General features: G+C 31.5%; 3 protein-coding genes and 1 long non-coding RNA gene across 8 annotated transcripts; 2 read left to right on the forward strand and 2 right to left on the reverse strand.

Moving 5' to 3' along the window:
• Positions 1-5,104: 5,104 nt before the first annotated feature.
• LOC142324048 (uncharacterized) lies at positions 5,105-35,609 on the reverse strand. Its single transcript, XM_075364650.1, has 3 exons — positions 35,518-35,609; positions 11,563-12,085; positions 5,105-7,694 (listed from the first exon to the last, which is right to left on the reverse strand). Exons 1-3 carry the CDS (start codon positions 35,520-35,522, stop codon positions 6,933-6,935), a joined length of 1,290 nt encoding a protein of 429 aa, XP_075220765.1. The 5' UTR covers positions 35,523-35,609; the 3' UTR covers positions 5,105-6,932.
• A 16,991-nt stretch (positions 35,610-52,600) lies between these two features.
• Positions 52,601-121,837, forward strand: LOC142324053 (zinc transporter ZIP2-like). Of its 5 annotated transcripts, none has more exons than XM_075364681.1 (7): positions 52,601-53,093; positions 76,338-76,482; positions 87,742-87,844; positions 97,371-97,532; positions 102,626-102,784; positions 112,701-112,944; positions 116,184-116,475. In XM_075364681.1, exons 2-7 carry the CDS (start codon positions 76,358-76,360, stop codon positions 116,282-116,284), a joined length of 894 nt encoding a protein of 297 aa, XP_075220796.1. In that variant the 5' UTR covers positions 52,601-53,093; positions 76,338-76,357; the 3' UTR covers positions 116,285-116,475. The 5 variants fall into 5 exon arrangements, with proteins under 5 accessions (XP_075220796.1, XP_075220805.1, XP_075220787.1 ...); XM_075364690.1 differs by lacking the exons at positions 52,601-53,093; positions 116,184-116,475 and adding exons at positions 62,788-63,781; positions 121,788-121,837; XM_075364672.1 differs by lacking the exon at positions 52,601-53,093 and adding an exon at positions 62,790-63,509.
• A 12,506-nt stretch (positions 121,838-134,343) lies between these two features.
• Positions 134,344-181,572, forward strand: ATP6AP2 (ATPase H(+)-transporting accessory protein 2). Its single transcript, XM_075364708.1, has 8 exons — positions 134,344-134,496; positions 139,696-139,823; positions 147,720-147,959; positions 153,564-153,695; positions 154,353-154,538; positions 167,072-167,152; positions 177,847-177,952; positions 181,116-181,572. The coding sequence occupies exons 1-8, from the start codon at positions 134,352-134,354 to the stop codon at positions 181,193-181,195; spliced, it is 1,098 nt and encodes a 365-aa protein (XP_075220823.1). The 5' UTR covers positions 134,344-134,351; the 3' UTR covers positions 181,196-181,572.
• On the reverse strand, positions 167,148-234,868 carry LOC142324085 (uncharacterized). The gene is made up of 5 exons (XR_012756214.1): positions 234,825-234,868; positions 215,017-215,097; positions 198,398-198,494; positions 175,475-175,646; positions 167,148-167,726 (listed from the first exon to the last, which is right to left on the reverse strand). It is a non-coding gene; the product is annotated as an uncharacterized LOC142324085 (long non-coding RNA).
• Between the last annotated feature and the right edge of the window lie 52,936 nt (positions 234,869-287,804).

A 287,804-nucleotide genomic window follows, 5' to 3' on the forward strand; every position in this document is an offset into this window, starting at 1 on the left:
TTTACCAGAAATGACAAGAGGGAGTTCCGGGTAGTTGTAACTAACCTTCAGTACTTGGTCCTATCGACGTTACAAAGAAAGAGATCGAGGATAAAGAATAGAGTATTTGCAGCATTGTTAACAACCGCCATCCCGTTACAAAAGAGCCCATACCGACGTTTTTCATAAACCTGGAACCGCAAAGTAACAAGGAAATATCCCAAACAAGACGCATATAGCTAACTGTAGCGTTAGGTTTAAGGAAACTAGGAAGTCTCGAGATCTGAACCGAAGTCAGATCTAGGAAGTCTCGAAGATAGATCCTGACCCGGGGGGGTTGACCTACCGTGCCGGGTGTAAAACCGGTGGATGGGGACTACCCCTTATAGTTTAATGGACACGTTCCTGGGCCGAGTATACTTAAGTGGATGTCCGGCCCAGGAATGTAGGAAAAAAAGAGAAAAAAGGGAAGTCTCGAGATGAATGCGATGCTAACAGTATGATCATAATAAGAACAACTGCAAGGGGCCGTACCACTGTGTAAAATGCGCGGGCGGACACAGGACGGCAGACTGTCAGAAGAAGGCAGAATACTCCGACAACCTGCATTTTATGTCTCTCAAGCCACCCAACTAACTACAAACGTAGTAAAGTATATAAGGAGATTTTTGAAAGAAAAGAGAGGAGAACTCTTTATACGTCAAACAGCACCCCTCCTCGACCAGCTCAAGATGCAACGAATAAACCCTTCGATTTCAATTTTAACGACTACCCTTCACTTGATCGGCAGACAACCCATTCCAATAATAATTACCCACGTAACCTTCCCCAGTCGCCTTATCCTCCTCGATCGTTTACTGAGACAGTAACAGGTAACGGTGTTGTTGATTATTCTTCTGAGAACAGATTCCACCAGCTGGCTTTGAAAATGGAGTGTGTAATGCAAACAATCGGCAACCTCATTGGCGCACTCACAAAAATTACAACTAAGCTGTGCTAATGACAGAAGAATTTAAGGATAGCACATGGAAGATAAATGAACTTATGAATCGGGAAGATGAAATGGTGGCAATGCTCATGACATAGTTACTGGACATTTCTTTTATCTCAGAAACGGGTTTTACCGAACAGAACTGCTTGAGAATCCGAGACTACACCGCTTACGTACCATATCACTCTGATGGTCGGGCACACGGAGGTTCTGTATCAAAAACGAAAAAAATGCATGTTGATCTATTTCCATTTAAAACCGATAACGTTCAGCCAACTTCAAAATACTGGACTGGCTTGGGCCTCTGAAGATCTCAGCGATCTACTTTCCACCTCGTCATGCAACATCAGATAACAAGTTTTCTGAATACTCTGATCACTCGTTCGTCGCTTTATTGCTGGGGGTGACTGGAATGCCAAGCATACATTCTGGGGCTCTAGACTGACAACTCGTGGAAGAACATTAAAAGAATATATTACAAGGCTACGGTTCAATGCCATCTGTGGTCTAAAACAAACTTATTGGTCTACGAACGCAACTAAGGCTCCTGACCTATAAGATTTTTCATTACATCGGGAGTTAGTTCTTTATATGCTAATGTGAAGAATAACCTGGATTCCACACTCGATCACTCTCCTGTGGTACTGGCAGTGAACACAAGGGTAATAAAAAAAGGTACTTCCCGATTATTCACAACAATTATTGATTGGGAATCCTACTGGAGCTGTGTGTCGAGGACAGGTTTCCCAAGTTGTGCCATTGAAATCTGAACAGGTTATTGACGACGCAAGAAAACGTTTAATCTCGATCATGCAGGAGGCAGCATGGTGCTCTACACCCACTGAAACAAATGTGAGAAAGAAGGCCAGGATTATCTGGCCTTCAAGGCCAGAACTCCTGGAACTCACAATAAGTTCCAAGGATCTTGGAACTTATTGTGAGTAAAAGGGAAATCTGCAGAAGATGACAATTCCTAATTCCCAAATTTCTAAATACCTAAATCCCATTCCTAATGTGAGTACAATTCCTAGGTACTTAGATATGTTCCTTGATCGTCGATTCCTTGCAGGAATCACGTAAAAGAAAAGAAGAAACAATTAATTATGAGATTTATACAATTACACTGGCTACTTGGTAGGAATTCTAACTTGTCTCTCTCAAATAAGTTATTGATATACAAAGTATTCCTAAACCCAACTTGGAATTACAGTTAAATTGTGAGGAACGAGTTATGTCAGTAACATTAAAGTGATCCAAGAATTTCAAAACAAAATCCTGAGGGTTATAACGAAGGCACTGTAGTTCGCCACGAACAACGAGATTCACAACTATCTACAGTAATCCTACAAATGAGCAGGATTTAAATGTCAGGACATAATACACATTATAACCATTAAGCTGTAAACCTGTTGGATAACAGTATGGACATTAGATGGCTGAAAAAATTTCATGTGCTAACCTCAGAGATTCGTGACAAGTCTGAAGACATGAATTGCTGTGGAAAACAGAAATCATACGTCATATACTACCTGGGTGTTGCACATCAAATTATTTTTTTAATAATTCGGTACAATGTGCAGTGTTGTGTTCAATACACATATTAGCGTTCTTACTGCTCTGTGTATCTATCATCATTGTTACTATTCTAAATTCTGAGAAAATAATTATCTACTACCGGTGCTACTTTTCTGGCATTCTAACATTCTGATACTAGTTGTCAGGAGTTGGTACTGCTATTATCATATTTTAATGACTCATCTATTATTATTGTTTTGTTCCGTTAATACCTTTTTAACCTTAACTATCTGTTATTCTTGTTTGTCATTTTATTGCCCTTATCAGTGATCCTTTCCCTCATATCTGAGAGCTGGTGACCCGATTCATATCCTGCTGACAATTTTCCGCCATAGCTCACAGTCCTCTGCCATTCTAATTAATGCGCCTAACATTTCTTCACTCGCCTCTTCAATTTGGTCCAGTCATCTTTTCAGCGGTCCCTCATGACGTGTTGCCCTCGATTTTCCCTGTAGGACTAGCTTCTCAAGGTTTTCGTCGGCTTACAAACTACATGGCCGGAAAAGTGTTATATCCTTCCTCTGAAAGGATACTGCGGATAATTTCCTTTGTTTAATTTCCATGTTTTCCATGTTTTCCACATTTCCATGTTTGATAATTTCCAGCTCAGCTCGTTTATAATCGAGATTTTTGTCCTCTTTTTCGTCCATGCGACGCGGAATATTCTTTAATCAACCCACATTTTGAATGCATCAGTTCTCCTCCGGTCTTTCACCTTCATGGTCCAGGTCTCAACGTCATATATTACTACTGGGAAAACTAGTACCTGAGACAGTCGCAGCTTTGTATTCCTCGTGATTGCCCTATTCAAATAGCTGTCAGCTTCGTAAGCGCCTACTTCGCCAAGATAATTCTTTGTATTTCGGCCGACGAGCCCGTTTTATTGATACTTTTATTTTTATTTTTGTTACTGCTATCGGCTGTTCTGTTATTATAATCTCGTGAAGTATTTTTGAGATTTGTTATATACTGTAATGTTTGTATCCAATGAGGGCCATCACTGTATGGTCTTCACCCTTGTCATATTTCCTCATTCGATTTACTTATGGTTTGAAATCCGATTGAAAAAAAAGCTGATCAGAAAAAAAATTTTGTTTTATTTTATTTTTTTTTATGTAAAACAAAATAAACTTTTAAAACTTGAGAATCCTGCGTCTTGATAAAAAAATAAAAAGGATTGCAGATAATTTATGTAAAGAGACTTCTACTAAACTAAGACACTCTAAAAGGCAGGAATATGTACTTTTAACCTAGGTTTTTCAAATATTTTTCTTGGACTTCCAATCAGGATTATTTGAATATCAGAATGACATCAGGATGTAAATCATTGTTACGCTATATGATTTCAATACTATGAAATGATTAATTAAAATTGTTTCAAATCGTTTAAGAAAATAAAGTTTTCTTGAACCTTTTGTAAATTTCTTCTAAGTTATCTGGGAAAAGGTTACCCTGGAATTCTCTTGATAAGATGAACTCAAAATAATAATTTTTGTACAGTTTATTTTCACCATTACTTAATATTGAATTGTCAAAAAGGAATGTCTTATAGCTTTGAACTCCACTGCGAAAATAAGCTTTGTATTTTGACCTATATAGTCAAAATACTTTCATTCGAGACTTAAAAAAATTTGTCAAAACTTCTAGCTAAAAAATGTGCATACTCTTCCATTCCGCACAGTCTTAGTTCCCGTTCCTAGCAGTTACTTAACGTAGTTTCTTTGAACTCCATTTCTTTATTTTTATTCAGAAGCAGGTTCCTTGCTTTTTTTATTCGTTGCAAGCAGCCTTTCTTACCTGACATGAAAGGCAATTTGTATTTTGTTGCTTTATACCTTTTTTATAAAATAGAATATTAAAAACTGGGGTCAAAACCGGATGAAAAATATAAAAAGATACTATTTAATTTAATAATGTTGTTATATCTTTTTTAAGCGATGGTACGATTCAAAAGCAGTGAAACGCACAAATTAGACAAAATTACTTATTATTTAAGTTAGGGTTATTTTGATGTTTTTAAGGTTAATATTTTATTATACAAATTAAAATTTAATTCTTTAATATATAAATAAATACAGATAATATATGTTTAATAAATAAACACAGTGTGAAGCGCGCGGGCCCACACACACATATACATAAAACACTTTTTTTTACTGAATTTTAAATGTTTGTTTTGTTAATTTGATAGGCTTAAACGGTAGCAGATTAGAAATAAGAAATGATTAAAAAAGAATAATAAGAGTATAGAAAATACTCTTACACTGGTGTGTTATTACCTGGATTCACAAGAAATTACTGCATTAGTTCCTAGGTAAAATGGTTAATAGAACTCAGTAGGCTAATAGTAACCGTTATGATACGGTTCAGTAGGACTATAAACATTATAATGTACAGTATTAAAACATGTATTCAGTTCCATGCGTTAAAACAGAAATTTATTTCTGCATCCAACTTAATGACAATTACTTTGTATCGACCTATGTATTTCTACATATATGTAAATGAGAAACAAATAGGATAAAGTAAAAGACAAAAAACTATTTTCTATAAAAATTTATTTAATAAATTATAAATCCATTATTAAAATTAATCCTAAATACAAATACAAAACATAAATATAAAAAAAGTCAGAAATATAAATAAAATTTTGACAGGAAATTAATTTTAACATATGATTTATACTTTTTATGTATCGAACTAGTAAGTTTATTGTTTTATAAATAAAATGTACCCATATCTGACAAGTTATTATTATTTTTTTTAATTAGAGAGTAATTTCTAATTCCAAAAATGTAAGTTATACATTATCTAAATTTATATTTTTTTCTAGAAAAATAATTATTTTCATGTATAATTAGATAAATAGTACAACGTTATTAAAATGCAGCTAAGTACTTCTTGTATGTTTTTTTATTTTAAAAATAAACCGCTATCAGAACTTCGACTTCGAATCTTTTATAACGCAATGTAAGAATATTAGCTGAAAACAAACTACAACAACTAAAGCAACACCTATTTTTATCTTAACTGGACATTATTTTTCATCAAAATATCTGAGAAAATTTTAATTAGCGATTTTAATTTCCACATTATATTTCCACGACTTAATTCCCCACCGTAACCAAACAAGGGTCAAGCGTAAAAGCAATTTTTTGTCTACAACAAAAACAAAATTGAGCTACAAAAAAAATTCTGATAATTACAATAATCAAGCGAAAAGCACCTAGGATTCCAAACTATTTTTTCCCCCATAAAATGATGAACTTTTAGAAGAATAACAAGACGTATAAAAAGTAAAATATATACACGCTTACGCAAACGTACGTAAAGTAGGCAATAAAAATGTCCGTTTGAACTCACATTACCGGAATAAAATTTCTTTTCAAAAAATAAAAACTTTATTACACAATTAATATTCTATTTTTACGCAGATCTAGATGCTAATTTAAATAATTTTTATAGTTAAATGTATTTTTTATTATCAACAAGACATTTTTTGAAAATAAAGTAACAAAACTGTCAAAATAACTGAAGCCTGTTACTAATGTAGATATTTTCATAAAATTGGTAATGAGTTGTACATTATAAACGGAATTTGTGATAACCACCAAATTAAAATCCGTGAAATAATACATTTGGCTATCCGAAATACTTATATAAATAATAAATATAAACGCTACATAGTAAGCCGACAACATTACATTTAACTAAACAAAACGAGATCCTTTTTAAACTCTTAGACAAATTATTACCTCACAACAGAAGGCTAAAGAATCGGAAAATTAAAAACTGTCTCAATACAAAATATGTTAATAAATAATTCTATAAAACAAAAGATAAATAAGAGGAAAATTAAATTAGAAGAAATTAAAACTTTTAAAAAATTTATGTCTTTTCGGCTTATGAACAGCGATGGCTTTAAATATTTAACCCATAAAATATAGGAACAGAAATTTATAGTAAAATTAAACAAATTTTACAAACAAAATAAATACAAATTTTTTGAGGCACCAAAATAATTTTACAGCATAGTCTTTTTTTTTTTTTTTTTTTTTTTAAAGTGTAAATAATAAACTGATTATAATCAGGTTGTATTAATATATATATATATATATATATATATGTACTTGTGTATATTAAATATATATGTACATATAGAAATTAGAAAACACACTCATGACCTCATCTGCAGTCTCGTCTAAATTAAACTGAAAAACTCATCTAAATTAACCAAAGGAAACGACAAAGAACGACAAACAACCAAAATTCAATTTAAAAAAGCCTTCATTTAACATTCATTTCCTCCAATCACAATCACAGTTTTTTCAGTACTGAGGTACTGAAGTTCACATAGTAAACGCTTACTTTCTGTTGTTTTTAACAATCATATATACCGCGAATGAACGGAATTATTGTTATTGTTATTATTAATATTATTATTATTGTTATTATCATTATTGATTTTATCATTATTTTTTTCTGTGTTTGTTGTATTTGTTGGAGTTATATGCTGTTGATTCGATTCGGTTATCCCCTGTTGAGATGTTGAAGACGACGCGGGTGCCGTGGGAGAGGGTGTCGGAGACTCTATCGGAATGTATTCCGGTTTACTGTAATAAGGTGGTTGAAAGGTTTGTTGTATTCTGTAAGGCGGGGTTCTTATATCGTCATAATAGTACCTATTTGAATTGTAGTTATAATACGGTTGCGGATAACGCACATTGTAAGGATAATTATTGTAATATGGCCTCGTATACTGCGGAGGTTCAGCATCGATTATCGTATATTTTGGTGAAGCTAAAACGGAAGAAATTATTGTCGGTGTTTGAGACGGTGATGCAGGCGGATCACGATTTGTCACATCGATGACCGAGGACTGTACTCGTGTAACCTCGTTGTCGCGCACCAGAGGATAGTACGGGCGACTGTCTAAAGCGGCTGGCTGTTGTCTTAATGGAGGTGAGTACTGGTGCTGCTGTTGCTGCACTTGTAGCTGTTGCTGTGGCCAATCGTTAGCAGTCGGTCGACGTACTATTTCTGGTAATGTAGCGAAGTAGATAATCCTTCGTTGAGGAAAACTCGCCCTTCGGTACGAAGGTGTAATTTCATTATCCAATAAGTAACGGTCGGATCTATCGGGTGGAAACTGAAACAAAAAATTGTGATTTTACACACGCACATTTAAATTAAAATGAGATTTTTAAAAGCTATATAATTATCTGCTACATCTGAAAATACTGTAACAATACCGGTATAGCGGACCTGAGTAACGGATTCCTACCAATTATTATGAAAGTAGTAGAAAATATAATAATTGAAGAAATCCAGAAAGGGACTAAAAGGAACCCTTTTTGTAAGGGTAACAGGTCCGCTTAACAATCGTCTTTTGTAAAACTGCCTTCTAACACAATGAACAGATGTTTTACCGTGAGAACAGTTATCAGACCGGGTTAAGGAATGCATGAGAACGAACAGACTCGGTCGATCATTCTCAAGCTTTTAGTTGGGTCCGGTCCGGCAAGTAAAGAATATAGAAGTATAAATACCCCTGGTAAGATCAGCTAAAAATCGGTTCGGCGAAGTTCTCCAAACCAGTCCAGCCAGACGTTACGACGTCAGTCCCGCGAGGGTAGACTGCGAAATGCGAATTGTACGAAGCCTGCGATCAGTTTTGCAAAACAGTCCAGCGAGACGTTACATCGTCAGTCTAGCGGGAAGAGTCGGTGGTGTGAGTCTGCGGGACGTCAGTCAGCGAGACCATTCTGCGGGGAGAACAGTGAAGGAGCGAATTTCCAGTGTGAATTAAGTTTGTTACGATTAAGGTGACACCACGAGTAATTCTAATAAACAAGAAATACTATCGTTGAGTTACTGTAAAACTATAAGTGAAAGATATAATCTACTAAATTTCATTCGTAAACTGTAGAGTAGTTTTATTTGTGGACAGCAAAAGTATTTGCAGTGAACTTTATACTCGTCTTATCTAGTGTACTATTGTTTGTTAATTTAAGACTAGTAGTTAAAAGTGTTAAACCTAGAAATTACGCTATATCGTTTGTTAACGTGTGGGAATTCTGGTTTGTTTATTTATCCACCTGGAATAAATCCTGACTATTTTAAACTCTGTCATGTGCATAATCTCTGTTTATTATTATTATTTACATTTATGACTGTGTAATATGATGATTGTTTATTGTTTTTATTATGTTATTTATTGTATTTTTATGTTATGTTATGTATTAATTGTTCGTTTATTTGTTTGTTATTGACATGTAATATTTGTATTATTATTGTGGTTGTGATTAATATGATTGATAATTGTTTATTTATTATTTTTCATTAATTGTTCTATTATTGTCCTCGTTTATTTTTATTATTACCATTGTCATTATTTTACATTTTTAAACAATAAACTGTAATTATATATACATTCTAAATTGTCAATCTCTCAATATCGTCATCGAGCTGCGAACACGCGACAATATCTTGCTTCTAAGAAAAATAAAAAATTGACATTATGAACAACTACGACACTTGAAATGATTTAAAAAAAAAATATCAGGACGACAAAAAGAAGCATTCATTTCATCTTTAATTTTTCTCTTTATACTCAATCAAAAAAGGCATTTTCCTCTTTCATCCGTAAATAAATAGTTGTTCTATACGAAATAAAAGTATAAGGTTGCAAATTTTATTTTTTTTAAATCGCTTTGTAATTTAATTTCTAAATCTATCTACTTAACATTTGTAAATATGGTATAAACTACGGATGTTTATTAAAAGGAGGTGTTTTCAAACCACAAAGGTGGCTTTTTAAATTCTACCATGTAGCATGATCTTAACGTGGTATTGACTCCCAGCATATCGAGGGAACATTAATTAATGTACGGAATATACTAAATATCATTAAAAACTTTTTATTGAATAAAATAGAAATTTTGTTTACTTTAAACAGAAATTCATAAAAACCGCAACATTTAAGAAACCTTCTATGGTAATCCCGGAAGATCATAATCTCATTAGTATAATATTGTTTATAGTCGCATTTGTTATACGAGGTCTGCAAATAAAGTAATGAGACTGGTTCAGAAAAACTTTTTATTTACAATCCAATTATACATGTACTCTATTACCTTCGAAATAGTTCCTTTGGGAAGCCACGCAACGCTTCAAATGGTTTTCCTACTCTTCATAGCAGTGTTGTAATTCAGAAACCGGAATATCCTTCAGATGATCGTTACATTTTTTAAATTTTTTCTACTATTCCAAAATGGTGTTCTTTGAGGTGTTTTTTAAAGTCGTGAACAGGAAAAGGCCGGAGGACTCAAGTCCGGTGAATAAGGTGGTTGAGGAACTACAGGAATGCTTTTCTTTGGAAAAACTCATTAATTGAGAGTGCAGTGTAACAAGTGCATTATCATGATGCAGCATCATGAATCACATCAAAACCAAGCTAATTTGTTTCTTCGATGGTAATGGTATTGTCTATAATTTCTGCCTTCAGAAAAGACTGTAATAGACAGAACAGACTAATATGTTTACCGAGAAATTCTTGAAATACTGAGGAAAAGAGTTTCCCGCGTGAAATCAGCTATCAAAGACAACTGGATTCTCCATCATGACAATGCACCTTTTCACACTGAACTCTCAATTAATTAGTTTTTGGCAAAGAAAAACATTCCTGTAGTTCCTCAACCACCCTATTCACCTGACTGGTTCACCTGGGTAATTGGTTTATAAATAAAAAGTTTTTCTGAACCAACCTCATTACTTTATTTACAGACCTCGTATCATTCACTCTGGCCGTAATTTTATCAATAATGTTATGCCATTATCGACCTAATAATTTTAAACGGTAAAATTACATTTTAGTGTTGGCTTCAAAAGATTTTCTGTCCAGTCATAAAAAAATTTTATAAATTAAATAAAAAAATTATACGGGCATCTCTATTAATCATCCCTTCAGAGAGGATACCTTTATTGTATCATTTACCGTAAAGTTCTCTGATAAAGTAGGCTACTGATCACAAGAAAATACGCGTATATTTTCAGAGAGTTCTCTATACAATGATGAAACAATTATCGATACAAATTTGTGAAGAATGTCAATTGTTTCCTTATTTGAGCCTATTATTTCTTGGAAAGGAACCGATTTAATCGATAATGCTCCTCCTCCCCCCCTAAAAGAATAGCATAATGATTGAAAGGAAAACGCTTCCTTTTAACAAAGAAATTTTTTTAAATGCTACCTCTTTCCATCCAAGAAGCAATGATAATTTTTATATAAAAAAAACACACATACATAAACATCACTTAGTGTTTATGTTGCAGTTTCACAAATGACGGCATTCGGGATGCTATAGCATTTTTTTCACAAACTGACGTCGTTAAATGAACATAATACATACAAGTATTAATCGCGTGATTGATTGTAAGATTAGTTTTTATGAATATTTTTCTAATGATATCATTTTTATTTCCTACGTCTTCTGGATGAACTATATCATGAGCATCGGGAGAAAAATATTTGATAGCCAACTTCTTCACTTGAAAGTATAAATTCTTACACCTCATTCAACTAAATGATTGCAATTATTATTATTTATTGAAACTAGTCATCTAATAAATAACTTTATTAAAAACTCTTTCATAGAATTATATCCTTTTGTATACGATAATTACACGAATACGATATTACATAATCTACATAAATAAAAATAACATACGTTCATTATATAAAAGACACGTAGTTCAAGATGACAAAAGTACGGCGTAAATTTGCACATATTTTATTAGCAACCTATTTCAGTCGGCCAAATCTTTTTAAATATTTTTGTTGTTAGGAGAGTGTACAAATACATTTCTGATATAAAAATAAAAGTAAAATGCGTGTAAAATAACGTTAATTTAACTTATAGATAAATAAGAAAATTGGGGGAAAATGTTTTAACGAATGAATGAGTATAACATTCAACTTTACTTTTATTAGTTTTCAATAATTAAATTATTATCACCTGATATCTTGGAGCGAGCGGCGACATCCTTTCGGTTCTAGTAACGAACTGTGTTCTCGGTTTCCTCCACTGATACTCATTCCTTTTCTTTCTTGTCTGTTCACCGTCGTTTTCATTTTCTTTTTTAGATAGTACACGTATAGCAGAACTAACAACGTGTATTTGATCACGATCGTTAAATATTCTTGATTCTTGCAGTTCATTAGCAGGAACGTCTACCGACGACGGTTGATTCAGCGACCTTGAGATTCTTTTTTCTTCTATAGACTGTTCTTTAGGAATTTCAGTTACCGACCGACGAACCCGATTGAAATCTTCTGGATATTCCCCGTTATTCCCGATCGTTCCTTCCCATAGCTCGATTATTTTTGGCTGACCGACTTTACTTCGCACCGTCCGAAAAATGTTAGATAATTGTTCTTGCTGCAAATGTATACCATCTTTTGACATTAAAAGAACATTCCCGTAGGCTGCTTCCAAAAATAGGCAAAATATACAATATAGTTCGAATATCCTTAAATCCCTGGAACAAAAGATAAAAAATATTAGTCGATAAAAAACACTCCCAGAAAACGATAATGTTATCGTTAATTAAAACAAAAGTCGACTAATCTTAATATTTTTATTTTATGGTAAGTAAACTAAAATAACTAGCCGTCAAAAAATTCTAATTACGCCATTATTAATCAATAATATAAAATTCCTAAGTAACACTAAATATTATTTAAAAGAAATAACAACATAATTAATTATAAGTGAAAAGAATGAATTGTAAATATATTGAAAAAACAGTTCTATTCTACAGCTTAACGTTGAAACATAATGTCATCTGAAATTTAACAGTAAAATTTAGTGGTTCAAAAAAGTTTTTAAAACACAACTTATGAACGATATTGTGTCGTTTCTAACGAACATATATAACAAAGTATACAATTATAAAGTTTCATTTACAGACCACAAATTCTTTAATAGCAATGAGATGAAAGAAATACGTATGTAGTAAAAGGAATACACGTACATACAATACAAACAATTTTATAATAGAAATAGTTTTACGTATATAACTTTAATAATATTCATTATTAAAGTTGAGAAAATCATAAAAAGTAATATAAAACTATAAATAACACATAATCGATTCGGCTTATATTACGCTAAAATTAAATTTTTTCTACTTCATGAGTACTGTATTGTACACCGCAAAGTAATACTTTGCGACGTAACACTAACTTGTAGACATAACATTTTTATAAAAATTAATTTATAATTTTAATTTAATAAAACGAACGTAAAATAAAACCTCATGCGTTCTGAATAGTTTACTTTTACGAAAAAAGTGCAGTGGTTCTTGTTAGAACCGACTGTTTTCTTCTACATTTAATCAAAATATTCATTTTGTTACTAAAATTATGTAGAGTACTCTCGAAGTTCTTTTTTTTTAAGTGAACACCCTAGTATTTTTACCAATTATAGTATTTTTTAACAGTAGTTAGCACACTTCTTTTGACAAACGTTTGTGACTAGCCGTAAGCTCGTCACACTTTTGGGCGACTTCCAGTTCTGTACTACTGATATCGTAATCTCAACGCATTAGCTACTTCGTAGTTAATTATCAGCTAATGCATTCAAATATTTCTCTTTCCCTACTTTCTACAAATATTCATTTATATTTTATCCTCTATACATTTCACTTCAGTTCAAAATTAATTACGTAAGAATACTTTAAAATAAAATCTACAAAGTTAGTTCTTCCTTTAACAAACGTTTTCCACTTAACTTCCATCTTTTTCAACTGGTGTTAAAATTTTCGGAAATTTATAATCTCTTGCATCTTCAACATGTTCTATTCATATTTTAAGAACCTTTATTTTTTATTTTTTGGATTTGATCATTATTTGCTGCCATAAAGCGCTAATCACTACATGATTTTTTTTAAAAAATTAAACTTCATATATTTTTGTCAGTTACTATCTGTAGAATGTAAAAGTTCTCTTTGGTTATACTAGATTATTATTATAATCTAGTTACTTCATAACTTCATTGATCTTTTTAATTAATTTACTGCAAGAAAATAAATTCTACTTCAGGTGTATTTTTTCTGCTATAGTAATATGTTAGTAGTAATTCATTAATATCTTCTTACTGTCGCTTTCATTTCACTTTATTTATTTGCTAATAAATTTCCTTCCCGCATGGATCCGTAACCTTTATACTCTCTAGAAATTCACTTTTAGTTTTCATTAAAAGAATTATATCATAAGCGAATCGTAATATCATTTTTACTTTCTCTTTGACTTTTTTTTATTTTTCCTCCTCGACTCAAATTCTTCTTTTAATTATTACTTACATATCACTCTTATTGTACAGTATTACCCATTTTACATTTCTCAACCGGGGAAAAGCAGTGTAGAGCCTGTAAAAAGTATAATGAATTGTTCCACTACAGAAATGAGTACATTAATCGGGTGCTTTAAACTATCTGTACCGTTTTTTCTTAAGGCTGTAATACACGTAAATTATTTGCGATAAAAGAAGTAGTAATCAGTAAGAGTTAATCTCTGTGACAGTAGTTACATTCATTTAACAGCGAGCCCGTGTGGAGACAAGTGGTAGTGATGCGTAATTTGCTAGTCCCAAGCATCATCTGCATTCAAGAACGTTTGCATGCTTACTTACAAAAATTAAGTCCGACCCGACTAAGAGAGCTATGGTAATTCGAACTATTTCATCCTCGAAAACGTTACGTTGTATTTTCTCATTACATAGGAAAGAACACTTTTTTTTACACCTCATGAAAATTTCTTCTGATGAATTTCTTCATACTAATATATATGAATAAGTAGATAATATATTTAAATTTCCCAACTTTCAGATATTTATAAAGAATTATGAGAAAGTAGAGGGATTCAACAGTTTTCATAACAAACTAGAAGTACTCGTACTTGTTTTTTCATAAAAATAGAATTGATTTAAAATCCAAAATATTTGTATTAAATAGCCTAATCAAACGTTTTAGTTCTAACTATTTTTAAAATATAATGAAACAGCTGTTCGATATTAGTTTTATTAAGTTTTTGTTTCGCCTAAGATTTTTTGAAAAACATTTAGTTGCCTGATACAAAAAAAATATTTATATTGTAAATAAGTATACAACAAAATTTTGTTTTCTGCTTAACCTTGCAAAAATTAAAATCTTATAAAAATAACATAAATCGGTTTTCAGATTTCAACTGAAATATCCATGTTGACCATCCCTGAATCCATTTTGACTAGTTTCGGCGTGACGTCTGTACTTACGTACATACCAACATATTTATCTTGCAAAACTCAAAAACGATAAGCCGTAGGACGTTGAAATTATGGGTTTAGATTGCTGAAACATCTAGTTTTGCACTCCCGTTTGATTGCAATCGACTTTAGCAAACATATCCCAAAACTAAAAGCCCAAAATCCAAAAACAAAATTGGATTTTAGACTTTTTCTTAACTGCAGTAATAAGCCCTCATTGAAAGACCTTCAACGATATATCATCATACGTGGTACTTATTTTCGTTGGTGTTAGAGTTATAGCCAAATAAGATTTTAATTAATGAAATATTTGAATCTTACAAGAGGAAGGCACATCGGTTCGAATCCGAATTCTCTCCTTTTTTAACGTAAATATATTGATTTATTAATAATTATTAACCGCTGATTGTAAACAAATTTGTACAATAAATTATAATTCAATAATAACAATAAAAAAAAAAATATGAAAAAATATCAGAAGTTATTAGTGAAATAAAATTTTATGTAGTTTTCATTTAAAAAAAATATGTATATTTAATTTAATAGGCGTACATGGAAGTCATTTGGTATCCACATTAGCTTTTTATTTCAATAATTTATATTTGATTAAATGTAAATTTAGATGATTAAAATGAACTGAATAAATCTGTATTAGTTAAAAAGTAAAATAAATAAAAAACAACAGTAATCTTCAAGTTACTCGCGTTAAACTAAAACATGCTACAAAAAGACAGCAAACTGAATAAAAAATTCCCACTAATTTTAACTTATTTACAGATTTCTTTATATAACCAGATCTCTGTACATATTTTGCGAAGTGAAGAATAAATACCAGAGTATACATTTGGGAAATGCAAAATAGAACAATAAATATTCTTCCAAGGATGCAGAGAATTGAACGTTCAACATAAACGATCAAACTAATTATTTTTATAAATATTGTATTGGTTATCAGGGAAAAACAAGAAACAAATAGACAAGAATCAAGAATCTGTTTATATACAACTGAAAACGATGAAGCTGCTAGAGAATACAAGATATTGTTTATAAAGATTACGGTAAGATTACCGCCACAGTAAGTCTTTTAGGCTGAATACTACGATGAATATACGCAATAACGTGTACATACTGAATTAATAATACATCAAAAAACTGACGAGGTGAAGATATTAAAACCACGACAATTATATCATTTGATTTAAGAGACGGTCGTTAAGCACCAACATAAACGAAACGCAAAACTACGGAGTCATTGAATCTACAGTTATCACATTTTTCAACGAGCTATGACAGAATGTTGATAATGCAGCTTTTCGAGTAAGTCAGCGGTAAAATAACGGTTTCACGTTTTCCTACTTTTTATATTTACTTTTTCTTATTTTACAATTTCAAATGTAGGTTAAAAAACTTGACCTTGAATCCTGTTTATTTTTCTATGAAAAAGAGCTGTTTTGTATATGTAAACCACCTAATAATTACTTCCTTTGAAAAATTGAAAAGACAAGTCATTTTAAAATCAAGTAAAAAGAGCGCGAATAAAACCGGAAGTTGGGTTACCAACTTGAAATCTACTAGCATGAAATTACTGTTACTAGCATGAAATCGTCTGTTGGCGTACTTTTCAATGTAATTATAAATATTTTCACCCGCAGCATCTATCAAGAACAACGTACTTCATTACTGATATCGGCTTCATTACAATTTTCTTCGTCAGTTTTGTATTTATCCTCTCATTCTAAAAAATCATTTACATAATAACGGTTGTGAAGTTCAACCAGGGACAAACTTTGGTACCCGACATTACATAATCAATACGATCAGTACAAAGTTATTAATTCTATTTTATTATAATTAATTGTCATTTATAATAACAATTGCTGTAAATTGATATTATTGTAATTATATAATATTACAATTCTCTGTGATCTGTTCATTCATCATTGGTAAGATGAGAGAGAGGATAATTTTTTTTAAGACGCAGAAAATTAAATAGAATATGATTATAGAAAAAAAAACACGCTCACGCGATACAGTACTTATTTAAATAAAATCAACAATGCATATTTACTTTAGTATATGAACTTCAGCTGCTAATTTTACTTTACTTATTTACTAGTTTAGTAAAACTCACTAATTTTACAGTACGTTATTAGCAAGATTACTGAATATTTCATTTCCAGAGAAAACGAACTGAAGAGAGGTGCGACACGTTGCTTAATACAACTCAGTTTCACCTCATATCCCTATAGTATCACCGATAATGATGGAATATTTTGTATTAAAATTATTATTGTACTCGTATATGTACATTTCTTGATGATATATATGAAATAATATGTACTTACTGCCTGAATCATCAACGATCAGAAAAAACTACTGAAGATAAATTGATGAAAATTTGTTTACATGTTATTCTTACGATGTAAGTGCACACTAGAAAGGATTTTTTTGAAATTCCGAGTTTAAAGGATTAAAATCGAGTAACAACAAAATTTACTATTTCTTTTTTAATTTCTTGGTAACAAATGAAGATGACAACTTGATTTTTAGTGTGTTATAATCTTCATTTAAATATTTAAAAACAAATTTCCAGATTTTTCTAGAAAGGGATGAAGAAAAGTAAAATATATTTGAACAATGATTGCAAATTTTCTCCATTACCGACTATACTAAACAAGATAATCACTAGATTGGGGCATGAAAATACTCTTCAGACAAATAACTATAAACCATTTTCGGAATTTTTTTTAATTTCGATAGTTAAGGGGTGCGACGGTGTATGAAGGGGTGGCTCAACCAACACAGCCACTATTACTGTATGTGCGACGCGACTGGCTGCACCTATCTCCGGTTACTTGACTAAAAAAATTAAGGTAAAAGTAATTAACAATTTTTTTTAAAAATGAGAAACGAGGTACGGTCACCTCCTACTGGTGTTTGTCGAGAAACGCTAAGAATCGGTAAAAATACATTTTTACTATTTTTTTAATACATTTTTTAATTGGACAGGCTTTAATTTTTATTTATTATTTTTCTCAAAGCACGAGTTTAATGAACACAGGGGGTCCAGGAGGCGGAGCCTCCTGCCAAGAAGGAAAGGGCGAATGAAGCGAGCCCCGACCGACTAAACATTCTCTGACCGCGACGGGAAACGCAACTAACCATATAGAACGGGCGAAGCCGTGACGGGTTGGCTAGTTTACTTATATGACTGTTACAAATATCCGTGAGATTATGAATTTACAAAATATTTTAAAGCGAATTGTTGTAAAATAAATTCAATTTTAAGATAACCTATTTTTTATTCTAAATTACCGGATTTTGCTGTTATCTTGTAATACGTCGCGGCCGGTAAAATTACCACCCTCAAGCTACTTCATTATGCTTGTCATACATCCACTCATACCTTACCATTGATGATCAAAGGAATAGTTAAAAAGTATGAAATTAAATAGTTTACCGATGAGAACAGCAATTAGAGGGTGCAAGAGGAACGTTGGTATATATGAAGAAAAAGAATAATAACCAATCATAGCGAAAAAATACTACAAAAAGGTAAAACGATTCACACATTCAGGAATTTTTATTAAAGGATTTAATCCAAAAAAGGAAGAAAATAGATTGAGAGCTGCTTAAGATGAAATCTAAAAGTTATTTACAAGCAAACAACAGATTTTAAAATGTCAAAACAGTACATGTTAGAAAACATAACCTGATTAATTTTACAATTTAAGAAGGGTGAAAGACAAGAATTAAAAAGTAAGTACAATGAAGAATTGAAAAATAATTTTACTTTTCTACAGTAGGCGAAAATTTAATAATAATCTCTTAAACACTAGACAAACATGAATTAAAATCCTAAGACCCCCCTAAAAATAAAATATAGAAAAATAAACAAACATATTTCTTCGTGTGTCGTCAATAACAGAACTGAACGATTAATGTAGTACGAGTGAAGATATCCAAAACTACATAGTTTAAACAATAAATACAAAAAAAGAAAACAAGTAGAATCAAAAGAACAATAAAAGGAGTAATAATTTTCTTAACAAGCTGTTTTTTTTCTTTACTATTAAGTAGTATTTTTCTTAACTAATATAAAATTAAAAACCACCGGTTAACAAATTTGCGATGAACGAAATGTGATAATTAATAGAAAAAGTTCATTTCGAACAAATCTGAAAGATGGAATAATAAAATGATGATTGCTTTGATGATGTAATTTCTTTTTTATCATACAGGGACGTTAGGAGATAATTCTGTGCTAGGATCGTACCCGTATCTATTTAATTAAGAATAAGGCTTCGATTCAGATTTTTTTGCCACATTTAAAAACTGAGGCTTTTAAATGGTTCTATTTTTCTTACGCCTATAATAATCACAAAATTTTTTCTAGTGTAATAAATGTGGTTATTCTGTAGGAATGAACCTAATCGCTCCATATATTTTCTATATGATTTCTCCAAAATTTAGAGAACAATTTATTGAACAATTCACTTCATTGCAACTGTTGTTGAGTTTACCGATAATATTAACATTTTATTTCTCTAAGTTGTGTATGAAGGGGAAACAACCAGTTTTCGGTCGTTATTAACGACCGAAAACTCGATTAATATTATACCGTAATACTGCGAAAAAAATGTGCTTATTTATGTGGAACATTTATAGACAGAAAAGAAAACAAAGAAAATTTTTAACTACGACGTAAAACAAATAGAAACAACAATAAAAGTCCTTTCTATTAAACGTTAACTAAAATAGCAAACTAATAACATTTCTGAACTAAAAATGTATGGAAAATGGACCTGTTTGTCGACTACATCATCTTTTAGACAGAAATGGTTATCTGTAGAGAATAATCGTATATTTATATACGAACTAAAGCCGAATTGTTATGTTATTTAAAATGTTATCAAAAACACGTAGTTTAGTTAAGTAAAAGTTCACATAATAATTTATTCCATGCGGTGAAATAATCACGATACGCTTCGATTCCGCTATCTGCAGCAGCAGTTGATCTGTGTATCTCCGATTCATCCATTTGAACAGCGGGGTATCAATTCAGAGGTCACACAGAATGGTCACGGACACCTTTTTAACTACTATTAGTTACCTAATGTGTAACAACTCTTTCATCTCGTTAATCTTCTCAGTAATTAAAAATATAAAAAAAGGAAAATACGTACAATAGAAATTATGTTCTGGAAACATAAATAAATTTTATTTACAAAGCAGATCCCACGTGAAATACTAACAAATATATGTTACATTTTTAATCTTAGATATGGACATTTAAATTATTTCTAAGTATTTCATAATCAGAGTAATATTCTATCGTTGAAGTTTTTCTACTTTTATATTTAAATGTAAAAAAAATCTGATGTGGACACTACACGACTTCCTGCCTGACACGCCTATTAAATTACATATGGACATTTTTTTGAAATCAAAACCACATAAAATTTTATTTCATTAATAACTTCTGATAATTTTTCTTTTTCGTTATTGTTATTTTTGAATTATTATTTATCGTAATTTCTTTTTTTACAATCAATTTTACAATAAGATTAATAATTATTAATAAATCAATATATTTAAATTAAAAAAAAGGGAGATGAAGTCTGATTTGAACCTGATTATTAACAAATGTGCCTTACCCTTGTAAGATTCACATATTTCATTAATTAAAATTTTATTTGGCTATAATTCTGGAACCAATGAAAATAAGTTATATATTGTTGAAAAGCTCTCAATGAGGGCTTATTACTGCAGTTAAGAAAAGTCTAAAATCCAAATGTTTTTGGATTTGCAACCAAAAGGGAAGGTGCACAGCTAGTTGTTACAACAGTCCTAAATCAAAAATTTCAACATACTACTGCTAATCGTTTTTGAGTTATGGGAAATACATACGTACAGATGTCTCGCCGAAACTAGTCAAAATGGATTCGGGGATGGTCGAAATGGGTATTTAATTGTAATCTGAAAATCGAAATTTTTCGCGATCATAATACTTCCTTTACTTCGTACAACGAAGTAAAAATTTGATGTAAACAGCACATGACTTCTTTGTACGCCTGTTAAATTACATATATACATTTTTTTTAAATTAAAATTACATAGAATTTTATTTCACTAATAACTTCTGATTTTTTTAGTATTTTCTTTTTTTATTGTTATTATTGAATCATTATTTAATGTAAAAAAAATTTAACAATTAGAGACTAATAATTATTAACAAATGAATATATTTAAATTAAAAAAAGGGTTAAAAAATTATGGGAGATTAAATTTAAGTCAGATTCGAAACGATGTGCCTTTTCCTTGTAAAGATTCAAATATTTCTCATTAATTAAAATTTTATTTGGCTATAATTCTGGAACCAATGAAAATAAGTTATATATTGTTGAAAAGCTCTCAATGAGGCCTTGTTACTGCAGTTAAGAAAAAGTAAAAAATCCAAATTTTTTAGGTTTTGAACTTTTTGGACACTTTTGGTTAAGTCGATTGCAATCAAAAGGGAAGGTGCACAACTAGAGGTTACAACAGTCCTAAATTCAAAAGTTTAACATTCTATGGCTAACCTTTTTTGAGATATGCGAGATTCATACGTACGTACAGACGGTACGGTACGCCGAAACTAGTCAAAATGGATTTAAATGAATATTTCCGTTGAAGTCTGAAAACCGAAATTTTTCGCGATTACAATAGTTCCTTTACTTCGTACAAGGAAGTAAAAATAGATAACTTAATGCTACACTAATAAATAAACTACTCAATTTGTTCAATTCACACCACCCAGGAGCTAACAAATAAGTAAATTAGTATGTTATTACTAGTAAGTAACAATTTTTGTTATTACTTATTCATATCTCTTTCAATAATATTCTACGAAAGTCTGGAAATACTACTACAAGATGAAGATTATAATGTTGAAAAAAATTACATTAACTCCAAAAAACGAATAATTTTTAATGAAAAGAGTTAAATTATTCAGGTAATGTAAATGAACCCTTCGCATTTCGTTGTATGACGCAATACTTAAACTATTTTTAATGTGCTGCAACATGTTAAAAATTCACGTCCGTAATTTCCGAAGAGCAATTTTTCAACATAATTCTAGTTCAAAAAACTAACCTCCAAAGTGAACTTCATTTGTGTTACGTCTACTATCTATGAAGTGGATTGAAGTGTCTACTGGCTACTAAGCAGAGACAAGGATGATCGAATGAAAGCACATTTAAATAATCACAAAGGTACGGATTGTTAAAACTGATCAAAAGTTACCGGCTAAAGATGTGAGGTTAGATTATATCTATAATGTAAATGTAAGTTCCATGCGAAAAGTAATAATTTCATTTTTTAATTGTTTATTATCTTGTAACAACGTTTCTGTTTAATTCTTTACGTAACTTTTATATTTAACTAAAAATATTTACTAAAATCGTGTGAAACCAATTAGGTTATAAGTAGTAATGAAATACCTAAATTATAATTATGAATAAAACACTCGCAATGGATAAGTAAAAATAAATGCTAAAGCTTTGTAGGCCATAAGTGCCCTACACACATAATAAAATCTACTTATTTTTTTTAAGAGTACAATTTTTATTACATACAGATTATCCAAACCCGCTCCTATGATATATACACTGGTAATACACATTACGAAAAACTCAGAGAAATATACAAAAACAACTAAAGTTCTAGATGTACTAAATTAAAAAAAAATAATAATAATAATATTACTATCAATTAACTTGTGTATGATTATTATTTAAAATTAATCAGTATCTAGAAGTTGATACATTTTTTACGATTACATTATTTTTACAGTAATTACTTAGAAAAATGAAACGAAAAATTGAAAAATGTATGTTCTGTTTATATAGAAACCAGAAATCTTTCACAGAATTAAAAGTCTTCTTTCGCATAAAAAAGAATGGTTTGTGGGTTTGCTTGTTTCTTAGTTTGTTGTATGTGTTCACATTTTTATTTTAGCTGCTACTGGCGCAGAGCGGACCACATGATGCACCGGGCGGTGGCGCGCAGTGCACGAACGCGCCACCGCCCGGTGCATAGTTCGTACTGTTTATCCTTTTCGAACGATTTATACTTCTTTATACGAAAAATTTATCTAAAATTATATTTGTGTTTTGGGGATAAAAAAGGAAAACATTACGGTTGGAGCGCTGTTAAAATATCACAACTCAAGAAATAGCTAAAGATGTTCTGGATTTTGAAGCTTTTCCCTTGTAAAGGTTTTTGTTGTTAGTACGCTAAATTCATGAAGGTTATTTAGTAACCCATTATATGTGCATTTAATTAGCATAGGCTAATTAGCAAAACATTCATAAAAACATGTGTAATTAAACATAAACCATGTAACATTCGCGGCAGGTCATAGACTCGCCTTTTTTTCTACTTTAAATAAAAAATTCGGGGCAGTTGTAATTTACATCTTATCAATTTTTAATATAAATTTATTTAATATCACATAGAGAAAACATAAAATTTACGAAAAACAATAGTTTATAAAAATGTTTTTACCTCAACATCGAGCTATTATAAATGATATAATTATTTAAATTCAAATTGTGAGTTGCAAATACCGTCATTTATCCACATAATCCGGTTAGCAGTAGGAATAAATTATATTAATGTGCCAGTATCTAACATATACAGGTGATATATTCAATTTTAGTTGTTTTTCTTCTTCTTCTTACACACAAAGATTAGGCTTATGCCTGTTCCGAACTCACAATTAGCTATCGCCATCTTTTACATATCTTACAATGTCTCCGTCTACGTAGCTGATGATTCTGTACTTGCATGGGAATCCTATTATTAAGTTTCCTTACTTTCATTAATTTTTCTTGAGCTGATGAATCAAAATCGGATGAAATTAACGGATCATAATTATTTATCAGCGAGTTCAATTAATATATATATATATATATATATATATATATTCAGAAAATAGATCGTTTACAAATTTTTTACATCGCCATTGCAGTACCTAACGTATATTATAAATTTATGAGCTGACTGGCCCAAACAGTCTTTGGTTTAGGTCTCTACACGCTGCTCAAAAAAAAATAAATTTAAAAGAAAAACATCAAATAGTAATAATGATCGTTTTGCCTTGGAATTCAAGATATAAGTTCCAAATTTTTTTGTTTATTTTACCATAATGGTAAAACTTGTTTTTCTTCCATTAAAAATAAGTGCATGATAACTTAAATATTATAACTTGTTTTAAACCAATCGACTCAAAATCAATTTTTCCGCATCACTTTACAACTTTTTTGCTGGTCTAATAAAACTTGCATAAAATGTTAATCTCGTTTGCATCAAAAGGTTTAGTAAAAATTGTATATATATAAAAGTGTAGGAATAATATATTTTTCTTCTATGAGTAGCTGATAATACATAACGACCAACCGAGTAAAACGGGTATTGCCGGTGCTTTATATTATACAAATATTGCCCTTCGTTTAACAGATTTATTTTTTATAATATAATTTTTATTAACTTCCTGCATTTTTATTCGAATCTAATTTAATGTTCTACTTCCAAAATAATTGAACAAAAAAATCATATACTGGAAATAAATAAACAATCTTGATATCTTCTTAAATTTATTATTTTATATTTTAATATTCATTTATATTATTAACCACATGTATATAATAATAATAATAATAATATATATTATTATTATTATTACTATTTTTACTATTATTAATATATATATATATATATATATATATATATATATACGGTACTTAAAAAAATAGTATAACTACTCACAATGTTTCATTTTTTTCATGGTGATACGTAAAATACGCAAGTCAACGACTTTAATCACTTAAAACTAAATATAAGTGTCCCGTTGAAAGCGATCAGTTTGAGATATCATACGAAAGGAACCCATAAAAGAATTTAGAAACGATTATAGTCGTATATAAGAAAATATTTGAAAATAGCAACAAAAGAAATAACATATTTAGATTTTTAAATGAAACAGTTAATTAGCACGAATCGACGGTTTTCCAGCAACCATCTTCCCTACAGTCCCGATCTATGAATAATGTTAAAATTATTTATTTTCGTTTCAAATGCAAATGCATCTCACACTCTCTTTGCAGTATTTATAGAATTTATTTTTGTAATTTTGTACCGAATCATATTTTTCACGATCACTTGAATCAACAACTGTCTAAGTTTATCTACTTTTTAAACCAAAATTTATCACCAGTAATTAATTTATAGTTTTCCTCATAGCATAAAAATTTATTTTCATTAAATTTCTTAATTAACTTGAGGCGAACGATGTACGGGCGTTAATGTACATTTTTCTTTGTAGATTCGTGTCATAGCAAAATATAATTGCTTAAAGGCAGTAACTTCTAAAACGCAAGGTTATTTTTTAATTACGATTTATTAAAATAAAATACGAGTATTTATGAATTACAGTAAACTATTCATCATCGGTCGACTGATTTATTACATTAATTAATACACCGACAAGTATGTCTCTATTCAAATCTGTATTGAACAAATACGTATTACAAAATACTGGATTTGTAATACCCAATACGAAAATTTAATTATAACTTCCTTCCTTATTTTTCTTTTCCTTCCTCAGGAAGTTTCAAGTCCTTGGAACCTTGAGAGATTGAATAGAATTACTTGTAAACACTTTATGTTATCTTCATAATCACATGGGATTCTATTCCATTCAGTGAAACATAAAATTGAGGGTCGCAGACAACCGTTTGTAGTCGTTCGTAAACCTTTGTTTTGATTTTTTACCGTAACATACGTTGTTTGTAAAGTATTGTACTCGTTGAATTGGAAAATTTCGCAATCCGACAAACATATATAATCATAGAATTAAGAATAAAAAACAAGAATACTCTTCAAATTACAAAGTTATTACATAGCCTGATCATTGTTGTAGCACGTTTAAACAAAACTTAAAATATACAAACACAATAAAATTTCACGTTTACCTGATGATTTTTACGTGATATCAGTGTAGATTACTTTATATAAAAGATTACAATTAATTAAATATAACTATATAAAAATATTTTGATTATCGTTCACATAGGATAAAGTTTTAAATAAATCATAAACTAGTTTATTTATATTTTCCATTGCTATTTAAGCTGAAGCGTGTATACTGGAAACAGGAAGAATTTTAAGATCGTAAAAAATACATTGTACAGTATGATGATAATTGTACAAACTTAAATATTATTGTAATTTTTATAACTCGCTTATGGCTTCATTTTTTGGAATGTTTGTCTAAAGTGAATATGCCAAAGAAAATTTCATTTTATTAACTAAAAAAAATAATTCAGTGGTTACCAAATTATGCTCTGCAGACTCCTGTAAGTCTGCAGTAAGATACGAGGAGGACCCATCAATAAAGATTTTTAAAATTTGTACACAAAGTAAAAAATTCATAAACTTGTCGAAATCCAGACGATGTTCTGAAAACACTTTTGTTTACGTTCATAATTAGCGATACGAAATGTTTCTAATTATATTTATAGTAATTTTTTTGTATTACAATAAATATAAAAGTCGTAAAGCAGTCAAGGTTAGATATAACGAATGTAAGTTGGGATCAAACTTTACGACTGCCCGCAGTTACGTCGTATAATTGTTGAACTGGTATGCTTTTAACTCTTAATTAAAATACTGATTTAACTTGCCACCGATTCATTTCACAAAAAACTAATAATACTCGGTTAACTTCAAATTATAGACGGGCTACGACTCAATAATAATAAAAATATAGGAAAGTTTACAGGTGGTTTTTTTTATGAAAATAGTAATAATAATCACGAAAAATTTAATAGAAACTGAAGAAAGTGAAAATTTATGAATTTAATTTTATAGAAGAAAAAGAAAATAAGATCTTCACCTAAATAAGTGAAAAAGTGCCTTATGCGTTCTATTCTAGATTCTAGATTAGCCAAGCCAGGATGCACGGTTAATTAGATCCTAACAATGTACAGTAGCTGGGAGGCAGAACCGAGGAAACTATAGTGTTACAAATTATCTGGTACAGCTTGGCCTCGACCTGTCGACCTTCCACATGGAATGGTTCGAATTTAATTGTGTTACTCCGATACACTAAATAACACAAAAAAGAGAATAACCTTAAGTAAATTAAGTCGTATAAATTTATAAATCTAGTTACCTTATTTAAAAAATATTTACATCGAAAACAGCCATTGTATAAACAAAATATTTTAATGCGATTAAATATAATTTTGAAATTACAAGGGTTACCGTTAACACGGTGATTCGATATGATCAGAAGAAAAGTTTAATCTTTAACGATTACTTTCATTAAATATAGAAGTTATAGTGGTAATGAGGTTTTTATTTGAAAGACTGCCGAGTCAGTGTTAGAAAATCAGAACTATTTAGGGTAAAATTTAATAAAACAGAAATGAATAGCATAATTAGAAAAAAACTAAAGCAGTTTTCTATAGGATAAGATTAAAAGTATATATATTACTGAGTATCGATTTTGACACAAAATACTCAAAACAATTAGACTTTTATAAAAGATAATATATTACTAAGGAGTGAATTAAGTAAACGTAAAAAAATGAAATCCAAAGATACCCGTAAGCAGTACGTTAGAGAAATTATATTACCTAATCGTTAAATAATCCGGATTTCTTATTTACTTCATTACTTATGGTACATAATGATTTTACTTCGTACTCGAACTTAATTTTATTTGAAAACTAATGATTAAATTGCACAGAAATAAACTTGATATCCCGGATGATTAAATTTTTAAAGAATAAAAATTTAATACGCATAAAATCTGGAATTGTTAATGAGGAGATCGTGTAAAAGGGTATAAACATAAGAATTAACTTGTAAATTGTAGCATTACGAACAACATTAAGGAGATACATCAAACAGGTCAAATATACGAATTCCTCTTAGAGATACTATATAATTATTTAATGATTCAAGTACTCAGATCGATTCCAAAGCTTATTTCAGAGATCGCTGGTAATAATTTTAACGAGTGAAAATCAGGCCGAGTAAGTTCATTGTTGAGTTGCGAAGCACATTATTCTAAACTGTACCCCTCCTCACCAAAATTATAGTTTTTGTATAATGTCAGTCAGCTAACCTGCAACAGGATTCTGATAGATACTAAAATTAAATAATACATCACGTCCTTTCCTTTTTTTTTTGAAAGTACAATAAGTGTTTTAAAAATCTTGATACATTTTCTCGACTGTAAAATATTCCAAACATTATTAAGATTTAAAAAAATGATTATACTTACTAATCATCGTTAAAAATATGATAATTTAATCAATCAGAGTTTTTAACAAGTCTGAAAACTAATTTCTAATTTTAATGAGTTTAAAAAAAATACATTTCACGAGTATTTGTTTAGGTTTATTATTGACAAAAAAAAATAAATAAACTTAGTGTTAAAATGGAATAACAAATAAAATAGTCTAATAAAAGAATCAAGTTAAGTTATTATTACTATAAATAAGAGTATAACATAGGACAGAATAGTTGAATTTTTAAATAAGATTAATTACTTTTGGATTGACGTTTGTAAAACAGCATCGAGTACAATACATTTTTTTAAATTTATTTAACCTCTGGGTCCACCGTTAGGTATTGCTTCAGAGGATGAAATGAATGATTAGTAGCGTGTGTGAAATTGACATGCCTGACCGGGATTCGAACCCGGGACCTCCGGATGAAAGGCCGAGACACGTGCCACGGAGGCCGGCTGAGTACAATACATGGAGTACAGTTTCTTACGTACTAAAATAATAGTACAACTTTTAACTTTACTATTCATTTTATGTAGTAAAATTTATTTTAAAAACTCGTTATACATTTTGTTAATATAGAAAAATGCCGGTAACCAAAAAAACACACTCGAATTTTAAATTTTTACAATCTAATTATTCGAATTTTGGATGACCTAAATGAAATCTATCGGTAACTACAGATACTGGAGCTATTACTCTTACTGCAACAAAAGATTCTAAAGTCTTAACAGAAAGAAAATTTATTTTAATACAGAACTAATAAAATATGCAAACTAATTTAGAAATACAATTTAAATTATGAGAATTATAAACAATAACGCTTTCTTTGTAAGATATTTTTTTTATATTTATGACTTCTGTCAAATAACAGCAATAATAGAGGCGCGAAATAAAAAAAATAATTTTTAGATTTAAGTAATAATATATGGCACGATTAAGGAGAAAAATATGAAAAAATACGTTTAAGTTACAATTCCTTGGAATTTTAAAATGTATATCAGTAAAATATGTGAAGTTCAAAATTATTGTAGAACTACCACAATTAGATTAGTTTGATGAAAACCGGATTCGGATTCAATTACTGGACGAGGTCTGTCTGTCATTTCCAGCATCATTGTATTTTTATTCATCTAATCATTTTCGCTAAATACATTAGTTAACAAATGAACAATGTTTAAAAAAAATAATAAAAACAGATAATTTAACAAATTATCTATTTTATTTGTTTTACATCCTCATATCAGAATGTATTAATTTATTAAAATTTAATAAAAAATATCACATACTGCCTTTCTCTTTTATTCCCGAAGAGTACATTCGCATCGATCTGTTTCTTCAGTATTGGTTTTTTTTTTTTTAATACGGCAAATAAATAACAAACATAATCAAATTTTAGAACTGCGGAGAAATTTTTTTACTATCTCACTCATTTTATTTACTGATTGAGGGGGTAAACACTTGTTTATGTAATTTTAAAATTTGTCTATTTTTTATTGTTAATTATGATTAATCACATTAAAAAGTTTCGGAAGATGCAGATCTCTGCAAACGTATACGACGGAAACACAAAAAGGAAAACGGCAACTGATGACGTTTTAAATAATTAAACATAATAGTTAAAAATTTAACGTATTAAACTCTGCAATTACCCAGATTTTCTGTGTATCTTTCAGAAATATTTCACACAGAAAGACAAATTAAAACAGATGTATTACGATATATATAAATAAAATAGAACTTATTTTAAGTTTTATATAATACTATATATATATATATATATATATATATATATACATTCGATTTGTATACAGCTAGTTTATGTCCCGAATAGAAAACATTCCGGTAAGAAATCTAGCGAGAAGAAAAGGAGATGACAAAGAATAAATAAAAATTCTTGTCCTTAGTGTACAGCAAAAAAAGAAACTGAACTTTTCATTGTGCTTCTTGAAGGGCAAATAATTCGATACAGCATGCCAAAATCAGCCTTACATTATTATGCCTACGCAGTATACGAGTATGGACACGATTAGTATTTTCTCACTTTTTTTTAATTAAAATCATAAAGTATTTATATCATGAAATATTATAATACTATAAGTATATTACAACTATTATCATAAAGTATGTGTATCATAAATTATTATAATTTAGACTGTAACAAAATAATTTGAGAAAATTACATATTAAAAAACTGGAAAAATTATAATAAATTTCCTTAATTATTATATTAAAATTATAAAAAATATCAGGGAATCTTTATATAATAAAATAAATAATAAACATTTTGCTTATAAACTTAGAAACGCAAATATTAATTTACCGCACATCAATTTCGTGCAGTTATAATCGTATACCGAGTTTGTCGAAAGTATTCACGTTAACTACGTACAAAAAAGTAAGCACGAACATTATCCCACCGTATTCTACAAAGAAAGAAATTTATCCATACATTAGAATAATTCTTAAGTTTTTACAGTCGAATCAACTGATTCGCATAATTAAAAATTTCATCGATGACGATGTTTAAATTAGATATCAAAAGTAATCATTAATACGAGTAGGTTAAGTCTATTATTTTATTAGTTGGTTTTGAAATTTCTTCCGCCTCCAATAGGTTGCATGAAGGAACTTTCATAAAACCTTAAATTACATTGTGCAATATGAAAGACGGTGTTCTTTGATGTATAATAATTACGAGTAACAAACTATATTTAGTTTAGGCACATACTCATAGGCTTTAATTTTTTTTTATAGTAACTAACTACGGTGGAGTAGATTCTTTACAAATTTGTCCATACCTTAGTCGAGAATCGAACCAGAGACCTTCAGGAAAGCAGGCAAGCACGGAACCATCTATTTACCAATGCGATCTATAAAATATTTAACTTAAAATTATTTTATTGGTAACATTATTACAAATCCACGGACCGACAGAAACCCCAGTAACAGATTTCGTTTTCGCAGCGTATCATTTTGGCACAGTTCAATTATAGAATATTGTTGCGATAGAATAGCATTTATAAGTTTGATTTTTTGTCCTTAAGACGATACTTCATATATCCTACAACTTTCGTGTCCTCCCTCAGCTAACCGTGAGGTGGGGCTGTAAAAACACCGTCTATGGGTCAACAAAATAAAAAAATTAATATTTTAAAAACTGAGTTCTTTGCATACACATTAAATACCGATCGCACCGAAAAATTTTGAATGGAGCATATTTACTCGTAATTTAAAGACGTACAATTAAATAACTTCAAATTTACACTAACGCACACAAATACTTTAAAATTAATAAGAGGCGTAATTTACTTTGTTTTAAGCAACTGTTAAAATATGCTACAAAGGATACTTTATTTTTTATTTATTTTTTGTGGGGGGAATCTTTATCTTTAACTCATTTTTTCCTTTTTGTTTTCAAAAATGCTATGTTCAAAAACGTTTTAGGTGTTAAGCTACATTTTTCATGTACTACTATATAGTAGTTACATATAAAACAAGTTTCACAGCAATCGATTCAAACAAATTATTATTTGTCATTCACTAATATTATTAAAATAGTTAATAGCTAATAGTCAGTAAATTACAATTAAGTTATCTAATTTTTAAAAATTCGGATGAATTAAGGCGGCTTTAAATTTATACGACCCATATAATCTAACGGCAGCAAACGAGCATAAAGATTCTTAATACTGATTAAGATTATCATCGACCGTAATTTCGGCAAAATGAAGAGGAATAATACCAATTAATTACACGGTTCATCACTTTTTATCATGTTTGAATGACTTGCAACGGAAAGAAGATACGTATGCGAGTGCGAATATTCTTATACCTGGCTTTAGAAGTCAAAGCAGTCATAGGTATGGATGAAAGTAACGGTAATAAACTTGTTGATCGTCAGGGATCTACGTTCTACAATGTAGTTAAATTATAGTGGTTATCCCTTGATGGCTATTAATGTTTGAGTCCAGATATAAATGATACTTTTTACATATATTTATTCAAATACATCATTTAAAATTGTTATTTTTTACCCATAAAAAGATTATTTTTTTAATCTATACTTTTTATAATTACACAGACAAAAATAGCCAGACAAAAATAAATAATGAGTGATCACTTCTTAATGTAAGAAGAGCTTACATTAATTAAAGATCATAGTAATGAAAGACCACTTCTTATGAAAAAAAATTCAATTTTTCTATTATTAAAATACTATAATTTTTTTTTCAGATTAACCTTAAATAAAAACAAGACTCATTTTCGAAAAATATACCTTCCAAGAAAGAATACAAATAGTCACATTTTACTTGGAAAATCAGAGGAGCGTTTCTAAAACATAAAATTTAGAATTTTTTTACAAAACTAGAAAGTAACCTTCAAGCGAAGCTACCTGCACAATGGTGTTTAAATTTGAACAGACTGGATCAGAGAAGTTTGAACAGAACGGGAAATGTCAGAAGATCAGGAACACCAAGATCTTCCAGATATAATGAAGAAATCGAGTTTGTAAGGAACAATGTATCAGAGGATGCCAAGATGTTAACACGAAAACGTTCTACTCAGGTGTGCATTAATCGAACATCATTCCACAGAATATTGCATAAGGATTTTAAAATGATCCCTTACAAAATCCAATTAGCCCAAAAAATAGATTACGCAATATTCCTGGAATACTGATGGTATTTTATCAATACTGACGAGTCCTTTTTGCTTAATTTGTGGATGAGTGACGAAGCCCATTTCCAACAAAGTGGAAATGGGATTTAACAAAAAAAATCACTTTTTTGGGGTTCTGCCAATCCATAAGTTATATAGTTATATATGAACGTCCTTTACAGCCACAAAAGGCTACAGTGTGCTGTGCTTTTTCGCAATAAAGAATTATCGAATCATATTTTTTTTTTTAAATGGTGTTTCGGTGACAGTGAATAGCGATAGATGCCGGCAAATGCTCTAGGAATTCTTCATCCTGAATCTTGGAGATGACGACGAAGAGGCCTGGTTCCAGCAATATGGAGCCACGGCTCACACCAGCAGAGCCACAATAGAGCTCCTTCGGTCAAAATTTGGAAATCGAATAATTTTTAGACATTTAAAGTTTCGTTGGCCTCCAAGGTTACCGGATTTGACTGCTTCTGATTTTTTTAATTTGAAACTATTTGAAAGAAAAGGTTTATGTCAATAAGCCACAAAATTCATAAAAGCTAAGTACCAATATTCAAGCTGAAATAGCGGCAAATTACCAAAATTAAAACATTGGTTTAACTGTACAATATGTGTTAAAAGGATCCTGCATTTGTGAACGCTTCAGAGGTCAGCATTTAAAAGATATTATTTTCAAAACCTTATTCAAGAAAAAAAGAAATCATGTCTTGACTGAAATTTAATTTTTAAAAATATATATATTTTTGAGTTAATTTGTTATAAAGTTTTAATAAAAAAAGTTGAGGGGTTACTTTTGGCCCACCCTACTTTAAGAAAGGATATTAATGCATTAATCTGCCTTTTACAGATCAATGCAGAAACGTTTATTATAACATGCAATAAGGAGAACTCGTATACGATCTACTGGTAAACATCTCGTACACATAATTTTGTAGAATATTGATTTTTGTTTTAAAAACTTAGCAGTTTTGACTTTAACTTCTTTACGTTTTACGCCACTTCTAATTATCACGTATTCATTAATCGCTATTCAATAGAACAAGTAGTGTTAACAATGAATTCAGAACCTCTTTGCTGGAACAGTCACAGCGTTCTGTTTTCTTTTGCTCCTATTTTAACCTTCCCGTTTAAAAAACGACAGTGCAACTAAAGCAAAAGAAAAATTGCTGTCATCTCTCCATACTGTCTCTTTATACTCCAGAAGGGTGAACTTTTATAATAATTTACTTCAGGAGTTAAAAAAAAGGAAGTTATTAGACAATAATTAATCAATTAGCAAGTAGTAGATATTGCGCAAAAAGTTATTTCTAAATTAAAAAAAAAAATCTGATTGAATTCAGCCAATCGTTGAAATTCTTCAGACTTTACGATAATTAAAGTAAGAAATTTTATTTTTTGGTTTGTTTTACAGTTTTACACATTTTTTTTTTTTTAACTAATAAATGCGATATCAGTAACAGGAAGATTTAGCAAGCATACGGGTAAATTGTTCTGAGGTATATAACAACACGGATTTCTGAACATTAACATCATTCTGGAATAAGTTGTTCAAAATTATGGAAGTACCCCGCTTAACATGTCAACATGATCATGGAATCTGCTTGAGTAATAGAAAAACAAAAAGTATAATATTTCACATTTTAGAAATCATATATTTAGATAAGTTAACTTTACATAGTTTAAATACACTGGAGTAATATAAGCCAAATAGGGTTTGTCTTAGTTTAGTTTTAGGTATTTTCAAAAGTATTTGTTTAGTTCAAAGAAATTAAAACTGAAGTCAAGCTGTGTTTTAGATTAGCGTATTTTGCCCCGCTATTATAACACGCTTCGGATAAAAAAATAATAAATCGTAAATCGTAAGTAAGCGGGAGTAAATTGTAATCAATTACTATTATAGTTGATACAAGTAAAAAGTGTTATGAGTAATTAATAAATTATTAAAAGACAATATTTAAACTGGAATACTTGCAAATAGAGTAGCATATAATTATGAAAAAACGGCATTTTAGATTGTCTTGATTTATCTGTATTTAAGTTACAAATGAAGGCGTCATTAATTGATTTTGAGTACATACATGTATAACCACGTATATCTTATACATGCTACAAATAATCATTTTCTAACAAAACAATCAAACTTAGTTATCAAATTATTTCTATTATCAGTTGTTAGCTGATACGGTTACTTATCGATTAACTGTCAAATCTTTTAATTAACTTTTTATTTATTAATCCTTCATGGAGTAAAGTATTTTTTTTACGTAAAGAGTTGTAACTTTATTAAGAATATAATGATTATTTTGAATACAATTTATTATTATATGGTATAAGTATAGAATCCCTTAAAATAGCTTGAATAATTAATATTTTTACATCGACATTAATATATTAATATTATTTTTTTAATATATTAATTATTTAATATATCAATATTTAATTAATATATTAGTTTATCTATATATTAATGCACAAATATTTTTTTATTTATGAAAACAATTAAATTTTTAATTTAAAAATATAACATAATTTTTACAAAAAATAATTTGCCGTTTCTTTACATTATCACATTTAAAGTAAGTAAAATAAACTGAATTGTTACATGAAGGTATAATAAAATACTAAAAAAATGTTTATAAGAATGTAAACTTACCTCATCTTGTACAGGTTTAATGAATCTCGACGGCGACTACAATCCAGTTTACACGGAGCGAATGACCCCTTAGAATACAATAACCGCAGATGCCCGCCACAAAAATTCCCTTTCTAATGAAAAAATTCCCGTGAACAAACAAACAAAAGATGCTGCACAACATTCCCGTCTACATCTTCCTTCAGACCTTCACGTTCAAAGTCGTAATAATGACACTGTTGTTATAGTCATTTGGAGAAGCCAATAAATGTAGCCACCAATGTTATATCTATATATACATACAACCACACTCATACGCGCGCGCCCGCGATATTTTATGCAATACTTTTGGATATGTCATTATTATGAAATGATTCTTCGTATTGCCTGTTCGTTAACATCAAAAATATAACCGGTACTTTCAGACTACCGAAAATAGTTTTTTTTAGTATATTTTGATTTTATAGCAAGTAGAAAAAATGTTCTATTAGCGGATATTATAAGATTATTTTTGCACATATCCATTCGATAAAACCTGTGACATTTGTTATTATGTTTTTTTTATGAAAAGCATTGCGGTATGAAATAAGAAAAACTGCATACTACAAAATATATTAGTTATTTATCTTCCAAGATCGACCTTGTCGACTTACTTGAAAATCAATCGTCATCTAAAAGAGATCTGAGCATAATTAATTTAGCCGGAAGCAATGGAAGATTCCATCGGAGAATGGTATTTCTCAATAGAAGGTAATATTTCCCTCAACAATGTCTAAATTTTATAAAGCTTGAAAACGGTTTCGAATAAACTCCTCGAAAGGTATTGCATTATTTCAGATGTCAATCCTGTTCTGACTAGCATTAATAGCTGATTTTGACAAACAGTAATCGTTAAACATTAAAGAAAAATCGAAAAAGACTTTTAGTTATTTTCCACAATTTAGTAACGGATAAAAATAAGTCGGATGTAACTGAAATGAAATTAAATCGGCAAGCGAAATGAAAACTCGAAATGAAATTATTTGGCAGAAAAGGAAAAATGAAACGGTTTCATTTAATGATATTCAACAACGATACACCTAAACGCAGACTAATCCAGAACGAAAATAAAATAATTATTACGCTTTTAAAAAATCTTATTCTAAAATACTGTATTGTAAAAGTTATATATATTTCCTAGTTGCTAGTGCCGAGCATAATTTATCAATACTAGAAAATCGATCTTCGAAAAGAAGTTCAAGAAAAACGGGTAGACAATTGTCTGAAGTGAATCTAGTTACGTATAAAGGTTTTAGTGGAAGTAAATCGAAAAAACGCAGATAGCAATACGGAAGTTAAAGATTATATTGCATTATCCAAATACCCTAAAAGGCAGATGAAAAGGTTTCTGTAAGTAAATTTTATATACTTGTAACTTCTCGGGTGCTTTTCAAAATGTCATGTGGCAATGAAGTAAAACAATTTATAAAAACTAAAAATAAAAACCGACTTTAAAAAATGATATTACTAAAAAGATACAAATAATTATACTTTTGTTTATTAACTTATTTTTGTTTTTTACTTTTAACTTAAGAAATATTTCAACATATATATATATATATATATATATTGCATGCCCGGTCCGCAGTTATTAATCTCGTCTTTATGTGAAAAATATTGGATCTCACGTATACGACGCCTAGAGAGAAGATAAAGGATGACTTTCAAGTCATTCTGCCTGACAAGAGAACGAACCTGAGGATTCTGAATATCAGAAAAACTCAAAAGGAGTTGGTCGTTGTCGCAGACGACAATGAGACTGTGAAGGTTATTTCAGACTCTCTAGAGATTGGTGCATCCAACATGAGAGTTGCCCCAAAACGACTGAGGCGCCCTAAGTTATTACATACGATATCGATCGACGGCTATCTGAGGCTGAGCTGTTGACTATTTTGAGGCAGCAGAATACTCAAATGGATGAGACCACTTTCAAGTGATCTCATCCAATATTACATTGATATTACTATAATTAGGATTTCTTTTTGCTGAGGTATTGATTTAAATTCATTTATTAATTGTTTTTCTATTAATTTTATGAATATTTTTATTCAAGATTTTTTTTTTCAGTATCATTTTGGTAAAATTGTTGTTATAAAAATGTTTATTCCAGTTTCTTTGAAAAAGTTTAGTTGTTGGGTCAAATGTTGAAAAAGGCTGGTTGTAATTTTCAGTTTGTTTATTTTTTTTTTTTGTTTTTTGATTTCTTTTTTTATATTTGTTATGATACATATTTTTGCAAATACTAAAAATAAAAAAAAAATAAAAAGGAAAATAAAGGCAATCCGTTTCTTAATCCACTGCTTGGTCTTCTTCCTGCGTACTTTGTTTTGTTACGATTTCTTGTTAGTTATTTTTGTTTTGTTAGTGTTATATCGATTTTGGTTGTTTTGTTATTATTTTTATTTTCGTGTTTTTGCTTTGGTGTTTTTCTGCGTTTGTTTCGCATGTGAACTCACTTTATGTTTCGGGTAGGTAAGCGATTCAGTTCCTTCGACGACTATAGTTTTTAGTCTTGTTTGAGACTAGAGATTTGTTTTGTTATTTTTACTACTACTCGTAATTACACCGATGGGAATGTCGTTTGTGGCACTCGCATAGGTGGCTTCCTAGATCAAAGGGTCTGAGAGGTATCATATACCGAGGTTTGAAAGATGACCTCCGGTAAAGCCTATTTGGGCTAGACACGAAGGGGGGGTTGGAGGGAGTCTTCCCCTAGGGGATCAGGTTGCCCATTCAATTTACCGCTACCGACAATTCCTTTCTTACCACGTCTCGGGTGTTGTTTTAGTTTAATTTGATCGGCTCTATCTTCTGAACTTTCTTTCTACATTTAATAGTTTTCCAGTCATCAGGTTTTTCCGTCACCAGGGGCACATCCTTGTTGGCACTAATCTCTTTCAAAGGGATGACATAATTTAATCTAATCCTGCTAACTCATTATCAAGAACTTCTTTGTTAATTATTTCATTATTTAGCTAGACACAAGGATTTTTCTGTCTAGATGGAAATCTCATTACGCTAAAAGTAGACAACACTTAACTGGAATTTTTTCTATCGGAAATTTGTTTCTCAATCACAGAAACAAACCTTTGCTTCAGTTGGTTATTCCCTCTCGCCGATTCATTAATCAATCTATTAGAGCTCTGTAATCGATGCATTATTGAGTCCTTTTTTCTTCTAATTTTGGCACTATTTGGAACAGTCTAGGAATACTGCCAACACAATAGGACTTGGTCAAAATTTGATCTAAATTATCATCAAATCAGGGCTAAAGAGATGGACCTACTTGAGGATGACCCTCGTTGTGGTACATATGCATCGAGAGGCGACAAGGCACAATCGAAGTGTTCGTCGTCGCCCGTGCACCAGGAATTCGTAGAGGCGGGATTGTACTATCTCTGCTAACGGTATCGGCAAAATAAAACGAGAAATGGATATGCACAATTTATACCGATAACAAAATTAATATCACTATGACCGTTATCCTACTTTGTTTATTCCATTAGATTATCTGTATTATTTAAGTTGACGCCGCAATTGGCATGCGATGATCGTCCAAAAATTAAAAAAATAATCCGATGATTGCGTGAGAAAGAATGGTTAGTTAAATTAAAATTAAATAAGAATTAAATAATAAATATATATTAATTAATAAGGATAAAATAAGGATTAAAATTAAATAAGGGAATTTAAAAAAATAAGTTATGGTTGTGTTTGCACACCACCCTGGACGTAGCAACATGGCGGATTGAGACTTTTTATTGAGTGAAATCTTTCCCCAAGTGCCCTACTATAAAACATTCAAGCATTTTAAAATTACTTTACAAATAATTACAGTTTAACTGAAAATTTTGTGTCTTTTCTTCTTCTTTCAAACTTAAATAAACAAGTTTCACTGAATAAAATTTTGCACGTCTGAAATCTTCATCGCTAAATCTATTTACATAATTTAACAGTAATTAAACTTGAAGCAACTCGTTCTAACACCATATCATTCAGAACAAATACAGTAAAGTTTCATATTTGGTTAACACCCTCTTCATGTTACACACAGTGTGAACACTGCACTTTCTTATGAACACTGCCGATATTCTAGTCGTTTGTCAGATCAATGACAGCAGTTGAGGGATCGTTAAAGATATCGATGAACGTGAGAGAATCCATCTGGACAATATTACTGCTCGATGCCACCCGACAGAGCGATATAACTTTCCAGATGCATAGTATTTATAAATTACCCCCTCCACTATTCACATCAGGATATGACAAGCGTCTTGTTTGTTGGATTTAGTCTTGTGATTACTCAATTTCTTGAAACAAATTATTCAACTCGTCACCGTCAATGACTCGAAACTTTTGTGTTCCTTCACATATCACTTCGATACCGTTCTTTTGTACTTATGATCTCAAAATCTTGGCATATCCTCTAATAAATTCACATACACCATTGTATATGTAAACTTTATTAGCGCACACGTGAAACGTATGACACTCTGCAACATGAGATGTAAATTCCTCATCCAGTAATGATGAAAGAATCGTAACTGACACGTGAGGTCACACGTTTATTGGTGATTACAATATTCGTAAATTGAGTCTGCTCCATAGTTATGGAGAAAATCGCAGTTGGTAATCTTTGTGGTTAATATGCCAATTCTTGATAATGACGTAATGCTTCTTTTATTGACACTTCAAGCTTTTCTAATATTTTAATTAAAACACTTCTAGGATCGCGATCGCAATCACAAACTATCCAGTTCTTGTATGCTTCAAGTTGCACAATGTCTTGCGCGTGCGTATGGTATGGTAATGCTAAAAAAAAAGTCCAGTTAGTACATCAAACTCTTCAACTATTCCAGTTTTAAATGTAGTAGTTAAAATGGATGACAATTCTTCTGTTGAAGATATTAGACCAGCCGGTAAGACACAAATGATTCAACTAACCACAACTATTCCTTAGAATCATAACTTTACGGCTGGTTCTTTCTCCCAAGGTCCGTCAGTAATTCCTTCCCACTTTCTTATGGATACTACATCCACCTAACAAGCAGTCGAAAAAAGTATCATATTCCATCTTCATTGTATCTCTGATAATATTCAAATGTTCTAACGATTTTGCAAAGACGGTAGCCCGAGTCAAAATTAATTTAGTACATTATACACTCTCTTATAAGATTCTTCTTCTCATCTTCAAAATTTTATTGATTGATTCTGGTGGAATATGATGTAAGTATCACATTAGGTCTCAAAAGAGAGTTCACGTTTTGCTGCCATCTTCATCAAAAAATAAATCAAACTGCCCGATATCAGAACGATCTGTGTCAATTTAAATTAAAACTCTGCAAGAGAAAATACCCTCTACATCACCGGTACGTTATAATTTTATACATGTAAAATCATCCATAATTTGTCCGATTCATGCAACGTTAATTTACTTTGTTACAAATAACTAAATGCAACCCCACCGAATTTAGTTTGAATGGCATTTGACTCAATGCATCGTTACCGAATTTAGTTCCGTTTCTTCAGGTGTACCAACCTCTTTATTATTACCTAAAGGGCAAAGTTTATACTATTAATGTTGAATAAGGCCTCTAGCAAAACTTTACATTTTGGTTGATGAATTCATTTAGAAAACACATACACATTAATGAAATGCAAATTAATGCTAATTCCAATTTTATTACACGATATATCGTATAATAAAATTAGAAACCGCGTTCGTCTTACCACAATTGGAAGAACCTACAATTAAACATCTGATATTGCTGAGAAGTACCTTACTGCCTGTTTCATTTTAATCTTGACATCGTTTGGGATTGTTGTCAAAATGACATAGAGAGAGCTAGTGTTGTTGTTTCTTGAACTTTATTTTTAAAAATGGTTCTTAGAAGTACTTCTTATTATAGATTATCTCCTCCATTATTCATATCAGGATGTGACAAGCGTCTTGTTTCTTGGATTTACTCTTGTGATTGCTCAATTTCTTGAAACAAACTATTCAACTCTTCAGCATCAATGACTCGACACTTTAATGGTCATTCACATATCATTTCGATACCGTCCTTTTGTATTTGCATCAAACTCTTCAACTATTCCAGTAAATTAAAAACATTATAATACCTAAAATGTTTAACTTACAATACTGAAGAAACATTTTTCCAAATTCAGTGATACAATTCTAATTCAGTAATTGGCTATTTCTATATAACATACAAGCAGGAAAATAAATTATATAACAAAATATAACTGTAATAATATTTTGTAAAAATTACAATACTTTTCCTTCTACAGTTATAGCTCTGCTGTAGAGCTAGATGAGGTAAAATAAAAATATATGTATATTAGTATCAACGTCGCAGCTTTGTCCGCACTATATGATTACTTGTGTTTTCAATCGTGGTCAGTTTTTTCCTGGGCACATAAGGAAGTCTCGTTATCAACACCTGGACACGATATCTATCTACAAAACAAATAAATATTAAAAAGAAACAATTAAAAATTACTTTAAAAACTAAACGCTAATATAAAAACACAACATAGATAGAAAAAGCCTATGATATATGTTAAAAGCTAAATAATACCTCAATGGATGCAACAATTAAAATGTATAATATTACCTTTTGGTATGCGCCAAATTGTATAAATAGGCAATAAAAATTATATGAATAATCAAATCTTTGAATCCAGATACACGGGCTTAAGAAATCGTAAAACATTCGATAACATCATTATATTGATCCGTTATACATTTTGGATGTTAGTCCCTAGTTTAAACTTCCGACACAATGCCGCATAACAAACACAGTCCATAAGAATGTGGTGCATCGTTAGTTGGCAATCGCAGCGTGCACAGACATCGGTCTGATTCATGAGCCGTCCATGAGTAGGCTTAGTGTGTCCTATTCACAAATAATAACCTCCTCTCGACGAATATTCCTGCATGAGGAATTACAAGGTGACACAGTGTTTTTAATTAGACGAAATTTGTTGTTGATGGCAGCATTCCATTCACTTTGCCACTCATCACGAGCCACCCTCTTCAGAAAACACGCAAGATCGTTCGAAACAAGGCGATTAATGAAAGGAGGCTGCAAAGATGCCAATTTTGTCGCACAATTAGCGTGTTCATTGCCTGAAATTTTAATATTATTCGGGATCCAGCAGAAGCTCACAGTTGTGCTATGCTGAGTCATTTCAGAGATAAGAGACTGTATATCACAGACAATAGGGTGTCTGCAGTACATGTTACTGGTCGCTTACAAGGCATTCATGGAGTCTAACACTGGAGATTGGCATCCTCACGGTCCTAGCCTCTGCAGCTTTTCTTCCCGCTACACACTAAGCTGCTGAACCTTTTACACCATACACATACAATACACCAAGTACACTACACAATTTTCAACATATACTCTTACACAGCAACACATCTTACACTTACAATCGGTAGTGTTGCGACACCTTACGAAACGCAACCGCAAGCCAAGGTAGAAACTGCCGTGCCGATTTGTGGACAGCTCTTCGTAGTGAGTCTCAAACAATGTCCTCTGAGCACCAGGGTGAACCTAATTGTATGAAGTCCTAGCTCTAGTACGCGCGCGCTCTAGTGGAGTGGTCCGTTATATCGCCGATACTCGTGAGAACCGTACTTCAGTCCCAATCTATAATCGTTTGGTGATTGTTCGTCCACTTCAAAAAATCAACAAACCCGGTAACTTAAAAAGGCTTCGACCTATCTTATCAACCGAAGATGTAACGAATGATAAAAAACAAAAGATGTAACAGAGAGAGGTAAAATATCTAATGTGAATTTTCTTGGTTAGGTACAAAAAGCCTGTCTCTGTGGCGCGAGTGGTAGCGTCTCGGCCTTTCATCCGGAGGTCCCAGGTTCGAATCCCAGTCAGGCATGACATTTTCACACACGGTACAAATCATTCATCTCATCCTCTGAAGTAATACCTAACGGTGCACCCGGAGGTTAAAAAAAAAAAAAATACAAAGAGCAGCCCACCGGGTTGGTATAGGGTGAACGCGTCTTTACAAATCAGATGATTTAGAAGTCGAGAGTTCAAGTTCTAGTAAAGGCAGTTACTTTTATACAGATTTGAATACTAGATCGTGGATACCCGTATTCTTTGGTGGTTGGGTTTCAATTAACCACACATTTCAGAAATGGTCGACCTGACACTGTACTACACTTCACTTACACACATACATATCATCCTCTTTCATTCTTTGAAGTAATATCTGAAGGCAAAACAGGAAAAAGGAAGGTACAAAGAGCAAGGCAAATTTTTTACTAAAGTTTCTCCAATTCTTATACATAAGTGCAACATAGCAGATTGTTGCTCACCAAATTCCATTAAAAAGCTTAGGAGTGGTGCCCTTCTTACTGAGGTTAATAATAATTAACTGAGTAGAAAGCTCCTAGCCCTTAGATATATAGGAAGCACAAAGTGATCGTGAAGCCTCAACATACATCGAATTCCAGCAAGGGAGTGATTTCTGCTATGACTGGGCTGATTTTGAACTATCAAAAAATCTGAAGTGCTATCACTGCAGTCTGCTTCATCTGTGCAGTGGATCATGAGAAAGAAGAATGGTGTTGATGTGCCAACATTCTCACTTATCCTAACCTTTTCGACTCCAACTGTTTCTGAGCAAATAAAAATGGACTACCTATCTGTTCGTATACGACCATATTTACCAAAATGCTGCTTTCATTGCCAGACTTTTGTTTACAACAAAGATCGTTGACAAAGGAACAGGTTTGTGCGCGTTGCAGCTGTACGGTGCATGATGACAACACACGCGCTGAAATAAAAAAATGTGTTAATTCTAAAGGTCCAAATGCTCTGCAAGGTCTTGAGACTGCCTGCTCTATAAAGAAGAAAAGGCTGTATTAAAAATCTGTACCAAGCAGAAAGTGACCTCTCCTGTAGCTCATCTGGAATACAGAAAATTCATCAGCATGAGGAATCCAGTACAACCCAATGTTAGTTTAACAAAGTACACAAAAGAAAACAAATGCGCATCATGCAAATAATTAACCAAAATAGTAAAGGCTTCTCAGACCAAGTAAAATGGCTCACATTACAGTTCTATTACAGCACTGAGTACAAACAAGAAGGTTATTTCTGCTAAACAGTCTGAAATTAGTTTACTGAAAAACACTTCAATCAATCCACTACCAAAGAAAATACCGGCTGTACTAACAATGCAGCACACTACCAAGATTCCTAGAACATACCTATTAGAAACTCGTCACGTGGTACGGTATATCCGGCCTCACAGGCTTCCCCACCACCATGTCAAGATCTCTTCGAGGATATGAAGTGCCTGAAGAAACAAAGCACTTCCTAAAAGAAATCAGTACCAAAATGAAAAACTGGATAGTATTTGCCAAATAATCTGCATGCATAGTTTTTTTTATAGCAAAAGAGTATTGTTATGGATAGAAATATTACTCATTGCAATGTTTGCAGTTACCGTTCTCATCGTTAGGATACTGAAATTTTAACAAAGGAAGAAAATCATTTAATACTGTATCTACTGGAGATTCACCTCCATCATCAGGATGCGATAACATCCAGGATACATAACACTAGATGGCAAACAGCCCACGCATTACGGAAAATGCAGAGCAATTCACTCATAAGACTTCAATTGAAATTATGTAAAATTGAAATTATATAATTACGCGACTATCCCTTGCTCGCATTCTTCATCCCACCAAGAAACAGCAGGCCACCTTGGCTTGCCTGATGTTAAAGGGATAAATTCATTTGCACTATCAAGTTTCAGGTATGTAACTTGACAATTTGGTGGATTGCGCAACCACTCTTGTCAAAATGGTTAGAGCAATCCTTTTATCCTAGCCAGTCTGCTTTCTGAACCACCCATTTGCATGGCTGACTCTGAAGAAAATGACCACTACCAGCTGACAAAATAACCGGTCTGTGATTGCTTTCCAAGACGTTTTTGGAAACAGATCAAGTAAGACGTGAGAGTAGAGATTCTGAACCCAATAAAAAGATCAATGCACGACAATGAACCTGATGAAGATGACAAAAACATGTACAACCCACCTTTCAATAAGCAGAGATCTACGTTCCGCCTCAGTAATCTGAGGCATTACAGATATTCTAAATGTTATTGGTATTCAAGCCATTATTTTTCAAAATATGATCTACCTTTTAAAAAAAATCAAAAAACATAATTTTGTCAAAAAATATCTCCCTCAAGTGCCTCATGCCCCAGTCCATTTCAACTATTTGAATCTTATCTCAATATTCCCCTTTTTTTTTTAGTTTCTTAAATTTCAATTTATACTTCATTACAAACAAACTTTGGTCAGAATCAGTATCTGCTCCTAGGAACACTACAATTCACAATTTAATTTCAAAACCTCTGTCTAACCATCTAATAACTTCATGAATTTTCTTGTCTAACTCATATCTTCTTCATTAATGTATTTTTAAAAATGATGTTTACAAACATCGGTTTATATTTAGTAAAAATTTCTGAAAGCATAATTTCTTTTTCATTTGTATGACCTAGCCAGTACTCTCCAACTATTTTTGTTCTTATATTTCTTCTACTCTGGCATCCCAGTCTCCCATTACTATTAAACTACCAACTCCTTTTACATTCTTGTTCCACATCATATCTTATACTTAATATCTCATTATCTTCTGCTAAAGAAGTTGACAAATAAAATGGCAATACCATTTTACACTTGGCTTTAAATTTATCCTTACTAGAATAATTTTTTAAAAGTGTTATAACAATAAACTTTTTCATCTGTTTTCTAATTTATATTCCTAATGCTGCATTTCCATTTGTATTTGTTATCCCTATGACTCCCTGAGCAGAAATCTCGTTTTTCTCTCTACCTTACTTGCTATACCTATCATGTAAAATATACAAGATTAATTTTTCTTACTATATCTAGCTCTAATTTCTCCAATTCCTTTTTTAAATTATTCAGTTAATCATTTACAATCACATTTTTATAATTTCTCTTCTTAAACAGTTCTCAACTGGAGTTTTGAGTTGGTGATTACTTTAACTTTACAACATTTTATTGAAGATTATAATATCATATACTTGCCTGTGACATTGTCTGATATGGTTTTGTGACACTTTTAATGTGTGCCCCTAAGACAGTACCCTATTACACCTGGCACTATAATTGCCTATATGTGACTCCTCATTCATACAAACCAGTTATGCTATTTCCCTATCCACAACCTTGAAGTGGGTCCTATTGTCAGAAGCTAGCTTCCAGTTGAAAGATTGGGGATATACAAAAGATGTTAACCACAACGTAAATTTTACACAGCGTAAAAAGCTCATGAACACACTGAATTCATAGAAAGCAATTATTATTATTATGCTTTTACGGCCAACATGGGACCACTTAAGTCAATTTATTTAGATCTTTTCTGAGAAAAGCGTGTTATTTTACTCTTCTGAGCTGCCCAGTATTCCTTCATCCGTTCAGATCTTGCTTTCTTTTCTTCATCCGTAAACACCCTCTTCGTTGTATTTTGTCGTTTGTCTGTCTTTTGTTTAAATCTAATGTTTTTGTCTTTTAGCATTGTAATTTTTCCAGTTTTATTCTGTACGTCAGTCAGGGAAATTCCCAATTCTTTTATATTTTCTCTAATTTCTTTGATCCATCCTACTTCTAGTTTTTGTAACCAGAGCTTTTCAATGATATTTTTTGACAGTCTTGTTTCCGGTGTCTTTATGAGATGACCAAAGAAAGAGATTCTTTTTTTCCACATAGTATCAGTAACAGGCTCTATTTCTCAATACCCCACCTCATTTGGCACAATCCACCATTGGCCTTCTTTTTGGTGTTTTTTATTGATACATGTTCTGACAATTCTGCTCTCTATTTTCAGAATTTTATCAATTTGGTTTTTCTGAGTGATTTTGAAAAGGGTCTCACTTCCGTAGGTGACTTCTGGCTGAACTACAGTTTTATAATGTTTAAGTTTTGTTTTAGTCGAAAGACATTTTTTGTTATATGTTGACCAAGTTAATTTTTGGGATTTAATCATTTTATTTGTCCTGTTTTGCCGTGTCACTTTTTCATTTAAATTATAAGTTATTATTTTCCCTAGATATTTAAATTGTTTTACTATTTTAATTTTCTGATTGTATACCATAATTTGCTCTATTACCAGAGGATCTATGGCCATTAGTTCAGTTTTTTCGAAAGAGATATGAAGCCCTATCATTTGTGCTAGGTTTTGAAGGCTCATGATTTGTGTTTTGGCTTCTTGAATATTATTTGCTAAAAGAGCGGGGTCATCTGCAAATCCCAAGCTATTTAGTGTGATGGAGTTTTTCTTAGTACCCATTTTTATATTTTTGGGATTTATTTCATACCATTTTCTCATGACAAATTCGAGGGTGCAGTTAAAAAGGAGTGGTGAGAGGACTCCTTGCCTCAATCCAAGTTTTTATGGAGAAGGGTCGTAAGAGTTCACCTCTGAATTTCACTCTGGACTGGGTATTAGTTAAAGTTAATTTTATCATGTTTACGGGTTTAGGGTGAAGGCCTAGGTTTCTCAGAATATTCAGCATGGATGGTCGGTGTATACAATCATAGGCCCTTTTGAAGTCGACGAAGATGATTATTAGTTATTTTTTTCATCTTTTGTATAAGTCCATATTAAGTTTTAGGGATATTATTTGCTCCGGGCAATTTCTCCATGGCCTAAATCCTCCTTGGTACTCCCCAAGTTCCAGTTCAAGTTGATCTTTGCATCGGTTGTGTATGATTCTCGACAGGATTTTTATGTGCAATCTAGGAGAGATATGCCTCTGCAGTTTTCTGGATTAGTTTTATCCCCTTTTTTATGTGATGGATGAATGAGGGCTGTGGTCCAGTGTTCTGGAAGTTTTTCTTCGTTCCATATTTTCACGAGGCATAGATGTAAGGAAGTTTTGACTAAATAAACTGATGAGTGTTTCCAGAGTTCTGCAAAAAGCTGGTCTGCTCCGCTTGCTTTGTAGTTTTTTATTTCATTTAAGTCTGCGACAACTTCTTGAATTATTAGCGGGTTGATATTTACCAGTGAAGTTTTAACTGGAGTTTCCGTGTCAATCTCAAAAAGCTCTGGGGGGTCGTCACAGTTGAGGAGTCTATTGAAGGTTTCTGCCAAAATTTCAGCGTTTTCTTTATTGGTGTGGGCCATATTTCCTTTTTTTCTTCTCAGCATAAGGGTGGGTGGTTCATATCTTTGAAGAGCCTGATCAAAAATTTTATAATAGTCTCGGGAGTTAGTTTTCTTGGAAATTTCTTCTATTTGTTGAATCAAGTTTTTTTGGGCTTGTCGTTTGGTTCCACTAATAATTTTCTGAGTTTTTTCTTTGTTTGGTGAATTTGTGGTTAGATTCTTCAGTTTTCCAGGTTTGGTGGTTGATCCAAGCCTGGTGTCGGTCTTCAAATGCTTTGTCACATTCTTCATTCCACCATTGGTGTTTTTTTCTTGGGTTTATAGGGACTAGTTCTTCAGCTATTTCTTTCAGTTGGGATGTCAATTCTTTTAAATTATTAGTTAATTTGATTTTTTTAGTTTTTTTTTTCAACTATGGCATTGTTAATTAATTTATGTGGATCATAAGCTCTTTTGTTTTTAGGTTGGGATTTTTTCTTTTTATGTGGGGTGAATTTTATTTTAACTTTAATTAAGAAATGGTCCGATCCAGTATCTGTTCCTCTCAAGACTTTACATTATAAATCTCCTTGTGATAATTCTGGTCCATACAAACGTGATCGAGTTGCCATTCCCCTTTTTTTCCAATCCGGGTCTTCAATTTGTTTGGTTTTCTCATAAAATAGGTGGATTTTGAGATCATATTATGGTATCTGAAAAATTCGACGAGTCTTTGGCCGTTCTTGTTAGTTTTATTCTGGGCAAGCCATTTTCCGATAATATCATGATATCTTTGTTCTTTACCAAATTGGGCATTAAAGACCCTTTTAAAATCTTGGTGTGTGTCTTATTTATGCTGTTTGCAGTTTGGTCAAGAAGTTCCCAGAATTTGTCCATCTCTTCTCTGTCTTTTTTAAGGTTGTTTTTGTCATTGGTGGGAGCATGGACATTTATTATGGTGTAGAATTTATTGGCTGATTTTAGGGTTAAGGTGGTGAAATCCTGGGGGAGTAAGACTTAAATTCTACGACTGAGTAAATTATTTTAAAATTGATTGCAAATCCTGTTCTGAACTGTGGGCATTTCTTCATGACACGTTTCCCGGGGATTCTTGGTAAATTCTGTAACCCTGAGATTCAAATGGCTCTTGATCGGTGTTTCTCATTTCTTGAAGTCTTGGGATTAGGATTTTTTGTTTGTCCATTATGTCTGTTAGAGTTTTTAGTTTGCCAAGTTGAGTTAGAGAATTAATGTTGTGAGTGGCAATGTAGTTTATTTGCTTGTATTTTATCCTCAATTTTGAAGTTGTGTTGTTTTTGGGTGTTTCCAAACACTCTGATTTGTTGTTATCTTTTAAGCAGCTGCCCACCAGATCCGAGTGCAGCCTTCTCTGCTATTTACCAGACGGTGGTTTTTTTTCAGATGGTGGAGTAATAAATTTCTGACTACTCATCACATGTCAATGATATCTGATAGGCCCATACGTTTTAGAAGGAATTCTTAACTGCATTTCATATGATTGAAAATTATTTTATTCCTCAGCTTTAATTAATTGGTATAGAATTATCTGCCATTTTACGACAAGTTGGAGTTCCAGCTCATTTTGCTCAGTCAGTAATGTAATTTTTTAATTAATATTTTGAAGAGCAGTGGAATAATAGGAATTCTGAAATTCAGTGGCAGCCCAGAAGTCCAAACTGAGCAATCTGTGATAACTCCCTTTGGGACCTAATCAAAGAAAAAACTCCCACTTCAGACTAAAGAATGTTGATGATTTGAAAACTGCTGCCAAGAAAATGCTTTAATGATTGATTTTTCAATATCGAAGATAATACCTAAACCCCCTCAGTTTTATCCATCACTTGGCGACTGTGTGGACAATGTAGGAACATATACAGATGTAATTTATATATTCACAACAACAATTCATATTTATTTCTTAATATGAAACATAGACTTTTTAGCCTTAATATAGAAGCACAATTTTATTTTTTTAAAAAGCTAATCAATTCTGATTTACTTTTTTTATTATAAGTTGTTAAAGAATTATCGCTTTAATAAAGAAATAGAACTGTCATAATTCTGTTAAAAAAATTTCTCAATAAGTCAAACAAAAAATTCTAAAAACTAGAAAAAAAGAAAAGTTATCTACAAGAAGCCGTGAAAAAATGAATTCCATAAATTTATAATCTAGTAACTTCTACAAAATTCCTGCAGCCAAATTTAAAAGCAATGGGTTTGGAACTTTGAATATTCAGGAACTCCTTGACATATACAAGAATTATTCATTTTTTTATTTATCAAGAGTTTGCAAAAATAAAACTATTTATTGTGCGAATTAATGTATTCTTTATGCATAAAAAGAGAAGTGGTGTAACATTTGGTGAACTTTCACAAGTTAATGATTTTTGACTTGGAAGAAAAAGTATTTATATATTAAATAAATATATTACCTATTCTTATCAATGCATGATTAAATATTTTACAGTTAATATTAGGAATGTATAAGGTGCTGCTGCACAAATATCAAAAAGATATGATCAGCATTGATATGCTTGATGAAAGCAGTATTACAAAACACAAAATTAATAAAGAAAAAAATATATTAATGCATAAAAATAATAATTTATTAAATAACAATAATGCAATTATGTAAAATGATAAATAAATAAAATGAAAATAGAATAAATAACAATTTTTAAGGTAAACAACAATAAAAATTAATTTGTAAGAAAATAATAGAGTACATATTACATATACCTTAAATGAGGTTGTAGAAAATTCTGTAATATAGAAGAAATAAATAGTGCTTAGTTACTTAATTTATAAAATAGAAATCTAAGAATAACCTTCTTGATTTCGCAACGTGAAAATAATTTTGTTGTCTTACACTTACAATAAAGAGGAAATTATTACAATATATATTTTTTTATTTAAAAATATGTGGGATTCTTTTTTCACTTGAAAATGAGTACGTTAGTGATGTGGTTTTTAATTTCGAAAAAGAATTCATTTTTAATTTGTCAAAGTTGGTCGACGTGTTCATTTTTTTCTTTTACTTCCGGGACCAACGTTAGACATTGTAGGCATTGCTTCAGAGGATGAGAGATGGATGATTTGTAGCGTGTGGGAAAATTTTATACCTGACCGGAATTCGAACCCGGGACCTCCGGATGAAAGGCCGAGATGATTCAAATTTACCGACGCCAAACAATATTGTTAACAGCCCATTTTACACCAGAAGATTCAACTAGTGACTTGAAGGAGCCCGAAGATATTATATTTTAAACGAGAATAAACGGGCATAGTAAATATTTTTCTCAGGAGTTCACATGAAAGATTTTCAATAGAAAGAGCAATTTTTACGTATCCTAACATACAAAAACTACGTTAGAAGTATAGCTGTACGAGTGTTCATGAATTAGTAACAGTGGAATGAAGAGAATAGCAGTTGAGCTCAGACCTATATCAGAAACTGACCTTTTCTAATACCACCGGGTTGGTCTAGTGGTTAACGCGTCTTCCCAAAATCAGCTGATTTGGAAGTCGAGAGTTACAGCGTTCAAGTCCTAGTAAAGCCAGTTAGTTATTTTTACACGGATTTGAATACTAGATCGTGGATACCGGTGTTCTTTGGTGGTTGGGTTTCAATTAACCACACATCTAAGGAATGGTCGAACTGAGAATGTACAAGACTACAGTCATACATATCATCCTCATTCATCCTCTGAAGAATTATCTAAACGGTAGTTACCGGAGGCTAAACAGGAAAAAGAAAGAAAGAAAGACCTTGTCTATTATCAGCGTTTATCACGTGAATTCCGGTTTGTTTGTACGCATAACCTACCAAGTAATATCATTTAAGTTGTAGGTACGAACATCCACATTATTTTAGTAAATTCATAAACAGTCAGCAAATCAGAAATTTAATTGTAGGTTATATAACTTTGCAACTTCCATAGATTTTAATCACTATATCAGTGTTATTATTATTTCATAAGCAACTTGATTGATTATGGAAGTTTAGGTTGAATCTTGTTTAATGCGCAGTATATGAAATTCTGACTGATGAAACTGTTGATATATTCAAAAAAATAAAGAATTGAAGAAGTAAGAATAACCAATCGGAAAACATGAAAAGCTGTGAAGTAATATTAAAAGGGATCTATTAATATAAAGACGATTGTGGATCATTTTTGTTTTTTAACATTAACAGTGTGAATTTAAATAAGTATGGTTTATTAACAGTGTATCATAAATTATTGTAGCTAAACAAATTCCTTATTAGCACAAATTTAACATGCTTTATATTTTTATATGTTTCTGTTAACGTACTGCATTCCGATTTTGGAGCCCAAATATCTGTATCAAAAATGAATTGAGGTACGTAAATTTTTTTCCTATTTGCATTTTAATTTCAACATATTAGTTACATCTTCATTTATTTAGTTAATGTATTTCAGAATGTATCTTTCCATCTGGTATTTATTTACCTTTATTTTCAGATTATTAGGTTAACTGCAGGTATTCATATTTTGTAGCACCCCCATCCTAGTTGTAGGAGTACTTTCATAAGCATTCCCATAAAAATATTTTATTACCTATTTTTAACTTGGTCATTTTTGAAAATGTTTTCAAGGTTCTTTTATATCACTACATTTCAAAAGCTTCTTTATTTGCCTGTCTGATTTTTCTACTGACAGTGCTATACAACATAATTTTTTTTTATATTTATAACATTCCAAAATTTATTTTCCATATTAACTAGTATCTTTTCTACATGATGGTTTTCTCCCTCTGTTAACTTGCCTTTAATGAAAACTTTACATTATATAATATCCTCTGCTTTTTACTGTCTAAATAACTACATTTGTCAATTTTAATTTATCCATCATGTTCACTTCACATATTATTTCTCATTGTTATTCATCATTTCACATTTATTACTTTTCTTTTACTATTCATAGAATTATACTTCCTCCTATCACTAATCATTTATTATAAAGAAATAATAATATCCATCTCTGTTAAACCAGACTGAGACTGTTTTTGCCTATGGCCAAAATTCTTTCTGTAAGAAAGGGTCTTATTATACTTTTCTAATGATTTTAATTAATTATAAACTAAAATAAAAGATCTGTCTAACTGTTTAAAAATTATGTTGAAAGTTATTTTCATAAACCAATATTTCCTTGTTGATTAGTTTTAAAATGATTGTAATAAATGCAGATTGAACAAAATCATAATAAGAGATAATAATTCCAGATCCAATTAAGACACATATTATTAAGAATCAGTTAATTTAAGTTCAGGCACAGTATGGTAATCTTCATTACAGGATATTATTGAGCTTCATCAACATTGTAAAGATCAAATTTCCATTAAACATAGAAACATATCAAACTTACTTCTGTTAGAAGTAAGGCCTGTGGTTTCTATGGTTTCTAATTGATTCCACTGATTGTTTGTCTACTTTATTTCTGTAGTTATGCATTGGAAACAATTTTGAGTACATTCTCTGTTTGTTGTTTGAGATTTCACAATCAATTTTTTGGTCTAATTATGAGATAGCTGACCCTCATATTTTATTTATCAGATTGCTGGAATGAGCTGATTTGATGAATGTACATCTCTGTACGTAGTCTTCTTGTATTGTTCAACACAGACTTTCAGTTTTTAAGTTACTCATAATTTGATTTTTTGCCTATGACTATACTATACTTCTAGGTTTAGTAACATTGAAATCTTCAAATTTTTCTTAGAAAGATGTCACGTATTGTGCACTGTTAGGATACATTATTCCATTGATAAACAAATTGACAAAATGCCTGTTAAGTTAATTGATGGAAAAGAAAAGAAACTAAGTTTTTCTTCAACCTAGTTGAAAGTCAATAAAATATGCCTAAATAATTTTAATTAGTATCCTAAAAATTATTTTCATGTTTGCTACACTACCTGTATATTTGTTTATACTATTATAAACTTTATGCTTTTTTTATAATTTTATATTATATGACACTGCTCTGATCAAGTTTTTCTTGATCCTTAAAGGCAAAAATTGGAGTTCTTTTGTTTATTACTCAATTACCAGCTCTATCCTTTCGTGATATGATGGATATAATTTATAATTATGTGCCGATTTATTTACATATTAGTACTAACTTATTTATTATTACTATCTTTTTAGTTTCTGTTAGATCACTATCACCTGCAAATCCTAATTTATTTTAAAGATTTGTTAATTATTATAAAGATTAGTTATTTCTCCCTTGGATCACAGGAAACACATTTTTCATGTTAACAATCCAACTTTGGTGTAAGTAAACATGGAAGTTGAAGCATAAAGCAAATCAGAATTTAATTACATAGTGTTTAACTGAATGACTAGTGGACTAGTGAATGAAAACAATATTTAGTTAATGAACTATTTGCTGAGAGAAAAACACATTGACCTGCAGTTCTTTTTATTTGGTATTCTATCTATATTTTACTCTTAATTAAAAGCCAGATAATGTAAAACATACAGAAGTAATTTTTCTACTGAGAAAATTCTTTGAATCATATTATGCCATGTTCCAGACTTTTATATGCCAGGTGATTCAAAAAGGACTTCACAACTTTAAAAGCATATAAAAATTTATTTAGATAACACACATTTGGTTTCAACTTACAGATTTCAATTGAGGTCTCATTTCATAGCAAAACACATAAATTTTTGATTCCCTTAGTTCATTACTACTGAATTCAGCCACCAGTGTTGTTAAAGATGGATACATTTACTGGTGTAGAATGTGCTCACTGTGTTTTGGTTTCACAATTTGCAGTCAGCAGCTGCAGTTCAACGTAATTTTCATAGAGAGTAAGCACAGAGCCTCCTAATAGGAATAAAATTTACTCTTGGCACCGAACCTTCATTGAGACAGGTTGTTCTGTTAAACATACAAAATCATCAGGATGCCCATGCATTCCTGAATCTGCTGTGGAACAACTCACAAAAAGCTTTTCACGTAGACCAAAGAAATCAGCTCAATATGCGTCATGTGAGCCTGACATTCCACAAACAACTGTTTGGCATGTATTACGTAAACGATTGCACTTGAAACCATACGAACTAATTATGGTTTAGCACATTACAGATGGTGACAAAGTTATTCAGCTGAAACCTGTTTGGATTTTGTGTGGAAATGATGAATAGAATTGCAGACAGTGTAATTTTTAGTGATGAGTCAACGTTTCACATCAGTGGCAAGGTGAACACCCATAACTGTCAAATATGGTTTAATGGAAACCCTCATGAAACTTTGCAGCACATTCGTGATAGCCCTATGGTCAATATATTTTGGCCCCAAGCAAACGAAGACTGCATGGCGGCCTGTTCTTCCAGGAGGCAACCGCAAATGGTATCATTTATCTGTGCATGCTTTAAAATTTTTTAATTTTGTTCATTGGCTGACCTTGCTTTGCTATAGAATATTTGGATTTTGTATGTTGTTATAAATTTTGTCTTTCGTATTATTTTGGGTAGGATTGTGTTAAATAGCAGCAGAAGGTAATTCATGTAGCATCTTTTTACTAAAATTAAGTAGAAAAGATTTCTTTTATATATTCTGGTTCTGATTTAATCATAAATCTTTTCAGTTGAAAAATTTTTGTCATATTAATTATACATTATATTTCAGATTTTTTTTAATAGTTCCTCTAGATTCTTTTCCAAAAGTCTTCTAAGCAGACATATTATTGCAATACATATTTTTACAAAGCTTTTACAATTTTTGTGTTTGAAAAATGCAAGATTAAAAATAAATAATGCATCTTTTTTTATAGGATGAATAATATTTTTTTTTTTGTAAATTATGAATAAAGAGGCACTTGATTGTTTAATTAAATAAGGTTTTCTGTAATTTTTATAGAAATTATTTTTAACAAATTCTCCTCTAATAGATCAATTTTATTTGTTCTAATCAACACTTGGAAAATTTTAAGTTATCATTTGCCTATTAAGTACCAAACAATACACTTACAAAATAGTAACCCTTGTCTAGTTGTAAAAAATATTTAAAAAAATAACTTTTAATAAATTATTTTGAGTAATTTTTTAAGCAATAAGATTTATGCAGAATAAAAAGCACATTAAGCAGTTCCTTTTTACATTCTCTGGGTGTATATTCCATTCTCTGGGAGCAGACTGAAGAACTAAGGAAATAATTTAGGAATTTCAAAGTAGAATGATTACCTTTTATGACTACCATAAAAAATTTATTCAAGAAATGAGCAATGTTGATGTTACAGGCATTGGCCTTGAATGGATTCAAAACTGTATGTCAAATTGCAAATAATTTCATACAAATGTCAGTTTGTACATCAAAATCAATCATATAACAAGTAATGTAAATTAAAAATATTTATGTAGAATCTCTAGTATTCAGTTACTGGAGTATCTTAGGAATATTTCTTGGTTCACTTTTCTTCATATGTGTTGTTGACTGATGCAATTCTACAAGACAGTCTTATTCAATTTGCAGATGGTACATGCTTATTAATTACAGATACAAATAATATTAATTTGAAGACTTATGCATTGTTGTTATTAAATGAAGTAACTTAACGTTTATTGGGGTGTCATTGAATCATTTAAAAATTGTTTATAGAAATATTTATTGTGGTTATAAGAAGAATTAATGTAGATTTATTTTTGGTTTATGATCAGTTAAATAAAATAGTTGCAAAATTTTTGACATAGTGGAGTAAAATTGGCAGGACTGTGTGGATCACATAGCAAATATGCTAATCTCCAGTTTACAGCCATCAAGAAATTTTTTCCAGCTGGAAAACAATTTATCAACTGTGTGTTATATAGCTTTTGTATTCACTGAATACATATTTAATTTATTTTTCTAACATTGATCCTTTGAAGACCCATATCCCCTCTATACTAATAATTCAAATATGTATGATTCAACGTGATCCACCTAAGTACAAAAAATAAATAAAATAAAATGACACAACTTATTTTTTAATATGATTCCTACAAAAGTACTTTCGCATTAACCCGCTTCTTCAGGTTTACAGTTAAAAATTGAATGCTGTTGTTACTTTTGTATCCATACAATAAGTTGTATGCGTATATTTCAGGTTAATTGTCTGTAAAGCGTGCAGAATGAAAATAACTGAGATAATATAGAAAAAAAATTGAAAAATGATTTTGTTAAAAATTTGACAAAATTTGAATTTTGACAGTGTCATCTGAGTGATAAGTGATGCTCATGAAGTGAATGTTGATTCCATTCATTGTAAACTTATAAAGCTGCTTCAAAGAGATTGCAGATGGGGAACAACCCATTGATATTTAACTGATTGTATTAAAGCAAGCTGCTATTCCTAGTATTTGTTGAAGTTTTGGCATTATGTAAAAGTCGATATTCAGTGATAAACATGAGTTCAGAGTGGTACTACATTTGTAATTTCTTACCTTTGTGAAGCTATTTTTAGTAGTTGCACGTAACTAACCAAGGTACACAGCTAATCTTAATACTGAAAAAGAAAGGCATGTCGAGCTATAGAAAATTATCACACTAAGAAGTACATCCATCTGTACAGAACTTCCAAATGTTGTACACACTATAAAAGAATTTTTTGTCCAGGATTTATTAATGTTCTTTTTTATGTTCATGAAACAAAAATAAATAGTTATGTATAAAAATGTTTTGTTTTTAATTACTTGAAAGTTAGAATTTTTAGTGAAAAAAAAAATTTTCTTGTGCATGAAAGGGATGATGATACATACATTTAAACTATTATAAAACATAACAATTCTTGGCACATTCACACACTCACATATTTACAAAACTTATGCATATGCTTGTTTAAAATATACACTTATATATACAATCTGATGTATATGTAGATAGGAGATTAAGTACTAGTTAACAGAACACGAAGAGCACAAGACTGAACATTTAGTCAATGCTTTTCAAATACTGGCTGTTGTTTCTTAGGCCTAAAGTGTGAAAGACATTGGCTGCTGTAATCAGTAAAAAAGAGAAAGTGAAATCCTTGTAAAGACAGTGCACCTCAAGTTACTATTTGATGTATCTCCAACAAATGTTTGTTCAAACTTTAGTATGCAGTGAGGATCGATGAGGTACTTCATGAAAATCACTTTTACAAAAATACAATACTTGCATGGTAGAAATTCCACTATCACCTAATTGTAAATGAAATAGTTTCATTGATGAAGTTCTTCTATTCTGTCAATATTTTTTTTTGCTAAGTTGTACTTAACATGAGGAATATGCATGTTATATACATAGTTTTGATATATTGAACATCTTTATGAACAGGAATGCTCATGGCCATATACTGGGGCTTTGTAACAGAATTCTATAGTAACCAAAATTTTCATTTTTGAGGTGGTACATCATTTTCCAGTCCATGTTTTGTTAGAAGGCACTGTAATTCAAGACATGTCGTGGCATACTTGATGCATCTACACACTAGGGTGTAGTAGTAGTTTAGGGCTTAAAGTGACAGGCGCAGGGTCTTTTCTCTTCCGCGAGTAAGCTTTTAGTTTAGTTCCTGAGGGCAATGTGGTAGCATTAGGTGTCAGCTGTCTTCTTCAGAAGGCAGAACTCAATTACTATCTCTCGTGGCGGATTACTGATGTCGATGTCCCTCGGGGCTTCTGCATCGGTGGCATCTCACGTGGCCGGGCTGAACACTGTGGAATGTAATCAGTTTGATGGCAAGAAGATGTCCTCCGTTAAAGCCATTGCTGGCAAGGAACGGAGGGGATGGTGTAGCGACCTGACACGCTACGAGGCGGGATCTTCTACCCTCGGGGGGGAAATGAAATGTAATTCAAGACAGTGTTAGATGTTACTTTTTTTCCTAATCCATTGAATAGCATTACAAAACGTATACACCATATCTGTGTGATTTGTTGCTTAAATATGCTAATGCTTCTTAGCTAAGTTTGCATCAAAATTCAGTTATTTTCATACAATGGTGAATGAAAATATCTTTATTCTTTTCTCATTTCCAAACAAACAATATCCCAAATAGATTTGTAATTGATGAAAGCATCTCATTATCCCAAAATATAAACTTTTAAATACTTATTTCAATGAATAAATGATTAAATTAAATCTTACAGAAACTGAAAATTAAATGTTTGAAACTTTTTAAATGCTACATGTGAATTGTTACAGCATTTGGATTAAGACCGAATATGTATGCTAAAATTCTACAGATTCTTAATGAGATCTCGGCTAGATTATGCCTCAGCTGTTGGTTACTTCTTCAAATGATCAGCTCTTAGATTGTTGAATTCTGATTCTAACTTTCTTTAACTTATTACAATTGGTTTACAGTCTATTCCTGAAGTTAAAATTTTAGCAAAGAGTGGTGAGTTTACTCCCAGATCAAGTGCCTACATCAGCATTTCTCAACCTTTCACGACCCAATTTTCAATTATAATTTAACTGTACCACTCCTCTCATACAATTACAGTGTATTCAATAATAATGTATTTTGATGCTAAAGCTACACTACAACCTTAATTAAAAACCTTACAAATTACCAAGAATAAGTAAATTTATTGATATTTAGCAACATCAATCTCTGCTGCATTTACAAAACCAAAATTGATGCCTCTCTATTGCTCTGTGTCTTACATCCATCATATTGGACATTCTCAAAGCTTTACAAGAAGTTCCGCTTTCTCTCGAACATTCTGAAATGTCTGCACAAACATATATAAATGCTGTGCCTTGTTCAATTCCAGCCAGTCTCAGTAGAGTCAATCCGAGTCGTGTTAATTGCAATTCACATTATTAAATATTCACGACAGTAGCTTTATACAGAATCATGGATAAATTTTTAAGCAAGCATAAGACTATATTGAAGCACAATGCACGCACAGACAAGCGTGGTTTCGAAAAAAAAAATTTCAAGAATCCTTAAATTTTTGGGTAAATGAAGAAGAAAGGCCCCTGTGTTTCATTTGCTCAAAAATTTTGGCAGCAGACAGTATGAAACCTAATAAACTTAAACAACATTTGGAAACACTTCATACTGAGTATGTAAACAAACTGAGAATTCTTCTAATTAAAATAAAAATAATATGAAAAGCAAACATCATTTTTAAAAAAACTTTGTGAATGAAAAGTGAGATTCAAATGGCTCTTGATCAGTGTTTCTCATTTCTTGAAGTCCTGGGATTAGGATTTTTTGTTTATCCATTATGTCTGTTAGAGGTTTTAGTTTGCCAAGTTGAGTTAGAGAATTAATGTTGTGAGTGGGAATGTAGTTTATTTGCTTATATTTTATCCTCAATTTTGAAGTTGTGTTGTTTTTGGGTGTTTCCAAACGCTCCGATTTGTTGTTATCTTTTAAGCAGCTGCCCACCCGATCCGAGTGCAGCCTTCTCTGCTATTTACCAGACGGTGGTTTTTTTTCAGACGGTGGAGTAATAAATTTCTGACTACTCATCACATGTCAATGATATCTGATAGGCCCATACGTTTTAGAAGGAATTCTTAACTGCATTTCATATGATTGAAAATTATTTTATCTGCCATTTTACGACAAGTTGGAGTTCCAGCTCATTTTGCTCAGTCAGTAATGTAATTTTTTAATTAATATTTTGAAGAGCAGTGGAATAATAAGAATTCTGAAATTCAGTGGCAGCCCAGAAGTCCAAACTGAGCAACCTGTTATAACTCCCTTTGGGACCTAATCAAAGAAAAAACTCCCACTTCAGACTAAAGAACGTTGATGATCTGAAAACTGCTGCCAAGAAAATGCTTTAATGATTGATTCTTCAATATCGAAGATAATACCTAAACCCCCTCAGTTTTATTCATCACTTGGCGACTGTGTGGACAATGTAGGAACATATACAGATGTAATTTATATATTCACAACAACAATTCATATTTATTTCTTAATATGAAACATAGACTTTTTAGCCTTAATATAGAAGCACAATTTTATTTTTTTAAAAAGCTAATCCTTTCTGATTTACTTTTTTTTATTATAAGTTGTTAAAGAATTATCGCTTTAATAAAGAAATAGAACTGTCATAATTCTGTTAAAAAAATTTCTCAATAAGTCAAACAAAAAATTCTCAAACTAGAAAAAAAGAAAAGTTATCTACAAGAAGCCGTGAAAAAATGAATTCCATAAATTTATAATCTAGTAACTTCTACAAAATTCCTGCAGCCAAATTTAAAAGCAATGGGTTTGGAACTTTGAATATTCAGGAACTCCTTGACATATACAAGAATTATTCATTTTTTTATTTATCAAGAGTTTGCAAAAATAAAACTATTTATTGTGCGAGTTAATGTATTCTTTATGCATAAAAAGAGAAGTGGTGTAACATTTGGTGAACTTTCACAAGTTAATGATTTTTGACTTGGAAGAAAAAGTATTTATATATTAAATAAATATATTACCTATTCTTATCAATGCATGATTAAATATTTTATAGTTAATATTAGGAATGTATAAGGTGCTGCTGCACAAATATCAAAAAGATATGATCAGCATTGATATGCTTGATGAAAGCAGTATTACAAAACACAAAATTAATAAAGAAAAAAATATATTAATGCATAAAAATAATAATTTATTAAATAACAATAATGCAATTATGTAAAATGATAAATAAATAAAATGAAAATAGAATAAATAACAATTTTTAAGGTAAACAACAATAAAAATTAATTTGTAAGAAAATAATAGAGTACATATTACATATACCTTAAATGAGGTTGTAGAAAATTCTGTAATATAGAAGAAATAAATAGTGCTTAGTTACTTAATTCATAAAATAGAAATCTAAGAATAACCTTCCTGATTTCGCAACGTGAAAATAATTTTGTTGTCTTACACTTACAATAAAGAGGAAATTGATACAATATATATTTTTTTATTTAAAAATATGTGGGATTCTTTTTTCACTTGAAAATGAGTACGTTAGTGATGTGGTTTTTCATTTCGAAAAAGTATTCATTTTTAATTTGACAAAGTTGGTCGACGTGTTCATTTTTTTCTTTTACTTCAGGGGCCAACATTCGGCATTGTAGGCATTACTTCAGAGGATGAGAGATGGATGATTTGTAGCGTGTGGGAAGATTATATACCTGACCGGGATTCGAACCTGGGATCTCCGGATGAAAGGCCGAGATGATTCAAATTTACCGACGCCAAACAATACTGTTAACAGCCCATTTTACGCCAGAAGATTCAACTACTGACTTGAAGGAGCCCGAAGATATATTTTAAAGGAGAATAAACGGGCATAGTAAATATTTTTCTCAGGAGTTCACATGAAAGATTTTCAATAGAAAGAGCTATTTTTACACATCCTAACATACAATAACTACGTTAGAAGTATAGCTGTACGAGTGTTCATGAATTAGTAACAGTGGAATGAAGAGGATATCAGTTGAGCTCAGACCGATATCAGAAACTGACCCTGTCTATTATCAGTGTTTATCACGTGAATTCCGGTTTGTTTGTACGCATAACCTACCAAGTAATATCATTTAAGTTGTAGGTATGAACATCCACATTATTTTAGTAAATTCATAAACAGTCAGCAAATCAGAAATTTAATTGTAGGTTATTTAACTTTGCAACTTCCATAGATCTTAATCACTACATCACTGTTATTGTTTCATAAGCAACTTGATTGATTATGGAAGTTTAGATTGAATCTTGTATAATGCGCAGAATATGAAATTCTGACTGATGAAACTGTTGATATATTCAAAAAAATAATGAATTGAAGAGGTAAGAATAACCAATCGGAAAACATGAAAATCTATGAAGTAATATTAAATGGGATCTATTAATATAAAGACGATTGTGGATCATTTTTGTTTTTTAACATTAACAGTGTGAATTTAAATAAGTATGGTTTATTAACAGTGTGTATCATAAATTTTTGTAGACAAACAAATTCCGTATTACCAAAATTTAACATGCCTTATATTTTGATATGTTTGTGTTAACGTACTGCATTCGGATTTTGGAGACCATTCCTGTATCAAAAATGAATTGAGGTATGTAAATTTTTTTTCCTATTTGCATTTTAATTTCAACATATTAGTTACATCTTCATTTATTTAGTTAATGTATTTCAGAATGTATCTTTCCATCTGGTATTTATTTACCTTTATTTTCAGATTATTAGGTTAACTGCGTGTATTCATATGTTGTAGGAGTACTTTCATAAGCATTCCCATAAAAATATTTTATTACCTATTTTTAACTTGGTCATTTTGAAAATGTTTTCAAGGTTCTTCTATATCACTACATTTCAAAAGCTTCTTTATTTGCCTGTCTGATTTTTCTACTGACAGTGCTATACAACATAATTTTTTTTATATTTATAGCATTCCAAAATTTATTTTCCATATTAACTAGTATCTTTTCTACATGATGGTTTTCTCCCTCTGTTAACTTGCCTTTAATGAAAACTTTACATTATATAATATCCTCTGCTTTTTACTGTCTAAATAACTACATTTGTCAATTTTAATTTATCCATCATGTTCACTTCACATATTATTTCTCATTGTTATTCATCATTTCACATTTATTACTTTTCTTTTACTATTCATAGAATTATACTTCCTCCTATCACTAATCATTTATTATAAAGAAATAATAATATCCATCTCTGTTAAACCAGACTGAGACTGTTTTTGCCTATGGCCAAAATTCTTTCTGTAAGAAAGGGTCTTATTATACTTTTCTAATGATTTTAATTAATTATAAACTAAAATAAAAGATCTGTCTAACTGTTTAAAAATTATGTTGAAAGTTATTTTCATAAACCAATATTTCCTTGTTGATTAGTTTTAAAATGATTGTAATAAATGCAGATTGAACAAAATCATAATAAGAGATAATAATTCCAGATCCAATTAAGACACATATTATTAAGAATCAGTTAATTTAAGTTCAGGCACAGTATGGTAATCTTCATTACAGGATATTATTGAGCTTCATCAACATTGTAAAGATCAAATTTCCATTAAACATAGAAACATATCAAACTTACTTCTGTTAGAAGTAAGGCCTGTGGTTTCTATGGTTTCTAATTGATTCCACTGATTGTTTGTCTACTTTATTTCTGTAGTTATGCATTGGAAACAATTTTGAGTACATTCTCTGTTTGTTGTTTGAGATTTCACAATCAATTTTTTGGTCTAATTATGAGATAGCTGACCCTCATATTTTATTTATCAGATTGCTGGAATGAGCTGATTTGATGAATGTACATCTCTGTACGTAGTCTTCTTGTATTGTTCAACACAGACTTTCAGTTTTTAAGTTACTCATAATTTGATTTTTTGCCTATGACTATACTATACTTCTAGGTTTAGTAACATTGAAATCTTCAAATTTTTCTTAGAAAGATGTCACGTATTGTGCACTGTTAGGATACATTATTCCATTGATAAACAAATTGACAAAATGCCTGTTAAGTTAATTGATGGAAAAGAAAAGAAACTAAGTTTTTCTTCAACCTAGTTGAAAGTCAATAAAATATGCCTAAATAATTTTAATTAGTATCCTAAAAATTATTTTCATGTTTGCTACACTACCTGTATATTTGTTTATACTATTATAAACTTTATGCTTTTTTTATAATTTTATATTATATGACACTGCTCTGATCAAGTTTTTCTTGATCCTTAAAGGCAAAAATTGGAGTTCTTTTGTTTATTACTCAATTACCAGCTCTATCCTTTCGTGATATGATGGATATAATTTATAATTATGTGCCGATTTATTTACATATTAGTACTAACTTATTTATTATTACTATCTTTTTAGTTTCTGTTAGATCACTATCACCTGCAAATCCTAATTTATTTTAAAGATTTGTTAATTATTATAAAGATTAGTTATTTCTCCCTTGGATCACAGGAAACACATTTTTCATGTTAACAATCCAACTTTGGTGTAAGTAAACATGGAAGTTGAAGCATAAAGCAAATCAGAATTTAATTACATAGTGTTTAACTGAATGACTAGTGGACTAGTGAATGAAAACAATATTTAGTTAATGAACTATTTGCTGAGAGAAAAACACATTGACCTGCAGTTCTTTTTATTTGGTATTCTATCTATATTTTACTCTTAATTAAAAGCCAGATAATGTAAAACATACAGAAGTAATTTTTCTACTGAGAAAATTCTTTGAATCATATTATGCCATGTTCCAGACTTTTATATGCCAGGTGATTCAAAAAGGACTTCACAACTTTAAAAGCATATAAAAATTTATTTAGATAACACACATTTGGTTTCAACTTACAGATTTCAATTGAGGTCTCATTTCATAGCAAAACACATAAATTTTTGATTCCCTTAGTTCATTACTACTGAATTCAGCCACCAGTGTTGTTAAAGATGGATACATTTACTGGTGTAGAATGTGCTCACTGTGTTTTGGTTTCACAATTTGCAGTCAGCAGCTGCAGTTCAACGTAATTTTCATAGAGAGTAAGCACAGAGCCTCCTAATAGGAATAAAATTTACTCTTGGCACCGAACCTTCATTGAGACAGGTTGTTCTGTTAAACATACAAAATCATCAGGATGCCCATGCATTCCTGAATCTGCTGTGGAACAACTCACAAAAAGCTTTTCACGTAGACCAAAGAAATCAGCTCAATATGCGTCATGTGAGCCTGACATTCCACAAACAACTGTTTGGCATGTATTACGTAAACGATTGCACTTGAAACCATACGAACTAATTATGGTTTAGCACATTACAGATGGTGACAAAGTTATTCAGCTGAAACCTGTTTGGATTTTGTGTGGAAATGATGGATAGAATTGCAGACAGTGTAATTTTTAGTGATGAGTCAACGTTTCACATCAGTGGCAAGGTGAACACCCATAACTGTCAAATATGGTTTAATGGAAACCCTCATGAAACTTTGCAGCACATTCGTGATAGCCCTATGGTCAATATATTTTGGCCCCAAGCAAACGAAGACTGCATGGCGGCCTGTTCTTCCAGGAGGCAACCGCAAATGGTATCATTTATCTGTGCATGCTTTAAAATTTTTTAATTTTGTTCATTGGCTGACCTTGCTTTGCTATAGAATATTTGGATTTTGTATGTTGTTATAAATTTTGTCTTTCATATTATTTTGGGTAGGATTGTGTTAAATAGCAGCAGAAGGTAATTCATGTAGCATCTTTTTACTAAAATTAAGTAGAAAAGATTTCTTTTATATATTCTGGTTCTGATTTAATCATAAATCTTTTCAGTTGAAAAATTTTTGTCATATTAATTATACATTATATTTCAGATTTTTTTTAATAGTTCCTCTAGATTCTTTTCCAAAAGTCTTCTAAGCAGACATATTATTGCAATACATATTTTTACAAAGCTTTTACAATTTTTGTGTTTGAAAAATGCAAGATTAAAAATAAATAATGCATCTTTTTTTATAGGATGAATAATATTTTTTTTTTGTAAATTATGAATAAAGAGGCACTTGATTGTTTAATTAAATAAGGTTTTCTGTAATTTTTATAGAAATTATTTTTAACAAATTCTCCTCTAATAGATCAATTTTATTTGTTCTAATCAACACTTGGAAAATTTTAAGTTATCATTTGCCTATTAAGTACCAAACAATACACTTACAAAATAGTAACCCTTGTCTAGTTGTAAAAAATATTTAAAAAAATAACTTTTAATAAATTATTTTGAGTAATTTTTTAAGCAATAAGATTTATGCAGAATAAAAAGCACATTAAGCAGTTCCTTTTTACATTCTCTGGGTGTATATTCCATTCTCTGGGAGCAGACTGAAGAACTAAGGAAATAATTTAGGAATTTCAAAGTAGAATGATTACCTTTTATGACTACCATAAAAAATTTATTCAAGAAATGAGCAATGTTGATGTTACAGGCATTGGCCTTGAATGGATTCAAAACTGTATGTCAAATTGCAAATAATTTCATACAAATTTCAGTTTGTACATCAAAATCAATCATATAACAAGTAATGTAAATTAAAAATATTTATGTCGAATCTTTAGTATTCACTTACTGGAGTATCTTAGGAATATTTCTTGGTTCACTTTTCTTCATATGTGTTGATGACTGATGCAATTCTACAAGGCAGTCTTATTCAATTTGCAGATGGTACATCCTTATTAATTACAGATACAAATAATATTAATTTGAAGACTTATGCATTGTTGCTATTAAATGAAGTAACTCAATGTTTATTGGGGTGTCATTGAATCAGTTAAAAATTGTTTATAAAAATATATATTGTGGTTATAAGAAGAATTAATGTAGATTTATTTTTGGTTTATGGTCAGTTAAATAAAATAGTTGAAAATTTTTGACATAGTGGAGTAAAATTGGCAGGACTGTGTGGATCACATAGCAAATATGCTAATCTCCAGTTTACAGCCATCAAGAAATTTTTTCCAGCTGGAAAACAATTTATCAACTGTGTGTTATATAGCTTTTGTATTCACTGAATACATATTTAATTTATTTTTCTAACATTGATCCTTTGAAGACCCATATCACCTCTATACTAATAATTCAAATATGTATGATTCAACGTGATCCACCTAAGTACAAAAAATAAATTAAATAAAATGACACACCTTATTTTTTAATATGATTCCTACAAAAGTACTTTCGCATTAACCCGCTTCTTCAGTTTTACAGTTAAAAATCGAATGCTGTTGTTACTTTTGTATCCACTCAATAAATTGTATGCGTATATTTCAGGTTAATTGTCTGTAAAGCGAGCAGAATGAAAATAATAACTGAGATAATATAGAAAAAAAATTGAAAAATGATTTTGTTAAAAATTTGACAAAATTTGAATTTTGACAAGTGTCATCTGAGTGATAAGTGAAGCTCATGAAGTGAATGTAGATTCCATTCATTGTAAACTTATAAAGCTGCTTCAAAGAGATTGCAGATGGGGAACAACCCATTGATATTTGAACTGATTGTATTAAAGCAAGCTGCTATTCCTAGTATTTGTTGAAGTTTTGGCATTATGTAAAAGTCGATATTCAGTGATAAACATGAGTTCAGAGTGTGCTACATTTGTAATTTCTTACCTTTGTGAAGCTATTTTTAGTAGTTGCACGTAACTAACCAAGGTATACAGCTAATCTTAATACTGAAAAAGAAAGGCATGTCGAGCTATAGAAAATTATTACTCTAAGAAGTACATCCATCTGTACAGAACTTCCAAAAGATGTACACACTATAAAAGAATTTTTTGTCCAGGATTTATTAATGTTCTTTTTTATGTTCATGAAACAAAAATAAATAGTTATGTATAAAAATGTTTTGTTTTTAATTACTTGAAAGTTAGAATTTTTGTGAAAAAAAAATTATCTTGTGCATGAAAGGGATGATGATACATACATTTAAACTATTATAAAACATAACAATTCTTGGCACATTCACACACTCACATATTCGCAAAACTTATGCATATGCTTGTAAACTATACACTTATATATACAGACTGGTGTTTATGTAGATAGGAGATTAGGTACTAGTTAACAGAACATGAAGAGCACAAGACTGAACATTTAGTCAATGCTTTTCAAATACTGGCTGTTGTTTTCTTAGGCCTTTTGGCCTACAGCATTTGGATTCAGACCGAATATGTATGCTAAAGTTCTACAGATTCTTAATGAGATCTCGGCTGGATTATGGCTCAGCTGTTGGTTACTTCTCCAAATGATCAGCTCTTAGATTGTTGAATTCTGATTCTAACTTTCTTTAACTTATTACAATTGGTTTACAGTCTATTCCTGAAGTTAGAATTTTAGCAAAGAGTGGTGAGTTTACTCCCAGATCAACTGCTTACATCAGCATTTCTCAACCTTTCACGACCCAATTTTCAATTATAATTTTAACCGTACCACTCCTCTCGTACAATTACAGTGTATTCAATAATAATGTATTTTGATGCTAAAGCTACACTACAACCTTAATTAAAAACCAAAAACCTTACAAATTACCAAGAATAAGTAATATTATTGATATTTAGCAATATCAATCTGCTGCATTGACAAAACCAGAATTGATGCCTCTCTATTGCTCTGTGTCTTACATCCATCATATTGGACATTCTCACAGCTTTACAAGAAGTTCTGATTTCTCTCGAACATTCTGAAATGTCTGCACAAACATATATAAATGCTGTGCCTTGTTCAATTCCACTCCAGTCTCAGTCGAGTCAATCCGAGTCATGTTAATTGCAATTCACATTATTAAATATTCACAGCAGTTGCTTTATACAGAATCATGGATAAATTTTTAAGCAAGCATAAGACTATATTGAAGCACAATGCATGCACAGACAAGCGTGGTTCTGAAAAAAAAAAAATTTCAAGAATACTTAAATTTTTGAGTAAATGAAGAAGAAAGGCCCCTGTGTTTCATTTGCTCAAAAATTTTGGCAGCAGACAGTATGAAACCTAATAAACTTAAACAACATTTGGAAACACTTCATACTGAGTATGTAAACAAACTGAGAATTCTTCTAATTAAAATTAAAATAATATGAAAAGCAAACATCATTTTTAAAAACTTTTTGAATGAAAAGCTTTATTTGCCTCTTACAAAGTTTCATATAAAGTAGGCAGATGTAAAATCACTCACACCATTGGTGAAGAGCTTATTTTGCCAGCTGCAATTGAGGTTGTAGAAACTGTGTTTGAAGGTAATTTTGCCAAATAATTGCAGTCCATACTGCTGTCAAATGATACTGTTGTCCATCGAATTGGTGTATAGCTGAAGATCTAGAACATCAGCTTTACAGGAAGTTGTGTGACAAATTGTTTTCAATTCAGCTTGATGAGGTAGCAGATAGCAACAAAGGTTACGCAGGTTTCATTGCCTGTGTTCGATTTTGTGATGGTATGTGAGCAGCAGAAGAATTACTTTTCTCAAACCAACAAAACTCAAAGCAGCATCTCTCACATTATTTGCTATCTTAAATGATTTTATAAACGATTCAAACATAGAGGGGAAAATTTGCATCGGAATATGCATCGTTCAATGGAAGATCCCAAAGTATACTGGCACTTGTGAAACAATCTCCACAGTGTTTCTGGACACATTGCATGATCCACAGAGAAGTTCTGGCTTCCAGAGAAATGAGTCCTGGTCTGAATATTGTGCTAATGATGGTTATAACCACAGTAAATATATAAAAATGAGACCCCTAAAATCAAGAATCTTTTCTACACTTTGTAAAGACATGGGTGCAGTACATTCAGCGTTACTATTTTATTGAGGCAAGATGGTTATCAGGTGGGAAATTTTTGCAAAATGTTTATGAATTAAGAGATGAAATCGCCATTTTTCTAGAAGAGGAAAACTGACTGGAAGCCCAGAAGTTTCGAGATGATTTATTTGTGATAGGATTGAGCTACTTGGTCAACATATTTGATGTTGACCTATTTAATACTTTATATATATTTAATACCTTGTCTCTTCAGCTCCAAGGAGCAATTACACATATGTTGGATACAAGTGATAAAGTTAATGCTTTTTGTAGAAAATTGGAATTGAGCAGAAATTTAAAGCAAAAACCTAATAATTTTTGCAAATGTGGATGAATATGTTAAAACACAAGACTGAAGAACAACATGTGAAAGTTGTTTTTCTAACCATTGAAAATCATTTAGCCATGCTGGCAAACAATTTTAAAAAGTATTTTCTTGCTGACGACAACTTGGTAGCAACCTACGAGCGGGTTAGGGATCCATTTCAAAATACTCCCGAAGGGATCTCAACTGCCAAAGAAAAAATCTTTATGGTAAGTGGCAAAATCAAGACAATTTAGTATTAAATCACTCTTTGAATTTTGGGCAGGGGTGAATAATGAGTTTTCTGCACTGAAAACAAGAGCATTTTGTATACTATTACCATTTTCAACTTCCTACCTTTACGAAACTGGATTTTCTACAGTGATTGCTTTGAAGACAAAATATAGATCTCAGCTTAATATAGAAAAAGAACTTGGAGCATTTCTAATATTAAACCATACTTCGAAAAACCTTGCTCTGCAAGGCAGGCCCAAGGAAATCACCAATAATTATTAAACTTGCTTTTGATTTAGTATTTATAAGTTAATACATTGTGTAGTACTGATGCAATCCTATTTTTAAGAGTTTTATATCTGAAAATGTGTATGCTTTTTTTGCTTTTCTTTCAGTAAATTAATAAATTTGTTTAATAATATTTTCTTTTCTATACGTTCATGCCCCCCATTTATTGTTGTTCCCCTAAGGGGGCGCAATCCACAGGTTTAGGAACACTGACCTACATTTTTTTACATTGATCGTGTTCCACTGGAGTTTTAGTTGTGAAATAATCACAGGCAATAAGGAAGATACTGAGAACTTTCATTCAGTCATCCTTCACAAAGTATTTATCAATTCTAATTATGTGTGATTAGTGAAGTGTCACTTGAAGGTAGTATGACAGAATGTAAGTGGTTAAAACCACTAAAACCCAATTAAATATTGCTGTGAAAATCAATAGTGTTTTAGTTTTTATGACTATGAAGAAGTTATCTTTTTTTTTATTCGTACTCGAATCAAGAAAAAGTTGGCTACCGTTTTTTGGGACGAAAAGGGAGTCATATTGGTTGATTTAGTGAAACGTGGATCAACATTTATAGCCGGCGTGTACTGCGAAATGCTCACTAAACTGAGACCTGGAAGATAGACGATGCGGGGAAACTGTCATCCGGCGTAATACTACTTCACGATAACGCGCTGCCTTATCCAAGAAGATTCAAGATTTTCATTGGGAACCTATTGACCACCTCCTTATAGTACTAACCTTGCACCTAGCTACTACTTCCTCTTCTGGCATTTGATAAAGTGGCTTGGTGGACAACGGTTTGAAAACGACAATGAACTCAAGGCTGCCGTTGTGAACTGGTTCAATTGCTAGATGGTGAACTTATACAAAGAGGTTAAAGAAACTGGTGCAGCATTACGAAAAGTGCTTAGAACTGAATGGTGATTATGTGGGAAATTAAGTAGATATGTTGTAAACTAAAACTAAGTATAAACCTTTTCTTACGAGTTAATTTTTTTTCAATGACCAAACGGCCCTTACTTTATGATTATGCCTCGTATCAGCTTCCACATTCTCTGAATTTCTAAAAATCTGTTTGTTGAATTTCTATTAAGTATTTGAAAAAAAAGTTTAAATCCTAAAAATACATTCAGTATTACTAAAAAGCAATGAATTAGAAAAAAATATAAATATATATATATATATATATTTTTTTTTTTGCCTTCAGTCATTTGACTGGTTTTATGAAGCTCTCCAAGATTCCTAATCTAATGCTAATCGTCGTTTCATTTCGGTATAGCCCCTACGTCCTACATCCCTAACAATTTGTTTTACATATTTCAAATCTTGCCTGCCTGCACAATTAATTTACCTGTCCTTCCAACATTAAAGCGACTATTCCAGGATGCCTTAATATGTGGCTTATAAGTCTGTAGTTTCGTTTAATTATATTTTTCCAAATGCTTTGTTCTTCATCAATTTGTTGCAACACCTCTTCATTTCTCGCTTTATCCACCCATCTGATTTTTAACATTCTTCTATAGCACCACATTTCAAAAGCTTCTAATCTTTTCTTCTCTGGTACTCCGATCGTCCAAGTTTCACTTCCATATAAAGCTATGCTCCAAACATATACATTCAAAAATCTTTTTCTGATGTTTAAATCAATTTTTGATGTAAACAAATTATATTTCTGACTGAAGGCTCGTTTCGCCTGTGCTATTCGGCATTTTATATCGCTCCTACTTCGTCCACCTTTAGTAATTCTACTTCCCAAATAACAAAATTCTTCTACCTCCATAATCCTTTCTCCTCCTATTTTCACATTCAGTGTTCCATCTTTGTTATTTCTACTACATTTCATTACTTTCATTTTGTTCTTGTTTATTTTCATGAGGTAGTTCTTGCGTAGGACTTCATCCATGCCGTTCACTGTTTCTTCTAAATCTTTTTTAGAATTACTGTATCATCAGCAAATCGTAGCATCTTTATCTTTTCACCTTGTACTGTTACTCCGGATTTAAAATGTTCTTTAAGATCAGTAACTGCTAGTTCTATGTAAAGATTAAAAAGTAACAGGGTTAGGGAACATCCTTGTTGGACTCCCTTTCTTATTATGACTTCTTTCTTATGTTCAATTATTACTGTTGCTGTTAGTTTTTGTAAATGTTTACAATTGTTCTTCTGTCTCTGTATTTGAACTCTAATTTTTTTAAAACGCTGAATATTTTATTCCAGTCTACGTTATCAAATGCCTTTTGTAGGTCTATAAATACCAAGTATGTTGGTTTGTTTTTCTTTAATCTGATCCCAAAAATTGCTTCCCTTGCCCCTATACTTTTCCTGAAACCAAATTAGTCTTCTCCTAACACTTCTTCCACTCTCCTGTCAATTCTTCTGTACAGAATTGTAGTTAAGAGTTTTGATGCATGGATAATTAAGCTTATTGTTCTGTATTCTTCACATTTATCTGCTCTTGCTTTCTTTGATATCATGACTATTACACTCTTTTTCAAGTCTGATGGAACTTCCCCTTTTTTGTAAATATTACACACTAATTTGTATAATCTATCAATTGCTTCCTCACCTGCACAGCACAGTAATTCTACAGGTATTTTGTCTATTCCAGGAGCCTTTCTGCCATTCAAATTTTTTAATGCTGTCTTTAATTCAGATCTCAGTATTGTTTCTCTACTCTCATCCTCTTTGACTTCCTCATCCTCCCCTATAACACCATTTCCTACATATAACTTTTCAATATATTCCAGTCACCTATTGACTTTGCCTTTTGTATTATAAATCGGTGTACCATCTTTGTTAACACATTATTAGATTTTAATTTATATACCCCAAAATTTTCCTGAAAAACATTTCTTGACTTTCCATCTATTTTACCAATGTTTTATATATATATATATATATATATAAGAGAGAGAGAGAGAGAGATAATCACAGTGACATTCTATTTTCCTGTAGTATTAGAAATATGTTCATATAGAAAATCCAGAATAAGATAATGCAAATAAAGAAAAAATCTTTCTTTCACTAAATTAATCAGCTTAAGCTCTCAAGTATTTTCTTATGTTAACCAGACTTTGAAGATGATTCAGTATAAATCTTAGATAACTGCTCTGTAGAAATTTATACAGATATTAATTAATGTAGTCGTATTTTACAAGACATTTTAATTTTTCAAACCTGTGAGTCTAAAATCTGAACACAGACTATTACTTTTCTGTTTCCCTCAAATCAAATAAAAAAATTCCCTACTTTGATTCATAAAGATTGTTAGATTGATGTTAAATATTAGCAGTATGATTCCATATTTTATCTTGTTTCAAGCATGCGCCCCCTTACTTGTCACATAAATTTTTGTTTGGTATATGTATGCAAAAACAAAAAGTTAAACATGTGGTTCCTGTAAATTAAAAATTATGTCTTTTACCTACTTATTGTAAACTACATATGTAATTCTTAATTTGTAATTTATTTTTGGATTATGAATAACTGATTTTCAACTTTTTTTGTGTGGGTCTCTTAATTTATGCATATTTTTTATTAAAAAAAAAAAAACTGAAAATTATTATTTTTTACTGATTTTAACATTATATATTTCATGTGTGTTTTTTTCTTTTTCATGAGTTTTTTTATTAGCCTTTCATTTTGTCTCATTTCTTTTAAACTAGTAGTGGAGATTGATTAAATTCAGATCCTATATAATTATGATTTTTTGTTTAACATTTCAGGCAGTAATAACTATTCTGATTGTTCATTCCTTATGATTTAAAAAATAAAATATCCTGTGATTGTCTTGAATCGTGTTTTACTATTAGAATTTATAAATCTTTTTAACACTGAATCACAGATTTTCGTGAATTCTATGTTTACAATAAAGAAGGGTGCTAGTTCCAATCTTAGATGAAACAACCAGAAATCATTGTGTGATGCCAGCCCTCTGTTTGAGTAGACAGTAGTTAAACTGGAAAGTAAGTAATCAGTCATTAGTAACACATGGAAAGTGCCATTTCTGTAAAATTGTTCCTGATGTTTATTGCATTCACACAGTTTCAATTTGTTAGTTTGAATATGACATGGTTTTTGAGGAATGAAAAATGATGTATAATATTTATGTGACTGGAGTTTGTGTTTGATGTTCTACATGCATGTTGTTTTTATTAAAAGTCAGGTCTGTAATAATTTTGATAAGAATAGCCAGTCTCTTTTACCATGATTGCTTTGGGAATAGAGTTTTAGGATAGTTGATACTGTAAGATTACAAAGAAAATTATGTTTTTAAATCTGAACAAAATGTAAGTTACATTGCCATTATTAAACAACTAAATGCAGGTCATTTAATTACCAGGAAAAAGGTAATATTGTTTACTATGTTGTATATTGTTTGTTAGTTTACTTTATGGAATGCCACGAGGATTTTACCAATCTTAAAATGCTTAAGTGATATTTTGTTATACTGTTTTTGTTTTTTTTTTTCAGATCAAAAATTAATCTAAAAGATGGAGATTATGTTACAAGTGATTTTAGCAGTTATTATGTTCCTTTTTACATTTGCTGCAATTACATTTCCTCTTGCACTTATAAAAAATTATGAGCGGATTGAAGATGAAAACAGAAAAATTAGGTAAAAAGATTTTCTTACATATTACCGAGTACCAAAGACTGCCAAAGTGAGGATTACTGTTACATTTAATTTTTTTTTTTAAATTTGGAACATGCTCTCATAAAATCTTTTAGCAGCTTTTGTGTGGTATAGCTCTTTTTCCATGAGTTGCAGCTAGAATCCCAAGCCCTTTCTATGTATGTGTTTTAGTGATACCTGTCTTGAAGTCCCTTGCAAAGGCAACTATAATAAAATTAAAATATGATTCAAATAGCATATTATATCTTGATTTGCTATTGAAACAAATACAGTATCTTATTATTGAACAAATGCAATTATATTATTTAATTATGATATTAAACAAATGCCATTTTTACTGCATTTGTTTAATTTCTTTTTTTTTGTTGTAAAATTCACAGTTTAAAAATATTCATGTTGTTTAAATTCATGGTTTTTGCATATTATATACACCATCTGCATGTTGTGTACACCTGTGTGTATAACATTTTGATTATTTTTGTGTGTTCAGTTTCTATGAAATTTGATTGTGTACTTATTAGCGAAAGTTCATTTTATTTTCTTGTAAATAATACTTACGGTTTTTTTATTTTTTTGTTGGCATGGATGAATCTGCAGTTTTATTTTTGTATACTCTTGAATCATGTTTTCACAGTAAAACAATATATAAAATTATAAATATATGTGCTTGAAAATGAAATGTGTGTGTCAACATCTTACAAAATGCAACACCACAACCCAAGGTGGAAACTATAATGCCGATGGGTGGATGGATCTACTTAGTGAGCCTCCAACGATGTCCACTGGGAACCTGGGTAAAACCAATTTTATTATGATGTAGCTGCAGTTTGTGTGCAGTCTGCGGAAGTGGTCTGTTATATCGCTGGTACTCATAGAACTGAATATCAATTCCACAAAAAATTCTTCAGTAGTTGTTGGTCCACCTGAAAAAACCAACAAACCTGGGAGTTACAAGAAACTTTGGCCAACATTGTCAGCTGAAGATATAGCTAGTGATGAGGAGACAAGAAATGTTACAGAGGCCCTGAAATTTTCCTGTGTAAGGTTTCTTGTGGTGAGATGCAGCGAGGTTGGTAGATCATTTGGTAAAGTTTCTCCCTTTCTAATAAATAACCTTGCGGATCTCTGAAATCTGTCCAAAAGTTCAGGAGTGGCACCCTTCTTACTGAAGTAAATAATGAGGAACATTGTCGAAAACTGCTAATCCTTAAATATACAAGAAAAGACAGAGTGGGAGCCCCATGGTGCTATGATTTGGCTGACATGGAGTTATCTGAAATTACAGATGAGTTATCACCGCAATCAATTATGTCAGTACAGAGGATTATGAGAAGGGAGAATGATAATGATGTACTAATATCCTTACTAATTCTAACCTTTTCAAATCTGACTGTTCCTGACAAGATAAAAGTAGGTTACCTCAGGATCCATATATATCTAACCCCAGTTGCAGGGTTTTGGCCACAACAAAGATGGTTGCACAAAAGAACAGGTTTGTGTGCGTTGCGGCTATATGATGACACTACAGGTGTTGAGATCAAAAAATGTGCAAATTGTAAAGGTCCACACTCAGCAAGATCTCAAGAAATGCCCCATTTACAAAGAAGAGAAAGATATTTTGAAGATCTGTAATGAACAGAATTTACCTTTCCTGTGACTTAATAGAAAATCTCTCAGCATAAGAAATCCCGTACAACTTAAAGTAAGTTCTCACGTAAAGTAAGTAAGTTCAGGCTCTCTTTTCAAACAATATACCAAAAGAGAAAGAATGCGGATCCTGCAAAGGACTGACTAAATTGGTAGAAGCATTATCGGACAAAGTGAATTCCTCATGGCTGCTGCTATAACATTAAGTACTGAAATCAGATAACTTCTGCTAGAAAGTCTGATAGTGGTTTGCTGAAAACTGCATCAAACAATCCACCACCAAAGAAAATTCCCACTGCACCAACAATGCAGCAAACTACCAAGATCCCTATGAAGGGATTTACTAAAACCTCATTGCCTGGTACAGTGTCTCCAGTCTCCCAGGCTTCCAAGTCCCCACCATCATATCAAGGAAACTTTGAGGATATGGAGGCCAATGAAGTGCCTGAAAGAGCAAAGCTTTTTAAAAGTTATCAATAACAAAAAGAAAAACTGGGTAGTATTTGATAAGTAAATTAGCATGCAGAGTTATTAAATATATAACAGGAAAAAGTTCTTTTTTGTGGCTACAAAGATTATTCAATGGAATGTTTGCAGTTTTCTTTCTCGCTGTGATGTTATTGAAATCCTAATAAAGGAAAAAAATCATTTAGTACTGTGTCTGCAGGAGACTCACCTCTGTCCCCCAGGATGCTGTGACATTTTTCAGATATGACTGCAAAAGATGTAACTATCAAACTGAGGGCAGAGGACTGAAGATGTGGCTGTTTTTCTGAAGGGAATCGTAATAGCCACCTGTGTTCCACTTTTGACAAACATGCCAGCAGTCACAGTAAAGATTTGTGCCATTCAAAATGAATTTCTGCAACTTCTACCTTTCTCAAAATTCTGAAATCAGTGAAGATGATTTGTCAGTCTGTTTTCACAGATTCCATTATTCTGCCTAAAAATTGGTGATTTCAATGCCTTACACTATTCTTGAGGCTCAACATCGTGTTCATCCCGAGGCACTATAGTTAATCGACTGAAGCAGAACTTAGATCTCTGCTTATTGAATGATGGAGTGTGCTTATTTTTATCAGCTCATTCAGGTACATTTGCATGCACCGATCTGTTCTTATGTTAAGCAACCCTGCTCCCACATCTTACTTGGTGCATTTCCAAAAACTTCTTTGGAAGTGATCATAGACCAGTTGTAATCTCAGTCAGTAATAGTGATTTTCCTCAGAGTCAGCCATGCAGATAGCTGGATCAGCAAGCAGACTGGATTGGGTACAAGGATTCCTTTGGCCAGTATAACAATAACAGTAATGCGATCCACCAACTTGCCAAGTTTTCACACAACATTCTTAATAATGCGAAATAATTCTTCCCTTTAACATCTGGAAAGTCAAGGTGTCCTGCTGTTTCTTGTTGGAATGAAGACTGCTTGCAAGCACTAAGAGATCAGCATAGGGTTTTATGTAATTTTAATCGAAGACTGACAACTGAATTGCTTTGCGCTTTCTGCAACACAAGGGTTGTTTGCTGTTGAGTGTTTTGGTATACTTAACGAAAATCTTGGCTGAATTATGTCAAATCCATTTCTTGGCAAACACCTTCAATTGTTATATGGTGAAAGGTTTGAACCTAGTGTGGATCGGTATATTCACTGCAGCCAATTGGACTGCAAAACAGCAGCGACATTGTTACTATTACATTTGATATGGCAAACACATTCTGAAGGTCATTCAGGATAGTTTCACTAACATCATTGTGCTGTCCTGGTTGTGAGATATAAGTTTCAGGTAGAAAATATCCTGTTGGTGATAGGAGACTCACAAATGAATTTAACATATGCTTTTCTTATAATGAGCTTAAGGTATGCCTTGAATAATTTTCGTGGCACTTCCCCTGGAAATGATAATATCAGGCTTAGTATTATCATACCTCCCAGGTACCACTACAACATTTTTTGTGTATCTATAATAGAATATTCTCTGACTAGTTGTTTCCAGATTCTTGCTCAGAAGCCCTGGAATCCCCATACTGAAACCTGGTAAAAGATAAATCATGTCCCACAAGTTATTGACCAATATCCTGTGTAAGGTAATTGAACGAATGGTAAACTGTGTAATGTGGTACCTTTAGAGAAATGTCGTAATTGCCTCTGAAAAATGTGGTTTTTGCCAGGATAGATCTATTGGTCACATAGTTGCCCTGGAAGCTGCTATTCAAAATGCCCTTTTTATTATTCCAATGCCTGGTTGCTGTATTTATTGATTTGTAAAAGGCGTATGACATGGCATGAAGACGAGGACTCTTAAATTCACTTCATGAATGGGGTATTCTCTCATTTATCAGGATTTTTCTCTATAATCTGTCCTTCCAAGTTGAAACTGTATCTGAAAGTTTCACACTAGAAAACTGAGTACCTGAGGGAAGTGTCCTTAGTGTTACTTTGTTTTCCATAGCCATATATAATATAACAAATTGCATGCATCAACCTGTTGTTGTTTATTTGTAGATGATTTTTGTATTTACATGGCATCTAGTACATTAGGTACAGGTGTGATGAGTCTGCTTCAAAAGACTATAACTGCTTAGAGTTGTGATGTATATCTACTGGATTCACCTTCTCCCAAGAAAAAACGTAGTATGTTTGCTTTTCCCCATTGAGGGAACAGGTTGATCCTCAATTGTATTTATATGGTAAACCAGTTGAGGCATGTAAGCAAGTTAGATGTCTAGGAATGCGGTTAAACCAACGACTAATGTGGCTAATACACATTTGAAGAGCAGAAGGTAAAATATCTAAAAATATTAGACATGCTGAGGGTTCTATCTAATACTTGTTGGAGAGCCGATCACATATATATATATATATGTTGCACTTCTACAGAGCTCTGGTCCATTCCTGCTTAGACTATGGCTGTGTAACTTATTCGATAGCACGGGCCACCACTGTAAAGATGCTTGATGCATTCTATCATTCATTCATCCCTCTTACCATGGGTGTGTCACTCAACCCCCATGATAAGTCTGCTGGTGGACGGCGGTAAGCCATTGTTTGGAATAGGTGGAAGCAAATGATATGCTCCTATCTGGCTCGGATTGAAGCGCAACCAACTCGTCCAACCTTTGATTCAGTATTCTCCAAGCAGCATGTTAATCGATACCAGGAACAGCCTAGATCTACTGCTGTGCTAGGCATCAGAGCTAAATGCCTTTTCTCAACTCTAAATATGCAATTATCTCTAATCATTACTATTGCTCCATGTTATAAGCCTTCTTGGCAGTCTTCTCTTGTTAATTACTGCTTTGATCTTTCTCAGTATAATAAAAAGGAACACAAATCCAGTTATTTTGCAAAACAAATTTTATAAAATTATAAATAGTCTGAATCCTGATTTACTTGATGTTTATACGGACGGCTTTAAAAATATTAATTGTGTTGGATGTGCTTTTGTGGTAAACAACAGAACATACATGTTGGCCTCCACAGCATCACGAATAATTTCTTTTCGAATATGTTTACTATTAATAAGGCTTTAAGTATAATTAGCCTGACATTTTGTCATGTATTCGTTTACTTGGATTCCATGAGTACCTTGCAGGTGATTAGTGATGTGTACTTCAGACACCTTGTTTGTTAGATTCAGTGTGATATTTAGCAAATGACTAGATGTAATACAGCAGTTTGCTTCTGAAGAGGGTAGTTCACAATGAATGACACAAGTGAATGGGATGCTACTATTAACAATAAACTTCATTCAGTTAAGCACAGTGTGTCTCCATGAAGCTCTTGATGCAGAAATATCCATGGAGAGGAAGTTATTATTTGCCGTTAATGAACAGAGCACACTAGGCTCAGTCATGGGCAACTACTGATGCAAACAGATACACACCCTATTGTGCTCACGGCAGCTGCCAACTAACAGTATTTCACATCCTTGTAGATTATATCTATTATATGGCATTGCATCGCCAGTTTAAACTAGAAACTGACATGCGATTTTATAAACAGACTGTCTTGGAATTTATAAAGCCCATGCATCTTGATTCAAGAATTTATTTATTTATACGGTCCTTGTCGACTATACAAAATTATGTTTGGCATATGCCAGATAGTAATTTTTATTCTTTAAATTTCTAATTTCTATCAGTGAAAACCATCACTGATACATTTTATTAATAAAAAATAAAAAAAACTTTTATATCCATCTTACCAGCATAATATATAATCATATATATATATATATATATATATAATCATATATCATATATGTACATGAATGGTTTCCTTCAATTAAATTTTATTCCACCAGAATTCACTATATTATTTTCAGTATACTGTTGACATTGTCATGACTGTATTCTCATTTTAATTTTTGACTTAATATAATATTTTTAATCTCCTGATGATGGTTTGAAAAAATATAGAAAGATCTTGAGAAAATACATTATTTTTTTTTTTTGGTAAGGTGGTTAAAAAGATTTTTTTAAATTATTTTTTATTATTAAAATATATCAGCGAAAACCATGTTTAAGAAATTTATTTGTACACATAACCAGATAAAAATGGTTTACAAATATTATTAAAAGTTAAAAATTAATAAAATTACAGCTAATAATAAATTCAGCAAAATATATAAAAAAGTAATATTACACCTAATTAATTAACATCCCAATTAAAAATTATAGTAAATCAGCTATTGTAACCAAAAATAAAGCCAAAATAATATGGATTAATAATGAAATAAAAAATGTATATAATAATAAACAAAAGATTAATTTTTATATGTACGAGGCATATTCATGTTTCACACATGCGGGGCCATCTATCGGCTATTTACGAAACCACTGCAGTTGTTTTAATTAAGAAGTCGTTTGTCTGCTGGTGAATGTAATATCTGCGACAATCGTTTCTCCCGCCTGATGTGATGTGGGCGCTCTCATTCGATTTTTGTGTGCAAAAGGATCTTCACCTGCTGAAATTCATCCGAAGTTGTACCTAGTGATGGATCTACAGCAATGAGTGAATGAAAGGTTAAACAATGGAGTCGAGACTTTAAAAATGGCTTCACAAATGTGCCTGATGAAGAGCGGAGTGGCAGACCCTGTATTCAGACCGACAAGGTCATTGAACAAATGAACCGAAAACTGTGATGTGATCGGCGATTGACGATTAGTGCTCTGGCTGATGAATTTCCGTATGATAGAGACACCTCTATTTACACGATTGTCACAGAAAAGCTCGAATATCAAAAATTGTGTGCAAAGGTGGGTACTGAAAATGCTCACCAACCAACACAAGAGTAAAGAATAATGTGCAGTGGACGAGTGTTTTTGGACAGCTATCGAAGAATGAGATGATTTGATTTGTTTCCCCACATTGTTATGGGCGACGAGACGTGGATATCCTACACCAACGCAGAATCGAAACAACAGTCAGTGCAGTGGCGCCATTTAAGTTCCCCAAAACCAAAAACGTTTAAGCAATCTCCGTATTCGAGTCAAAAAATGTTGGCTACCGTTATTTGCAACGAGAAGGACGACATTTTGGTTGATTTCGTGGAACGTGGATCAACAATTACAGCTGACGTATACTGCGAAACTCTCACCAAACTGAGACGTGCGATCCAAAATCGATGATGCGGGAAACTGTCATCCGGCATAATCCTTCTTCACAGCAACGCGCGTCCTCACACCATTGCCTTAACCAAGAAGATGATTCAAGATTTTCATTGGGAACCTTTTGACCACCCTCCTTATAGTCCGTACCTTGCACCTAGCAGCTACTTCCTCTACTTGCATTTGAAACAGTGGCTTGGTGTACTACGGTTTGAAAACGACGACGAACTCAAGGCTGCCGTTGTGAACTGGTTTAATTGCCAGGCGGCGAACTTCTATGCAGAGGGATTAAAGAAACTGGTGCAGCGTTACGAAAAGTGCTTAGAACTGAATGGCGATTATGTGGAAAAGTGAAGTAGATATGTAGTAAACTAAAACTGTAAGTGTAAACCTTTTCTTATGAGTTAATTTTATTTAATGACCAAACAGCCGTTACTTTAAGATTACGCCTCGTATTTAACATATTCTGATTTAATATATAAATTGGGTAATATTATATTAAATTAAATAATAAAAATTATAGATTTCAGAATTGCAAACGTGATGAAACATAAATATAATACATGAAAATTAAAATAAATAAATTAAAAGACATATAATAAAAGTAAAAGCACAGAGTTTAATAATATAAAATAAATAATCTAAACCTTACACATAAATTCAGAGATAAAGTGATAAACATGACACAATAAATTTCAAAGAGGAACTTAATATGATAACAAATTTATATACATATAATATTAAACATGATAATATAAAATACATAACAAAACAAACTATAATCGACACAAGATAATGTGTATAAAATCCATGAAAATGAAATGAAAGATAACCTAAGAAAGAATATAACAACTTTAATGAATAATACTAATAGTATTATTAAAAGGAAATCCACAAATAATGAACAATAAATTATATGAATTCTAAGGAAAAACAAAAATAAAGTTAATAATGAAGCACATGAAGCAAATAAGATAGATACACCCGTCATAATGTACATATAACATATAACTATGCAATTTGTAAATGATATTCTTATATTATATGAGGTCTGTAAATAATATGACACTGGTTCAGAAAAACATTTTATTTACAATCCTATTATACATGGACTCACCTTTGAAATAGTTCCATTGGGAAGCCATGCAACGCTTCAGACAGTTTTCCCACTCTTCATTGCAGTGTTGGAATTCAGAAACCGTAATGTCTTTCAGATTTCATTTTGTTTTTAGATTTTTATTGTTCCAAAATGGTGTTATTTGAGGTGTGTTTTTAAAGTTAGGAACAGGAAACAAGGACTCAAGTCAGGTGAATAAGGTGGTTGAGGAACTACAGGAATGTTTTTGTGTGCCAAAACCTCATTAATTTAGAGTGCAGTGTGACAAGGTGCATTATCATGACGCAGCATCCAGTTGTCTTTGATGGCTGGTCTCACGCGGGCAACTCTTTTCTGCAGTCGTTCAAGAATTTCTCAGTAAGCATATTGATTTATAGTCTATCCTGTAGGCAAAAACTCCTTTTGGACAAAGTCTTTACTATCGAAGAAATAAATTAGCATGGTTTTGATTTTTGATTTGCTCATTTTTTTCTATTTTGGGACCTGGTGAATTTGAAGTGTGTCACTTCTTGCTCTTGCATTTTGTTTTTGGGTCTTCTCAAATATCCAAGATTCATCATCAGTAATAACATTTTTTTAGAAAAATGAGGATCAGTTTCAGTTCACCCTAGAAGATCGCGGCACACTTCCACCCTGTTGTTTTTCTGTTCAACAGTGAGGTTTTTTGGGACCAATTTTGTACAAACTTTTTTTATGTCCAATTCATTTGTCAAAATTTGATGGACTGTGGTATGGTTCAAATTCAAATGTTCTGCAATCATTCTGACAGTTAATTGCCGGTTGTACCATATCAAGTCCCTGATTCACTCAACATTGTTGTCACTTTTTAAGTTAACTGTCTTCCAGAACATGAATCGCCCGCAACTGATTCCCGGCCATCTGAAAATTTTTTAAACCACCTAAAAACATGGGCGCGTGACAGAGCCTCATCTCCGTACATCCTTTTCAATTTTGAAAAAGTTTCAGTAGTATTCTCACAGAGTTTAACACAATGGTTGCTCAACGTTGCTAATAATTTATCACTTATTTTTGTATATTATATTAATACCTAACATAAATCAGCTGTTCAAATGCATAAAAATATACAATAAAATAAATAATAAAATAAAATTATAAATATTTTGTAAACCTTCTTCAAACAACACAATAATTAATTAAAATTCATTTCATCCACAGTCACAAAAGATGGCTGTTTTTAATGCACTGTTGTATAATGAGCAGAACATTATTTAAAATATGATAACGTTTTTCTAAATAAAAAAATTGAAATAATTAAAAATATTGCCCATTCAAATGGATATAATACTAATACAATAAATAAATTATATAAAAGAATAAATAATAAAATTAATACTATAAACAATACAAAATTATTACCAGAAAAAACTGAACAAATATATATAAAACTTGAATACATGCAATTTAGTCAAAAAATTGAAAATTCTACAAAAAAATTTACATAACACTGGCTTATACTAAATAATAAATAATAAACTAATTAAATATATTAATAAGATAATAAAACATTAAATAATAGTGATTCTAATTTTGATAAACAAGGTGTATATAGTCTAAGTTGTAAAGATTGTGATATGATATATGTATCAGTATGACCAATCAATTTCCCATATGTGCAAAAGAACACATTAATAGTATTAAAGATAACAAACTCAAAAATTCTAATTTTGCTAAACATATCTTAGATAATGGTTATACATACAATCAAAATAATTTTATAAAAATTTTAGATATTTCCTAATAATTATTTTAATACACATAACTTAGAAAAATTTCACGTTTAATAACCATAAAAATTTAATTAATGAACAAAATTTTTTAAAGAAGCTAAATTATTTAAATATGTCCTAGTACAGATGTAAAGATATAATAATCATAAACAACTAAATTATCATATTTATAACTTGGTTTCCTTTAATTATATATATTTTTTTTTTTACAGTTGCATCAACAGTTAGTCATTAGCGACTAAAGTAACACTATCATGAAGTGTTATGTAAAACAACAAAAATAAAAAATAAAGAAACAGGAACAATAAAGAATAAACATAGACAAGTAACAGCAACAAATTACAAACTAAAATACTTAAATCAGACAAAAATCACTAAATTGCATTTTTCATTCCACTGTAGGACAGGAACCGCAACAGACGTTTTATATCTTCTTTCTGGTTTAATAGAAATTTCATATCTGAAACCTGGTCTAAGTTTAGTCAGATGGTACCAAAGATTGGGCATTCAAAGAGCAGGTGGTGCACGGACCATTTGACCTTGCAAGCCTCAAATATCTTCTGAGGAAAGCCAAATAGATGAGTGTGGGTAAGCCTGGTGTGTCCAATCCTTAGCTGAGTTAAAATGACTTGGTCTCTTCTGTTGCTCAAGGAAAGAGGTTTATCGAGGACATTCTCCCGGATGTTATGTAATGCCATGGGAGGACTCAGCAGACAGAACTTATTCCACTGAGCCCACAATTTTGCATGGACTGATCTCATGAATTCTCTCAAACATGTCGATTGTACTCGGATGCCATTTATTGCAGCTCTCTTGGCAGCCTCATCAGCTCATTCATTTCTGAGGATGCCACAATGGCCAGGAACCCATACCAGTACCACAGTCTTATTCTTGAAAGGATATCATGAATAATCTGGACGATGGATTCAGAACGTCTGCAGCTCAAGCTCTCAAGTACACTAGGAGTGTACTTGATGTTGCTAGCCTTCAATTTTTAATGGTCAATTTCTAACTTTTTAGAACAACTATATATTGTCCTGGCAATAATAACGTAAAAGCATTTTTCACCCAAAAAAACAAAAAAAAAAATTTAATTTCTTCTGTCATCTGTTACAGATATATTGGCATTTTGTCTTGTTTATCCGTTTTTGCTTGTGGAACATTTCTTGGGTTAGCAATGTTAGAGATGTTTTCTCGCGTTAAAGAAGATATTGCTCTTGTAAGTATATGATATTATTTTCTTATATTAACCCGTTAAATGCAGGTAGTCAAAACATTTCTTAACTGACATGCAGCTGCATCTGCTTACTAATATACTTGTTTTAGAATAATTTTGTTACGCACTGTGTCAGGATTACTCTGTCAGATAAAATGGAATTATGAATTCAAATTTTTTAATGCTTCACAAAAGAATGTGCAATTTTAGCACAAATTTATAAAATTTAGCCCGATTTAAATCTTATGAAAACTACTGTTTGAAATGATTTCTAAAATGCCACTATTTGTGATCTACAAATCTACGTGGTTTAAGTCAACTATTCAACATTTGTGCTTAGGAAAACACTTTGCATGGAGCCCCTTGTTTCATCTAGTGCACTGTGTCTGAGATCTTTTCTCCTTTCAGCAGTGCATACACAGCATCTTGATTCCTTTCTGTCAGGAAGTTTTCGCAAACTGGAGACTCTTGTGGTTGATCTGAAATATCTTTCAACTAGAACCATTCCTTTGATATCTCTTCCATAATGTCTGTAGTGTAGGCAAACCTGGATTTAATTTATTGTCTCTGCAGATTTATTGTGTTCCTTATCCATTGTCACTAGATAGTTGATATTGACTTTTCACTATTATCAAATATATTTTCAATTTCTTTGTCGTTAAGACCAGAATGTGGTAGAGCCATATTACAAAACTATGCACAAAATAAATTAAAATGAATCTATATTCAAAATGTTTGATTAAATATTTAAAAAGTAAAAAAACAACCACTCGCGTATAGTAAACACACATAAAATGATGATGAATTTTCAAAATTAATAATAGAACAAAACTATTAACCTTGCTTATATTCTACAATATAACTTTGAACAGCGAGTTAGATGGTTAATATTGTTAAATTATTTGTAGTCGAACTTCGCATTAGATTTATCGATAGTATCAACCATTACTCTTTTAGCTTCATTTAAGGTAACAATATATTGTTACACTTTAAGGATCAAGTCCTGGTTCCTCACCATGGGGAACACAGCAGGACCAAACTTTAACTTTGTCTACTAAAAAGGTTTTTTGTTGTAAAATCATTGAATGAAATTATCAATTTCTTATTGATTTTACAGTAGGAAATTAAAAAACAGCTGTATCATGGGTAGTTTTTTCTTACGAGCAATAAATATCATGTCATAAAAATGGCAAAATATAATAACCTGAACAGTCTTTTATTAAAAATAATCTTTTTATTTTTGATGAAATAGCATTTAATTCGATTACATAATATATGACTTTATAAAAAGAAAATAAATAATATTAATATAGCCTAAATGTGATAATATTTTCTTATTTTTCCTTTTAAGCTAAGTAAGATTCTTTTCCTTTTTTTTTAAGTCAGGAGTATCATTCATAATTGCTGCATCCCAGCAAACTTCCTTTCAGATTACTCTGGTTTCAATGCCCATAGAAATTTCTCTTCTTGTTTGTCACAAGATTTCTTGTAAATAAATCTGTATATAAATGTAGAAAATGAATTTTTAGCAACACTCAATATTCCATGGCTTGATTGGACTTACACTCTTTTACAAACTAGTGTTTGCAGTTTTCTTCTATTGTCTTACCTAAAAATTATTTTTTCTATCTTCTCAAACAAATTTTCAAGCTGCTGATGTAAACTGAATAAATTCTTTTTGTTAGTGTTTTCCTTCAAAGGCAAATGACTTTTTTAATATAAGACCCAGTTAACATTCTCTCTTTAAGTTTGGCTTCACTGTGGAAAAAGTTTGCTTTAGTATTTAAAGTGTCACTTTATTCATTTATGCTTTTACCAAATTGTTTGCCATCAATCCTAACTTGAAATGAAGCGAAGGAAAAAGAGGAAACATTTCAACAAGATGGGTGTCAGAGGAATCTTTATCACCTAGTTCAGGAAGCATTCTCTCTGTCTAATCTTTTTCTTTTATTTTACAAAATGCAGCTCTGCTATCTCCAAAAAAATAAACCAGCAGCAGAAAGTCAAACTCAATGTAGAGAAATTAATGTCCTTAAGAATGAAAACTAAAATTTACATCGCATTGTTTTTGAATTACAACAGTATTCCAGACCTAACTATCTTGAATTATATAATTACCCTCTGGATAAAATGTAGACCTGAATGTAGTTAAGACTTAGAAATGCTTTAGGATATCACATCACAGATCAACAAATCAATAACTTTGTTATCTTCCTGATCACCAAGGTGACAAACCTCCATTAATACTGATAAAATTTATAAGAAGAATAAATAAAGAACTACTGCGAAAAAAAAGAATTAAACAAGACTTCCATGCACCACTTAAGTCATTTTTTGTAGACATATTAGTCTGGCCGTAGCCTTCATCTTTGGATAACATCTGTATTTTTGTTTTGCCAAAAAAATTATAACTGTTTTATTAGAACAAAGAATTGTCGTGAAATTTCATATGAAACTTGGTAAAATCACTACTGAAACTTATATTTTATTAAAATAAGTATATGGCAATGAATGTTTATCACATGCGCAGGTTTTTGAGTGGTTTAAGCATTTCCAAGTTGGCCGAGATGATGTTCACCCGGGTCGCCCTTCCACATAAAAACGGATAAAAATATAGAAAAAATTGGTAATCTGATCCGATCTGACCATTGGTTTATTCATGTGATTGCTGAAACTGTAGGAATTGACAAAAAAAATAAGAAAAAATAACCCAAATTATGGAAGAACAAGTCATTGGTTCTTCATCAGGACAACGCACTGGCTCACACTGCATTGTCTGCAAAACGTTTCTAGCCAAGTATAACATCCCAGCGTTAGAGCATCCGCCTTATTTGCCTGACCTGGCACCATGTGACTTTTATCTGTTCCCACAGGTCAAATCTTCATTAAAAGGAACAAGATTTCAGACCTTTGAAGCTGTGAAAGAAAAAGTGCCATGCATCATGAAAGAGCTCACAGAAGAAGACTTCCAGCAATATTTCTAATAATGGGAAATTTGCATGGAGTGTTGTAGTGGTAGAGAAGGGGTCCATATTGAAGGGGATTAATAACTAAATATATAAAAATTTAAAATAAAATATTTTATAGCATTAGTCTTGTTATTTAATAGCCACACTTTGTATATGAAGGAAAACTAAATGGATCCATCACAACATTTGCTGATGATACAGCATTGAGCTATTGCTCTGTCAATGAGGAACAATAGTTGAAATAGTTAATAGCGATCTCAAAATTCATTATTTTTTATTCGGTTATCAGTTAATGTAATTAAATGTTACCATTACCATTTAAGATGTTTGAGTTAGAGTAGGTAGCAGAGATGGTGGGTTCCACCCCTTTGAAAACAATTTTAAAAAGGTCCCCCAAGAATGGTATACATGACTGCAAACAGAAATATGATGGGACTGATAGCTGTGAATAATAAATGTGGTAATTTTTCATAATAAATGATCACCTGGTATATTACTATATATCCATACAGCTGTGTATTATACATGTCTATATAAGATTGTTTATTTTATTTTAAGTTTGCAAGAATTGTTATTAAGTTCCAATGTAATTTGTAAAAAATGAGAATAAAACTATTATTATTATAGAACTAATGTAATTACATAATTAAAATTGATTATTTTTAATTTGAACATATTATTTGGCTACCAGATTAATCAGTAATGCAGTCAGTGAAAATTTTAATTGAAAAATAAATTTTATACCACTTGTAGCTTTCCAAAATGGTCACGATGTCACTTGATTATATCTAATTAGATATCACCTCAGTTTCTTTCTAGTCTTAAAGTATCATTTTTATAGTATATCCCTCTACCAGTTTTCTCCACCTTATTCTATTCTGGTGTATTCTAATGCACTAGTTTTTGGCCATTTATGGAAACATGCCATGAAATACATGATATTCCATTGCAATTGTAGGATACCTGATGGAAATATTAAATTTTCTACAATAGATTTAGTCAGTTAAAAATGTTTATACTAAAAGTATGATTTTAAAATTTACATTTACCTGATGAAAATTTACATTTTATTTACCTGATGAATCATATTAAATTTGTCCTAGATTCTGGACATTGATGTATAGTTCTTTAAATAACTTCCATGGTGTTGCAGTAGTATTTGAAGCATATGATGGAACACTATGTCGGATAGATGACGTAATAGATTGTATAAATAATGCATTAAATGCTTATGAAGTAAATTGAACAATATCAGACTTAATGCATCCACAAAAAATTAATAAATAAACGCAACCCATTAGATTAAATTAACTATTTTTGGATCATGAACATTTATTGTTTAGCATAATAAACAGTTATTGTGTACAGAAATAGTGTGAGTTAGCATAGGTCATAAAACTCAATTTATAGCATGGAAAGACACAGAACATTCAAATTAGTTGAAGTAACACAAATGATAAGTTCTTTTTCCCCCCCGTGAACAAAAATTTTGTTACCTACAATAAAGTAAAAACATGACATTACATACAGATTTTATTCCTTATCCAATGGTAGTGATTGTTTGTAATGCATTTTCTAACTTGATCAATGTGGTTTTTTAGAATCAGTTACGTATTTTTCTTAGAGGCAATAATTGTTTTTTAAAAAGTATTTCATTTAGTTTTGTGCAAGTACTGAATATCATTTTCTTTAAGCAGTAATGGAATCTTTTTCTTTTATTTGTCATGTTTATGTATGTTTTCTGATGAGTTTCAATCTTAACTCATTTCATAATAATTGTAAAAGCTTGAGAATGGTTTTGTTTTATTTTCTAATCACTTTTCTGTTAATGTATACAACTTTGTTTACTGAATTTTTTCTAAAAAAAAAAAATTCAAGAAAGCCCTATTTTTGTTGATTACTTTGCTATTGTTATTTGACTTTTTACTCTCATGAAATGTACAAAAAAATTGTAATTGTGTACTCCGAGAGATTTCAAAGTGACTAATCTTTTAACAGTTTTCCAGCTTTTGTTTTCTAGAAGCTCGTTCAGGAATGATTATTTAAATTGTTTTTTAAATGCTGGTACCTTTATATTGACAACCTAGTAAGAAAATTAATATATAATGAAATGCAATATATTGAACTGATCCAGAAATAGTTCTTTGAATCCCTCTTATAACATATACTCCAATCAATGTCAGAAAGCTCTCTGTGAAAAAAATTCTAGCCTCTAAACACAGTTTAATTTATTTGAAACCCAACCACCAAATATAAAACCCAAATCTGATATAAAGCAAATTTGGTTAATAGTATTTCATGATTAGCGAGTCAAAAGATGTAGCAAGTCAGCAAATGTAGTGATGATTGTGGTATTTTCCCTTTCCTTACTGTTCATTGAATGTACGACACAGTCAGAAAAATTAAATATAGACTCATTTATGCCGCATCCTAAAATTCAGAAAGTTGTTTACTGTATATATTATTATCATCAGAAAGAGTACTACTCTTGAGCGCACTGTATTGCTGTAGAAATTTTGATATGTTGGTATGTAATTAAGTAGTATACAGGTTATAACTCCATTCTTAATACCATACCCATCAAATAATTGCACCATTTGATGGTGTTTTAATTTAGATAGGTCTGCTTCAGATTTTAGTGAACTGTTAATAATATAGGTGATATATTTTGAAAACAAATGATTGTTTTCAAATTAATGCTTAATTAAATTAATACTATTACAAAAAAATATTGATATAATTTTATATTTTTCATTATCAGTAATTAAATTTTCTTTCCAGTTTTTCTATTTTGATGACTTCACTTCTTTAAACCCTACCTTAGTGCCTTAATTTTAGTGTTCCAAACAACTTTTATCATATTAACAATTATTTTTATTAACTGCAATCATCCCTGTTCAAATTTTCAAACAACTAGATAATTAAGTTTTTTCAAAACCTTAATTTTTAACCAGTTTCTGTCATGTCAAAAAATTTCATTCGTTAGGGAAGTTCTTAATCTTTTTGGATTTTATATTTATAATTACAAATCTGTTGCCTAATCTTCTGGTCAGGGATTGTATTATCCAAGCAAAGCATAAAATATGGAAAGATTCTGCACTAAATGTATTAAATATATTTTACTATTAGCCATGAATTCAAGAACTGTACTTTCTAACGTTACTAACTTACAAAAAAGCATAAATAGATTATTACAAATGTTATTTCACGTGCAAATCAAAAAAAGTCTTTACAATTTGTTAACAACCCCCTCGCTATTTTATCCTTTTATTGTATGAATTATACAAAAATATATAATCTTTAATTAATGTGTTATTGATTATTAAATAAAATTTTATAAGCCTTCTGTTGCTTTTCATATTGTTCAGAAGTTGATAATCAGTTATAATTTAAATAGTTTGTTTATTAAACTCTAGGACTCTGTCATAGGACTCATTTTGTAAAATAAAAATTGGGTCATTTTAGTTGCAGTGTGACATCTGATTTTTAAAAAAGTCAGTTAAGTTAAAAGAAATCTCATTCATTATTTGGTCCTGCTTTCCCATAAGTAATAGCTCACACACATGCCACTCGCATACACACACACACACTAGAGTGGTGTCAGAACAAATGAAAACAGATAAGTAATTAACGTTAAAGAAAGATTTATTTCTTTTATTAAAAAAATAAAACAATTTTTTTTTTGTAAATAAATGATTGTGTATAAAATTAAAAATGATTGAAAGTTAAAATAATTAAAAATGTATAAAATCTAAGAAAAGATTATTTACACTAATTAAATGTTTAAACTGGTTGGTAAGTTATACTCAAGATATAAGTTTTAATTATATCTATTGTATCATAGATACAATAGATTTTTTTTTTTGTTTTTATATCTATTGTATCACAGATATTATACTAATAAATGTAAAAATCTTGGATTTTCTTAAAGTCAGTCCAAAATTCTCAGAAGACGAATCTCACAGGACCTACAAAAAAATTTTATATCATTATTAAAGTATTTTATTAAGATTAGTTGAATCAATTATTAAAAATATGTTTTATGTAAATTTTACTTTCTGCACTAATGGGATACTGCAGTATAATATCAATATTTCGTGACTTCTTAATGGCTGAAAGAAGTTCCACTTGTTTGTTTGTAGGATTAGCTAAAATCAATTCACAATTTTCTAAAGATTTTACATTTCAAAACCCACTAGCTCTGACACATTTTTGATAAATGGAATCAAGATTTATGTTCTGTTCCAATCATTTCTCCCAGCATATTACAAATGTCAACTAAAATTTTTCTACTTAAGTATGACTAAAGAAAAACTGAAACCCGATCTCATAAATATGATTAAATAATAATAAATTAAATCAAAAGATTAAAATATAGTATATCTATGTAGAATCAATCTTTTTCTAGTACATCATTCATTTATCTATCTTGCTACAGGTGCATTTTGCTCAAGCACTAATGGACAGTGGTGAGCCATCTCTTTGTAATAGACAGAATCAAATGATATGTTCCTATTTAGCTCACATTAAAGCTCAACCAGATCATCCTGCCTTTGATGCAGTGTTCTCTAACCTGCACCTTAATCAGTATTAGGAACACCTGAGATCTACTTCGCTAGGCATCAGAGCTCAGCGCCCTTTCTTAGCTTTAAATATACAACTACCTCCTGTTGCATAACAATATATTACCCCTCTTGGTGGCCTTTTCTCAAGAATTATTGCTTTACAATTATAAAAAAAAAAGTATAAAAAAGGGCAAAAATCCAGTTTTCATAAGAAACAAATTTAATATTGTAAATGGTATGAATCCAGATGCTATAGTTTATGTAAATGGCTCTAAAAACATTAATTTTGTGGTTGTTCTTTCACGGTTGGCCTTCCTAGTATTGTCGGCTAGTATTGCGTAGCTGTATGCTATTAATAAGGCATTAAATATAATTAGCCCAACATTTTGACTCGTACTTGTTTGTGTTCAGATTGCATGAGTGCCTTTCAGGCAATGAGAAACATGTATTTCAGACACCCTGCATCTGTGACACAATCTGTTATGTCTGAAACGACAGCGCAACTCAACTGTGAGCTTTTGTTGGATCCCAGCCATTTTTGAAATTTCAGGCAATGAGCGCATTGATAGTGGAGCAAAAGAGTCTTGTTTCCAGCTTCTTTTCACTAATTGTGTTTTTGATGATCTTGTCTGTTTTCTGAAGACTGTGATCTATGATGATCAACAAACTAAATGGAATATTGTCATCAACAATAAACTTTGTTGTGTTAAGAATACCGTTATCACCGTAAAGTTCCTCATGCAGGAGTAACTCAATAAGTCATTAGGAGCTTATTTTTGCAATTTGCAAGTAGGGCACACAAGGCTCATTCATGGATATCTCATAATTCAGACCAATGCACCTGTTACTCCTACCTGACCTGTGTTCACTGCATCCGCCAACTAACTGTACACCATATCCTTGTGGCTTGTGTCTGTAGTGCAACATTACATTAGAAGTTCAAACTAGGGGCTAACTTCTGAAATATCTCGTTGTGGACAACGACACTTCGTTGTCCACCCAGGAAAAAAAATTTCTTGTACTTTTCAGAGATTATAAAGAACATAAAAAGCTCTGAAAAATTATTTTTTTTAATTTCCAGTTTCAGACAATACATTTGTTGATAAAGTATGCCCCTAAACTTTAAAAAGAGAACATGTAGCTTTATACTAACTTGCACTGGAGAGCTGGAAAATTATGCAAAGTTAATTTGTTCATTGACTTTTAATTTAGTTTTTGAAGTAAGTAGATTTTACTTTCTTATGAGTCCTTAAATATTTTTGGTAAGTACAATTCTTGAACAGTTCCATAGTTTGCAAAATTTGTAGTTTCCATCTTAACAACTTTGAGTGGATCTGGATTTGTTTTTGCTCTTTGCTTGTTCTTTATGAATCTTACTCAGTACCTTCTATTAAATAGTGTAACTGTTATGAATTTTATCTTGTGGTCTTGCTTATTTCCAAATAAGTTGAGTAATATTAATTTTTATGGCTATTCTATCTGAAAAATTATTTTCTTTAAATTTGTAGTTGTTACTAAATCTAATTTCAGAATTTACCTAATTTTATGTAATGTTATTTAATTATTTTTTTATTTATCTTTATATTGAAACAAAACTCATAATTTAAAAAAGCAGCTTTTAACCTGAAAAGTATTTTATTTGTCTATCCCTTCGAAAAGATTTTTCTAGAAGAAAGGCAGATAAATAAATCAATCTCATCTCATGTAACAATTGATATTTCTAGTAAACTTTCATGTTTGAACGAGCTATCATAGTATTACACAAAGAGTAATTATTCCTTGATAGAATTGTCATTGTAAAATGAAAAATAAACTTTGTTATTGATAAATATGTATAATTTAGTGAATTTGCATGCAAGTAGAGTATGAGTTTAGTTTTCCTTGCTGCATACTTAGTAAATGGAAGTAAATATTTTCATTTTCTTTTACTGATAGTATCATGTTATAGATATTTAATATTTTGTATTTTAAAGTATTTATTTATATTTTCTGTAGTTTTTTCCAGAGGTTCGAGAGGTTTTTCCATTTGCAGAATTTCTAGTGTCTGTTGGAATATTGCTTATGATTGTAATCGAACAGTTACTGATTATTTTCTGTAATTCTACGCATGATACAGTGAGTCCAGTTGATCGTCTAAGTCGCACTAATACTGAAAGTGTAAGTGAAATGTAGTAACAGTAAATCAAACAGATTTTTATGGTCCTAAAATAATTGATCAGCTGCTATGCCTAACGTACAAAATTCCTGTTAGCTTTTATTTTTTGCAACTATGATATCACATTTTTCCAAATTAGGTTGAGAATTCAAGTATTTACATGCAAAACTAACTTACATCAAATATAAAATTTTTAAAGATTTAATTTTGTAATCATAAGCAGAATCTGCTGCAGGTTATTCCACACATCACTGTTATGTCACAGTTGTGAGGGAAATGCTTTGTTCAGATTTTCATGTTGTGTAATTGTCTTCATACTTTTCATTTATTTTAATTACAAACTGGTATATAACAATCCTGGTTTTTTTACTATGTTATGCAAAAATGTTCTTATTGATACTATACCGTTTTCATGTAGACAGGATGAAGTTGCATTTGTATATGAAACATAAAACTGTTATTCATTTAATCCGCCATTGCCATAGAGAAGCCTCATTACTCTGTTGGGTTGTGCATAAAGGATGAGGTAAAAAACAAAATTTCCAGTCTGTCATAAAAAGTTATTATGAATAGGATCAAACATCCTTAGAGCTTCTTGTTTCATAGAAATTAAACAAATGAATTTAATTTTGACTTATCTAAAATGTTTAATCCTCAGCATGACAGTGAAATAAGGATCTAGATATTTTTTGATGCAATACTGGATCTCAACTGAATTATAGTTAATGTTTATTAATTTACTCTTGGATAGCATCGTCTTAGAGAATGGAGTACCTCAAGGAAATGTATTAATTGCCACTTTATTTTCTACACCTATTAACAGTATTACTAAATGTATACAGAACCTGTTTCATGTTCTTTGTTTGTTGATGATTTTGCTACATACGCTGCTTCTTGTTCAGCAGCCATGGCAGAGAGACTACTACAGAACATTGTATTTCACCTTGAAGCTTGGTCCAAGGTTACTGGCTTCACATTTTCACCTGAGAAGACAAAATGTAAAGTCTTTTCTCACATGTGGGTCCCCTTTTTTCTGCAAGTCTTTCTCCCGCTAACTGCCATCTCTCCTTCTGTCAGATTTTTAGGTTTATTTTTTGAGAGCCACCTTATGAGGGTCAAACACATCAAAGAACTGAAAACAAGGTGTTCCAAATTTTTAGATATGCTGTGGGTCCTTAGCAGTACCAATTGGGGTGCCGATTGGTTGTGTACGTTGCATTTTTACTATTCCTTGGTTCATTCCCATTTGGATTATAGTTGTCACCTATTCTTCAGCACGTAATACCGTGCTCAAAATGCTGGATGCTGTACATCATGCTTTCCTTCAGCTTACTACAGGTGCTTTTAGATCAAGCCCTGTCATAAGCATCACTGTTTACTATGGTGAGCCATTACTTTGGGATAGACGGAACCAGGTATTAGCATCTATTCTACCTGCTTTAAGGAACAGCCAAATCACCTGGCTTTTGACACAGTTCTTGGACTTACTTCCCAAGGTATGAGGACAATCCACATTCTACTGCACCTGTAGGTATTCATACCTGATGTTTACTGCAACTTATGAATGTTGCCGTACCTTCTATTTTTCCTATTTATCCATGTTCGTATCCTCCATGGACAATCAAACTTATAAATGTTATGTTTGACCTCACAAAATACAATAAAGAATCATCATCACTTATTTTCTTTCAGCAATTGTTTCACCATATTCTCTCCTAGGCAGACCTGGACACAGTCTTATACACAGATGGGTTGAAACAGAACAATACCGTTGGCTGTGTGTTTATTGTTAATGACCAAACCTATAAGTTTGGTCTACCTAGTATTACAAGTGTCTTTACTGCTGAACTATAAACTATAAATAAGGCTTTGAATATCATTAACCCTAAGAACCATCGTATCCTTATTTGTAGTGACTTTTATAACGCGAATTTTATTAACTCTGTTAAACACACTCTTCATGAAGGTGGCAAGGTGACTGGACTGCTGCAGTAGATAATAAACTGATTAAGGATGCTGTGCTGCTATGGAGCTCATCAATCTGGAAGAAGTGTTGAGTAGGTTATATGCTCTTTACGAATAGGGCATACTAATCTTACACATGTACACTTAATGAATCAGATCAATACACCAGTTGTGTTCACTGCGACTGCCAGCTAATGATATACCACATCCTTGTGGACTGCTTGTGTTATGTGGCATTATGTCAAAAATCTAAAATAGAAGCTAACATCCAAAATATTCTAGGAAACAGTCTGAGGAGTTTACAGAATATCTTGTTATTTCTTAAAGCTGGATTTCTTAAATTTGATTACTTAATAATTAGTATAATATGTTTTTTTTAGTATTTTTTATTCTGCTTTACCTTTCATATTTTCCTGTGTTAATGTGTGGTTTTTTTTGTTAATTTTATATTTTGTTTCTATTATTTAGTTTACATATGGTTATACGTGCGTAGCACATGTCATTATAAAATTCGTTCAGATGTTGTAGAATCGTTGCTTTCAAGCGCTAATAATGAACCTTCATTGTGCGTCAAACAAAAAAAAGAAAAAGAAAATGCCATTTTACAAACAAAACTTAACATCCTGTCTGTCATTATTTTTCTAGTCAACTAAGATTTTTTATTTGAATACCATTCAGTTTCTGTTGAATTTATGTTTATGCCCGTAAAACATCGTAGGTTTGCCAATTATTAATGGTTTTTCTATTCACCTAACATATTAACATTAATTCACAGCCAACATAACTATCAGTCTTTCTTTTGATTTCTCCCCCCCCCCCCTGTACATTTTTCCTCTTTCAACCCCAAAGACCAGTCTCATCACTATTAAAAATGTTTCTTTCATTATAATTCATATATATTTTATTAAACTTTTCCTTTCACTCAGGCACCAAATTCTCATCTACAGCTCCAGATATTTCACCACAAACATTTTTAAATGAAACTGTTTAATTCCGAATGCTAACCCCCTGATGCTTTAAACTCATTGTAACAGAGTTCTTAAGCAATTTCTAGGGTTTTCTCATGTATCCAAGTTCCAGGGACTGAATTGTTATTAGCATGAACCCTACAAAAACCACTCATAAGTAAAATTGTCAACTGCTAGGCTTGGCATTTTAGGAAATGCACATTTGCTCAATGTTATTTTCAGTCCATGAGTTCCAAGGTATCAAGTTTGCTTTTCAAGACATCGCATATCTGCATTTTCCAACATCAAAACATTATGCTATATCATGCACACTTGATTTTTTCTGTTTGGTAGACTGCTACTTTCTCTTTTAATGTCAAGCATTTACATTTTTGTGACATTTTAAGTTGCGGTAACAATTTTTATAAAATACACAAAATTGAACATATAGTAAATGTATGTATAGAAAATGTACTACAGTAAAAAATTTATAACTATACCGTAACAAAAATATTACATGTTCAATGTACAGTATACACTTGCACATAACTGATAACAAATCACACTGGATGATTGAAATCATCATGAAATTGACTGAAATCATAAAATCAGCATCTAGGCAGAAAGTGATGCAATTCACAACAGATAAACAAATTAGTCACACAGAGTATAAAATAACAAGAAAGATTACAATTTTTATTCCTGCTCTCAAGTTTCTCAGAACTGATTGAACAGTTTTTATAGGTAAATTCATTGCCCTCATCCATTATTTAGAAGATCCATTATTGTAAAGTATTTATTTTAGCCATTAATACTTCTATAAAACTTCCAGGGATCTAAAAGTATCCGGTATTAAGAAAAGTCTGATACTGGGAAATGTCTGTTAGGGAAGTTTCACTGTATTTTGCAGTAAAACTCTTGCTTGTACCACATTTGCTATGTATAAAATACTCTCCTTAACTGGTAAATTTGTAACATTTGATACTTCATGGGAAAACTTCAAATTTATTTAATATGATTAAAGCTGTCTGCTTTATATAATTACTCATGAGGAAACTGAGTATGGCATTGGGTTGAAGTTATAAAATTTTTTACATTTTCAATAATTGTTGGGTACACTGTAGATAGATGGTTACAAAAGCAAAATGCTAACATTGCATTTCGTATGATTGTTAAAGAGTAGATTATCTCTTTGTTTTTTTCTTGTGGAAATTAAAGTTATGCAGTAAGGTAAAAAATGCATAAGAAGTTGAAAAAGAAGATATCAATAAAATGACCACATATCTTGTTATGGTAAAATTATCTAAATCTGTATTTTTATCTGCTGGTTTTTTTTCAGCTATCACATTACACTTTTTATCTGTTTTAAATTATGGTTAGGTGGAAATAGAAATCCATTTTTATATATATATTTTTTTTAATGAACAGTAAAAAACTATTTAATGAAAACTGTGTATTAATTAGACACACAGGATTACAAAAAAATCCTTTAATTTCATTAAATAATCACAAAAACAGAAAAAACCTACATCACTTATGTATTTCTAAATAAATAGGTTTTATTTAAAAAATTTAAACTTTTATGATGACAAACTGAACCACACTTTATAATAAAAAGTTTCTAGTCAACTTAAAAGTATGAAGGAAGAAAGACTCTTCTCACAGAACTTAAAGGAGCATCAACAAATATATGAGTTTCTTTTATATTAAAACAGCATTTTGAACAGTCACCTTGTGTTCAGAACCCTCTTCCATCAGTTTCAAAGGGAGATATTTCTTTGATAATTGAAAGCCCTCTGTTCAACTGAAGGTGATAAGGTATTTTTATTTTTACATGTAACACAACACTTTGTTATACAAGATTTATTTACTGTAGTTAGTTATTGAAGATGCAATGGATCATTGTAACAAATTTTTCATTAAAACTGAACTTACTGTGAAGTTTTCACTTCACTTTTTCAAAGCAGCTGTTGTGTCTCATGATTTTTTAATTATTAAGTAATGATAGAAAATTTACATTTTTAATCTTTTGAACTAGAATTTTTTGGATTGAAGTATGAAAACTATATAAAACTTAATAAAATTAGGTTTTTTGACATAATCTTTTTAGAAATCTGTTTATTTGTAAAGAAATAATATACTATGCTAGTTTTTTAATCAAAATACAACTTTTTATTTTTCAGATAGAAAGTGAATCTTCTCCAGAAAATAAACAAAAATTATTACATGTACTAGTCTTGTTTATATCATTAACATTTCATTCTGTATTTGAAGGAATGGTCGTAACTACTCATGATTCTGAAAATACTGTGATCATATTTTTACCAGTATTAGTGCATAAGGTTTGTGAAAAATCTTTATTTTAATTAGTCGAAAAAATTATTCGATATGGATTCTAATTCAGAACTTGTCAATCAGTTCTTTATTTTTGCAGATCATTACAAAAAAATATCGTATTATAAAACTTAATTTTGTAATCACTAATGGTGTATGAAAACATTATTTTCTGATGTTTTCTTTTTGATTCTTGATTTATTACAACATAGTTTTGTTTGAATATTTTGCCCAACCTTTTGATTTCTTTTAAAAGCAGCTTATTTATTTAGAAATGACCTCACACTAACATGTCATTGTTATTAATGATAAAATTTATTTTTATTAAACGTTAGAAAGAATTTTATCTTATTGTTATGTGTTGTAGATTTCATGATGTAACTTTTATTGTTATAATACATCCCATATTAATGTTTTGTTTTTTTTTATAAATGTGTTATTTTTAATATTCCAGACTGACCTTCAGAATGTTGCCAGTTTCATAATAATCACTCAGACCATACTTTTTTTTTTTGTAATCTGATATAATGATTCAAATATACTTTTCTGTAAAAATTGACCAAATTGTAATATTTTATGTCTACAGGTCCACCTTTAATGTGTTAATATACAAGGATGGTATCATGGTCACACTTCCACAGATACCATTTACAATAAGTGGATCCATATCAGTTTTTATTAATAGTTGTATTATGATGTATTCCAACAAAGAAAATGACATGGATCTGAACTATATGATCATCATTTTGTCACTGAAGTCTTCAAATACTTCCACCAAGTAAAAGTATCAATCAGTAAATACAAAACATGGTATTTGCCAATGTTTCCCATATTAAATTTTTTCCCATACTGCTTTTGGATACTGACATTCACTCTAGAAAGTATGACATTTGATTAAAACTTTATTCAAGATTTTTTCTTTGGTATTTGATTTCTGTTAAAAAATGTAGAAGTGTGAATACACATTTTTCTTAAAACACATCATCATTCAGGCAACTATTTATTTGTTGTAATGGTAAAAATCAACAAGGTAGATTATTGTAATTGTGTCTTCCTTAAACATTCATTGAAATTTATTTATCTATTGTAACATTATACTTCAAAGGCCTAACAGTCTTTTCATTTATGTTTTTCCTGTTGTCCATATTTCATTACCAAAAAGTGCTACCCTCAAAAAAAAATATTTAAGAATATCTTTAAAATCTTTTGACTCTTATTTAATATTACTTGAGCCGTAAAAAACCATTAAACAGTATTTCAACAAATTTTGAGCTATCTCTCCCCAAATCATTATTGCATACAAGCCTGGCACAAGATGGCAAAGAATTATTAAAAAAACTCACTCTTATGAAACTAGTTACTCCCCTGATGCTATGAATGTGCATCACTGCTAATAACTACTGAAAAACTACATAGATATAATATTTACTTACAAATCGTTTAGATCATTGTTACATTGTAAAGCTTAATCATACCTACTTTAAAATTGAAACAATTATTTATTTTTATAACTAAATAAGATTTCTAAAATGTATAATTTCAGGATTGCAAGCATTAAAATAAAAAAATGATATATTCACTTGTTCATCTATTATTAAAAAGTACTTTAACAAGTATTGAAATTATACTCAATTACTAGGTACAGCAATACCATTTTCTCAGATTTAACCCAAGATTCACCAATTTTTTTTCTGTGAGATTGTTATAATTGACTATACAATCTATCATACAATCGTATATAAGTTTTACACCAACAGATAACTGGAATATTTATTTACATTGCATACCATTCTCTGAATCACATAAAAAATTGAGCATATTAGACAGATCATGAACATTCCAAAACATCACACCCAAATCCTGATCCTCATTATACACTGATTTCATGCCACATCCCATCTCACTACTACTTGAAACAGTAAAATCATTTTAAATCTTGCATTCCTCTTATCCTAAAACTTCGAATTTGCAGGTGTAGGAAAACCTCCTTTTTCTTATTTTTACCATTCAGATCACTTTTCAGTTCTCTGAAAGGGACAGTCTTACGCATGAACAGGATTGAATCACATCGATTGGCTTTACATAAAGGCAAAATAAATGTAGAGCTGTCAGTAAACACATCTGTTCTTGCCCACATCTATAGAGAAACTCTTGTTATTATGGTCTTTATTATAAATTTGGCATATATGTATATATATATATATGTAGTATAGACAAAAACCAACTTGAGTCACCAAAGTACAGTACAGAAATTAAAAAGTAAATGAGAACGCAATTACTTTTTTTATTATTCCAGTAATGCTTTCGTAGTAAACCCATACCTTCAGTTGTAATTTTTTTTACTTTGAAGTTTTTTTTATCAAACTAATACACTCGAATACAATTAAAAATTGTCAAATACAATTTTTTTACATTAGACTTGAATACAATTAAAATATATAAAATATAAAAGTATATATTTTTTTTTAAATTAAAATTCAATAATTAAAATATATAAAAATGTTTTTATATAAGTTAACTTTAAAATTTAAAACTATATATATAAAAATATGTCATCATAATTAAAAATTAAAATAAAATAGATAGGATAAAATATTTATGCCATTTAACCTGGCTGACCAATGTTACAGTACTTATTGGATTTGAATTAAATTAGATGTATATATTATAATTATTTTTATCTGAAAAAGTGCTACCATGAATTTTTATATTTTAATTGTATTCAAGTGTATTGTATACACTTGCTGCAGAGATCTTCCAGAAAAGTGCCAAGACGGCGATATTTCCCAGAAAGACCCCCTCCACTAGTGTGGCCGACCTTTCAGTGGAGGAGAGGGTGATGCCTGGACCTGCTGAATGGACTAAGAAGAGACCTAGAGAAGCAACTACTGACTCCAACACCATAGAGATAGCTATCTTATTGGAGGAGGTACAAGCACTGGTGGACCTTGTGCCCAAGCACACCCTACTACTAAGAAGGTGATCAGAGAGTCTGTTTCCCGGCTTCAAAATCAGGCTGAGTGGATCAGTCACCTGACTAGGGATAAGGACACCATAGACAAATGGACGGAAACTGTGCAAGCGGATCCCCAGATCCTGAATGGGATACTAAAGTCAGAATCCTGGGAGGATTTATTTATTTGTGGCAAAACGATGGCCACATGAAGTATTTGATAAGACTAAGGAAGAAGAAGGATACCCCAGGGAGGAAGATTCACGAGCCAAAGTCTGTATCTTAGATGTTAAATGTATCAAACAGAGCCCTTTTCCAGAACATGTCTGTCTGGTTGCACCGGGAGCACGGCGCAGGCCCAACGAGAGCATGCTGTTTCCGGGTTCTGTGGTCAGGGATGTTTCGGCCACGGCGGTGCTCGACGGAGATGATGCGTTGAAGACTCCTGGTGACAGTTATGTCATACTTGTGTAGGAAGATGGTCGTGAGGCGGCAAGTCACATCCTTCAGGGTTTAAAGCAGATAGACAAGGTTGAGGATTGTACGGGGTTTGTGATAGCTACCACCAAAGGGAAACTAGCATCACCACGAGGAAAGTTGTTGAATATTGGGCCAGAAGATGCGATATGGATATAACACTGTATCTTTCCCAGGAGGGAAAAAACTGGTTAAACCACCGCAACTCGAGACCAAAACAGTGGTCATAAAGAAAGAGTGAGCAACCTACGCTCCCGTAGAAGACTACGGAGACGTTGGTAATGAAATTGCTTCTGACATACTTTCGGTGAGAAAAGGTAAGGGACAGGAGCTTGAAGTTAGACTCAAAGGGAATACAGCGTCAGATAACATCAAGGACTGGATGGCTGCTGTGGTGTCAGGTCTGTCAATGATGGACACAAACCCGATATCTGAAATATCTGGGGTCCATATTAAAGATTTGGACAGTGACCTTACTAAGGAAGAGGTGGTGGAAGCTGTCACGAAAATGTTGAACCAAATGACTGATGTTTGAGTCACATCAATTAGGCCGGCCTTTGGCAACTGTCAAAATGCCACCATAATTATACCAATCAAGGAGACTGGTCTGCTCTCGGCCATGGGACGAATGGTCATTGGCTGTCACTCTTGCCGGGTGGAAGGTAGAAGCCCGGATCGAACGTGTTACAGGTGCTGGGAGCCCGGACATGTCGCTACTGCGTGCAAAGGTGTTGACAGGTGGGATAATTGCTACAATTGTGGCGGTGCTGAACATAAGAGGGCAGAGTGTCTCGGGCAACCTAGGTGTGTCCACTGCAATCAAACCGTTCATCGGACGGGAAGCCAGGAATGCACCCTTTATAAAAAAATAAATGTTTTCAACTCAATACGAATCGTCCCGCTATGGCCCATGACCTTGCGTGGTCCACAGCTATAAATAGTGGTGTGGATTTTCTATTAATAGTGGAACCTAACAAGAGAATGGTGACGTCGGGCAACTGTATCGTTGATCATATGGGAGATAGTGCCATCATAAATGTTTCGGGGAGATTTGCTATCTCCAAGGTTGTTTGCGGAGATGGTTACGGAGCTGTGGCCTTGTCTGAATATACATTAGTGAACTGTTACATCTCGCTGAATTGTAGTATAGACATTTTTTATGCAATGATGGATGAGCTGGAGTGCTTTATAAGACGATCTGTGAACCCGGTTATTTTGACCGGAGATTTGAATGCAGTGTATTGAACACTGGTACGAGGGCTACCAGCTGCAGATACAAATTGGTTATCATGCTGGGCTCGGTGGACCTGGTTGTCATCAAGACTCCGTAGATTCCAACCTTTATTGTAAGAGGAACAGGGTCCGTTATGGATATTACGGCCCGAATTGGCTGACTGAGGGAGTGGCCGATTGACGTGTTCTGGATGAGGAGTACAACTCTGACCACCGGGCCATAGTATTTGAATTATTGGGGAACAGACAAGAAGGAAGTCATCTCAAAAGTGGAAGACTTCTGTGGCTCAGGCAATGGCCTTTGCTGATTCTGTGGCTGAAAGGATCTCGACTCTACAGTCCAGAGACCTAGATGTGTTCTCTGCAATTATGTTTACAGAGTTTGATAAGCTGCAGCCTTGACTGCAGTTGAGTTTACTGGTGGAATGGGAACATTGCTTCCTTAAGAGCTACAGCCCAGCAAGCTAGAAGGTAAGGTGACTGCAGAGGCTCAAATCTAGAAATTAAACACAGACTGATGAGGAGGAACCTACATACAAGGCTGCCAGAGGCAGATTGACTGCAGAGATTAAGTCAGTGAAAAAGGCTGCCTGTCGAAGACTTGTTACCAAAAGGTTTGGGGTACCTCTCCCACTCCTTTCAAGGGCTCAGGCATTGAGAATTGTGCTGGACCTATTCCCACTGATTGAAATGGAGCATTGAAATATGACTCGCTCAGGAGGAGAGGAGGTTTACCAATGGAGAGCTCAATTGGGTTGCAGATAGAATTAACTCCAGAAAGTGCCTGAGCCCTGATGGGATGTTGGGTTTGTTGAAGAGGTTGGTGGTGTTACATCCATGGATAGTCCTCAAAGTAATACAGCTTTAAGCAGGGACAACTTCCCTAAATCATGGAAGGAGGCCAGACTGGTTTTGATACCAAAGATCAGATCCAGGTGAACAGGGCAAGCAATATTGGCTTATATGCCTGCTTGATGTCATAGTCAAGCTGTATGAATGAATGCTGACTGAGAGGCTTTGGGAAGAGATCGAGATAACTGGGGGCCTGTCCCCCAATCAGTATGGATTTGTTAGGATAAGGTCCACAGTTAATCCCATTCAGCAAAGTGACAATCTGGGCTGGGGAAACAGCTGCGGGTATGTGGTAAACAAGAAAAATTCCACTTGTCATACTTTTATAGGTACAAAGCACTTTTAACAGTGTACACTGGCCGGGCGGTATTGGAGGTCCTGAGACAGTAAGGGATAAGTGAGTACTTAATTGTTATTCTTAACAATTATTTGCATGAAAGGAATCTGAAGATCACCATGGAACTGGGAGTTGAGGAATTGTGTTGCAGAGTACCTCAGGGGTTGGTACTGGTTCCCATACTCTGGGACCTTTTTTTGAGACTTCTGCGACTAGATCTCCCTGGAGACACAACCATGGTGGCTTATGTGGATGATCTGGTCATGGGACACTTGTAACAGGAAGTGCAGCAAACTGCGACAGAAGCTGTCGAGCGAATTAGTGAATGGCTCAAGACTCAGTTTGAAGCAAATGCCACAGAAAAACGGCATGATCCCAACCATGCATGGTGGAGTAATGGAAAATCCGTCATATTATGTGGAAGACACGAGGGTATCCCTCACTAATCATGCCAAGTTTTTATGGGTCTGGATCTTAAGGTCCAGACTCTTCAACAAGCACATAGCAGAAACCATGGAAAAACAGAAATGGTGATTGATGCTCTCTAAAGATTAATGGAGACCCAGGGCAAGCAAGAGAAAACTGATAATGACTGCCACCATGTTAATTCTCTTTTATGCCATACATGCTTGGGCTGAGGCATTCAAGATAAAAAGATATGTGGCACAGCTGGCCTTTCTACAATGGAGGACCATGATTAAAATCATAGCTGCATATAAGACTGTTTCATGCCACATATAAAAACCATTTAGGTTTTATAAGCTGCTTCTCTCAAAATGGTATGTGACTGCCAAGAGAACATGAACGAAGTGGCTTATTCCTAGTTTGAAGCCATGCCTCAAGCAGAAAGCATGGCAATGTTGGTTTTCAACGCTCACAGTTCATGACAGGACATGAAGGGTTTGAGAGTTATCTCCATAGATTTGGAATCTGGGGTCTCCCCATTATGCATATACTGCTGGGAGGAAGATACTCCATGTTATACATTCTTATCATTGTCCAAGATGGATGAAGTTCAGAGTTGACTCAGGACTGGGCTGGATAAGTCCTGAAAACATAGTGACACCCATATGCTTGTAGAAAAATGCATCATAAGGTTAAATCAAGGATAAGGAAGCAGAGCATCGTGAATGGAGAGCGGACTAGATGGTGGACTAAATGGAGAACAGGCCTTGTAAATGATAGCGGGAGAGTGGAGTGCACTGCTTCACTTGTATCATGGTAGTGTGTTTTGCTTTGCTGCCTGAATGATGGAAGACCATCATTCAGCAGAAGCGTGTGAGACCAGAGAGTGAAGGGGTGATGGAGACAGGTAGTTCGTTTGTGCTTGTGCAGATGGGTGGCAATGATGATGCACAAGGACTCCAGATCCCTGGAGCTTGAAGGCACCCTCGGGGTTGAGCAATGCTTGGGTTGCTGATCCGGCTCTGGGGGTGTTAAGGTTTAGTCAGTAGGGCGCAGGTACACATATACTCCTTAATAACTTGTAGCGGAACTAGTTGGAAGTCCAACACTGTCCCTTTTGGGGCGTATGTAAATGGTATTCCCTTCCTCATCAAAAAAAAAAGTACTTCTAGGAAAACATAGAAGTTCTATTTAATTAATCTCAAAAGACATCACAACTATTCTATATTTTTGTCAAGTTTGTTTCTGAAAGTAGCCTTTTAAAGAGCTGTTGCTTTGCATTTTTATATCATTTATTTCTACACCACCTGCCCAAAAAACCCTTTTGGCCAGAGCTCAGATCTGTAATTCAGGCAAATAATCACTGTAATTTGTAAATTTATTGTCTCATCATGTACCTGGTTGGCATATGTATCGGGTATGAAGAATAAACTGAATAACTGAAGCATTCCATTTATGAAGTCAGTGGTTCCACTATCACTCTCATTTACACTAATATTCCATTTACCTGCCACTCTTACAGTATTACTTTTTTTTCACTATATTTAGAAAATAGAATGTATTTGACAGCTTGTCATGAAATAGCCAATAATCTAAGCGTATTTTGCTGAGATGCTATTTAAAAGAGAGGATTTCAGTTTCATAATTTAAGTGAAGTATTTTGTAATTCTTAATGTTTAATGGCATCATAGAGCCATCATTTTTCTTATATATCCTTTAATATTTGTGAACTAAAAATCCATGTTTAATGATATAATTGATCGTTTTATTAATCCAGTATATATATATATATATATATATATAAAAGTTATATTCTTCTTTAATGTCCTTATAAATAAGGAATTAATTATTTACATCATTACGCTTATTTTTTTAATAGCAACTATTTTGTGTTTTTGCATAAAATTTTATTTTTACTATAATTTTCTTTAATTTTATTTTTTCAAACCTTTACCAACTATCTATTAATTAATAGATATATTTTTAATTTTTTATAAACCAATACCAACTTAACTTATTCATATATCTCCTACAACATTCATAATTGAATTTAAATTAATGATATATCAGAATGTTGAATTTTCTTGAATTGCATTAATTTTTTTTTTTTTTTTGTTTGATGACATCACAATAAGCTTGAAGCCTGTGCGTGTGATATGGAAAATGTAGCATATGAAAAAAGAAAAAATGCCATGCCTGACCGGGATTCGAACCCAGGACCTCCGGGTGAAAAGCCGAGACGCTACCACTCGTGCCACGGAGGCCGGCGCCTTTTGATAAATAATTTGGTCCCATTGTTATTATTAACTAATTCACTTTAATTAAGTGTAATGTGTATTTTTTAGGTGAATTTACTTCTTTATGGAGTAATATTTAAATTTTAATAAATACAAATAATGTGTCTAAAATGAATAGTTAACCACGAATTACCCGCTTCTATATTCTTGTTGCACACAAAAAGTATATTCTTGGAATTAATTTCCTTTACAATTGTAATTTATTTAAAACAAATTATATACTTTCTATCACAGATTAGTATTAAAGTTATTTATCCGTGCATTTATTTTTATGCACACCACATAAAATTTTAAGTTAAGATTGCTTCATCATACATCATAAATGGTATGCAAGTGGAAATAATCTTAAATTTTCTTTCATTTCATAAGTTTTATTTGATAAATTTATGAATATGTTAAAAGATGCAGGTGGTTGAAATTTTAAAATTGATATATATGTATAATTTGTTAGTAAAACCATACCTTCATCTAGTTCTTTAAACCTTTCCTTCATAGTTTCTTAGAGTTTTCAGCTTTTTATCACTATATAATTCTCCTTGGCCAATCCTTTTCCCAGCAATGTTTTTTCTTCTTTTTTAACATCTGCAAGGAATATTCTATCATTTTTTTAATGACTTTCTTCAAATATATTGCATTATAGAATTTAGGTTTAATATTCATATATCACCATTATCATTTAAAATGACATAACAATACTCATGTCAGTACAACAATACCGTTGTTGTACCAAATTCTGTATACATTTACTATTTGGGATCAACTAGTGCATTAGAAATGATTATAAATTGGCATTTACAGGACAAAAGTATATTCTACCCAATTTTATATTGTGTTATTGAGTATGAAGCTAAATGTCATAGAAATGAATCAGATTTTTACAATTCTATATATAAGTTCAGGCTACAGATTTTCACAAATTCTGCATTTTGATTGGCTGAAAATTCAAGGTGGTGTCAAGTCACAGATAAACAAAACATGTATTTCCTTGTATTGATAATTTGTTATAAAGCTTTAAAGTATTTTTTAATCTTTAAATTATCAATGAGTTGGTTTCAACAATTATTTTTATTTTTAAATTTTTATATTTTTTAATTTGATGTATTGTGATGAGCAAATAAGAATAACTAATTTATTTAGTCTTGTTAGATGTAATGCGAGAGTAGTGTTAATTAGTTAACAGAGTGAAGGAATTGTAGATTAAGAAATGTAAGAAATTATGTGACGAATGTAAATTTTAAAATTATTCAAGATTATATATTAATAAATATTTAGAGCTGCAAGTGTTCTGGGTTATATATTGTAATATTCTTATGAAGAATAATCTTGAATGGCCTTTTTATTGATTAATTTTTATTTTGGTGTTATTTCAGGTTATTGAAGCATTTGGTCTCGGTTTGAATTCACTTTTTACTGGTATGTCAAAAACTGTATTCATTATTATGTCATTAATATTTTCTTTTACGACACCTGCTGGTATGCTTATTGGATTGTTTCTAACAAAATCTATACCAGGTAAACTTCATAAATGGCATATTGGTATTTTTGAAGGTGTTGCCTGTGGAACATTTCTTTACGTAGTTTGTTTTCAAGTTCTGCCAAGAGAACTTAAAGAAGGTATGTATCAACAGATTCATTTGTATTCTTGGATTAGTAGAGCATTTATTTATCTTTTTTAGTCAGACTTTTCTCTGTCTTTATATCATTTGTCACCGCCTGAGAATACTTAAGCTTCACTCAGTAAGAAGCAGTTTTGAATGAGTATTAATTTTATTAATTTTCATATTTATTAAGTTACTTATTCCACACATTCTCTTTGCTTCTTTCATTGTTTTTAACTCTTCAACAGTAGATTAAATCAACTGGAACATGTTTTGTTATAACAGATAATTTTCTACAATATTTAGTGTAGCAGATTTTTAGTATTGTCAGTATAATGACTTATTCATGATTCCTATAGAAATAAATATTGACTATAAATTTGGCTGTGATTTCTATAGAAATAAATATTGACTATCATTTTACAGACATGTGGAAAAGCTCAACTTTGCTAAAAAGAGTGTTTTCTATTTTGTGTTAATTATGGCACTTGAAACACAGGGGTAAGTTAACTTGGAAAGATTATGGATTACAGTATTTTTTCTAGTTCTGTTTTTGTGGTGATTAGTTTTGGTTATGGGAGCAATGAATTCAGAAGCTTTGGGATTATTATTTTTGGAATTGATTTTGTATATAGTGTTATTATTAAAAACATTTGAGTATTTCTAAATGCAATTGCTTTTGAATTTTTACTTTAACAAGGAGTTAATAAAAAAATATTGAATTATAAAGTTAAGTTCATTCTGCATATCACAAGTGGCCTGTATCGAATTATCCCAGTAAGGAAAAGAATATAATCTGCATACCGTGGTAATATATTATTCATGATTCTTAAATACGCTGAATCATTTACATAAATTTTGAATAATATCTAAGCTGAGATTACTACCTTGTATTAAGTAGGCTAGTGGTTTGTAAAGTGGTATAATAACTAGACTTGTTTTAACATTTTACTTGTTCAATAAAAGTGTTTACGAACCATCTCAGTACTTAGAAACCTTCAGTTCCTAATGGCAATAGGCCCGGGTCAAAGGTGGCAAATTCCCTGGCTTTTGCCACCAGTCCAGCTCAAAAGGTAGTATAAGTCGGTACAAAATGTTCTTGTATACATGAATTGCAAGTGAAAGCCGAAACATTCAGTCTTTATACTGATCTGAAGTTGGAAATCAGGTTGGATTCATTAAATGGAATGATCATTTTTTCAGAGATTTCCGTTTGCCAGCAATTTGTAATGTGCTTATGTATAGCTATTACTGCCCTGGATGTGGAACATAGATGGTATGTTCCAGGTTGGGGATGATCTACGGCAGGGTATTTCTTTTTTACTCATTTTTAAAAAATTTGTTTTATGGTTCTTGGGAAATAATATTTTTATGAAAAAAGATCCCAGTACTGATGTCATTAAAATAAATAACTATGCAGACTTGGAATTATTGTAAATAATCAGAAGTTACGCACAAATCACCGTTAAATATAATGATCTTAGTTAACTAATGAATTAATAAATGAAATTAGTTTTATTGAATAACAAAACACAATTAACACGTTAATTATTTAAAAAAATCTTATAAGTAATTCCAAACAAATAATAACTTCTATTTCTTTAATGGATACTCAATTAAAGAAATTATCCTTTTAATAAAAAGTTGTTAAAAAGAGGTTCATTTTAACCTTGTCCCTGTACTTATCTAAAGCGTTTTATTCAGTCAAATATAAAATCTTACTAAAGGCAATAGGAATTAGAGGTAAAGTACTGTGATGTTCATAAACACTTTTACTGAACAAGTAAAATGTTAAAACAAATACCACTTTACAAACCACTAGCCTACTTAATACATGGTAGTATCTTAGCTTACGTATTGGGAACATAAAGGTAAATAATTTAGCGTATTTAAGAATCACAAGTAATATATTACAACAGTATGCAAATTATATTCTTTTCCTTACCGCAATAATTCTATACAGGCCCCTTGCAATATGCAGAATGAGCTTAACCTTATAATTAAATATTTTTTTATTAACTCCTTGTTAAAGTCAAAAATCAAAACAAATGTATTTAGAAATACTCAAATGATCTAAAACTAATATTCACAAAAATTGAACTAGAAAAAAATAGTTAGAGGACACTATTTAAGAGACTGTATGTAGTCTAACAAGCCTAGAACAGTAATCCATAATTACACAGTAAGTTGTATAAACATGATATTTCACTATCATTATGTGAGTGCTACTTATATTCTATATATGAATATATCTACTGTAAACCTATGTATAAGTTTTAAGGAGAATAAAAATGTAACAATTTTAAATTGTTATTTTTATTTTATTTTTGTGTTCAGTTTTATGACAAAGATTTTAATTGATTTAACTTTACAGTTTACAACTTATTCATGTACTGTAAAACTAAATTGTGTTTTTAAACTATCACACAAAATTTTAATTTAGTTTATGGGAAGATAACCATAAAAATAAATTGTTTGTATACTTGAATAAGTAAATTAACTAAATATCACTAACACCCAGACTAACATTATTATTATTAATGCTTGTCAAATATAATTTTTCTTTTTTATTTCTTTTTTATAATCTAAAGAATAAATAGTATTGCTTTATTTTATGTAACATTAAATTAATAATAACAATAATTTGATTTCCAATACAAAGATTCAAATAGCAACAATATAATCTCCAAATCAACTTAGCCTCAGTGTTTGAAATGCCATAATTCTTGGTAAAAAAGTGTATTCTTAAAATCGTCATCCATTCTGGATAAGATATGTAAATAATCCACATTTCTCACAGATTATATTTTACTAGCACAAAATATAAAACACTCTTTTTAGCAAAGCCAAGCTTTTCCACATGTCTGTAAAATGATAGCCAATAGAGATAAAAATCTGTAAGTATATAATATTTAAAACCATTTTCTAATGATTCTACCTATTTCCATCTCAATTAAATAATTTTTCAAACATTCTTGACCGTTTTTTTAGAATGGAATGCACTCTGGAATTTGATGACTAAAAATAAAAATGATTTAACTAAAATTTAAAACAAATATCATATCAAACCTTCATATCAGACCTTCCATATGGAAGACTAATGCTGACTAGTCTGCAGTAGAGGTCAAGTGATTGTTTATGTAATGAGTAATAGAAAATAAGTGCCAACATAGAAAAATATTTACTTATAGTGAATTACTTTAATATAATGATGTTTAATTATTTCTAATTAAAATATATTTATTGCTTTTCTAGGACGATACCATCTGGGAAAGTTACTTGCAGTAATTTTTGGATTTTCATTTATGTGTTTAATTGTATACATAGATAAACGATTTTTTGATGATAGGTTTTAGAAGATAAATTGAAAACTAGCTAGTATGCCATATTTCACAAAGAAACCTTTTTTACACAATATTTTTATAAATTTAATATACTCTATTAAAATATATTTGTTTACATATTATAAATATTTCAATTTATATATAACATTATAAATTAATGTAGATAAAACATAATGGAGATAAATGATGATAATAAATTTATGTTTAAGATGTTACAATTGTTTGTCCTTTTCCCTCATAACACATGAATGATTATTATATATTCTATCAAATTAAATATTAATAATAATACCACATTCTTATAAGGTATCTTAAGACTATTTTATAAATACTATTTAACACGTAATTTTCAGCTTTCAGGGATTTATTTCCGTATAATCTGGGATTTAAGTATAGGTTTTGGACCATATTTAAAAACCTGCAATTATACATACTCTGAATTCAATTTAAATATTTCTCTCAGACTCTTTCATGAGATTTCTGAACATGAAAGTTTTTTTATGATAACCTCCTTTTTTTATCATAATTGATCCTTGCTTTGCAGACTGCCCTCATAAACAAATTCTCCACTTTGGTTTAAATTAAAATCGACTACTTTAATATTTTCTTTTACATATCATTACTTTTGCTTTCTCTCTTATTTTTTCTTTTCGTCCTGAATTGTGTTCTTAATCCATAATTTTAGAAGTCATGGAATTAGAGTCTTCGTTTACTCATTTTCAATAACTAACATTGTTAAAGTGATTGTTCAATTTTTGTGCTGTTATTTGTTTGGTTTCTTTTGAGATATGAAGTATCCGTATCATGTTTTTATTTAAATCTGTGTAACCATTATATTATTATCCGATTGTGAACCACCTTTTACTCCCAACATCAACTTTTCTTCTTTTTCCAAAACTGTGTTTTCTCTCCAGACTTCTGATAAAATACCCTCAACATATTTCTCTAAATTGTTCTATTCTGTATGTAATTTCCTGGAATTATTCCCTTCTATTTGACTACATGACTCTTCAGCCCACGTTGCTGATTTTATTTATTTCTGTTATGAATTTATTTTCTTAAAATAAATTAAGCCATGAGAAGAGGTTTTAAACCTCTTTTCATGAAAAGAGGTTTTCATGAAAACCTCTTCTCATGCTTAAGGAGTTTTTTAGCAATTTTTTGATCTGATTGTATGGTATGATCTGTCTCTCAAGCCTGTTTAAAAATTGCATCTGGACAGATGGTCAAGACAACTGGAAAAAAGAGATTGGGATAAAGTTTCAAATTCTTAGATGAACCTTATATTGTAGAATCTTCTAGTCTGTTCTGCTGGCTCATCTGTCACTATGTCATCAGGGTATCTAAGCTTCATTCATCTTTCAGTGAAACAGAGATTATAAAATAGTGCTTAGAGATTGTTAGAAAGTTACAGAAGTTGTAACTTCTCCACAGAAGACTGTGGACCGCTGATGTAAACAACTCCTTAAAATCAAAATATTTATTGTCAAACGTTCCAAGAATTCATATATTTATCTTGTAGCAGTTGAGTTGAATTAAACTGCAGAACAACTGTGTGTAGTTAGTTGAGGAAAACTGGGAATTGTCTGTAGATCAATCTCATTACTTCCTGTCTTACGACTGTATAAAAGCAGTTTTATTCACAAGACTGCAGATATTGACTGTGTATTTTGGAAACTAGATTCTGGTTTGTTTCTAATACTAACTGTTCACAATTTTAGAGGACTTGCAAAAAGTACTGCAGTGTACTGGATACAGAAATACAAACATTCATTCTATTTACTTTCAGAGAATTGCATTGAAATACACTTATAAGACCACCTCTGGAAAATACAGTTGACCAATTTTTGCTGTCCCATCTTCCTAATTCTGCATGAGAATATTAACAATGTATTATTAATACATTATGGTTACAGGGACAGGTGTCTGTCCATGTGTATAATTAGGTGAGAACAAATTTATGTTTCAGTAACAAGCTTATACCTCTTACCAATAGCATTCTTTTGATGAATTTTTAAGTAATATTAATTTTAAAAAAATTAATTTTTATTCAACATGAACATAAAATTTGGGCTACATTTTTATTATATCTTGTAAATGTTATACTTTGTCATTATTTACTGCCTTTACACATTTTCTTGTTTACATGCATGAAATTACTATTCTGGGAACATAATATTACATCTTGATAATTATGAAACTACCAACTACAATGTGTAGTTGGAAATTTTTAACTTAAAAATTAAATGACAGTAATAAAAAACAAAAACTACAATTAAAACGCACAATATCATAACAAAAAATATTCCTCATATAGTACAGCATAATGTAAAGTACCTATGCCATATGTTTAAGGCGAAATAAAACCACAGTGGAATACAGTATTTAAAACAACAAAATTACTATCTGGTATACACCAAAATTACAGTAATAGAAGAAACACACTATACTAATAATCCAATGTATTAATACAGATTTGAATACAGCCTTAAAAAATAACAAGACATTTGATAACAAGTCATATTGTTCCCTACCACATTTTGGATGTTAGTCCCTAATTTAAATTTCCAACGCAATGCCACATAATAGACACAATCCACAAGGATTTGGTGTACCATTAGTTGGCAGTTGCAGTAAACACAAATTGGTATGTTAGTCTAAGTCATGAGATGTCCACAAGTGAGTCTAGTATGCCCTTTGGCAAACAATAACCTCCTCTTGACAATTATTCCTGCATGAAGAGCTCCACAGTGCTCTTAACTGGACGAAATTTATTGTTGATGTTAGCATTCTATTCACTCTGCCACTCATCACGAACCAACCCTCTTCAGAAAGCAGATAAGATTGTCTGAGACAATGCAATCTGTGAAAGAAGACTGCAAACAAGCCTCTTTTGCCGCACCATCAATGTCCTCATTGCCTGAAATTCCAATATGCTGGGTATCAAGCAAAAGGTCACAGTTGTGTTACGCTGAGTCAATTCAGAAATAATAAACAACATGTCAAAATGTTGGACTAATTATATTTAAGGCCTTATTAATAGCATACAGCTCCATAAGGAAAATACTGACAATGCTGGAAAGGCCAAACATGTATGTTCTATTACCAACCAGAAAAGCACAACCAACAGAATTGTCATGTTAAGAGTCGTTAGTATAAACTACAGTATCAGGATTCACACTATAAAATTTATAAAATTTTTCTCTACATTAAAGCAATAATTTATGAGAGGAGACTGCCAATAAGTAACAGTAAGAACTGGAGGTAATTGTGTATTTAGTGATAGAAAAGGCAATGAGCTGTTACATCTAGCAGGGATTTGGTTTCAATATACCAAAGAGAAAGCTCACTACTGTCCACTAAGAGACGAGACTTACTGTGGGGTTTGAATGAAACATACATGTAGCAAGATGGATAAGTGAATGATGACTATATTGAGAATCCTAAGTGCAATGGCTCGTGTGTATGAATAAGCCATGCAGCTGTAGTCACCAGAGCTCAAGTGTAACATGCATACTCAATCAGCTTCCCAATGAGTATTAGATAGAACTCTCAATCGTAATAGACATTATTGTATATATTACCAAACACAAAATTAATATTCTTTTGCTATATGTCCACAAGCAATTGACTTCATGATTACTAATAGATAACACTAATTGTTTCTTCATATCAAGCCTTTTCTTCATAGATCTTTTCCTACATTATGATAATAAGCATAGTGTTGAAAATAAAATAAAAAAATAGAAAACAAAAAATACTTTCTAAACTTAGCCTATAGCAGGTGTTTTTGACAAATGTTAAACTATTTTGTTTTGTATTTGAATTTGTTTACTATGAATATTTGTTTTTGTTTGTATGAGAGCTTTTCTCATTGAACACAGATCTGGTGTGCTACTTATCTTAAAATAAATTTCATTTTATTTAGAATTTAATTGTTCTATGAAAACAAAGATGGAAGGGTATGTTGCACTGAAATGAGATTGAAAAGATTCACACCACATTTGTAGCTGTAGCTGTATGTCATTTGGGCTGCTCAAAAGCTTATAAATGGAGAGAAGACTCATTCTTTCTTCTATGAAATTGTTTCCTATGCAAGAAAACTTTTCTGAAATTGATTGGTTCCAATAAAATCAAAAGTTATCAAATTGAAGGTGTAGTGCAATCATTTTTCCACAAGGAGTTCCTTATTTATATTCTCATGTTAGATTTTATAAATGATGTCCTACATAATGATTTACAGACGTAATTTTTACAACTAGTTTCCTATTCTGTAACTAAATATTACAGTATTATTACAATATAATACTAAAAAATGACTGAACTATATTAAATAATAGTGTAAAAATGTATTGTTACAATGTCTTATGAAACATTAGTTTGAATATTTTAGAATTGAAAAATTATATCTCATCATTAAATTATTAACTAGTACTTATTTCTAATAATTTTTCTTTCAATTTTTGTTTTTTTTTACACTTGAAGGGTTTATCCATCATTTTGCAAGATTTGTAAGACTGGATAGTCAAGTATCTTTAAGTCTTTAAATCTTAACAAACTTAACACTTTAGACTACCAACCAGTTAAATCAAATACACATGTAAACTTTTTTTTAATTTAAAATATAATATCGGTTTTGAACAGTAACAAATTAAACAAATATAATTTCCAATATAAATGTTAACAAAGTATGTTTTAAACTTTAATAAATAACTGTTTTTATAAAATGCAATACACTTAATAAACAACACAAATAAACACATGAATGTATATTTTTATGATATCACTTTTTTATAAAAAAACTTATCAATTAAGAAAATGATCAGTTACATGACAACATATTACATATCTAAGTGGTTTCATAAAGGATGTTAAATGAAGAGTTCTTAAGGGGTCTGCACTTTAAAGTGCAGTAACTAAAAAAGGACTGATTAAACATAGCAGCTTGTCTACTGCATGTGATAGATGAATAAAAAACAAGAAACCCATTGTTTAATAATACCTTTCCTTATATAAAAGAAGTAAAAATGTGTGATTTTGTGTGATTTTTAATGGTAAATATCTAATTAGAGACTGAATGAAGAAAATCTGACATTTTTATGAATCCTTTAGAATATGTAAACATTTAGTAAAAATTTAATTTGTGTTACCAGGTTGGTTTTAATGTGAGTAATCAGAAAATGACACAATCATGTTATTTTTAATTCTGATGTATAATGAAGCAGGTATAGTGGACCCGTTCTCGCAAGCACTTTCCTCTCTACTTACAGCCGTACATCTCCTCCCCTCCGCAAAGTGCCTTGCAATAACTACTTAGCCATACTTTCGTTATTGCTATTTTAAATTCTATGTTTCTGTTGTGTTTAATTAAAATGTTAATTATGACAAGATGTAGTGTTTATGGAATATTTATAAATGTTTTGTATTTGTAAAGATGGCATAATCTGTCACCTATTTCAACCACAGGATCTAACTTTCAGGAAAAATCATGACACCTGTTTTATTTGCATTACAGGGATGGATAGAATTTCAACAAAATGGGTCTCTTAGAACTAAATGTAGAAAAATCAATTTGGAAATGCACAATTGCCACCATCCAATGCTTTTTGTATATAAAAATAAATATCAATAATGTTTATTTACAGAATTACACGTTTATAAAAATAAGTTTAATTTCATTTTATCATTTAGTATTAGATTAAAAACAAAACAACATGGACCAAGTAGATATTTAGGAGAGCTTTTCTTCATAATGTACTCTGTGTATTATAAAAACTTAGAGACAGTGAATAGACAAGAATGGAAAGCAAAATCCAAGAATTTATGAAAAAAGGAAAGAATCTGCAAGAGTTAAAGGAAAGAATCTGCAAGAGTTAAAAGATAGACTTTGCATAAGTGTGCATAGAAAATGGGTGGACACCCCCATTACTGCATAACATGTGAAAAATGATAAAGAAAATTCATAATGAGAACAATTGTCAAAAAAGAAACATACATCTAAATTAAATTTTACACCCCCCCCCCCAAAAAAAACAAAGGAACCTAAAATACAAACAGCTAACAAAACATAAAAACATTAGCATTAATATTTTTTCTTAGACAAAACATAAAAATTTTAGATAATTAAACTTTTCAATTTCTTTACTAACTTAATATTTGTTAAGATTATACATACGAGGTGTGATCAAAAAATACGGTGAATAATTTTTTATTAAAAAATGTAATAAGGTTACATAGAATTCAATCTAATCTCCTTCAGTACTGTCCTTGGCTAGCAATGCACTTATCCCAACATTGACTCCATGACTGGAGGCATTACTGGAAGGCGTCTTTCGGAAGGGCTTTCAGCTGTTCGGTCGTGGCTCTCTCAATGTCAGCAATGGTGTCAAAACATTTTCCTTTAAGCACAGTTTTAATTTTTGGTAAGACCCAAAAGTTGCATGGTGCTAAATCTGGTGAGTATGGCGGATGTGGACAGACAGGAACACTTTTTTCAGCCAAAAACTCGCGAATGAGAAGCGAGGTGTGACACGGCACATTGTCGTGGTGAAGAAGGAAGCCGCCATTGGTCCATTTTTCTGGTCGCTTTCTTCATACGTCGTTTCGCAAACGTTGCAGTACACCCTTATAAAATTCAGAGTTCACAGTTGTTCCCCTTGGAACGAACTCTGATCGCACTATGCCCTCACTATCGAAAAAAACAACGAGCATGACCTTGATGTTGGATTTTGACTGACATGCCTTTTTAGGGTGAGGAGATGAACTGGTTTTCCATTGAGAACTCTGCATTTTGGTCTCAGGGTCATGGCCATAGACCCAACTTTCATCTCCAGTTACAATTTTGACCATGAAGTCCGGATCTGCATGAAGACGACCCTTCAACTCCGTGCAAATTGACACACGATTATCAAAATCCATGTTGCGTGACAGACACGATAAATACCTCACTCTAGCGGCTCTGGCAAGCTCGAACGTGTTACAACTTGTCCCTGCCTGTCTCAGTTGATCATGCTATTGGACAAATTACAGCTTATGGATGTAGCGTCGGCAGTTACCGCTATAAAAATTCATTCACTGTATTTTTTTATCACACCTCGTAATGATTTCTCTTCAACTTCAAAACAATTCTCTTTTAGCTCATCGTTAAGAGTAACAACCCATGTCAGAAATGCCCCATTTCTGCCAAAGCAATGGGTAGGTATGTACTAGAAAAAGTGAACACACTCAAAATTTATTGAGACAAAGAATGCATAATTCATCATTTCAACCACCACTGAAGATTTAGTCTTGAGTCTCAGAGGAGCATAAGATTCTCACTTTTTTTCATTAACTGATATAGGTAGCAAACCTATAATGAAACTTTATAAATAAATAAATAAATCTTTATTCTGATCGGGAAATAAAAATTATACAATATCATAGAAATAATAAAAAAAAATTATTAAAATCCATATTATTTACTTAAGTGTAAGTTAAGGTAAATATATTATGTTTAAAAAATTACTATAAAATAATTCAGAAGCCACTATTGAACTATTTTGAATACATATATGTACATGTTAAAGGGGGTGTTTATAATTATGACAAATTAACATTGTTTTCATTTAGGAAAAATTTGTTAAATTAAATAAATTAGTAGAAAAACTTTTCAAATTGTTCAGCAATTTATTAAAAATAACAATGGATACATAAGACCATTTCTCATAAACTCTAAAGTATTGTGTTGAGTTTTACAAAAGACAGTTATCTTTTAAAAATAAGTGACCATGCATTTTAGAAAAGATTGCACGTTCATATTTATAAACAAAAGGATGTTTAATTTTTCTAAATATTGGTCTATATCAATTCATAATTATGGATACCAGACAATGAGCTGGCAGCCAATCTATGTACTTTATAAGAAGAATATATGTTGGCATAATAAATATTTGTTAATGATGATGAGCTTAGAATTTTAAGGTCACTTCAGAGCAAAACAGTAAAGCTTCATTCTGTTACTAAACAAATCAATTTCATCATCAAGAAGTTGCCATATATATATATATATATATATATATATATATATATAAAACTCCCACATTGTGGGCGTTTCACTGGTAGCATAGCTATTAATTTTTCAACAGTAAAAAATATGGAAATAAATCATGTGTTTTACTGAGATCTGAATAAAATTGGAAATGACTGAGTCAGCAGGCAAATTTTCCCTAAGACAGTACTAAAAGTTTAATGTCATTTTTTCAATAAAAATTAAGTCAATTATTCAAAATTTTTCTAATTCTTTAGAAGATATGGAGAATTAAATTGGCTTGTAATTTGTTTTAAAATTAAATCCAAACATTTCTTAAGGAGGGGAATAACAACATAAGGCTTATGATAGCTAGGGAATAGTCTGCTGCTAAAGATTCATTACATTTCTACGGAGGATAACAATAGCAACAACAAACTTCTTTTACAGTACTAGCAGGAATATTATCAATATCTACTGAATACTTACTATTTATATAAAAATATATGTTTTAACTTCCTGTGAAAACAAATAGGAAATAAAAATTCAACAGGAATTTCATCAGAAAAGTTTAACAGAAATAAAAGTAGCGATTCAACTATTACTGAAGGTGAATATGGTTCTGTTTGAAATACTGAAAAATAAATTATTAAATTCCTCTGCTATCTAAATACAGGTGAGGTAATGTAAGTTGAGTTCTCTAGTATTTTTTGAGAAGTGATTTGTTTTATTTTCAAATCCCCTTTTACTTTTGATAACTGCCCATATAGTTTAGATTTATTGTTTGAATTCGATACTAAATTATAATTTAAGAACTAATTATATATTTTAGCAGTACAAATAATGTAAGCATTATTTATTTGTAATTTTTCAATAATTCTGGAAATATCAGACAAATTATATTCAAACATTTCAAGGAGATTTCTTAGGGTAGAACTAGATTTTATAATTTCTTAACTTATCCAAGCCATTATTTTATGTTCCAACTGTTTCCTTTTTTTATTAAAGGGCAAACTAGAATGAAAGCGTACTGAAATTTATTAAGAAATATGTTAAATTTTTCATCAAAACTAATTTTTTATTTCTCTCCCATTTTGTTTCTCACAACAACGTTCTAAGTTTCTAATTTAATCTTTATTGATTATTCTTCTAAAAGAATAGAAGTATTTATTCTCTTGTCACTTGCTTTCACAGATTATTGTATTGCAACTTGATTATAAAGGGTTGAAAATTACGTTTCGGTAAATTTTTAAAAATATTCTGTATACAGGAGGTCAAAGTCTTCGAAATTCTAGTTGGCTGGGACATCAAAATATTTGGATCTGCTAACTGAAACTGAGTCAATAGTTCATTTGTCACAAAACATAGTTGTGTAGAAAGATTTCAATAGAAGCAGAAGGAAACACACCGGCTTGGTCTAGTGGTGAATGCATCTTCCTAAATCAGCTGGTTTGGAAGTCAAGAGTTCCAGCATTCAAGTCCTAGTAAAGTCAGTTATTTTTGCATGGATTTGAATACTAAATCGTGTATACTGGTGTTTTTTGGTGGTTGGGTTTCAATTAATCACACATCTCAGGAATGGTTAAACTGAGACTGTACAAGACTACACTTCATTTACACTCATACATATCATCCTCTGAAGTATTATCTGAAAGGTGATTACCGTAAGCTAAACAGGAAAGAGAAAGAAAAAGACGCAGAAGGAGATCTATAAAATCTCCTTTGGAGGAGATTTCTCTAGTGTTAATATATCAATAGATAAGGGCATTGAATTGCAAAGCATTCAATGTAACTTTCAACTTTATTGTCTAACAAATATTAAGACTCCCTGTTGTTATCAGAAGTTCTAAAAAAACTTTGACAAGCTTGAAATTACTGAGCTCAGAAAGGGCTTCTTAGTTGGTCATCCTATGTTTTGAAAACCATACAAAATCCGACTCTGAAGAAATATTTCAACCTCTTTCGTCTTCTTAGGCACTGAATATTTACATGGGATGTCTTAATGTTTTCTGGAAGGAGGAATCACCCACTGGGTAATTCCTAGGTTCAAATCCTAAGGCAGTTAAATTTTAAGATTTCCTTAAAATTTTAAGGTTCAAATCCTAGTAAAGGCAGAATTTTTATATGGGTTTGAATACTAGGTCGTGGATACCAAAGTTCTTCAGTGGTTAGGTTTTAATTAATCACATATCTCAGGAATGGTTGACATGAAACTGTACAAAACTACACTTTATTTACCTTCATACATATCATCCTCTGAAGTAATACGGTGGTACCAAAGGCTAAAAAGAAAAAGAAGAGAGGAGAGGAGGAATCAATGTTTGATATTTTAGAAAGTTTGACTGCCGACATTATGTATTAATGTTATTAGAATTTATCATATTTTAAGGAAAGATTTGTTATTACTAATTGTTATATGAGGAATAAATTGAATTCAATCAAGGGATGTACATGAGTTAAAGAGGGGGAATCATTTCCAATCCAGAAAAAGAATCCTCCCTCTTTTTTATAAAAAAAAAATACTTCCTCAGAATTTTCAACTACAGGGTTTCAGCCAAAACTGCCTTACAATCCAAATTTAATTGTAGCCTTATGGCTCATGAGAGCATCATATTTATCCGTTTAGGAACAATGTGGCATCGCATGAATATTTCTTCTCATATGATTGATCACTTTCGTTCAGGTTAATTTAAATATCTAAATGTCTAGCCGGCAAAGGACATTAGTTAATTACAACACCGTTATATGGCTCAAACTCCTCATTTAATTTACAACACTGGGAATCTGGGCCAACAGCGTACTGATGGCATTCATATCCAGTGGAGGCCCCAAGTGGTAGAACTTTTGAAGCCCTCAAATTCAAGTTAGAAATAGAAGTTGCAAGAAAACTCTCATAAACTTATTAACAAAAAAGAAAAGTAATGACAAATTTCATACCGTTACACGTTAAATAAATTTATTTAAAAAAATATTTTGACGTGAATTTCTGTCTTGCTCTATTCCTTACAAAATCATCAATTATTTTGGCAGTGTCAATGCGATTAAAAATTTTCTGCTGAATATACAAAATGTATATACAAAGTTATTTAGTCTTTCTTTTCTCCTTAAATAATTTTTACTCTCTTTAAAACAGAAAATGATCTTACTCCAATGCATTAGATAAGGGAATTGTTAGAAAAATCTTCACTAATATTTCAATAATCGCAAACATGCAAGACATTTCTTAGGTGGCTCGATAGATGTGATATTTATCAACACCACTATCATATGAGAAATATAAGATGTCTGGAGTGGTTTTTATGGTATCCTTGATTTCTTTTAGAAATAGTCCAATTCATCTTCCAAAATGCAAACATCGTGTATCTTTTTTGTACATATTAATAGTGGGATAAACGATTCTTTTGATTCGATACTCAGAAAGAATTTGTAAAAAGAATTGTTCGTCTGGCTCAATGATTCTTTTCCTTCCCACCACTACCAGTACTGTAAACTCTAATGCTCATGCTCTCTTTCTCTTCTTCAGCCAAGTTTAATGATTCTTCTGTTCGACTCAACTGATGCATACATACTAAATGTCTTCGATTCTTCTCTTGTTCAACTCCTTAAGTAAACATCTGATTCTTTTTCAGTTCAATACATGTTTAGTAAACTTATAAGCCTATCACTTCTAATGCGCATGCTCTCTTTCTCTTCTTCACCCATGTTTAGCGATTCATCTCTCTTCATACTCCTGTTCGACTCAATTGATGTATACCTATTAAGTGTCTTCAATTCTTCTCTTTTCAACTATTATTTAACTCTTAAGTAAACATCTGATTCTTTTTCGGTTGAATACGATTTTTAGTAAACTTAGTAGCCTATCGTGTCTAATTCGCATGCTCTATTCCCTTCATCTACCCAACAATTCTCCTTATTTCATCTCTTATTCGATTCCTTTAGGAAAACAAGCTTATATCAACAAACCTCATCGCTAAACAGAGAAGGGAAAAAATTTTAACTATTACGCACACTTTCCATATAACATCATTATTCTTTTTTCTTTTAATTTTCTATTACTTTTTTTTTGTCTTCAGTCATTTGACTGGTTTGATGCAGCTCTCCAAGATTCCCCATCTAGTGCTAGTCGTTTCATTTCAGTATACCCTCTACATCCTACATCCCTAACAATTTGTTTTACATATTTCAAACGTGGCCTGCCTACACAATTTTTTCCTTCTACCTGTCCTTCCAATATTAAAGCGACTATTCCAGGATGCCTTAGTATGTGGCCTGTAAGTCTGTCTCTTCTTTTAACTATATTTTTCCAAATGCTTCTTTCTTCATCTATTTGCCGCAATACCTCTTCATTTGTCACTTTATCCACCCATCTGATTTTTAACATTCTCCTATAGCACCACATTTCAAAAGCTTCTAATCTTTTCTTCTCAGATACTCCGATTGTCCAAGTTTCACTTCCGTATAAAGCGACACTCCAAACATACACTTTCAAAAATCTTTTCCTGACATTTAAATTAATTTTTGATGTAAACAAATTATATTTCTTACTGAAGGCTCGTTTAGCTTGTGCTATTCGGCATTTTATATCGCTCCTGCTTCGTCCATCTTTAGTAATTCTACTTCCCAAATAACAAAATTCTTCTACCTCCATAATCTTTTCTCCTCCTATTTTCACATTCAGTGGTCCATCTTTGTTATTTCTACTACATTTCATTACTTTTGTTTTGTTCTTGTTTATTTTCATGCGATAGTTCTTGCGTAGGACTTCATCTATGCCGTTCATTGTTTCTTCTTAATCTTTTTACTCTCGGCTAGAATTACTATATCATCAGCAAATCGTAGCATCTTTATCTTTTCACCTTGTACTGTTACTCCGAATCTAAATTGTTCTTTAACATCATTAACTGCTAGTTCCATGTAAAGATTAAAAAGTAACAGAGATAGAGAACATCCTTGTCAGACTCCCTTTCTTATTACGGCTTCTTTCTTATGTTCTTCAATTGTAATTGTTGCTGTTTGGTTCCTGTACATGTTAGCAATTGTTCTTCTATCTCTGTATTTGAACCCTAATTTTTTTAAAATGCTGAACATTTTATTCCAGTCTACGTTATCGAATGCCTTTTCTAGGTCTATAAACGCCAAGTATGTTGGTTTGTTTTTCTTTAATCTTCCTTCCACTATTAATCTGAGGCCTAAAATTGCTTCCCTTGTCACTATACTTTTCCTGAAACCAAATTGGTCTTCTCCTAACACTTCTTCCACTCTCCTCTCAATTCTTCTGTATAGAATTCTACTTAAGATTTTTTATGCATGACTAGTTAAACTAATTGTTCTGTATTCTTCACATTTTTCTGCCCCTGCTTTCTTTGGTATCATGACTATAACACTTTTTTTGAAGTCTGACAGAAATTCCCCTTTTTCATAAATATTACACACCAGTTTGTATAATCTCTCAATCGCTTCCTCACCTGCACTGCGCAGTAATTCTACAGGTATTCCGTCTATTCCAGGAGCCTTTCTGCCATTTAAATCTTTTAATGCTCTCTTAAATTCAGATCTCAGTATTGTTTCTCCCATTTCATCCTCCTCAACTTCCTCTTCTTCCTCTATAACATCATTTTCTAGTTCATTTCCTCCGTATAACTCTTCAATATATTCCACCCATCTATCGTCTTTACCTTTTGTATTATATATTGGTGTACCATCTTTGTTTAACACATTATTAGATTTTAATTTATGTACCCCAAAATTTTCCTTTACTTTCCTGTATGCTCCGTCTATTTTACCAATGTTCATTTCTCTTTCCACTTCTGAACACTTTTCTTTAATCCACTCTTATTTCGCCAGTTTGCACTTCCTGTTTATAGCATTTCTTAATTGCCGATAGTTCCTTTTACTTTCTTCATCACTAGCATTCTTATATTTTCTACGTTCATCCATCAGCTGCAATATATCGCCTGAAACCAAAGGTTTTCTACCAGTTCTCTTTATTCCGCCTAAGTTTGCTTCTGCTGATTTAAGAATTTCCTTTTTAACATTCTCCCATTCTTCTTCTACATTTTCTACCTTATCTTTTTACTCAGACCTCTTGCAATGTCCTCCTCAAAAATCTTCTTTACCTCCTCTTCCTCAAGCTTCTCTAAATTCCACCGATTCATCTGACACCTTTTCTTCTGGTTTTTAAACCCCAATGTACATTTCATTATCACCAAATTATGGTCGCTATCAATGTCTGCTCCAGGGTAAGTTTTGCAGTCAACGAGTTGATTTCTAAATCTTTGCTTAACCATGATGTAATCTACCGATAATTTGCAGTATCGCCTGGAAAATGTATTCCCCAACTGTATTTCCTTCCTTGCCTTTTCCAATACTTGCATTCCAATCTCCAACTATTATTAAATTTTCATCTCCTTTTACGTGTTTAATTGCTTCATCAATCTCTTCGTATACACACTCTACCTCATCATCATCATGGGCGCTTGTAGGCATATAGACGTTAACAATCGTTGTCGGTTTAGGTTTTGATTTTATCTTTATTACAAATAAAACCTGTCTCTCAAAGCAAAAGCCAAGCGTTAGATATTCAATTAATTAGGTTAATAACTAAGGATTATCAACCTATTTCACTCGTTGAGGATGAAGAATTCAAGAAGTTTCACATGTTAAATCCTGGGTATTTGCTTCCTTGTCAGAAAACAACTACAACTAGTTTAATTCCACAATTATATGATAGAATTTCTTGTGAGATTCATAAGTCATTATATAATATAGAAGCATGCTCAATAACCACTGACAGTTGGATATCGGTTTCAAATAATAATTATATGGACATAACTATCCATTTCATTGACCATGATTGTAATTTTAAAATCCAATTACTTGTTTGGAAATCTGTAGTCAACATACAGCTAAAAATACTGTCATTAAATTACAAGATAAATTCAATGAATGGGCTATTACTGACAAAATAGTAGCAGTTGTTAGTGATAATGCAGCAAATTTAAAAGCTGCTATTCGCAATTGTCAGTAACACCATATTCCTTGCTTAGCGCATACAATTAATTTAACTGTCCAATCAGCAGTGTCGGAAATAAAAACAATTGTGGCAAAATCAAAGGCAATTGTAGATTTTTTTAAACGAAGTTCTCACGCTGCCTCCAAACTGCAAAACATGCAGCAAAAAAAAAACCACTAATTTCAACTATCACTTTGGTGAATCCTACTCTAAATAATATTACATTTGATGAGTGGACAGTTATAGCTGAAATGTGCAAATTATTGAAAATGTTTGAAGAGATAACTACAATAAGTTCTCACTATAAAACTAAAAAATGTCACTATATCAAAAATCTGTTTATTGGTACAAGCGATGACAAGACATGTTCTTAAGATTAAATCTTCTCAAAATTCTGAAATCGTTAAAGTATGCAACAAGATGTTAGACGAACTGCAACATAGATTTAAGGATGTTGAAAATAATAATATTTTGCTTGAAAACATGCTATTAGGTACTCGTTTAAAAAAAAAATGCTTTTAAAGATGAAGCATCTTACAAAAATTCTTACACAAAACTTTCACATAAAGTATTCAGATCGAACAAGGTGATAGGTTTGAAACTGAACTAGAAATTATTGAACCCTGCATTTCAACTGCATGGGAGATTTTGATAAAAAAGTAAGGCCTAAAAACTTATTAAACTAATTCAAACCCAACAGTAGAAGAAATTTTAGAGCTAGATAAATATATAAATGAACTGCTCATTTCAAGAAACACAAGATCCTTTCTCTTGGTGGAATGAAATGCGGTTAATTTAATCAAGATTATTCAAAATAATGCAAAATAGACTTTGTATCCCTGCAACCTGTTTCCTGTAAACTATTTTTTTTCAGAAGTGGGAATTTTAATAACAGAAAGGCGAAATAGACTTAACTTACATCAAAGAATTTCGAAAAAATTATATTTCTACATGTAAATATGTAAAATTTATTTGAAAGGTATTAACTAATTATTTATTTTGCTTAATTTTTACTATTATTTTTTTGTGATAACAGAACCAAAAATTTTTAAAAACAAAATGTCTGTGTAACTGTGCGCGTATTAGTAAAAACATCAAAGTAAATATAAAATCATAACATCGATGTGATAAAGAAAAAACAAAGACGGAATCAATGGCGCTTTCAAAAATAAGGTACGGTACAAGCTATACTATCTTTAATTATTCATTCTGTCATTTATAACCTAAGAGAAATTAGTAAAGATGAATTTTGTAGTAATAAAAATTTTTACCTATCGGGTCTGTCTAGTAGTGAACGCGTTTACGCAAATCAGCTAGGTTCAAGTCTTAGTAAAGGCAGTTACTTTTATACGGATTTGAATACTAGATCGTGGATACCGGTGTTCGTTGGTGGTTGGATTTCAATTAACTACACATTTCAAAACTGGTCGACCTGAGACTGTACAAGACTATACTTCATTTACACTCATAGATATCACCCTTATTCTCTCTCGTAAGTAATTCCTGACGGTGCTTCCGGAGGTTAAAAAGAAAAAAAAGAAATAAATACATTGAATGAGTAGAAATTAAAAAATATTTATATATTTGGCTCTCATTTCGCTGTAGTTGGTGATAAAACAAAAAAATGTTTTATGGAGCTTTCAGATAAAATTTAATTGTTTAAGATTGACTCAGTTAAATAGCACAATTAATGAAAATATTTTATAATCATAAGTAATAGATTTGCTGAATGTTCAATAAAAATAGTGATGGTGATGTAATAAGTTATGAGTCACGTATGGATATTAAGAAAACAAACGCAAGCTAGAATTTGGTATGGTAGGAGGATCACCCACTACAAAGTACGCATAAGAAAGATTACTATGAATCGAATCGAATCGTAATTGAGAAAGATTTGGTTTCCTGCGCCTTTCCAATTTATTGTTAAGAATCGTAAAGAGATCGGTTCTCTGCAAACCTGTTCTCGATTCTTCGTTCAGTATAAAGAATCGAATCGAAGGAACGACTGGTTCAAGATTTTTTCCATTACTATGTATATATCTTCAACTTTTTTAACGCTTTCATTAATCTGTTAACAATTTCCAATCAACAAATATACGAAAAGGCACTAGAACAACTTCATAATTTTGAGCTCTTTGAGATAGTTGTGCGTTATTGTTATCACATATGACATAAAATGAATTGACTTTAAATTTTCTCTAATTGTGAATTCATGTCTGACTTCTTTGTTTTCATCAAAAACCACGTTTCTCTTTCATAATCTGCGAGTTTGTTCATTTCACAATAAATGATAGCCCTGATAATAAATCAGTTGCCTCTTTATCAGTTTTTTCATATTCTTTTCGGAAATTACTGATAAAAGTTTCTAATGTATTAATTAGGATAGTATCACTTATGGTATATCGTTGAAAAGCTCTCAATGAGGGCTTATTACTGCAGTTAAGAAAAAGTCCAAATACAATTTTTTTTGGAGTTTGGTCTTTTTTGGACACTTTTGGTGCAGTCGATTGCAATGAAAACGGAGGTAGGTGCACAACTGGATGTTACAATAGTCCTAAATCCAAAATTCCAACATCCTACGGCTAATTGTTTTTAAGTAATGCGAGATACATACGTACGTATAGACGTTACGCCGAAACTAGTCAAAAGGGATTCAAGGATGGTCAAAATGGATATTTCCGTTGAAATCTGATAACCGAAATTTTTCACCATCACAATACTTCCTTTACTTCGTACAAGGAAGCAAATGTATGCATCGCATGAAGTTGAAATCTCAACTGAATACGCAATTCATAGCCAAAATGCGTTTATTCTATCAGGGATTTGAATAACATGATAATGTTGCAATCAAATATTTAAAACAAAAACTATTAACAAAAATATTTAAAGAATTAATATAAAAGAAATATTTCTACGAAGAAATTTTTTCTTGATTCTCATGAATCTATATATAACGTTTTTCGCAAAGAAATATTTAAATTCTAATTTTTAATCCTGTTTTTAGTTGAGAAAGATTTACATCTCATAACTTTCTTTTTGAGCCAAAATATTTCCTTATCCCGATGGCTGGATGGTTGGACAGTCACATGATTATTGATCAGCTGATTGATCTTGTGGACGCTCGTTGGGTGGGTAAGATTTGTGCTAGTGTTTTTTTAAACAAAATGCTTCCTTACGTTTTATTCTTTTCATCTTTATTAATATCAGGTTTGTTAATCCTTTTATTTATTTTAATTTACGGTGATTTTTGCCATTCAACGCAAAAGTATTAATGATTAGTTTCTTATATTGTTTTGTTTAATGGTTGTAAAGGTTACACCCATTCCAATTGTTTTTGTGTTGTAAATTATGCATGCTTAATTATGTGATTTATTTAGTTTTGTATCTTCGATTTTTCTGAGTTATTCTTTTTTTTAATGTCAGATTATTTGAATTTATATTTTTTTAATCCTTGGCCGTGAAACGTGATTTTTATATTTTTGTTTTTTGAGAAACATTTGCAAGTTTATTATCGGTTTCAAAATTCCACTTTACAGGAATGTGGCGTTAATAAAAACGGTTTCAGTAAATACTCAGCCTAAAGTGTATTCGTATCCACTGGGTTGTAAAGTAATCTTTAAAAAATAATTTATCTTTAATATTTATTTTTTTCCTCAAAGTGAGTGGTAAGTTCTCTGCTTCGGGAAATTTATTTCGGGTTCTTCTTTAGTTTTCCCAATTACGTGTTAAAAACTTTACATCGCCCCGGTTTGGAGTGAGATTTCTTTGATCTTTCAAGCTGGCTGAAAATACTAGCTTGTTTGTTGAAAATAATGTCTACTTAATTTATGTATTTATGAAACAAGTTTATTGAATGTTTTAGAATCAGCTCTAGCTGTTTACACATTCAAATGTTCAGGTACTTGTGCATAGCAATGACTAGCTTTGCATGTGCATATTCAATTGTGCATCAAAGAAATCACTTTTTTTTATAGAAACTAATATTTGAGTAAGCTGAAGCATGAATATGTATATATATGTAGTTTAATAAATTAATGTTGTTCCTCGTATAATAAATTATTGTATTTATGCAGTATGTGGCCTTATGGATGTTATTTTTTCAAATTCATGTTGATTTTGTGTGTATATGTAGGTGTAACTAATTTTGAGCATTTATAAATATAGTAAAATGTATTTAAAGACAAGCAAGCTGTAAAATTTGAAGGGAGATTATATCCATTGATTAGAAATTTCAATTTAATATTACTAGTTAAAAGGGATTTGGTTGAAATCCTTTATTATTAATAAAAATTATGCTTTTTGCAAGTACACTGGTTACTGAAATTACAAATAACACTTTTTTTAAGCCTTTTTCATTAAAGTCCTATTCTAAGTGCTGAAGTTAGGTGTTAATGCAATTTTATAAACGCTCATAATGACATAATTAGAATAGAAAAAGGAAACATTGTTTAAATATGAAAAATACAAATTAATGCTCTATTATTGATAGGTATATTATTATATTGATAAGCATTGTAAAGCAGTATTGATAAGGGGGTTAGATTTTATTTACAATCATTTTTAGAATATCTAGTTGTATGCTTTTCATATTACCTTAAAATATTCTCAGCTCTTTGTAAATTTTTAGCAGTTACTGTGTTCTCAGAATTTACTCCATTTTATGTTCAAGCTAATCTCAATAAACTGCTTAACAGTTAAGTAGAATGATGTCGAGTTATCAACATGAAGCGATTAAAACTATCAGCTAGTAATTATAGAATATCTTTATTATGTCTAATTTGATTTTATTTATAGGTAATGTCTTTTTAGTGGATTTCCCAAGAATTTGTAGAAATAGTGACTCCAACTGGTCAAATTTTCTAAAGTGATGTTGCAGGGATAGGGACCAACTTTTTATTATGTTTTGGAGTCTCCTGAACATGATTCTGCAATGTTTATATACATATAAGATTTTATTGCCCTCTCTACTGGATGCAAATATGTTTCATCTAACAGATTTTGATGAAACTTAGTGAGGGGATTTAAAACTATTGGGAATAGAGCCCTATTGATTTTCAAGAAAATTGGTTCACAGGAACCAGAGTTGGACAAATAAGAGGGTTATTGGGCATATATTCAGTTTTCTTTTGTTCTACTGGACGCAATATTTAACCAGTTTTGACGAAACTTGGTAGGATGATGTAAACCTAATAGAAATATAACACTATTGATTTTCTAGTTAATTGGTTCAAAGGATCCAGAGGAAGAGGCAAAAAGCTGGGTTTTTGGGTACGTTTTCAAGGGTGACATAGTAGAAAGCCAAAATTAGATTTTTGCAAGCACTGCCAGGTGCGAGCTAATTTTGCTATAGTACATTCGTTTTGCAATAATCCAAAATGTTATCTGGTATAAAGGAAAGGGACTGGTGTCCAAAAAAATCAGTTTTGAATTTGAACTTTATTTGTGAGCACAGCTATAAAAACCACACAAATTATAAATAACAATATCAAAGTGAGTTGTTGGCAAGTAGCAGTATTAAGCAATTGATGCAATTACAACTCAACAACTATGTGAAAAGGAGGAAGAAAAAATAAATATATATCTATAGTGTATTTATTGAAACGATACACAGTCAATACCTTGCAGTATTAAAAAAAACCTATGATACTTTGATAACATGAAATATAAAGAAATACCGAAAGCAATATTTTAAATAATTACAGCGACACATCATCCTTCCTTTCTTAAGTAAAACCAGAAATACACCTTTGTGACACACATACAGAATTTTTTTTTCTTACCATGTCTTTAGTACAGGCTAGATTTTAGATTAGATTGGAAACTTATCAGAATCTGCCTAATTTCTTCAACACTGTTAGGTTGAATGTCATTCAAGCATTTGCCTTCTAGAACTCTAATATTATATTCATTTAATCAGCATGTGAAGGAATAACTTCTGAAACTGGACTTTCTGGTAAATTTTTTTTCTTTTGCAAGTCCTTAACCTTGATTTCTCAGTTTTATTAACAGTGTCTCTTGTTATTGAAATAATGTAATTGAACATTGCAGTTTTTTCACTTGCTCATTGCTTGTTGGTTCCAAATCTGTAATATCCAAGATAAGCAGTAAAGTTACACTTAACATATTTTTTTGGGTCCAACCAAGGACATATTTTTGAAATTACTTAAAAGTCTTAACAGTTTACTGGAAACATTAAACTTTATTTATTCAGTTGTATTTTTCACTAGACATGAATTTTGGGTCATATAACTTTTTAACCAGTTTTGATGTGCATTCTGATGTTTTGAAACTTAGTTCGTGTCTAACAGTATGGTATGAAAATGTAGCTTCTTTAGCAGCACACTCCAGATCACTGTTATTGTTATTCCCATCTTTGGCTTTAAAAAAGTTTCTTATGTTAGCTGAAGCAGTAGCATTAATAGCACCCCTATGTTTAACTGTTTTCACTGGTCTTCAGTATCACCCTTTCTTTTATGTGCAACAGAAAATTCTCCGGTACAAAGTGTGCATTAAACAAGTTCATTATTACTCTCATTACACAATTTCAAAAATTTGTATTCCTGTTGCAGGTAAACATTAAACACCCATTTTCTTTTGCCCATTGCTAAACGATGAAACAAACACTGAATAGACATAAAATGATAAAAAACGTGTAGACAAGTTACTTCACACACGAAAACAACAAACACATTGCCCCTGTTGTGTTGCCAAATAACTAAGTAAAATGTTGTTGCGAGATCGGTAGTTGTGCCTCTGTTGAAATCAATGTCAGTGCTTGCTCCAAGGTTGGCATCTTTGCTTTTAAGAGTTGCTAAGTTAGTTGTAAAGTTGTCATCGCTTTTATTTTAACTAAATGAGTTAGATAAAATCTTAAAAATGTTAATAATAAAAATATCATTTTGGAAATGTAGAATCTGTAGATCCAGTTGCTCAATTTCATTATTCATAAAGAGGAGTACATCTTTATTTCTGCTTATGATTAAAAACAGTTCTGTAAACAAAGGTGTGAGTATAATTGTTCTGTTTTAAACAGTTCTGCAAAGTAACTCATAGCCATTTGCTTTAATGGTGGATCTACAAAAAATCTTGAAAACCTAATTTCTTTTGAAACTTGCAGATTTTGTTGTGGCTTGTAAATTATTAACTTATGAAATATTAAATGGTTGTCATCCCCACTTCCTATAAATACAGGTTGTCATTCATTCTTCTAATGTTTTAAAGTCCTCATTTTTAAAATAATTGATACGCAACAGATATGTTAAAACATGCACATTACTACTCTACTATGATCATACAGCTTTAGCCAAGATATACTATATCTATTGCCTATTCGAGTCTGCTGGAAGCAGACTGTTCCAGAACACAATGTCATTGAAATTTTAAAACAAAAGAATATTGATTCATGGATTCAAGTACCTCCTGCTTAAATTCAAATGCTTCTGTAAGATTCAAGACTAATAAATTCACACTTATTATTCAGTTCAAAAGCATACATTTTCTAAAAATATTATTTTGAAGTTAATTTCTTTAATAAAGGAAGGTATTAGGTTTCTTTTGTTTTTATTCATTTTACTACATGTAGTACATAAGCTTAGAGAATTTTATTTTGCCTATTTCAGTCCTTTTCGAGTTATTAGACTTAAAACTTGGAAATAAAAACTAATTTTTAAGCTTCACTTTAGAGCAATTCTTGTGTTGTTTTTGAAATGCATCAGGACACATAATATATTATCATGTAGCTGATCATTTTCTTAATTTAAAAATTTTCGTTATTGAAGTGATATATTAAGAAATTCAGAAATTATAAAGATAAGATCAAATCCTTGAATGACATTGTCTTTTGCTGGTTATCATTTTTTTTCTTTGCTGTGGTTGGTGATGAATTAAATGAACATATTCTGATTTTTATAGTTGGAGAATTTAAAAAAAATAAATAAATTTGGTTAAAATTGTATTGCACTACCAATATATAGTGTTTTAGGGAATGACTATTTCAAGTTGTATAGATTTCCATTCTGTTATAAAATAGGTTCAAACTTTTGAAATGTGTTAACTACATTATTTTACTGTAATTCACATTTCATTCTTTTTGGCCCTGTACTAGTAATACTTTTTTATGGTGAAGATGTTACTTGTTAATAACATTTTATCCACAACAATTTTTGTTTTCACCTAATTGACTTCTTCACTTAATATCTTTATGCAACTCATAAATAAATCAGCTACTAGATTCTGTTACAGGATATGATTATTTGCTTTCACCAGTAGACCAATGGTGGGACTGCAAGACACCCACCATTTATGATGTAACATTAAAGCTAAATGATAGATTTACTTATTAATTTGCTGCTTTAGGGCAATTTTAATTTTTTTTTTTTTGTTATATTTGGATTATATTTATTTTAGCATATGGGGAAGGTGAAATTGTATTTCTCCAGGCACCATCATCAATATCATTTCATGGTCAGCAACAGTTGCCGTTGAGTCTTGTCAAGGATGTACTTACAGCAGCTATGGGATTTTCTGTTCAGGAGGTAATGTCAAATTTTGTTATACTTCTATTAAAATATTTGAATATTTTAAAATTAAATAAAAAATTTTAACAGATCTGTAGTTTAACACTTACATATCTTGTGTATTTATCATTTACATGTAATATATATATATATATATATACACACTAGGCAGGCTAACTTAACTTGCTGACCATCTACCCAGGGGGCTCTGCCCTCTGGCCAGATGCCCCACCAATACATTCATTATCCTTATGGTTATTTGAATATTACATATTTTACAGATATACATTAAATAAAAAAGAATTACTCATTATATTTCTGTTGCTATATGACAGAAATATAATAATGAAGTAAAGGGATTAATTATATTTTTCTTTAATGAATATCTTTAATATTTTAACCTCTAAGGGGGCTAGGGCATTGATGTATGGTGTAAAATCTTCCCTTGGATAACATGAATGTATCCTGAAAATTTGAAAGCAGTCAGTTGGTTCTCATTATTTGTATTGCTTATTAATGCAAACTATATTTAATTAATTAATATACTAAATAATATAGTTATCCCCCCTCACTACGTGTGTGTGTGTTTTAATTTAATTATGGTATAAGAGTTTCTTTCATTAGTATACAGCAATAAGAGAATTAAGATTTAATATTTTGTGTACTTGAGTATTCATTCTTACAAATACTGTAAGAAGATTTATAATAAAATCCTATATTCTAAAACAAGGTTTAAGAAAAACTATGAAGTAAATTATTTCTTAGAAGAAATTTTTTGTTATTAAAATATTACAGATTGAGAAATCAATCTTACTTGTAAACATTTTATGGCAGTTAAAAACTAAATTAGTGTAATTAACAATTTGTAAAAAAAACATTAATTTTTTTTCTGGCAAAGAGAAAATAAATGCAGAAGAGCTGTGTTTTATGCTAATGTAAAGGGTCTTTCAAATTGAGTGCAAAAAATTGACAAATTGAGGTGGCGATATTGATCATTTAAAAAATCTATTCAAGCATTTTGTTTTCAGTAGTTTATGATGAATAATCACGGAATGCTACATGTCTCAACTACTTTGACAAATCATAAAAATTTATTATCAAAATATGGAATCGGTTATAGCAAAGTATAATACACTTTATGATATTTATGGCTTGCATGATAGCACAATTCATCATTTGGTTAAAAAAATTTGGAGAGAATTTTCTCTACTTAATGTTGAAATACCATTTCACTAAAGGAACGCAAGGAGTCAAAAGAATATTGCTGCAGTAAGTGCAAATATTTGTGAAAATCAAAATTTATTCTTTTACACTATTCACAAGAATCGGGCCTCTTTTCAATAACAACATGGTGAATTTTACATCAAGAACTTGGTCTTCACCCATATAAGATTCAACTAACTTAAGAATTAAAGCCACGGGACCATTCTTTGCTAGACTGTTTGCTGATTGGACTCTAGAGCAGTTTAAACTGTGTCCGGATTTTCATAAAAAAATCATCTTTTCAGACGAAGTTGATTTTTGGCTTGATGCCTTTGTAAACAAGCAAATTTGCCTTACTTGGAATGATTCCAATCCACAATTGATTCAACAGTGATCATAACATCCAAAAAAAAATCATTGTTTGTTATGGATTATGGGCTGGTGGCATCGTGATATTTTATTTGATTTGAATGAGATGTGATTTCAATAGGATGGTGCAATATGCCACAGTGCTGAAACAATTCAGTTATTACGTTAAAAATTTGGCGATTTGATAATTTCATAAAACGGTAATGTCAGTTGGCCACTTAGATCATGTAATTTTACTCCCTTAGTTCCCTGGAGTTATGTTAAATCATAAGCCTACACCAACAATTCACTAACAATTGATGAGTTTAAAGCACTGCATTATAAGTGGAATTCAAGCTGATTTGTGCAAAAGTTATGTAAAAATTTTGTTGATAGATTCGTTATGTCAGGCAAAGTCATGGAGCCCATATGAATGATTAAACATAATGTAATGTTATAAACTTAAAAATAAAAAAAACCAAATTTGTTGGATATTATGTATACCTTTTGCACTGATAATGAAAGACCCTATACGTAAACATTATTTATCATTGGATGTAGCTTTGTTCTACTTTCTACTTGATTTGAGCACATATAAGAATCTTTTCTCTAAATGATACAAAAATGTAAGTAATTAACAAAACCAGTTTATTTATTTGCAATTATCCTTCTAGACAATAATAGTATTGAGTTTTTTTGTAATAATGTGTTAGCTCAGTAGAAAATAATATTAAAATGAAAATGTGAAACCTGATGTGCTAGTTTTGAAATAATGAGCTTCTGAGTTTTACTTAAAAGCTCTTAAAATCCAAAATTTATTAAAGGGAATTTTTTATGCTTATTTTCTTTAGTATGTTATGTTTAATATTATGGGATCATATATCAATATTATCTGTGATCACATGTGTAGTATTAATAAGGAGTTGATGGTGCACTCATAAACAAAACAAAGGATATAGAGTTGATTGGTATACTGGTAAGCTGTACTGCAACAGTATGCAATGTGATAGAATATGTCACTAGGTTTATTGTAATATATATTTGTAGTTAAATTTGAATGTATTGTAGAAGACTAATTTCAAATATTGCTGTTAAGTATGGATTCTATGTAGCATTTTCCATATCGCATACTTTCCTAAAGTTGTCATATGCAAATCAACTACAGAGTAAAAATTTAATAATTCACTCATTCAACATTTCAGAACACCATTCCTGTTATATCACATTGAGTATAGCAGCACAAACATTCTGAAACACATTTCATATTTTTATCATTGTTACCTCTCGAGACTAAGTTTTAACGTACTGCAATCATCTAGAACACTCAAACTAGTAGAGTTGTGTTCATGATTTCCTTTTAAATAGAATTTGTGCATTTTTAACTTTTGTCAGCTTTTATTTGTATTAAAATGCAAAGAAAATTTTTACTTTATATTTATTCTTATTATTGAAAGTGTAATAAATTCTGGTTGTTAAAAATCTTCCTAGAAGCCACAAATGATAAAGCATTTGTTTTGAACATAGTCCATTAACTTAAAACAAGAAAACAACAAACTGGTGTTATTCACAGTTGTGGTATAGCTTCTTATGAAAAGTCAAGACTCGACTTTTCATCCTCTAAAAAATGTACACTAGCATGATAACCGGTAATACTGCTTCGTTGTCCATTTTTCTTTATAGAAACACTATTTTCACTATTATGTATTTATTAAATATGTTTTGTATGGTTTTAATATTTCTCATCATGCAAAATGAATCTGCTATTTTTATTCTTCTCTTGACAGCAAGCAAACTTATGTTGGCTTTACAAAAAAATAAATTATGTTTCATCTATATTTAGTCAGATGGTGCAAGCTGCAATCTCATGTTTTACCTTTTTCTCATAAAGAAAAATTGAAATCTCTATTTTTTCATCAGCTGGCACAAGTTATTATTAGTGTTCAGAAAATACTAGGATATATGTAAAGGTTATTATGTGAACATTTTTTAATAAACTTACATTTATATATATATAAATATATAGATTATATATATATTTATATATATATATATATATATATATAAATGTAAGTTTATTGTAAACTGATAAATGTCAGAATATGATAAAAAAATTAAATTAAGTATAATTAAATATAAAAAAAATAATATAAAATTAAGTATGTTATCAATAATAGATAAAATAAAAATATCACTTAGTCTTTCTAAGAAATTCACATAAGTGCTTTAGAAGAGTGACATGTTAGTTTCACATGATATAAGCAATATGTATACAAAAATTCCAGTAAAAGGAATTTTAAATATTGGAAAAAAATTATTACATAAAAGTAAAATAAACGTTTCTGTTATAAATGAAATACCATTATTGGAACTCATCCTAAACCATAATTATTGTACGCAATGAATTTTACTTAAAAGAAGAAGGGATCCTCTATCAGAAATATTTTTACAAAAGACATGGAAGAAGCTATTTAATATTAGACAAATTCAAACAAAAATTTTCGATTAGATATGTAAATGATATTTTTGTAATATTTAATAAAATAAATTTGGAACACACAATAATTCTTAATAAACTTAATGATTCCATAAAAATATAACGCATACTGCAGAAAGTGAAAATAATAATATTATAAATTTTCTTGACATAAATATTAAAAAGGATAAAGGAAAATTAAAATTGTTAGTATATACTGGAAACCAATGTTACCAATAGCAACTTTAAAGAACCTCTCCATTCATCCATTCCCTCAGAAACTTTTCACGTATAATAATATAACAGAGCTTTACAATACTTTGATTATAATGTAATATTAAAAATGGAATTAAATTTAATTAAACATGTAGCATTTAAAAATGGAATCAAGAAAAACATAATTAATAATTTAATAAATAAATAAATATACAAGTACAACAGTGAAGAAACATTTTCTATTTTTAATGGTAATAAAAGTTTTTTACCTATAACATAGTATTAATAATCTCAAATAACAACAAAAATTACCACCGAACACAGTAAGTGGAACTTAGAAAACTAATACCAAAAGTCAACTTTCATAGGATTCCGTACAATCAGTCTGTACAAAATTCTAAAAATACATCAACAAAAACAAAAAGTAAATAATTAAAACTAAAAACTTAGAAACCTAAACTTCAGTATCCACAAAACTTTGACAAAATACTCAATGCCAACTGAAATGATGATAATAATATATTCTACTTCTTCAAATAACATCTCACTAACTTTTATAAAGTAGCTTCTAAAATTAATAATAATGAATCAGATAAAAATATTTATGATGAACTAGGTGAGTGTAGAATTTAATTATGGTAATAAGGATTATAATAAATTCTATATATGTATGACAAATAGATAATTAAACAAAAAAAGAATTAAGAAGCATCTACAAGTATTTCATTCTATAAAAAAGGATGGTGCAAGGGTTTGTTGTATGTCCTCACATTTTTATTTTAGCTGCTATTGGCATAGAGCAGACCAAACTAATGGTGGTGTCCGGGCAGCTGTGCATGAACAATTTATACTTTTTGAACGATTCATTCGTATAAATGATTTATACTTGATACAAATGATTTATCTAAAATTATATTTGTTTAAGGGATAAAAAAGGAAAAAATTGGTGTTAGAGCAGTGTTAAAAATCACAACTTAAGAAACAGGTATAAATGTTCAGGATTTTGAAGCTTTTTGTTGTTGGTAGTACGCTAAATTCATGAATGTTATTTAGTTACAGTTGGGAAAAACATTTAACAAAATCATGTGTAATAAACAAAGATCAAAATATGCTATCCACATAGAATACAATAAACATTCATTTTCAAGTTTAATGAGCAAATAAATTTTGAATATGATGAATGGATTCAGCAAACAGTAGAATTCATATAATTATAAATTCCTCCAATAGATAGCAGTGTGTATTATTGGTGGTAAATTTTTCTTCAAATTATCATGTAACAATCTCACCATTTTTTTAAATGTTATAATACATTAATGAAGCAACGCTAATGTGAATTTTTAAAAAGAATAAGCAGTAAGTGATATTTTTATTTTATTTATTTATTATTGATAATAATTATTATATACTGCTAGGATGCTAAACTACAGATTCATAAAAATGATATATTAACTAGATCCCCGTCACAGCTTTGCCTGCACTATATGCTTTCTTGTGTTTCCTGTATTGGTCAGTCTTTTTATTATGTTTTTTAGTCAATTAACCAAAAGCAGATGCAGCCACTCACACATATAGTAAAAGGTGGCAGTGGCTGTGTTGGTTTAGTCACAGCACCATATACATTCACACCCCTTAAAAAATCGAAATAAAAAACCCAAAAATCGTTTTTAAATATTTATCTGAAGAGTACTTGCAAGCCCAAATCTACTAAATATCTTGTTTACTATAGGTGGGGTTGGGAAAATTTACAATCATTGTTCAAAGTTTTTTACCTTTTTTATCCCCTTTCAAGGTTGATTTTCAAAAAATGTATAAATTGGTTTATTGGTGTAAAGATTACACTCACCAAAAATCAGATTTATTTCTTAATTTGTTACTGAGAAAATAAGAAAGTAATGGGGCTTAAAAAAAATTCAAAAAACCATTTTAACCCTTGAAACTCGAAATTTAAAATAATCTAGAAATTGGTTTTTAGATATTCATAATCATTCAATTCAAACCCAGTTCACACAGTAATAGCTGTTCACAATTCATTAAAGTTTGTGCTTCAACTGGCAAATCTCCACTAGTGTTTTATATATATGTATTTTTTTTTTCAAGATGAAATTTATCTAAAATCCTTCTCAGTTATGCTAAGAAATACGTCAAAAATTTGGTTGCAATTGATAGAGTAGTTTTTTTTTATCCTGAATAAACAAAAACCCTCTTCCTCTTTATGTAATATTATAAATTAATATGTTAATTAAATATATTTAATATTAAATTAATAAATGTAATTAAATTAGAATTAATGAATAATTATTAATAAAAATAAAAATGTCAAAATATTTTTTTGGTAAACACAATAATTATAGCTGAGTTATGATTGGCTGGTCTATAAGAAAATTAACAGTTAAATGGAAAATAATACACATAATATTGATTATTAGTAAATAATAAATAATAAAAATTAGCAAATAGAGTATACATATATGAAATAAGTATTTTGTCAGGAAAACCAACTACAATCTAATAAAGTCCATTTGTCTTCTATTTATTTTATGCCATCATATACATCATGACAATAGTGATGAAAGATACTACAACCAAATTAACTGATATCACAACCACCAAAAATACAGTTTCATTGTAAAAATGTTAGCGAATCTCTTTATGACAAGAACATTATGAAATCCAAAAAAATGGTGAATAATACTAACCCCCAAAAACATTTACAGTGTGAATGTGTCCTTCAAACCACAATTGTTTTTTTCTGATTTAAAAAAAAGTTGATGTTTTTAAAATTACAAAGGTTTACTTGCCATAGGGCTGTTTTAAAATATAACAACAAACTGGTTTAGAAAGAACATAAAAAAAAATTAGCGAGCTACTCAGTCATTATGAGCAACATCCATTTAGAGTAACATTATTTTGCTATTTGTTATTTTGTAACTGAAGCAGCAGCCCCCATGGTGAGTGAACTTTTTTGATTTTAAAAATATTATTTTTTTTGGATTCAGGACAAACAATTGTTTTTTGAAGGCTACCTTCACACTTATGTGTTTTTTTGGAGGTTTGTATTATTCACCAATTTTTTTGATTTCATAATCAAAATGTTTGTGAAGTAAGGAGATTCACTAACACTTCTACAATGAATTTGTTTTTTTAGTGGTTTTGATAGAATCTTTGTAATTTTGTAAAGAAATATTTAAGTTAGAGGATATTAGCCTATTTAAGGCAGAAGATAAATGACCTTAGCCATTTTTCTTAAATTAAAATTTTGGTTTAATTTCTTAAAATTTGTTTGTTTGGGAAGTTGATTTCTTGAATTTGTGAAAAATTGTATGTGCACATGTATATACAAACAAAACTAGTAGTTTAAATTATTTGAAGTTGGGAATCTGAAATATCTGATACCTACGCAAATGCTGGTGCATGTCAGTTTTTTATCCAATATCCATTTAAAGTAGTTATTTATAGAAAAAATTATCCAACTTTTTTGTGTGATTTGTAACCCGCAGGTTTGTCAGTACAATTGGTAGATTAAACAGTATTAGTCAGAGAGATTTTAATAGACTGTCGTGCTATTCTCTGGGAGGGTCTGGTCATACACTGAGGCAGTTCTTTGTTGCCAATGAAAAATTGTCAGCATTTGAAAAAAGTTTTTTTTTTAAATTTTTGTTTTGTAATTGCAGGGAAGTGACTGGAGGGGTATGAAAGTGAAAGATCCATTTCATTATCCGTATGGAATAGTTGGAGTATCAGTACCAGGACTTTCATCATTGGATGTTTCACAAGGACATAAGTTTCCACTTGATACTGATTCACCACTTGATGATGTGTGGTCTGCTCTTGAGTGGAGAGTTGCTGAGCGGTTCCCTTATTCTGAAAATGAATCTGTGTATTACTTTAGCTTAGATGAAGGGAAGATAGCTGTAAGTTCATTTTGTATATTTATATATTTTAAAATTTTTATATGCTGCTTTTTGAAATTTTTCATCATTATTTCTTTATTGAAACAATATAAATTTTATTATATTTTTACATGTGTACCATAATAAATTATGAACTATTATTATTAAACATTATAACCTAAAAGAAAACAGAAAAAAAATGCAGACCTTTAATGAAAACTAACCTATACCTAGTGGCAGTTATGTATAGTAGTATATATTGTGCAAAAAAATGCTTGTCTTGAAGAGAACTACTAAATAAAAAAAAATTATGGTTTTTGTTTTGTAGAATTTGATTTTTTTTCTGCATTATTGTTGCGAGTTGCAATTCATTTCAATAATTATGGAAATTAGTAAAAAAAAATAGTACCCTGTTTAGTTTATTTGCAATTTATAACAAACTATAATAAACTATAAAACTAATAAATAAACTAAAATAAAATAACCTAAATTATCATGGTAGTAGTAAAATAATCTGTAATATGGGATAATACATACTTGTATATTTAATTTTTCTCTTTGAAGCATTACCGGCAGTGATTTTGTTTACGCCTCCCTTTGTTTTATTTGCCCTCATAGGCCTTGAAAAATTAGTATGAATGATGAGAAATGGCTTCTAATTAAGAGTTTGGAGGGGGTTTTGATTGGATCCACAGAGGCAAATCAAAGACAATCAATAATGAAATCCAAACAAATTTCATTGTAAACTATAATGGAAAAGACTTTAATCTACATTATCATTACCTCCCATACACTTTTTATATTTTGTTATACTGAAAGTTTTCTTGCATCATCTTGATGTCCAGATGTTTCAACCATATCTCCTGAAAATTCTGGAGAGATAGTAAAAAAGTTATTTTATCCTTCCACATTGTCACGTTGATGGTCCTGTTACCACCTTTAAACTACCAACGTAAACACTTGAATCAGCATAAATGAAAAACTGATAAATTAGGTCATCAGATTTTGTCAGCATACATAATTTTATGCCATACTTTTTATTTGTAAATAAAAGACAGAATGAAATTCACCATTTCCATGGAGCCATTGCTTCATTAATGCCCACATTTTTGCCTGAACACAGGATTTCTTTAATATTATAAAAGATTTCCAGGCGGCCTTGATTTGAATGAAAAGTCTCAGATTAGGTTGATTAACTGCTGGATTTGCACAGCCAGGTGAAAAGCTAGTTGTACACCCAAACCACTGGTCTCTAGAATTAAATTTTTTAAATACATAAACTAAATTTTTTGCTGGTGTTTGTGTAATCTGTCTACCTTATGGTATAGAAGCCCCCAAGAAATCCTTTCAATCAGCAATTTGGGCCCTCAAATTTACTTGGCAAAGAAATAATTTGCCAAAATCACTAGTTTCTCACTCTAATATTAAAACTGAAGTTCTTGTTGCAAACAAAAAGCATTAGTTTTTCAGTGAAACATCATTGATAATTTCTTAATAAAATTTTCCTTTGCTTGTCTACTTCAGTTTCATCAGACTACTCATCGAGAAGTAAACGGATAATTTCATCCTCAACATCAACAATTTGTGATAGATGTAAACTTAATTCTAATTTAGTTTTTCTTTGATTTTCCAAAAACTAAGAAATTAATAAAATACGTAATATACTTTATTGCTTCTCAAGGTGGCAAAAAAAAGTAAATAGATGTTTTGCAAAGAAAAAAGATATTTGAGAATATTTTATACAAGGTATGAAAAAGTCAAATAAATATGTAATATAAAAAATAGATGAAAATTCCAAGCTCTGAGCTCTTTGTGTCTTTTGATGTGGCTGATTCATTTGTTCATTTCTAGTAAAGAATATATATTATATAGTTTTAGAGTTTTAAAAGTTTTTAACTACAGTTAATAATTTTATTATAAGTATTTCATTTAGGATTGAATGATAGAAAAAATTTGTTATAAAAAACTAAAGAAAAAATACATGTAAAATTTTTGAAAATATTTGGATTATATTTTAATTTTTAGATGGTAAGTATTAGTAAAATATAATTTTATTTATAATTATATATCAAATATAACTGTAAAAATTATTTCCAGTCACCAGTTTACTAAAATAAGAAAAAGAGAAAAATACTTAGAAAAATACCAGATTAAACTAGCTTACAACAAATGTAACAAAAAATTAATTGAACTGTTAAAAAGTATAATGCATATTGAATAGAAAGAGTCTCGTAAATGTAGGATCACATTTTAACAGCATTATGGTATGTGCATATTTTCATCATTGAAAAAGATTGTGAAGGAAAGAAAATTTCCATTAAAACATGTAGATTCTTAGATATCTGTTATAAACCATACAATCACTTCATGTAAGCTTAAAATACCACACACTACTTGTATTTCTCTATTGGTCTTAACTTTTCAAGAATTACTTTGATGACTACCGTTCCAAAAGTTGGAGTAAAAAAATCATTTAGTCATTTTTATATTACAGTTTATTCATTTAAAAAATTATTTTTGAAATAAAGTTTGTATACTTGTTTTTTCTTGTTTTTAATCAAGGTATTACATTTGATGGTAATGGTATGTATCCCTACAGATTGTAAAGATCTCACTGATCCATTCATCTCTAATTCTCCTACATTCAAAATAATAAAAAAGTTAAAATTTTGCACAGTTATTCTCAAGGTGGTTGTTAGGAAAAGTAAGCAAAAGTTATTTTGTTGAGCAACTCATAAGGGGGTTAAATTAAGTAATGGTTGAAGGTGATGCTTAGACCAGAAGGACTGCAAAACATGAAATCTGTTAACCCCGTTAGTTAGTAGGAGTAGTTACTGTGAGAAAGAACTTTTTCCTACCTATAGGGTTGTAAATAGATTTCTTAAACCGGAATACCTAAGCGTAAATACTTATACTTATTATCGTAATCATTAAGTTTATTAATTTTGACTTCAATGCACCACTTGATTTCTTAAGGGATTGAGATGGAACTAAATATAACAAAGTTTCAGTAGTTATTTAAGCATCCATGCTAAGGTAAGATTGAAAAGTTTACTTACAGGTCTGTTTTAGGATTTGTCTTTTCTTGTGAAGTAAACATACTGAAGCTCCTTCTTAGGAAATGAAATAGATTGTGCAGAAACAAAGTGCAATAAGTTTAAAGCACCCGTGGAAAATTTCTGCAATATGTTTTTCAGATAAAAACAGTATAATGGCAGTAAAAACATATTAATGAACATGTTGAACAGAAAGTAAAAATTCATAAAAGATACTTTAAAAAAAAATTCTTTAAAAATGTATTTTATTATTTGACCTTTATCTGAATGACATTGGAAAAAAGTGGTTTTCTATTCTAAGTTTACATTCTAAGTCCTGAAAAAATTTTTCAAAATTACCATTTTGAAGAACAAACTTTAACATAAAATGATTGTAAATTACACTCACTGATTGAACCCCAAATGATGCAAATTGCATATTGATGTGTAGGTGGAAGATATCTTTTTGAGCTTGAAAGGACAAAGAAATACAAAAGTGTATTTTCGTATTTAAAATTCATTATTTGCCTGTGCATGGAATGGATACCACATTCAGTTATTGATATTTTAGTAATATTTCTTATTAAAGTTTTTTTTTTTTACTCTTGCTTTGATTCTTTGATTTCTTGGATTTGCTTTACAAGTATATAAGTAATAAATAGCGAATGAGATCTTTAATGGTTTACTTTTTTATCCTATCAATATATTTACACGATAGTAGTGACAGTGTTACTGTTTCTGTAATTAAGGGGTATATTAATTTATTGTTTTGCATTATTGAGACTGATATTGTTTTCTATACTTGGCTGTCTTATAGGTTTCACCTGTAGAACTGAATATGTAGAATTTTAGTTTTCAGTGAACTTTGTGTACTGATTTCACAACATGTAGCTCACTGAAGAAGTCAGTAGAAAACTACTTCATTCCTCACATGCCTTCAAAAGCATGACAGGGAATGGTGTTACCGTAGAAATAGTGTGGATTGTATTCTAGTCCTTACAGATCAAATTGAAATATCATTACTTGGACTATCCTTGGGCGACTAGCAAGGTAATTGTGTCTTTCTCCTGGCACGATTCCTATTCAGTTGTTCCACTGACGGCCTTTCGATGTTGGTGCTGTTCGGTCTACCAGGAATGTGCCTGGTGGAGCCTTAGTTATTGGAGGGTGCCATGCACCTTTTGCTGAAGGGAATCTAACATTCATACATGTCTATGAATTTCAGATCCTACATCTAAAAATTATAACAATTGTTTTTTTAATTCTGAGAAGTTCACTTTTGATAAAAAATTGTTTTAATTATTCTTTTTGAAGATGCTTTCCACTACTTCAGCTATAGGGGAAAGCTAAAATAAAATATCAACTGAAGTTAAATTAAATTCTATTAAAAATTATTTAAGGGTTTTTTTTTAAACAGCATATTAGACCTTCTCAATTATTTATTCAAACATTAATTAACTTTTCTTTTTTTTCCTGCTTTGATACAGTTTTAATGTAACCTGTTTTTAAAAAGTGTAGTCACTGATAACTATTAGTTGATTTCTTTGTTATAATCTTTTTCTAATATTCTCAAGCAATTTGTATATAATTACACATATGTCACTTGGATAAATGTGAATATACTACTCAATTTCCAGCCTAAAAATTCTTTATTCTTGTTGCAGTTAAAAAAATTTAATAAGGGCAATAAAGTGGCTACATTATCTTTAAAAAGAACATTTGTTAAATTTGTTATAATTATACTAATTTCAAAACCAAAATTTTATAAATTTGTAGTATTTTATTGAAGTGGTTAATAATATTTTCATTTTCATTAGATGTCATTTGAAGGAGTTGTTCGTTTGTATGTTAGGAAATAACCAAAAAGGCGGTATACATAGGCTAATATGGAATTCCTCAAGTTAGTTGATAAATCAGTGACAAATTAACGATCAGTATTATCAGATTATCTTCTAGAGATTAATATATAATTAATTGATCTCAAAATTAATTATGTGTATAATGTATTGATTACATGTGTAATAATTTTATTTATGTTTAATTTAATTTTTTTTTTAATTATTGAATGAAAAACAAAATTTTAAAATTGTAGATTTAAATACTGATATAGGTTTAGCATTAAATTCTGCTCAAATCAGTTAGTAAAACTGTTAATGGTAGGATAAAATGAGATCTTAATGGTGGATTTATTGTGTGCGTATGAAATCTATCCAGAAATGTGTCATTAGCTTTTTTTGACATTTATAACATTCGATTAATGATTTCTTCAGTTTAAGCTAACATTCTAAATTGTTAATTAAAAACATTATCTAAATGTAAAATAAAAGGCTGAGAAACATAAAAACTATTCTTATTTAATGCAGGAAGTGTCAGGGTACATCAAGGTATGCCTGACTGTGCACCATATGATTCATATCATTAGTATGATGGTCATATTTTATAGTAGCCATAATAAAAATAAAAAAAAAACTATGAAAAATATTTTTATCTAGAAACTTCTGGATTACCTTAAATTAAATATATTTATTTTTGCTAGCAAGGTATTGAAACATTGTGTGACCATGTTAAAATTATTTTTGTTTTGTTTCAGTCTGAAATTCACCTTGGACAGTTGGATGTTGAACCTGTTGATTTGTCAGTTTTGAAACACTTAAATCCTGATGTGTCATATGACAAACAGTTTATTGAACAGTATGCTCTTCTAAATGCTATTGCAAAAAAGGTGGGTATATTAATGTTATGGATGTTTCCTTTCTATTTTATAATGTTTTATTAAAAACTTTGAGCTGAAGTTTTTTTAATCCTAAATTTTTAAGTTTTTTTTTAATTTGATTAAACATATTAAAACAGTTTCTGTGGATATGAAGAACAAAGTGGTTAGAAAAAAAAATAGTGAGAAATATGTTGTGTGAAAAATAAAAATCAGATATGGACATTATCTATGTTTATGTTCTACTTTCAAACCTCTGTAGTTCTTCTAACTTATTATAACTGACTGACAAAATAATTAAACCATTTTTTGACTAACTTACCAAATAAGAGATGAGCTTACTAGCAAGCTACTAATCAGCTGTATGTTGACTGCTGTTTAAGTTGTGAGGTAAGTAAATTAATAGTATCTTGAAGATGCTGTTTATTTTTCCATAAAGGTCATCAGTCATTCTTGTTTCCTCTACAGAGATGCAGAGGTTATAATAATATTAATGTTTAATTTTTATTTATTTTTGAAGATTGTAGTAAGGTTTTTTCATTGAAAGTAGGTTGTGATAACTGAATAAATACAGTTTGTAGTATCTATAGTTTCTTTAGATTCTGAAAATGTTTCCTGAAAATTCTGTAATTTTAAACAATTAAAAAATCCAATGGTTTATATTTACAGATTGAAAAAGAAGGTGTTGTTAATAATGATGGTATACCTGATATCTACTGGATAGTAGTTCCAGGACTTCATCCTCTCATTGACCGTTATGGTTCTAAATCCAAACCTGTTTTTGAGGCCAAAAAATTGATTAATGCTTCTTTACAAAAACTAACTGCTGCATTTAAAAAGGCATATGATTCAAAGGTTTGTACATTTAATTATTTAAGGTTGAATAATTTTTAGTGTTAATTTACACTAATTTAATATTTAGTATTATGTTTAATGTGCTTTGTTTTAGATTTTCCGTGCTGTTTTTGTTTATTCATTTAAGTGAACTGATGCCTAGTATCTTTTTGCTCTGATTTTTCCCATAGAAATCATTAAACCTTTGATCTTGAGTTTATGAGTCTTTAGAAATTAGGTAGATAAACTGTAGGTGCCACTGAAATGGGTGTAGCTGAGTCAACAGAGACTCAAAAAGGCCTTAACCTTTTGCTGGCCGAATTGGCACAAATTTACTACCGGTTGGAAAGTTTTGCTGCTAAAAAATGTTTGGTTGGATGCATTGATTTGCCTGTCTACATAACACAGTTAAACTTTAAGAAATATTGCATTATGTTGAGAGCCGTGTTGTGAATGTTTAGTGAGTGAGAGACATTTTTAAGTATAGCATTGCAGAATTGACATCTGATTTGCTTCCATGCACCTGATATTGTAAGTATAATTTCTTAATACTAGTTCTATAATTTTTACTCATTTCTTTGATGAATTATCATAACTCAGCTTATTGTTTTGTTTTATTTAACTTTTAATTTTATATCTTGTCTTTGTGTCATACATACTGCTTATTTTGGTCAAATGCTGTTCTCTATGTTTGTTTATTTTGTCAGGGAGATGGCTTCAAGCTGCGGTTATTTGAAAGATAGTGATTATGCATTATTTGATTGCTCTGATGAAGAAAACTATCAAATCTTTTCTGATTCAGAATGGAATGGTGATGAAGAAGAAGTGATCAACAGTGAAAATAGTAATACAATTTCGGAACAAGATTTGCTATCAGACTAGGACGATAATGATTCTAAATTTATGGTGGCCCGAGATGGAAATACAGAGTGGTATAAGAATGATTTTACTAAAACTAAATCAAAAACTTCAGCAAAAACCATAGTAAAAGTTTTTCTGGGGAATATATTAGAATCACGTGGAATTACTGATGAATTGGAAGCTTTTCAAACAATACTGGATGATTTTATATTACAAGAAGTTGTTCTTCAAACGAATTCCTGTATAAGAAGAAAAGAGATGAAGTACTCACAACAGCGTGATTGTAAAGAGATGGATAAAACAGAAATTTTGGCCCTAATTGGAATTTTACTTTTGTTAGGTGTAAAAAAGTTGAACCATACAGATGTGGTAGAAGTATGATCACCATAATATGATGTGCATGTATGAGTTATAAGCGGTTTGTATTTTTATTTAGGTCAGTGTGTTTCGATGAAAAGTATTCCAGACTTGAGAGACAAAAAACTGACAAACTAGCAGCAATCGGACATTTTTGGATGCTTTCAGAAAAAAACTTTATTCTCATAGTGAATTTGTAACAATAGATAAAAACGCAAGCTTTTTAGAGGAAGATGCAGTTGGGTTCAGTTCATTCCAAGTAAACCAGCCAAATATGGTTTAAAGATATTTAACCCGACAAAAACATTTTGCACTAGTAAATTTGAAGTGTAATGTGGAATTCAACCTCCAGAGGAATGTGCATTATCTAATAAACACCGACCTTAGAAACATATAAAAGTTACTAATCAGAATTTAACAACTGACAATTGGTGTATGAGTTACCCACTAGCAGAATTATTACTAAAAGAAAAAATGACTATAGAAACTTTAAAAATCTATAAAAGGGAGATTCCTCCTGAAATGACAGCTAACAAACGATGTCCAGTTGGATCATCAATTTTTGGTTTTCAGAAAAATAAGCCATTAGTTTCCTATATCACAAAAAGGAATAAAGGGGTATTACTTTTATTAACAATGCATGACATAGAAAACCATGCGTGAAAGTGGTAAGCCACATATTATATTACATTCCTCCTCTAAAGGGCGTGTTGATACAGTAGATAAATTATGTAACTCTTACAGTGTTGCCAAAAAAACTAATGGCACTATTTTATGTATTATTCAATATCGTAAGAATCAATGCCAGATATTATTTACCTCAAACCCAAAAAACAAAACGTTAAGAAGGAAATTATTCCTCAAATATTTGTCATTGAAACTGATGCAACCACATCTCAAAAGAGTAAATATTCAAACTTTACTGCAAGACCTACAAGTGTTTTTGAAAGTGCATAAAACTTCAACTGAGGAAGCGGAAAAATTGTCAGATTTAGAAGGTAAATGTGGAGGGAAACATGGTCGTTGTACAATTTGTGGTAGAAAGAAAAAGAAATATACTCCTTTAAAGTGCGACTCATGTAAATGATTTGCCTGCAAAGAGCATAGCAATACAAAAGCTGTTTGTAATGCTTGTGAGCATTCGGATATGAAGGAACCAGGGTGGATATCGAATAAATTTTAAAATTGCTTTCAGTAACTTAATAGAAAAGAATAATATATTATCCCTTTATTTTTATACCTCAAAAGAACCAAGTGAAAATGTAAAAAAAAATAATTTCTTAAATTGCCATGTATTGATTGAATATGTAAAAAGTTTTAATAAAGATCTAGAAATGTTTCGCAAAAAAAGTTAATTATTAAATATAATTTTAAAAAAACTTAAAAATCTTTATAAGATCGCAGTGCTACAGTCATGGATGCAGAAATACCACGCCTAGATATGTAACCTGTATCCATGCTCTCGGCAAAAGGTTAACCTTGAAAAAATTCACTATAACAAATAAATTATTGGAATGGGTTCAGTAAAGTATATAGAATGAAAGTGTGCCCTAGCAGACATTAGCAAATAACTACTTTATCTGTTTATTAACAAATTAAGGAAAAATGTTTAGTTCTTTGCCAATAGCAGCTTTATTTTTGATCACATATAAAAATAAAAAGCACCAATAGATTACTAAGGAAATTTTGCATGAAAAACCTCTGGTACATTTTTCTACGAGCAAAACTAAGGATGGTAGTAAATTTTACAATAAGCACTGAAATCGTACTATGATGTAGAGTAGCTTGGAAACTAGGTACCTTCTAATATACAGTAAGACTAAATGGATGAATTAATAATCTACCCATAATTTCTTAATTTTGCTCAAAGAAAAAAGTGTTTGGAAGTTTTTTTATGCAAAATTGTCTTAGTTTTCTACTGGTGGTATTTATTATTTAATAAGATTAAAAATAATCAAAATATTGCTGAAAACTAGATTTTTTTTCCAAAAAACCACTTTCTTCCACAAACAGCAGCAAAAAATTCGCAAAGTTTTGCAAAATCAATAAATCTAAAATTGATAAATGACTTATTTTTCTATAAGTGTACAAAATTGCATAAAAATATCTGTTTTCATTAATTTTTTATAACAGTTTGTTTATAGCATCATTTTCATGTATTTATGAAGTATACTAAAACTCATGGAAAAATGAAAGATTTGGAAACTATCCCTGCCATCTTAAAGTTCATGTTTTACCTTACAAATAACAGTTAAAATATTTATATATTTGAAAAAACAGAATTAATACTTATTGGTTTTGAGCGTTAGCCAAGGTACCAAAAACGCTTTCACCATTTTCAGATTTTAATAATAAATAAACACATAAAATATAGAGATATAACTTTTGGAATGAATAGGTAATAAGCTCAAGAATAGATTGCTAATTGATTTTTTATTTTTTGCAATTTGTTCATTGTTATAGGATTTTATCAACACCTTGGAATTTTTCCCGGTAGATCTGGATTAATGGGCAATCAGAAATTAAAAATACTTGAAAACTTTGATTTATTTATAGCTGTGGTCTTATGAATCCATACCTTTCAGAAATTTTAATTATCTAACAGAGACAGAGTTATGGAAGTTTATTTGTTGCACACCCTTGAGTTATGTTATATATGTGAGAAGCTGTACTGCAGTTTTGGTGTTATTGTAAAATTCACTAGCGGCCCTTAGTTTTGCTCATACAAAAGAGTACCTAAGAAGTTGTTTAATGTGAAAATTCCTCAGTTACCTATTGGTGCTTTTTATTTTTTCTTGTGATTAAAAATAAAGCTGCTATCAGCAAAACACTAAAACTTTTTCCTTTGTTAAATTAAATAGTTAATCATTCATGTACGCTTAGCCACACTTTTATTCTACATATTTTTCCAAACCCATTCTAACAATTTTCAAGGTTAAAAATTTATTGACTCTGCTAGTGGGGTATCTGTGATTATTAAGGATTGATTTCTGAAAGCAGGCAATAGCTCTTTCACTACTTCTTAAGGGCACCAATTAATTGATAGTATTATGCAACATGATTTTCTTTGTTTCTGTAATTTTACACATTCCTAAAGTATTTGTTAGTGCAGATTTCAGATCTGTAATTAGTTTTTTTTCCATCGCATATAGTTTTTTGCAAATCAAGTGAACTCATTTATTATTTAAATGGGAATTCCACAAAGGGAACATAATTGCTAAGCGAAGACAGGACATTAATAGTTTCGTGAGAAATGTCTATTATGCATTCTTCGGCATAAGGCTTGGTGATGAAGACAAAAGCTGGACACTGCACAAGGTGTGCCGTTCATGTGTTCAGGGAGTGAGACTGTGGAAAAATGGTGCGAAAAAATCAATGCCGTTTGCAATCCCAATGGTTTGGAGAGAGCCATAAAACCATAACGGTTGTTATTTCTGTATGGTTAACATTCAAGGTCATAATGTAAAAAGTAGGAAGGATATACAATATCCAAACATTCCTTCGGCTTGATGACCAGTTATGCATAGTGAATCTCTCCCTATCCCAGTTCCACCTCCCAATCTTCAAGATGTACCACAGGAGAGCAGCTCAGAAAATGAATGCAATAATGCTGATGATTACAAGCCGGAAGAAGATTCTGCACCAAAATTATTCAGTCAAAATGAACTTCAATATTTAACTCGTGACTTGAATCTGACATAAGATGCCACCCAATTGCTTGGGTCAAGACTGAAAGGAAAAAATCTTCTACTACCCAAATTTTCATTCTTTTGGTATAGGAACGGAGAGAAGGCATTAATAAAATTCTTTAAAGAAGAAAACTGGTTTTTTGTTGTGATATTGGGGTTTATTGAAATTCTCGTCACTTATAATCCAAGTCAGTGGAGGTTATTTATAGACTCGTCAAAACGTAGCCTCAAAGGTGTACTTTTACATAATGGAAATTTGTTTGGCTCAATACACATTGCACATTCAGTACATCTGAAGGAGACGTATGAAAATCTCAAAGCTGTGATGAAATAGATGAACCATGAAAAACATTGTTGGACAGTTTGTGGGGCTTTTACACAAAAATGCAGTGTTTCATTTGTGAATGGGATAGCTGAGCCAAAGAAAAGCATTGGAAGTTAACAGACTGGCCCAAAAGAAAAACCTTCCAACTCAGTTCACAGAACATAAATGTACCACTTGTTCAACCAAGCAAGATACACTATTAACTCCTGTGCACATCGGACTCTGATTAATGAAATGGTTCACTAAAGCCCTTCTTAAAGATGGTGACTGCTTTCAGTACTTGGCAACAAAATTTCCAAAAATATCTTTTGAGAAACCTAAAGAAGGGATCTTTGTGGGACCGCAGATCAGACATTTAATGAAAGACAATTTGTTTGAAAGTACAATGAATCCAGTGGAAAAAAGGACTTTCGTTTAAAGAAATTTTGGGCAACAACAAATGTACAAAGTACAAAACCGTGGTTAAAACAATGTTGCAGAGTTTCATGAAAAAAGGATGTAATATGAATGTGAAGCTTCATTTCCTATATTCACATACAGCATCAGTGAAGAACAAGAACATTTCCATCAGGACATCAAGGACATAGAAAAGCGATACCAGGGAAGGTGGAATGCAAACATGATGGCTGACTACTCTTTTACGCTAAAAAGAGATGGCACTGGTGAAGGGAGACAATCAAGGAAGAGAAGTTTTAACCCACATCTGAAAGAACTTGAAGTAGTGGTAAAATTGGCGAAACAGAGGAATTAATTGTCATATTAGCATTTTTTAAGTGAGTATATACCATGTTTACTCTAAGGCAGTGCGTTGTAATTTTATACAGGGTTACAAAACACATAATCTTTAAATCGAATTAAAATAATAATTTTCCCTGTTAAAAACATGTAATTTTTGTTTAAAATCTTCAGAAGTGATTTACATAAAAACTTTACATGACAGAAGAACTAAAATCAGATTTGAAATCAACATGAAAAATACTTTAAGACCACCTTACAGTTGTAAAACATCGTTCCAAAGGTTTTAAAATGTTGCATTGTGATTAGTTAATAGCAATTAGCCTGAATAACAGAAGCTGGAAGTATACTACACTTTAACTATTGCACATTATCTTTGCATGAAACCAAGATTGTTATAGGAAGAGTTTTCCATTTATTATTTTTTTATTGATGAGTAAATTTATTTGCTACTTGATATTGCTCTTTGACAATATTATTAATATTTTTGTTTTCCCTCCTGTGCTAAATACTGTTTTCAGTTCATGTATCACATAATAGACAAACATTTCAGTAAATATGACAGATAATTTAATTCATACAATAGACAAACATAGACAACAGATTCACTCTTTTGTAAAAAAAAAATATTCTGATTAAGGAATTTCATACTTGTGTGTGAAAATTGGCATTGACTTTAATCAACTGTTATCTGCTTTTGAAATTCAGTCAATGTAAAGTGTGATTGTTGATATAGTAATTTTGAGCAAAGGAAAAGGAGAAAATGAATTTTTACCAAATATCTCTAACAATAAGGGTTTTTTAATATGGTCTAGATCAGTGATTCTCAAACATTAGTATATCCACAACATCCTAGATTATTGATTGTCAGAGCTCCAGACTGTATAATAGGAGAAAAAAAGTCCTTCAGTAATTAAAATTTGTTGAAAATATTTTTTATTGTATATAAAAAATATTTTTCTTCTTCCTCATGTTTTGGGTTTCCTCCTGTGTTATGTTTACACAAGTTGATCTTTCCACCTTTTCCTTGGACGTCCTAAATTTCTGCGTCCTGTTGGCCTATACTTGTATAGCAGCTTAGGTATTCTTTCTTCTGCCATTCTTTCGATATGGTTTGTCTAATTTAGTCTGTACATTTTGATTCATCATTAAGGTTATAGATATTTAATTCATTTCTGATGTCAGTGTTCCTCTTCCTATCTGACAAATGGTACCCTGCAGTATTTCTTAAAAATCTCATTTCCATGGCCTGAATTCTTTTTTCTATTTATTTTGTAAAGGTTTCTGCTCCATAAAGAATTATTGTGTTGATTTTGTTTTATAGAATTTTAGTAGGGTTTCTTTCTGAACCTTATTTCTCAAAACTCTTTTTATGGTACCATTATAGTAATTAAATCTCTCAATTTTACTTGGAACATCTGATTCACCCCAGATTGAAACTTTGGCCCACCGGGCTGGTCTAGTGATTAACTCATCACAAATCAGCTGATTTCAATGTCGAGAGTTCTAAGGTTCAAATCATACTAAAGGCAGTTACTTTTATACAAATTTTAATACTAGATCGTGGATGCCAGTGTTCTTTAGTAGTTGGGCTTCAATTAACCATACATCTCAGGAATGGTCAACCTGAGATTGTACTTGCCAGATTTTAGACTGGCACATGCCAACATGCAACTCTGTCAGTGTGAAGAGGGGGTATCATATATCAGCCATATCTTCCCTTATATATATCTTCCCTTTGGCACTGTCCAACATCAGGAAACAGCAGTCTGGTGAAACGGGTGAGCTGTCAGCAGAGAGAACAGGCAATTTGTATTCAAACTTTCCAGTAACTATATGATTTACTTTAGCCTAGACGTTGTCTTCCAGTGCGCCACACAGTTTGTTCCATCTAAGCATCTTAGATTTCTGTATCGCTCCTCTTTACTCTATTCTGGCCTCCTTTTAAAGGCTCCTTAATCCTTCTTCATCTTCATTTCTGTTAGATCTCTGAAGTCTTTTTCTAGCTTTTAATTTAGCCAACCTAGCTTGAGACACCTCTTTGCTCCACCCAGTACACACTTTTTTGGGAGGGAGTCCTTCTCTTTGCCAGCATACTTTCACAGGCTTCCCTAATAATATCTGTCAGTTCCTCAGTGAATCACCAGAGGAGAACACTTGCAGCAGGTTCTTAAGGAGGCATTTCATTTACATTCACACATATCTATCATCCTCATTCATCCTCTGAAGTAATATCTTACACTGGTTCTGGAGGCTAAACAGAAAAAGAAAGACTGAAATTACATCCTAAATAATTTACCTGTGACACTTATCTATCTTATGATCTCCCTACTGTGTGTGATTTTTGATCTGATGGTATCTTTACCACAGGAAGCCATTAGTTTCGTTTTTCTTGTTATATACTTTCATATTACTTATATTATATTACTTTCATATTCAGCTTTGTACCTGGGGCAGACGCATAAAACAAGGCGCACATCAGCAATGGCCCTACACTCTGGGCACAAGAGTGAATTAAACCAAATCTAGCCAACATATCTTGAAAAGCATTGTGTCCTGAAAGAAACTGTGTAATATGCCTATTGGGTGAAATCCACCTAACTACCTGCATACTTCTCACGTCAGAAAAATATCTTTCATGTAATGGCCATCAGACGATTCAGTCTACCTGACCTGCCATAAGTGGAAACCATGGTCATCTTTCTTTTATGTGTTCAGAGGTAAGTTGGCCTACCTCCTTAGCATCATAACATAATTGGTACTCGAGTCACAAGGATATCAATGGACTTAATACCAGAAATAACAAGAACCGCCTTGCAAGAGACTGTCATATAGGTACCAATCACAGATGACAATAGGTGATGCTGGACTCGAAAAAATATTTTTATAACATTTATACCTCATTTAATGAGCCCAGACAGATGCAATGTACAATGTTATAGCTTCACATACAGTACATGCATGGTTCTGAAATTCAGCCCCCAATCGTGGTGAACAGCTCTCTAAACACTGAAGAAAGCAGAACAAGCCTTTTTGGCAGCATTATTGAAAGTGCTCCTTGAATCAAAGATTCTCATCAAGTATAACACCTAGATACTTCTGCAACCGGACATAGCTAATTCAGTGACCTGCCTTTGATTCTCAATGTTGTTGTATAACAGCTAGTCTGCCCTTGAGCAACATCATCGTTGTTTTCTCTACACAAAACACCATCTTATGTAGCAAAACCTCAACAGGAGTATCTTGTAGCCTGGGCTGCTTTGAATTCGATTTCATTCCTTGAATCTCATTTAACCAACAAAAGCCCACCATGAATACGTGGCATCCACTGGATAACCTCAACCAGTACTCTACTCTGAATTGAATCAAATTCACATGGTGTCTGATATATGCATATCGGACACCGTGTTTATGTGGAATGCCTGGTCCTGAAGCCATACTGATGCTCACTTAATCAGCCTCTCACTTCCTCCTGTCATCTAATCTCAACTAATTTCTCAAAGAGCTTACTGTAGCTATTCAGTACATACAAGGGCCTGTATGAGAACACCAAGCCATTCAGGCGCCCCAGCTTTTTGTCAATGATTAGCCAGACTCTTTTCCAACTCTTAGGGATGTGCTCGTGAAGTAACATATAGTTCAAAACATCCAGCACACCCCAGGGTTCAGCATCAACCATCGTTTTGACTGCCTTTGCTGGCAGGTCATCAGGGTCAGGGCTCTTGCCAGATTTTAGACTGGCACATGCCAACATGCAACTCTGTCAGTGTGAAGAGGGGGTAGTTATCAGCCATATCTTCCCTTATATATCTTCCCTTTGGCACTGTCCAACATCAGGAAACAGCAGTCTGGTGAAACGGGTGAGCTGTCAGCAGAGAGAACAGGCAATTTGTATTCAAACTTTCCAGTAACTATATGATTTACTTTAGCCTAGACGTTGTCTTCCAGTGCGCCACACAGTTTGTTCCATCTAAGCATCTTAGATTTCTGTATCGCTCCTCTTTACTCTATTCTGGCCTCCTTTTAAAGGCTCCTTAATCCTTCTTCATCTTCATTTCTGTTAGATCTCTGAAGTCTTTTTCTAGCTTTTAATTTAGCCAACCTAGCTTGAGACACCTCTTTGCTCCACCCAGTACACACTTTTTTGGGAGGGAGTCCTTCTCTTTGCCAGCATACTTTCACAGGCTTCCCTAATAATATCTGTCAGTTCCTCAGTGAATCACCAGAGGAGAACACTTGCAGCAGGTTCTTAAGGAGGCATTCACTGATTTCACAAAGTTCATGTAATAACACAAAGCTCAAGGTAAAAGAGTTGAATAGTCTCAACCTGGGTACCAAAACCACCAACTCAAACACTATTGCTCTGTGGTCGCTGAGCACCTCCTTATCTGAAAGAACCTTCCAACCCTGCTTTCTATTTAGTAGGCCTCACTAACATAAGCAACATAGAGATAGGAGCCATAATCGCCCCCTACTAAAGGTTGAGGCTCCATCCTCATTGATAGGGTGGAAGCCTAGACCAGCTCTCACATCCACCTCTAAGATCAGTAATAGTGCTTCCCCAGCTACAACTCTTGGTATTAAAATCACCTGCAATGACCACCTTGGGTTCCCTTCTAGATATTTCAGCCAGCATCATCCTGTCCATCATTTCAATGAAAGCCTTAGTGGGCCTCATAGGGTGAGGTGTAGGTGCTGAAAAATACAATGTCACCCATCTTGGTGTATACAAAACCCTCTCCCCGGGCATTTTGGGTGATAGGGTATATGTTGGACTTAATTATGGTCACTCCATCTCTGTTTAGGCCACTGATGGGAACCCACCGGGTTGGTCTAGTGGTGAATGCATGTTTCCAAATCAGCTGATTTGGAAGTCAAGAGTTGCAGCGTTCAAATCATAGATAGTGACTTTTATACGGATTTGAATACTAGATCGTGGATATCGCTGTTCTTTGGTGGTTAGGTTTCAATTGACCACACATCTCAGGAATGGTCGAACTGAGACTCTACAAGACTACACTTCATTTACACTCATATATATGATCCTCATTCATCCTCTGAAGTAATACCTGAACGGTAATTCCCAGAGGCTAAACAGAAAAAGAAAGAAGAAGGCCACTGATGATACCACCAGGCATAATCAGGTTCCAGTTATGTTCACTTATCAGAAGCAAGTCGATATCAGATCGAGCTGCCACCAGATCCACTACATTATGAAAGCCTCTGCTTTTGTTCACGATGATCTGTAAAACTCTCAAGGTTGCTTGGAGAGACAAGTCCTGCTAATCTTTCTGTGGCCCTCCCCCACACAGACCATACACGTGGCAGTCGCCTGGCATCCCTCCTTGTGCCTTGGTAGTTCAGAGTTCAAACATATTTTCAAACTATCAGGTCCCATGTAGTTAACCACTGTGTGACTTATTCCCCACTACTGAGAACATCTCTCTTCAACCATCCTCATCTGGACTGTGCACTGGTCCTAGCCAATATTCACTTGACCTCTGTGAGGAGCTTGTCCACTTTAGCTGCAACCGGAACTGTGGCATTGTTATTACAGCCATAAGCCAGTCAGGGAGATCACTTTGATTTCTCCAGCCTCATTGTCACTGACAGCCTTCTTAATCTTGAATTATATCTTCTGGGGAGAGGTCTGGATCTAGGTTATGAATATGAACAATTCTGGACCCTTTTATTTGCTTGGTGACTGCTAGACCCTTTACTTTGGAAACTATCTTGGCTTTTAGGCACTGGCATCATTGCCAGTTTCCTGAATTCTTTGTCACCTTTCCTCATAGAGAGGACCTCCCCAATATCATTGCTGATGCTGGTTTTGACTGTCATTAGTAGATTTGCATATGACTTACCACAACTGTTGTAGAAGGAGGAGATATCATGGTCTTCTATCTTTTACACTTTTGATTTTCCCTTCTCGCTCCAGGGTAAGATCACTAACTGTGTTTCCCGAAGATGGTGCATTAGTGCTCTCCATTTCAGGGGATTCCTCTAACCCTGTAGCTTTCCTGGCTGGTTACCTGGTCAAGAGGATTTCTCAAGACTCCTCCTAGGTTTGAAGAGGCAATCAGCCATCCAGAAACCCCATTTCAAAAATGTCTCCAAATCTCGCATTTCTACTATAACACCATCCAGTAGGAGTCGCTAATAAAGAAAAAGAAAAAGAAAAAGTGATGCACTTTTAAACGGGGAGTGAATTGAGACATCCAAACCATTACTAGTTACTATGATTATTGTGTCATCTACTTTACTGTTATCATCATCTTTGTAACACGAGGAATCTTAGCTATTGATTAAATGTCTTCTTGAAGATGAAAAAAAAAATATATATATATATAAGATTTTAAATTTAAAACAATTTTTATTTAATTTTTTAAATTTATGTTTACATATTTTAAAATCTAAAAATATCTAAAATGTATAAAGTATTTTTTTTACAATATCTTCATTATGATAAAGTATGTATGTATGTATACATTGTATTCTTTTGTACTTACCATTGGTATATTAATGAAGTATTGTAATAATTGTATAAAATGAATTTATACACTATAAATTATTTCTTCATTGTGCAGGTTGTCGTTGCTGCCCTTGCTAGTGATTCTGTGCATACCAGAAGATACAGAAGAGATGTAGCAGCTGCTACTAGTGACAAGGTTTGTAATTTAAGTTTATTTCTCTGTTTTGAAAATTTGGGTTCTCTTTTACTTAAGAAATGTTTTAAATTAATCTTAAGCAAAGATTGACTAACATTTTTGTTAAAGCATTGTATTTTCAAAGTATAAGTAGTATCTGGGGAAGAATTTATAATGTAATATTAAAATTAGCTTTATACAAAAGTATACGGTTTGGTTAACATATTATGATTAAGCCGCATTAAGTTAATGTGTAATTTCTTGTAATGTCTGTGACACTAATACATCCAGTAGGTAACTGTCTTATCGCAATCTTTTTGTTTGTAGGTATTATTTTATTACTAGAGTATAAAAAAAGTTGGCCAGATTCTGGATGATGATATGTCTTAAACATTCCTTGAATTTCTTAGAATATGTTACATCAAATGTTCCATTGACATTGTATATGAATCTTGAGAAGTGGGATATAGTAATTTGTTGTTTAATGATATCTATCCCAGTATTTTTCTTGTGGCTGTGACTCATGTAAATCCACTGAAGTACAAGGAACATGCTCTGAGAGTAGTGATGTTTGTCTCTGAGACTAAGGCAGTCCCTGTAATAAACAGAGTGAATATTTCAATAGCAGGACTGAACAACTGCACATCAGTAAGCTTGTTTTGTCAATGCATTACAGTACGTTTGTATTAGTAAAGAAGGCAGTGGAAAACCATTTCATTCTTCTCTTTTCTTATTATGCCTGGCATGAAATTCTTGAAGAATTTTGTGCCAATTTTTGCAAGTGACTTGTGTTTATTCAGGTTTTCTAACATTTGTAGGTACTATTGAGTTTATTGTATTTTTTCATTTGTTGAATCTGTAATTCTTGTGTAAGATTTTCATATTTATATTTTGATTATGTTTGTTTATATTTGCGTAAAAGAATGTATCAATTTTTTAAATTATTTAATTTAGTGCAAGCCTCCATGAGTAAAGGTATAAATAGTTCAGAAAAAATTATTTTACATTTATAAAAATAGAAAAAACTGTGTAGTAATTATGTTAGATATTTTCTAATGAACCTGAAGCTTAATAATTCACTTTATTACAGTAAAAAATTTAGAATAGTATTACTAATCTCTAATCACTCTTCTATAAATTTCTTAAATTCATTTTGTTAGTAAACTTTGGTCTTCAAAAAATAAAGATTACTTTTTTCTTGCTACTTTAAACTCTCTTCATAAGAGAAGGTATTGGTGAAAGTTACTATCATGACCCACATGACCCGTCATTACATCATTAATACCCGTCATTATATCATTTACATCACCCATTCTGAAATGAAATATTTTAATCTCATTTTTATTTTATAACAGTTCATTAAAGAATACTAATGGTAATTTACAGTAAATTACACACTTCATTACTTGGCTTATAAAAACAGAGGTTTTTATAAAACCTATTTTAAACTGAACAGCTTTATGGCATTCATAATAAAAGCTGACTGATTAAAAAATTGTATTTAAAAAACCAGGTAAGTGAATTCCTTGAATGAATACAGAGAAAAATGAATAAACTTTATTAAAATTTAGCTTTTACAAAATTTAAACATTAAATACAAGGGTAAATCAAATGTAAATGTGATTTTTGTTTGTGAGCATCTATCATTGGTAGGACTGGGCCCGTGCTTCTAGCATGCTTGGGTGAGGTTATGAGGAGTGGGGAGAGCTGGCCATTCCACACTCACAACCAATTTGTCAGTAACGTTCACAATGTCGGAGCAATAGGTGCATCCCTTCACTGCGCAACACATAATTATAAAATTTCTTGCTCGTGAAGGAGCTCACGCAACAGAAATTTTCTGGAGATTGACTGCACAATTCAGGGACCAAACATTGTAAAGGACTCATGTGTTTGCCTGGCATAAAGAGTTCAAGGAAGGACAATAATGAGTGGAAAATCAGGAACACGATTGCCGTCTTCAGACCATCATTACAGATGAAAACATCCGTGCGGTTCAAGACATTCTTGAAGACAATCAGTGGGTGATGGTATCCAAAATTGCAGAACAGATCGGAATAAGTTATGAGGAGCTGTCAAGCGATCATCACAAATGACCTACAGTTCCATGAAGTGTGTGTCAGATGGGTCCCTTGCCTTTTAACCCCAGATCAGAAGTTGAGACGTTTGGAGGTCTGTCAGAGGCTTACAACAACATTTGCAAAAGAAGGTGATGCATTTTTAAGTCAGATTGTCACCTGCGATGAAACATGAATTCACCACTACACTCCCCAGTTGAAATAAGCCAGTATGGAGTATTTTTTTTGACTGGCGAGGCATCGTCCTCATTTTTTTTTTGCATGAGCAACACACAATCAATGCTGCTTTACTGCGAGCTGTCAATCAAGGTGAGTGCTGCACATCACCGACAAAGATGAAGACTAATCGATTTGAGAGGCCATCCTCCTCCATGATAATGCCAGGCCCCATACTGCAGCTCTAATGGTCTCAAAACTAGAAGAAATGTACTGGACTCAATTTGGTCATCTTCTCTACAGCTCGGACCTATTTCCCTGCGATTTTCATTTGTTTGGGCTGCTTAAAGAAGCTCTAGGAGGGAGGAGGACAACGACTTGAAGATGAGGGTGTGGAGGGATTCGTGTGCAATTAACGCCTGACGTAATCAATCAGCTTCATTCTACGATGTTGCGATAAAAAACCTTCCTTCTCGCTGGGAAAAATGTATTTCTAAAGTAGGAAACTGTTTTTTTTTTTTGTCTTCAGTCATTTGACTGGTTTGATGCAGCTCTCCAAGATTCCCTATCTAGTGCTAGTCGTTTCATTTCAGTATACCCTCTACATCCTACATCCCCAACAATTTGTTTTATATACTCCAAACGTGGCCTGCCTACACAATTTTTCCCTTCTACCTGTCCTTCCAATATTAAAGCGACTATTCCAGGATGCCTTAGTATGTGGCCTATAAGTCTGTCTGTTTGCTTCTGCTGATTTAAGAATTTCCTTTTTAACATTCTCCCATTCTTCTTCTACATTTTCTACCTTATCTTTTTTACTCAGACCTCTTGCGATGTCCTCCTCAAAAATCTTCTTTACCTCCTCTTTCTCAAGCTTCTCTAAATTCCACCGATTCATCTGACACCTTTTCTTCAGGTTTTTAAACCCCAATCTACATTTCATTATCACCAAATTATGGTCGCTATCAATGTCTGCTCCAGGGTAAGTTTTGCAGTCAACGAGTTGATTTCTAAATCTTTGCTTAACCATGATATAATCTATCTGATACCTTCCAGTATCGCCTGGCTTTTTCCAAGTGTATATTCTTCTATTATGAATTTTAAATTGGGTGTTGGCAATTACTAAATTATACTTCGTGCAAAATTCTATAAGTCGGTCCTCTCTTTCATTCCTTTTGCCCAGCCCGTATTCACCCACTATATTTCCTTCCTTGCCTTTTCCAATGCTTGCATTCCAATCTCCAACTATTATTAAATTTTCATCTCCTTTTACGTGTTAAATTGCTTCATCAATCTCTTCGTATACACACTCTACCTCATCATCATCATGGGCGCTTGTAGGCATATAGACGTTAACAATCGTTGTCGGTTTAGGTTTTGATTTTATCCTTATTACAATGATTCTATCGCTATGCGTTTTGAAATACTCCACTCTCCTCCCTATCTTCTTGTTCATCACGAAACCTACTCCTGCCTGCCCATTATTTGACGCTGTGTTAATTACTCTAAAATCACCTGACCAAAAGTCGCCTTCCTCTTCCCACCGAACCTCACTAATTCCTACTATATCCACATTTGTCCTACCCATTTCCCTTTTTAAATTTTCTAGCCTACCAACCTTTTTCAAGCTTCTAACATTCCACGCTCCGACTCGTAGAATGTTATTTTTTAATTTTCTGGTGACCCCTTCCTTAGTAGTCCCCACCCGGAGATCCGAACGGGGGACTATTTTACCTCCGGAATATTTTACCAAGGAAGGCGCCTCCATTATTGCTATGTGAAAATGCAGAGCCACATTTTCTTGGAAAAAAAGCAGCTGTAGTTTTCCATTGCTTTCAGCTGCGCAGTACTCAGAGGACTGAGTGATGTTGATACGGCCGTTTAAGTCGTCCTGACTCACGCCCCTAACAACTACTGAAAGAGCTGCTGCCCTCTTTCAGGAATCATTCCTTAGTCTGGCTCTCAACAGATATGGTTGCACCTTCGGTCCAGCTACTCTGTATCCCTGAGCACTCAAGCCCCCTCACCAACGGCAAGGTCTCATGATTCATAGAGGAGGAAACTGTGTAGAAAGCAAATTATATTTGCCTTTTATTTTTCAATAAATAAATTTTTTTAAAAATAAAATCCTGTTTATGTTTAATTTACCCTCGTAATTAAATAGTTTCACTAATAGAAGTTAACAGAAAAAGCTTTTTTATTAACTTTAATTTCTTTAATTCATACTTTCATTGAATAAAAAGTGTAGATTAATATTTCGAAATGAACCTAGTTTAGTTTGATACATTGAAAAGTTTCTGAAATGATTTTTAATTTTTTTTGTTAATATAAAGAAATTGTATACATTGAATACTAACTGATACTTTAATACACAACAGAAGACAATAATATGCTGTTTAAAAGTGAAGAATGATATGGTAGGGGTTAAGACACACAAGAAATTATTGAGTAGACCCATATGAAAGAACCACAAGAAATTATACTAAGTAGACTCACATGACTGAATCACATTATCACTAGCTCACTATTACATACCCAGTTCATTCAGGAATATTTGATAAAATCAGGATTTGAATGGAGTTAATTAGTGTGGAGTTAAATTTATTAACAGTGAGGAATTAAAATAACTTTTGATAAAATTTGTGTGTATTAAAATCTTATGGATGTTTTACACATTTATATTTTTAAGCATTAAATACATTAAAATAGTTAAAGTCGTACAAATGGTTTTACTTGAAAATGAAATAATTTTGATTTAAAATGAACTTTATAAATATTCATTAATATAAATCAGTAAGCTGTTAAAGGCAATTCATTATTATTTTCATTTATAATTATTATAATTAATAGGTCTTTAATCTAACATTGTCAGTATCTCACACTGATATATTATTGCAGTCTCATTATATCAATGGAAATGGTCCCTGTCAAATTCTTCTATATGAAAATCAATGAAAATGTGTGATTGTTGGACCATCAGAAATAATAACCCATCATTAAGCTCTAAATATGCTTTTTTTATCTTAGACAAGTTGCAGGAAAACCATAAATTAAAAAGAACTTGACGTATAAAATAAAAACAACTGTTTTCCTTTCTTTTTTTTTTTTAATAGTTTGAGAACATTTTGAAAATGTATAGTGTAGATTATGATACAAGATATTATTTTTAATTGTTATTGCAGTTTATTTTGATAATTAGTAAATTATACCTATTGCAAATTCCCTTCCAAACTAGAATTTGAATGTAAATTCAATCTTAAATCTTTAAGATTTTTAAAGACAACTGATGTATGATTTTTGCTAAATTTGTTGAACTAACATTTTAATACTTAAATATGATTTAAGTAAGTAATATTTTTTAGAATAGTCTGAATACTAAAATATGTGCACTCTTGTTGGAATTAACCCAATTAAAATAATTTTAGATTATTTTAAATTCATATATCTAAAGTATTTTAATACTGAAAGTATTCATTCAAAATATCTGTCATTATAGTTTAACTCTGTATCTATCATTTACAGCCTAGTAGTTATGTGATATACTCAGGAAATTTTACAGATTCTGATAAAAATTATGGAGTAGAAATTTGTTGTGCAGCTTTGTCTATTGAATTTTTTTTATGTACTTTTTTATATGAAGCATATTACTGCAATAAACAATTGGATTTGTATAACGTAGGATAAAAAAAAAGAAGACATTGAATGTAATCAGTAAATCAGTACTGGTATGATATTTGTCCAAGTGGTGGTAGATGTAAAGTTATTTTATATTGTAATATTTATGAATGTGCTTTATTAGGGACATAGTAATACTAGTTCACAGATTTTGAGATCTTTTTGAATAATTCCTTTTAAGTTTCTATTTTTCATATGTTGACCTAACCATTACAGAATTTTATGTAAAGTAATTTTTTAAGAGTGCAAATTAATACTTTACAGTAAAATGTTTTAGTTACAAAACTGTAAATTTATACTTTTAAACAAAATTTGTATTAAAAAATAAATAAAATATATTTACAATTTTTTTTTTTAAGAGTACTTAAATCAATAAATACAAAACACAAACAAAATATGAGGTATATGCCCAACATACAGATAAATATGACACACAATAAAGTGTTCAATTTAAAACAACATAGTTTATACTAAATGCTTATTTGATGTATTATATAAATACTTAAAAGATGTATGTTGATGTGAGATGGGTAATGTGGAAGATGTTGATAGGACTGAAGCTGAATAGGGAGGACTGTTTATTGCCTGCACATTTGAGTATTGCGAGTCTGTGTTGAGCATTGACTTTTGAACAAAGTTGCATGATCACGTATTGTTTGTTAAAATACAGTTAACTGTTGAAGAATGTGTATGCATGATGGTAACTTAACTTAAGAGATGAAATCTCATGCTGTGTGTTGGAAAATTTTGAGAAAAATTGAAAAAGAAGCACTAGTGAAAAAAAGTTGTCAAAAAAGTTTGTGAAACGGGTTGTTCCAGAAATGTTCCCAGTACAGGTCAGTTTTAACAACACAGATCATATATAAAATTAAAAGCAGTTACAAGATCTCCTTATAAATCTTTGCAGAGACAAGCTGAGAAAAGAATATTTCACTAGGTTCAGCCTACACTGCAGTGAGGAGAATGTTGAAATATTATCCGTATCAAATGCAGGTTTTCCATGAGCTAACTAATACAGATTACACTTCTTTAGTTGTGGTAGTGGTTTTATCATACACATGTTATAAAGATTGTTTCATAAGTGATGCCATAAATTTAGTGAAAGATTTTTTTGACAGAACAACTTTTAGTATTATTTTATTGAACATCAAGATTTGTTAGTGTGTGTGTGTGTTTTGCGCTGTGCTTTATTGCACTCCATAGTGAAACAATTGTATGAAATATTTAAGTATTTATAAATTAAAACTTAATTAATAAGTAAGTATTTCTGTAATATTTCAGTTTACTTTCATTCATTAAAACATTTTGAATTTTACAACGAATAAAAATTGGGCTTGTAAAAATTCTCCAAATAATTTTTGTTAGTTTGCAGAGAATTCACCTCGAAAAGTCAATGAAAACCAGTATTGAATCTGCTAAAAACTGCTTACAAACATTATTTTGATTGTCCCTTGGGAGACCAATGTAAATCCTGGGCTCCACATGTATTTGTCTAAACAACATGCATAACTCCTAGGTTCACATCTTAAAGAATGGCATTTGATAAACAAGGATACTAAAATTTCAATTTATAGAAAAATGAAAATTTATTATCAAAATGGAAAAAATTTACTATCATTTTCGTTTTAGTAAATGAAAATATACTGAAATACTTTAGAAGAAATTGTTTTATTTGTTCCTGCCCTGATGTTAGGGGGCTAATTTCTGAACTGAACACTGAATATGTTATTCATGATTGGCGTTTATTTATAGACTTATCAAAAAGAAGCCTAAAGGCAGTGTTATTGCATAACTTGAATAAGTTTTCTTCTATACCGGTAGCACATGTTGTAGGAATGAGAGAAACATATGAAAGTATGTCAAAAATTTTAAAAGCTATTAAGTATAATGAACACTCATTGCTGACATGAAAGTGATAGGACTTCTTCTCGGTCTCCAAAGTGGTTTTACAAAATATATGTGTTTCTTGTGTTTGTGGGATAGTCGGGCTACAGATAAACACTATGCAGTTAAAGACTGGCCAAAAAGAAATCAGTCTACCTCAGGAAAGAAAAATGTCAATATTCCCCATGTAGAAGCATATTGTATTATTTTACCACCTCTACACATAAAGCTAGGCCTGATGAAGAATTTTGTAAAAGCATTAGATAAAGATGGAGGCCTCTTTAAATATTTAGCTGAAGTTTTTTCACAATTAAGTGAAGCCAAATTAAAAGAGGGAATATTCATTGGGTCACAAATAAGAAATTGAATTTGTGAAAATACATTTGACAACAAACTGAATTCTAATTAGCAGCGTGGAAGTCATTTAAAGATGTCGTTACTTGTTTTCTTAGAAATAAAAAAGCTGAAAACCATGATCAGCTTATAAATGAACTCTTAGTGAACTACAAAAATTTAGGCTGCAGAATGTAATTAAAAATGTATTTTTTACCTTCTCATTTGGACTTATTCCAATAAATTCGGGTGAAATCAGCGACAAGCAAGGAGAAAGGTTCCACCAAGATATATTGCAGATGGTACAATGTTGTCAAGGCAGATGGGATGAATCTCTGATGAGTGACAACTTCTGAATGATTTGCTGGAAGACTTCACTGAACACAAATCTAAAATAAGAAAAAAGAAATTAAGAAAAACGTAAATGTCTGCAAAATAAAGGTAGTTATTTTTATATTCTGTTGACAATTTCTCAATATTTTAAAGGGTCATAACTAAAAAATCTGAGAGTGATGAAGAAAAACTGATTTCATTTTAAGATTCAGCATAAAAAATACATTCTAATTCACCTACTTTTATCTCAGTTCCATATTATTTTTTTTTTTTATTTTTATTTATATAACTAGATGATTTTCACATTATCTATTAGAGATAGATAATGGTAATATTATTACCATTAGGAATAAATCACACAATTTTGTTTAACAATAAACAAAATAAGTAAGCTGATATTAAATGGTTGTTGAATAAGTATAAAATTTTATAGTCGTAAATGATTTTCTGTTTTGCAGTTTTATTCAAGATGTGTGACATATAATTGAGATATATTTACAAATAGGTTTACACCAACAATCATTTTTTGTATTTTATCTGTTACTTGTAGTTTTTTCATTATGATTCCTCATACAATACAACTTTCCAGCATTAGCATGTGCACACACACACACACATACATATGCAAGAGGACTAAGTCATCTTGATAGAAAAGTGAATTCCAGTATATACTTGCATCTACTCTTTTGAAGTGGCCCTTTATATTGTGTCAAACTTTTCCACTCCTTACCAAAGAAATTATGGTTATTAAAAAAAAATTATGAAAATATCTAGAGGTTCTACGAGGACTATTCAGAAAGTAAGGAACGTTTTGGAATTTTAAAAAACCAAGTTCAAGAAAAACTTTTTATTATATATATGTGAAAGAGGGACTAAAATACTACTTTTCAACATAATCACCATACAAATTTAGGCACTTATCATAGCGGTGGACAAGCTTTGAATTTCCTGTGTCATAGAATTCTGCCGCCTGTGATCTCAAACACCCAGTGACGCACCCATCTTGCACAACATTTGTGGTAGCCTAGCTTCTGTGAAACAATTTCAAACAATAAAGTCCGTGAAACTTGTGGGAAACATAGAGAATGCTCAGTTATTGTGAAACGGCGGTTTTCACGAATCTTTTCGTCAACTTTGGAGACCAGATCGTCAGTCACAATGCTCGGACGTTCACTCTTCTCTTTATCGTGAACGTTTGTTCGGCCATTTTTAAACTGAATGCACCACTTCCTGACAGAACTTTCACTCATTACGTTGTTCCCGTACACTTCACACAGTTCCCAATGAATTTCTATTGGTTTTAAGTTTTTCGCCAACAAAAAACAAATCACAGACCGCACCTCACAACTAGCAGGATTTTCGATTGCAGCAAATTTCAAATTTGTATATAAAAAAAACAGGCAGTGCAGAAATGTTCCCGTTGTCACGGCTGGACGCTGACTGAGGTGCCAAGCATGAGTACACCAATATACGTGATTGGTGTGTGCCTGGCGGCATCAGGTGGAAACGTTCCGTACTTTCTGAATAGCCCTCGTATTTACTTAATTATGTTTAGTTTTGGTTGTAATTAGATTGTACCATTTGATTATAGTTAGTTTCTTCTGTTAGACATTTTTGTTTTGTTTACTACTGAGTAAATGCCTTAAGAAAAGAAATAGTATAAGATTCATTACAGCAAGTTAGTTCAGTTAGTTTCCTTATCAGTTCAGTTTGTTGATAAGTTTCCTTATCAGTTTGGGTAACAGATGCGGCTGTAATGTTTGATCAGTGATTTATATAGTTAGTAGAAATAATGCTCTAATGGTTTTTTTAGACTTACAAAAATTCATTAGATGCTGTTCCTCATAAGATGTTTTTTACAAAAGTTTGATTGTGGTATTTAATGTAAGTATTGAATGGTGAAATGTAGTTAAAATGGAAAATAAATTAATAGTTAAAAATATATAGTATAGTAACTTTAAATTTGATTAAAAACTAAAGAACTGTAAACTACTTACAGTATGGTATAAACTACTTTGTATTACTGAAGATTTCCTTAAAAATTTAACTTTGATATCAGTAGGAAAATTAGATTGCAGATGATTTAATATTATTTTATTAGTGTTGAAAATGTTTATTTTAAATCTTAAAAGAATATCTACTGTAACTACTGTTAACATTTTGTTAATTTGCATTAATTACTTTTATGGAAGTAAAAATGAGTTAGGTAATTAAATATATTAATATTAAATTCTTTACTTTTGTTTGAATTTTCAGGTAAAGTTTAATTTAGCTGAAGAATACAGTCAGGACTTCCCAGTTATGTTCAACATTTTCCTATGGTTTGGAATTGCCTATGTATTTGCTCTGCTTGCAGTATCCCGTAAGTCTATACAATTATTTTTAATTACTGTTTAACTTTCGAATTACATTAAAAACAATTTCTTAAATAAATGTTCTAATAATGACTGTGTTATTATGGATTCTATACTATGTTATGTAATGTGGTGCCAGTTGTGTGCTGCTCTTAGCAAACCATGAGTTGGTGCTCCATATCAGAATTTTCTTCCTTGCATCTCAATATTATTCTTGAATAATGATTAACACCTACATAATTTTTCTGTGAGTTTTTCATGTATTGGATAGAGAGTTAAATTTTTTTGAGATGTATTAAAGTCTTATTAAAAGGTGGCAATTGGCAACCTGAAATGTTCATTCAGGAGTGTTTCCTCCGCCATTCTGGAGTATATAAACTTGTAAGTTACGGTAGGCAGATCATGATTTTTCATTGTCCCTTATTGGTGATTTTTTCTTCTCAAAGGCTCAAATTCCTTTGTTTTACCATTTAAATATTCTTTTGTTTAAAATTAAATTTGCTTTACTTAATTAATTAACTAATGCTCTATTATTGTTGTTATTATCAGTGAATTTTTTTATGAGTTCTCAAAATATTACTATGCGATTTTTAAGGATTTGTATAATTATGAATTGTTGATCAGTTTTATTTTTTATGATGTTTGTTTTTATTAAATTTTGTTTAAATATTCATTTTTTAGATGTATGTATTTTGGGCTAAAATTTTTTCCAGTATTACTTTTACTTAAGAAAGCTGTACCCTAAAAGCTCAGTTAAAAGGGATACCTATTGTAAAAGTATAATGTTTTAATTATATCAAAATAAATAATACCTAACAGAATGGAATATGCATTTTAAAGTTTTACTGTACATGATAATTTGCAGTCAACAAATATCTTAACACTAAAAGTTACAAGTTAGCGCTTGCTTAGGCAGGCCACAACCTATAGCCGCTCTGTAGTCACCGTCTCAGTGTCATTTACTTTTTATTTGTGTTAGTGAAATCTGTGACCTTGATGACATCGTGTCATCAAGGTCAAAAACTGAATACTTTAAAATTGTGGTATAATTTTGCACATGGGTTAATTGTTGATCAGTGTTAGAGAAAATGACTCCTGTACCCATCATACAGCAATATTTAGGTGGTAGCAAGAGTTTGAAAAAGAAAATTTTGGCCTGGAGAACCCTCTCAAGATTAGTTAAACCATCTTCATCTGAGACTGAGGGAAACATTGGTACAGGATGAAAAATACTTCAGACAGACAGGCATGTGATCTACCACCAAATAGAAGTGAACTTGGGTGTTAATGTACCAGCAGTTCATGCTATTCTTTAAGATCACTTTTAAGTTATAAAGTTTTGTACCCCTTGGGTGCCGCATAACTTGACTGACAATCAGTTAGCATGTCATGTTTCATGGTGCCAGGAAATGCTGAAAAAAATCTGAAAATGGAAATCTATATGATGAACAGTATTGTGTCAGGTGACAAAACTTGGTTGTACTATTATGACATCCTGAAAAGACTCGGAACAAATGAGAGTTCAAATGAGGAGACCTCTTGGCTGTTTAAAAATAGTGAAGTAAAGAATGGTGGTTGTATTTTTAATGTAAGGAGTTTAGAGTAAGTTGTGTTGGAACTTGAAAGACTGTTACAGGAAATGCTATACTGAGGAATACTGCCTAAAGTTGTCGAAGCTCTCATGAAGCTGCGCCCAAATTCAAGGTTGGACACACGATCTTTGCACCACAAAAACACTCCAGCACACTATTCCTAAGTTTGCTTCAAGTATTTGGCCAGCACTAGAATAAAACTGTTAGAGCACTCTTCCTGCAGTCGTGATTTTGTGCTGTTCCCCCGGTGAAGAACAGACTGAAGTGGCAGTACTTTACAAGTAATAATGACTTCCTAAGGGCGTGGGAAGATGAGTGTCCCCAGATCCGACAAAAACATGACAGGGTTTCTTTGAAAACTGGTTTCAAAGGACGGAGAAGTGTGTATAATGTGTGGTGGAAATTATTTTGAAAACTTATAAAAAATAAGGTTTACAGCAAAACTTTCATAGTGCCCTTTGTATTTATCATAAGAAAATGTTATTTTGTCATTTTTATAACAGATTTCATTTACTAGAGTAAGGTAATTTTGCCTAGAATAATAATTATTAAAATTACCTCGTGCTTTAGCTGTAACAGTAGAATTTTTATTGTCGAAAATTGATTTTTTCCACAAAGATCACTTAATATAGCTACTGCAACATAATTTCATTGTTCTAACACTTTTCCCTGAAATGTAATTTCCTTTACAGAAAATTGTACTTGCATTGTTATTTTTATGTGTTGTAGCCCCAAATAAAACTTCAAAAAACTTTTATCTACTAATTATATAATTAATGTAAACTATAAACATGATATTAAAACATTTCCTTTCTTTGTTACTAAATTTCAACTACAGTACTTTTCGCTACTAATTATATTATTTTAAGGATATACCAAAATATAAAGTGTCTTGTGATTTTAAAAAAGATTTCTTCAGAAATGTTCATCTTTTTCTAAAAATTCCAAGATTTATATTTATGGTATGCAGTATTTCCAAATTTGAATGTATTTTGATGATGAACATTTTCATAGTCGGTTGGCATTATTAATAAAATCCACTGCTGTAAATTTACCAATAAAACTATTTTTTGTTTATCTAAAATAATTTATTTTAAATAAAATAAGTAGCTTCTAGTAGCAGTTCAGAACTCACACATAAATTATTGGCATAAAAATCATAATAGTGAAGTTCCCACAGTAAATTAGTAATTTTAAGATTTCATTGTAAAAACTTAGAAAATAAATTTTCTGTAACTTTTGGAAAAAAATTTTTACTTTATAAGGATATTACAAATTTTTTTAAGCAAAAGAAATAATTTTTTCGTTGTTCATGACATAATTAAATGCTTTTAGGCAAAATTCATTGTGGAAATAGGAGCATGAGCAGTCATGTGGCTTTCAATTAAAATGCCTAAAGGAAGTGACGACTCACTCTGTATAATGATTTAGTTTATTATGAATTTTATTTTTCAATGTTGTGCATGTATAAAATGTTGAATAGATTAGTGGATATTTGTGAAGATAAATCCGTGTTAGAAAATTATAAAATTTCTAGTTTTGTATTTTGTAATTTTAGAAATCTTAATTGTTTTTTCAGTTGGAATTGCTGATATGGACCCTGGAAGAGATTCTATCATTTATCGAATGACAAGTAATAGGATGAAGAAGGACAATTAGTTTAATTAAGAAAGGATAAAACTATTGTTACCAGATGTATTTCTGTTGAAGTGTAGAAAAAAAGCTTTAAAAATGTGAATCATTCTGTGAATTCATTTCCATTTTGTTTTTTCTTGTTGTCTATTTTCTTTATATTCAGTGTATATTTTGATGTATATAAACATTTCTATTAAGTGTAAATACTTTTTTGTTAAAATCATAACTTAATAAATAATTATAAAATTGCCCTTTATCTGTAATGATATTTTAATAATAATTATGTGGTATGGTTTGGTTTAGGCTTGGATAATAAGTAATTATTAATAATGTGACATAAGTATTTAAATAATTAGCTATTCATGCTAATAATTAAATGATGTTAAAATTATTTTTTAATAGATTGTGTTTATCATACTTTTATCTAACCCTTCTTCTGTTAAGTTTCAAGCTAATATAGGTTTACTGGAATCATCTAATGGAATTGCAGATTCCTGCTTTGTTTTATAATTTTATTTTTTCTTACCGTTTATGATTTTATTATTTTTATTTATTTTTTTTTTGTTAACTCCATCATGGGTTAATGTAAAATTTGTAACAATGTATATTACTTCTGTACAATTCTGTAATAATAGTAGCCATTTGTCATCTGAAAAGATTCTCTCTTTGTTTACATGAATTCACAAGTTAGGATGAAGATATCCAATGTAGCCTAGCAATTAAAAGAATTCACCAGAACTTACTGCAATAATTTCCAATAATTACTAAAAAAAAATTAATAAACCAAACAAAGCTTGTTCCTTTCTACATTAGTTTATAAAGAACTTATTCAAACAACAATGAACACAATGTTTACATTTCCAAGGAAATCATGAAAAGTCTGTTTTTGTGACCTTTTAAAACATAAAAAATGAGGCTATTTCTGGCCTCTAGAACTTTGATAAAAAAATTTTGCAAAATGTGCAGTTTTTACATATAGTTTTATATGGACCCTGTTTTGAATCATCAAGTTTCAGTTCATTTCATCCTTTATTTTGAGAATGGTGTGCCTTTAAAAAAACTACATTTCCATATCCTGTTACAGTATCAAAATACTTACATTGAAAACAGTTTAAAAATAAAAATTGAATAACAATGCTGTTCTTAAAGGAAGAATCATATTTCTGTATAAAAATGAAAATGGAAAAGGATACAAAATATTTGTAAGCACTCTAAGGCTTGATCATGTGGTAGAGAATCAGAAACGTCCCATCAAGACAATATCATGCAGCAAACTTATATTATTAGTTATTTAAACAGTACTTTCAGAAAATTGCTGCACAGTATGCTTTAAAATTATGTAGTGCATTCTGTTATTTTGATGTTAGGTTGGTTGCCTTGTATGATCCTTGGGCATTTTTCAATAATAAACCAAGATGTCAGTTGTTCAATTTTGACGGAATGAGCTTCGTGTTATTTCATTTATTGTGATCAGCAGTTGTGAGTAACGTAATGATTCTTTCAGTAAAGGAACACATTTTTCTCATTGAACACGTACTTTGTGAAGGTGATAAGTGTACCGATTAAGTGAAGCACAGATTTTCTTAAAAGTTTCCAAATATTCATGTTCCTCACCACAATGCATGTCGAACTCTTATCAAAAAATTTTGGGCAACAGGTTCTGATCAAGTGGAAGACCACCTAACTAAACGAACAGCAGCTGCTTGATGTTTTTGATGCTATGGCTGAAAGTCCATCAAAGTCGGTGCGTAAGTTAGAAAGATATCGGCCTTGTTACCACACATAAACTTTTCCCCTTCAAAGTAATGTGTGTTCAAGAACTGAAACCTGTGAATCATGCCAAAGACTAAATTATTGTCAATGGTTTAAACATTTTATTTACAAAAATTCTGTAGGTATCCTTGACATTACGTTTTTTAGAAGAAGTGTGGTTTCATCTGGGAGGGTATATTAATTCACAAAATATACGAATGTGTTTGACAAACTAACTCCTATGAATTACACGAACAATCTTTACCCGAGGTGAAAATTGGAGTCTGGGTTGGTATGAGTAGAATGCACATTGTGGTTCCAGTCTCTTTTGTAAGTACAGTTAATAGTGATTGTTATTATGCTTTTTTAACAAACTTCATTAGTGCGTTAACAGAAGTGGAACTCGATCACGGTTGGTTCCAGCAAGATGGTGCCACAGCGCACACAGCTAACAGGTTAATGACTTTTACAAAATATCTTTGACGAATGAATCATCTTGAGGAGTTTATTATAACCTGCACAAACGCCAAATGTGACCCCCAGATATTGCTTTCAAGGGGGGGGGGGGCAGCAAAACAAGCAGTGTATCACAACAGACCAAGCATGATTGATGAACTAAAAGCTGCAGTAACGGCTTACATATGAGACATTGCAGTACGTCAGCTGGTTAAAGTGTTTGAAAAAATTGAAACATGTGTTATATTATTGGCGGAGGTCATTTTCAGCACCTGTTATAAACCACTCCAATTATTGTAATACCTGTTTCTATAAAATATTAAAATAAAAATACAAGAAATTTCTGTCATTACACTTCCATAATTCCAGTACATAGCAGTTTTCGAAACAAATGTGTTACTTTTAGAGAAAAAAATTGTATCTTTAAATACTTTAATACTTTCACAATAAAATATATTTTACAATTTTTATGACATTTTATTTTATATTTGGCATTATTTAAATATACATTCAGCTTAAGAGCATGTCCATGCCTTCTATAAATGCATAATTGTAAATAAAGGCATTTTGTTCATTATTATTGGTAATGTCAGACTTAATTACTAACATTATAAATCTTTCATTATTTTCTTCATGACGTCTGAGTTACTCTAAAATATTTATAAAAACTACCCAATTTTCAATGAATGTTGTAATATATAACGATAACTATTTTATATTAGTATCAAGCTTTGTATTATTTAGATAGATTTTAAATAATACAAAAATATACTTTCTGAAACTAGTTCTTTTCCACAAATTAAAATTACTTGTTTTAATACTGATGTAGTCCTAAAAACAATTAAAATTTTCAAGCAGCTGCATATCTGTAATAATGTAATGAACAGTGATTTGTACATTCAACATCCAGTTCAAATTTATGAACGATTCCATTTTCTAATTTTTGTTGTAAATCTTTAATAATGTGAAAAAATGACTTTAGTAATGCAAAGGATAGGAGATAAGCAATTTTTTTTTAGAGGTTTGCCATTGTCAAAATAATAGACAAAATGACCTGAAACTTTATAAGGGCCAAGATTAATAATATGGGCTAAATTAATCTGATAGAAAGAACTTTATCAAGCCAAGCCTAGTAGGTTTATGGTAACTCAAAAGGGTAAGCAACACTTCATGAATTCTTTTTGTCACAATCTATTCAAATTTGTTCTGTATGAACCTTGATTGGCATTCCAGGTACATTATTTATTGGATTTTGTGTGTTTTTATTCAGCCATGCCTGAACATTAGATTTTTTTAAGAAATTGTTTTCAAACTCTATAGAGTACAATAGCTTGAAGTATTTGTCATCAGTGTATGACATTACATTTTCCATAAGTTATAGTAATAAAATTACTGTAATTAAAAGAAAAACTACTCCTTGAAAACTTCATCATTCTTTACTTAATTTTATTGGCGACTGAACTCTTCATTTGAAATATTAATTTAACCCTTGTATAAATCTGTGGTGAATGAATCTGTCATCCGCCCACTGCTTCCTGTGACTTAGCGAAAGTCATTAAATTGTAGAAGTTGTAACTCCTGCTGCTCTTTTTTCATTATTGTAACATTAAAAAAAGGGTATTCATTTTTTTGATGAAATGGTAGCATCTATTTTCATCTGGATGCCTTGGATGCGAATCACAATCAGGTTTGGCATTTGGCAGTACATGCTACAAATTTCCATATCACATTTTGTCTCATAAGTTAACATCTCCAAATCTTGAAAAATTTGGATATTAAAAAATTCGTAAATTCAGCAAAAGTAAATTATTGACTAAATTTTAAGAAATTTATAACTTCTTTCCCTGAATGAAAACAGTTTTCAAAAATAAGTAATATTAAATTATGAATATTTTATGCAGAGTGTTTTTAAAAAATCATCACCTAATTACAAAATTTTAGACTTGTGGAGTGTGTGTGCATGCGTGCGTGTGCATTGTGTTTCATATACCATGGACATACTCTTAAGCAATAATAGATTTGAGTTGTTTGATAATTGTTTCTCAGAATGTTGAGTTTACAAGTGTTTAAATGAATGAAAGTAATCGCTTTATGTTCATAAATATAAAAAAGGAAGGACTTTTAATTTCTATGAGAAAAAGGTTTACACGATTCTAAATTATTGGCCCAAGGCATTATGCAAATAGCTTGCTTTTGCAATTTTAAATTAATTGTTTAATTAATTCTTCCCTTAAAAAAATTACACGTAAAAGCATAATGTAATAATAATATGCAATCCTAAATGTGTATTTAGACACTGAAAAATTGCTGAATTTGAATGACGGTTAAAGCTTAATTAATTAAGTGCAGCAGTTTTATGTGATCATTACAACCAAATGTCATTTGTCTATGGTAAAACATTAAGTCTGTATGAAGATAATCTTGTTTCTTTGAATTATGGAAAGAAAATCATAATTGTTTTCAAACAATGGCCAATAATACTAAAAATAATATTTTTTAAATTCTTTTACTTTTATTATTATCTATTTTCTGTTAAATATTATATGAAGTAGATGGTGCTCCATCTTCCTCCATAATAAAATGTAATTATTTAATTGGCAACCAATTATACATTACAGAAATTGTAAAAAAATATTAACCTTTGCGAAGAGTCACAGAATTCACAAACCTTAATTTCTTACTTATGTTATGAACTGCAATAATTTTTAAACAAGTTAAAATAGTCTAAAAAATATTTTGTAAGAATGTAAGTAAACCGGTTGAGGCCCATATTTCCCTACTTTACTTTTTGTAAAAACAAACAAGATGCGTATAAAATGGCTCACAAAATTTAAAGAGCGGGATACTTCCAAAACAAATCAAATTTAGAAGCTACTTATTGAACAATTAGTACCCCAGAAGTATGGAAACTAAACTTAACGAACGGAGCAAATTTCTTTCTTGCTTTTTATACAGCGTTTTATACTTATCATTATCACTCAAATCCCAAAAAAAAATCCCAGAACTATAACAGTTATTTGACTTTGTAAAATATTTAAGAAGAAAGAGAAGTAAAATAACACTAAAATTTGCAAGCATTATGAGAGCATAAAGAAACAATACTAAGAGTATGTATGGGATCCAGCTGTGTACAAACAGTAAACCAAAGAGATTGTAAAAAATACATCATTTAGAAATTTATAATAAAAAAACTGTTATAAGGAAGGATAAAATTAAAAGCATTATCGGATGTATTTTCACATGTGAACAAAATGTAATCTATTAAGAAATATAAGGAACCATTATGGATTAAGAGTAAAACATTGTCTTAAGTAAATCCAAATCTCAGACAGCAATCTACCGACTTTCAGAAATGTAAACAGTTAATTTCAAGTGTATCATTATACATAATACTGCCGATTTGGTATTGGTCAAACTGGTTGCAGTCTCAGAAAAATATATTGTAGATACAGAAGTACTGTGTAGTAAAACACACGGTCTAATTTTTCTGAACCGCTTTAGTAGGAAAAAAATATCTATATGTTAGCAGATTTAACAATCTGACATAAATGATATACAGTAATAATATTAAACAAAATCACCAGGCACAGTTCGAATCCAGTGTGCATATTGACCACACCTTAAATTTGAAGCCTAAACCAAATTGTAAACAATATATTTTTCTCTCAAACCAGTTAAAAACGAAAAACCAAACTTTACGGCTGTAGATCACAGCGCGATGTAAGATAAAAATTTAAGATGATTATTCTAGTTTCTGTGGATGAGTCTGGCTGTTGTCAGCCAGCATATGTGTGGTAGAGTAATACTCCAACAAGTGCTAGGCCAATTCTCTTTTCATCGATGTAATACTAACCCGTTTCTGACGTGATCTACAAAACGCATTACAATGTACCGTTCAGAATAAAAATGTATGTGCTCAACGTATTTTCAGATAATACTTGATTACAGAATAAATCGGCATTAAATAAAAACTATTGCTTCAACTTTACTATCTTGACACCGAAAATAAAAATAAAAAATCGTATAATTTTGGTAACTAAAATTTACGCTAAGTAAAGAATTTTTTAACAGTTGTAGCGTCGATTGGCATTGTCCAAATCAGTGCTAGAACTCGTAGGAAAATAAGATAGTATTCGGCTTCATCTTCATTGAACAGACATCATTTTTCTTCAGTATTATTTATTATTATGACAATACCAAACAAACATTTCATATCCATATCCACCTATACGGTGGGAAAAATTTTATAACAAAAAAGATTATTTCGTATTTATACGCTTTTTACCCGACTTTCCTACAAAGAAGAGGTGATAAAACGATTTAAAATATCGGGTGTCCGAAAAGAACTCTGGGGTTCTTTTTGGGAGAACGTATACAGATTTTATTTTTCAGCACTCAATAATGTTTTATGTGTTATCTTGTAGCGACAACAATTACGTTACACATTATGTGTCGGATAGCAGCTGCGTTAGACTGTTACTCAGACCAAGCTGTTATCAGCCCGAGTTTCTGTACCATCGTGTCGTCACAAGAGAAAGCTCAGTACCTGTGCTGGTTTGCAGAAACAAAATCTGTGACTGTCATACAAAGAAATTGTATGCGAGTGTATCGTATAGGTTCTGCGAAAGACAGAGCACACCTTCAAGTGGGGTGAAAAAGGTTTTGAAACCGGGAACGTTTTGAAAAGACACCCACCAGTTAGACTAAACTAGTGCCGAAAACATAGAAAGAATTCGACTCTCTCGAACGAATACGAAAACGTTCAGTTCATAGTATTAACCGTCAGCTAAACAATCCTAAAAGCACTGTCCATGATGTTGTTCGCAAGTGATTTCAACTTTGTGTTTATAAACTCCAGCCGGTACATGAAATTAAACTTAAGCCATAAAGAGTCCAATTTGTAACAACCGTGTTGACTTTATTTCTGCTGGTAAAACCTGCCTGCAGCGCATCTTATTTTCTGATAAAGCATCATTTCACGTTCATCGCCCCACGGTAATTGTCGAGTACACGGTAAATTCACACGAATCGACGTAATCCCTCCGCAACTGTGCCAAACTGATCGTCTGGTGTGGTGTCATCCATAACCGAATTTTTTTTCCATGTGCACTCGGACATGCTGGAGAACTTAGTGTTTCCACAGATTAAAAAGGAGGGGTCTTATTTTCCAACAGGATGGAATTCCTCCAAGCTATACTGAAGTTGTGCGGACTGCATTGAACGATAGGTTCCCAAACGTATATATACGCAGAGAAGCTCCCATCGGTTGGCCACCGCGAAGTTCTGATTTGACACCAATGGATTTCTTCTTTTAGAGCTTCGTAAAAAACGTACATCAAGAAAAAATCCAGTCACTTGACCACCTGCCCCGAACAATAACTGTTGTAGGAAGCGATTCCTACAAACATGATCGCCAGAGTGAATAAGGTAGATTATCGGTTGATGCCTGCAGGACTGTAAACGATGCTCATATTGAGATACATTTAGAGGTAAAAGAGGCCTTAGACTTTGTTATTTCATGTAATAAAACACATGTATTTGTAATCTTATAATTAATTTATAATAAGATAAATTTAATTTAAAACCGCTGATTTACTTTTTTGGGCACCCGGTATATTGACAGGTATATCAGTATTGAAATTTTATATTTCACTTCACATTAACTGAGAAAAATGATCCGCTACAAACACTTGATCGATTTTCTGAATGTAATTTTCATTTTTCTTTCTATAAAATTGTTTTTATTAGCTCTGATTTTGGTTTGCAATATCTTGTAGTTATAATTAATGAAATTTCAACAAGAAACACCACAATTGTTCGTTATCTTCATGATTTAATAACGTACAACTAAGATTAGTAACAGTTTTACTACAAGTTTTCGAGTAGCCCTTTCGCTCTCGGTCAAGATGACTAAACTGAAAACCTGGGAGAACATATAATTTTTCTTGTCTCTTCGATTATTAAACGAGACGTACTATAAATAGCAAAAATAATTGATGCCGTGTAAGGTACGCTTCAGTGTCTCACGCGAAACGAGATTTAGTTAAGGTTATCTAGTTCGAATTTAATTCGACTTGTCGTTCTTGTTTTGTGAGACTTAAATCCATTAAAATACGTGCGGAACACGTGCCAGTGGTTAAAAAGAAATAGAAGCGGTTGAATAATCAAAAAGCGTAATCAATTTTGAAAATTGGAAAAATGCTACAGCAGCATTATAACCATATCTTGGTTTGTTGGGATGTATAATAAGAGAAGTTTTTACCGACTTTTTGAACCTAAACTTCAAAACAAATTTAAAAATCGTTTACGTAATCTGTGTATGATATTAAATAACGGTCGCGACGGAACATGACAGATTCTTTTAACTGTTGTATAAATACGAGTTAAAAATTAGTCGCAGAGATCATTTGAGAAATCAACTAAAACAGGTCATAATTAATTCCCTTTACTTGTTAATATAAATAACACGCCTTTGTACCAAGTCTATGGAATATTAATTATATACAGCGTGGTGCAGCGTTAATATTACATTGTACCTCGTGGTAATACTATAAATACATTAAATGCTTCGCGAATATAAAACATGCGATGTTTTCATTTATTATTAACGAAGCGATCATATTTTATTTCCAAAACAAACGGGAAAAAACGAAAAATTTTCCCTTTATTTTCTCTTATGTGTTTTCCTGAAATAACCGGGTGACACCACGTCTGGCCCAGACAAAATGAGGCTACTTACTGAGAGAAATATAAAGAGTTATTAACCCTGAAATTCCCACAAACAGATAATCGTAACTTCTCGTTTGTGTCTGAATTTGTTCAAACATCTTTTGAAGTTGAAATCATGATATTTAATGTTTATCGACGTGGCCCGCTCAAAACCCTTGAAGACATTGTCACGGGCTCCTATCTGAATTTTTCATCGACTACATTAATCCATTCATCCTTTTTCTAAAAATAAAAAAAAACCTTATCAAATCAGGCTACACAACGCGTTAATATTACCTGATTATACGTCACAATACTTGTTCAGCCTCTGAGAAAGAACCTGATTTGTTCCCTCTGCTTCTTCTAATTTTAATAAAATCCCGATCCATTTGAAACTTCTTTCCAACAATTTATTTAAAATTACGTTCAAAGATTTTTTTTTTATACAAAGAAACTGAATTATCGTATGCGAATATTATGTACAGTTAACAATTAAAGATCCCGATTAACAGTTAAAGATTGTTTTATTTTGTGCTAATTTTATTTATTTTCTTCACTTATTACTTTATTCTTGATTCGTATATCTGTTATTTTTATTTGTTAATATGAACTTCAACCGCTTTTCTATTAGTAATTAGGGGAGAAATTACAAATGGGGACTATTTTATTATCTTCACACTAACCTTTCATCTTAAAGTTAAAAAAAAAATTCTTAAGTTATTTTGCCGACTAAAAATGTGTTTGATATCGATTATGGTGCGGGAAAAATTAATGATCGTTTTAATTTTAGAGGAATTGGCGATACAGACCGGGTCATGAGGAAGAGAATAGAATACTTGCACACTTAAAAACTCGATAGTGTAATAATTTAGTTTCAGGTTAGAGAGAAAAATTATTACTTCCAAAGATAAATTTTGTTCGGATAGTAAATCCAAATTTACGTCGGTTGTAAACGTATCTTTTACATCAAAGTAAATATACAAGACGTATTACTTTACGTAATCTTAAATTGCATGTAAGCCTACTATAAGATTACAACTTTCTGTCTGTGACAGAAATCTAATGTTCTCCTAAGGCTGAGATAGATTAAACATTAGATAGTTCTCCGTGTTGTTAAGCACGTCACAATAAAAGATATATCTATCAAGGTAACATTTGCCGGTAACTAACTGTACATTAACGGGTGGAGAGGGAGCGGATGAGCACTACCTTGGCCTCTTCGCTTTCAACAACATTAATTAGGCCGAGGACACCCGCACTAGAGCTGTCTGGTTTGCAAGGAAACGAATTAAGTTTAAAATTAATTAGTAAGTAAATGAGCGCGTTTACAGTGAATATCCGGTCACAAAAAAAATGTTACTATCTAATTTTGTTCGGTAAACTACGCGTTTATTTCTTATATTATGTAAATTTTTATTTAGAATTTTTTATTCGACAAGTTTTCCTCTTAAAAAAACTTACATAGAGTTGTCGGAAAATTGTTTTTAGGTTTTATTTTGACTGAATTACTTGTACATTTGCTCAGATGTATTCTATATCGTAACTTAATAAATCATCGTCTTTCTGCAAACGATTATTTCGTCTATAAACTTCCAAGAAACTGAGAATTTTAAATTCTTATTGCTCTGAATTAGAAGTCTACTAGTAAAAAATTATAAAACAAATTATTTACTCGTTATTTATCTATAAAAGTATTTCACGTACAAACGTCCCTTTACCTATAATCTGATCCGGTAACATAGAGATCCGCCCATGTTTATTAATGGGAATTCAAATTCGTAACAGCAGGATTATTTTATGACCGGTCGGTTTTATTCAGACGGGATCCTTAATTCATCATTCTCATCTTCAGTCTATATAAAGGTAAAAATAATTAATATCGTATGAAATCCTTCTTACAAACAAACAAAATAAAATATATAAAAGGAATTTACAAATCTTTGCAAGTAGCTCAGATTACCTGAGGAAAACTATCATTAAAAAAAAATTAAGAGATTTACCAGTTTTATCAATTTCTGTTTTTACAAAAAGGAAGGAAGCAAAAAAAAGGAATCTGCAATGATGGATATTATAATTGAGAATAATTGAAGACGCTGACCTGATTCAGATCACACATTTAAAACATATTTTGTATAGCTTATCAAGATTTGGAAAAAAGATAGGAAAATTCTTTCGATAATTGATAAACAACTCGGTGTACTGAATCTTCTTATTCTTGATATGAGAGGATTCAGAGTTATCACGTAGAAGGATTACTCTTCAAGAAATTTGCACCATAACAGGCATTGCCGTTTGCTATCCTTGTTGCATGCAGCTTTTTCAATCTCAATTATTTAACAAATAGAAATTAGAGATAATGAATTAAATGTAGTTTGGTATTTCGCGTCTATATGTACATGAAACACTATTTACTCATTTATTACAGTATCACGACTATCAAGAACAATTTACAAATCGTATACAACCTACCAGAAATAATTTTGAAAAGATGCATCAAGATTTTTGTGACTATAGATGATTTGAACCGATCTTGAACGGTATGTTTTACCAAAATCAATGGTAAATTTCTTCCAAATTTTTTGACAAGAATGAAATAATCGATTTTAACGACAATTGTAATCCAACACAGAGCTATTAGATACTGAATCAACTTCTGTGGTATTACGTACACTCATCTCGTGTAAACTATTTAAAATTTGTCGACATGAAGCTGAAATCCATACTGTTGAGGAAGAGAAAACATTTTTGAATAATTCTCAGAAAGACTAGTCCGACTGTTGGACGAGTTCATTTCTTAATTGTAGTAAAATTCTCACATCGAAAAAAAATGTTATAAAATTTAATCTGTTGAACGGGAAGCCTATTTAGCTGGATCAACTTATTTAACTGATCAAGAAATAATTAGATATATATATATATATTTTTTTTTTTCGAATAACTTAACAATAACTGCGAGTCGATATAGCTTAAATGAAAACTGTTGACCTAGCAGTGGGAAGGTCGTCAAACCGAGCCCTAGCCCATCAATTATCTTTTAAATAATCTCAGTTTCTCGATTCTGTCTCACGCCTACCGTTTATATTTGAGTTTTAGTTAATATCTTTTTCCTGACGAAGCTAAGGCATACTACAGTTACACGTGTACTGTCAATTCTCGAACAAGATATGCATTTATTACGGCCTCCGACTAATTAAAACCTCATCAGACATATCAGGATTTCATTTATGTTCGTGTGAGGAGTCTTCCGGATTATCACACGTCTTACTAAATCGACTAAATTCAATTAAAATAGGATTTTTACAGATCTCGTCTTCCCAACAGTCTATGTTGGGTGTTGGGAAGATGTGTCATGATAGTGTGTTATCAAATTAATTAGCTCTTTAGTTGTACTGTTCTGTTTGAGTAGGTCTTGTAAAATCGTTTTCTTCAGAAATTAACGTTCGTGTATAGAGATTTTTTATATCGACCGTCAACATTACAATTTTTTAATCTTATTTATTAGGTCTATGCTGACGTTGACTGCAATATTTTTATCGAAGTGTCCGTGTTGTCCTATGATTTTGCCTCGATGTATTGAGAGTTTATATGCTGACGAGAACAACTTTTACACATTCTGGTTGGCTGATTAAAGCAACACTGCCACAAAGATCTGTAGCAACATGTAAACCCCGAGCATCCTCTCTAGAAAACAAGTATCTTTTCTTCCTGTAGCTTTACAATAATGGCCGATAAAAAAATAAAATAGCTACACATTTGAATTTTATTACCCTACTGCAACACACCTTAGCCAGCAATCTGTACGTACTTAATTACTTTTTAGCGGCTAATAGATTAAACGGCTGGATCATTGTGGCAAAGATAAAAAAAAAACAATACGAATACTTGGAAAGCTAAGGCTAACTGAAATTATTCTAATTTAGTATTAGTAGTAAATTATAGTTATAATTGATTAATATCTTTTTTGTAAGTTATATTTATGGAATATATTCCAGTCTTGTGTAAATTACTAAATATACTGAAAATCGTACAGTATATAACTGAACAACACAACGTAGCTGAACATGCGTATAAACCGTTTGTTTATGTGTACAAGCGAGTGTATATTTATAAACTTTATGTTAAGAACGTATTAATTAGTTTGAGATTTGTAAAAAACATTTTTAGGTAGATGACAAATCTTTGACATAGCAAATTAAATAGAATTATGTAAAACAAAATTCTTGGGTGGATTTAATATTTTATGTTCATCCTGAGGTAAGAGTCGTTATGGATTACGCCAGGAATGGGTAGGTGCGTGTACTATTTCCCGGATAAAAACCCTTCCGCAGAATTTTTCTGGAAGGTTCAAGGGAAACCGTGGGAAAACCATGTCCAGAACAGCGCAGTAAAATATAAAATTAACAAAAAAGAGATATGGTTAAATTTCGGCTCTTAAATGACTTCTCTTAATTAGTTAGACCTTAATAAAATATAACCATTCCAGTATTGTTTTTAAAATACAAACAAAAGATATGATAAATCAAGGAGATAATCGCATGGTAAGATAGAATTAATTTTTAGAAAGCTTGCTGTAATTCTTATTTTTTAGTTAATGAATTATTTTGTTAAACTTATTAAATTTAAACTTTTATTAACTTTAAATGGATATAGCAGATTCTCAAAAGCGATATTCCAATGTCAGTTTATTAAATCAATTAGAAGTTTTTTTTTTACAGCTGAAGAAAGGAGAATTAAGTCAAAGTCTTTCCACTTTCTCGTCACTTTAAAAAAGAAGTTTTGTCTGGGTGCCGTAACCGTAAATGCACCGTGGAAATCATTAAGATCGGGTATTTTACTTAAAGAAAACGTTAGTAAAGTGATAGTTCTGGAAGAATTTTCTAAGCGTTTTTATTACGTGAATCCAAATATGATTTACACACCATGAGCCAAACAAAGTAGTTCAGCTTGTGCGCATTTGTGATCGGTCAGGGAGTTTACATTTTCGGCATTCTCAAGAGATCTTAATCGTTGAGCTCATGGCTGACGGTAGTGATGGCTTCAGATCATTTTGTGGAAAAATTCCTCCATATTCTTATGCTTAGTGATTTTTTTAAACGATTACAAGTACAATAGGACATATTAACTATCCATCCGAAAATACTGAGTTTGGGCACGTTTGTCTCTTTTTTAAGTAACCGCTGTCTGTTTCTGCTGAATTTCTCGGCGCGTACAAGCATCAGATAAAGAAAAAGCTGATGTTATGTCGACTTTTACTATCAAGGATGCTAGAACCCAGATTACCTTCGCGGAGTGCAAATCTACTCCGACTGTATCCGCTTTGTGAAAGGTCGGTCGATAGCGGTTTGGTAGGAAGTGTGATCGGCCGTTGTCAACTTCGAAATGATGCTGTGAAAATTTTCAAAACGTAAAATTCACCGCGAAAAAATTATCCTTTGCATGTTACCTTCAAAGAACACCAGCTTAACGTATAGTTGTCTCATATGTCTGGTGGTGTTCCGGTATACATCCTAGAAAATTGGTAACGGTTCCTTGTATTATTTGCTGCATTTAGTTACAAGTGGTATTAAGACGGCAGTTCAAACTAGCACCTAGAATTGGCGATATTCTCATTGATGTAGTAAACATCGATAAACTTTTGAAACCATTAACAGCTGTTAAAGAAAGTCAGATAAAAATGAGACGAACTTTTTTTTTTTATTGGATGAATATTTCCTTAATGTAAAAACGTTAATTTTTATGGATACTTAATTTTATCATTAACTTTCAATAATTTTTTTGAAAAGTAATCGTTGCATGGCGCCGAGTCGGGGAAGTAAGGGAGATGTTCGATCGTACTTTAATGCATAGAGATAATTTTTGTTATGTTACTGAGGCAGCGTAAATGTAAATAACTATCGTGTAGGAGAAACATTTTCGGTTAAGATATTACGCCTTTTAGAAAGAAAGGATGCCTTGACCTCGGGTAACAATACCATGCAGCATTAATCGTCCTCTTTTTGTGAAGAATATCAACGAGAATAATTCCTTTGTAGTCTTAAAACACACAAGTAAAAACCTTATTTATAACTTTTTTTTCACTTAACAGTCGTATTTTCACCTTCAATGGATCTTTCCTCTTTTCTTCGGCAACACATCGGCTCGCTTCATCTACGTTGTATAGTAATGCAACCAGATTTCATCGCGTATAAGAAAGCGATTAAAAAATGAATTCCTCTGATCGTACCGTAATTACAATTTTTGGTTAATTTGAACGTGAGTAGATTATGTGCAACATTTTTTTTTTGTGCAGCGTTACTTCTAATTTGGTTACGTCGTGCTAGCTGTTACAGAAATGAATGCGAAGCGATAAGAATCGGTGAAGAGGGAGTGTTGATATGTTCGCTAATATCCGACCTTTAGCCACATACGTTCAGAATTTGAGAAATAACAAAAGTTCGGGTAATATTTGACTGAACATCGTACATTTAGAACTTTAACATGTTAGTGATTTTTTTCTAAATTTTGGTTTATTACTGTAATTATAATTTTACCCGCACTATTGCTTGTTTTATTTAGGTGTTTTCTTTTTCTTTTTTGATTTTTCTTTCGGCTAATGCATTCTGTTTGATGGGTTTTTTACGCCCACGTAATTTTGACGTGAACCTTTACAACTGGTTAACGTTGATTTTTTCCTGACATTGAAATCTGTTCCAAACAAATTTTTTTTCAAATTCTTCCCACTTTCTTTTTTCCTTCGATTTATAATAATAATTGTTTTAATTGTCTCATAATAGAAATATTTTGTTTGAATTTATGTGATAATAATTATCCTTTCTGGTTGGTCGCTCTGATAAAACATATTACAGTAAAAGGTTACTTTTTGACAAATGTTAGTAATTACTAATAATTACTGATATTACTTACTATAATTACTAATATAGGGTAAGTTTGGAAAATTAGTTTTATTTTTTTACAATTTTAAATTATTTTTTTTACTTAATTTTCAGTTATTATTTTAAATGATATAGATTACTTCTACTAGAATGTAACGATTATATGCCATAAATAATCGCATTCGACTGTCAACTTTAACTTAAAGCAATCACAATTCAATGTAGGACACTGACATAATATACAGAGCATATTTATTTACGAATACATTGGTTTATTCCATACGGTACAATTATCATTACATAAATTTACTTCAATCTAACTTGTAAGTAACCAATCATTATAAATAAATCATCACTTAATTAACTAGTAATATATATATATAAAATTTACCGTATAATTTTTAATGGATTGTATGTTTAGCATAATAGACGCACTTGCTGTTGCTCTTGTAAGCGCCTAATTTTAAAATACGTGTGCAAGATATTTGAAATCATAATACAAAAATAATTAAAATAATAACAAAAAACCTGCAAACATGTTTTAAATCAACCAAAATACAATCTGTCTAAACTTAAACCGTTAATAAATACAAACAGAAAAAGAATATAAACATGTAAAAAAAATAATAATAATAATACAAAAAAAATTAGATTGTACAATAAAGTAAATGACTAAAATTATGTTTTTATTATAAATACCTTGTAGTAAAAAGAAATTATGAAAATAAATGGTGATAAGACAATACTAATTCAAAATACATTAGAAAAAGGAACAAATTATGTTATATACAATTATTATAAAATTAATTAAGAGCAGAAATCAGTTAATTTGAAATAATTTGGAGAAATTATTTTCATTGCATGTAGAACGAACGGATTTACGGTTAGAGTTCGCTCATTAAAAAGTTATGTACGAACAATAGTGAATATGTAAGGAGGTAAAGGGTGAAAAGCTAAAAGCAGATCGATAACGAACAAATAGATTAAATTTATTTTTTAGGTAGATGTAAATTTTATAGCAGGAACTGGATTAAAAGCTACCACAAGTTTTTCACGAAGAATATGAGATGGCTTGAATCTTGGTAACTCGATATAAAAATTTTATATCGCGCGTACTTAAGCCGATTTTGGCACGAGGTATAATAATATTTATTGCATTAAATAAAATATCTCAGAAACTAGTTCTGTACAGGTTCTGGGCACTTACTTGACCGGAATACCAAACTTATGAACCATAAATTATTCTTTGAATATAAACTTCGAGTATTAACAGAAATTTGTTATGGATTTATCGAAATGACGGTATTCCTAAACTTGTTATAAACCTATCACGTTTTAAAAAATTACGGCTACGAAAGTTAGGTAAAAAGTTTAGTTGGTATTTTTTCTATAGGAAGATTATCTAAAATTCACATTAACCCAGTTTGCTAAACAGTACCTCATAATATTCTGCGTTTGCCCTTGGAGAAATCGTTGTAAACTAGCGGTTCTTAAACTGAGGTTGCGTACGCAGAGCTGTGGTACGCAAACAGACGCTACAATGCAAAAAAAAAAAAAACACTGTTAAAATACAAAATTTACAAAACCTTTTTATTTTATTATTTAAATAATATTTATTATTATTATTTTTTTTTTGTTATTGGGCATCGATTACCAAGATCATTGCTCTTGTCAATTCTCAAAACAAAAAGTACAAATAAACAATAACATTTAATGAAAAGCATGAACTAGTCAAAAAAAAAGTATACACACGTTGATAAAATTTCACACACCAGAATGGGATGTAAAATCCAAAAATAAAACAAAGAAAAGGAAAATTTAACTATTCTCTCTGGACAAAGAATATATACTGTATACAGAAGAAGAGTCCGGCCGTATAAAAAAAAAAGCAGCAAGTCTCTAGTAGTACATTCCTCATTTCTCAAAAACCTCTTTATTCCTCCTTCTACTTTAAATTGACGACGCAGATCACGATGTATGATGCAATCCTCCAATAAGTGTTTGACTGTCAACGGTTTCTGACACTCCTCACAAACTGGTTGATTGCCGCCAGTTAACATATAATTAGACGTTAGATTCGTATGCCCTATTCGCAACCGTGTTATAACAACTTGCTCTCTCCTTTTGATCGGAAGTGGAGTGGTCCACTTGCAAGGAGAGTCTTTCATGGCGTTAAGTTTCGTGGTTAACCCACTCCAAACTCTGTGCTATTCACGCTTGACACAGGCAGACACGTGACACTTAACATCGCCAGGTCTGACGGGAATTTCCTCGGGCTCAGGCTCCTCAGCAGCCACTCGAGTTGCCTCATCCGCACCATCGTTACCAACAATACCGGAGTGTCCCGGGATCCACATCAATGTGTTCTATTGCTGCTTCATGCTTAGCACCTGGAGCAGTGCAAGAATCATTTTCACCAAGGGGTCCGTTGAGCACGCATCTTGCAGTGCTTGAATACTATTCATTGAGTCGCTGCAGATTAAAAAGGATGGTAGATGATAATGCTCACAATACCTTAAAGCTTGCCAAATTGAATACAACTCAGCTGCATAAACAGATGCAACTACTGGCAAGAACCACGAATGACTAACGCCAGCACAATGGAAGGCACTGCCGTTCGCCATCTTAGAGCCATCTGTGTAGAAAACTAGTTCCTGGTCGTGTTCGCTCACAATCTCTTGAAAACGATGAAGTATTTCCCGAGCATTGCATCGCTTAAAACGTGCTAGATCCATTTGAAAAAAGGTCGATGGAAGCCACGGTGGTGATTCACACACCGTTGATTCAACAACTCTTGGAAACACAATGTTGAACTTGTCCATCAGTTCTCGAGCTCTGATTCTGGCCGGCCTGGTATAGGTCTGACGCCGGTCGTAAGCTTCTTGGAGAGGATGTCTAATGAACGCTGGTGTATTCACATGATGCTGTGATGATGTCACATTGACCCCATAGCGCAGTAACAGGATGTCTCTTCGAAAAGGTAGTGGAGACATTCCTGTTTCACATACAAGGCTGTCGATGAGACTGGTGCGAAACGCTCCAGTCGCATATCGAATTCCGGCGTTGTGTACGATGTCCAAGGCTTTTAGACAGCTCTTTCGAGCCGAGGAATAAACAACACAGTCGTAGTTCATTCTTGATTGTATCAATGAAGTATACAGACGGAGAAGAACCTCTCGATCCGATCCCCAATTGATATTCGACATACATTTGATTATGTTTAACTTTCGCTTGCATTTAGCTGCTAATCGTCGTACATGAGGACGCCATGTAAGACCTGTATCGAAGATTAGTCCCAAAAAGTTGACTTTTCTTGATATGGAACTCCAACACCCTTTATTGTAAGTCGTGGACTAGGGTGTGCCCGTCTAAGGCGACAGAAATGTACGGAGCATGACTTTTCGGTTGAAAACCTGAAGCCAGACTTTTCAGCTGCATCAACAACATCATCGATTGCTCGCTGTAACTTATAGCGCACAATTCCAGTCTCCGTGCTGGCATAGAATATCGCCAGATCGTCAACATACATACATTTACCAATTCCTAGTGGTATTGCTTGTAGAACTCTATTGACAGCAATTATAAACAGGGTACCGCTAAGGGGTGACCCCTGCGGAACTCCATTTTGTAAACGCCTACTTGTCGAATAGGTGTTGCCAACGCGTACTTTTATAGTCCGCTGAGATAAGTAGCTGGTGATAAACATGGGGAGATTTCCACGTAGTTCCCACTCATACATTTGTTTTAAAATTCCATACCTCCACGTCATATCAAATGTTTTTTAAAGGTCAAAAAATACGCCTACGAAGTGCTTCTTGTTAATGAAAGTATTCTGTATAGCGTTCTCAAGAAGTATCATGTTATCAGTAGTAGAACGATGCTGTCTATATCCGATTTGATACGGCGAAAGAAGCTGATTCCTTTCTAACAACCATACTAAACGAGCATTTATAATTTTGTCTAAGTGTTTGCCGATACACGATGTTAAAGATATTGGTCTGTAACTCTTAGTGACTAAAGGATCTTTTCCTCGTTTCAAAAGCGGTATGATCACTGCTTCTTTCCACATTTGTGGATATGAGGCCGAGGTCCATATTCTATTAAGTAAGTGTAATATCTACGCTTTATTATCGTCGTTAAACCTTTTGACGACTGCATATGGAACATCATCGTATCCAGGTGAAGTATCACTGGAGTTTTGTAGAACATGATTGTATTCGACGAATGAAAATGGTACGTTACAAAAAAGGTCGTTGTCTGTTACAAAGTTTAGTGATGCTCGCTCTCTTGAGATGCGAATGAAATCGACGTGATGATTTTCATTGCTACTCACAGTTTCCAACTGATCGGCCAACAATTCAACTATAATCTGTCGATCGACTATGACGACACCGGCTCGTTTGAGCGCGTTTAATGAACGGCTATTGGACCGACCAGCTATGGCCTTACCCTTCTTCCATACTTGCGTAGCAGATGTGTTACTATCGATGGAGGATACATGTGCTTCCCAGGATGCTTTATTCGCAGATAATATGGTGCGTCTGACGTAGGCATGATGTCTTTTAAAAGATATTAGATTGTCCAGGGTAGGATGTTTCTTGAATAGATTGAAAGCTTTCCTTTTCTTACTGATTGCTATATTTACTTCGACTCCCCGCCACGGTACACTGGATTTCGTCGAAGTTGGGGTGGTTTTAGGAATTTTTTTATTTGCTGAATGTAAAATTCCTCCCGTTGCCCCTGTTATATCTTCATTGACGTTTCCAGTATAACTTGGCATAACGACGTTGTCTGCTGTATAGCCAATCCAATCGGCACGGTTAAGACACCACCGCTGAGTAAACTTTGGTGCCTTCCGCTGTATGTTTGTTGTAATTATAATTGGAAAGTGGTCACTTCCATGAAGGTGTTGGTCAACGTTCCAATCTAAGGAAAGCGATAATACCGGACTGCAAAATGATAAATCTATAGCCGAAGTATCACCGTTTTGTATGTTGAAAAATGTTCCTGTACCTTTGTTTAACAGGATTAGCTAGGTGTTCGACATAAATTCTTCGGCGTTGCGTCCTCATACCTTGAGATACCTGTCAAGGTATCTCGGGCTCTCACCTGTTTACCCGTCTCCTTCGCAAGCGGAAGGTTCAGTCGTAAACGAGCCGATTGACCGGCAGTGGTTAGCAAACCGGCCTCCTGTCTGGCCAAAGTAGGGGCCAAAGCGCTGTATTCCTACACCCAACCGCGGTTTTCCAAACCAACGGCGAGGTTTCACTCAAGCGCCAGGATCCCCATTTCCAGCGACACGAGTATCCGCGCACGGTAAACACGCATGGGAGTTCAGTCTCGAGATGAAAAACGACATTGATCTGTACTCCCATGATCACATCATCCAGAATGGACTCTTTGACCATAGCTCCGTTAGACGGCTTGGAGTTTCGTACAAGGCAAGTACACAGCCGTTGTACTACCGGTTGTCTGCCGGTAGTACAACGGCCTTGTAGCCTTGTAACGAGCCTTGTAGTCTGCCGGAAGCGAGCGGAGCACTCGCCATACTAGCTTACGACAACCGCAGTCACATGTGAAACAATATCTGTTCCCAATTACATTGTTTATTAGAAAAAAAAGTATCCACTTGCATCTGATTCAGATTATTAGACAATCTGAATTAAATATTCACTTCAATCGAGGTACTTTTGTGTGATCGTGTCGTGATTGAGCTGCGCCTTTCACCAAGCTCTGAATATATTAGAAAACGACCAACAGTGGGATATATGTATTAATGACGCGTGGAACACTGCACATCCAAACCAAATTCGCGCATTATTCGCAATTATATTGACCGCTTGCTTCCCTTCATCTCCCGCAGAGTTATGGGAAAGATATCATATGGCTGAGAATATTTTGCATAGAATACGCCTAGAAAATACCAATATGACCATGGAATTTACAGAAGGCATTTACTACGAAGCATTGATAAATATTGAAGACAAGTGCTTAGCTATTACAAATAAAGTTCTTAGTAAATTGGGAATGCCAGCACCCACCCGAGCTGCGATTGCTTCATTTGATGTGGATTTACGCCGTGAACAGAGTTACAACATTGGTGATCTTAAGTCATATGTCCAATCAAACATTCCCAAATTAACGCGTGAACAGAAAGGCATTTATGATCGCATAATGCAAATGATAAATGACGGATTTGGGGGTACCTTCTTCTTGGATGCGCCAGGAGGAACTGGGAAAACATTCCTCATTAGATTGATTCTAGCAACGATTCGATCAAAAAATGACAATTATCCTGTTGCTTAATCAGCCAAAACTCTGCAACGGCACGCGACTTGCAGTTAAGAAATTGATGAATAACGTAGTGGAAGCAACGATTTTAACGGGGCCTTTCAATGGTGAAGATGTCCTCATTCCTCGAATACCCATAATCCCGACCGATACACCATTTTAATTTAAAAGATTGCAATTCTCAATTCGATCGGCATTTGCAATCACAATCAATAAAGCTCAAGGTCAATCTTTAGAATTGTGTGGTTTAGATTTAGATGCGGATTGCTTCTCACATGGGCAACTGTATGTTGCGTGTTCCCGAGTCGGCAAACCAGATAGCCTTTATATCTACGCAGACAGTGGAAAAACAAAAAATATTTTATATCCACAAGTATTGCAAAATTAAACTTCTATGAAACGTATGCTTTGTTTTGTTTCTCATTTCTCATCCATGCAACCACAATGTGCCACAGCGAAGCGTCACGGGCAGAGCAAGTATTTTATAATATTTTATGCGATGACATTATAAAATGCCATCGCATAATACTCGCTGAAAATATTTGAAGAATATTATCCAAAATTCCTATGGATCCAAAATCCTTTCATACTGGATATCATTTCTAAAACCTTAAGTAACAACAAAACAAAATCTTTAATAGAGCTATCTTGTGATAGAGGTTTGAAAATCGAATTTAATAAATTACAGTTATAAGAATTTTCGCTGAAGTTTAAAAATGAATATCCATCGCTGTCCAGAAAATCATTGTTATAATTAATTCCAATTTCAACATATAGCATAGTGAAACTGAACTTTCTGCAATAGTGAAATAAAAAATAAATTTCGTAATAAACTGAATCTTGACCTAAATTTGCGATTTAAATTATATTCAACGTAACCAAATATCTCTTCATTTCTTTCAATCGTGTAGCAACATCTTTCTCATTGAACTTTTAGTCTTCAAGAATATTGTTAACAGTGCTGTAAGAAAATGTAATATTTCTTTGTAAAGCAAATAAATTTTATCGTAAAAATAATAAAAAAATTTATGATAAAAATGTTGTATTACATGATTTTTTATGAAATAAATACTGATGTACTTTCAAAATAGATTGTAATTTTTTATAGCTTTACCGTTCTGAGATATAACTTTATTGTAACTGTAACGACATTTTCATATTTAATAGTTTAGTGGTACGCTATTGATCTGTAACTCACATAGGTGATACACAAAAAAGTTTGAGAACGCCGGTGTAGACGATATCTTCTCAACCACTTCAATCCGATACCTCGGTAACTTTAGAACTTATCCGACCGGTAATTATTGATCGCCTGTAATGATGAACCTCGTGGCTTAATGTGCTTACATATATTAAGGTTTATTACATATAACACTGCTTAAATTACATTTATAATATTTATTAAATATGGTCGCTTTGTATATGGCTTTACAAGATTAAAATGTTTACCGCAGCTAACACTATGGAAAAGTTGAGTAAAACAGTGGAGTATCGAAATAGTATTTGTTAATAAAAATTCTCTTAATATAGCTGAATATATTTGAATCTGTGTGGAAAATATTCTGAATTTCTAAATTAAAGATGAGATTCATAGGTATCAGCGACAATCAGAAGTATTACCTAGATAAGAGAGTAATTCATCAACTTACCGAAACCATTACATTCCGTTGCTTGTCCCCTAATTTAATCTTCTTTTATAACCCCTGTGAGATTAAAATTAGAATCTCGTTTTGGGGAAATGATTAATGAGAAAATTACGTAAAATCGTCGGAAAAAAATTAAAAGAAGGATGACACAAACGTAAGGATTGTTTAATGCAAAAAAAAGTCGAGTAAAAGATAAATATCAAGAATAAATTTAACGATTAAAATATTTTCATACTGTACTGATTTTTATTTATATAAAGAGGTACGATTATCAAATATTTTGAAATTTAAGATAAGAAATAAAGATAAGAAATTTAAGCAGAACGGAAAGAAGTAGGAACTTGTATCAAACCAGAAAATCACTGATGACAAAGAAAAAAGTGAAAAAACGTGTAAAATCTATTTTTATAATTGTAAAAATATAAAATTTCCAGCTTATCTTTCAATCATTATGCTTCTTTACCTCCGAGGAGGAAGAAACGAGCCTCTTACTCTAGTACACGACGTTACATGGCTTAATGGCAGTGAATGGCGATACACTTCGGAAGCAGAGGTGAGGGTCAAACCAATCTCTTCCAATTATTCCAAAAAAATTCACATTTTTTCTTATTTCTCACTTTTGATTTTTTTTTTATTGCTAATTGAAATTTAAAAAATTTGGAAAGCAAATTTTAATTGTTTTTAGAAGTTCATTTGCCTCAGTTTTTACTGAAATGTTATACGTTTATTCCAAGAAATTCATTATGGCGATAGACTTCGCTAACAATTATAAATAAACAAAGCACAATAAATTATATTATAAAACACGCAAACGCAAATCATTCATACGTCGTGAACACAGATTAAATATGAGTTTTACACTCACATTTTTGTTATGCGATATAAAGATTCATTGAGATTTCATAACGGTTGAAAATCGAGAAACTTCACAGATTCTATTGACCGGTAACTTTCTCTTTTAATGACCAGTAACTTTCACGATTTTAATCTATTTAAATATGACACTTTTTTCATATTTAAAAAATCGTAATATTGATGTAGTTAAATTTTACAATGATGTACGTAAAATAAAGGTAAGCTGTCGTATAACGAATTTTCACTCAAAATGTTGGTAGTCATAGATAATTTTTAGTACCAAGATTAAACAGTATTTCATAACCTACCTCCTAAATAGTTGTACAGAATCAAAATCCAGCACTCATAAAAAATTAGTAATGAGATTGTTACATTTTTATTTACGATCGAATTTGTTTTTTTTTTTAAGGGATGAATAAAATAGACAATAGAGGAATTCTTACACGTTATTGAAAATCTATGAAGCTTTTTAGTAATTTTTTTTAAATTTTGCATGGTTTATCTTGTGTTAGTAGTTCGGTCGGTAAGAAAGTGAATGATATATTGAAACTTGCTGATTCGATTCCGGATTTTGGCTTTATATTTTCTTAGTAAAAGAAATGAACGAATAAGTGAAATTTTATTTAGCGATGTTATTTTAAATTATTTCTTTTTATCTTACAGAGTGTGAACACAAATCTAAGCCTAAGTTCTGCAATTAAGAGTTACGTGCAATTATTTTACGTGATAGATAACTTCGAAAAATAAAATTACTGCGATTTATTTTATTTTCTTAACAACTGAACCTGCAATTAGAAAAAATCACGTGACGATTTGAATATAATTATGTTAGAAAAAATAAATAAATAAGTAAACCGTTTTGCAAGGCGTTGAGCTGACGACCTTCTTGTAAGTGTAATTAGTTTATGAAGGTCTTATAATTATATTAGTATATACTTTTCTCTCTATTATTTATTTTATGAAGTAACTTACAAGCTACGAAAAATAAAGATACGAAATATAAATATGTCGGTAATATTCAGTAGAATAAAATTAATTTTTCACCGAGTGCAAATTTTATATGTAATTTGTTAAGGCTCTGAAATACTCCTAATTCTCCCGCTAGTATCGCTGACAAATTCTTTAATAGTTCTTCTGTATTAAAAAAGAAAAATCTTTACTATTTTTTTTTTTTAACTAATTGAAATTTAAAAAATTCGGAAAGAAAATTTTAATTTTTATTAATATCGGTTTCTAGTGTGTACAATACACTTAATTCTCACTTTCATATACATATCCTTAAAAAGTTTAAAATAAAAAACGCTTTACGCGATTAATATTTGTTTTACGATGCTGTTCTTATCTAAACGTTTTATACAAAGGCTGGTACCCTATAATCGAATGAACCCCGAACATAAACGTGTTTTTATATTGGTGGATGTTTCATTTAATTGCATTATCAAGGACAGCTTCAAGGTTAACCTCCTTCACTTTTGTTTATCTAGTGTGAACCGACCTTCAGGCAGCCATAACTTAAAAAAAGACAAATGAACAATGCTTTTAAAAAATGAAATTGCAGTATTCTAATAATAACTTTTATAGCCCCCTTTAACCAAACACTGAAAATAAAATTTATCTGTCCTTTTGGTAGTTATTTTACTACAATTTACGTCTTTATCTGAAATGGATTCAACGATAATCTTTTCAGTGTCAGTAGCAGTAGGGCTAAACCTGAAGAAAAATAAGGCTTTTCTTTTAGGTTTTTATAGTGAAAGCTTTTTTTATCACCACTATGAAGTACAGCCTTTTACTTACAAATGGAACTTAACAACTACTAGTATCTACTTCATTCACTTCCGCATCATTGCTCTCCTCCTTTCTACAAGGAATAATATACCATCCGTAGAGTCGTTTACATACCTTTCGTTTCTTCAAGAAATCAACCCTGTCTTGTTCTGTTTCTAGTTAACAAACGTTTTCTTATTCTCTAAAGATTTTCTAGATAATGTCCTAGTCGTTATTTGGCTATAACTTACTGCAACGTTATCGTTAATTTGTTTCTTCTTAAGACGTCGTTAAGTTGATTTGTTAATTTTTTATTAATATCTTTCAGATCAGATATTTCAGCAGTCATGTTGGAAACCCTGTCAAGAAGTATAGATATATCGTTTTTCAAATTGGTCATTAACTTATACGATTTACCGACAGACGTACCTGAACAAGATTTAACACCCAGATCCTTTATCTGAGTCTTATTCACCGAAGTAAAATCTTCGTAAAAACATTAAATACTACGTACATTAAAAATGTTTTTCTTCGTTAAATCAAAAGTAATTTTATCATTAAAAACCGAAAAATGTTTATTCATTACTTTTTAGCATAATAGGATGGGATATAACTTAAGCGTCTCTACCTTTCATCCGAAAGATTCTAGGTTTGAATCCCGGTCGTACTTAGAATTTTATACACGTTATAAAAAATAAAGCAGATGAATCAAATTTAAGTTTATTGTTCGGTTAGTACTCAAATTTTTCATCTTCCCTTTTTTTGATATTGTTCTTTATTTATTTATAGGAAGTAAAAGTATTCTTATTAAGAACATTTTGAACCTTGTGAAACTGGAAATAAACTGGATTTTAATTAAGTTTGATTTTGAAAGCCAGTCATTTCGTCCCTTCCATTAGAAAATTTCCTGGGAAACTGAAAAACACATTCAAATTAAAATATTCCGTTAAACTGTTCTTTAAATGTCTAGGTTTTTATGTCGGCAACCTAAATTAAGAAAATAATCTACCGACAATTTGTCAGCCCGACTTATTTTTCACTCATGAAAAAATTCAAAATTTAAAAAAAAATCGAATAGTATTATTTTATAATGCATTAATCGACAACTTTTTTTATAAATAATAGATTTAGAAAAAAAAATTCAGGATCGTTTAATAAGATTTAAAAGGAAATAGATTAATTAACAAACAAATCTAGTTTAAAGGTTATGATATAATTTACGCGAGATAAAAATCTCAGTCGAACCGATAAGTGTATAACCGATAGTCATTAGACTACTAGTCATTCTATACATATATTTTTAAGTTTAATACATTTGGCAGTTACTTTAATCTTGAGAAACGAATTCGAAACCGAAATACTATTCTGCATCGTTATCGCCTCCAAATCAAAACGTTCCTCTCCTCCAAATCCGTTTTAAGGCTTGAAATAGAAAAGAAATGGAGCAAGATCTGATAAGTAAGGTGAATGGTCGAGCATTCAAACCTCACGTTTTGCAATACTTTCATCTTCATTTTGATAAATTTGTTATACATCTTGTTACAAGACTTTTCAAGGCAGTGCAATATTGAAATAAATAAAAGAAGGCTCATTCCAACTATTCTCCATACTTCTATCGTTACTTTTTTCAAATACGTCTTCTCGTATAAATGTAGGATGTAAAAATTTAGCCGTGCTAAAAAATTTCTACAATTTGAATTAAATAGTCAGGTTTAATTAAAGAATCTTACAGTTCCTCCCGATTTTCATACCCTATGGATTATTTTGGAGGTTTTGGTCGGTTAAACGTTGTGAGGACTAAAAATATCGTGTATAGAAATATTTTAACTTTTTGAATCGTGAACAAAATTTAAGATAAAAGAATCTGATTTTTGTAATTTATATTTTTAAGTCGCAATCAGATATGATCTTGATACTGTTAAATTTGTAAATTAAGTATAGCACATATTACATCTTATGCAAGATATTGTATGTCGGAAGTAATTTATACAGTAGGATGATTTATTATTATTTGTATACTGGATGTTAATATAACTGATTTTAATTAGTATTATTATAGAAAATGTGCGCTAATTATTACATATAATTACTCGTGTATTATCGAATATAACTTTATAAATATCGAAAATAATGACCATTATTTTTCATAATTTAAAATCTAACCTTTTAAAAAAACGTTTTTCTTGTAATTTTCTGATTTAATAATAATAGATGTTTTTGTTTTAGAAACTGTTTCTCTAAAGAAACAATTTGAGTAGTTAGAATTGTTTAGAATACTTTTTAATATTGGTCATTACAGCTCTCTCCCTCTCTCTCTCTCTCTCTCTCTCTATATATATATATATATATATATATATATATATATATATATATATATGATTAAATAAAGGATACAGTATTCTTTTATTATTTATGTATACAGAAAAAAATCTCAATTTTATAATTAATTATTTTTCTTTGTTCTATTAAAAGAACACGGTTTTAACGTCTAACCGGGATGAAAGGTATATCAAATGAATGATTTATTCGCAGTCATTATAATATTTAGACGAGAGATTTTGTCGCTTAAGCTTGAATGAATGTCACAACGTTAAGGGAACACAATATAATGATGGATATACTAATGAATTTCAGTTAAGTATATATAGGGTACAATTCTTCAAGGACGTTTGTAATAGCTGACTTTGCCAAGGCTGTTATCATTTCTCTTCCTGATTGAAGTACATTATTAAAAATAATATGCGCGCGCACGTGTATGTGCGCGCGCAAACTAACGCATATGTCGATATAATGCATGTTGTTTAATTGGTTGTAAAAAGATTTTCTACCTAACTAGCTGTTTATACTTCTAATATGTTCGTACAGTATAATAGGAAAAACAATTTAAATAATCTTGAAAAAATTACATTAAGAAAGTTTTTATTTTAGAAAAAAATAGCAATTTTTGGTAGGAAAAATCAAAAAATGTTTCCTGCCACCTGATAAATATACATTTGGAAGGAAATCATGAGCTCGAGTTTCTGTAAGTCAGTGTTTCTCAACCTGGGGGTCGCAGTGATATGAAAAACGGGTCACGAAATTAGCCTACAACTTTACACGTAAACAATAATGAAATCATTTATTATAAACATTGTACTTACTTTTATAAGTAAACATGTAAAGAAACTAAATTAATAAGATGGTTGCGTTTGTTTTTCATTTAAAAGTTTCTCCATACGTGGATCTATGTTAGAAACATACAAAAACAAATTGTTTTCAAGTGTTCAAAGACGATTTCTTTATTTCGATTTTTAGCGGATCCATAGACGTAAAACCCTTTTCACAGATATAAGGCGTGGCGAAAAGGAAACATATTTTCAATGCTTCTTTGACTAAATTTCCATTTTCATTTCGACGAGCGAGCCAAAACGTATCTGTCTTCAGATATGAATTGAAGTTGTAAAGTTTTATCGGTAGAAGTTTCGAGGAACTGATCGTGAATCTCAACCGGTAACTTAGCAGCTGCAACAACCTTTCACTTAATGGATTCAGTACCCATCTTCGAGAAATCATTTTTATTTTCTGGGAAATACTACGACAACTGAATCTTTAGTTCACACAAATGCATTTTCATTCTATCCAAAATGCGGTAAATAATAGTGCCTTTTTCACATAGAATTTTCTCAATATAATAGGAAGTAAGTAGAAACATCAAAATTTTTGCTCTGAAGGCGAATAATCCAGATATCATCAAGCAGCTTAATGAAAGCATGAACTTTGTCTATCATTAATAAAATGTTTTTATCATGTCCTTGTAAATTCACATTTAAGTCGTTTAAATGCGAAAATACATCAGCCAAGTAAGCACAGCCGTAGCTAAATAGTTTTAACTAGGGTTCATTAGGTTAGGGTTGGGTATCGCGAAATATTCATTAAACATTTTTTTAATTTCTGGGGGTCGTTGATTTAAAAAGGTTGAGAATCGTTGCTGTAAGTTTTATCTAAATTAAAAAATAATAATAATAAAAAACCCCCTTTTTCAAATAAAACTTTAAAACATTTTCGTATCTAAGTTTTACTTTCTTTAGTCTTCAAATTTTATTGAACGTTTCACTGACGTATTTACTTCTAGAAGACCAGAGAGCTGCAACAGTTCTTTCTTACCTGTTTCGATTATCTGAATTATTAATAACGTCTAACAAGGATGAAAGGTATATCAAATAAATGATCTTTCGTAGTCATTATAATATTTATACGTGTTTTGTGTTTAATATTTGTATATTTGGAAACTATAATACAAATATTTTAATATTTGTAGTCTGGTTGACGAACGAGGAGCTTCAATTTCGAGCTATTATAATTTTTAATTTGCAGACTCTAATATATCAAATTAAACTTTGATTTAAATTAATGTATAAAGAACTCGTTTAACCGCAAGAAACGTGTCGTTCGATTTGCAGAAAAGTGTGGGAAATCATGACTTTTAGCCTTTGCTTTGATGCATACAATTTTAAAGCTCGTAATTTAGACGAAAAATTTTGTAACTTGGAGGTAACTGCAGGAAGTGGGAGGGAGAGAGAGTGAGTGAGTCAGAAGTATTGCAACCCCATTCTATTTTGAAGTTGTTTCAAGCCTAAATAATTTAACCGATTATTTTTTTATTTTTTTCAATAGGAATCGTAATTATGTTGAATAATTTGACCGATATGTCGGCTAATATTGTCGAATCTGTTTTCAAACGGCAATCTTTTAACAAGTAAGTTAATATTCATTTACTAATTTATCGCATTTAATATACAAAAGATAACAAAAAACTGAAAGGAGTTTAGAGGTTTGGTCACTTTTAATAGTTTATTATAAAAAATGTATAATTAAAAAAAAAAAATCATTCTTTTAAGATAAATTTCATATCTGTATGTGAATGAAACAAACAGAATGTAGTAACAGAACGGCCATAAAATACGAATAGCCGCAATTTATTCGTAGTTAAAAAAAAAAAAAAAATAGTTTCATTTTTACGCGGTCATAAATCTTTATGATTATTTCAGATTTTATTACGAATAAATTTTTTCGTCCGATGAAAGGTACAGAGCTAATCGATTTTTAGTCTGGAAGTTAAAGTATGTGTAATAAATTGGTCTCGATGGTATAAACAGCGTCGTTGAAAACGTTTAAAGTTAAAAATAATATTGCATGTGTTCGCTTCAACTCGGCCAGGGACATAATAAATTACAAAACAACAATAAAAACAGCGCGAGGGAGTCCTCGAAGATGAGAGGCTGAGGTTACTGTTGAGAAATTTTGCTCCACTGAAGTGAATAGTGTTGTATAGATTGTAGAGTCGTCCAGATGTAATCGCAAATCTGGGCTGTCTCTTTGACTTTTCAGTATGGCCGTCATCACCGTTCAACCGATAAAGCTGTACAGCAGATTTTTACGATGTTACTGGATGTAGGTAGCCTAATGCTAGTGGCAAATAACAAAATAATTCTGCAATTATTTAACTCCCGCTTAAATATTTTCCGTATTTCTGTCTTCAAATAATGTAAAAGTTAAGCAACCGTTACACAACTACATAAGTATAAATGTTCCTCTGTACTTGAGGTACTTAAGATTTCGTAAGATGATTCGTAAACTTGCTAATAATGATTTCACCGTACAATGAAAGAAAGAAAAAGCTATTATTTTAAATAATTGTTATTAAATAGTTTGACGTAAATTTTATTTAAATACATTCGACTTCAGAGCTTAATCGAATGACTCGTATGATATCCCGGAAAATATGAAGTTCAGCTTTCTTGATTTGTAGCAGGAAGATAACTTTAGCCCGAATCACCAAGGCGCGTACTGCTTAGTCGAGTGCTTTTTATATCCTGGTACGAAGTAAAGGAAGTATTGTGATAGCGAAAAATTTCGGTTTTCAGATTTCAACGGAAATATCACTTTGACCGTCCCTGAATCTATTTTGAGTAGTTTCGGCGTGACGTCTGTACGTACGTATGTATGTATCTCGCATAACTCAAAAACGATTAGCTGTAGAATGTTGAAATTTTGGATTTAGGACTGTTGATCTAATTGTGCACCTCCCTTTTCGATTGCAATCGACTGAAACAAAAGTATTCAAAAAAGCTCAAAATCCAAATAAATTTGATTTTGGACTTTTTCTTAACTTCAGTAATAAGCCCTCGTCGAGAGTTTTTTAACGATATATCATAAATGGTACTTATTTTCATCGGTTTCAGAGTAATAGCCAAATGAAATTTTAATTAATGAAATATTTGCATCTTAAAAGGGAAGGCACATTGATTCAAATCTCCTTTTTTTAACTCTTTTTTTTTAATTTAAATGTATTGATTTATTAGTAATTATTAACATCTGATTGTAAAAAAAAATTATGATGAATTAAAAAAAAAATGTTAAAAAATATGAGAGAAGTTATTAATGAAATAAAATTTTATGTACTTTCATTTAAAAAAAAAATATATATATGTAATTTAATAGGCATATAAGGAAGTCATGCATCCACATCATTTTTAATTTTTTTAATTTAAAAAGTAATTTTTGATGTAGCCAATATTTTTACATATTTTTGACGTACATTCACTGATCTTTCCTTTTCGCAACCTCCATAGCTGCAAACAAGTATGTAAATGTATATATAAGAAATTAATTTTCTATCGTGTAAAAAACGCCAACCCTAACTCGGATTCGAATTCCCCCAGCGAAATCTTCAGAGCGGTATTATTCCATATAATACTTAGCCAGATTTAAATACAGAAAAATATTATATTTGTACATCTACAAACTAAATTATAATTCTCTTAGAAGAATAGATTTACGAATATCAGTGTAAACATTAAAATCGTATTAAATGAGTATGATTAAACATTTTTCTCATTTTAAAATACAAATGTAAATTATAGTTTTCGAATATTATAATTATTTTTAATATTATTATTAATACTTCTGGATAAATTATAGCTGCTATTATTTTAGAGCCAATAGAATGTGTTTACATTTTGACTCGATTCTGTATAAAATTTTATATAAAACATTTAATTCTGTAACCTTATAAAATTTACCCTCGTATGTGACGGATGAATGGATTTTAAGGTATTTTGAGTGGCGGTTTACTCCTTGAATACACGAGAACAAAGATTGTTTTATTTTTTCCTCGTAATTATGTATGTGAAAAAAATGATTAATACAACACGATTCTATAAAAGAGTATCATGCGGTCATTGCACGTGACCTACACGTGACCCAAGAGCTGCATAGGTTAGTGTTGCTCAATAAATGGAAAGACCTTCCTCTTCTAGAACCGAGGTCAACTCGTTGGTCACAGTACTCTCTCGGTGTTAGAATAAAGTACAGTAAATATTCTTGAAGAATGATAATTATTAGAAATGTTGTTTATTATTATATTTTCTGCACCGTAATTAAAATAATATTGTTGCGAAACAACATCTTATTTTTTATTATTGTATTTAAAATTCGTAATAGTAAGATTTATATCACCTACCTCGTTATTTAAGTAAGTTGATTTCAGGAGCTGGTAACTACGGTAAAAATCCCTTCAATCCTTCGTGACAAACCTTTAAAACTATGGAAAATTAATATTGATTAGAAACAATAATAATGCTTTTTTAAAACATTATTTGCAAACAAGAACATTTATATTGCAAACATAACAATTTGTAAATTACGAATTTTTCTTAAGTTATTTTGTTTTTCATTTTTGCTAATACTTATTTAGTGATTACAATTTCAGTTTTTCTATCCAAAAAGGACAGTGAAATATGGCCACTGCCATTCGAATTCTTTTTATCAAGTATTTATTGAATGTGTTCCCTTGGGGAAAGTAATTTAAGTATTATCAAACATTTTTTGTAATCTTCAAAAAAGTATTGTCAATTTTGATGTGTAGGTTTAATTTAAAATATTTTACTCATGAGTTGAAAGCTTCTGAGAAAAAAATTTTTAATAAACAAATATTTAGATTACTATCAACAAATATTTTAGTTAGGAGAAAAGGGAATTACTAAATAAACAGAATATTCCTACTTCTGAAGTATTAATTCCTAAAAGTGGCCTTTGTTTTAAGGTTATGGAAAATATATTTTTAAATACCACTTTTTAACTTTTGGAAGAAGGTGGATTTGAAATGTATTTAATTCAAACTTTTTTTTATAATTGTTATAAGTTATCAGATTATCATTATTATTATTAATACTTAATAAACTTTCAGGTGAAGTACATAACCTCACCATTAAATTCTGGCGAGGTGCTCATTGACAGATGTAGAATATATTTGATGATTTATTTTATCTTTAGATAAAATACAAGACATTTTACAAATTTTGTACGCTACATCCAGACCCCACACTTGTACAATCTCTCCTGACAGATCCATTTATTTTAATTTTTTTAACAGCTATCCATTATGTATTTTTAATGTCAATCTTTACCTGTGTTATGCTACAAGTATTACAGGCTGTGGTATGCTACACATGTAATCAGTTGTCAACCATTTATGTAAAATAATTTTGTGTTTGTAAAATTAAAAAACTAAAAATCAGACTAAGAAGTAGACTTTTCTGTGTATGTTCCTCTCAGTAGAATAATAGTTTTATTCAAGAAGGTAATATTATTTGCAGAGGCACTAAATAGTTGTAAATGGTAGAAAAAATAAACCCATCAAGCATTCACTCTTTGTTATTGATTGTAATAACGTTGTCTGATAAAAGGTTATTATTATGATTAAAATTGATCGCATCCACATTACTATCTATTCTATGTGTCGTTCATTCTACATCATTAAAATATTCAGTATAAACATTTCAGTATGTTATCCTGAATATAATATGTAATAATTATCCTAGAATCATATAACATTCTATAAGACATTATACATGTTTTTTTTGACACCACAAATTTCTTTTTGTCCCTTATCTTCACCATATATCTTTATGCACATTTGAACTGATTTACATTTTTCAACATTGATATGAACCTCTAATTACCTGGAGAGACTGGCATTCATCATTATACTTCTTCTACCGGTGAATTTTGAGTTAAGTCGTAGATAGTATCAAATTTGAATTCTGTAGGTTTTTCAACCTTTGTACTATAAATTCTTCTGATATAAATACCAATGAATCTGTATAAGCAAGTTTCGAGAAAGATTGTATTCAAAGTCAGCAGGAAACATTCATATACCTTGTTTTACATAATGAAACAATAATTTATCTCTAGTTGTTCTTCACTTCCTTATGGTTGTAAATTACACATATAAAAATATATTAAGTTTATTCTGGTTATTTGGTTGAGTTAGTGCCCCTAAAGTACAGTGTGATATATTTGTAATTAAATTAATAATTAAAAATATTTCTTTAACATATCTTTTTCTATATCTTTAACATATTTTTGTTGCAGTTCAGTAATTGCAACAATATTTTTGTCAGACTTGGATGGATTCTTATCTACTTATATTTTACAGAGAACAAATTAGTTGTAGAAGCATTTCAGTGACTAATTGGTTTCTACAATTATACATGTTTAGTACTTGTGAAATGTCACTTGAAAGCAGAAAATTGATCTAAACAAGAATATATAGCCTAAACATAATAGTCCTATCAAACATAGTAGAAATAATTCACCAATAGTAAAGATGCATGAAATGTTATCAGAATAATACGCTGTTGAAGTAGGACTATAGCTAAGTAGGGATTAAAAGTACAGTGGAGTCTGCTTATTGTGATCAATATGGGACCTGTAATGTTTGATAACAATAACCAATTGATAACATTAAACAAAGGATGAAAAAAATTACCTATTACACAATAATAAAAACCTTTATTTTTACACAAAACATGTCTTATAAACAATTTAAAAAAACCATAAAATTTATTTTAAAAGTTCATTGATAGTTGTTTGCCTTTTATTGGAGTTAATCAACTCCTGAATATAGTCTTTTTATTCATAATGTTTGGTAAAATTTGATGCCCTGTATGGAAACTGTGATGAAGAATTCTCAAGGCATCTTACATCTGTGCGTTAGTTGGTGGAGCTTCAATTTCTTTATCCTCTGTTTGCTCATCGCATTCATTAACTTTTGTTGATAAGTGATTGAACAGTGAATTCCATATATACTTCTGTCAAGATCATTGTAGCTGTCACTACAATATCCTTGTCAATATCAACCCAATTTTTGATCTCAACTCTAGGCATACCACCTGAAGTTTTGAATTGTATCACCTGAGTCAAGCTGTACAACAGCAGAAGCTTAATCATAGATCTTTGAAAATCCACCTTTTTAAAGGCAGTTTTCAACTGTTATCTTTGAGACATGCTTCCATAACATTGCTACCAAATGCAATGCATCTAAAAGAGAAATATTTTTTGTAATTGCATTTGCATCTGATTTATCTTGAATTCCATCAAGTGAAGTTCTAATTTTTTTTTTAATTTTCCTACGGTAATAGGCTTTTAATGTCTGTATTATACCTTGGTCGCATCGGTGGTTTATTGAAGTAGTGTTAGAAGGTAAGAAAATTATTTTTATGTTTTGTAAAGACAATTTGTTGGAGTGTGCTATGCAGATTTTGAAGAAATAGGTCTTAGGCATTGCCCAAAAATAAAGCCCAGTTTCATCTGCATTATAGATTACTGGGGTGTATATTTGGCAATAATTTTTGGCCACTCAGTTTTTATTCATTCACTAGCTGCTATGGAATTGAATCTTTTTTCTTCACCATGAAGTTGTTTATAGACGATATTATCTCGCCTCTTCCACATTGAACCATCCATCATTTGCAGTGATATATTGCTTGCCCAGAGTTTTTGCTAATTCTGCTTTTTGACACATAATAGGTCCATCAACCTGAGTATTCTTTTCACAAACATTGCTGAACCAAATTTTTAATGCCGACTCAGCTTAAATGTCTTTCCAAATCGATCTAGCTTTCGATCCATGTTTTGATTGGAAATTTGAGAAGTTTCTATACTTGCTCTATTTTTTAAGATTTTGCATAAGAAAGGTTGCAAAAATTTTAATTTTGTTGATTCATTTTAAGCAACTTATCAAAGCACTCTAAAACTTTTCTCCTTTCTTGAAGAGATAAATCAACATGGTTTTTTCAATCGTAGAAAGAAAAAATGTATTTCGTTCATCATAATATGATGAACTTTGTATAGTCCATAACTCAATAGTTATAGATTATAGTCATAGTTCATGTCAACAGATCACAAAATAGATTAAATAAGTCACAACAGTACCTATACATTATGCACGTATTTCATCTTCAATGGTAAAATGACAAATACGCAGTGAACCTATTGACAGTATGTCCAGCTTTTGTTTAAAAAGTTTTGAACAATAACATCATTTTGTAGAAATTCCTAAGAATTTACATCTTTTATATGCGAGTATAATTATTATAACTGATAACAATAGCCGAAGCTTGATCACAGTGCGTGGATTATTTTTATATAGCTGGTTTTGAGACTGACTGATATGATGACAATATTGGATTGATAATATTATCTGCGATTCTAATATCGGATTCCACTCTATATGGAATATGCAAAACCAAAGAGTTCCTTCAGAGTTCATTAAAAGTATAATAATCTTAATCCCAAAGAAAGTAGTTATTAAACACAAAAAATACAGTAACTACCACATTTTTGAGTTTGATATTTCACGTGTGCAAAAAACTTTTATATGAATAAAACAGAAATAACAGAAGAACATTTTAGTAAGTTAAATAATATTAAGATTGGAATACTCAATACATCAAATAAAGAAAAACCTTTTCAATTCAAGTCAAAAACTAAAAAAGGATTGAACAGTAGAAAGTCAAAATTGATGAAGTTTGAAGTAAGAGTTTAAAAACTGCAGAAGGAAATAAGGACTGAAATATGTTAAAACAGAATATTGGAGATTGCATATATAATCTGATATTAAAAGATTGGTGTCTAAGAATATAAGATTAGTGTTAACACTAAAAGTTAGAGAAATTCAAGTACATCAAACCAAGTGACTGCTGACAAAAAATCAACTGTTTACTTTTTACCTCGAATAGCTATTCATTTTATATACACATTTGCAACCGACTGATTGATTTATCAGTCTAAATTATTGATTTATCAGTTTTAAATTAAACTACTACAATCAATACTGTTACAGATTTAAGACCACCATTTCCTAAATTTATAAAAGAATTTCCTTTATCTAATACTTACTGAAACATCTGATTTATTTATTAAATATATGAAAATAGTTACATCCATAAATTCTCCGATATCTGTATAAATATCAATGATTATTTCACACGTCACATTTAGATCTTTCTGTTCCTGTATGCAAGATCTGCTGATTCCAGAACTGTGTAATGATGCTTATATCAATTGACAACCTCTTCTGAAAAACTGCTAATGTAAACTGCCTTTAAACTATAGCATCTCTAATTTATCTAAGCCCTCATTGATTCTGCATCACAAAATATATGATGAAAATCATTTTCTTGGAAAAATATACCCACCTAATCAACAACAATACACGCATGAGAGTTCTATTTTACTTTTGGCAGCACTATACACCAAATGTATTGTGTATACCTCAAATGTATTGCTAGAGACTAGCAAACTGGACTTGGAATCTTGTTATCCTTCAGCTCTAAGCCCCAAAATAGAGATCCATTCAAGAACAACTTCATTCTATTATTTACCTGTTTTTAACATTACTAACATAGTTGCTTGTCGTCAGGTTAAGTACTAACCCTAGATATGTTGCAAACCTATTAAATCTATATGTAGAGGTTTTGTAGTATAAACAAAGCAAACTAGTTGCTAGAGAACCTAAGTGAACCTGCTTCACAAAATCAATTAAATATTCATTTTCTTATTAAAAATTCTGTCAGTACAGTAATAGTTGAACTAATCAAGGCGAAGTTTTTGTTTATTTTTATCTGTGATACTGAGGGTTAGCTTTATTCTGTTGGTCAGTTCACCATTCCTAGTTTTACCTTTTGTAAATGTTTTAAAATTATGAATTAGTGTTTGCGAGAATCTTAACAGTACAGTTAGTAATAAAGCTCAGGTTGAATCATTGCAAATTTTAACATTTTACTGCTTCTTGAAAATATTCCTTAGCCTTTTCGCACGCAATTTTTATAAATCACTAGTTAAACATTTTTCACTGAATGTTGAAGTTCAATAGTTAATTAAGTTAACTGAAAATCTAGAATTTTATGGTAGTGATTTTACTTATAAAATAAACTTGGGACATTGCAAAACATATTTTTAACAAATTTTATATTACAATTTCATTCGCTGACAGCTTCAACTAATAAACAAGCTTTTTATTCATTACTTCCTTAAAATTAAAGTATGTAATTAATAGTGTACTTACTTAGCGATTAAAGAATAAAAATAAAAAACATATATGATTAAGAAATAATTTCAGAGAATGCTGGTGAGAAATAATAAAAATAAAACGTGTGCAGTCGTTTCTGACTGGAGGAAGTAAATGCGATCTTTTCTTTAGCAAGAAACCTTTCATTGTGTGATCTTTTAAAATACACGTATACTTAATGTATATAAACACTTTCAACTTCTTTTTTGTAATAAAGTGATATGATGACATTCATTTGAATTTTACATGCATGAGTATCATAACCAAGGTTATCTAATTATAAAGCATTTCAGACCAAAAAAATCTTCTATTTTAACAATACCTAAAAAAAAATTAGCAGAACAAATTGAAGCAGAACATTATTTTAGTCGATTAAACAGTGATTGTATACAATAACTTTGCTTAAATAAAATTAAATATCTAGAAATTACCTTTTCATCCAAATGAAAATTAATTTATCTCTCAAATAGCAGAAAACTTTTGTCGTGCAATTTTAAAGTGATTGTTGATGAATTTAACAAAACATACAAGAAATGTATATTGTTTCAAAGTTTAATTAACATCAGTTGTAAATACGCGGAAAATTAAAATTTACCATCACGTAGCATCAAGTCAGTATATCAATGCATTTAATCTAATCCATTTTGACCTCTCTTCCAATACAAAAAGTTTCAATTATCGAAATAGGCTTGGTGGTTCTCTAGATAACTTCTGGCAGTAGAAAATATCAGTGGTCCTAACTTTTGAACCCTCAGTCGCTTTCAATTATTTTAGCCCGAATTACTGGTTTCAGTCTCATTTTCAAAGTAGCCTAACCTTTTTGTTACACACAGAAGATAATGGAATTGAATACTGAAATCGGATGCTGAATTCTATCAGTCTCCCCAAATTATTAAAAACCTGAGTTGCACCAATTGGCGTTTGTGACCCGAATTTTTTTATTACTATTTAACATGCGTTCAGAATTAACGGATTTTATTATAAAAATACAAAAGTTTTAAATAAGTCAATAATTTATTTTTTTGTGTCGCAATGTGCTATTGAATGATTAAATACATAGTTCTCATTTCCAGTTGATATCTCGACATTACGGTTCTTAAGAACTTTTAATTATTTTCTGAAGAATGTCAAATTAAAAATGTTACCAAACCTCATTAAAATATCTCTATCTTTTTCTAAGGTAACATGCAGAAATGTCTTTAAAGAAAATATACATATATTTGCTAAAAGAAAAATATAGGTAGAATCTTAACCATTTTATTGAGATTAAATAAAGTGATTAATTTGTTCAGTTACATGTCTACATTAGTCAAACTGTCTACTACCGATTTCATCTTTTGATAATTGAATCGGACGCAGAACTGAAATCAATCCCTTTCTGCACGCCGGAAGGCGGAGGTAGATTTCACCGGTGCTAAGTAAGGAGTAAAAAAGATTTCCACCTTAAAATTAAGAAAAACTTCAAATTTATTTAATACAATGGATGCATGTGAAAAAAAGTTTCACATTTTAGCTTATGACAAGCCCCATCTTCTTAAAATTCCGGTAATATTTTGGTCATCTCTTGCCGTAAGGGTTGGTTATATAAAAAATTGTTTCATACAAAAGTTTTAGGTAATGTTTAGAGGACTAACGGTCACTTTAAACCGATTCGATACTGTGTCTATTAAGGGAGCTATGATTTTTTTGTCTTCGAAACCCCATTTTTTCCACCCCCTGGGCCAATGGTTGGTGACATCAAAAAACTTTACTTAGATTAGTTTTAGTCCCTTATCAAAGAATACTAGAACTTTAAACGAATTCGATATTTAACTTAATAAGAAAGTTATAGCGAAATTTTGTTTTTTCGAAAAATCCCCCCCACAATTACCACCCTCATGCTCTGTTTTGCCCATTAATGAACTCGACCGAGATTTTGGGTCGTTATATTTTATGTATCAATTTGAAAGTGACGCGCAAAATTACGGCAGTTAACGTGTCCACAAGAAAATTATATATGTATTATAAATGTATAAATAAAATTTTGAACTGACGCTGGTTTTGGGGTCTGGGGGATGTGAAATGCGAAGATATGTCGAAATTTTCCGGAAGTCGAATCATGCTACCCATTACAATAGGTAGCTTTCTTATGAAATAAACCCAAAACTGAGACTTGTATTCACTTTAACAATAAAAGTTTCACAAAATATGTTCAAATTTAAACTTTCATTGATTGAAGAGTGGCTGAGGAGAATTGTGGTGGCATCCAAACCAAATTGGTGGCAACCAAATTGTGGTGGACATCATTGTGATTTCACGTATAAAATAATTTAAATTGAAATTTTTTAAAAATAAACTGATACGTTTTGAAAATTTGTTTTAAGAACTGAGGTATTTTGTCAACATAACTTCAGTGTTTGCGCAGGATAGCTGAGGTGGGTAGGATAACTACTTGTATTGTACAACAGAGCTCGAACTTTCAATATCATAATTTTCGTGATCTCTAGAAGCATGTCATTTTGGAAAAAAATGTACAATTATAAAGAAAAGTCGAGTCCTTGTTCGTAATACTAATACATAGTTTGAAGAGCATAATATTTCAGTTTTTCTTAATTGAAGAGATACAACGCAGTCTAGAAAGAAACAATTTTATACACTCTTTATCACTATATGCTTTTACTATCCTCGATAGTAGTTCGTTTTGAAAACGAACGGTTTGTGTATTGCATATTTCAATTTTAATCCATGAAGGGGGTGTAGAGAGGCTAGGAGAAAGGAAGCCTTAGATATCATTCAATTTCTTGTTTTTCCCTGAAAGTAGAAATAATTTTTTTAATATCGAGTTATTTTTGTAAGTGTGCTACAGCTGAGGGCTACAGAGTCTGGAGCCAAGGACCCTGAACGTCTTGGAGAAGCGAAAAATTTTACTTTCTTGTCCCTGAAGATAGAATATATTTTTCGATACAATGATTTCAATATTGCACTGTTTCGCTTATTAATTGAAAGGGGCTAGAGAATTTGGAGGAAAAGAGACCTTAACGTTTGAACACTAATTTTTTTTTTCCATTTTTTAACATACAGGGGCAACCAGGAATCGCCGTTAGGCATCTCGTTAGTCGGCCCCGCATGTAATGGCGGATGATTACCCCCACCCATCCTGTCTTTGTCCACTGTGGGACACCCATCGGGGTCTCCTACATATCTCCGAGATAACCGAACCTCCCATTCGGGAAAGCCCAGATACCCCTCAATGTAGGAGCTGCCCTTCCCGGCCCTATCCTGATGTTCTGGACATATATTCCATATGGCCTTCACAGCGCGCCCTCCCGCTCATACCTTGATCGTAAGTATGTCTGTGTCAGACATGCCCATTCTTGTGGGTGAGCATGCCCAGGCATCCTAGTCATGGGAGCTGCCTCCCTGTCCCTAGACGCCGCCATAATTTGTAACCCCTTTTTTTTAAGGGGTTCCCTGTTCAAATTTTTCCTTCAAAATCTCACCAACCATATTTGCTACTTCCATCCACATATCTTCATTCGTCAACATGCTATTGATTACAGTCTCTGGTGTTGTTGCTGTATACCTGTCTCTTATATCATCCCACTTATGGCATCTAAACACAGTGTGTTCAACACTATCGGTCTCTTGGCAATCCCTGCAAACAGCAGATCTTCGGAGCTTAAACCGATGTAAGTACTCACCGAAATCACCATGTCCTGATAAGAACTGAGTGACACTATAACTAATCTCGCCATGGTCGTCCATAATCCGCCCCACCCAGCATCCTATATCTGGGATAAGTCTCCTCGTTCAACCGCCTTTTAAAGACGCTACCCACCTTTCCTGCCAGTCGTTCATTATTTTCGCACTCGCCTCTATTTTAGGTGTCCCCTTGAATCTCAATACCCTCTCTTCCGCCAACAGATCGATAGGTGGTAAGCCTGCTATGACACACACAGCATCATAGGAGACTGTTCTATATGCGCATGATACACGCAGGAGCAGTCTCCTATGAAACGATGCCATCTTACTGTTGTACCTTTGGATATCCAATCCTCTTTTCCACACCGGTGCACCATACAATACCACCGAAGCTACCGTTGCTGCAATTGCCTTCCTCTTTCGCTCCTTAGGACCCAACGTGTTGCACATTAGCCGAGAAACTGCCGATATTACCTTCTCAGCCTTATTGCAAGCTTCCTCTACATGTGGACCAAAACTCCGGTTCTTATCCATCCATACATCCAAGTATTTAATTCTATCCACAAGAGGAATTGGAGAAAGATCATATTCGAGCTTAACTTGACGAAGAGGTCTCCTACCCGAAAAAACCAGAACTGCAGACTTTTCAGGAGCCACGGACAAACCATGGGCAGACATCCACTCACAAACCGTAGCCAGAGCTTCATTACCTTTTTCTTCAACCTGCTCTTCATCAACCCCTTTGATTAATAATGCTAGGTCATCAGCAAAGCCAACTACCTCTACACCCTCCGGAAACCGCAGGCGAAAAATACCGTCATAGGCAATATTCCAGAGAAGGGGACCCAGGACAGAGCCCTGAGGAACCCCCGCTCTCATACGGAAAACAAACTCTTCGATCTCCGTAAACGCTTTAACATACCGGTCGCTGAAATAGTCCCTCACAATGCTCCTTAATTGTGGATCAACACCAAACGCCTCCATAGCCTCCGCGACAACTCGCCACGGGAAACTATTGAAGGCATTCCTGACATCCAAGTTTACAAGTACTGGAATCTTCCTAGTCCGCTGCGTCCCCATTGCTGCACTATCTGCAAAATTAATCACCCTGAGAGCTGCATGTATTGCCCATTTGCCCTTCCTAAACCCGTACTGCTGGGGTGAAAGACCTCCTAGACTGTTGATCTGCTCCTCTAGTCTACGCTCAATTACGCGTTCATAAATTTTGGCCATCGTATTCAACAAACATAATGGTCTGTATGACCCAGGATCTTCAATATTCTTACCAGGTTTCGGTAATAAGACCAACTTAGCCACCTTCCAGCATCTTGGAAAAACACCCCTCGTAAATGCATCATTGAAGCATTCCAAAACAGTCCACGGAAATGTCTGGACAACAAGCCGTACAATCTCGCCCGGAACCTCATCCGGACCAGGGCTCTTCTTCACGTTTAAACGTGCAACGGCTCCCCGGAGCTCAGTCAACGTAAAAGCCCTGACATCCAGTACTGGTTCCATCTGCCACTCGAAATCTGGCTGACCTGGAAACAAATGATCTACAATACCGGAAATTCTATCTGATGGTATGACCGGGAGTCGCCTGCCTAACCGCTTGTTAACAATCTTAAAGGCTTGACCCCAAGGATCATCCTGCAACTCCGTCAACAATCTATTCCAGGCTTCCTTCTTCTCCCGTTTGATAGCCTTTTTCAAATCAGACTTTGCTACTTTGAGTCTATCACTGAGTTCTTCCATCCCATCTCTACCTCTGGCACGCCGCCGCTGTAATTGGCGATTCAACCTCAGTACTTCAGCCCTTTTATTGCCTATCTCTGTAGTCCACCAGTATACAGGCCTCTTAGGTTGTTTATCCACTCTCAACGTGTCCTGACACGTTCTATTAATAGCTAACTCTAAGCCCTCCGCATTCCTAGGACATAGCTGGTTGAACCTGCAGAATAACCTTTCTTTAAACTGCCTCATACTATTCTGGTTAACTCTCTATCGCACCGGTCTCTCCAAGGGTCTAAATCCTTCCAGCGCCACCCTTAGTCCTCGATGATCACTACAAAGTTCATCGCCCAAAACCTCAAATTCAGTCGGCATCATCGATGAGTCGGAAACATATACATGATCTATAACAGATCCCCTGTCACCCCGCCAGAAAGTTGGTCCCATCGTTTAGAATAATAAGCCGTAATGAGGCCGTCATTTCGGCCAAAGCTACGCCTCGGCGATCAGTTACTTCATCACCAACCTCCGCAATCTTAGCGTTAAAGTCACCAAAAATTATCACTGGGCAATTGGACCACCTGACATCTTCACCCAGTCCGTCTAGAAACTCTATATAATCCTCCCAGATACAGTTGGGGGAGATATAACAGCAATATAGGAGCTGTCCTCCGACTTTAATACGGACATACCCCTCACCTCTCTTCAGGTCTGTATGGGCAAATCTGCCAGATAGATCTCTAATAGCAACGTCTCCCCTGAGATCGGTCCACCAATGTTCAGCTGTAACCCTAGATCTGTTAGGCTCCGTGATGAGAACATAATCCATGCCCCCTGCGGAAGAAGACTCCCACAGGAGATCATGAACAAGTCCACTCCTGTTTGCATTTATATATTGAATCTTCATTATCTAGGACGTTCCTTACCTTGCCTACAAGTAGGACTCCCGAATCTATGCCCATCCTGCCCACATTTAACGCATTTGGATGCCTCACGGCAGTTGCAACTAAAATGCCCAGCCATCCCGCAATTATAACAGGAGTTCCTCCTATCAGGTCCCCTGCAACTTCCAGCAAGGTGCCCCTGTTCCCAACACCTAAAACAACGAGGGACATCTTCCCTAAAGACGACCTTACAAGATAGCCATCCTATATTAATCCTGTCCTTAGCTACCAAGGTGTCCGCAGCTTTCTTTGGCAGTATGACAGTAGCGTTTTGTGTCTGTCCATAGGCCGGTCTAACAGAGGAGATACGAATATCGTGTCTCTCCTCATCTGGAAGTGCCTCTCGAACCGCCTTCAGTATGTCTGCCTCCTTAGTTTCTTCATCCATTCCTCTGATATGAACTACTACAGGCCTAGCTGATCTACCTCCAGTAGTGATCTGTGCACCTTCTACATTCTGCTGCACCTTGTCCACAACAGCCTTGGCATTCCCAGCACCATCTCGAAGGCGAAGTTCAAGTGCCTCGCCTCTGCCTTTCCTAGCTGCAATAACCACACCAGATGCTGTCTCTCCAGTTCCTGCCTTTACTTCGCGCAGGAGTTGGGCATAACTTAGCCCTTCCTTCTTAATAACTACTGTTTTTATAGGTTCTGTCGACTTGGACCTGCTCCTAGGTGTCTTTTCTTCCATCAATTGGTAGAGGACTCGGTTGACACCGTCCCTCCTTGAATTGTATTCTAGTATACGCCTAAGCTTGTGTGAAGTTCTGCCAAGAACAACACCTACAGGCAGGGTAGACTGTGCTACGCTCTCAATCCTCGTAATTCCTTCTACTAGATGGCTATTAACAGCTGATTCTTCTAATTTTGTGTCTATGAATAACACATAAGTACCTACCGACACTTGTTCGGCAGCAGAGGCCCCCAATACCACCTCCGCCATCGGTGCATCATGAAGTACACTACCCGGTACTATCGATCCCTCGTTGAGCATTCTGCACACTCTCGGGGCAAAATCGCAGACTTTTCTAGCAAACGCACCCTTCTTTTATTACCGTTTAAATCCAGGACCATTATAACCTCACTGCCTTTATCCAATTCGGGAGTACTCATCTTGGTCTCGACATGTTGAAAAAATTCCTCTGGCCATTTCTGCGAGATTAGCGCGGGGATACTATCCCGCTTCACACCTTGCTCTAATTTCTGTTTCATTTCCATATTTGTCACTATAGCCCTAACTGGTTTATCCGTCTGCATTTCCTTGTCCACCTAATGGGTGGAGCCAGATCCTCAACCAAAAAGGTAACCGCTGCCACCTTAGCCATGAGTTGGCTAGCTGTTTCTTGGATCTCTCGCATAACATTTGTACTCTCCTGTACTAGTAGCCATAGAGTATCCGCAATCATATTAAGGTCTATAACATCTTGATGTGAGTACGGGTGCTGTGTTGACCCTTCCGTATCCGACCCTGAGGGCATAATGCACCGCTGTCTTTTTCTAATAGGGATTCCGCAGATTACCTAATTAAACCTGATAACCAAACACCAGTAATATAACTAATACAATATAACAATAATCTCATTATATAAAGTCAATCAATAACAACAATAAGTATTAAATACAATACTACAGTACATCAGTACTATGATATTATAACGATTAATAATAATCAGTATTAGCCCATAATAAAATATAAGCAATAATAGAAAAACACAATGAAACACAAACACAATAAAAACACACTTATCAACTTTCTCAAAATTGAAAAGAGCAGATAAGAGTTATCAATAGTCTGAATTATAAAGTTATCAATAACTCGGAAAATTAAATATTAATATTAGATAACAAAAACTGCACGTGCAGACTGATAAACTTGTTACTTGTTCAAGTATGACGTCACTGTCTTGCTATTACCTGACTTAGAATTTATAAGGTTATGTGATCCTTATATAAACTAAATCCAACTATCACAAATTAACACGCACAAAAAACAAAGTATCTTCACAACCACAAGATAGAAAATTTCACGCACTCGCACGATTTTTCCCCATAATCTGATCTATATATTTCCAGTAAAAAAAATACCAAAAAGTATAGACACACCTGAAACGCGAAATTTCGTAGGGAGTACACTACTATCCTCGACCCATTCAATAACGCCACTGTTTGAACACTAATTGGATTATTGCTTCTTCCTAAGGGTATACTCTCTAGAAGAAAGTCTTTTGCCGATGAATAGTTTATCTATAGTATTATATTTTTATACATTAGGAGAAAGATGTTAGAAAGATTAGAAGGTTAGAGCCAAAAAAATCCGACGACTGGAGGCACAGAAGATTCCGAACCGAGTGGCACTCTTCTTTTTTTTTGGTTCTCTAGGACTAAAAGAAACAATCTGAATACCACAATATTATTGCCTTTTCTGGGAAAAAAAGAAGTCCTAACCGCTTTGATATCACTAAATTTTTGCTCGGCCCTAACACGTTTTGAGAAAGAACGGTTAATATATTCAATGTTTGCCTACGGATTTGCGGATTATTACTACATCCGGTAACGATCCTGTTCTGTATCTAAAATATCGGATCTCGAAAGGTTTTCTGTATAAAAATAGAAGGAAAATTGAAACGGAAGAGAAAATATATAGTATTTTCATATAGCATTCGATACTCTAGAAGAAGTAAGCTTTTAATCGGTGAAGAAATTTTTCAGATCGGTTCTGTAGTCGATGAGATTACCCCAGAAAAAATCTCTGTTTCTTTATATACAAGGCGTAGATTCTATATTCTAAAATAAAAAAAAAACTTTCATTCATTCCCTTGAATGTTTTATCTTGGTAAACTTTAAACAGATTTTGTCCAAAACACTTTTCGAAAACTGAAATTTCCTGGTAGTTGGAAAACGTAAACTTACGTTTAAAATTTTGAATGCCACGGTATTTTACAGTTTAGAAAAAATATATTTATTTTAAAATAAAAGCTTTTAATAACAATTTTTAAATTTTAAATAATAATGTAATTTCTTGTGATGGAATTTTTGCTGTGAATTTTTTCCAATCAAAAGGATTTTTCCAACAAAATTCTTTTCCACCCCAATCGCACAATGTGACCAAAATTAATAGCGTAATTTTCTTCGAAGAGTCGATAAAGAAACTCCATAGAAACTGTTGTTCAGTATAAAAAGTTAAGCGGATGATAAGTTGTTCTCAACTGTGACAATATACGGTATCCAATTTTTATTTAAAATGTATATTAATGCTCTCTGTTATTATATATCTAAGGAAAGAAGAAGCTCAATGGAGGAGCACAAAATCAGGCCATAATTAATATTTAAACAAACACTTTTTTTTTATTAAAGGCAAACGGTTAAAATAAATAATTAAAACCGCCTAAAAATTACCTCCCTTATTACAAAATAGTATTCCTTGGTTTTTTAGTCCATTAAATTTTAACATAATTCTAATTGAAAAAAGAGTTGTTTGGAAATTTATGAAATATTTGGTTAATACACCAAAACTCATTTTGTGAAATTTTTCAGTTTATGACTGACAAATTTTTAGATATTTAATTTAAAAAAAAGAATCTTTTGAACACAAACGTCTTCTAAAATTTAATTCCTTTTGAATTCTATCCGAGCCAATTGATAATTCCAAGTAACTGGGAGAGATATTCAATATCTTTTATAATTTCTCGAATAAGTTTTTAATCCGACTTAAAAATTAGAGGACTTAAGACATAGAACTCTACTAAGATGGCTTAAATACTCGTGAAATAAGTAGGCAGATAAGATATAACTAAAATAAGGGTATTATAATTTAAAATATTTGAATGGACAGAATATTTAAATTATGAAAACGGATTGTTTGTCACCGCAGATGTCTGGAAAAACAGAAGCGGGGTGAAGATGTTTACCATCGAGTGGTAAACATCGTTCATTTAGCGTAGAAATGAAAAATTCTCTCAGCGTAAACTAATCAGATGTTAAAGTATACTATTAACAAGGACTTAAAAATCACACTCGTTAGAGGAGAGAGAAAAATTTTATAAAACAATTAAATCGTTTATACTATACTACTTTTTTATTTTAATATGTATGTACAATTAAAATGGCTACTATTTTAAGTTTTAAAAGCTACAGTTTTAAAATTATTATGTTAACATTAATAAAATCAAGAACTAATTCGAAGAAGGCTGTTAAAGAAATAATCTTTATTAGTTGTATATAGTGCGCTTTCAGATTCTAATAAAGCATGTATAAATTTATGACGCAGTCCGTAATCTGTATCCGGGAGTCGTAAGGTAATTTTATTAATTCATTTAGAAGCCGGACATCGGTCTAATATAGGATGCTGGAGACTCTGGAGCCACTCCTTCCTTCAATGTGACATTGCATAACATCGAACACGTGATTGTACGTGTTATACAATTAAAAATTCCCATCGTTACGATCATATCGATCGCTTAAAATTAATAATAGACATCCACTATTATATTTAAAATAAAATAAAAGATCATAAATCTTCAGAAAAAAAGAGAACTAAGTCGAAGATTGTTTTTAATTAAGTAAAAATTTTTATAATTCATTTACTAATCATTAATTTTTTATTTTTAACTGGATTTTCCCTGACATAAATAAAACATTTTATTTTGCATAAAATTTCCTTAAAATACCACTCCCGTTTACTTTTCGCTCAAAGATATAAAACATTACTTATGGGTATTTATATATTCATATTATTGTGGTCATATGTGTGGTTTTGTAAGCGCAAAACATAACGTTTTCGTAAATTAAAAAATATAAATATAGTATTTATGAATGTTAAGGATTATCTTAGGCAAAAAGATAAATTAATCTGAGACTTTTAGAAAATACATAAATTAATAACGTTTTCAAACTGAGGCAATAATAGAGTGAAGGTGTTAACATACGGTAACATTGGAGATATCTGAGGAGAAGCTGTTGGAAGTGCGGTTGATCGTCTAACCACTGGTTTATTAGTAGACGATAATTTTAATGTTGTGTTTTTTACCTACGTCAATTATTGACCTATATATAAGCTGTTTGATTGTATGTTATGATTAAGCGAGTGAAGGTTTTGAAATGTGCCTTCTTACATGCTTTACATCGTCCTATTTTGCCTTAAACATTCTTGTAATAAATTATAACTAATTTTTCGTTTTTATTTGCTCCTGAATAGAGTACGAAACAATATAAAAAGAAGGGGGTTAATGGAATCTATGGTTCCATTATAAAAATAAGGGGGAACATATTTTTAAAACTGTAATAATTTTACAAAACCGTTTTTTTAAATAATTTTAAATACAGATTGTTTAACCTCATAGGTTTATTCTATCGATTGAAAATATACATGCATCAGAAATATTTTATTAAATATATTTACACCTTCTTAAAATGCAATGATTTTCTAATAAAAATCTATTTGAATGCATAGAGAATTAATTATCATTTTAATCGAGATGTATTCGTAAGATATATTTTTATCTTGAGCTATAAAAGCATACAATCATCGACCAGAATTAGTCGATGAATGAATATAAGTAGTTTATATTAATCTATGAAAAAAATATTTACCGGTAAACTTTTAATTCGTATGCATAATGTATATGTTCACTTATAAATACATACATTCTTATCGGACAAATATATTAAATCAACACCTGTTGTGTAGGTTAATAAGAAAGAAAGGATCTAGTCACCCTGATGTATAACTTTTTCAGGATTAGCATTGCTTTTTAGGCTCAGCTGATTTCACTGAAGTCTGATTTCATTCGTATAACCAAACCGTCAGTATAGAACGAAAACTAATATAGAACATTCATAGACTCACATGATCTGAGACGTAAAAAGTTTAATTCCATAATTCCTTGAACTCCCAAGAACCTTTTGCCAAGAATTTAGAGCTTTGGACAGATCGTCCTTAAACCGTATCAGTTATACAAGCATTTATTAGGCGTACTTTGACTCGGAATAGTATTTGAAAACGGATAAATTGTGATCAGAATGCCATGATAACTTCAGAGCTGTTTTTTCCAAAACATGCAGTACTGATATATCTACTATTTATAGATTAATGTGCAGATTTAATGAAGCAGGCGCTACTGCAGATTGTAAGAGTCTATGTCTAAAGAGTAATAGTAGTCGTCCGCCGGTAACATAAAATGGCTGACATCTCGCAAGAGCATTCTGTTGTTACGTTCTCCTAAAATGTTATATGAGGAAACTTTTACCGATTAAAATGTGAATTAACATCAAACACGTCCAATATTCTATATAAAAAAACTGCAACTTATTTCTTATCGGATTCAATTTGTCCAGGGTAGATATTTGACACAATCGATAACCTCAGTACTGTAGATAATAAACCCACCATTTCGTTCGTAATGTTGTTAATGGTTTTGAAAACTCTTTTTATCTTAAATAAATCATGATTTCAACTCAAGGAAGCTCAAGGAGTAAGAATTTCTTCAATGACACTCAAAACCTTTACGTAAAGTTTTGTCATGTATGAAGAAGTGTACGCATAAATGTATAAGTGAACATTTTCAAAACATTTTGTAAAATTTTAAAGAAAAATTACTCTTTTAAAATTATGGTATATTTGTTATTTTTTTTATTTATAATTATATATATATTTATATTAGTAAATTAATTATTTTAAAAACAGAATGTCTAATTTTTGTGTTAAACCCGTCTCATTGATAACCATGTAGATAATAAAAGCTAATTTTCTAATTATGCTGTGAAACCTCAGCTGTAACGGGAACAATATTTTTCATTCAACTTTTACCGAGGATCATTAAAATACGAGTACGCCAACGTTTTGTCAAAAAGTTACTTTATCGTACATCTGTATTATAAGGATAATGTCTAGTCAAAATGTCAAATTATACGGTGTATCAAACATAAGTTTATTGCATACATCAGGTTGTGTCTTATGCACATTAGAAGAAATTTGATTTGATCGTCCGTGGAAGTTTATAAATATTTTTTTCTACCGTCTCCTTTTTTAAATTAAAGAAAAGTCACAGTTAGAAATGTAGAAGAGTCAGTTTAAAAGTACAATTTGAAAAAAAAAACGATAGTATATTAGACGTTATGCTTCACTGCTTTAGATACTCATTTTTATTTTTATTATTATTGTTTTACATTTATCACCGATTTATCTGTTGTTACGACTTTCTGTTTACAACAACATCGTCATTATATGTCACGTTTTGCGTACTTTTCAAACAATGAAAGTGTCGGTAATAATTTGGTTAGTTCTTTGTTACGTCACCTTGAGCTGCCTCTGCCCTGATATTCATGGTCAGTGTCAAACTATTAGTATCGCCTAAAGTGTCGTTTATACTTTATTAACAACATTCATTAACCTAGATCACATTCTTTTTTTCATCGAATATTAAGGATGCACTATCAAGGACCAGATATTCATTAATTTTCTTACGTGTATGATACTTATCGCCAGAAATTGTTCATAGTGGTAAATAAATAAATGAATAAATATTTACCGTAGTCGGTTCAACATTTTTACAAATTACTTACATCATATGAGGAACAACGGTTGAATCTGCTTTGCTCCACTGATTTAACAAAGAACTACGCTGCATTTCCAGGAAGGAAATTGTAGGAAACTTTTAATCACAGCAGTATGGAAACATAACAAATAAAAAAGAGAAATACTTTAAAAAAATACCTTTTACAAAAGTGTTTCATCTTCAAAGCGACTACTGAAAAGTATACCTATTACAATACGTTATAATAATGAATAAGTGATAAAAGGGTGAGATTTTGCTTCTTACGGTTATAACGTGCGATGAAGTATATATAATTTACATATATATAATACTATTTTTAGTATTATATAATTTACATATATATAATACTATTTTTAGTTTCTTATTGACATTTGACAAATAGATACGAGTCCTTTATAGTTGGTCTAATATAAATGTATATATGCTATCTACAGCGTGATCGAAAAGTAGCTAACTATACTAACATAATTATATGTTTGGGGACTGTATTGCGTGCGCTGCAAGCAATGCTTTCTGTAAAGGTTGGTATCCTATGTTGTGTCTAGTATGCTTCCGTGACCTTGAAACGAGGAGGTTAATCTGGTTCATGTGTGTTCGTTGTCTTTGAATAATTGAGGCCGTATCTTTCCGTGTGCGTTCAGAATGATGTTAACTTTAAAATAGCGAATATTTTTCGTTGAATACGTCTTTCGTGAGTATGTGAATACACACACCGAAAGACTAGTTTTCTGTTAGATTTCTGGATACACCGGTTCCTAATAGACGTAGTGTAAGAGCGCCAATCGAAAAATTTATGAAAAGGGATCGGTAAAGGACTATGAGAGAAATGGTAGATCATCAGTACTCGATGAAGAAAAACTGCAAGACATTTTATGCGACGTAGTCCCAAAAAGTCTATGTGAAAGTTGGTCCGGCAGAAAAGCATCGGCGTTGCAATTGCACAAGGCAGTTTGTAAGAAGCTCAGTCTCATCATAAATACTTGTATCATAAATATTACTGTTCAGATAAATATTTAGAAACCATTTTCGGTTTTTTTGAATTTCAACTTTTTAAGGGGTTTGACGGTGTACGGCGGGGCGACTCAACCAACACAGCAACTGTTACTGTATGTGTGACACAACGAATTACAGTCATCTCCTAGTGGTATTTGTCGGTTACCGCTAAGAACCGGGCAAAATACATTTTTACTCGTACAAAGTACGGGTAACCAGTTATAATTAATATCTTTAACATGGAGGGTGACTGTTTTGAAACCCGCATTCTTAGATAACTCAGATATTCGGGTCCTGTATTAACCAAACAACGGTCCAAGGTGCAGAGCTCTCTGGCTATACAGGCAGGACGAACGATGCGAGCCATGACCGACTAAATATCTCCAAACCGCGACGGGAAACGCCAGTAAACATATAGCGTAGGCGAAGCCATGACGGGATCCAAGTCTTACATATAAAAGATGTCCTGACTGACTGAATCATTCACTCATCAACGCCCAGCCTAAACTATTATAGTTAGAGACACAAAAGTTTGAGGATATGTTCGTTTTATACAACAGAGGTGAACTAAGAAAGGATTTTTCGAAATCCGACTTCTAAGGTGGTGAAATAATATTATGCGTTTTTTTTCCGATTTTCTCAGCTTTTAAAAGAAATATCGACTTGGTCTTTGTTTTAAAATATCCCTTACGTAAATATTTAAAAATCAATCTCTTCGTTTTTTGATATCTTGCGTCTGATGGTGTAAAAGGAGGTAAAATGTGATGAAACGGAAATTTTAAATAATCGTCGATGTCTCTAAAATTAATGATTTATTCAGTCAGTTTTATGTCATAAATATTCCTTTCATAATAATTTTCTTCGTTTCTCTAATGTTTATCTGGGGCCGTAAATTACAGTGCACTTTAACGATACTGAAAATTACCTGTTATTAATAACCCTAGCAAAACATCCTTATCACTCCTATTTAAAAAAAAAAATTAATGGAAAAGAAAAATTGATAAAAATAAATACAATTAAAATAAAATCTATATTAAATAAAATAAAAGAAACGAAACTAAATAAAATAAAATTAAAAAAAATTGCTTACCAGGTGTTCATTAATAGTATTTCAGTGTTTTTCTTTTCACCCAACTATGTACATAGGAAGGTGGATAGCTACATGAGATGGTGACAATGGCCTCTACTTTGTTATGAGAAACAAGCTCCCGAATACAACATAAAAAGTAGAAATAATATTAAATTTCACATCGCAGACTAACTTACTGTAACCTGAAAAAATACCTATAAGGAAAGAAAGAAAATCTTGCTTAACTATTTTTTATACGCTTTTCATAATTATTCCAGGTAGATATGTACAAATATAACAATCGGGTTTTTTGTGTTTTAATAATTATTTTATTAATATTAGTCTTGTGTTTAACATTGTTGGTCTCGTGTTAAGTTTGATAAAGATTTGAACTATGACGGTGGATTACGTCTAAATTGATGGAGTACCGATACCCCATGGAATCATTCTGATCGAAGGAGACAGAGCCCGTCTCTTTCGTTCTCTTTTCCATCTATTTCATTTACGATATTCAAACTCTGTTTAGAGAGGTACGCGAAACAATCGTAAATTAGGTCGCTGATAATTAAAATGAGTTTTCTTATACATCTCAGAATGAAAACTACGAAAATTATTCAATTTCTGCCGATTACGTACCCGAAAGTTTCCGCCATTTAAGGAAAATGCGAGTTTAGAGGCTGCTGGAGAACAAATTTCATTTTTATTCACTTTTTATTTTTTCATTTTTATTATCAACTGTAAAGGAGAAAATATACTGTAAGCGAATGCAGGTACTGCAAAGTTCTTCAGTAATCGGAATGTGCTGCTCCGCGAGAGTAGCCATGAGGTTGGCAAGACAATATCTAAAGGGTATCCCCAGGGCAGTATGTTGGAACCCTGTTGTTTGTGGTGGAGTTTGACTCACTCCTGCGGCTGGGGTTGGTCAGTGGGTGCCTTGTTGTTACTTATGCTGACGACGAGCTCCTGCAGGTCAAAGGAAGCTTGCGGAGGGAGGTTGAGCTCCGAGCCATGCAGGCTTGCAGGATACTCGAGCTATGGGGTCGTCAGCACAAAATGATGTTCAGCCTGGAGAAAACCTCGGCGATGCTTCTGAAAGGCCGTTTGGCTATGAGGTGTCGAATACGCGTTTCGATGTCAGTCCAACGAATTAGATATGTTTAGATTTAAAAGTACCTCGGGTCGTTTCTTGATGAAAAGTTACAGTTTAAGAAGCACCTTTTATACGTCGTGGAGAAGGATTGTGGTCAATCCTGATTGGGGTCTAAATTTTTAGACCATGAGCATTCTGTATAAGGGCGTCTGTGAACCAATTATGTTATATACAGCGCCCGTTTGGGCCGGGGGCTAAAGTATAAAACCTAATGGGACATATTATTAAGGGCTCAGCGCGTAATATTGTAAGCGGTAACTGGAAGTTACCTCACTATTTCACGAGAGGTGACGTTTGTGATTGCGGGCGTGAAGCCGATAGATCTGATTGCGTCTGAAAGGTAACAGAGATATGTTTCTAAGAAGTTAGGAGAGCTAACTTCCGAGAAAGTTCAGGAGATAGAGCAACATGGCAATGCCTTGTGGCAGGCCATTTGGGGGGGGGGGGGGGTCGGAAGACGGGCGTTACACGTACGATCTTTTCCTGAATGTTGTTGATTTATAGGGTGTCTCTTGGGTTCATCCGAACAAATATTTGACGCAATTTCTTTCTGGGTACAGTGCTTTCCGGGGTAGGCTCCGGAGATTCGACCTGGTGGACTCAGGTATGTGTTCACAGTGTGGACACTGTGGATACTGCTTATCGTATGTTGTACGAATGCGCGAAATACGATCTCCTGCGCTCGAAGACCATTTTCCGGCTTGATATTATCGGTTCGCCGTTTGATATCTGAGAGAATTGGAGGCACCGGGCCGAATGAGTGACCGTGGAGAGCTTTCTTACGTATGGGGTCCGTGATAGGATTGCTGAGGGAATATAGGATTCGCTTGAGTTTTTCCTTTTCCCTTGCATGTATTGGAATGCAACTGGTACATGTATTGGTATGTACTAGTTACCTAGTTCATTTTTGTTTTGTTTCTTTTGTTGTTTTTATTTCGGATGTTGCGTGTTGGACTGAATTTTTACCAATAGGTTGGTAGTCTTGAATGCAGATCCTTGTTTTGATCTGTTTTGTTTAAGACTTTTACGGTTTTGTTTTTGTTTGTTTAGGAAATAGTACACCGACGGGAATATCATGAGTTGCATTCGCATCGGTTGTATCCTACTTGAGACAAGAACAAGGCTGCGAGATGCTTTTTTCCGAGATTTGCCTAGCCCCTAAGAGCTAGGTACAGAGGGCGTGATGTGGCTACCGTCACTGCCACATGATAAGTTTCTTCTCTATGGTGTCAGGATGAGGTTAGATAACTACATTTATATGAAATACATCGTAGAAATACAGGATGTTCAAGTTGATCAACTGGGAAGAGTAGTAGTATTACCATAATCTTTCACTGGAGATCTACGTTATATGCACGAGCGAGCTCAAAATGGTATGACATACGTCCATCACTATGACAGTTCAAATTTGTTCATCACATTCACATGCAATCCTAATTGTAAAGAAATTCAGGAAGCATTACTACCTGAACAGAAACATTATCACCGCCCTGACGTAATTGGAAGGGTGTTTCACCAGGTCAGGCATGGCATTTTTCATACGCTGCAAATTTCCATTCTCATAGAGCAAAATGATCAAAAGCAGTCAATCCCGTCATCTCACAAAAAGAGTACTTCGCTATAAAATAAAGAAGTTAATGGATATATTAACTGTTTGGAAAAGTGCGGTGTTGTTTGTACTCACTGGAAAAAAAGAGGATTATCTCAGTGCATATCTTGCTGCGGTTGGAAAATTGCATCTCTCCCAACATGATAAACAAATTTGTGTGTGCTAAAATACCAAATCCTAAATGAGATCCTTTTCTCTACGACATTATCAAGCCCAACATGACCCATGGTTCGTGTGGAAGCTTGAATAGAAATCCTCCTTGCATGAAAGATGGCTGCTGCAGGAAAAATTACTCTGCCACACTTCTCCAATAAACAAGAAAGGTGGTGACAGTAATCCTGTACTATTACGTACTTTCAGTGCCCATATAAATGTAGCAGTTTCGTAAAGTTCATCAAGTATGTTTGTTAATACATTACAAAAGGCGATGACCAACCAGATTTTTCTTTGGAAAGTAAAGAGCAGATCAATGAGATAAAAATTTACGAAAGTGCCGAAGCAGTTCTGAGCACTCTAGAGAATCTTAGCCTTCACAGTTCACGAAAGATATCCAACTGTCACTCATCTTGACGTTTATCTCGAAGATTGCCAACTAGTTAACTTTTCTGTAAATAACTTGACTGAAAAACTTACTAATTCACCAAATACAACGCTTATAGCATTCTTTGAATTATTTCAAGTCGGTGAGTTTGCAAAAACGCTACTTTATTCAGAAATCCCTTCATACTATGTATGGCAGAACATTCGTTCGATGTAAGCGTGAATACGATGTTGAAGGTTGGCCAGGAATAAAATAGGATTATGCTTTAGGAAGAATATCCACCCAAACTAAGTTGAGTGCTACCATCTTCACCTTCTTCTTCATCATATCAGAGGCCCAAGGTCTTAATCTCATCTAAAAACGGTGGATGAAATTTTAGATCCTACATTCCAATCAGCATGCAAAGCTTTTGGCTACTCGGAGATTAAAAATAGTGGGATTTAACTGTAGAAGAAACTTCTTCGAATCGACTCTTCTTCTTTCAATATTCGAAAACTATTTAGTGTGATGTTAGTATTTTGCCATATTTCTGACGGATCCTCTCTTGGTGACAGATGCGATGGAGAAGGAGAAGGTGCTTGGTGTTACTTAAAGATGCCGTGCTGACTTTAGATGAAAGAACTTGCCAGAATACGGTTTGCCTCAACCTGAAAAATCTGTAGTTATTTTAGGGAAACGAGAATATTTAAAGGAAAATAATTACGATGTTTCTGTCTTAAGTGAAATTGTGTCCACGGGCGAAGCTTCTTTAACTGACGAACAACGTATTGTCTACCCCCAGGTCTTGGACAACACTGTCTGATTGTGAGCAATTGTTTTTCTTGGATTCTCTTGGTGGTACCGGAAAACTTCCCTTATCAATTTGCTTCTGGTAAAGGTGAGAAGTAGTCATAGCATTGTTTTGTCAGCTGCGTCTTCAGGCATTAAAACAATGTTGTTAGAAAGATGAAAGATGGAGCACTCAACTTTTAAGTTTCCTCTTAATTTTAATCACGTACTATCCTGTGTGTTCTATTTCAAAACAAAGTAATATGGTCTACTCCAAGACTCAAAACTCATCGTTGGGAGATGAGAGTACAATGACTCATAAGGATGGTTTCAAACGCGTAATAACACTCTTAAAGATCTCATTACAACTATGTCATGAGACGACTTAACGTACTTTTGCTGGGGACTTCCGTCAGACTCTACCAGTAGTACAGAGAGAAACTCGAGCCAATGAAGTCAAAGCTTGCATCAAAGTATCTTGTTATGGTCTCAAACATTCAAACTTTCTAGGAGAAAAAACATGAGAATTGATTTGAGATGTGAAGTTTTTGCCGGACAGTTTTTTAGCTACTTTTATTAATAGGAGATGGAAAATACCCTGAATCTCGAGGAAAGATTACCTGAAAGTTTTAGTATGGTTGTATCTTATGTAAAAGATCTGCTTGCCAAAATTAATCCCGACGTTGTCATTGTCAAAGACAATTCTATGAAATGACTCTTTGATTGATTGAAAATGGGTTTCGAGGACCTTTTACACCAGCATTGAAATACGAATGCAGTGAGCGTTGAATATTCAAGGCTTCCATTTGGATTTCCTTCTACAAATACTACATCAAAGACGTTATCAAACATAAAAGGAGATATTTATTTGGGCTGCCATCTTTTATACCTTCTATCGGAATACAGTTTTTATCTCTTCAAAAGTCAAGACCTTCATGACATCTGTAAAGGGTAGCAACAAATCGTTTCACAGCCTAAAATCCTACAAGCATAAACACTATAATGGTATAACGTGTAAGACTATAAAATTAACATTACGATCCCGAAGACTAGAAGACTAGGAATCACTGAGACAGAGTACTCCAAGATATACTTCAAGCAATCGACTACTTAACACATCGACTAGCTCCACTTCCCACGAACGGATGTTTCTTCATTCCGGCCGATCTGTCAACGGAATCTCTCAACCCGCTGGTCGGTATCAACGGATACATTCTGTTAAAGATAAATTGCAATCTGTAAAGATAAATTTTACGTTTTAGTTGCGACGGTAGAACCAATAAGTTGCCACATATGAAATCAAGATTAGAAAGAGTCTACCGGTTCACTTCGTCATTCGGCACAAAGGAATCCAGATATCGACTGTCCGTTTAAAGAGAATGACAATTTACATTGTACCATCACTGGTAATACTATCGCTAGTAGTAATACTAGTGATAAGAGTAGAAACTAGTAATTACTAGTTACTATCGCTAGTAATTATAATAATGTAAAAGTTTTTCTTAAATCTGAGAAACATTAGTTTTAAATAATATATTATTTTAACACAATGTTTCCACAGGATAGTGTTGCTTTCATGCAGAGCAAGATTATATTTTAGTAGAACCTTCGTTCAGAAAAGTTGTCCACTAACATAAAACATAACTTTTAAAATTAATAATTATTAAAGAAGTTTGTATATGGAGTGTAGCGCTTTACGGTCGGTAGGAAAGTCAAAAAAAGAACTGCAACTTGTGAGTAAACTTCGGAGAATTTCGAATAGACATCTTAGTAAAATTTAAGAGATTTGAGAATAAACCAAAGAAGAAATTAGTATTTTGTTGAATCCCGTAAAAGTAAATTAGGTCACTGTGCCAAATTTAAGTGTATCCTAGATATGGTATTTTAGTAGAGGAAAGAAAGAGAGGTAAAAATTGTAAAAAATAAAAATGTTAGATAATATAAATTATTAATGATACATTTATACTCCGAGTGAAAATATTAGTACGTAACTGAAGAAAAAAGATTTCATTAAAAAATTCAGTCCCTAGTTTTTATTTCATTAAAAAATACTTGAAATATATTAATACGATGTATTCAAAAAACTATTTAGGCTGAATACAAGGTTGTCTTTTGTCGTGTAAAGGTATTTCCAAATATAAGGTAAATTATAGTAGTCGGGAAGAAGGAAACTAAATATCAAGGAAAACAAGCGAACGAAAGAAATCTGTTTGAAATTAAAAGGTTAAGGAAATAAAACCACTAGGGAAATCCATAAGGAAGTAATGTATAATTAATTGAATGTTACTTTAGTAAAAAGAAAAAAATTGAGGGTATTCACACTGAGTAATTCTAATGTTTTCATTTGATATCCGAACAACGGTATTATTAAATCATTAATAACTTGTTCTACTCATTCCACCAGTTTAATGTGATATTTTTTGCAGATTATATTTACAAAAATAACATGTTTGGATATCTTGTACGTATGTCTCTGCATCTGAACGTTTAAGCCTCTATATCACAAGTTGACGAGGAGGTTGTAAAATATAAAGAGGATTTCAAAAAATACTTATACTGCAGCGTTTCGTAGCGATAATGTGCACATAGAACTCTGATAAATTAATTTTTTTTTTATATAAGATAATCGAGAAAAATTAAGAAAAATAATTTTAAATGTTTTTTCCTCATGGTACAGCCGAGAAAAAACATTTAAATTTAATTTACACTAATAGTACACTAATAATACACTAATAAATACACTAATAATTTAATATACACTAATAGTTCGTGTTATAGCGTGTATTAGTTTCTTATAGCTCCAAAAAAATTTAATTTAAAATATCATTTTCTAATCTTTTTTTTCAATTAAAATAAATATACTATTCCTAATTGTCACTTAATTTATAGGAAAATGTCTGATAATTACAATAGCACACAATGGTTAAATGTAATAAAAATATTTTCATTTAGAAAAACTTCGCCATCTTTAGAGAAGTTTATAGTTTATAAAGAAAATTTGCTAAATCAGAAAAATATTTTTCTATTAGATGTTAAATATGTGCGCTAAGCTAGATACCTGGAGAGTAAGTAATAAAGTTATAAAAAAAACTTGAATTCGCTGACACACAACGACATTAACAATGAATCAATGAACCGGTTAAACACATCAATGTCAGACTGAACTGTTTGTTTTACCCTAGTACGACACAAAGGGACTAGTCGAATCAAAGGATATGGTGGTTAACACGGGAAAGCTAATCTAGGAAAAGCTTTATTTGTGTATTTTGAAATATTCATTTTTATAGAGATTATGAATATTTTAACCAAATTATTTTTAAAAACGATTTAGATTCGGTAAGTGAATTGACTTACTGGGCTGACAACCACCTAAAACAAGATAAAATTCTGTAATTTAAGAGGGTTAAATTTTGTACTTTAAGGAGTGGGGCATTTACTCTTTTGTGTTAGCAGACAATTTTTTAGAGAATTTTTTTTAATTCATTATTACATAACACCGAAATACGTCGATAGTACTCCACAAAGTGCTAACCTAACGATTCTATGCCGACATTTGTTTTCTATGTTTATTTTATACCCCCGATCCATATGCGATAAATTGTTTTCTTTTTTCTTCCGTATTACAATTACGGATTTTATTTTATCAGTTAATTTTTTGTATTTATGGCAATTGAAGATATCTATCGTTAATTTCTATCAATTAAATTATCTATCAACTTATGTATCGATTTATTTACCAAATATTTTATTCACGAAACGATATTGCTTGGAATTAATTTTTACTCTACACAGGTGTACATGTGTAGAGGCGTAGATAAACTTCGAAGTTCTATTGTGAACGTAAATTTCAATACGTTTCCATAATCGTGAGGTTAAAAACGATAATTCTGAGAAATTAATTAAAATACCGGGATGTAACAGATTATTAACTACAGAAAAATAAATAAAGAAATTGTGAATTTCCCTCACATACACACGGTGTACGGCGCATCCAAGTGAATGTACTGACAAAAAAGGTTATTGACCGGTTTTCGGTTGTTTATTATAATACTTATTATTGTATAGTATTAATAAATTTCACGGAGATACGTCGGTAAGAGGCGACGAAGTTAACGAACTACGTTTACAGTTCTAAACATGACCTAACCTAACTGTGAAATGAAAATGGGGAAAAAATAAAAATAAGCGTGAAAACATTATATTTCAGTTCAACTAGGTTAGTCATAAAGAATAATTTCAAAAAATACCTCGAATTTTGTTAGACAACGTTTTTTTTCCATTTGATAAACCGCGGGACTGGAATATGTAATTTTATTCATTTTTTTAATGTACCTTTACAAATCGCGCCGCTAGATAGCAGTTCTTTATAGTACTAGGTGGCATACAAAAACTTGATAATATACTTGAAATAATAAAATTTAAAAAAATATACTACAGCTTGTTTTAATAGTAAATGCTCTTATATAAATGAAAGTACTGAAGATGAAACAATTTTTTTAATCCTCATCACTTCTTTAAAAAAAAGTAAAAGTATTAGTTTACAAGAGATTACATCTAGCTTCATTAAAAAAGGAATAAATAAAACAGAAATAAATTCTATTGGTAAAATCGAATTTAATGAAAAAAATCGAGGGTTACATTTACAAAGTAATAAGTGCAATATTACACCACGGATCTTTGATTCGTAAAAGTCATTGTACTAGTTTTATAAAAAAGGAAAAATATGGTATGAAGTGAATGATATGACTGTCAACAAAAAAAAAACTGGCTGTGAAATTCAGTTTGTTTGTTCTAGAAAGGCAATACATTTTAATAATAAAGTCATAAGATACTAATCAGTAATTCATAAAAAATATAAAAGAATAATCTAAAAAAACGCAGTGATATCAAAAAAAAAATTACAATGAAATTGTAAACCGTAAGGTAAGGGTCTCGCAGATATAATTTCTTCCGCTCAAAAAAACAAAAATTTCTGCAATATAAAAACAATTGTTTTTAACAAAACGATACTACGATCGAAAAAGGTAAAACACTACATTTCTATTATCAAAATCTGTTATTAATTTAGAATTTTCTTCAAAAAAGATACATGTTTAATACTGGTAACAGGCAATAGACATACAATAATAGATAATAAACAATGTATAAGCGTTCCATACAATAAGCAAAAAAAAAAAAAAAAAATTTGTTGCAAAACTCTTACCGGCTCGATTTCATTTATATGTAACGCATACCACATTTACAGAAATAATACAATTCTTTGATTATTCGTTGTTTAATAAATAAATGAAATCGGGCCGGTAAGAATTTTGTAACAAATTTTTATTTTTTTTTGCTTATTATATGGAACGCTTAAAAATTGTTTATTATCAATTATTGTATATCTATTGTCTACTACATATATTTAACATGTATTTTTTTAATAGAAAATTCTAAATTAATAACAGATTTTGATAATAGAAATGTAAAGTCTTACCTTTTTTGATATCAGTATCGTTTTGTTAGAAAAAGTTTTATTCATATTACAGAAATTTTTGTTTTTTTGAGCAGAAGAAATGATATCTTCGAGACTCTTACCGTACGGTTTACAATTTCATTGTATTTTTTTTGTTATTACTTACTATTACTATTAGCATCGTAGTACGGAATGATAAGTTTTTTATTATTTATTAGAAAACTTTTATTAAGATTTTTTGAAAGTTAAACTCGCACTCATGAATTATATTAATAAAAGCAGGTTTTGATCGATAGAAGAGCGAATATAAAAATATTAATATTTTATGAAAAAGAATTTAGAAAGAAAATAAATGTTCCGTTTTAAAAAGACAGTGATGAACATCCCAACCCCGTAGGGGAAGACACCCGCCTTGTAACGCTTCTGGTTGCCATACCCCCCTCCCATGTTCCTAGCCCTGATGGGCTTTAACGGGAACAGTCAATGAACAAGTGTAAACATTTCTTTTTTTTCCTGGACGAAATTCACTTCAGAAATTCGAAGCTTGTGCGTAAGAATATGAAATGTAATTTTTTAGCGTATGAAAAATACCGTAACTGACTGGGATTCGAACCCAGGACCTCCGGATGAAAGGTCGAGACGCTACCACTCGCTCCACGAAGGTCTTAGACAATTAACTGAAACTAGCTTGGTTGATCTAGGTTTTTTTTTTTGTTTAACCTCCGGGACCACTGTTAGTTATTGTTTCAGAGGATAAGATGAATGATTGTAGCGTGTGTGAAAACGTCATACCTGTCCGGGATTCAAACCCGGGACCTCCGGATGAAAGGCCAAGACGCTATCACTCGCGCCATGAAAGCCGGCCAATCTAGACAGTAAACACACTTCATTGCACCAAACAAAAAATCCACGCGCAAACATTTAATTTTTTACATAAGGAAAATTTTACATGAAGAAAAATATTTGATACCCTGAATATCATTTAGCCAGTAACTTAGTAATACATATATTAATATATATATATATATATATACACTGGTACATGTTACGTATAATATACATATACGTATATTTTCATAGGAATGAAAAATTAGCTAGCATGGTAACGATTTATTACCTATTTGGTATCTTACGGGAGAGTATCCCGAAAGTGATGCTCTCAAGAACAAAAAAACTACCATCAATTCTTCACGTTAATAAAACATTAAAAAATATAATTATTAAGTATATTTAATAGATAATAGGCTAGTAAATAAAACTAATTTATCTAAGTAATATAGCTAGTAAATACACTTTTTGAAGACAACTATAGTTGTGTCTTTTTTTAATAATTTCTATTTCAATCTGTAAAATCATTTTATTTGTTAATTTTTTTACAGTTGACCACACTAAGTAAAAGGCGGATGATTTACTAATTCTTAAATTAATTAAAATTATTATTCCTAGATGACTTTAAAAGTATTACCAATAGATATGAAGTATCAGTAACAAATTTACTATTATTCCTAGTTTACTTTAAGTAAAATTATCCTCTACTTTTTTTATGATGTTTTATATTGTGTTAAACTAGAATCAAAGATCACACGGCTCTAAATTTTTCATAGCAAGTTCAATGTCTTCAAAGAGGAATGCAAAAATCCGGGTATTCCCATACCTTACCCTAACCCTGCTGGAATCTGTTCTATAAATATCTACTACATGCAGACTCTCTTATTTCATTTAGCGGTGTTTTTTCCTGTCGGCATCGTAATATCAGTCGGATAAAATTAACATCTTTGTCATAAATTTACACGACTTCTAACCTGTTTCAGAGAATCTTATTATGTAACAGAAGAACTGTTCTATTCCAATAAACCTGTTACTTAACAATTTCCTGCAGTCTTTCGGACTTTAAGCATAACGATAATTAGAAAGTGTATTTTCATCGTTCCTCATCTTTCAGAAATGAAATAAAATCGTTATTGTAACTGAATGTATAATTTTAATTATTTAATTTTTTAATTATATTTTTTTACTTACGAAAAGATGAGCAAACTATTATGATTATTTTTATTATGATTATTATTACTATTGCAACGTTGATCTCCATGGCCGAATGGTAGTGTCTTTCATCCAGAGCTCCGAGTTCGAATCCACGGTCAGGCATAGTTTTTTCACACACAATAAAATTTATTATGATAGCTGCATCGTAGTGACTATTTTTGGGCATCAGATTGTTGTTACTATTGTACGAATAAATAGATAAATATTGAAACAGAAAAATTACGGTACGATATATTTTCAATTCATTAGACAATTTGGTTTAATTCTAATAAAAATTCTTAGTTATTTAAACAATCAATTAATAATCTCATCTATTTAAAGTAAATTTTAGTTACACAATGTTACTTACACATTTACACCAACGCATGTCGGTGTTTATCTGCATAAAAATATCTTTTGTAATGAAGGTAAACACCGATTTCTGTTTAAAATATTCTATAAAAGTAATACGTTAAAAAGATGAATAAAAGTTATAAACGTGTTTTTACTTCTTTATTTGAATCCAAATTAGCTAGGGAACTATAGCTATTTAATATAAAAACATCTTACGCAGCTTTGTGCAAGAAGACCCCTATTCGTTAATTTAATTTGGCTTTAATATGTTAAACTTTTTTTTTTAATTTAATTTAATGTTGGAAACAATAAATACCGCAGATAAATATCATATAACGTCAACGTATCAACCTGCAGCATCATAACTAACCACGCTTCTAACTTGTTTGTAGATACACTTCTACAGCTTATCTAAATTTCAACGAAATTGTAGTGTCGAAGATTTTCGAACCACAAAAATTTATACATAAGCCTTATATATTTGGAAACCCTTGTTTAAGTGAATGGTATTTTCGTACTTCTCGAAATGTAAAGAAAATTCATTTTCCCCACCCCTACTCACACCAGACCGTACTTTTCTTCGAAAAGTCAGAAAAAATTAACAATTATCCAGTGCGTTAATTGTTACGGGCCTCTTATAAAGTAAATCACTGTTATGAGAAGTAATATTTTATACTAAAATAAGTGTATTAAATAAGGATCTTGTATAGTATACTCAACTTATACAAGATACCAAGTATATGATAAATAATATTATTATTATCTCTTAATAATTATCACAGAATAAATAATTTTTTAGCGTAAGGTAAATCGTCATCGACTTTTCCAGTTACCTAAAACCAGGAGTAGTAAATTTTGCTAATCTACTGTGATCAAGTCTACGATAAACAGTACAATTTAACGACTAAAATTGTTATTTATCCGTTACTGTTTTTATAGTTCCATGTTAATATTTCTTGATACTTTATAACACTTAAAAGTGCGTATACAAGTTATTTTTGTGTATAAATAATTACATTGTATGTAATATCTAATATTTATTTCGTTATAAGTTTACAGAGAAAAATAAGATAAAATTATAAACTTAAACGTATCCAGTGATTTTTTGAACGTAAAAATTACTTAAATTGTGGTTTTTAACAATTTTAGATCGGAAAATAACGGTCTAAAACTTGTAAGTTTTGGACGTAAGTCTACTCTAACTTTACATCCGTTTATCTAAACAAAAGTTATCGCTTTGAAATCTTTTATATATTCTCTCTTGAGTGTGCTCAGATTCCGGTTGGACTACAATATAATTAAAAATCGATCTTTTGGTCAAACTTTCTCCGGTCAAGATTTTCCACATTACGTCTGTAATCATCGACGTTCACTTCATTCCGATTTGTATGAAAATTATATTTAATAGTTCACTACAAAGCCGGTCAATAGGAAATAGCTGGATTCATGTCTGCAAATCCAACGAATGTTATTTGAAAATTGGAAAAAAGTGGAGCAGAGGTCGTAACAATTTAATAAATTGCCTTACTTTCATATATTTTTTTTAAACGATTTTATAGACTATAGGTTGTCTTAAAAGTATTGAGCCTTTAGAGACCAGAATTGAGAGTAAATTTATTGTTATTGGAAAATAATATTATGAAACCACATATGCACCATTTTTTTCGATGACTTTCTGCCAGTTTTCCGGCAACACACCATAATCCCGTCGCTATAGAATTTCTGTGGATTCTGGTCAAAAAATTGTGACCCTTGGTTTTCCACAGATCTCTTTTGAAACTACCTTAACACCGTTCAGGGAGTTCCTGCAGGGACAAAAACAAATGATAGTCTGACGGTGCCAGGTCCGGGCAAACGGTGGATGCATTAAAACCTCCCAGTCAAGTTCTCTTAATTTCTGTCGTTAAAGATGTATGCGGTCTGGTGTAATCAACATAGTATACGACACCCTTTCCTTTGATCTGTACAGGCCGTTTCTTTTGAATTACTAGGTGTAATCGCGCTAATTGTCAACAGCGCAGGTCTGAGTCTATCATTCTGCTTGGTGGCAGCAGCTTGTGACGCACAATGCCGTCTTTCAATCCAACTAAACGCACAGCAGAACATTCCTGGGCGTCATTGTGGGCTTTGGACAGACTGTGAAGTTTCTCATCGCTTCGACCACGATCTTTTTTGCACATTGTTATCATAGATTATCCGTTTTTCATCATTCGTAATCAACCGCTTCAGGAACGGCTTGATTCGTTACGTTTCAGTAGAAATTTCCAGATAGAAATTCGATCGAGTAAATTTTTCCGAGTCAGATCATGCGGCACGTAAACGCGGAGCTTCTTTTTGTATCCAGCTTTCTCCAAGTGGTTTACCACTGTTTGGTAATGGATGCTTAGGTCACTGGCGATCTCATCTCTGCTTACATACCGGTCTTCCTCGACTTTTGCCAGAATACGCTAACGATATCTCGTGCGCAAACGACTCGCTACATTTTAGACTATTTATTTTCAAAATTACTCGTATTCTTTGAATGTTCATTTTATTTTCATAATATTTCATATTTATATTTAATATTTTGCCAAAAACTCTTGTCTTTATACTTTGTGGTACAATACTACTACTACTCTACTGCTGTAGATTAAAAAAAAACGATTGGAAAAAAGGAATTTGAAGATTCAAAATCTAAATTTTAATAAGTTTTAATTCACTCGTGTTAATTAGATTTATTCTTCTGGTTCTGGTCATTATCCGGTTTTTAAAAATAATTCGCTATTTTATAAAACGATTACAGTGTTATAATTGTTGTTAATAAAATTTGAACTATTATGAATACACGGACAAATCTTCTTAGTCATTCTTAAATCCTCTTTGTCTAATTTTTTGATAAAACGTATAAAAAAATCATTACTTCCAGTTACGCTCCAAAAAAAACTAAAAAAAGACCTCTCAAATCGTACTCGTGATTGTCAATAACCAAAGATACGATTTCGTCCACGCACGCGTGCGCACATGCATAAAGAATTATTATATCAAAAGAAATATAGTATTTTTAGATTTCAAGTATTATTTATGCATACACTCCATTCGTTAAATTCTAGCCCGTTTATTCTTATACCTGCTTTGAGCATGCTTTTAATAGCTAGCTGGTGTAAAAAAAAAGTGCGAATTAATTATTTAAGTCCCTATTAATGTATTAATTTTTATCGATCGATTGTAAATGAAAACCTAATGAATTTATAAATCGTAAATTTAATAGTTAAGATTAAATTACTTATTTTCAAGTAATTTTCTAAATGTCTAAAATAATATTTAGAAGTTAGAAGGTTACTACATCTTAAAATTTTTCTCCCCTACGGGAAATAGCTGATAAGTCCACTATTCGATGTCAGATAAATGTGTGATAGATCAATTGATGTCACCATAAAATTAATTCGTCTTTTAAAAGTTGTTTCTTTAGGAAATAGTCTACATCAACTGAATGGCAAAAATGCTTTGATTGTAAAAGAAGAATACACAGTTTAACTGTAAAACAGCTCCTACTGCAGAGCCGATGAAATTTAATTCAAATTATTTCCATTATTTTTAAAGTAAATTTTCAGTAAAATTATTTTACTATGTCTAAGGTAAGCACTAAAGCTCCGGTATCTAAATCGGTGCCCTGATAAAAGTACCGACCGATAAGCATACTAAATTTATTCTGTTTAATGTTTAAAAATTGTATTATATTTATTAATACTACATAAAAATTAATGGAAAAATAGCTAAATATTTCTTTAACGAAATTAAAAAAAAATAATCAATAATCTTCAAGTTTCCTTAATTGATGTGTTTTGATAAATAATTTGTTTTTTACTTTACATCGTTCCATTTAATGGGGATTTAAAGATACTAGGACGTAGTTCATATTATCGATTCTCAATCGAAGTAATTTTGAAATTATTAACAATCCTTTAATACATTTTTAACAATATGATGTTTTATAATCATTTAATATACAATTAAATTATACATCATCTTAACAGTTTTAGTGTTTGGAGACAAGTTATAAAATATTAGCTCTTTTCTAATAAAGGTAGTCCTTTTCTAATTCTCCTAAATGACTGTTTAAAAATAAAGGTTCCCTAGTTGAAAAACTAACATTTGCGTGCAGTTAAATAACTGCAATCTTTAGATATCAGGGTTATGGGGACATCTTACTGAAACAAATTTAATTAAATGTTAAAGCGCATTAAATTATAGCAGTGATTCTCAAAAAAAAAAAAAAAATAATAATTTAGGAAAACTATTCAATACACTCCTTAAAACCAGCCACAAACGTTAAACAAAAATTAATGAAGCCCTTATTTTAAAATAAATTTATAATTCTACAAAAAAATTAAACGGCCTCATTGTTAATTAATGAAGTCAAGAATTTTTAAGTTATAAGTAAAATTAATATTTTACGCTTAAAAAAAAAGTGGGAATTTTTTCTGCTTTAAAAGTGTATCTTTAAAATATATTTGGAATGTGAAAAGTATGTTTTGCTTGGAAAGATTATTGCAAACAAAAATGTTTTACAACTGATTTAGTTGTTTATTTTTAAAATTTTCAACCTACACGAGTTAAAAATATTTAAATTTTAAATAACTTTTAATAAAAATTTTATTTATATTTAGTTTAATAGTATCATACTTTCAAAAAAATTGAAGATTAACCTATGATATGTAACATTTCTGGTGAAAACAGATTCCAAATATATGTTTCCTTCATTTATTTTAAAGTATATTGTTAAGTAAAGCAGATAAGAAGGCTTACGTTATTTTATTTACGTAAAAATAAAATAACGTTTAAAAGTTTCCCAATTAGCGCGACAAATTCAAGGTATTTTTAGGTCGTATAAATAAGGATAACGTTAGGTGTAACGCATGTTCATAAAGAATTGTTCTTCCGTGTAGTATTATTCGGTAACTGTTCCATTTCCGCTACCCACTCATCAAAAGACGAGAGGAAAGAACCTACACTAATTTTCTCTGTCATTGTTCAATGACGTTAGTGATACATCTAGGTGTTAACATTACCGATTGTTGACGTTCGATTGTGATTCCCTGCTGAATTAGGAAATAACCGGCATATAATGCGAAATTAATTAGATTTTCTATGACAACGAAGCGGTAGGAAGGATAAGTATTCATCAAGTATAATTTAATATTCCAGGTTTTCCCCTTATTTCTCGGTTATGCACGATTATTCATTTATAAAAATAGATTTTTATTTTAAACTATCTCTTAGAAAACATTAAATCATATTTAAAAAAACATTACAGTAATTTACTAATTTAGTTTCGTTTGTTCCCGATGAAATATGTTTTAAAAATCTAGAAAAAAATAATCTTTTACTTCAAACGCCAAAATTTCTGTGATTTGATCGGATTTATATTTTGTCAAAAAAAACTGACTTAACCGTTAAATATGAACTTTCAAAATCGTGTATGATGACCGACAAGAGAATAAAAATAAAATCAATTTCAATGTCTGAGAAGATTGTAATATAAATATAATTGATTATTAAATGTTGCTATAAACACTACAGATATGGGTCGTGTAGTTTACGTATTTTATTACCTCTATTTTTAATATGAATACGTAAGCCTTCATGAACACACAAAAAACAGAGTACATGATCAATCAAATCTTTAATTTAAAAATTCTCGTACTGACAAAATTTTTCGTACTTTATAAAATGTAAAAATATTTTTTTTTATTAAATATTAAATTTTGTCAGTTCATATTTTTAAGTTTTCAACGAAAAATTAAGTTGAAGTTTGCGACAATATGTCGACTCGGATGAATAAGTCTAAAATAACGCAGACTATTCATATTTATATATAATGGTCGATATTACTTTGTGTTTCTCATTTTTTGGACAATTTTATAGCAAAATATCTGAAAGAAAGTTTGGTATTAAGATTAGAATCTATACGACGGAACATGAGATTAACTGCGCCAAATTACATCCTACCGCCTTTCAACATCTATCTGCGATGATTGAGGAATTTAAATTTAACCTTCGGAAATATATTTCGGTTTTTATGCATAACAGACTATTTACATTCTCCCATGAAAAGAAATTGTGTTTAGCTAAACGTTTTTTAATTCCTCGCATTTCATTTATATTTCCTTAAAAAAAATGTTTAACTGTCTTGGACAAAATTATCTAAATTTTCAGAAAGTTGAAAAGGAAAAAAATTAAAAGTAATATTTTTTATATTTATACGTGTACTCTGCACCAGCCTGTAAACAGTGGTGTGCAGAACGGTCAACAAATGTATAAAACAATACTAACATTTTCCGTAATATTTATTATGACATTTAATTCATAACTGTAAAATAAATGCATAATACCAATTTATATATTCAGTTCCTTTAGTTATAATCTGAAATAGTTATAGAGGACCTAGAACGACGCACAATTCACGACCTGAAATGTTCGGGCAATTCTCAGAAATAATAGGACTCCCGCACTAAAATTATTTAGAAAATGAGACGTGAAATGGTTTCTTTTTTTACCTTTCTCGCTGAATTGGATATATAAGCTTGCAAAATCCATATCGGCTACTTTAAGTCCCACAAGTTTAAAATTCATTATGTTTTTCACAGGGACTATATTATCTTTACATATGCAAAAAGTTAACATCATTATTATCAGGGAAAGAAAATCTGTTAGGTGATTTTGTACTTGATCTTCTGGTGCTTTACGTGTACAACACCATAAGAAAGGCCGGGACAGATAGAGGAAAACAGCAATCTAATACACAGCTAAAGTAGAATACGTCAGTCTGACGTATTGACCTGCCTGCAATCAAAACGTAATGAAGATTTACGTCAGATAAATTTATGGACTTCTTTAGTAGAAAGATTTAGTCATTAAATGGTTATTACTTCCTTGTGTACAAGGAATCATATACCATGTACAACGAATATCATAAGTGGTATTTATTTTCATTAGGTCCAGAGTTATAGCCAAATAAAAGTTTAATTAATGAAATACTTGGATCTTACAAGGGGAAGGCACATCGGTTCGAATCCGACTTCATCTCCTTTTTTAACTTTTTTTTTTTTTTTTTAATTTAAACATTGATTTATTAATAATTATTAACCTCTGATGCAAAAAAAATTATAATAAATAATAACTCATAATAACAACAACAAAAATTTAATAAAAAGTATATGTAATTTAATAGGCGTACAAGGAAGTCATGTGATGACCACATCAGATTTTTTGAAAATGAAGTACTAGTTGTTTTCAGAGTAAAGTAATTACACATAGTTAAATGTTAATTATAATCTTTTTTTTATTTTTTATTATTATTATTATCTTCTGCTGTCACATGTGAATTATACTCATGTATTATTGCATATTGTTTAATTATATACATGTATACTCATGTATAACTCACATTGACACTGGATTATGTTTTCAACACGTTTGAGGATTTAAAGGCATTTCGAACAGAGTTAAGAGACTTTCAACAAAATTTAGTTGTTAGAAAACATATCTAAGGCGCAATGACGAGATTAAGACGCTCCGACAATTCGTTAAATTCTTTTACTTCATAAAAAATGATTTCTTTTAATCTCCTATTTACGAATTTAGAGAAAATATATTTCCATTAATGAAAATAACGAACTGACATATATTTGTATAAATTAAATTTCCACTTCCCAACAATTTAAAAAGTGTAAATCCTAGTACTTTCGGAGCTGTTACTCCATCTTCAGGGATTTTCTAAAATATGTTAATTTAAATCTTAATCAATAATCGTTTTTAAATTAAACTGTAATTTTCATAATAGTCGGTCGTCAAGAATAAAATTAATTCGTACATCAATAAGACAGTAACGTCATGTTTGTAAGATGTTTGTGACTATTATGAATTAGAATTGAAATTATGAAATAATTAGAAATTAGAATTTTGAATTAGAACGCTTAGTAAATTAAATTGCATATACTTACTTCAGATTTCTGAAACCCTTGCCGCCTATTAAAATTATAAGAAGTCTCGTATTCTAAGTCTCTGAAGATCTTCACTTATTTCAGGAGGAAGGAGGATATCGCACTGTAATCAACGTAACAAATCCTAGACGAAAGGAATTATAATACATTTTCTTTGAAGTTTAGGGAATTTATTTTGTTTGAAGCAGGCCTAGTTGAATTCAAGTCAGTAACTCCTGACTCACCTGTTTTCAGTACATAATCACCAGAGGAAAGCGATATAATATTTATTTAAAAAAATTATTTTATTTAATTTGTTTTTTTGTTTGTTTTTAAAGCTGATACTCGTTAGCTGTGATAATCGTTATATTTTTACCCACGACGGAACGCAGACGGATTATGCGTTTGGGGTAAGAGGTTTTGTGTGTGTGTGTGTGTGTGTGTTTGTCTGTTATCATTTTCCTCAAAAACTACTAGGCCGATTTCGATGCGGTTTTTTGCATTACATTAGTATCACTTCAGAGCCGGTTCTTAGACGTTTTTTACGGTTATAGGCCACCAGGAGGCGCTATACTAGATGTGTTTCTCTAAAACGGCTGGGCCGATTTTGAAGCGGGTTTTGCATTACATAGGTATCACCTTAGAGCAGGTTTTTAGATTAGTTTTACGGTTACAAGCCGCCAGGGGGCGCTGCAGTAGATATGTTTCTTCAAAACGGGTGTGTCATTAGTACCCCCTCTCGACACAAGAAGCGCTAGTGTAGCACTGACGTACAGCTGCTGTAGTCGTATTTCTTTCTTTTTATGTTTAGCCTTCGGGACCAGCTTGGTTGTAACGTCACACAAAAGCGGTAAAATTAAATAAATGAATAATATTTCAATTGTAAAAAAATATATTTAAAGTGGCCGCTAGTAACGCCACACCTGCGCGAATGAAGTACGGTATGAGCGTGCGCTTTAGTTAGAATTCTTAAATTTAATAAAAAATATTATATTTAAATAAAATGATAAATATTTTAAATTAAGTTGTGTGTGTAAGCCGTGCATCAGAAAAAAGCCGCGTGGCGGGAAAGTCCCACAATTGTGTTGTCGGTTTTTTTATTACTTACACTGCATTTGAAAATTTGATTTTGTGGTAAAAACCCTACTAAAAATATACTTCTATTTTTTATTCCATAATAAATTTAGATAAATTGAACACCCCGGGTAGCCATATATTTCAACCGAATACTTTAGAATACATCTAATTTCCACTGTAAATTAGCCTTTATTAACAAATAACGTACTTTGCAAAACACAGCGTAGTAAGTAACGCAAAAAAATAAACAATGTATATGTGTATATACAAGTATATATATATATATATATATATATATATATATATATATATAAATACATAAAAAACAACAACTTAACCACCAAACATAGTAACAGAAAAACCTATAACTGACGCCTGTAGTCTGTTAACAATAATAGATTATTAATAATAGACTAATAAGGCTGGTACTTGTGTATAATATATTTTTAGTTTATTATTGCATCATAGACTACTGGTATAGGTTTTTTTGTTACCGTGTTTGGTGGTTAAGTTGTTTTTTTGAGTTTAATTAGCACATGGCACAGTAGCCAATATACTGATGAATTATTTAAATTTTCAGAAAGTTATATATATATATATGAAACACACACACCTATATATAAAACACATAAAATCCAAAAAAATGTGCAGTATTAATTTTCTTTCTTCTAAGTTGAACTTTGCATTCAAAAATATATTCCTGATTGTTCTGTGTTAGGAAGTATGGTTTCAAGCAAGTGTAAAAGCCTATTTGTAAAGCATGAAGCTTTATGCTTTACTTTTTAACCTTGCATACAAGGTTAAAATATCTAACCTCGAGGTTAAACATAGCAACAAAAATTACACAATGTTTCTGATACTATTAAATATAAAGTTACTACTCTAAACTTATAAATAGTATAACAGTGGAATCCGGGGAAGAGAGAAATAATTACCTTCCTAAACCTTGAATGTGTTTAAATATTTTCATTTTATACTCTCTAACAATAATCCAGTTTCTACAGGGGATTTTTAATACATTATTAAAATTTTTAAGTTGTCCAGATTTAATTCGTCGGTTAAATTCCTTTATAGGTCTTAAAATACGTACAATTTTATAAGGAACCAGTTAATAAAATTAACTAGTACGGTTTCCAGTACGAGTGAGTTTTCTCTTTTTTCTTAAGTAAAGTGTTGTCACTTTTATTCATAAGAATTAAGATTCTAGAAATATGCGAAATTACTGACCGATTTCTGTTTTATCTGTACTTCTAAGGTATTTTTAAAGGCAATTCATTTACTATTACAGAATTACTTTTTAAATAGTAACTTAATAGGACGTGAGAAATTTTGTTTTAAACGTAAGAGACGCTTTCAAGATACAATTCTCCGATATCCGTGGCGGAGTGGTAGCGTCTCGGCTTTTCATCCGAAGATCCTGGTTCCAATTCCGGTCAGGCTTGGCATTTTTCATTCTCTACAAAATTCCACTTCCACATTCCCACCCAGATTTACGTGTGGAATTAATTTATCAAGCAAAAAAAATTTTTCGAGGATCTGTCAAACGAAATTGACGGGCCGCAGTGTTCTGTTGTAGATTTATTTCAATTGCCAAGGATTTTTTATTGTCTAAAACACGATTTTCTTGTTATGAAACTTCATTTTATTGTTTTAATACGTCTGTACTTATTATTTGACAAAATGTAATCCATTCTTATTCTTTGTATAAGCGCATGCAAAGAACTCATCCATTAGATGTTAGGCTCAAATACGAGTAATTTTAAGAATATCTTTAAAGAAGGTCCCCGCAATTATTTTGTCCTTACCTATGTATTAGTTTTACGATAGTAAACCATATAGTGTAATATCAAGGTCTCAGTATACATCTTCACACCGTAGCTGCATTATCGTAATTTGCTGACCGGACTACACTATATTACGTATCAGGATGACAGAAGAACTGAACAATCGCATCAGATGCTGACAGAAGAACTTTATTTTCTAAAGTACGGGTTTTCTGTTAACAATCTGTCATTAAATATAAGCGATCCAACTTTTACGGATTTAATTTTTGTATAATTAAATTTTATAAACTTCAAATTTTTCTCTTAGGTGTTTTGCCGATCAAATTAAGAAATTCATTTAATCATTGAAGTAAGCTTTATATATAATTTCTCGGCTAGATCACGGCATGATTGTGAATATTAAAGAGAAAATTAAATAAATTCTGTTATATAATTTTAATGGTATTATGGTAAGCATTAAGAACTTTAAAATTATTATATAAAAAGGCTTAAGAACTTTTTAAAAACTTAAATATTTAGAATGAAAAAGTTTTAGATAATTATATTTTTAAGATTTCAAAAAAATGTGCTTTTTAATTTTACTTGTTACTTCAGTAAGTGTTCTTTTATAAAAAAAATTTCTGTAAACGAAAAAGAAAGTTTATCACAATTTTTAGCGTACGGTACGACAAAAATGCGTTTACGCGAAAGCTTACCTGTGTTTATGTTCTAACTTCGTTGCGTCATCCTTCTACTTACAATTGTGGCCACTGTTATGGTATTTGATATGAACTCTCTTAAATATTATCATAATTTCTTGCCTAAACCCTTTTGTCAGTTAGTTTTTTTTTTTTCAGCAAAAAAAAGAATCAAATACTTTCAATCTTTGACATTACAAAATTAAAGACTATTTAATGATTCTCGATAATAAAAAAAATTACAGAACTTTAAAATCTTGATTATTAAACATATCACGTTTGTTTATCCCCCTTTCCGCCATCCATTTTTACATTTTTTTCCATACTCCTCACGGCCTGATTTCAGGATGTCTAAAGCCTCAGGAAAAAGTCTTCGGAAAAGGCCTTCTTTCTTTTCGGATTTCAGTGACGTTCTGCGGTCGGTACCAGGTGATGCCAACCATGATGAAGCGGTTAGTATGGTTGTTAAAGAGTTCAAACTTGATGCATTTTCCAATGACAAATATGGGGCGGCAGAAGTACCACTCTCTCGTTAGGCGTCCTCCAGATTTTTGGAGGTTCCATAGCCGCGTGTTGTACAGTTTCTGCATCCGATGCTTTCTCTATTGTTACTTGCATCTGCATTGCACCAACTCAGACTTTTTCTGCACCCTTGTCACGCCTTCCTTCGCCTTATGACTAATCGAAGGACTTATGTTTTTTGCTTTTTCAGAGTTTTCTTCATCCTTATGTACATCGTCCATCTGTGGCTGCATCTTCGCGGGTTTTAACGGTTCCTTTTGCCGAGTAGATTCCAAGATTCTATCTTAGTATCAATGATTTTTCCCATCATAGTAGCAAGACTTGGCTTAAGACTCGGTAAGATGTGTTTTGATTTGAGTTCATTAAATAGTAGTACACCGATGGGAATATCACTCGTGGCATTCGCAGGGGTGGTATCCTGGCCGAGGCGGACTGGAATATGTCAAAAGACGAGATTTCGAAGATGATCTCCGGTAAAGCCCATACGGGATGGGAACGGAGGGGATGGCAGAAGATATCTTCCCATACGGGGTCAGCAAGACTTGGCGCAAGAGCAGAAAGTAACTGCTCCACGTTAACTTGGATGAAGAAGGAACAGAAGCTGCTTCTGCATAAGTCGTTTTCGCATGAGGTGTTCGATCACTAATAATTTTCCTCACTTCAGGTAACTTATATTTTGCAGCGTTTTAATTTACTGAATCACTGTTTCCAATTTATACACCGATCAGTTTCTTGAACGGCAGTTGTGGTGCTCTTTGCAGTTGAAACAAACTGGAGGATCTTTACACCGATCGCCTTCATGAGTTCCCATTTCATACACGCAGGTTTCTTGCCTTTCACATCTGACCGCAGTGTGGCTGAAACATTGACACTTAAAACTTTGCATAGGTTGCGGTATGAATGCGCGCACCCCTAAACGATGTATGTCTCCACGTACTTTCTCAGGCAGATTAGATCTGTTAAACGTACTGTTGTTACTGTTTCTAATCGTTCATTTTCTTTCGTATAACTTTCTTATTAATTTAATTTTTAGCAGTTTTAATACTTTTCTTATTTTTCCGGAGCATTTCGTAAAAAAAGATCGTTTTGTTTTTATGTATAATGTTCAAGTTTTATTTCGTTTATTGGTGTACTGTTGGTTGCTGTTAAATAACACGAATGTTTAATATTTAAATATGGTTTCCGACCAGCGTTTTCTTAAAAACTTTCACGGTTTCTAAGCAGCTAAGGGTGCTCATTAAAAGGCGGATCACAGTACGTGTTTTTAACCGGAGTTCGATTTTCGAAAATAACTGTTGTTTCTTTCCCTAGTTTATTATTCTCTTTTGTCTTGTTTTTTTATTTCTTCTTTATTTTTCTTAATTAGTTATTACTATTTAGTATATCGGTAGTCCACTAGGGTCTGTTTTTAAATGTTTTTTTTTAAAAATATTCTTATCTGGCTTCCTTGACAGGATAAAAAACAATTCCTGCCGCTCTGAACACTCGAGTCAGTTTATTATTATTAATATAACTTTTTCATCCTTCTGTTTCATTTTTATATGGTTTTTTAATCGATTTATGTTTTTTATGACAAAAGATTTTTTCCCATGTTTTTTAATTGATTTATTATGTAGTCTGGCGATTTTAACTTTTTTTGACGATGCCATCCTGTAGGATCAGTGTCCCTTGTGCACTCAATGCTTTTTCGGTAAGCAGAAATTCTTGAAATATTTATTTCCAGTTTAAGATTCCACTTTACATGCTTGATAACTAACAATGACGAATACGATTTATCCAAAGAATTTTTCTACAAGAGTTTGATTTGCATGTAAAAAAGGACCACTTATAATTATGACATCCCTCTAAAGGATACAATTTGTTCTATGTTAAAGACTAATAATGTTAGTATTAATGACTAGGTTGTTGTTAGTATCACCAACCTCAGTCTTTTAAATCTTGATACTAGAAACATCAATGATCTTACCAGTAAAAGAAGAATGAATTCGCTTATTTTTATGTTATTTTTACACCAATTTGAATACTAGATCGTAGATACCGGTGTTCTTTGGTGGTTGGGTTTCAATTAACCACACATCTCAGGAATGGTCGAACAGAGACTGTACAAGACTACACTTCATTTACACTCATACATATCATCCTCATTCATCCTCTGAAGTATTATCTGAATGGTAATTACCGGAGTAAGTATGATGTAACTGCACTCACTGAATCATGGTTAATTGATGAATTTAATAGTTGTACTGTCCGGAAAGCTACATCGTTTTTAGAGCTGATAGGGTTTATTGTCCTGAATTTGCAAATGCGGGAGCTCTGGTAGTAGTAGTTGATGTGGAAGGAAGATGATTGATCAAAGGAAGTTGATGTGTTTCAGAAAACGAGACTTGAAGTCTGTTGACGAGTGTGAATGGTTGGAATTCACTATTCGCGGGAGAAAGAATTTGTTGTTTGTTATCTATAATTTCCTCTGTCTACTCTCCTTGCTTAATCGACTAGTATTTGGAAAATATAAACGGTAATGTGTATTGTATATTGACTGTTTGATATCATTCTCTTAGGAGGACTTGAATGCAAACGACGTAAATTGGCAAGATCGCTCATTGTTTTTTCTTAAGTGCACTTCTATGTCAAACGTAAGATCAGTTCCGACCGATCAGATCGGACCGACCTAGAGGAGTAGGGGCAAAAGAGAAAAGAAAAAAAAAGATCAATTCCATCATTATTTTCTTGGATTTAATAGGACTATGTCAGGTCAACTTAGGTGTAAACTTGATAATAACCAGTTGCTATAACATAAAGGTTGATATCAGTTTTGATTGCTTTGTGTCGCCGGATGTACACCATAGCCCATTGGTTGTACGTTGGACTGATCTGCAATTGAATTTACCAACTTGTAAATATGATTTACAAAACGTCTTGGCTTATATAAGCGACTTTCAAACAGCGATTGAAATAATTAAATAGTTAGCTGTTAACTGGAGGATGGGGTTAGCAGATTACAAAAAGCTACTGTTCTCAATGTACGAAGAATAATTTTCCCTCGAAGACACCAAAGCCAAATAAATATTCAGGTTGGTTTTCTTCATACCTTATCCATCACCTGAAATTGAAGAAGGCTCACAAAAAATATAAAAAGACTGAACTAAATGTCGATTACGATGAATTTTTCAAGTTAAGGAAAGAAATAAGGCATTTGATTTGGTGTAATAGAAAATCTCACGCTCTGAAAGTTCAAAAGACTCTATCAGTTAATATTATCCGCTTTAAGAGGTTGTTAAATACCGCTGTGATTCTTCTCTGACTAATGATAATGAGGTAGTTTTTGATTCTGCAAGGTTGTTTGACCTCTTGGGAAAATATTTCAAATTTTTTTATCGGAAATTTGAAATTGTTGGTAGTATCTTCCAGACATTAGTCATGATTATCTTAGAGGTGACAAATTTAGCTTATCTAATATTAAAGTCGATGAGGTTTCTGTGGTTATTAGGGACTAGATTGTCCCAGGCTGTGAGATTAGATGGTATTCCCCTGTTTACTATTTAGGGCGTTGCTAACGTTGTCGCGCCTATTTTAACATCATTATTTAATTGGAGGTTAAGCGTTGTTGTTTTCCCTTCAGTTTGGAAGTGAGCTTCTGTTATACTAATTCCTAAAAAGGGTGCTATCAGAAATATATAAATTTCCGATCTATTCCTATTTTTGGAATTTTATCTAAAATTTTTGAAAAAGTTATTTTCAAGCTTAATTATAATTAAGCTCAAGATTGTATTTCACCTCACCATCATGGGTTTATGATAAGCCGTTCTAGTATTTCCAGTCTCTGTAGTTTTCTATCTGTTGCCGGTCCTGCTGTTGAGAGGCAATGTCAGGTCATTGTAGTTAATTTTGACTTCCAGAAGGCTTTTGATAAAACATCTCGCCGTTTGTTGTTACGTAAATTGTCTTCTATTGACTTCAGTGTTGTTTGTTGGGTTCAGTTCGACTTACAAAACAGATCATTGGGAAGGAGCCGTTTCTAAAAAATCTTCAGCTGCCTGTGGTGTTCCAAAGGGTTAACTGTATTCTACAATTACACAATAGATGATCACTGCAAACTATAAAACTGTGCTGTCTTAGTGGTCACTCTGGCTTGGCAAAACGGCTGATAGAACTTTTCCCCTGTAAGACGAACGCTTCTCGTTTTATTTATAAGCTAGATCTCAATGCTTACTCAGAGAAAAATTTATCAAGGACCTTTTTTGATTATTGTTCCTTGTTACAAAATATATTAGCTTTATTGTCAGCAAAGCAAGGAGGCACCTTGAATTGATCAAGTGAATAGGTCGACACTTTCGGAATATCAGCAGTTGTTCTTTGTCGAACAAATCTCTTGTCGGAAGCCACCTTGAGTTTTCATTAGCGATTTGGGATAGAGAAAGAGCTTGCACGCCGAGTTGATTGAGAAGGTCCAACGAGAATTTATTGCTTGGATGGAGAAAAAATTCCCCGATCAACTAATAGACAGGAATTATGAAGTCTTGTGTAACGACTTAAAAACTTCATCCTTAATAAAACGTCTGGTATTTATGATATTTTTTAAATCTTTTCAAAAGCTATTGATAGATGGGAGCAGCGTTCTTTTTGATATTAGCCTGAGAGCACCTGTGCGTGGTGTTAAAGAGTGTAAAAAGTATAAACGTAGAATTTGAAGTGACTGCGCACCTATTACCAGATGACTCAGAGTAGCTAATGTTAATGAGTATGACTTTTTAACCGACTTCAAAAAGTGAAGTTATCAGTTCGATAATGTTACGCGTTATCTCCGACGTTAATGTTTTTTTAATCGAAAGAGTATAGTTTCGGAATAGTCCCACATAAATGTTAAACAAATCTAATGATAATCTTAGGAAAAATACCAATAAAACCGAACGGCTTGACATTCTTAGCCGCTGATCGCTGGCACAGTACAAAAGGAGAAGGTTTATAAAAATAATTTATAAAAGATTTAAAAAACCGACTTCAAGAAATAATAGTACTAAAAAGTTACAAATAATTATATTTTTATTTAACTGAAGTAAAGTATTTAGAACAAATAACTATGTTTGAAGTCGGTGCCAACCAACACCAATTAAACATAAAGTAACGTAAAATTAGTACCTCAACTAACCGCTAGGCGGCTAAACGGGATATTTCGCCGCCTAGACGTAACATTTTACCTGTGGAAATCCCTCCCACATGTAAAATGGGATCTCAAGAACATATAAAATACAGTATCTCACGATCATACCTCATCTTCAGTATGCTAAGGCATATGTACTTGTGATGATATACGTATGTAACTAAGCATCTACAAAGTATTCTTATATCATATTTTACACCTCGCATTTTATTTTATACTAGCTGTACCCGCTACGCTTCGCTGTGGCACATTGTGGTTGCATGGATGAGAAATGAGAAACAAAACAAAGCATACGTTTCATAGAAGTTTAATTTTGCAATACTTGTGGATATACAATATTTTATTGTTTTTCCACTGTCTGCGTAGATATAAAGGCTATCTGGTTTGCCGACTCGGGAACACGCAACATACAGTTGCCCATGTGAGAAGCAATCCGCATCTAAATCTAAACGACACAGTTCTAAAGATTGACCTTGAGCTTTATTGATTGTGATTGCAAATGCCAATCGAATTGGGAATTGCAATATTTTAAATTAAAATGGTGTATCGGTCGGGATCATGGGTATTTGAGGAATGAGGACATCTTCGCCTTTGAAAGGCCCCGTTAAAATCGTTGCTTCCACTACGTTATTCATCAATTTCTTAACTGCAAATCGCGTGCCGTTGCAGAGTTTTGGCTGATTAATATTCCGCAGCAGGATAATTGGCACACCTATTTTCAATTTTAATATGTGTGGTGGCATCCCTGACAGATCAAGCTAGTTTAAAAATTCCGTTGGATAATTAACTACTTCATCTGCTTCCACAACGGTGTCTATCGACTTATTTCCTCACTTTGAATGCTGGACTGAATAACATTATTAAGTTGATAGACATCTTTATTCTTTGCGGCAAGGATAGCTCGTTCACTGAGCCAATCGTGATTTCTATGATTAATTTGAATATCAGGAAATACTTTTCCGATCAGTTCTTCTTCCGATGTTATTAAATTACAAAAATTATCAGGAAATGATAATCGTCTAGACGTCTCATCGACTGGCAGCTGTCCGTTTCCAATGTCCAGTAACTGTCGTGAGAATACCTCAGCTGATGGATCATTCTGCAACTGGACACGCATATTCGTAGTCAACTGCAATGTACGTACGTGTCGCCACGGTGTTGAATATTTCAGGCAAGCATTTATTTCGTCTGCTGGTGTCGATCGAGAAATTACAGGCAATGTTTGCCTAAAATCTCCTGCGAGCAATATCAAAGCATTCCCGGATGGTTGAACGTTTCCACGCAAATCTCGTAACGATCGACCAAGAGCTTTAAGCGATTTTTTATGTGCCATCGTGCATTCATCCCAAACAATGAGTTTACATTTTTGTAATACTTTTCCCATACAGGATGCTTTGGAAATATTGCACGTGAGAGTCTCGATGATTTGCATGTTTAATGGCAACTTCAGAGCTGAATGCGCAGTCCTTCCCCCTGGTAACAATGTTGCAGCTATTCCAGACGAAGCAAGAGCTAAGGCTATGTCATTTTTTGAACCGTTGCTAGAATCAATCTAATGAGGAATGTTTTCCCAGTTCCTTCTAGCGCATCCAAGAAGAAGGTCCCCCCAACTCCATCATTTATCATTTGATTTATGCGATCATAAATGCCTTTCTGTTCACGCGTTAATTTGGGAATGTTTGATTGGACATATGACTGAAGATCACCAATGTTGTAACTCTGTTCACGGCGTAAATCCACATCAAATGAAGCAATCGCAACTCGGGTGGGTGCTGGCATTCCCAATTGACTAAGAATTTATTTGCAGTTGCTAAGAACTTGTCTTCAATATTTATCAATGCTTCGTTATAAATTCCTTCTGTAAATTCAGACAAAAGTGAATATTTAACCTAACAAAGGATTTTTTGGTCATTATGTAGGGATATTTTTTTCTGTGTATTTGGTTATTTCGACTTTTTTTGTTTGCATAGTCTTAAGTCTATCTGGGCTATAAGAAAGTTGGGTGTTTTAATTTATTTACTGTAAGTCATCCTTCTTGGTGGCTTTTCTTTTTGTTTTGGTGTTTTTTTTTTGTTTTTTTTTTTATAAAATACAGATGTTTTAGCTGTTAAATATAATTCAAAGAAATTTGGTCGTTGTGTTTGACAGCAGCCATCTTGCATTGATCTGATTGGTTTTCCTTTGTTTACATTTCCAAATTAAAAATAGATAGATAGATTTATTAAAAATAGATGAAAACAATCTTTTATGTGGGTTTAATATCTTGCTAAAATCTGAGCTCAGTCGGTGCAGAACATTTTGAGTTTTTGAAGCGTACAGAAACGAACTTAACATTTTTATATATATAGATTTTATTTTCGTAGATCTCATTTTATTTTAGTGAAACTTCTATTAGCAATTTTGCATTGTTTAATAACTTGTTAGCAAGTAGGATTTGTATTATATTGATTATAGGTTTATTTTTTGTTTAATTTGTATTGGCTGGCCCCGACTTCAAAAATAGTTATTTGTTGTAAATACTTTAGTTAATAAATAAAAATACGATTATATGTAACATTTTACTACTATTATTTTTTGAAGTCGGTTTTTATTTATTTTTTAGAATTATTTTATTGATCCTTTCTGTGATACAGCTGTTTTAAAGAAGTTACGTAGAACGTTTACGTGTAAAGTAATATCCTCCTTACCGAAACTGATAAATCGCTTCATTACATTTTATTTTATAACTATACAGAGTGATACAGGAGGAAAGGGAAATTTGGAAGTTGATTCTAGAGCTTGAAATAAGGAAAAAGGTTTCTTATAAATATATGTTTGAAGACGCTTTGTTTTCGAGTTACGACTAGCAAAATGTTTGCCAGGATTTCAGTTCCGTCATTATGATGAGATCATACCGAAAATGTTAAGAAGTTATAAGAGGTAACGCTTTATGTTTCTTATCTTCTTTGATCTGATAATTTGAATAGAACAAGTCCCAGATCTGTATCTTCCGCAGTTTTTATGATATCCAACATAAAACAGAAAAAAAATCTGAGACGAAAAACACCTTTTTTAGATATATATAAATAAATGAAATATAACCTTACCAACAAATCATAGATAACAACTACGACCTTCTTACATAACAGACATAACTAATTTTATACTATGATTACCAGTTGTGATTTTAAATTTACTTTTTACGTAATTTAATTTTAATGTTATAAATTGAAGAATAACTTTTCCTGAGGATGGTCGATTGACCGAAAGTACTAGAAAAGACACTGCGGACGAATTGTTGGTAAGGTTTTATTTCATTTATTTATATATAAATAATATTATATATCGATTGTGCCATGTTTAAAATACTTACCTGTTTTAGGCAAGTACAATAACTTGTTAAATGACTAATAGATACTAAATTGTATTATTAAAACTTATAGAGAACTTAATTCTGAGAAAATCGATGTAATAAAGTCTATGAAAACAAAAAGAAATGGACTTTTATTATTAAAAACAAAACAGAACAAAACTTAGCACAAAAATGTTATGAATTTGTAAAAATTAAAAATAGCTGCTTTTAATACAATAAATTTATACCTTTGAAAAGTTAACCCTGCTGTTCTGTTCGGGTCATATCCGAAAGAACTTTTGTCTTTCTATCATTTTTTTCTTTTTAATAAAACTAAATCTCCATTATCATCTCCTTCATTTCGTTTTAAAATAAAATACTGACCTCACGTCAGAATAAAAATCTGCGATTCTGATAACGATCTTAAATAATGTTAATCGGTTTTACAGTAAAAAGAAAAATTCACATATTAAACGTCAAGAAATGATTCGATTCAATTACCTTTCAGTTAATGAAATATTGATGTAGATTATTTAATGTTTTCTTGAAAAACGCTATACAGTCAGAATATTTCACTACTTCAAACGCTATATAATCTATCTCATAAAAATGTAATAAAAAAACAAAATTAATAATTGGGCGTCACTCTATTCAATAATAAATTAAATGAAATCTAATTAAATTATAATAATCTAGTCTATTTTTATTTACTGAAATAATTCTATTTTAACGTTTTATCTATTTCGCAAATGGAAACGTAACACAATTATGACATGTCACAATCGGGTCAACGAGTAAATAAATAGAAACACAATATTAATTAGATAAATTTTTACCATACAGTGCATAAAACTCCCTGATGTACTAAGAGTAAATTAAAATTTTGTTAAATTATTTCACTTATCACTGTAATATTAATTCCTAATACGAATCCTTTATTCTTCCACGTTATTTCACAATCACTTTTTATAACTTCAGAACTTTTATTCTTTATTAACTGCGGTATAATAAACGAATGAAGCTAGTAATTAGGGTCACATTATGTTTATACAAGGTTAGATATCGGAGAAAAAAGCTTTCAAAAACAAGATAAGTAGCGACATTTTAACAACTGCCAAAAGTATTAACCTTGTCGTACTTTCTATGAATACGGCGCCAAGGAAATTTCGCTTTCGGTTTTGCAATCGTACCTTTGTGCAACTCGGTAAGTAAAGGTAAAAAACGACTTCAAATTATTGTCATTAATACTCAATTTTTAATGCGTTCAGTGCAAACGGCCGGTTATTATTGATAAACAAGTAAAACCACCGTTATTGGAAAAACAATTAATTTTGAAACTTAATCGGAAGATAAAACCGGTTACTTTTATTTTAAAATAAATCATTGCATCGCAATACTATACATTATAATACATTATATCATAAAATTAAAATTGAGCAGTCTAACTGCGATTTGTATCGATTCTTTTGTTACAAAAACCTTAAGGTAACAACATTTCATGTATAGCAGACACTAAATTCCCGTCGAATGTTGACTTAGGCGTGGAAGATAATAAGTTTAAAAAATTTTATTTTATAAGATGAAAAAATTTCAACGCTTTTAAAATATGGGTAAACGTATGATATGAAAATTATAGGAAAACTTCGTAATTATATCCATTAATTAAGGATGAAGAAACCGGGTGAGAGATTGAAAATCAGTCTTGCATTTTACTAAGATGCTTCACTTTTCTATCTCAAATCACTGCACGTTAATTTTCAGAAAATTGCATTTCTTACATTTTATAATGCAGTGATTTGTAGGAGGAGATTATTATTGTTGTAACAAACAACTGTTCATTAATTTGTCCGATAAACATTTAACATAAAACTTACTCTCAAAGATTTATAAAAAAAATCCGATTTTCATCTCGTTAGCCGACCGAATGAATAGAACTCTGACTAATAGCAACTTGTTTGTTAGAATTCTGATTCGTCCTATTTTGACCCACAATAAGTATTAAATGTTGTATATGTGATAGAATGGAAAATTTACAAAGCTAGTAAAATCGCGTTATAGTTTTTTCTAAAAATTGGGTTTTAACGTAAACAAGACCATAACGATCAGTAAATAATGTACTGGAAATTTTTAATTTCCAATTTTTGGTTCTGGATAAGAAAGTTAGAGTTTACAAAGGAATGTATAACATTAAATGCAATATATATTGTACGGTTAATCAGTAGATTCTACGATTAGATCTAAGTGAAGGGTAATAACAGAATGAAAGGAATAAGGGAAAATACAACGGAATAAAGGGAATATACTCAGAGGGATGAAATATAGAGGATTATCTGACAGCCGTTGGTTGCAGTACTTAACACAGCGTTGTCGTGTTAAAATGTAAAATTATTGCATTGAACGCGATGATCGCTAGGCATAGAATTATATCAAACTAAAATGGTGGTAAATACGGTTGGATGAATTTTTTAAAACGTTCTACCGTTTTAACTTTTTTTAATAGTTTTTAACTTTTGAAAAATTAATGTTTGTAAGCTTGTTTGCGTGCTCTTGCTATGCACGTACCTTATTTTATTATATGTATGGTTACGATTTTGAAATTTTTCTCTTTCTTCAAAATTTAATTATTTTCTTTCGTTATTTTTTTTAATTATTTGTTTTCTGATATAATATCGCAGAATGTAACAACAGGAAAAAAACACTGTCATATTTATTTTTATCTGTGTGTTAAAAAAAAGATATCACCTTATTTCGTGGTTGACAACCAATGTATTTGTGTCTTATTCAAGGTTTTGGTCGATTGAAAGTTTACAAGACGATACTTTAGTAAGTTAGCGGCAATATTAGTATAATACTATTATTTCTGCAATTCAAAAGCAGCAGAAAATCACATCCGTCTACACGGTCTTTTATTGCGAATGATGATCACGTTCCGAGTTAGTTTCGTAGTCTTTGTCCCGATACTATATAATCACAAAAAAACTGAAACCAAATTAGTTTAGTCAATCGAATCTCGCCGTCCAAAAACAGAATCCGGTGAATGTTTTTTTAAATTATTTAAAATAAGAGGATATAGATACTCTTAATGGAAATCTACAAAAGATGTCACTTTATCAAAGTTGAAATTTAGGATATTCCCTAAACTCCGAAGTATCAGAATGAAACTTTTACTAGGACTGCGCTTCATCTAAGTAAGGTTCTCAGACTGAAATTGACGATCGAGATATCGATGTGAGTCACCGGCTCGAGAAATTTCCAAAAAAATCGGCTGTTATAGTCCGGTTTGTACTTAGATATGTAGCAAATAGACTGATGGCATCCAAGAAAACGAAGAGGGATCTACGGCACAGTATTTCGTTATGACAATGGATTCTATCGTATACGCTAACCGGTCCTCGTCTACCAGAAGGACTATCCTTATGGTTTTCGCTCAGAAGACAAAGAAGAAAATAAAATCGCTTAAGTGGTGGATGGGTTGACGGAAGTACTCGAGTTAAAATTGTTTAACGGTACAGTGAAGTGACTTGAACGCAGACATGGCTAGCAATAGAATTATATCAAACTAAAATTACGGTAAATACGGTAGAATGAATTCTTTAAAAAGTTCTACTGTTTTAACTTTTTTAATCGTTTTTAACTTTTGAAATATTAATGTTTGCGTTTGTGAACTATTTGCGAGCATGATAACGAATGCGACAAGAACAAAATGCGATCTGCTGCAATCGGTTTGAGTAAGACGCAGGGAGACTTTCTGTCCGTAAACTTTCTCTCAACTTATCCTTATGACGATCAGATTTCTTTTTCGATCTGCACAAGGAAAAAACTAAAAGTCGGACGATTATATTAAACAACTCACCTTTCTCTTTATTTCAAATACTTTAAATACGGGTGAAGATGATTAATTGTATTTATGCTTTAATTATTCATAAAACGAAAAGGATTATTTAATACATTCTATAAATAAACGAATAAAAAACGGTTTTTTTTATATAAATTTTTTAAAAAATTTAAATCACATTCATAAAACTTTTCAGTAAGTCAGGATGAGTTTTTATTATTACGTTAGCGAACTGCTTTTTTGCGAACACTTTCCACTTTATAATCTCCAGGATGATTGAGTGGAGACGGACAAATATGTACAATTTAATCTAAAAAAAAACTGATGTGTACACCACATGACTTCCTTGTATGCCTATTAAATTACTTATACATCATTTTTTTTTAAAATGAAAAGTGCATAAAATTTTATTTCATTAATAACGTGTGATATTTTTTAATATTTTGTTATTGTTATTATTGAATTATTATTTATCGTACATTTTTTTTTACAATCAGAGGTTAATAATTATTAATAAATCAATATATTTAAATTTAAAAAAAAATGAGATGAAGTCGGATTCGAACCGATGTGCCTTCCCCTTGTAAGATACAAGTATTTAATTAATTAAACTTTTATTTAGCTATAACTCTGGAGCCAATGAAAATAAATACCGCTTATGATACATAGTTGAAAAGCTCTCAGTGAGGGCTTATTGCTGCAGTTAAGAAAAAGTTCAAAATCTAAATCTTTTGGATTTTGGGCTTTTTTGGACACTTTTGGTCCAGTTGATTACAATCAAAAGGAAAGGTGGATAACAAGATGTTACAACAGTCCTAAATCCAAAATTTCAACATCCTTCGGATAATCGTTTTTGAGTTATGCGAGATAGATACGGACATACGTACGTACAGACGTCACGCCGAAACTAGTCAAAATGGATGGTCAAAATGAATATTTCCGTTGAAATCTGAAAACCTAAATTTTTTGCGATCACAATACTTCCTTTACTTGTACAAAAAATAATTATAGAAAAATAATGAACAATAAGTATAGTAAACGGTATTAAAGAGTGACAAATTAATCAAGACGTTTCATCGGTTAGAAAACCTTAAAAGTATCTTAATATAACATCGGCATAATACAACATCGCAGGTGTTCAGTAGTTTAACAACAAGCCGTACAAACAGTGAAAGAACGGTGGTTTAGGTATAATCTATACAATATTTTTAATAATTTAATAAAGATTATAGATAAATACAATTTATTATAACAAAAATAAGTAGATAAAAAATACAAATTTTAATATATAAATATAATGAATAAAACAAAACAAAAACTCAAAAACGCTAGTCATCATAAAACCTTTGTAACCCTGAACACTTGGCACTCAAGATATCTTAGATAAATGAATCCGTTAAAGGTTTCCTTTTTGTGGAGCTATAATTTTTCGCTTGCTTTATTGAATCATGATCGACGGTTAGCGCGTTAATTTTACCGGTTGAATTTTAAGTTGTTAGTTCAGGGGTGCGGTTTCCGGCTTGTGGTTATTACACAATTCTAATTAACAAGATATATTGTTGGTCTACTGAACCAGAGGTACAACGAACAAAGAATGCAGCTATGTGCAAGCCACAATCGAATAAAGCTGCATTAAAGTTTTTTTGAGTTTTCTGAACAATCACACAACCTATTCATTTAATAGCACTTCATCTTCAACTGTAACCCTAAAATAATGGTAGAAGCAAAAAGTAAAATGTTGAGGATATACAAAGAAATCACGAAAACTTCATTTTTAAGCCGAGAAATCTGTTATTACTGTTGGTAGAAAAATTGCATTTCAAAATAAAAGAATTTCACGGAAATGTAAACTCCATCTTCAAACTGTTGATTTTCCTTAAAAGTACTTCATAAGCGACGGTACTTTTATTGACGGTTCTAAACAATAAAAGAATTATTTTGTCCCACAAACATGATACAGTAACCGATTTAATAATTACAATTTATTACTTAATCTTTATATCTAGTTTTAAGAGCTAAAACGTAAAACATGTAAAACTCCATAAAATAATTTTACAATGCGGTGTTACGTTATATAAATTCAACCTCATCCGTTAATTAACACCCAGGTTGAAATATTTCATATAATTAAAGCCAATATCATTTTCTGTTACACTTCTTTCGCTTCAGTGTTATTAATATTAGTAAAATTAAAAGAAAGGCATATTATCTTCGGTGTCCTACCTGTTACCTTTACTTATCATTATTGTTCTAGCTGTAATTATTTTAATTTCGCATCAGAATTAATCTTTCGTAATGTTTTCAATAATAATACAAATGATGTTTGCGCAGATATTGTTTCAACAAAACAAATTAAAAAACGGGAGTCTCCGAGCGTATTTAAAATTGCGATGACATTTACTAATGGTAAAAAAATATTTATTAATTAAAGTTATTAATTGTAATAATAATTAAAATTATCGTTGGTTTCTTAGTACGAACTAGTTGTTTGAAAATATCAGTGTTTAAAGTTCAAACTGTAGAACAACTTTCACAAAAATATTTAACGATTTTAAAATTCTTAAAAAGAAATAGATATTGATTGACTTTTTTATTGTTCAACAATGAATTTTCAGAAATAATTTATTGTGAAACGCAATCTCTGTTATTTGTGAAGATTCATTATCGGTTAAAGATAAAAGACTGAATGCTAATAGCCCAAAAATACTAATTTCTTAAAACGATTGTAGAATATATTCTGCCGTATGAATATTAAAACTTATATTCTTTCATATGTAACAATTGAAAGTTTTAACTACCGTTACACTTAAGATAAATTTGCATCTTATCCTACAATAAAATATAACATTCCAAGTAGAAATTTAGGTGATGTAAACCAAATCATACACTTACGTTATGTTTTTCCCTCGGATTAATTTAATGCAAGGCTACGTAAAATATTGTATTTATTTATAAAGCCATTATAAACAGTACCACTTCTAGTACCGCCCCTAATTTATCTATTAACATGGCATCGCCATCCTGCTTGTAAACACAATACTATCCGGTAGGAAAAACCTTAACAGTTTCCAATCGGTCGGGCAATCAATTTTCAGATAAACAAATTATAGCACAATATTACAAAAAAATATAAGTTATGTTCAAACCCCTTTTCATGAAGACCCTCAACATTTTAATTATAAATATTCACTTCCTATACTCCTCATTCACCATCATTATTATTATTATAATTACAATTTTTTTAAGTGGGTTATACGAACATCCACTTCTAAGATCATTTAGTTCTTGTAAAATTCTTTAAAACGAGACTAAATCACCAATAGGATCATCAGATGTAAGGGTGCATAGGGCCCTTACATTTTAATAATACACAAAAATAAACAATAGGTGAAACATTCAAACAAAACGCATACATACAACACTTACCGGGTGTAAAGGGCCCTGATATTTACATAAAACACTTCGTTTTCTAGAAGTATGACATGGCATCTCCCAGTCTCCGAGTCGGAGATCAAGGAAGCGGCGGACAAGAAAGGACATAGCTCGGCGCTCTGTCTAGGTGCCGATTCAAAGGTGGGAACAGGAACAATACCCATGACATGAGCCTTACGGGCCACCGACTTGGAAAGGGGGGAAATAGACCTCTCTTGTTTGGTTTTAGGCGGTCTCTGTGGTTTTGGTTGTGAGAAGAGCTCAGAAGAACATGGCGTCAAAGTCTCCTTAGGGGATTCCGAAGTTTTCTTAAATTTTCTGTCAGACTATGAACTGAGATTCATCTTCCTTTTTGTTCTGTTCTAATTTTTATTTTTTTTTATTTTTACTCGATATATTTCCTGGTGGCTGTAACTTATGCGGTTTCATTACTACCTTTTGGGAGAGATATATCATTTTGTTGTCGATTATTTTCTCTATCATGTAGCGAGGTTACTGAGGAGAGCTGATCTGCATCAACATTTGTATTAGAAGCAGTTGCCTCTGTCTTGAGCATATGTTGTTATTGCTCTAGGTTTACGGCTGTGTACAAATTTTTAGCTTCTAAATAGCTCTGTAAGGTTTTAACTTTCTAAACAGCTACTTAATCTTTGTAAGCAGGACGTTTTTTGATCGACATGAATGCTGTCCTTTGTAGTTGACACAGACAGGAGGATCCTTACATGGTTTCTCTTCATTGATCTTTTCACCACACACACATATTTGCGGTCCCTCACATCGAACCGCGGTGTGACCAAATCGCTGGCACCTGAAGCACTGCGTTAGTTACGGTGCTTCTGGCCGCACATACGAAGGTGTGTCCAGCGCACAATTTCTCCAACAGGATCGGTCTATTAAAGTGAGGACATGAAAAACAAAAGGTTAGCCATTCCATCTTGTGTTCAGCCTTCGGCATTCTACTACTCCCTGTAGTAAGAGATCCTTCATAATTTCCCGCTCAAAACAACTGAGTAGATCTCGACAAACCACAACACCCTTTGAAGTATTGAGAGTGCTGTGAAGATCTACGCGTACAACAAACTCACCTATTTTTTTTTAATTCAAGTTAGTTAACTAAAGTTGAAAGTGACGGTGGATCGCTGTAATAATTTAAATCACAGGACACATTCTGTAAAATATTCTTTTCAGTACCCCAATTCTTTTACATTTTTATTTCATAAGACCTTTAAAATTAACTCTATACATCTTTATCGAGTTTATATTTCCCATATAATTTATTTTGTGTAATAAAATGAATTTTTAGTTATTAAGGGTTTTGCGTTACCCACTTTTTAAAGTCTTTAAAATTTCCAAGGACAGTATAATTCTTATAGTAAAGATATATGAATTTTAGAAACTAAAAATTGTTTAATGGAAATAGTAACCTGACGTCGGAAATAGGTCTGGACATTGATAACAATGATTTTTTTTTAATTTCATCTTGTATCACATTTTCATTCCTAAAATAATGTAATTAGCACTTTTAACATAACATTCTTCTGTTTATCTTTCCTTTATATGGTAAAATTCACAATGGCAACCTTTTAAAAAATTATTTTATAAATCTTTAAAAAATAATTCTTGATGTTCAAATTATATCATTAAATCTACGGTACGGTACACGCTTGATTCTAAAAATTTATTTCGGAGAGTTTGATTAGATGAAATTATTATATTTAAAATAAATTAGTTCACTTCTCAGCACCTGAATGCCTACCCATTGTACTGCTCATAGTATGGTTTATATCTTCTAATCTTCAGCTTCTGTTTTATTTTCCAAGTACTGATAATCTGTAATTTTTTATTGTTTAGTAATTATTGATTTATTTACTTTATTTTTACTAATTCCTTTGGGATTACCGTGATGATTATTTAACGATCGCGATGCACATTTAGTGAACATTCTTATTTTTTGTAAAATGGTCCTTGAGAATTTTGTTAGTTTCTTACGTTTCTTAAGATCCATCTAAAAAGTACGGTTTGCACATTACTGATCCAAATTCTACTCGCAGATATATCTTCAGGGAAAGTTTAGGTAAAACGATGTTAAAAAAAAACAGCAAATAGGTAGTTGAAATAAGGTATGTACTTTTGTTTAAAAAATTAACTTTAAGTATTTAGTTGTTTTTCTTCTTATGTCGATGTGCCGTAATCATAACGGTGGTGGGCAAACTGATATGATACTAGTGGCTTATGAAAGAGTGAAATCCAAAGAGTAACCTGTATCTCATTCCTGAGTGCTTAGAAAGTCAAATACGAAACGGTTTCCCGTTCCTTTATTCATTAACGGTAATAATAACAACTCATATTTGCATCCCGAGCTTACAGAAATGTAGCTGACTATCAACACTACTAGAGATATTTCCACCGAAGGAACAAAGAACACAGTGAAAATCATTATTCTCAGAGAAAAGAAAGGCTCAATAGGGACTATGTACCTCAAGTGTTTTTATATAATTAACTCCTAGTCATCCTAGATATTTGGTCGAATAGGAGAAATTAGTTACTTTAAAGAGGTTTTTAGCGTTTCTTTCCACTTTATTCTAGGATAAAAGCAGGTGGTTATATCACCATCATCGACTTAAGAAGACTTAATTATTAATTATAATCTAAGAAAGTAATTCTGTGTTTTTTTTAATCATCCCGAATACAAGGCACAATGAAATACAAAAACTACCTGTTTTTTTTTTGTTTTTTTTTCTTTAGAATGGTATTCAATGTTACGAAATGTTGAATGATTTTATCTTAATTTTCTGTAAGCTGTAGTAGTAGCTAAATTAGTAAAACATTTGATAAAACTTGTTATTCGGTCTTATAAATTAAAAAAACACTTTCTACTCTTTTAAAAGTTCCAAACTACGAGTAATGACAGTAATTATTTCTGGTATCTCTTAAATATCAGTTTATTCAGCGTTGGACTACTTAAAACATATGCTGGATTTTTTTTATTTTACAAACAAAACCAAAAACCGAATTTTACTTGACAAAACTCTTTTAAATTATTATTAAACTTCAATTAGCTTAAAAATTGTCGGCATAAGTCAGTAAACTTTTATATAGATATCAGGTTAGCACATAGAAGAAATACTTCTTCAGGTACTTTAATTTCAAATGTTTTTAATTCGACGCTAGATTAAAACAAAACGACTATCAATAACTAATTGACTAGACTTGGTGGCGAACTCAGATACCTTAATTTATCATTGGTTTTTTTAATTTTGTATTATTATTTTGATTATTTTAATTTATCATTGTTTTTTTTTATTTTGTATTATTATTTTGATTATTTTTTGATGTCATATTGCACGTTACTCTTTTGTGAGTTCATGAGAAAAAGATAATAATTCAATAATTTTGTTACTATTAATAATAATAATAATATTTTTAAAATTGTGGTCGGTAGAGGGGTTAAGGTCATATTACTACAGGTTATTATCCTTTGAAATTATAATATCGTTAAGTGTGCCAGTTGTGTAATTTTATACACCGATAAACGGTGACTGTTAGTCAAATGTATGATGTTTTGTAAAAATGTTATTTTTTTAAAAAAGAAAACAAATTTTATTCATCAAATGTGTGTAAATTTTCCTCCTGTCTGTCTCTACCTACCTACCTATCTATATAAAAAATGTGTGTGTGTGCGCGCGCGCGCGCGCGCGCGTGCATTTGTGAGAGTGTGTTTTAAACTTGGCAAAACATTTCGGTTAGGAACTTAAAACACTTTTATTATCTGATCAATTCAACCAGGCAGAGTTTTTTGTTCCTGATCTCTTTCAATTATGCTAAAATAAAATTCATTGAATAATTAATAAAATTATAATTTAATTTAATTTTTTTAAATTAATTCCTAACTTAATTCTTAATTATTTTGCGATCGATACTATCTGGTTACTTTCAGGAACTTTACGGATTTATTATATTTTATATATTTAAATGAATAAGATTAAGTTGAATAATTCTTTACATTATTCACTTTTTAGTGTAGAAACTTTATTACCTATTTTTTTAAATTTATTACCGTAATATTATCACGTACTACATGAAATGAATTCTTGTGAAACTAATATTTTGTTCATGTTATAGTGATATTTTCACGTTATTTATTATCGTTAATTAAACTAAAACTTGCAGTTTTGTGAACAGTAAACGTCCCTCTTTTTGCAATGAAATTATCAGATTTTGTTCTGTAGTGGAACTGAATCAGCGAAGTAAAAATTAAAACAAATAGTAAAAAGGAATTTTCAATTGCAATCGAGTGTGGAAGGTATAGCCAGTGCGAAGAAATAATCTTACCTGTTAGTAATAAGCACTAAGACACTGTGCGTCACTGGCCGATGAAGTCGAAGAGGTATTTCACCGGTATATTAGTCCCGTGTTATGTTTATTTTCTTTTTGTAGATTTTATATTTTTCAAGTATTTTAATTGTAGTATGTGCAGTAAATATACAACTCGCTTCGTTCATTAAAATAAATAAAAATATTTTATATTTTATTTATTGTAATAATTTTAGTAGTCTGCTGTATAAAATAATCATTAAGACATAACCTAATTAAACACATGGAATAACAGAGATTCCACCATCCTATATAAGATTATCTCTGTCTACCACCATATTAACAGAACCAATGTTGCTTCATCATTTGGTCCTCCATCGCTTTGTCAGGTGATTTATAATTGTGGTTTATGTTCGGTTATTTCTTATATGTAAATTTTTTTAAATTTATAAACAAAGAATGCTTTATTTTACTTCAGTGTTAAGTATCCTGATAGTATTTTCTAATCTAATAGTAGTTTCCTATTCTTGTCGGTAAAGAATATGAACATTCTTTCATGCTCTGACAAAATTTACAGTACATTGTATTGATACGATGAAAGAGGGTAATATTATAATTTAATTATATTATTACGTAATTTTTTAATGTATTATACCATTTAAAATTACTATCTAAATGAACAATTTTCTATTTGTTAAAATGCAAACGTTGAAGTTTTTTGTTTATAACACTGGCTAGAGAATGCGTACTGATTCATTGTTTAGTAAAATATCATGTCTGTTTATTTTAGTAATCTAAAAAGTTTTAGTATTTTTTTTCGCTAAGTTCATTTATTTTTGTACATTAGCAAACTGGCCCACAGAACTGTATCTGATGCTCAGATCTTCATCATAACCTTTCATTTTTTTTTTTTTTTTGTTTTAACCTCCGGATCCACCGTTTAGCATTCTTCAGAGGATGAAGCTGAATGATTTGTAGCGTGTGTGAAAATGCCATGTCTGACCGGGATTCGAACCCGGACCTCCGGATGAAAGGCCGAGACGCTACCACTCGCGCCACGGAGGCCGGCCAACTTTTCATTTTTGCTCTGTGGCAATTTCACTCTTCATGAAAGATAATGGCTTTGTAACGGACATCATTATACTCGAAGAAAAATCATGTCAGACCGGAATTTTTTTTAACTTTGGTTTTATAAATGGATTTATTTCAACCACTAAGAGGAATAAAACCGACAGCAAGTGCACTGTTTTAGTCACTTAGCTCGCTTCCTCTTCTTTTTTTTGAGCTTGTGAAGTCCATTTATGACCCTTTATTGTTTTTTTTCTTATATGTTGCCGGTTTGAAGATATTATGTAATGTACGTTTATTTCACTTATTCTTAACGTGGTTTTCATCTAAATTAAATATTTATGCACCCCGCCCCTAAACTGTGTAGCCCCAGTCCTAATTTATGTATCCTTTTTTATTATTTATTAGTGTACAAAAGAAATAAAAGGTCTTACCCTTGCTTAAGTTAGTTTAAATAATTAATTATATATATATATATATATATATATATATATATATATATATATATATATACATGAAGACATAAGTTCCCAAACGTAAATCTAAATTTCAAATTGTATTTAGTAGTGCATTATTAAAAATAAATTCAAATTTTAGGAAATTATCTATATTTTAATTTTTTTTTTTTTTTTACGTACTCGTTTCTAAATATGCACACGCTACGCAACAAACAAAGCTTAATTTTCTGTTCTGGAGACCTGTTGTAAGTTGTTCCTATACAATCTCGACTCCTTTTATACTTTTGCCTCTTCTCGCCTACTTTAATCACCGAAGATCCGGGATCTACTCTTCCAATTCGTTTTTTTTTTCGTTCGTTAGCAACAAAAAGTAGTAGAAAGCCATTATAAATTTTCTACGAAGAGTTTAAACACAAATCATTCTCTTGTTAGGACTGCATAATTCATTTAATGTAAATCAATTTAATTCCTTTAAAACCTAGAACTAAGGTCGAATAGCGAATGAAAGAAACAACTACTAAATGAACAATTACATTAAATCATAAGTAAATATTTTAGTTTAACAGTATTACATTATTTATTAATCGGAATTATTATTAGAATAATAACAGCAGGGAATATCCGTCATCTCTTCCATTATAAACAATCCGGTATAAATAAATAAAAAGGTCCTTGTTATGACGATGTTATGACCGTGGACAAAAAATACATCAAGGAACTTGTTTAAATCGAATGTATCTTAATTACATCTTACACATTTATGAATTAAACACTATTTACTATAATAAATATGCCCGTGTTAAAGTATTTTACCTTCTTATTTTACAAGTTTAATGAATACGTCTTCTAATAATTAAACTTAATTATCTCCAAATGTATCATACATTCGAATAATAGCCGAGTAAAAACCATAGTTATCAAAAAACAAATAAATAAAAAAAGGCTCATAATCAACTGAACAAAGATGATGTATAAAACTGTTGACTAAGGAAAATTAAAAATTCAAAACAACACTGATATCTTATTATTAGCAGTAATTTAATTTCCGACAATTTATTTCTTATAAACCAAATTATGACTACATACTGACTTGAAAATTTCATAACTGGTTTAAAAAAAAATTTTTAACTTTTTAGTTGTTAAAAAATTATACTTTTCAGTACCGAAGAGTAAATTTAAAGGAATTAAACAACGTACACATTACAAGGTTCTTTGTATTTATTATATTATTTAGTTTGTACGTGTAATTTTAAAGATTTTTGTAGCAAATTATTATAAGCGTTTCGTCATCATGTTCGATGAATGAACTTCAGCCTCTACAGTTCTTGTTTTCCTCTGTTAGTTGCTAAACTATTATTGTTTTGCTGTGTAAGCTTTTAACATCACGGGTCCCTCAAGCGTCGTAATTTGGACGATTCTGACCAAAAAATCTTAAGAACCAAAATAAAAAGTTGCTTCTGCAAAAATCATAAAACGTTCATTTTCTTTTTATCCCACCGACTTCTCTAAAGGCTGAGTAGCCAATATTCGTCTTCTAAATCATCATATTTTTATTTTGGCTAAATACTACGAATAAAATTTAAAAAATATATATATATTTTCATGCTATTTTTTTAAGAAACAAAATAAACGGTAATAAAAACTAAAATAGATAAAAGTTGGTGGCCGAATTAGTTAGAAGAATTTCGAACGATGAATGAAAAGAGATTTTTGAGCTGAATCTACTTGAATATGTTATGTCTTTTAGATTTATTTATTCTCTTTTTTAATCGTTACTTGACAAATTTTTCTATACTTAGAAACACCGGCTTATGAAAACTCTTTATTTTCTTTAAAAAATCCTACAATTAAACGGTTTTTGTGATTTACTTTACTTAAAGCGACTTAAGAAACAATTATTAGAAAACAGACTTATCGCTTTATTAAAAACTTTTACGTACGAAATAAAATGATTTTTCAATCGGTTATAACCATGGAATAAGAATATTTGTTACATTTTAGCATAGAAAAAATTGAGTATTGAATACAAAAAAAATTATGATCTGAGGTTTTATTTTTCAGAAAAAATATCCAGAAGCTCACCTTTTTGAAAGTGAGAGCTAAAAAGAGGTAGGATTGTATATTTGTTTTTATTTAAACAAGTTAAAACTCTGGTTTTATCAAAATTAATCCACAGACTACTTTTAAAGCTTGTAAATGTACTATTCATTTTTATATTTTTTTGTCTCCGTACGAAAAAAAATGACCGAAGTAAAATTATTTCGTACGATAAAGTTTACTTTTTAAAAATGTGAAATGATAGTCTTATATATTTTTTCCCCTCTCTAAAACCAAAACTGAAGGAAAATATGACCTAAAATTTAAAAAATTACCAACCGTTTAAAAATCAATATTACTTGCCTCATTAAAAATGTAGAATGTTAAAAAAATTCATAGTACCTTTTCGCATCTTTTTTTTTTTTTTGAGAAAAATCATCAAATGGATTATGTACATCTTAACATGGTTATTTTAAATTTTTAAAAACAGTTTTTTCAATGAAATAAAACGTTTTTTGTTTAATGTTTATTAAGTAGTCAAGCAGTCAAGCCTTCAACATACATATGTGTTAAGATCATTATTTATACACAAATATGGCAATATATCTAAATATAAATTACATTATAGAAAGAATATAAATATATAATATTTACATTTCGTGTATATTTTAACGATTAGTAAGATGAGACGTATTGAAACCTAACTGTGTATTACAATTAGAGTTTTAAAATAGCCGCTTTTAAGAAGTAATTTGAAATAATTTAAATGTTTAGAAGTTTTTAAATAGAATTAGCGTTTTAAAACTGACGCTTTTTAGAAATTATTGTAAAAATTTATTTTTTTCTACAGTTTTGCGATTGAACTGAACTATTCATCTTTTAGAAAAATGTAAGGGTAGAAAACTTGCCTTTATTCTTTTGGTATTGTCTACAAAAATCAATGAGAAATAAAAGCTATATGCAAATTATCTTAAAAGATTAATAAAATTTACTGGACCATAAATTACGTAATATTTTGAAAGAATAATTGTCTTATAGATAATTTATAATTTTCTGTAAGATAATTTTCTCAAAAATTATATAATAAAACTTTTACATATCACGTTATTTTAAATAAAAAGATATAAAAAACGAACGCAGTGCTCAAGGAAGAAATCATAGACCGCACACCATTCAGTTATTCAGACTACTTTGATCAGATCGTTGTCACACTGGATAAATTAGAATTTCTTTTCTTTGTGTATTTTTTTAGTATTAGTAATTATTTTAGTAAAGTGATGACAAAGATCGCAGTCGAAATACTTAGGATAATATTAATTTGGAACTGAGCATGGGGAAACTAAGAAGTGATCGGCTGTTGCATTTTGTATGTAACATACCTTAGTCTTTTCTCTAATATAACTTTGATGAAATCAAATTCCAAATTAAAATAAAAAGGGTCATATCATATTAAATAAGTTGCATAGTTTTATATAAAACAATCATTACCTGAAATAAATAGTTAAGAGTTGATGAGAAATTGTATTGGTTAATTATTTTTTATAAGCATTTAGACAACAAAAGAATGAAAAAAAACTTTAGGAAACCAAATAAGATTTTGACATTATAAAACCTATTTTTTACTTACTACTTTTTGACTAAAAAAATTTTAAAAAGCCACACGTGGAAACATACTCACGGAATATGGAAAATATGGAAAAATGGAAAATACGGAATATGGGAAAAAATCAGTATTGCTTTTATAACATTCTAGTTTGAGCATTTTTACCCTAAAAGAACGAAATAAATATAAATTGTAGGAAATCAAATAAACTACCTTAAAATCCACTTTTTCATATAACAAATTTCATTGTCTACAAAAATCAATGCGAAATTGATATAAAATCATTTACAGGACTTAAAATCTAGGAATTTGAGTCGGCTTATGACCTATGTTTTAGATTTATCCATTGCTTTCCGAAAAAAACCGAGTCATATATGGAATATTTTTGATAAATTTTTTAATTTTTGAAAAATTAGAAAAAATATTTAGTTTCCAACTTCTGTTTAATCACACTTTCTACAAACTAGGGTCATTGACTCATCGGACCCTTAAAAATTAAGTACGTCTGATCATGTTTCTGAAATTAAATAAAACTGAGAACCAAAATTTTTGTTCGTTTCGATTGTTCTACTTTTCTTAAGCTATATAGAACTTATCTATTTAATTTATATATTCGTCGTGTTATATAATGGTTTTTTTAGATCGATTTTATAACAAGATTTTACTTTAAATCACGGTGCTGGTGCATGGTGAAAGTTAAAATTTTGAATGTTCCTACTACCAAAACAATATCATCATCACCCCTGAATTTCCTCAGATTTGGTCTTCGGCTACTGCGCTCTACCTTTCACTGTACAGTAAGCCGGCACTCTCTTCACTGTTATCAAATCATATCTCTTCTCTAAATCTTCCCTACCGTCCTAACTCAATTGACTCTTGCTCTTCAAATCTCTTCATTTTACAAAAAATAACTTTTGTCCGTAAACTTTCCTCTAACATTATTTTTATACGTTCAAACAATCGCAGTTTCAATCCTCCAGTTCTCTCTGGCATACTATCCTATTACATCCCGACTCTTCTTTCTCTATCACTCCTTATTCTTATCTCTTTGCTCTGTCCCTAAAATACTCTTCTTGATGTTCATCGCTGTAGACTGAGCCTACTCTCTTAAGATAGTTACTTTATTCTCCGGGTCGGTGTTTCTGCTGCGTACGCAAGTAGCCGGACGAAACGTAAGTCAAACGTAACTTTCTTGGTCTACAGCTAATTTTTTTTAGCCCAAAATTTATTTCTTATACTCCAAAAAAATTAATTTTCCCGTTCACGTTCACTTCCTTTTCAAGTTTGCCATCCTCTTAAAAGACAGTCTTCAAAAATGTGAATTCTTTCATATTTTCATACACTTTACCGTAAATCATCACTTTATACCTCTCTAGCTTCATCGCTTCGTTCCAAAATACACTTAACCCCTTCTTGTTGTTTTTAATCTCATATTTTTACACATCCACCTCTTATTTGTCTCTTTCTTATTTATCACCTATAAAATGCAGTGATAAACAACTAAAAAATGCAGTGATTTTACTTCAACTGTGTGGTTTTTATTAATATCAATTGTAATATTATTTGTATAACACAATATCAGCACCTTTTTGATCTTAATTGTTTTTTTTAACTTCTTCTAGACTAAGTTAGCCTATATATGTATTTTTAAATGTAATACAGTTATAAATTATCTGGTATTCCTTTATGTTTGCGACAATTTATTCTGCATGTTTACAATGTAACCGGTGGAACGTCTTCATTATTATCAGAGAAGGTAATCAAGTAAG

Source organism: Lycorma delicatula, chromosome 1 (assembly GCF_047948215.1).
Source record: "Lycorma delicatula isolate Av1 chromosome 1, ASM4794821v1, whole genome shotgun sequence".
Classification (NCBI taxonomy): Eukaryota; Metazoa; Arthropoda; class Insecta; order Hemiptera; family Fulgoridae; genus Lycorma; species Lycorma delicatula.

Bases quoted from the DNA above. Each gene is read 5' to 3' on its own strand.
- ATP6AP2 (XM_075364708.1), top strand. From the start codon at position 134,352: ATGGCTGGATGGTTGGACAGTCACATGATTATTGATCAGCTGATTGAT. The intron at 139,824-147,719 runs GTAATGTCAAAT...TTGTAATTGCAG, and splicing joins TGGGATTTTCTGTTCAGGAG to GGAAGTGACTGGAGGGGTAT. The intron at 154,539-167,071 runs GTTTGTACATTT...TTCATTGTGCAG, and splicing joins AAAAGGCATATGATTCAAAG to GTTGTCGTTGCTGCCCTTGC.
- LOC142324048 (XM_075364650.1), bottom strand. The intron at 7,695-11,562 runs GTGATAATAATT...TTTTTGTTTCAG, and splicing joins CGCTCGCTCCAAGATATCAG to TTTCCACCCGATAGATCCGA.
- LOC142324053 (XM_075364681.1), top strand. From the start codon at position 76,358: ATGGAGATTATGTTACAAGTGATTTTAGCAGTTATTATGTTCCTTTTT. The intron at 76,483-87,741 runs GTAAAAAGATTT...CATCTGTTACAG, and splicing joins GATGAAAACAGAAAAATTAG to ATATATTGGCATTTTGTCTT. The intron at 112,945-116,183 runs GTATGTATCAAC...TTGCTTTTCTAG, and splicing joins GCCAAGAGAACTTAAAGAAG to GACGATACCATCTGGGAAAG.